This window comes from Cheilinus undulatus, linkage group 15 (assembly GCF_018320785.1).
Source record: "Cheilinus undulatus linkage group 15, ASM1832078v1, whole genome shotgun sequence".
NCBI classification, from domain to species: Eukaryota; Metazoa; Chordata; class Actinopteri; order Labriformes; family Labridae; genus Cheilinus; species Cheilinus undulatus.
The window spans coordinates 46,291,003-46,521,696 of NC_054879.1; the positions used below are offsets into that span (position 1 = coordinate 46,291,003).

The window sequence follows — 230,694 nt, forward strand, 5'->3', positions numbered from 1 at the left end:
CTACTGAAAACCCAGATTTTAGACGCCCTTTTAAGTCGATATCCCTTTGCTTAGTCAGTTCTCTGTGCCCTCTCTGCCACCCACACAGCAGTGCAGAAAACCCAAACACCCCCAGACGAGCCGTTGTCAAAACCGGACTGTGAGCAACAATGCTGATTGAAGCACCAGTGGGTTCAGCGCAGCGGTGCCTGCACAAAGCCAACAGACCTGTTCCCACAACATCAGCTGACCTTCTGTCAGGCCAGACAAGATACCTCCAGGCTCAGCCTTGGGGTTTTAAGCAGCACATTATCACCGGACAAAGCAGCAACCTTCTCTGAGAGGCCGTGACGGCCCGAGCACACTCGCTGCCGGATCTCATCGCTCCCCGGGCGTTTCATGCTCGGCTCTGTTACGGCTAATTGGTGGGTGAGCGTCCTGTGGCCCCGACTCAGCAGAAACTCACATGTTCATGCACAAGCTAGTACGCACACACATATCTGGGTATGTGCGGCGGCCTCTCGCACACTGCCGGGTCTGGGTCCAGTGCCAGGCTCCGTCTTGGGCTCTCCACAGAATAAAGAGCAGCTCTGTTCTGCTGTCCTGCTGCACGGGATTCAGCCACTGTTCACCCTCTGCTCCTCAGACAATGCCCATTGTGGCGCTTTTTTAATGAAGACGAGTTGACGTGGAAAAACTTGGAGCGCTAGCTTCGTCACTTCCAGGATCCTGAATGGTAACGTAGGAGACGAGGAGATCTCTGTGTTGGCAAAGAGGCAGTCACATGCTAACGGTTCATAAAACCACAAGAATCTCTCTCTTCACACGCCTTTAGATAATACTCATTTATAAAACAGCAGCACAATCCGTGTTTACAGCTGCACTGAGACAGAATTTCACAAACTGAACATCACAGAATCTTTCAGACCACTGCAATCACATTTCTTTTTTTATGATTATGATGCACTCACTTATCAACAACATACCAATCTGATGCTAAGCTCACAACATGATTTATTCACAAATTTCTTTTATGGGCCTAAGAAACCCATCTTATATTCAAGGTTTGCATCAGAGTTTGCCCCATAAAACCATCATTTTTAACATCTTAAGTTTGAATTTTTACTAGGGCTGGGCAATTAAAACGCAATTTGGCCTGCTGCAATTTACAAATTGCAGAAGTTGCAATATTTCTTTAACTTGAAATGCGCCAAAATACCAGTTTGATAGATTCATTTTTGCAGCATTATGCAAACATTCAAGTGTCAACACAGCGGCCCGTTTAAGTATGAAGAACTTCTCACTTACCCGTGCCCTGTGAGCATGGGCCCTGCTACAGTGGTCAGTAGATGTCTGCTTCAAGAATCAGCATGCCATGTTTGACTGATCTGGATAGGGCCCGTCGGTTGGGCAACTTCAAGCTGGTGTTCCGCAAAACCAAGATGCGGCATTGTTTGGAGTGAACCCTAGTACCATCTCCAAACTGAAGGCCAAGTTCCATCTAACGGGGAATGTCAGAGACAGGCCGCGAAGTGGCGTCCCAAGAAGACAACACCCCAAGAATACTGTTTTCTCACCCTGTCAGCAAGAACTCTATCCTCCAAGATGACAACACTCGCCCCCACAGAGCGGGGTTTATCAGAGACTACCTCCAGAATTTGGGAGTGGAGAGGATGGAATGTCCTGCCAGCAGTCCTGACCTTTAACCCCATTGAACACTTGTGGGATCAGCTTGGGCGTGCTGTTCGTGCCAGAGTGACCAACACAACCACACTGGCTGACTTGCGACAAATGCTGGTTGAAGAATGGGATGCCATCCCACAGCAGTGTGTGACCAGGCTGGTGACCAGCATGAGGAGGCGGAGCCAGGCTGTTGTGGCTGTGTATGGATCTTCCACACACTGCTGAGTCTCCTGTTTGTTAAATGAATGAATTGTTAAATTGTCAATATGTCTTGTTTCTTCAAACTTCAATCATCCAATCCACCAAACACCAAACAAGAGTCAAAGGCAGAATCAGCTGTTTGGCATTGGCAGAGAAGATTTGACACATTTTTCATGGGCTCAGCTCTGCTGCTCATCCCACAAATGCATGATCCTTATAAATGTGGTTTCATTTAAAGGGGTAATAAACAGACTTTCCCAACGGTATAAGATTTATTACCAAGAAGCATTGTTACAACAAAGAAATAATGTACCAAACACAAATTGCCTTACTTTTTGTTTTAAGTTTAGCAAAATGCTCCCTAGAAAGTCAAAGGAAGCATCTTTGAAGCAGAGCCTTCTCTGCAAAGTAAAACTGCATATCCATCTTTCCATCAAATGGTCAAATGTATGATGAGAGTGCTCCTGGATGTAAGTTATAATATAGAATGATTTAGGCTATTGTTTGAATTTGTTAAAAAATACACTAGGGATGCACGATATTATGGGCCTGATATCGGTATCAGCAGATATCGAAATTTCTGCTAATATTTACATCTGATATTTTGGCATTAAATATCAGCATATATCAGCTGTAAAATTTGACCATATATTCTAATAAATTAGTGGAGTTTCAGGCTGGACCAACAGACCTACGTAAGTTGATATGTTTTCTTTATTCATCCTCATTCTTTAAACTTTAAAGTGTGTTTTAATAAAAAAAGTTTCTTTCTTTTTTCATCCTCAAACCTTAAATTGTGTTCAAGGGACTGAATTTTTAGTTATGTAAAACATATTTAAATATCGGTATCAATATCAGTATCGGCTAAAATGAATCTGTAAATATCGGCATATCGGATATCGGCAAAAATCCAATATCGTGCATCCCTAAAGTACACAAGATGAGAAAACTAACAATAATGGATATTAAATCGCAATATTGGGGGGAAAAAATGCAATTCAATTAATTTTGCAAATGTTCAGCCCTACTTGAAATCAAGGAGTAGTGACAAAAGTTAGAAATGGGACTGAGCCTTATGAATAACACAAATGCAAGGAGTGAGAGAGAAGCAGAACATTACATTTGTTAGCTTTAGAAATCACACAAAAAGCTGAAACACTCCAAAACACTCTGGATCATGTCCACTGCAGGCTGGTAATAATTTTTCTTAAATTTGGCCTTTTACATTCAACAAACTAATTTGGCTCATTTTTTATGGAAAAACTGATAAATGCAACATTAAATAAACCTCCAGTCTGACCTTCTGTCATCTGCTCAGTTCACTGTAAGTCAAAGTTCTTCAGAGAGTCTGTGCAGGGAAAAACACACCTAGCCGGTCCTGCCAATGTGACAAATTAGCTATGGGCTGAGCATGAAGGCTACTCCTGTGATTAATCTGGGGAGTAGATTTCAGATGGAGGGCCCTGGCAACAAATAACAGCAGCTTGGGATGGATGCTGCAGCAGTCTTCAAAACAAAGCAGCTTAGATGTAATCTGTGCAGACTATTGAGAAGAGCAGCTACATCCACAGCTAAGCCTATAGTCCTCCATATGGCATTTAAACGAATACGCGGCTCCCTGACTACAGTCGTGATATTCAGTAAACACTACAGCTGTGCACATTGAAGTGGATGCTCTCCTGAATGTGGGTAAAATCTAATTGGATGTCAGCTCCGTGGTTGGCTGAGGCAGAGGAGCAGACATGAGGCCTGAGATGAATTCCTGTTCCACAGAGTCACTTTCCTGCGGTCCTCATACTGCACATGTGACTCACAGAGATGGGATTGTAGTTATTTCACATGCTTTCAGCCAGTATGCACTTAGACCAAGACACTAAACTGCCACTTTGATGCTTTGATTGTATCCTCTAAAGCTCTGCTAAATGCCAATGTTGGATTGATTACGTAATAAGAGCAGGTTGCGTTTGCTCTACTGTGACGCTGATACTGGGAGTCCTGAATATATTCACTGAGATATGAAATGTGCAATAAACACAAAAAAGGTCAATGCTGGTTATCCTGACTCATCTTCTGTTAGCAGACTTGTCTCACCAGTTACATGGCTGTGCAAACATGCTTTCTGCAGCATCTCAGGCTTTAAACACATGAAAATACAATCTGGGAAAACTTCTACTACTGCAGTTTACACCTGCAAGGAAATCTCTCCCACTCGTTTCATTTGTAGGTTAAACAATGAATATTTGGCTTATTCTCATCCTCACTTCCTAGCCAAGGTCACATGTGAATTAGCCTCTCTTATCACCACGGAGGCCCTGCATTACAATTAGCCTCAGTCTATTTCCAAGATCAGCCCCAGGCTCCAGGGATTCACGAGACACAGACTTCAATGGGAGCTTTTCATTAAGGAGAAAATGTCGACTCAGCCGGCAGTAAACTGCTACCACAGAAAAGCAGTACTACAGCGGGACAATAGGCTGATTTCCGTATATGAGACTAGGAAAATAGGCTGAAGGTAAAAGAGGAGGTAATGAAGGCTGTAAAAATGTTGTTTTAAGGCAATGCAATCACTTTATTTAAGTGCGTATATGCATTTTCTGTCAGATTTTTAACAGAAGTTTCAACAATCAAAATGGGAATTACCAATAAACTGGTTATGTTTCTGTACCAGTGCACCAGGCAGTAGGACAGGGGTCCATCCATCCATCTTCTATACCGCTTATTCCTAACCGGGTCGCCTCTCGCCCCAGCTGTCATCGGGCGAGAGGCGGGGTACACTCTGGACTGGTCGCCAGTCAATCGCAGGGCTGACATATAGAGACAGACAACCAGACACGCTTACATTCACACCTACGGGCAATTTAGAGTCACCAATTAACCTAATGAGCATGTTTTTGGTGGTGGGAGGAAGCCGGAGAGAACCCACCCATGCACGGGGAGAACATGCAAACTCTGAACAGAAAGGCCCAGGCCCGGACCAGGAAGTGAACCAGCGACCTTCTTGCTGTGAGGCAACAGCGCTAACCCCTGTGCCGCCGTTCTGGGGTCATTAACACCATTTTCACAAAGGCCAGACTGACCATGTGGGAGCTGGATATTATAATAGACTGAAATAAAATCAATTTTTCATCTAATTAAAATATTCTTGAAAAATATTATTTCCTTCCAAAATTTATGGAACTTTAAGCCTTTAACAATGAGATCAGTCCCTATCAGCTATACTGCAGCCAGCCACTAGGGGGCGAGTGAGATATTTTAGCTACATATTTCATGACAGCAGCGATGCTGCTAAATGTTAGCTAACCGCTATTGAACCACCAAGGAAGAAGAGGAAGTAGCCAGCAAAACACACAAAGAATATTTCAAACATGTTTTTTAAAGTACAGGTACATGTAAAGAAAATGAGAATATCATGAAAAAGTTCAATATTTTTTGTCACTTGTTTCAGAAAGTCAAACCCAAATATTATACAGACTCATTACACACAGAGTGAAATAGTTCAAGCCTTTATTTCTTGAAACGTTGATGATTATGGCTTACAGATAATAATAATAAAGCACTAAATAATAAGTGAGGGACATCTAGAATTATAAATCACCAGACCTGTTTGAACCGTGACCCCAAAACCGATGTACTAACCGAACTGTGAGCTCCGTGAACCGTTACACCCCTGCTGTGTCTGGATTTTACTGCTGAATGTTCATAGCGCCAACAAGACAAGAACCAAAAATAACATGCAAATGCTTTCTTGTTCCCAATATCTGGGGTATTTTCTGACAAAAATGAGGAAACCAGAAAACCCCAGTTATAGCTTCTACATTTGCTGCAGGGGGGAATTTGTTCTTAGTCGAAAAAAAGAAGGAAAACACATTATTGATTGTAACTTTTGGGAACCGTTGAATCTTAAAGCACAACTGACCTACATTTGACACTACAATGCTCCTCATTTGTACTGATTCTTTGCCCTCTTCTAACGTGTGCTGCTTCCTCACATGTGGTCTGCTCAGATGATGGAGGTCATGAGGCAAACATATGAAAGAAGGCCTTTTTTGCATCACACAGCGTGGAGCCAAAATTCAAATACTGCACGTCCTTGGTAAGAAATTCAAGGGCTTTGCGAGGTGAGCGCTCGAATTTGGTCACCCACAGCACAAGCCTTTAATCCAGAGGGATCCCGGCTGTGATCCTGGGCTGGCCTGTTGATCAAACCTATTAGGAGCGGCAGGTAAACAGTCCTGCTGTTATTCTAGCACTCCCAGGCTGCATCAAAAACAAAAATTAGCCTATTAATGGTAATAAGAGAAACAAACAAGAAGCACTGTGGGTGTTAATACAACTGCTGATCAGCAGCCAAGCACACTTCTTTATTCATCAGCTCTGAATAGCACTCATATGTTGTGATACAAAGCTGGCTGAGAGGCTGTGATGAGGTATCATCCTAATCAACTGCTATTCAGACTCAAGTGAGGTCATCAGAGTCATACAGTGCCACTCACTCCAGCAATCAATGGGGCCAACTGCCATCAGGCACGGCCGGGACACATTAGAGTTTAAATGGCAGTAAATAACACTAAACGCAGTGATTATAGTGCTAAATTCCTCTAATGCTGGAGGGCTTCCATCCCTGCAAGAGCTGAGGCGTCATGCTGGCAGCAGGGAGGGAGATCCTGACATGCTACGAGGATCAGCCAGCCTACAAAATCCTCAAGTTACACAGGTAGATTTATGGTGTTTTTTTCTGGAAAGCATGGAGGATTAGTTTGTAAAGCACATGTGTGCTGTTCCTGATGACTTCCTCCTCCCCTGACGTTTACCGTCCAGAGTGGACCCAGATGTCGGAGGGGAGACGTCTCACAAGTTGTAGAAAGTAGGCGACTCTAAAAGCAGACCTAAATCCTGTGACGTCAAACCCTTCAAACCCCCAAGTCTGCTGCCTCCGGCACATGATGGGATTCATCAGCGATCACAACCGGCACAACTTTGATTGATCTGACGTCCAGCTGATCCACTTTTTGTAACGGGCTTACAGGCTAAACAAAACAGTGGCACCGATATGACACGCTTAACCTCTTCTGAAAGCGTTTTCCTCGTCTCAAAGGCAGATTTTATGATCTCACTGCTGCAGAAACTTGCAGTCATATTCCTTGTGCTGTGCGGTTAATGTTTATGAGAGCAGTAGGCCAGGCGACAATCACGTTTGACCCACATTTAATCAGTTCTCAGATTTCACCAGCGCTCTACTCTGGCTGTTGAGAAGACTCCGGAAGTCACATTAGTTACTCATATTCAACTTAGTATGAGTTCAAGGCAAATTTCCCTCCCTTCCTAACAAATGTTCATCTTCATCTACATCAGGGGTGTCAAACCCAGTCACAGCAGGGGCCGGGTTCTGGATTAAGGGCTAACCTGAGAGCCTACGAGGGTCAACACAACCTTAAACTGTCGACCTTATTTTCACCACATGAAAAACAGCACTGATGATAAATCATTTAGAAATTAAAAAAATAAAAATGATAAGTTTAAAAGCTCAAAATCTGAGATAAAAAGTCCATCTTATTAGTTCAAAAGGTCAGGACACAATATTAAAGTAGTAAAATAATGTCAATAAAAGGTCAAAATCTGAGCTAAAATTAAATTAATGAGTTTAAAAGTCAAAATATGACATAAAAATTTAAATTGTGAGTCTGATAGGTCAAAATATGGGATTAAAAAGTCAAAGATAGGAGTTCAAAATGTCAAAATATGAGCTAAAATTCAAATTACTGACTTAAAAAGTTAAACATACAACTTAAATTTAAAATTGAGAATCTAAAAGGTCAAAATTTAATATATAAAAAGTCAAAATTAAGAATTTCAAAAGTGCATTTTGGGAATATTTGAAATCATGAGTTTAAAAGCACAAAATGTGGGATTAGAAAGCCAAAATAATGACTTTAAAAGATATACATATGACTTTAGACTTAAAATTGTGAATCTTAAAGATAAAAAAGTGACATATAAATTCCAAATTATGAGTTGAAAAGGTCAAAGCATGAAATAAATAGTCAAAATCATAAATTTGAGTTATTATCCTGAGATGCAAAATTGAATTTATGAAATAAAAACACAAATTAATTTATTTTCCTACATTCCTGACTTTTCATCCCTTTACTTTTTCAGATTTTTATGGCTTAAGAGGGATATTTTAAATCAGGGGTGCCCTTCAGACTCATGATGTTGAATTTAATGTCAGAATTTTCATATTTTAACTTGTTATTTGGAATATAATCTGATATTTTGATCTTTTAAGCTCATGAGTTTAAATTTACCTCATATTTTGATCTTTAAAGCTCATGACTTTAAATTTTTATCTCATATTTTGATCTTTAAAGCTCATGATTTTAAATTTTTATCTCATATTTTGATCTTTTAAGCTCATGATTTTAAATTTTATCTCATATTTTGATCTTTTAAGCTCATGATTTTAAATTTTATCTCATAATTTTGCTTTAAAAACATTATTTGACTTTTAATTTCATGTTTTGATTCTTTTAACTAATAAATTTGACTTTTATCTCAGACTTTGAGCTTTAAACCTATCATTTTGACTTTATCATCTGCGCTAAGTTTTTCCCCCATAATTCACTGCTGGTGAAAATGATGTTGACAGTTTCTGATTAAATGTTGACCCTGTTAGGCCCTCAGGTTAGACCTAAATTCAGGATCTGGCCCCTGCTGAGGCTGAGTTTGACACCCCTGGTTTAAATAATCCAGGTTAAGTTTACATTGCTTTACTGGAGGAAATCTGCAGACCTCATACTGGTGGGCCAGTTAGAGCAGAAATATGATATGATCTTGCAGGCCGGATATAATCATTCCCAGGGCCGGATTTGGGCCCCTGGGCCCCGAGTTTGACACCCCTGCTCTCCATCCTTCTGTATATTTTCTTTTAAAGACAACCTAACAGCCGGTTCAGATCTCCTAACAACACTGGGAGGAATGTTCAGCATTCCCTCTCAGGTAACTTAGTTGTTGTCGGGCAAGCTTTATGATGTGACAGATGTTTCCGAGGACTTGGCATGCTGGGTATTTTGGAGTCTCTGCAGTAGCAAGTCAGTCTGGACTCATAAAGCTGGGGAAAAGAGGGCACTATGTTAAGCTGATAGGTGATGCTAATAAAACAATAAATTGACTGCAGGTGTCTCAGGTGACTGGATTTTACAACACTACTGCACACTTATAAATGGAGCTGAACGGTTGAAATGTGGCGCTGCTGAATATACTTTAACTTTTTAAAGAAAAAACCTGAAAAATGTTGGATATTATCAGAGAACATTGCTGGGAATGTTTGAGGATGTAGCCTAATGCTCAGATGTTCATGCTAGCAGAGCAACAGATGCTAGTCTTCTGGACTTTTTTGGTCTGAATTCCCCTTATTTCCCCCTCAACAACAAAGAGCAGGCAGGCCAAACAGGGGTCCAACCTACACACAGCTGTCCCGTCCCAGGACACTGGAGCAAACAGAGACGACACATAAAGATAAAAATCGACTTTTCTTACCAAAACTGTGGCAAATCTCTCCTCCAGCTCCCCTGGCTCGGGCATGGGCAGTTTCAGAGGCATGTTGTGTCCCCTGAAATCAGGGTGCTGGTCCATACTCCCTGCGTTCCCCATGTTTCCTCTTTCTTTCACCAACAAGTGTAACTTTTTTCACCCCCTTCCCCCTCCTTATTCTTTTTCCACTTGGGAAAAAGGCGCAGAAATCAAAAATATCCGTTCGTTCTTTGGCTTTAGCTTCCGTCCTCACAGGTTTCTCCTCCTGGCCACTTCTTCAACATTGAGCACATGTGAGGGAGGCAAGTTAATAATGCGACGGGTCCGAGCAGAATAGGAGCGGAGCCCCTTGTGAGGCATTTTCACGGCAGAACAATAAAACGACTTAACTTGTCTGTATCCGCATGGACCTTTCCCTCGCTGTTATCCGTATCTTGCACAATTTCGGCTCCACTCCCAGTCGGTAGTAATGACGCCGAGCATGATTCACGCGCACCGCAATCCTCTCCGTCTGCTGTGAGTGGAGTGTGTGGAGTGGGGCAGCTTCTCTAATCCCCCGCTAGCTGCTGACCAGCTAGTTAAGGAGGAAGAGGAGGAGGAGGAGGGGGTCAACACACACTCACAGCACTCACACCGCGGCTGCACACACTCTCATCCCTGCCTACAATGACTCCTTTGAGGGGAAAGCCTCCCACTTCTTCTTCTTCTTCTCCTTCTTTCGGGGCGTAGCTCCCAAAGCCGTAGCCAAGGAGACGATATTTACTGTTGCATTGTGGTACTTTGAGTTCATTGTGAGGGGCAACAAATTTGGCGTCAGGCTGTTTATCCTCCTAGGACCCTGCATGTTTATCTTAGGACATTATACTTCTGCTGTCCTACAGCATTAGTGATCATTTCTGCTGTGGGAACTTCTGCAGAATCTGCAAAGTGTCAGTAATGTGCTGGAAAAAGGTGCGAGAATTGTCCTTAAGTTCCATTTTCCAGAGTTTTCCGGAATTTTTCATGGGTCTTTTGTGTGTGTGAAGCGGGGGGAAATTACTCCGAAATTTTTATAATTTTTTTTAGGAGTGCTCATGGATGTTCCACTGAAACATTCAGGGCGGTTTTAAAGATATTGTTGGGGAAAAAATGCAGCAATTTTTTAAAGTTATTTCCATGGTTCTTATATTGAGTGTTTGGGGAATTTGTTTGGATTAATTTTTTGTGGATTTTTTACACATTTTCATGGACATTTGGTAAGTTTTGGGGGGAAGTTTTGTGGAAAGTGATTGTGAATGGGGATGTACTTTGAAGTTTTCATGGAAATTGAAGGGATTTTTTTTTTTAGATGATTTTTTTCATGGATTTTTTTCATGTTTTTTTCTAAATTTAAAAAAATAATAATAAATTTGGTTTGTTTTTTGGGTAAATTTACTTAAAAATTTGGGGAATTTTTGAAGGAATGTTCATGGATATTTCACTGAAACATTCAGGACATTTTTAAGATAATTTTGTGGGAAATTGCATCTAATTCTTTATTTATTTCCATGGGCATTCTATTGAGTGTTTGGGAATTTTTTTAAAATTCTTCTATTTATTTACTTATTTATCTGTTTTTTCCAAGAAATTTTGGGGAATGTTTTTTTTTGTAAATTTAATAGAATCTGATAATAAACCAGGTTTTATTTAGAGTAAATTTACTTTGAAATTTTTCAGAAAAATTTTAAAGGAATTTTTGTGGAATTTAAGGTGAAATTCCCATTAATGTTTGAATGGGTACTTCAAAAATATATTAAAGAATTTTCATAGAAATATAGACCATTTCTTTTAAATTTGAGGGATTTTTTTTTGGATAGGAATTGTTTTTAGAATCTGAACTTTAAGTGGAACTTCTTTATTCCTTAACCAGTCCTCGTGGTCCGTCATCAGAACGACTCCCCCATCCCTCCCTCAATGGCTGACACCACTCTGACCGACTGTAGACCTCCAACCGCCTGCAGAACAGCCAGAACATCTGCTCTCAAACATACCATTACTGTACTTTCTGCAGAAGCAAGAACTTTAGATTTGTGGGCATCACTTTTGGTAAGAAGCTCATTCCTGTTCAAAGCCAAGGCTTACAGCGTTTGAATTTTCTGGTCCTACTGACCCCAGATATGCTGGAGAAACTAAAAATGCTTTAGAAATGAAAGCTCAGGTCTCAGGAGGTTAAACATAATGAAAGAACTCTAAAGGAGAAATGAACTATTTTTATTTCACCAAAACATTCATAGACGAACACTTATTAACCGGCATGTTGTCTTTAAAGACTAAACTGTTGAATATAAATGGATAAATGTTGCGTAATATTGGAAATCATACCACACATTAACTAAGTTTGAGAGTCAGCTAATCACAGAAAAACATGGCTTTATTTTGAACAATGATTCATCACCCAGTCACACTATTGCTGAGTTGTTAATACCTGTGTGGCATGTTAGAAAATGTCCTGTTGGAGAATTATGAGTCATTCATTAACTAACAGGTGTAATCCTGAACACTAAAAAAATACGTGCTGTTGTCAAAAACTTCACTACCTTCCAGGTGATTGTGTAAACCAGCAGCTTTAGTCACCAGGAGTGGTTTAGAAATGTGGAGGCCCCAAGGAGGGCCCAGTATGAGGCTTTCCCCCGTTTACCTACGACCAATCCGCCTCCCATGGGGGGCGCCACAGAACTTCAGGGCAGGCGGGAACCAGAAACCAGAAAAAAAGTTATTTGCTTTGCTAACTTCTGCTGAGCATGGAGCTCAATGAATAAACTTACAGTAACTTTAGGGCAGTGATACTCAACGTGTGATTATTAGTGGCTCTTTGATGTCTTCATTTTAAATATTATTCCCCCACAAAACCTTAAAAAAAGGGAAACTTTTCCCCTCTTTATACCATTTTTTGACACTTTTCATCCATTTAAGCTACCTTTGGTCATTAAATACCACTTTTCCTACTTTTTGCCCATTTTGCCACTTATTTTGCCACTTTTTTCCAATTTTTTCCCTTTTTTCCCTTTTTTTTTGCCACTTTTCACCCATGTAAGCATCCTTTTGTTATTAAATATCACACATTTTGCCACTTTACCCATTTTGTCCTTCACCAGCATCCTGTCATTAAATACCACTTTTCCTACTTTTTGCCCATTTTGCCACTTATTTTGCCACTTTTTTCCAATTTTTTCCCTTTTTTCCCTTTTTTTTTGCCACTTTTCAGCCATGTAAGCATCCTTTTGTTATTAAATATCACTTTTTCCTACTTATTGCCCATTTTTGCCACTTATTTTGCCACTTTTTACCCATTTTTGTCCTTTTTCACCATTTTTTTGCCACTTTTCACCCGTGTAAGCATCCTTTTGTCATTAAATACCATTTTTTCCCCAGTTTTTGCCCATTTTTGCCACTCTATTTTGCCACTGTTTTCCCAATTTTGTCCTTTTTCACCATTTTTTTGCCACTTTTTGCCCATGCAAGCATCCTTTTGTTATTAAATACCACTTTTTCCTACTTTTTGCCCATTTTTGCCACTTATTTTGCCACTGTTTTCCCAATTTTGTCCTTTTTCACCATTTTTTTGGCCACTTTTCGCCCATGTAAGCATCCTTTTGTCATTAAATACCACTTTTTTTCCCATTTTTGCCCATTTTGCCACTCTTGACTGCTTTTTACCCATTTAATTGCCTTGTTTTTGCCACCTGTTACTCTTTTTTTTTGTCACTTCTCACCCATCTTTTTTCACTTTTATCCCCATTTTTTCCCATTTTCACCCACTTTTTCTGCTTTTTGACCATTTTTTGCCATCTTTAACTTATTTTTATTGCTACTTTGAGCTGTTTTTTCTACTTTTCACTGCTTAGATTGCAGTTCTTGCAGAGGTATTTTCCAACAGTTTGGCTCTTTGGTTGAGTAACGCTGTTACTAGGATTATCAGAGCAGAATAATCAGGTAGTATTGGCAATAAATTCATTACTAACACTAAATAACTGATTACCTGGTAAAGATTAATGTTTAAGAACATTCACAGAGCAAAATATCAAAGATATAAAAATGTTAAAAGTCTTTAAAATTAGATGTAAATGTTTGAAAATATGGTTATGTTTTGTTTTTTTTTTCAGTCTGAATCTTTATGTGGGTGGGGGTCTGAAACCTGACCTGCTGACAGGGTGGAGACCACATTACGCAGAAGCGGGTGACATCAGCATGCAGCGCTGGAGACCATCCAGAGGTTCTCCAGATGCACAGTACTCTCATTGAGGATGCTGGGTCCACTGAGCAGAGGGAGGCTGAGGATGTGAAACACAGCTGACTGACCTCATGTGATCATTATGTGAACCAAGTTAAGTTGATTTGCTCTTTCTGGAGGCCTTGTTGTGAGCCGTATGTGCAGCTTGTTAACGCACATGCTGGATTTGATTTACTCTGAGGATGCTGATCATTCTGGTAGAAACATAGGACACACTCAGAGGAGGCAAAGAAAAGACTGAAGCTCAACAGATACATTTAGTTATAAAACTAAATATTTTAATGGGAGAAACTTAATACAAGTTAAAACTATTCAGCAAGTTTGGAAATGTGAATCGTCTTTGGCAAATAGACTCCATCAGAGAGTCTGAACCTCCTGAGACCTGAGCCTTTGTTTGAAGATTATTTTTATTTTCTGCCACTTATTTGGGATAAATACGGTCTGGTAAGTTCAAATATAAGTCCTGTCATTGAACACGAATTTTTGGGAAATTTGCCTTTTCGAAACCCCAGAAATTCCACAATTGAAAAATAAAAATCTTTGAAAATTCTTAAACATATTTTTAAAGTATCTTATGAAAAGTACCAACATATTTCTTCAGATAGTCCTCAAATCTTTCAGTAAAAATTCCTCATAAAGCTTGAAAATTCCAATAAAAATTTCCACAAAAATTCCATGCAAATTCCTAGAAATTGCAAGCAAATGCCCAATATTAAAGTAATTCCCCTTTAAATTTATTTGCAAATTCTAGAAATTTTCAAAAACATTCTCCAAAACTCCATGAAAATGATGGAAACAACCCAAACCCCCTAAAGTTTTATAAGAAAAATGCTGAAAACTTCAAAGGACAATCATGAACCCCAAATTCCCAAACCAGTTCCCCCAAAATTTGGTAATAATTTCCCCATATTCCCATGAAAATGCATTATAAATAAATTCAAAGCCATGAAACCCTCCAAAATATACAAACATATCCTCTTAATTTCCATAACAATACTTTGATAACTTCCAAGCAAATTCCCTAAAACATCGAAACAGTAAATTATCCCAGCTTTTCAAGCAAATACCTTAAACTTGAACGGACATTTTTGCAATCATGACATCAGTTCTAATACTAAAAATGACTGCTTTAATGTAGGAAAGCCAAAATGCAGGGTCTTAGGAGGTTAATGTATTTAAAGGGGTAATGAGACTGACAGCAGGACAGAAAACCCTCCCTGTGGGGTTTAGACGGTGGTCCACCTTTCAGAAAATGTGTGCTGAAACAAGTTGTTCTCAGATTTTCCCCTCATGATGTCATGTGGGGAGTTAGCCCTGCCCCCAGGTTCATTTGGCCCTCCCCGCTTTGAAGAAAGTTCCGCCCTCCTCTTCTGATCCTCCCCCATCCATTAAGCCACATCCATGTCCTGAGAGGGCGTGGTCAGGGGTGGAGTCAAGCCTAATTTATGCTTCTGCGTCGAATCCACAGCGTAGCTCCTGCGCCTTCTGCGTCAACCCGGACCCCAACGCCGTAGCCTGACTGGCACCTCCAAAAAATTCCAACTACGCGTCGCAGCGACACAGACCGCAAGGGCTGTGATTGGTCTGCTCAAAATGTCATTTCCAGCAGTTGCTTTTTCTGGTCTTTCTTCCTGTTATTAGCGCACATATTGCAATGCTACATCATCGGTTACGTTTGCAGAGGTTGCGTTAACCGAATAGTCTCCATCATGAACGGATTTTTTTTTTTTTTAAGATTTATTTTTGGGCCTTTCATGCCTTTATTTGATAGAGGAAGGACAGTGGATAGACTCGGAAACAGGGAAGAGAGTGGGGAGAGACATGCGGTAAAGGGCCTCAGGCCAGATTCGAACCTGGTCTGCCTGCATACATGGGTAGCGCTTTAAACCACTTGACCATCAGCGCTCCCATTGATGGATTTTTTTGAAGGATGATGGAGAATTTTGAAGGCTGTCCGTCATTTTGACGGACTGGAATGATGAGGATGCGCCTGCATTTCAGCGCACACACACAGACAGATGCACCTTTTCAGTTTTTCATACATAGATTATCAAGGAGGTTATTTAATCTATTAAAAATCTTGTAGCAAGTGGGCTCTCACTGACCTCAACACCGTAGATTAATGAAAGTGCGTTGGTCTCCGTGCTGACAGCACTGAGAGGCTGCTGCAGCCTGCAGGTGTTTCAGTACACAGGTCGGCATGTAGCGGCCTTTGCACAGTGAGCCTGTTTCATGTTGTTCTAATCATGTCTGCACACTGATGCCGAAATTGTCATTTTATTTCCCGCCTTATTTTTTTTTTTTTGTAACAGGTCTGTGTCCAAGGTGACTGATGATTCAAAACAGTTCCCGCTGCTTCCACCTCGCTTGCTCACCACTGAAACCTCACTGTAAACACCAAAGCTTGCTCATTTATCATGTGGATTTCAACCATGGAAATATAACAGAGAGATGGGTGAAGGATGATTCAGATCAGGCCTGTTGCTTTATTCTCTCTTGCTCGCTCACCACCACCTGACCCTCCTCTCTCTCTCTCTGAAACCTCACTTTAACACCGTACTTTCCATGATATCAGTCATGGAAATCTAACAGATAAAGGTATATGTTTGTAGCCTACTCGCAGGTCATAACAGAGACAGAATTAAAAAGTTGTTCTCCATCTCTCCAGCTTGTCTCAGCGCTGTGACGCATGAGCATGTGCTGTATGAAGCTCTCTGTCAGGATGGATCCAGTGGGATTTTAAAGAAGTGACAGACAACAAAAAGTCCAGGGCAACCTCTAGTTTGTGCTTACGTGCAAACAACATGTAATATCGACTACTGGTTGTAATCACACACCCAAGCATCCACTCTTTCATTAAAAACAGACGTCCAGTTCAGCGGAGAGCAACACAGCCCCTCGGATGTGACCCCTCTGAAACCACACACACACACACACACACCCACACACACACACACACACAGCCACACGCCCCCTAGTGTCATGGCGGTGAATTGCAGAGCAACGCGTTTCCTCGACGCAGAACTTCGAATGGTCAATGATGGCGTCGCGTCAACGGTGTACCTATGCCATGGACGCAACACAGAAGCATAAATCAGGCTTCAGACAGCTCAGTAACATTTAAAGCCACAGACACAGAAACAGCTCAAACAGAGGGGGTTTTAGACGTGCAAAAATCCAACACTGGAGTGTTTTTACAGCAACAAACTTCACAGGCATGTTTTGGGGACCTCTGAGACTGATATAAACTTGTCTTAAAGGGGTCAAATATGTGACCTTTAAATCAATGTAGTGTGGACAAACATACACACTTTCAAAGTGTTTGTTAGTTTTAACTGTGTTAATTTTTCTGTGTATCTAACTCTGTTATAAAGGTGTGACTTTACCTGAATACCCTGGCTGAGGATCTATTCTCTTGTTGTTACTGTCAGTAAGGAGAGATAATGTTTTGCTATACAGCTGTACGTTTACTTGAGCTCAACAGTCAAGCACTTTCTCCACCTCTGTCATTTGGTTTACGCTGAAATGTAATTTATGCATAAAATTACTTAAAATGTAAATTTGCACAAGACAGCAATAATATCGGGGTCTGCAGCTTCTAAAAGACATATACAGGCACACACAGACATTTCTAGTGTGCACTCAAACTTATTAAGTCCATTCAGAGCTACAGCTTACTAACTTACTTTTAAGCTGTTGTGTTCTTTAATTTTCTTTGGCCAGTGTTGGGAGAGGCCTTCTGCTGAGGGTGCAGGGCGGCATGCATCATTTTAAGCTTTAACCACGTCAAAGGAGCGTGGGAGTTTCTCCTCTCTGGCACTGTTAGTTTTGGGGTTATGGGCTGGAAAGCTTGGGAACCTACGAATTAAAGCAGGGGTTCTCAACGTTGGGGTCGGGACCCTAATGGGGGTCATGAGACACTGAGAGGGGGTCTCCAGATGCCTTAAAAAAACTAAGAACATATTATTTCGAATTACACTGTTGCCACTAACACCAATTTTCCCAAATTTTACCTGTTTTTATCACCTTTTTCCCACCAATTTGATCAATTTTAACACATTTTTGCAACTTAAATCCTATTTTTTGTCAATTTTAAACCCTTTCTGCCACTTTTTTACCAGATCTTGCCACTCTCTGGCTCTGTTGACACATTATTGCCACTATTAACCCCTTTTACCACTTTTTAAGCCACATTTCACAATTTGATTTGCCCATTTTTGCCAGTTTCTGACTTTTTCTCAGCTAACCCTTTTTTGCCAGTTTATATCAATTTTCATCCCATTTCACCAAATGTCCACCTATTTTTCCACTTTAACGCCATTTCAGCCACTTTTGAGTCCCCTTTCACCACTTCATATGCCCATTTTTGCCACTTTAACCCTTTTTTTGGGGCTATTTTGCCACTTTTATCGAATTTTTGGCATTTCTAACCCATTTCTACCACTCTTAAAATCCGATTTTACCCCCTTTTCACCATTTGTTGCCATTATTAACCAATTTTAGCTATTTTAATGTATTTTAATTCTGTTTTCAACGAAAGGATTTACATTTTTAAAAGAGGGCTACTTACTGCACAAATTACTTTTAATTCATTTCTTTGATAAGAGTGGTTATTATTCAGGTTAAATATAAAATACCACAGCTTAACTTTACAGTGGACCATGATTTTGCTGGCCCCCAGTCTGGCTGGGCCCCAGAAAGTTCTCCCATTTCCCCCCCTAATGGGCAGCCTTGTCTCCACATGACTATTCTTTAATACACTGGTTCTCAACCTTTTCAGCCCGCGACCCCCAAAATAAAGGTGCCAGAAACCAGGGACCCCCACTGCACCTGAAGGTGGTTGAGCATGTTCAAGAACATTCATGTGCAGACAAGGCCGTCCATAAGGGGGGATAGATGGGAGGGCTTTCTGGGGCCCAGCCAAACTGGGGGCCCATGGAGGTCAGCAAAATCATGGTACCTGAAAAATAACCACTCTTATTAAAGAAACAGATTTTTTTTCATTTGTGTAGTAAATAGCCTTCTCAAAATTGTAAACCCTTTATTGAAAAAATAATTAAAATGGTTAATAATGGCAAAAAAAATGGTGGAAAAGGAGGTGAAATTGGATTTTAAAAGTAGAAGAAATGGGTAGAAATGGTAAAAATGAGATTAAAATTGCAAATAAAAAAAGGCAAAAATGGGCTTAAATAGCAATAAAAGAGCGTTAATAAGAGGCTGAAAAGACTAAAAATGGGTGGAAATTTGGTGAAATGGGATGAAAATGGATTTAAACTGAGAAAAAAGTTAACTGAGAAAGAAAAAAGGCAGACATTGGCAGAAATGGGTTAAAGTGGCAAAAATGGGCATATTAGATAGTGCAGGACTTTTCAAAGTGTGGGAGAGTGAGCCTCCCCTAAGAAGACCTGATCCATTCGGTGGACCCCCACCCACAAAAAGGATTCAAATTTTTAAAAAAAATTAAACAACAACATTTCAAACATTTATGTCTAATCTTTAAATATCTTTAACATTAATACATTTTGGATATTTTTGGTTTGCACATGTCCTTAAACATCTGCCTTTCCCTCTGATCCAGCTATAATGCAATTAAATAACCCCTTTTTCATATTTGGGCCATTTTACAACTTCTTTTTGCTTTTTTCCCCACATTTTTTTTCCACTTTTATCCCATTTCGCCCTTTTTCACCTTTTTGCCCATTTTGCCACCTTTCATCATTAAATATCCCTTTTTTCCAATGTTTTTGCTCATTTTTGCTATGTCTTCTTGCCATCCATTTGCCATTACATACCCCTTGTTTCCTCTTTTTTCACCCATTTCTTCCACTCTTTACTGCTTTTTGCCCATTGAAGTCACTTTCCACCATTTTTTTTTGTCACGTCTCACAAATTTTTGCTTCTTTCTGACCATTTTTCCACTTTTTCTCCCCATTTTCCTGCTTTTTGACCATTTTGCCACCTTTAACCTATTTTTATTGCTATTTCAAGCTGTTTTTGCCTCTTTTTACCTCTTATATTGTGGCTCTTGCAAAGGTATTTTCAATAATTTTGCTCTTTGGTTGAGTAACACTGCTCTATAGCATAGTCCCTATAGTAACTATAAGTTTATCCATTTAGCTCCATGCACAGCAGAAGTTAGCAAAGCAAATCACCTTTTTTCTGGTCTATGGTTCCGCGCCTCCCCTGACGCTCTGTGGCGCCCCCAAGGGGAGGCCCACCTAACACTTTGAAAACCACTGAGATAGTGAAATGTGGTTAAAATGGGAAAAATTGGGTGTAAAAAAGTGGTAAAAAGGGGTTAAAAGTGCCAATAATGGGTCAACAGTGGCAACATTAGGCTTAAGTTGCAAGAACTGGTTTAGAAGTGGCAAAAACAGGGAGAAAAAAGTGGTGGAAAGGGTTAAAAATGGGCAAAGTTGGTGTTAACTGGCAAAATTCGTTAAAATTGGTATGAAAAAAATGATGAAAATGGGTTCAGTTTGGCAAAATTTGTGTAAAGCGGCAAAAAATGTTCTTATTTTTTTGGGGGGTAATCTGGAGACCCCGTCTAAGTGTCTCGCGTCCCCAAAGGGGGTCCCAACCCCAAGGTTGAGAACCACTGCTTTAATGTACATGACTGTGTTCAACCACCTTCAGACACAGTGGGGGTCCCCGGTCTCTGGCACCTTTATTTTGGGGTCACGGGCTGAAAAGGTTGAGAACCCCTGAATGAAACAACTACACCATACGTCATCACCACAGGAGGAACCTGAAGGCCCTTATCTCAGCAGTTTATTTTTTAACAAACAAGTGTATGATAAGAAACATGTACTTTAAATACCAATCAGTGAGCAAGTGAAGCTCTTATAAAACAGCTGTTCTCTTATCACAATAGTAAACGAATGGACCCTCCTCTTCACTGACAGCAGAGCGGTGCATGGCACAAACTGGACAATGCCTCAGAGTCTAACAATTACTGTAATAAAACGCTCGTCTCTTTTAAATGCATGAAGAAAACAATTGGGGATATGTGTGGCCTTACAGGCGTCCCTGACACAGCTGATGGTGACTCACGCCACAACAACATAACAGAATGATTAACAGGACTACTGTTACAGCTACAGTACACCAGCTAGGCCTGTGTTTATTTTTCAAACCACCGGGGCCTTTAATGATGTTAAATGTGATATACAGGAGGCTAAAAGTCAGCAAATCCTCACAGATCGTTTCAATCAAGCACATCCTGTAACGATTGTTCTGCTGCCTTTGACCAGACACAGCCATGCTTCAGGAACATGAGGGACTCTGAATGTACAGCTGCATCTCTGAGAGGTCTGGGGTAAATATACGAGAGGCTTCAGATGTCTCCGTGAGGAAATATAAAATGCAAAGGAGATGCCAAAAATAAAAGCAGCACAATCCCAGCACTGTGTGGGGAGGCTCGCTGGGAGTTCATTTGGCTGCACAGTTCAGTAACATCTGTGAAATCAAGTTCTCTTAAATAAGAGAGGAGTCATCAGATATGTCCTTAACTGGAGCGGAGCAACAACTCTGGCTCTGTGTTTTCATCTCAGGGCTGCAGACTTCAGGTTGTTTAGAAGCACTATGGATGTTAGGAACAACGACGCCCTCTAATGCATGCAGGGTGAATTACCCTCTCTAGCTCTGATTCAGTAAAACAGGAGGGTCAAACTCAGCCTCAGCAGGGGCCAGATCCTGAATTTAGGTCTAACCTGAGAGCCTGACAGAGTCAACATTTAATGAGAAACTGTCAACCTCATTTTCAGCAGCAATGAATTATGGGGAAAGACTTAGCACTGAGGATAAAGTCAAAATGATAGGTTCAAAGCTCAAAAAATCTGAGATAAAAATCACATTTAATAGTTAAAAAAATCAAAATATGAAATTAAAAGTCAAATAATGTTTTCAAAGCAAATATATGAGATAGAAAGTCAAAATCATGAGTTCAAAGATCAAAATATGAGATAAAATTTTAAATAATGAGCTTAAAAGATCAAAATATGAGATAAAATTTAAAATTGTGAGTTTAAAAGATCAAAATATGAGATAAAATTTAAAATCATGAGCTTCAGAGATCAAAATATGAGATATAATTTAAAATCATGAGCTTCAAAGATCAAAATATAGGGGGCGCGTTGGTAGTCGAGTTGCTAAGGCGCGCATCCATAATAATGTGGAAAGCGGTGTAATACACTAATAATAACGGATAGTTTATACATTAATTTTTGTCAAGAACAAGTGTATGTGGGCCTATTCTGTTCTGATTTTGTCAGTGAAAACAGTAAAATTGTTCGAATTTTTCCAAGTGAGTCCTGAGTGGCTTTGCTCTTCTCAGACCCGAGTAAGGGGGTACTAAGGAAAAAGGTTGGGAACCACTGTAATAAACAGTAAAAAACATTTCTACCACTAGTGTCATAATCAGCAGCACAGCTACAAGTTAATTATATACGATATAAAGGATGAAAGAAGATGCACTCATATATAAAATGGGTGATACTGATCTTAAGGTGGTGAAAAGGTTGAGAAAAAGGAGTACACATGCTCTCTAGCTTTGTAATAACCAGGACCACTGCTTTAGTAGCAGAAATCTTCATTTATTCCTTTGATTATTCAAACCCACTGATGAAAAAACACTACTCTTGTAGCTTTTTGGTCCAGAAACAATGCTGTACTTTATTTACCATTCCATCAAATCGGATTTGAGTGTGACACTATTGAGGTAAACCGTCCATATGGAGCTTTCTCGGCATAAGCACACATTTTTTTTCTAAGCAAATGTTTGCAAAAAGTCGGGCATGGATACATCAAATTATCTTTAATATTTCTTAGAAAAAAAAAAAAGACTACTAAAATTTTGTTACATGAGAAATATGTCATCCATCTCATCAATGAAGTGGAAACACAGTCTGCCGTCCAGCAGTTTTCCCCACATAGAAATCTTAACAAGGACATGAATTAAAAACAGTTGAGAGTAACCTGAAGTTGAATGTTTACAACAGTGTGAAAAAAGAAAAGAAAGTTTTGGCATGTTGTTCAGCTTATGGTTTATGAGACATGCAGGAGGTCATCTCAACATCCAAAGACAGAGAGAGGTTCTTCTTCATCAGGAGCCATTTCTGATCTGAGACTGTCCCTGCCTTAGACTGTTTCAAATTATCCGTTGAGTTTCTGTGAATCAAACATGTTAAAAATAATAAGAATCATAACCCTGCATCTCAAAGTTCGGCTTTGGCTCCAAATGAGAAACCTCTACCTTCTTTCGTGTTGTGAACAGCCTGACGTTTAGCCAAGCACAGTGAGAGGAAGAAAGAAAAAGGTAAAAACAGAAGTCAACAAATACACCATGAAAATAATAATGTGGAGGTTCTTCCAAGAGTAGAGTCCACATCCCGTTTAGGAACAGGCTCCTCCTGTCTGTTGTTGAAATACATCAATAGTGTCCTCGTCCTCCATCTCCAGCTGAAATAACAACAGACAAATTAGAAATCCACAAAAACACTTTAAAAAAAAAAAATGCAACATATTCCCCCATCATAGAGGAGCTACACATCAAAACCAGAACACTTTGGTACTGGAACATTTAATAAACTAAGCATACTTTTAAAGAAATGCTTTGAGCTCATCTCTTTAAACCTTATAGCATACTGTATCATACAGGGGACGGCACCAAAACAACTGACATTTTTAGAAAGACATGGAAGTGACTGCCCCAGATTAAAAAAATGTATATATATATAAATTTGCATCAGAGCTTATAAGACCACTCAGTACATGTGCAGACCTATATGGAAGACTAGACTTATTTTGTTTGATGTATTTATAAAAATGACAGCATCTAGGGATGCACGATATTGGATTTTTGCCGATATATAAAGATTCCTTCAAGCCATACCGATGAAAAACTCCATCTTTTTAACACAGTTTTAGGTTTAAGGATGAAAAATAAACAAACTTTTTTTCCCTTAAAACACACTTTAACCAATTAAAGCCTGAAAACAAAAATGATAGCCTGAAATTCCTAATTTTTTGGAAATGAAATGTTTATTTCACTTTCTACTGAAATCTAAAAATCTAAATTATGTGTTTAATACAATTGAGGGCAATTTTACCATTCATCAGATTATATTCAGAAGTTTAATTTCATAAATTTATGATCATATTGATTATATAGAGTTATCATAAATGTATGTATCAAATATAGTACAGCCAGCTTTAAGGGGTTAAAGATTAAAGAATGAGAATGAATTAAGAAAAAGATCTCAACTTACATAGGTCTGTTGTCTCAGCTGAAATCTCCACTAATTTATTAGTATATATGGCCAAATTTTACCGTTGATATACGCTGATATGCACGGCCAGAATATCAGATGTAAATATCAGCAAAAATTTTGATATCTGCCGATACTGATATTTGGCTTTTTTGCTAATATCTGGCCGATAATATCGTGCATCCCTAATGTCGTCCATACAAGTGCAGGATAAGATCAATTTTAGACCCAATAAACTGTGTTACAGATCAAAGCAAAAATAGCTCAGCATTCTGGGTAAAAACATAAATTTGCATTCTCGTCTATATATAAAAGATTAAACTATCCTTGTTCTAAGCTGAAAATCCAGCGAGGGCTGATTGCCAATCAGCTTAGCGTAGCATAATAACCAGAACAGCTCAATCAGATTTGTCCAAAATGTGCTCAGTAAGTAACAGTTTATACCTTGTTTGATTAAATTATCCCCAAACAAAACTATAAAATCTCTCCTTGGTCAATTGAGAACGTCATTCTAGTCAGCAGCGAGGATTATTGTGTGGACAAACATGTTAATCTGTTACAGATTAATTTTATCTATATATTTTTACGATTTTTGTTCTAGGTGTGTCATCTTCAACTGTTGTATTGTACTATTAAAATTGATTTATCTTTTATAAGTGCACTTGTATAATTTTTTAATTGTGTATGTAAGGCGCCACCGGCCTTTTTTGTTGTATATTCATGTTCCGTGGTTAAGTGGCGTCACACGCCAACTTTGACTTGCAGCCAGGAGTTCATTGTGTGCATGCGGTTAGTTTTCAGAAGGTGTGGAGCAACAAATAATTTTTTAATAGGGTGTAATTTTGTTGTCATATGCGCGTTTTGATTGTATTGTGTATTTGATCATGAACAGTGGATAAACAGAGGCATACCTGTCGCCGGTCCAAATTTGCACCCTTGGCAGGTGAAGCGGAGTAATTGTTTCCATGTTTTTAATGACCATTCATACCTTGTTGTCACATTTAAAAGGAATGCAAATTGTGATTTACAGACACTGTTCATTTGATCATTTTAAACTTTGTAACAATGACGATGCCTTTGTATGTTTTTAGTTTCACAGTGTGCAATAAAAACAAGATTGACACCAGTCGAACTCTAGCGCTGTGTTACTGATGCCGAGGGCAGCTACAGTACGTTATTTTTATTAATGTATCATCATGTCTGTGTATGTTTTATGTACTTCAGTTCCTTTTTGTGATTAACCCCTTAAAGCCTGTTGTATCATATTTGATACATACTTTTATGTTACCTCTATCTAATCAATATGACCAATAAATTACTAAAAGAAATTCTGAATACAATCTGATAAATTATAAAAATGCCCTCAAGTGGATGATGAGTTACCATAAACACCTAATGTTTCAAATTAGATACAAAAAATATATATGTTCAATTTTATGGAAATTTTTATTTTTTCATTTCAGTAGAAAGTGAAATAAACATTTCAGTTTGAAAAAATGAGAATTTTCTGGCTGTAATTTGAGTATTCAGGCTTTAAAGGCTTAAATTTAATTCATTTAAAGCTTAATATTCATATCGTTATCTATTTGTTATTATCCACATGTTTACCTTTCTTTATTTTTATTTATCTATTGTTAATTTTATCTTATTTAATGTATTTATCTTATTTATGTTTTTTGATGATGTTAAAACTGTATATGCCATAAGTGAAAAAAAATGATATTTATCTGAAACAAAATCAGTATTATTTTTTAACAGCAGCAGCAAACTTAGTAAGGAAAAAAAATATACAAGCCGCCAAGGTTATAATAGTTTTGGGGTTTTTTTTTCATTTGTTTTTATTTTTTTATTTTTTTTGTTTTTACCTTTTGCTTTAGATTTTTGTTTAGTTTTTCTTAGTTTTAGTGTTAGCTTTTTAGCAATATGAGACTCCTGTCGAGGACCAGACCTTAAAGGGCTCTTCACTTTTCATTTTTTTTAATTCAATTTTTATGTTTGTATACGACTGAAGACCTAAAAGTTTACCACTGAGTGAAATCTTCTGCAATCAAATCAGGCCAGTTTACTCTCTCTGGGCCTGAGTGTTAAAGACCAAAACTAAGGAGATTTTGTCTCTATTTTATTTCATTTTAGTTCGTTTTGTAAGCACAGAATTTAGTTTTAGTTAGTTTTCATGTTTCTCATAAAGCTCTATTCAGTTTCAGTTTACTAAAATGATTTTTTACCTTTCAGTCTGAGTTAGTTTTAGTTAACTATAATAACCTTGCAAGCTGCATTTGACTAACAAGACATCAGGGTTTAATGGCATTCCCTGATAACACAGGTCTGGAAATGACATGATAAAGCACTATACACTTGACTGATTTTTATCCAAAATATATTATTGGGTGTTGATGCTTTTATTCAGATTGGAAGATAGAATCCACCGTTGGGGAGGAGAAGAGAGGAAAGAGGCTGCAGCCTGGAGTTGACCCTAGGTTGCCCATTTCAGTGACAATAAATAAAATTAACCCGATAACGTCTGTAGCGGCCATTTGTTCTTATCAATTACCAAACAGAACTCTTAACTCTAAATCAAACCGACCACTGTGGCCCAGGGATAGTGGATCTTACATAGGATCAAAAATTTCAATGTCCATGTAAAAAATATCGCTTTATAGGCGTTTATTTACAAAGGTGCTCCCAACTCATGCCTTCCTGGTAAAAAAAACATTCAGCTTACCTGGTGCCCGCCCATCCTATCCTACCTGCCCATAATATAGACGTCATCTTGTGCCAAACTACCAAATTTATAAAAAAAAAAGCCCCAATCAATACTTAAATATTCTACACCAGTGGTTCTCAAATGGTGTGTGCCCCGAGACAAGTCTAGGTGTGCCTGGGGAATCTGGCTGGACCCCTGAAAAACCCCAGAGAATGGACCCTCCCCAGCTGTGATTTATTGATGAGTATGTGTGTTGATCAGTAGCTTTGGTGCTAGCATCCTCGCCAACAGTTACCTCATTTGGCGAGCTATTATTGAGTTGAAATCGGTGTTAAAATGATCACTATTCATGCTAATTTTAACCACGTTAACCAAATTTTCTACCCATTTTGCAACTAATTTTGTCAACTTACACCATTTTTGCTGCTTTTTTTTACAATTTTGCAGCTTTTTAAAAATACATTTGACCCAGTTTTTGCTACTTTTTGCCATATTTAACCCATTTTTTCTACCTTTTTGACCATTTTTGCCTACCTTAGCTATTATTTGGATTTTTTTTTTTTGCCAATTTTTTCATAATTTTTTGCCACGTTTTAGCAACTTTAACCCTTTTTTGCCACTTGTAACCTATTTTGTCACCTTTTTGTCACTTTTAACCCATTTTTGCCATCTTTTTGCTAATTTTCACTCACTTTGACTTTGTCTGGCCACTTTTTTTGCCTAATTTTGCCCATTTCTTAATCACTTTTAAACCATTTTTATCACCTTTTTACAACATTTAACCCTCTTGGCCACTTGTAACCCATTTTTGTCACCTTTTTGACACTTTCAACATGTTTTGCCACTATTAACCCATTTTTGGGCCCAGTCTGCCAAATGTTTACCATTTTTGACTTTGTCTTGCCACTTTTTACCCAATTTTGCCATGTTTTATCATCTCTTTAACCAATTTTTTGCCACCTTTCAGGCACCTTGTGTCTGGGCCCCAGAAACCTCTCCCTTTATCCCCCCTTATGGGCCACCTTGACTGTTAAATTATTTAAAAAGTCTGTTTTGTAATGATATGAATATGGTGTGCCTTGAGACTTTGGCTTAACCTTAGGTGTGTTGGGCGACAAAAAGTTTGAAAACCACTGCTCTATACGATAACATTAGTGGTATCAGATATAATCCTTAAGTTCTCCCCAAACATATAACTAAAAGTAAAATTATCAAATGAAATAATGTGAATAGCTCTAACAAGTTTTAAATACTAATAATTTCTATTGTTATATCAGTGTGCTTTCAGTACTTACCTGTGCAGGTGTGTCTGTTTCATTTATCGGCTGTCCATCAAACCTAAACCTTATCTGACGAATCGACAATCCCTTTAAAAAACAGAAATACCGTTAAGAGATGTTAGCCATCAGCCATACACTGTACAGCATCCATGTATGCATATGTGGAGGATTTTTCAAAGAACTTACCTGTCTTTCGCAGTATGCCTTCATGAGTTTGCTTAGAGGAGTATGCCTTTTGATTTTGAACTGTACTACTGACCCATCCTGACCAGCTACCTTCAGATTAATGTGGTCATTCTCCGTCTTCACTCCTTCCTGCAACAGAAGAAGGATGAGAGGATGAGGAACACAAGCGATGCCTGACTGGTACCATCATAAACATTTTACGAGGAAAACAGGAGAATGGGAATCTAATGGAGATGCATTTATTTAATATTAATATAAAGGGCAGGAAGCCTTCCTGTTAAACATCTGCCTTTATCACCAGCAACCCCAGACAGAGCAGATCTGATCTGAGATTGATGTGAACACCGGGATACAGACACATTCAAATCTACAACAAAAGCTAACGGAGCGGCATGTCAGCTTTGTTTACATGATCATCCTGTTCTACGAGCCTGATTTTCACCATCAACACACTCTTCTCACACACATACACCAACGGGAGCTACTTCTTAGGGCTCTTTCCTTGGTTAGCATAGCATGCTAGCCCGTGTTCAAACTGGCGCAGAAAGCCACAATGGCGCAAATGAAAAGAGGAAAAAAAACACAAATCATTCATTTCCCTGGCAGCGTCTGCCACCGTCGATGGCACACAGGTCAACTTTACGGCAAAGCTTTAAGTAAAAATGGTGGATGCTGATGTTAGCGGGGCACTGTTGACACAAAACTCTGCGCCTAAAGCCAAAATATCCGCAAATTTATCCACCTTTGTTTTCTCCGTCGACCCGCTCAAATGCGGTATCTGTAGCCTGGAAGCGGGGCTAGCTTAGCAGCGTGTGCTAACGTTAACTTGCAATTGACATTACCGGCCGCTTACGGCAAATGCTACCGACGAGTTCCTTCGAAATAAACCGCAGTACTGACCTTTGGCTTCTCCTCAGACATTGTGCTGTTTTCCCCGGGGATTTTATTTTAACGTGGAGACAAACCGTTAACTCTGAAGCGGGTTATCTGCTCCTCCGGCTCTTTCGTTTGCACCAAGAGGCGCGCGCACTTAAATTTAAAATGTAATTCGACCAAAGCGGTCACGTGTTCCACATTTTCTCGGGGCCGCGGATATGTGAACGCGCAAGCTAATTTGCGCGTGTCCGAGAGGCACATACACATTAGCGGCCTAATGCAAATCAGCCCTTTACTACAGGCCGGGAGGCAGACGACAATATTAAATAAACCTAGACGGAAAATAACGACTACAGACAGAAATATATGTACAAGAAATGTGACTGTACGATTAATCCAAGCCATTATTTACCTGGCAAAGACAGCAACAGAACAATAAAGATGCCTCATTTATGTGATAAAATCTGATTCAAACTAAAAAGGACTGTGGCCAAATAAGCATTGTAAAATCCCCCCAAATACCTCCCTTCTTATAGTTTAATTTCAGATGTCATGGGTCTACTCAGCAGTTTAAAATCTTTATGATTCTATTTTTCTCTCTTGCAAAATTATTCAAGGTACCAGCAACTGAACAGATATTCTTAGAAACTACAGCTCATTAATATTAATAAAATGTGTTTAGAATGAGTTGCTGCATTTGTCAAATACTGACTAAGACACTGGAAGCAGGTCAGGTACAACTATGAGGGCAACCCACGGATTAACTCACAGGTGTCAAACTCATGGCCCGGGGGCCAAATCCGGCCCGTGGAACAGTTAAATCCGGCCCGCAAGATGATCTGATGTTTCTGTTCTAACTGGCCCATCAGTCTGAGGTCTGCAGATTTCCTCAAGTACAAAATGTGAACTTATCCTGATGACTTAAGATATCCTTGTTAAGTCACAAAATCTGAAAAAATAAGGAGTAAAAATATTTAGATAAGAAGTCAGAAATGTGGGAAATAAAATAAATTTGTGTTTTAGTTTCACATTTTCAATTGTGCATCTCACAATTAGGACTCAAACTTAGAATTTTGACTTTCTATTTCATACTTTGACCATTTCAACTCATAATTTTGACTTCTCATATACTATTTTGAGCTTTAAGATTCATAATACTAATTTTTAAATGATATTTTGACTTTTTTAAACAATTTTGTATTTTATCTCATATTTTCAACTCCAAACTTTGACTTCATAATCCCATAGTTTGACCTTTCAGACTCACAATTTAAAATTTTTGAATCATATTTTGACTTTTAATTTCATGATTACAAATTTTATTTTGAATTTTGACCTTTTAAACTCATGATTTTGATTTTTTTTTTAAATATATTTGAAACCTTATTTTTCAATTTCCTGTTTTGACCTTTTAGAACAAATACATTTACTTTTCTCAGATTGTGAGCTTTTAAACTTCTCTTTTTAACTTTTTAAATGTCAAAATCATTTATCATCAGTGCTAAGGTTTTTTTTATACATGTATTTTATTACCTGCGAAACAAGGTTGACAGTTTATGGTTAAAAAGGTGACCGTTAGGCCCTCAGGGTAGTCCTGAATCCAGAATCCAGTCTCTGCTGTGATTGAGTTTGACACCCCTGGATTAACTCAATTTCCAGCTGGGATTTTTTGTTCCAATTATGCAACTCTTTTCTTAGTGCTGAATATATTTTTGTCCTTTTCAATTTGAAAAAAAAAAAAAAAGTAAAATCAGCTTAGTGTTTTATGAAAGACCCCATATTTTTAATTTTTATTTAACATTTGAGTGGACAGGAAAATAGGTCAAATAGAATTAAAATGACACATTTAAGCTAGAATTTTTATTTTTTTCTAAAGGGACCACTGACACTCAACACTGATTGCAAAAGACATCAGTTTAGATGACATATTTGTCTTGTGTCCGTTTAATTTTATCTATATATGTTTACTATTTTGTTCTAGGTGTGTCATCTTCAACTATTTAATGAACTTAAAACTGGTTTACCTTTCATAAGTGCACTTGTATAATTTTGTAATTGTGTACATTCTTTTTATTAACGTATCATCATGTCTGTGTATGTTTTATGTATTTCAGTTCCTTTTTGTAATTAACCCCTTAAAGCCTGTTGTATCATATTTGATAGATGCTTTTATGTTACCTCTATCTAATCAATATGATCAATAAATTACTAAAAAAAAAAAAAAAAATTCTGAATACAATCTGATAAATTATAAAAATGCCCTAAAGTGGATTATCAGTTACCAAAAACACCTAATGTATCAAATGAGATACAAAAAATATTTATGTTAAATTTGACCAAAATTTTGATTTTGGTGGGGATTTGAGTTGAAAGTGAAATAAACATTTCAGGTCCAAAAAAATAATAATTTTTGGCTATAATTTGTGTATTCAGGCTTTAAAGACTTAAATTTAATTCATTAAATGCTTAATATTCATATTATTATCCATTTGTTATTATCCATATGTTTAACTTTCTTTATTTTTATTTATTTATTGTTAATTTTATCTTATTTAATGTATTTTTTAAATTTTTTTTAACATGCTAAAACTGTATATGCCATCAGTGAATTTTATTTGTATATTTTGCAATTGCTTATAAAACAATCTTTTCAAAAAAAGACACATTTATCTGAAAAAAAAATCAGTATTATTTTTAACATCAGCAGCAAACTTAGTTTGGTTAAAATATGTCCGTCATACACAAAAAGAAAAAAATCAGATTCTGATATTTATCAGCAGATAATTTAACAAATAACCTTCAGAATGTGGCACGATATGAAAAGCAAATTTAGAAAAACATTTTAGACACAAACAGCATATTATTACACAATTACAATGCTACTTAAAGGTAAAGCACCACAAGCACTGATCTGCCCGCAAGTTGTAAGAATCACAACACCACATTTTGTAGTATTATAAATAAAAGCCCTTCTATAAAAATAGAAGTTCACTGAAAAAGGTTTCCATAAATCATTTACAATTACACTACAGAGTAATATAGCGTAATGCGGAGCTTTTGCATGTAAACACATAAACATTAGGTGCAGTAATTGGGTAAACATCTTGCAGACGGAGTGTTTCTTGGCTATTTTGGTTTACTTCTTTCACAAACATTGGCTCTGAAATCAGATAATCACAGTTTGTCACATGCTACACATGGATCCCACTATTACTGGCAGAAGTCAGAAAATCTAAAGCCGTTTATTTTTTAAAGGAACCATCTCCAGGATTCTTCTTAATGATCGTCCATACGGGAGTATGGGTTTTCCTTTGCCAGACCTGTAAAGAAAAACAGCAGAGAGCGTTTGAAATTAGAGACAATTTCATTTCCCTGCCTTCCAAAAATCCTTAGTGTTAAAAAATGTTTAAAAAATAGTACATTTGTGCAAGCTTGATGCTATACAGTATTTATCCATTAGATGGCACCACTCAGTCAAAACAAAGCACTCTCTTCTCTCACTGTTGACATTTTAATTGAATTGTGTCTTTTCCCCTGTTTCAATCGCTTTTATGTCAACAAACTGCATTTTTTATTGTTTAAATTACTCAAAGCACACAATCAAAAATGTGTCTCACCGTATTTGTGTCTGATTTCATCGTGCCTCAGCTGCATTTCTGTTCTCCTGTTAGGCAGAAAGCAAAGACAGACTGTTAGACAACAGAGAACACCGGTAGTGTGTTTGTATCCTTAGTACAAGTGAGCTGATGTTAAGATCTGATGAAAATATGCAAAAAATCCTATCATAACATGTCAACTACCGGTTTAAAATAAAGCAATACAAACTAAAGTTATGAATGAGTAAATAAAAATATCTTGCACAAATTGTCCAGCCCTAAGCATTCATAACAAGTCTCAAAACAAAAAAGGAAAAAGACAAAAATGTTCATTAAAATGCACAATGATGGCCATAAATCAGGGGTCATCAAGAACATTTGCACAAGGGCCAGATTTAGTCTCAACAGAAACTCTGGGGGGGCCGGATTTTCAAATACAGAAAAATTGAATTCACATTTTGGTCTGATCGAAATATTATTGCAGTAGTTTTTGTATTTTCCTTGAAACTACAGGACATTTTTAGTCATTATCAGTGAGATCTATCCCTGTTATCTATAATGCAGCAGGCCACAAGGAGACAGGCTTAACAACAGGATTGGCCAGACCCCTGAAAATCCCAGAGATTGGGCCCTCCCTAATTGTCATTCAGCACCAATATTAACCCATTTTGACACTATTAACCCCTTTTTGGTAGTTTTTGCCTCTTTAACCCAATTTTGGATTTTGGATTTTAATCCCTTTTAAACCACGTTTCCTGCATGTTTTATCCCCTTTGTGCCACTCTTTTATCCAATTTTCCCACTTTTCTTCTATTTTTGCCACTTTTAACCCCTTTTATTACATTTTTTCAACAATTTTTGCAACTTTAAAACCATTTTTTCCCACTTTTAACCCATTGTTGATACTTTTTGCCCCTTTTTGCTTCATTAACCCAATTTTTTAAGATTTTAACCCCCTTTAAACCACTTTTTCTGTATGTTTTATCCCCCTTATGCCACTCTATTATCAATTTTTGCCACTTTTCTTCCATTTTTGCCACTTTTTAACCCCTATTTTTTTGTCATTTGTAACTAATTTTTGCCCCTTTTTCCTCCCTTACCATTTTTTCACACATTTGAACCTTTTTTCACAACTTTTTTTCTGCCAATTTTTGCAACACTTCTGCCAACCTTAACCATTTTTTAAATATCGACTAATTTTGACAGTAAATTTCTGTAGAAACAGATAAAATGGTTAATCATTCTAAAACTATTTCAATGTTGATTGGGATGGATTTGACAGTTCCAGACATTTAAAGCAAAACGATACTCTTAAGATCTTCTTTCCTCCTTTTCTGAATTTAATGATCTTTCGGGGGCTGGACGGGAAGCTTTGGGGGGCCGGATGTGGCCCCCGGCCCGCCAGTTGATGATCAGTGCCATAAATGTTGTGTTAAAATGCAACTTAAAATGTATTTATTTCTCTGATTTCTAAATAAAATACATAATGGTTTGATTTTTTTCAAAGATTTTGTTTGTGCCAACTTCATACCAGGTCCATATCAGTGAAAAGTGTAGGCTAAATGCCTTCTAATTTTGTTCACTGTTCATTTTGGATTGACAGAGTCATAAGACTCAGTACTCTCCATCTGTCCATGCCACTGACCTCTCTTTCTGTCGGGCCTTTCTTGCACGATTCTGCCGCTCCACCTTGGCATCTTCTCTCTTGTTTCTGTAAAATGAGAATATGTAACCAGACAAGATATTTATCATGGTGATGTTTTTGTTGCAATACAGGAAAATCAGCATTTAGGCTTTGCTACAACTGTGACAGTTAATCAGACCAAAAAATAACCCAACAATCATTAACAAATGTACTCATTTATAGGCTGCAGCATGTCCTCACAAAAAAAGCAAAGCTATTTAGAGAGTTAACAACAGTTACAAAGTCAGACAGGCTTTGGAGATGGCGGTATCAGCCGAGCCCTGCAGAAAAACAGCCCATTGTGCTCCTCTGTCCTCCATGTTGAACCAGATTTCACAGTTAGAGCTCCATGTGGCGATGCTTACCCGACCCTCTCACACTTGCAGCAGCAGATGATGCAAACAAAAATGGCGATGATAATGATACCGGCCAGCACTGACATGGTGATGATCAAAATCTGGAAGTTTACTGCAAATCAAAGGCAGACACACACAATAAATATATATGATTAAAATATGGACATCATCATGATAAAGATGTTTACAAGAGAAACGATAATGTTTAACAGACAAAAGGTACATAAACAGAGCAATGATAGTATTACTTTATTGCATTTATTTTTTACTTATTGCCATTTTATTATCAGATTCCCTGCTCTTGCTTTTTGTGTAAATGGACCATCTGAAACTTAACACTTGGTCATACTTAATAAAATCTGTAAATATTCATTTTAAGAGTACAATTACTTGTTTATAGGAGAAAATCAGCAAGTCACCCCTAATAAGAGGCAATATAAGGGGGAACTGGTTGCCTAAGATTTAAGTTCTTGTGAGAAAATTTGTCACTGATTGTAAAAGATTTAAGACACTGGTTATATGAGGTCTGAGACACTGGATATATGAGATCTAAGACCATATATATGTGGACTAAGACACTGGTTATATGAGGTCTGAGACACTGGATATATGAGATCTAAGACCATATATATGTGGACTAAGACACTGGTTATATGAGGTCTGAGACACTGGATATATGAGATCTAAGACCATATATATGTGGACTAAGACACTGGTTATATGAGGTCTGAGACACTGGATATATGAGATCTAAGACCATATATATGTGGACTGAGACACTGGATATATGAGATCTAAGACCATATATATGTGGACTGAGACACTGGATATATGAGATCTAAGACCATATATATGTGGACTAAGACACTGGATATATGAGATCTAAGACCATATATATGTGGACTGAGACACTGGTTATATGAGGTCTGAGACACTGGATATATGAGATCTAAGACCATATATATGTGGACTGAGACACTGGATATATGAGATCTAAGACCATATATATGTGGACTAAGACACTGGTTATATGAGGTCTGAGACACTGGATATATGAGATCTAAGACCATATATATGTGGACTGAGACACTGGATATATGAGATCTAAGACCATATATATGTGGACTAAGACACTGGATATATGAGATCTAAGACCATATATATGTGGACTGAGACACTGGATATATGAGATCTAAGACCATATATATGTGGACTGAGACACTGGATATATGAGATCTAAGACCATATATATGTGGACTAAGACACTGGTTATATGAGGTCTGAGACACTGGATATATGAGATCTAAGACCATATATATGTGGACTGAGACACTGGATATATGAGATCTAAGACCATATATATGTGGACTAAGACACTGGATATATGAGATCTAAGACCATATATATGTGGACTAAGACACTGGATATATGAGATCTAAGACCATATATATGTGGACTGAGACACTGGATATATAAGGTCTCAGACACTGGTTATAAGAGGTCTGAGACACTGGATATATGAGGTCTGAGACACTGGATACATTAGGTCTCAGACACTGGTTATATGAGGTCTAAGACACTGGTTATATGAGGTCTGAGACACTGGTTATATGAGGTCTGAGACACTGGTTATAAGAGGTCTGAGACACTGGATATATGAGGTCTAAGACACTGGTTATATGAGGTCTAAGACACTGGTTATATAAGGTCTAAGACACTGGTTATATGAGGTCTAAGACACTGGATATATGAGGTCTAAGACACTGGATATATGAGGTCTGAGACACTGGTTATATGAGGTCTGAGACACTGGTTATATGAGGTCTAAGACACTGGATATATGAGGTCTAAGACACTGGTTATATGAGGTCTGAGAGACTGGTTATATGAGGTCTAAGACACTGGTTATATGAGGTCTAAGACACTGGTTATGTGAGGTCTAAGACACTGGATATATGAGGTCTAAGACACTGGTTATATGAGGTCTAAGACACTGGATATATGAGGTCTAAGACACTGGTTATATGAGGTCTAAGACACTGGTTATGTGAGGTCTAAGACACTGGATATATGAGGTCTAAGACACTGGATATATGAGGTCTAAGACACTGGATATATGAGGTCTAAGACACTGGATATATGAGGTCTAAGACACTGGTTATGTGAGGTCTAAGACACTGGTTATGTGAGGTCTAAGACACTGGTTATGTGAGGTCTAAGACACTAGTTATATGAGGTCCAAAACACGAGTACTGTACTTCTGCTCTTGCTACACAACAAACTGTTGTCTATGCCATTTTTTACATTTTATTTTCATTTAACTTCCAGCTACAGTAATTTATTTTTATATAAAGTGATTACAAATACTGTTAATGACAGAACAAATACACTCCACACAATGAATGTATATCAAGAGAGGCTTTTTTTTTAAATCATGTTTTCTTTGACTATTTCTGTTGATTAATGTTGACGCAGTATTTAATAATGGCTTTTCAACACGAAAGGGAAAATGTCAAGTCAGAAGTTTTCCTTCATAGTGTAGAGGGAATTTTGTAAAACTTTAAGAAGGCCTTGTTTCAGACTTACCCCAACATACCCCCCATCGTGCATCACTCAGTGGACACACACTGCTGGGGGGCAGGACGTTCCTCACGGGGTAGTCAATGCATTGTTTGGTTGGTGAGCACCACAAACACTGAAACACAAGGCAGCACAACAACACTGGGCCTATAGTCTGAACTTTAGCATTTATAGTCATGCATCACAAACAAAAGGCGGTTTTATTTCACTTACTGTCACATTCTTCAGGCATTCATCACAACTTGTGTTGGATCTCAGGGCACAGGGAACTGAAAAAGAGATAAGCAACAGTGATTTACACACTAGCCTCACAACTTAAGTTAACTTTGCTTGCTGGAGGCTACAATAAATCTCTATATCAAGATGATTTACTTTGCTCCTGCGATAAGAAACCCCGTGTAGCTGCTCGTCATGTGACAGCCTCCTGACCTGACTCTAGACTTGAACAAAGCACAAAAGCATTAAAAACACAAACACTCACTTTCAGCTGGAGAAGGAGTAGATGTTTGCGCCTCTGTAGCTAATATAGCAGAGTAGAAAACGAGTCCACAGATAAACACTAAACCTCTGTTAGCCCCTGACATGGTGAAACGACAGAACACCACCGAAAACAGCGAAGAAGAAGGAGAAAGTAACGGCTGTGGAGAGAGAAGGGCTGAAAGGAGGACCTCCAGTTAACGAGGTCTGACGTCATCAACTCCTGACGGTGGTGTCAGTGAACAGCTGCAGAGTGACACATCTGTCTGCACACACGATTGAAAGGGTGGCGTATTAAAGCTGTTAGACACGTTACAACAAATTTACAACTATACTTCTTCATTAAGCTCTTCATGTAAAGTATGGATGCAGAGTTTTACACATATCTTCGTTTTTTAAGCGTACTATATGGCAAGATAAGGAAAGATCACTACATAAGGATCCTGACTATTTCTAACAGGCTGTAAAAAAAACTACACGAGGGGATGTTTCTCAACTGGTGGGTTGGGACTCAAAGTGGGTCTCTGAACAGTTATCAGTGGGTCACAAACATGCATGCAAAACAAAACTGAGGCAAAGAGTCTATGAACTACGACGGAATATTAGGGCCACACCAAGAGAAAAAAAAAAAAATTTTTTTTAGACATTACGAGAATAAATTCATAATATTACGAGACAAAAGTCGTAATATTACGAGAGTAAAATATTACAAGAAAGAAAGTCTGCTGGGGCGCCGCCTCCGTTTAAATGAGCAATGTTGAGCATCTTGTGAAGCTATCGGTCTCACAAATAAGGAAATACCTCATCTTCTGGCACATCAGCATCAAATTATTATCAGAATCAGAACAATACTCCGTCATAGATCCGGTAACACCATGGTCATTGAACCAGCTTTTGGTACCTTTGGCAGTCTGGGCAGGTGCCAAGTCCTGCTGGAAAATGATATCAGCATCTCCATAAAGCTTGTCAGCAGAAGGAAGCATGAAGGTCTCTAAATGTCCTGGTAGATGGCTGCGTTGACTGTGGACTTCATAAACACAGTGGAAAAACACCAGCAGATGCCATGGCAGCCCAAACCATCACTGACTGTGGAAACTTCACACTGGACTTCAAGCAACGTGGATTCTATGCCTCTCCCCTCTTCCTCCAGACTCTGGGACCTTGATTTCCAAACGACACGCAGAATGTACTTTCATCTGAAAAGAGGACTCTGGACCACTGAGACCACAACAGTCCAGTTCTTTTTCTCCACAGCCCAGGTAAGACGTTTCTGACGTTGTCTCTAGTTCAGGGGTGGATTGACACCAGGAATGTCACATTTGTAGCCCATGTCTAGGATTGGTCTGTGTGCGGTGGCTCTTGTTTTAATCATTTTTAAAGACGCCAGCAACGACCCCCTTCCTGCTTCCACATTTACCCTGCAGCTCAGAGGATGAAATTAGTCTGTGCCTCCAGAAGATGGCAGTTTAAGAGTGGACAGATGTTTTGAATTGACTTTACAGCTCTGTTTATGACATGCAGCCTTTACTCTGGAACAGTGGCATTCACATCTCTGGCGTAGTGATAAGAAAACAATCGCAATTACTTTATTTTTACAAATGCTTCAGCCCTAGTCTGAAAATGGATTTTAAAGGACTGAAAGTACTGTCTTTGTAATGTTTTCACAGAGGAAGAGATTTCATGATCTTGTTGCATAAGTAGAGAACTTTTAAGTAAGAAATCTTCACAGAGTCTGGATCCAGGAATTTTTTTAAAGGATCCTGTTTTATTGGGAGATAGGGCTGATGGTGGAGGTCTGCGCTGTTACCACTTGACACCAGGATATGGCGGACATGAGTAACATCAATCCCAGTGGCATTTTTTGGGTGTGTTTCTATTGAAAGTTTTGGAGTTTATAGAGTTTGAAAGACCCACGCCCGGTCGAGGAAACGAGTCGGAGCATAACAGAGAGAAAGACAGTGGATTGTAACAAGAATACTCACAATGCTGGGCGGAATAGAGGAATATTCACTCTCTGCCATGACTTCCAACCGTCCCATGAAACCATGGGTGAGACTGTCAGTACATCTGTTGGCACCAGCAGGAAATGCTTTCTCTGTGCCAATCCACACTTAGTGAAGTCAATGCTTTACCTCACTGTGTTCCCACCCCACCAGGCAAGAAAGGAGCAATTGACGAATGCCGTGGTGGGGGGCACATGGGGACGGATCCAGGAATATCTTTAAAGGATTCTTCTCCATTGGGAGGTAGGGCTAATGGTGGAGATCTGCGCTCTCTGAGCGCTTTTCTAGTTTGTCCTCTATTTGTGTTTCTCCCAATAAAACCCCAACAGAAAGCGCTTTGGATGAAGAATGATTGTTTTTCAAATGATCGTCTCCATTGTAAATCTAACCTCTTCACAGAACATTTTAAATTTTATACATTGCCAAATACAGTGAAATAATGTTCCTCTACTTTCCATGCATTTAATACAGATTTCTGGTACATTTTTGTTGTATTTATTTAAATCAGCTGATGTCACATAAGTCGGCATTAACCATTTATATTGTAACAGTTTTAAACATGTATTTATAGACCTATGTGGGCATTAGCACTAACTTCTTTCCAGTCTTCATCAGAGATTCCAGATTGCACATCCTCTTTCCAGGTATTTGATTTAACAGTCTGAACTCTCAGCTGAACTAGACACCAGTAAGTTGTAAAACTTAAGGCCCGAACATACTCGAGCGTACTGTGAGTGGAGCGGAGTCCGCACGGAACATCCGCAGTCATCAGAGCTTCCATAGTCGAGCGCGCTGCCGTGTAGTAGTTTCCTGTGAAATTTCCATGAAATCATGTGATGTGAAAAATACATGCCTAGCAGTGTTTTGTGTGACACCAGTACGCAGAGCAGAGTCCACACGGTTGTAAAATTTGAGCTTTGCGTGCATGGGCCTTGCGGAACTCCGCGGAGTCCTTCCCACGTACGTTCCGTGCGAGTATGTTTGGGCCTTTAGATATGATACCTTTTATTTTCAAACAGTCCTTCATTGTTGTTTATTTTCTATTGTTGAGGATCGTTTTTCTCCTGAGTGGGCGTGGCTTCAGCTCATTCACCAGACACGCCCACACCATCCTTGAGCAGAATTCACTGGCTCATTTTTCATGATTTTGAAGCTAAATTTAAAAACTTGGAGATGTTATATCTGACTGAAATTTAACCTGGGGGTTCATAACACAGTGACCTGCCATACAACAAACCTAAATACAGATTTATTTTCACTTTACAGGGTACTTCTATGTTTGGCTGATGGAGACATTTAGATCTACAGTGAACACAGATGCACTCACTTTAACCTCAGTGATAAAAACGGAGAACAAACCATCCGAAAATAGAGTTTGAAATACAATAATTTATTAAAGCATCTTTAAATTTTGTTATAAAACATTGTCTGATTTTTCTTTGACAAAACAATCAGAAGTTTCAGAAATACAGTCATCGTCATGGCAACGTCAGTCTCTGGTGTGGCCGCCGGCAGCTGACCAGGTTGCCTTAGTGAGTCTGATTGAAAAGCAATGGAAGACAGTGATGCGATGTGAGGTAAACGCTAAGATCATTATGTCATGAACTATACTATCAGGTGACTGGTGTTGAGTCCTTTCCTGGATATTTACACTGACAAGAGCGATATTGTAAAGGGAATTGGCAAGTTTTGGTGTTGGGCTCGACACACTGTATGTTGAAAAAGCAGGGCATAAAATAAAGAGAACAGTAACTTATAAACAGCGGATTTAAATTTCTGCACAAATGAGGAAAAACACTCAGAAAACAGCATCAATACACTTCCAGCAGGCTGTTCATCTCAGTCTGCTTCAATAAATAAATACCCCGCCCTCACATGGTCGTCACTTCACAGTAACACAATCTTCAGACAAACATATCCTGCTCGTTTCTACTAACACATCCTCGATCATCGGTTACAAAAACAATCAAACAAAGTTAGCACACTAACAGCTCTACATAACGTACGTGTTCTAGGATGTTTCACTAATGCAGTGGTTATTAACATCTTTGTTTGCATTTATTTGACTTCTAAGAGGCAGGTGTTTCTCTTTTTAATAAGAGCGCACCAGATGAATGGCACCAGCAGAAGCTGCAAGTCCCGACAAAGTGTGTATTCAACACGTGAAAGGCAGCATCTGCACTGGAGTGTGTTAGTCCAGAGGAGCGAAAATAAACATTTGAATAAGGCAAGATTCGAGAGACAATCTCCCTGTGACAGTTATTATTAACCTGAGGGAATCTCCAATCAGGAGAACATTCATTACAATGGGGGGGTGAAAAAATTAAAGCATATATTTTGGATCCATCTTCAACAAAAGCAATGGCTTTCAGTGTGGGAAGTTCAAAAGCTCTTTTTCAGATGTGGGTGTCTTTTTGAATCGAGACATGTAAAATGTTTTTCCTGATATTAAAAATAAAAAAGCATAGAAGATACCTGAAGCACATTTCAAGTAAGTTATGAGACATGACCAGTGTAACTAATGCAAACATTGTTGAAGGGAAGGGACACTTTAAAAGCTTTAAATGGTTTCAGATGCATCAGAGTTCCCACTTCGCTGTAAGAAGTCCACACGTCCACATGCTTGTTTCTTATTTTTGTCCCTGTGGACCGTAGTTGAGTTCATCATGAGTGCTGTAGCGCCCATCACCTGATCCAGCTAGCTCCGTAACTAGACACAGACTTCACACTGCAGCGTTTCTTCACAATCATGTTGATGTAGGCTTTCATGATCTTTGTGATCTCTCCAACCTGCCAATGATGACATGAAGCAAACTTTTAGACGTGCACAATTTTTCCACAAAGAAATACAAGTGCAGAAACAAAAGAGACACGAAGGACAGCAAACTAAGATAAGATCGGGTAATTTAATCTTGGAATAAAAACTCCAGGTTATGATCTTCAACACTTGTGAGTTAGATAAGAATTACTTTGAAAAAAAGGAAAAATCCTGAGCACAGAGTTCTGTGTTTAGACTGGGTTACAGGGGGAAACAAGAAAATTATAAAAAGAGTCAAACAAAACATTTCTACAAGAAAGTTAGCAGCGTTTTTAAAGTCAACGCATTTTTATTTTTTGCAAGAATACTGTTCACCAAAAATATAAATCATAATCAAACATCAAATATGCAATTCAAAGCAGCTGTGAGCTAGTTTGTGGTGTTTTAGTCGCCCCCCGTGGGCCAACTAAGTCCTCTTTTTAGCACTGCAATACTTTAAAGCAGGGCTTCTCAACCTTTTCAGCCCGCGACCCCCAAAATAAAGGTGCCAGTGACTGGGGACCCCCACTGTACCTGAAGGTGGTTAAATGCAGCCATGCACATTAAAAACAGAATTAAAATACGTTAAAAATAGCTAAAATTGGTTAATAATGGCAAAAAATGGTGTAAAAAGGTGGTGAAATAAGATTTTAAAAGTAGCAGAAATGGATTATAAATGCCAAAAATAAGATAAAAGTGGCAAAAAATAAACAAAAAATGGCAAAAATGGGCATATCAAGTGGTAAAAGGGGATTGAAAAGTGGCTTAAATGCCATTTAAGTGGCAAAAATAGGTGGATATTGGTGAAATGGGATTAAAATTGATATAAACTGGCAAAAAAGGCAGAAAAGGTCAAAAACTGGCAAAAACGTGGTTTTAAAAGTGGTAAAAGGGGTTAATAGTGGCATTAATGTGGTAACAGAGCCAACAATAGTCAGAGAGTTGCAAGAATTGGTTTAGAAGTGGCAAAAATAGGCAGAAGAAAGTGGTGGAAAGGGTTTAAAATTGACAAAAAAATGGGTTTTAAGTTGCAAAAATATGTTAATGTGGCAAAATTGGTGGTGAAAAGGTGATAAAAATTGGTTGCAATTAGGCAAAATTGGTGAAAAGTGGCAACAGTGTAATTAAAAAATGTCCTTAGTTTTTTAAGGCATCTGGAGACCCCCTCTCAGTGTCTCGCGACCCCAAATGGGGTTCCGACCCCAACGTTGAGAACCCCTGCTTTAAAGACCCTGTAAAGTGAAATCCAATTTTTTTCTTAACACTCTAGATACGTTTGAATCTGGTTGCTGTAAACATGTGAAAACACTGAGATCTACATGTGACTGAATTCTGGATTTAGACCATTAGAAAGTTATTCTCCTCTTTCCTGGCTGGGTTTAATGTGGGTGGGGCTAATATGTGAGCTGGTGATGTCACCAGCCCACAGTGGGGTATAACCCCGCCCCCCTAACGCTACAATCTAAAATCACAGAGCAGTTCATCTCAGTCCAGTCTGTTGTTAGCTGATGTCACTGCCTTTATTGAAAGTTAACAGTCAGTTAAATGCTGTTTTTTTCTTCACTGTGAGGTAAATTTACCAAATCTATCAGCCTCAGTGGTCTATGGATCATTGAAAGCATCAGAACAGAGATTTGAGACAGAAAACAGACTTTGTCTCTTCTCTGGCACAGAGCCAGGCAGCTGTGCTCTGATCATGAGGTCAATGTAAGGTCAGGGGGCGGGGCTAATGGATTGAGTGCTTTCCTCTATTCATATTGAAGCTTCCGCCAGAGTGGGCGTGGCTTCAGCTCATTCAACAGACACGCCCACATCAGCCTGGAGCAGATTTTACCGCCTCATTTTCATCATTTTGAAGCTTAATTTAAAAACTTATGGATGTTTTATCTGACTAAAACTTGACCTGGAGGTTCACAACACAGTGACCTGTCATACAGCTAAGCTATTTACAGATTTATTTTCACTTTACAGGGTCTTTAAAGTCTGTATCTGGATCAGAGGGATCCTATCCAGCCTCTCTTTCAAATAGCTGGGATAAAAGTGAGCTGGGTTATGGGATCCTTAGTAGAATAAAGCAGATAATCAAATCCAGGTCATGTTTATCTGTTAACCATCTTTTGCACAGCCGGGGCCAGTTAGGAAATAAAAGAGATCAACCTCCATCCTCTTACTTCATGACACTATCAAATATGTTTAATGTTTATGTACCTGTGGTGTTTCAAAGAACATTTCTCTCTCATCCACAGTGATCTTGAAGGTGCACGGCTGCGGAGCGCCAAAGAAAATGATGTGTTCGTACGGGAACGTGTCCAGAGGCTTTGGCTCTCCTCTCTTGTAGACGGACACATTTTCAGCGCTCACACTCAACCACAGATCATGAGGGAAGCCTCCTTCCCTGCACTGTAAAAACACAAACAGGAGCTGTATGAGCATCATTCAGTGCAGGAGTTCCCAACATTTTTCCCTACTTGTACCCAGGAAAAGATGAGACAGCCCCATCCCAAGACTCACACAAAAACGTGACACACTGCAGTCAAAAACTGGCATTGATTTTAATTGTTTCATTGGTAAAACCCTAAGAAAACTTACAGTTCTCTAACCAAAAGACCTTTGCAATGTGCATTTTTTGTCCTGCTTCCTGGTTTTGTTACATCTTCTGTCCTGTCTTAGGCCCAAGCTCTGCCACTTTTTATTAAATATATCTGACCCAAAAATCTCTAGACTTTGGGTCACAGTTCTTCTTGAGGAGTTGATGGTGGGTCTCAATCTTTTTTTCCTTAGGGTCCCCTCACTCATATCTAAGAAGAGCTGAGCCCCCAAAGACCCACTTGGAAAAAATAGACATCAATTTTAATTGTTCTAATATACAAAATCCAAACACGGTTGGCCTCCGTACACTTTATCCCTGACAAAAGATCTATGTATAAATTATCTATTGTCAAGACAGCGTATTAGGGCCACTTTAGAAAAAAAGAAGAGATTATGTTCATCTTCAAGGAAAAAAATCTCAAGATTAAAAGTTAATTTATGTGAAAAAAATAAAATGTTACTATAAAAGTCCCAAAACTTTGATTTTTTTCAGATAATAAAGTAAAAAATCCAACCACTGATTTCAGTTTAGCTTCTTGTTGAATTTTTAGTTCATACTGTTGTAAAATAACAATTTTAAAAACTTTAAATTTTTAGTTTAAGTGTCAAAATTTAACACTTTAAATTTAGATTTTTTCTTTTAAATTTCCACCATTTTAAATGCTGGAATTCAGGGTTTTTTTTGTTCGTAGAAATATACAATATACAGAAGAGGATTAGGGCCAATGGTAAATAAAAAGACACACAATTTTTTTTAACTTGGAAGAAAAAAAGGTCAGAATTCTGATTTTTGTTCTGACAAGTAAAAAACAACTCTATGTTCTCAAACATTTTTATTTGTTTTTCTATCTATCTATCTATCTATCTATCTATCTATCTATCTACAGTGCTTAACAAATTTATTAGACCACCCTAACCCTAACCAAAGTAAGGTTTATGCCACAGCTGCCCTTAATTAACATCATTGGTAATTACCAAAATCATTTTTGATGTTTCTGCAATGGTTAATACACCAATATGTAGAAGCTCTTTAACCCAAATGATATTTTTAATGCTAAAATAGAATTATTATTGTTATCCATGAATTTTCAAATTTACTGATTTACAAAAAAACTGAAAAAAATTATTATTGTTATCCATGAATTTTCAAATTTACTGATTTACAAAAAAACTGAAAAAATAGTAAAGCACATTATTATTTCTTGATTAACATGTCAAATTATAGTTATTTACTTGCATTCCTGAACAGAAAAATGAGTTTTAGTGCTTGAATGTTATGCTTGATTCATTTCTGACTTCTCAGAGAAGCCCAGTGAGCCGGCTCAAATTTGGGTGAATTCAGTTTGAAATTCCTCATTCCTGTTCAAAATGGTAAAACGTGGAGAGCTAACTGAAATTGAAAGAGTCCGCATTAAAGCACTTCATGGTGCTGGATGGTCTTTGAGACAAATATGACAGGTGGTCTAATAAATCTGTTAAGCACTGTATATACTGTTGTAAAATAATAGTTTTTAAAAACTTGATTCTTTTATTTTTTACTGTCAAAATTTAAGACTTTCAATTTAGAGTTTTTGTTTTAAATTTCCAACATTTCCATGGTGAAATTCGGATTTTTGTTTTTATCCGTAGAAATATAAAACTTATGAAAGAGAATTAGCACCACTGGTTAAAAAAGAAAAAAAAAAGGGGGACACAATTTTTTTTTAGTTAGAGAGAAAAACAAAGACAGAATTCTGAGATCAAAGTCAGAATTCTGATTTTTTCTTACAAGTAAAAAAAATATGTGTATCAATTTCTCCTCTTCCATAACAACTCTATGTTCTCAAACATTTTTTTCAGTTTTTTCCCAATAAATGTCAACTCAATAATGAACGCATTCTCTTCATTTTTCCATCTGTTAATCTGTTACGGTCTAAGGACCCCCTGAGATCTTTGGTGCCCCTTCTGGGGGTGCCTGGACCACAGGTTGGGAACCACTGGTTTCAACGATTTAATGACCATCTTACTACAATTTTAGTGAATATTTTTTGTTAACATGTGTTACCTAACTGTGACAGCTTTGGAGCAGACAAAGCCTCGCCCTGAGGTCTTGGGGGTCCCAGTTTGGGAACCAGTGATTTAGTCTGTGCAGTGGCCTTGTAACTAGGAATGTGCTAATGCTCTGTGCTAAACAGGGTGGTTAAAGAACCTAAATTTAAAATGAATCTAAGTCAAAACAATAAACACAGAACATGAAACCCTCAGCACACAATATTGGTCTTTTGTGCAATGTAGACAGCATGTAGGAGTTTTCTTCAGTGCTCTATCCTCTCCTAAGCTGTCTAATGGAAAATTAGTCTTTTAAAGCTTTTTGATTTTATTGTTCATTAGAATAAAGATTGCTGTATTGTTGGATATGAAAAGTAAAAACATATCAATAATTCTAAATATTTCAAGGACTTTCTAGATGCATTTAAAGGGGTAAGTGGGGAACTAGTATCTGGACAATGCTCAGTATACACAGACAGCATGGGCTTAAGTAAAATATAATTAAATAACCCACAGTAGATCTCAGCCATCATCCTTACCTCTACATCAAACAGAGTGGATCCATATCCAGGCCACTCCTTGATGATGGTCATGTATTTGAGCATGGCCTGATGCTGATCCAGACCTTTAAGGCGGGACCACTTCTCCACGATGCTCGCTCTGGTGGCAGACGTCTCCTCTTTTATCCACATCTCCAGCATCTGCTCCTCCTCCATGCGCTGCTTCTTCATAGAGCCCGTCTTCAGCCCCCGCCGCAGCGTCCCGTCCAAGAAGCTGGTCCTCCTCCTCTCGAGAGTCTGGCCTGACCCTGAGGCCCCGCCTACTTTCGTAAACTGGAGGATGCGAGAGCGCAGGCGGCCCACGGGGTAGACGTTCTCCAGACCCCAGGTGACCCGCGCTTTGTCTCCGTAGAGGAACTGAAGACGCAGAGCAGCCAGGTGCTGCAGGGTCTCCTCTCGGGAGGGGAAGTGTCCTCGGGTCAAACTCTCATGGGCCTGAGGGAGCAGCAGAGCAACATTAGCACCAGCTGCAACATAAAATTAATAAATAAATAATATGTGCCAAACACACCTGCTCAAACATGAATGCAAACTCCACTCCTTCCTTAGGCATGCTCTCCACATCCAGAAAGCAGTAGAGCTTAAAATAGAGCTTCCACTGGCCTTCATCCTCAGCATCGTCACTGCCGGCCAATCTGCAGGGGAAGCAAGGAGCCTTTGACTCAAACATCCATATCCTCGTCTTTATAAACAGGTTTCAAATGCAAATCCAAGAGTCGTTAGCAACTACAAGGTTTATCATCGAAATGATAAGACAGCAATAAGAGTGGAATAAAAAATAATGCTGGTTTTCAATAATCATAACCATAAAATCATAAAGCACTGCATAAAGGACAGACTGAATAAAAAAGAGTTACCAAACTTTCTATTTCTGCTCTGTGGAACAGCCAGGAGAGAAAAACCAGAGAATCTGAGGGGCCGTCCTGCTCCACAAACTAAAACCGCCTTTAAAAGATAGTCCAGAACAAGGCCATGTAGTGCTTTATAAACTAATGAAAGAATCTTAAAACCGATACGAAAACTAACTGGTAACCATTGTAAGGGCTTAAGAATTGCTGAAATGTGTGCTGTCCTTCTGCTCTCTATCAGTACTCCAATTTTAAATGAGCTGAAGCTGACTATAGTATTCTTAGGTAGACCAGAGAAGTGAGACTAGCCCAGTGTTACTCAACCCTGCTCATCCAAAGAGCCAAACTGTTGGAAAGTACCTTTGCAAGAGCCATAATCAAAGAGGTGATAAGTGGCAAAAAAGGTTAAAGTGGCAATAAACATAAGTTAAAGGTGGCAAAAATGGATGAACAGGAGCAAAATAAGCATAAAATGGCTAAAACTGGGTAAAAGAGGCAGACATGGGTAGGAAAAAGGGCAAGAAAAGGGCAGAAAATGGGTGAGAAGTGACATAAAAGTAAGTTACAGGTGGCAAAAATGGTAAACAAACAAACAAACAAACAAAAAAACCCCCAGCAAAACAGGAAAAATTAGTAAAAAGTGACTAAGCAGGGAAACAGCAAAAAGTTTGGAAAAATCAGCAAAAAGTGGCATTTATGGCAAAAGGCAACTCAAATGAATGAGAAGTTGCAGAAAATGGCAAACAGGGAAATAATTTCAAGTGGCAGAAAATGATTAAAAGTGGCAACAAAACAGAAACTGCCTTGTAACGGATATTATTATACTATTAGTGATAAAAGTGCACAAGTGTCTCTGTTCTGCTCAGAGAGAAATGGCCTGACTTTGCCCATGTTTATTAAATGATAAAATGCTGTTTTTATGTGGGGAAGGATTTATTTTTTCACAGGAAGTTGAACAAATTTGTTGAGTTTTGAGGTTTTTGCATACTGTGCTTTAAAAGAGTTGTAGACACCTTGTTTTTATCCATCAAATTTATTAAAAAGAAAACTAAAATTAAAGAGAGAATGCTCTTTAACTGTTCAACCTTGTCATGGCTTTTTAAAGTTAATTTTTATGGTCTTGGTCTTGTCTCAGTCTCAGATAGTGTGGTCTGCTTTTTTTTACACATTTTATTGAAATTTGAAGTTTTGAACCCAACACACAAACCCCTTCCCAATAACTAGACAGTATAGCAAAACAGAAATAAATAGCATGCAAATCTGTGACCTCATAACACTACACACAATATCCATTAAAGGAATAGTATAAAAAAATAAAATAAAATAGAAACAACGTTAACAATGACACACACACACATATTTACAAAAAAAATATACAAATAAAATAAAAAAATAAAAAATAAAACACTCAGTCCTGGTCCTACCTGATAATACCATGCTAATAAACAACATAAAGCACCACAGATAAGCAAACTTAGACTAGCTGGGACCCTTCAGAAATAACTGCTCATATGAAAAAGAATTACAGTCTTATAAAAAGTGAGGTAAGTGTTTAACTCACCTCTCAAATTTAGCCAAAACATCAGCCACTAGCACCCTGCTCTCCACGGCTCTGTCAATAGTGTTGTTGTGTTCAAAGAGTGCAAACATGTTCCTGCTGTCCTCCATTGCCAAACCCCTGATCAGTTTCTCCACCACCTGGGAAAATAAACCAAGAAATAACCATCACACCTAAACAGCATCAGCACAGCTCTGCTTTAACAAACGGTCCGTATGGGGTCTATAAAGTAGATCATGCAGTGATGTCCCACCTCTCCAGCAGTGGTGTGTGAGTTAATGGAGATCCTGCAGGAGCCTCCTCCATGGCAGTACACTGTGGTGGTCATCTCCTGTCTGGAGAGCAGTGCCATGATTTCCTCCTGAGAGGGAACAAACTCTCTGGTCTTGGTCTTCTTCAGAGACTCGCCGATGAAATGGGCATACATTTCAATCTCAGTGCAGGGGAACAAATCCCTGATCCTGAAGAATAAAAAACACGGTTAGCTAGGACTTCTAAGCAGCTGTGACGATGTCATGCAAACAGAAGCATGCAGTACCTTTTGAGGTGAAACTTGAGGTAGCGTAGGATGCCTCGGCTGGGCAGGAAGGTGCAGCTCATACAGGTCAGGAGGTGCCAGTGGGCGCGGTTGGCAGGGCTGTTGGGGTGCGGGACGTGATTGGTTTGTTTGATCAGCTGGCAGTAAACCTCGTCTCTTAAAGACCTCAGGTCCTGACAGGTCTGCAGGATTCCCTGGATGATTGGCACGGGGTCCGACACCGCCTCCATCTCCTGCAGGGAGTTGAAGATCTTCACAGCCTCATCCTGCAGGCTGGTGTAACCCTTTTCCTTTTGCACTGGGTGAGAGAGAGAGTTCAAAATAGTTTATTTACTGGGTAGTTATGGTTCAATCTGCCATAAAATACTGAAAAAGTTTTTTTTAGTTTGACGAAGCTGCCGGTGCATAATTTGGTGTAAAGGTTCACCGTACTAGAAACTTCCTCATTTGTGTCAAAGTGCCGTCTATTTGTTTTTTTTATTTTGAAGAATTGGAACAACACCAAGACTGTACTGTTAGCTATTAGAATAACTACAGCTCTGATTCCCAAAAAAGTTAGGACACTGTTTTTGATATATATGCTCAATTTGAATTTGATGCTAGCAACTGTTCTCCAACTTTTTTGGTATTTCATAACTTTTCCAGACTTTTGTTAAAAACTGTCCCAACATTTTAGAAACTCGTTGCTGACGTCAAATACAAAATGCGATGTAATTTCGAAATTTTAATTTTGACAGCCTCTAAATCAGGGATGTCAAACTCAATCACAGCAGGGGCCAAATCCTGAACTTGGGTCCAACCTGAGGGCTGAGCAGGGTCAACATTTACCATAAACTGTCAACCTTATTTTCACCAGCAATGAATTATGGGGGGAAGAAACCTTAGCACTGACGATAAAGGTATTTCAGATTGAAAATACCTTTAAAGACTCAAAATCTGAGATAAAAAGTCAAACTTATTATCTCAAAAGGTTCAAAACATGGCATTTAAAGTCAAAATTATGTTTTTAAAAGGCAAATATATGAGATAGAAAGTTGAAATCATTATTCTTAAGAGTCAAAATATGAGATTAATTCAAAATAAATGGTTTAAAATGTCAAAGCGTGAGAAAAAAATTTAAATTTTTAAATTTAAAGATCAAAAGTTTACTTAAAATGTAAAATTTAGGATCTAAAAGGTCAGATTATGAGATAAACGTCAAAGTAAGGAGCTAAAAAGGTCAAAACATGAGAAAAAAATCATAATTATGAGTTTTTAAGGTCAAAATATTACTTAAAAAATTCAAATTGAGGATCTTAAAGGTGAAAAACAAGATAAAAAGTCAAAATTGTGAACTGAAAAGGTCAACATATGACATAAAAAGTCAAAACCATGACTTTGGTGGAAAATTAAGAATATGATATGAAAACATAAATGTAATTGACCACATTCCTGACTTTTTATCCAACTATTTTAACTTTTTCTTATTTTTAAGCCTTAACAAGGATATTTTAGACCATCATTGTCAAGTTTATATTTTTAAACTGGAGGAAATCTGCGAACCTCAAACCAGTGGGCCAGTTATAATAAAAATATGATATGACGTGGTGGGCCGGGTGTAACTGCACCACGGGCCAGATTTGGCCCCCGGGCCTTGAGTTTGACACCCCTGCTCTAAACAGTCAGACCAGAGCACTCACAGTGGATGCTGACATCCCCGTAGGGCAGAGGTAGAAGAGGGGAGTGCAAAGGATGCTGGGTATATCTCAGGATGGGGTTCCTCCAGTACGTCTGCTCCACAGCCTCCACATTCAAACTGCTCTCCTGAATGGACAGAAAACAAAAAATATGGTTATTAAATGTGTGAGTCAGTCCTAAACAGTGGTAAAACAACACAAAAGCAATAGAGGTGGACAGAAGTATGGCAGCGCAGCGTGGAATGTGAGGGAAAGAGGAAACACAACTTTAAAAAAGCCAAGACTCAAAGCAGATCACTGCACACACAGTGAGTACATGTACCTCACTTCACTAAAGTGTGTGTCCCTGCCAAAGGTTTGCACGCCTGAAAAAATGGGAGTTATGATAACATAAGTGAACATATGTTAGTGACATGTCATGCAGAATCAGTCATTAGTATTTTAATGGAATAATGTGGCTGCCAGCATGTATTATCACTATAATAAAAACATCACACTCAAAGTTGTGCCACATCAGTTTTGAACAAAAGGTTTAAAGACCCTGTAAAGTGAAATCCAAACTTTGTCTCTTAACACTCTAGATCAGAGGTTCTCAACCTTTTCAGCCTGCGACCCCCAAAATAAAAGTGCCAGAGACCGGGGGACCCCCACTGTACCTGAAGGTGCTTGAACAGCCAGGAATATTCAAGAATAGTCATGTGCAGACAAGGCTGTCCATAAGGGGGGTGAAAGAGGGAGCTTTCTGGGACCCAGCCAAACTGGTAGCCCATGGAGGTCAGTAAAAGCATAGTCAATTGTGAAGTTAAGCTGTGAAAACCATATTTTATATTTGACCTGAATAATAACCACTCTTATTAAAAAAATAAATATATTCATTCATTTATCCTTCTTAAGATGTAAAAATCTTTTGTTAAAAACATAATTAAAATGGGTTAAAAATGGCTAAAATCGGTTTATAATGGCAAAAAAATGGTGAAAAGGTGGTGAAATTGGATTTTTAAAGAAAATTTGGGTTAAAAGTGGCAAAAAATTTGATAAAAATGGCAAAAAGTAACCAAAATTGGATTAAAGTGGCAAAAATGGGATTAAAAAGTTGCTGAAATGGCTTTAAATTACAAAAAGTGGTGGAAAGTAGGTGGAATGTGATAAAAATGGGATATAAAGTGGCTAAAAATGGGTTAACTTTGGTTAGAATGGGCAAAAAGGGCTGTAAAAAGGGAGTGATAGAGGCAATAGTGGGTCAACAGAGGCAAAAATAGGCAGAAAGTGGCAAAAATTGGTTAGAAGTAGAAAAAACAGGCAGAAAACAGTTATGGAAAGGGTTTAAAATGGACAACAATGGGGTTTTAGTGGCAAAAATGTGTTAAAATGGGAAAAAATTGGTGTTAGAAAGCTATAAAAAAGGATCAAAATTTGGTAAAATTGGTGTAAAGTGGCAACAGTGTAATTTTAAAAATATTCTTAAGTTTTTTTAAAAGCATCTGGAGACCCCCTCTCAGAGTCTTGCGACCCCCAATGGGGCCCCAGCCCCAAGGTTGAGAACCACTGCTCTAGATATGTTGGGATATGGTAGCTGTAAACATCTGAAAACACTGAGATCTACATGTGAGTGAATTTTGGATTTAGACTGTTAGAAAGTTTTTCACCTCTTTCCTGGCTGGGTTTAATGTGGGCGGGGCCAATATGTGGACTGGTGATGTCATCAGCCCACAGTGGGGTATGAACCCCGCCCCTCTAACACCACAATCTAAAATCACAGAGCAGTTCATCTCAGTCCAGTCTGTTGTTAGCTGATGTCACTGCCTTTATTGAAAGTTAACAGTCAGTTAAAGGTCACATATTATGAAAAATACACTTTTTAAGGCTTTTCTAACAAAAATATGAGCCCATTGCCTGTCCACAATCCCCCTAAGAGTCAGAAAATATGTGCTGAAACAAGCCATTCTTAGATTTTCCCCTGATGATGTCATGTGGGGAGTTAGCCCCGGCCCCAGGTTTGTTTGGCCCTTCCCGCTTTGAAGAAAGTTCTGCCCTCCTCTTCTGATCCTCCTCTCCGTTCAAGAGAGCCACATTCATGAAGCCATGAGAGGGGCGGAGTCAGTCAGCTCTTTAACATTTAAAGCCACAGACACAGAAACAGCTCGTTCTGAGCAGGGCTGAAACAGAGAGGTTTTTAGACATGCAAATATCCAACACTGGAGTGTTTTTACAGCAACAAACTTAACAGGCATGTTTTGGCACCTCTGAGAACAACATAAAGTTGTCTTAAAAGAGTATAATATGTGACCTTTAAATGCTGTTTTTGTTCATTGTGAGGTAAATTTACCAAATCTATCAGCCACAGTGGTCTATGGATCATTTAAAGCATCAGAACAGAGATTTGAACCAGAAAACAGACTTTGTCTCTTTCTGGCAAAAAGCCAGGCAGCTGTGCTCTGATCATGGGGTCAACGTAAGGTCAAGGGGGCGGGCTAAGAGCGCAAGTTCTTTCCTTCAATCAGACTGTAGCATTTTAAAAAATTTGACAGGGTTGGTCTTTCTTGGAGTGGGCGTGGCTTCAGCTCATTTAAACAGACATGCCCACACCATCCTAGAGCAGATTTTACAGCCTCATTTTTCATGATTTTTAGTTTAATTTGATAAACCTAGAGATGTTTTTTCTGACTGAATTTTGACCTGGAGGTTCATAACACAGTGACCTGTCATTACAACAAACCTAAATAAAATACGTCTCTGGGCTGGAACCTAATCACATCCCTATAAAGCAGTTTGAGTTCAGTGTTAGCAACAATGCAACAATAAAGGTAGAGACAGAAAGAGGATTGTTGTGTTTTTACCTTGATGTCCCTGATAAGCTGTTGTGTTGGCGTTTCAATGGGAACTTTGCTGTCTATTGCTCCCTGTATGGCGTTGGCCCACCTCATGGCTTCATTCAACATTTTGGTGTAAAGGCGGTACGAGTGTTTCCGTCCATGGATGATTATGTTCCAGTAACCTGGGAGAACAAGGCAGAAAGGAATGAAGGATAAACCGACTGAGGACAGCTTTAACATTTAAACATTTACAGGTTACACATACTAAATAAATAAATGTTCTGAAATGTTTCATTGAAGGGTACATGTCTGTACTTTGACCATGAACTGACCAGTGTCCTTGAAGACCTTCTCATCTGGCTGCACCACAGAGCACAGACTGTTGAGGACCAGTGTTCCCAGTTTGGAGGCGCTGCGCTCTGAGGACTTGTAATAGTCCAGAGAGTTAGTGGTGAGGACGAACCAGCGCTTCTTCAGCTTCAGAGACGTGCTTTTGGGTCCGGTCTTCATCTCTTTATGGAGCCAGCCTGAGAGGAAGAAGTAGGACATCTATTAGGAATTCTCCCTTTTCCACCTCCCAACCAATGTTCTTATTTTCTAATGATCTTTTTCTTATTTTTCCATCTTTTTTTTTCTGATTTATATTGATTTTTTTTAATGCAGATCTTGTCAGGGGTTCTCAACCTTTTCAGTCATACTGGGGACCCAAAGAGTCATTATAAATTTATGCTGTGATAGCTATTTGTTTTTTTCCCCTGAATAATAACAATTCTTCTCAAAGTAACAAAAATCCTTTTCATTTTTAATTGCTGCAATAGTATATAGCCATCTTAAAAATGTAAATCCCTTTTCTTAAACCAGGGGTTCTCAAAGTTTTGATTGCTAAGTGCCAATTTAGGAACTCAACATTGGACTGAGGGCCGCCGTAGGAAAAAAATTTGAAAAAAAGCAGAAAAAAATCCTATTTGTAATCATTTTAATGACCAGGTTGCATCTCCACAGTTTACATGTATTGGTCTGCATCCAGTAATGTGCAATAAACACATTTTAATTAATAAATGAGGCTAAACCTGGCACCAAGGACCTCTGGGAGTGAGGGCTAAACCACACCTGTAATTACCGCTTAACCCTATAGATGCCGCAGTAGACCACGAAACAGAGATTTATCCTTTCAAAGCAAGGTACAATTGGATTAAAACTAACAATTAATGGCAGCCAGAAATGTTTCTGCGGGCCACCATTGGCTCGCGGGCCGCACTTTGAGAACCTAAGTCTTAAACAGAATAAAAATGGGTTAAGTGGTGAAATTTTGATCGCGGTGGCAAAAACAAACATAGAAGTGTTAAAGGGGTTAACAGTGACAATATTTGCTTTAAAGTGGCAGAATTTGTTAATAAAAGGGGTGAAATTAGATTAACAAATGGCAGAAATGGGATTTACTGGGCAAACATGGGTGGAAAAAAAGCTGAAATGGGATTCAAAAAGTGGGAAAAGTGGTCTAAAATAGTAAAAATGAGTTAACTGAGGCAGAAAAAAGGCAGAATTGGCAGAAAATGCATAACAATAAGTAGATGTGGTTAAAATGGGCAAAAATTGGTGTAAAAAGTGGTGAATAAGGCTTAATTGTGGCAATAATGGGTAAACAGAGGCAACAATAGGTTGAAAGATGAAAGAATTTGTTTTGAAGTGGCAAAAATGGGCAGAAATTGATGTAAAGGGTTTAGAATTAGAAGAAATGGCTTAAATTTCAAGAAATGGGCAGAAAAGGTGGTGAAATGGGATTAAAAAGTGTCAGGAATGGGTTTAAAGTGGCAAAAATGTGTCAAAAGTGGCAAAAAATGATGGGGAAATGTAGTGAAAACAGGTTTAATAGTGGTGAAAAGAGGCAAAATCAGTGTGAATTGCACAAAAATGATGAAAAGTGTCAAACAGTAGTAAAATTGGGCGAGGAAAATATTTTAAAAAGTGGCAGAAATAAATACTTTCAACATTAGAACCCAAAGAATTGGAGGGCCCTGTCTTTGGTTTGTCAGGGGTCCAGACAAATCTGTTAACACGCCAGAGTGTAGAATTACTTGTCATAAAAAATGATAGAATATATTATTTGAAATCATTTGAAAATATTCTTAGTTTTTCTTAAGGCATCTTGCAATCCCCAAGGGGGTCCCAAACCCCCAATGTTGAGAACGACTGCTATAAGGGCAAAGTTTAGTGTATGTAGTTTAAAGTGTAACTAAACCCTTACTCCACTTTATTCAGATGAAAACTTTAACGTACAGTATGCAAATTTAGTAATACTGTTATTTAATTAGTTGGCATTTAAAAATGTGCATAGCAACTGCTGTCTACTGCAGTGATCATCAACTGGTGGCCCGGGGGCCACATCAGGCCCCAGAGAAAGCGAAGAAAGGAGCACCCTCCAAACGGTAAACTCCTCAAGGTGCACGACAAAGAAGACTTACTAGAAAAGGAGGTGTCAGCACTCAAAAGTGTCCTTTTAGGTAGTTTTATTTAGGCAAGGCACAACAGGCGCAGCCTTTGTGTCTCATTTGACTGACCTCTGACGATGAACTCCTGCCCGTCCACCCTGGAGTCTCCCTTGGATTTCTGCAGCAGGCCGATCCAGTGGTGCATCTCCTCAGGTGTGTCGGTGTTGCAGTGGATCACACGGTTAGCCGTGATAATCACAAACGAGTTTGGCCTGCAGAAGTAAAAAAATATATTTTACCATATGCATTCTGCTCCATAGTTTAGGTACATATTTAAGAGAGCAGTCTTTTACTTGCCTGTCAGGGTTGTCTGATGCACAAACTGAATCAATTAAGCCAACATCTAGTGTGCCCTGAACAAAGAAAGGAGAGGTGAATCAGAAAAGATGCTAGCTGTTGTCCATTAGAAGTATTTTCCTTCACAGGTTTGACATAGAAGGCACCTGACTAGCAATCAAAGCATTTCATAGAATAAAAAGTTGTATTATCTGTAGAAGAGTTGTTTTTTGCAGGGCGCTAAAACTTTAATGAGCCATTTGTTGCTTCCAAATCACCTCCCTATTCATTTCAACATTTCTGGACTCCTCTTTCTAACTAACACAGGCATGAATTATCTCAAAACTACTTTAAAATTACTACTTTCTGTCAAATAGATGTTAAAAACAGGCCTCTATGGCAAACAAGATCCTTGAAAACAGGGTTGAAAAGTGAATGGATTCTAAACTGGGTTGGTGTAGTGTTACACATTCATCTGATTGGTTTTCAAGCTTCATCATTCCTGCTGAAGAATGAGAGTTGATGCTGGGGCCCCGGCAGTAAAGAGGTAAAACAGCACTAACCACTGCATTCTTGGGGTTGGCCTGTTCGTGGTGCATCTCCACGAGCTGCTCCGGGCTGGCACTGTGGACCCGACTCAGCACATTGAACCAACCGCTGGACCGTGTGAGAAGGGAAAGTCAGCAAAAATGTAATTGGAAAGTGCACCATGAATTTCCACTTGTGACCACAAGGGGGAACTTTATTTCCACACATCACTCTCAATGAGAGATAATGGCAAAGTAAACAGTGTAGAACAGGGGTGTCAAACTCAAGGCCCGTGGCCAAATCCGGCCCACAAGGATCAGATCATATTTTTATTATAACTGGCCCATCAGTATGTCTGCAGATTTCCTCCAGTATAATAATGTAAACTTCAACATGATTATTTAAAACTCCTTGTTAAGCCATTAAGGCATTCTTTCAAATTTTTCTCATATTTTGACATTAAAAATCTATGACGTTTACTTTTAACCCCATATTTTGACCTTTTAGACTCACAATTTAAAATTGAAGTCATATTTGTAACTTTTTAAGTCATCATTTTGAATTGTAGCTCATATTTTGATATTTTCAACTGCTAATTTTGGCTTTTTAATCCATATTTTGACCTATCAGACTCAAAATGTAAAATTTTAATACATATTTTGATTTTTTAAATTAATTGTTTTAACTTTTATAGCCTATTTTGATCTTATAGACCCCCAATTTTAAACTTAAGTCATCATTTTGAATTCTAGCTCATATTTTGACCTTTTCAATGCCTTACTTTGGCTTTTTAATCCTGTATTTTGACTTTTAAACTCATGATTTTAAATTTTTTCCCACATTTTGATGTTTAAACTCATTATTTCAAGTTTGATGTCATATTTTGACCTTTCAAACTTATGATTTCAACTTTCTCCTCATATATTTGCCCTTTTAAAACATTATTTTTCTATTCTTAATATCGTGTTCTGATCTTTAAACTCATAAGTTGGAATTTTTTTCCCAGATTTGGGCCTTTAAACTTATCATTTTTACTTTTATTGAATTTCCTAATGATTTATCATCAGTGCTGGGTTTTTCCATATTTACTTATGAAAATGTATAATCTTATTTACTGGTGAAAATGAGGTTGACAGTTCTGGTTAAATGTTGACCCTGTCAGGCTCTCAGGTTGGACCTAAATCCAGAATCTGGTTTGACACCCCCGCTGTAGACTGTGTGATTATAATGTACCTGGCGTCTTCTGGAGACTCTGCATAGATGTGATAAGTCCTCTCCTCTGTTACAATGTTAAGGGCATTTTCCTTCTCATGATTGTCCACTATTTCCCTACAAAAAGTCCAAAAAGACCAAAACTAAGCAAAGATATGCAAAAGTTGGAGAGGGATTTTTAAGCACAATGAGTGGGAAGAGGGTCTCACTTGGCTGTGCGGATGTCGATGGTTCCTTTCAGCTTCTCTTCGCTGTCGTTCTCAAAATACATGAGCTTGGACTCCCGCAGGACGAACCACCGCATCTTCCAGTTGCGTCGAGACAAAGTGGACATTCCTCCTCCTTTCTTGTAAAGCCAGCCAGATTTGAGGGAGTCCTGCTTGGCTCTGAACCACATGAAGGTTTCGTCTTTGAGGACGCACCAACGACGGCGCCACGGGATCATCAGACCACCTGAAAGAAGGCAAAGGTGCAAAGAGGAAAGGGGTGTTTATTTTAGTTTTCTTCTGTGAAAGCAAAGTGCACAGAAAGGGGCAAACAGGGACTTTAAAGTTCCTAAAATAAACTTTAAAACCTCCAAACTTACAAACTGTATTCGTACCTAGTAGAACATTTCAGAAGTGAAACATATTTGGATCAAAGTAAACAAGAAAAACACAAAAAAGCTCAGATTTAAAGGACTTTTCTGAATCTGCAGCAGTGTTGCTCAGCTGTGCAGAATCATCTGCATGCCTGCTGGGCAGTGACTTGGTAAGCGACTCACTCTTCATGTAGAGGTAGCCATGGAAGTACGGAGGCCCGCTGCCGTTCAGCAGGTGCACTCTCCCATTGGAAACTTCCTCATCTGTGTCCACATAGCCGTCGTTGTCCTCATCGCTGTCAATGAACTGAGACACAAACAACTTTAGTAAGACAGGAGAACACTCTGCAAACTTAACCTTTATAAAAACAATAAAATTAGATTATTAGAGAGGTAATTTTAATAGCAGCCAGCAACTCAGATATCTGAATCTGCCTCTAAATCAGTCAAGCGTTCAAAATGTTGTTAAACACAGTCTTACAGCCTTGACAGTTGCACTTATTCACACAACAAAAAGTCATTTATAAAGTATTATTGTCTCATTTATCATCAAAAATATCTTCTTACATCTAATATGGGCTAGATTCACCTGCCTAGCCCAGATGTACACTGTCTTAAGAGATTACAAGACAAAAAAAGGCCAGAATTTATCCCAATAAGTCAGGGGTGTCAAACTCAATCAGAGCAGGAGCCGTATTCTGGATTTAGGCCTAACCTGAGAGCCTGACAGAGTCAACATTTAACCAGAACTTTCAACTTCATTTTCACCAGAAAATAAGACTATACATTTTCACAAGTAAATGTGAAATAAACCCCAGAATAGATGATAAAACATTTGGAAATACAAAAAAATGTAAAAATGATAAGTTGAAAGGCTCAAATCTGAGATAAAAATTCCAACTTATAAGTTCAAAGATTAGAACACAATATCAAGAATAAACAAAATAATGTTTTAAAAGAGCAAATATATGAAGAGAAAGTTAAAATCATAAGTTGGAAAGGTCAAAATATGAGATCAAATTTGAAATAATGAGTTTGAAAGTCAAAATATGAATTAAATTTTAAATTGCGAATCTGATAGGTCAAAATATGGGATTAAAAAGCAACAATTAGGAGTTGAAAATATCAAAATATGAGCTAGAATTCAAAATTAATACTTAAAAAATTACAAATATGACTTAAATTTAAAATTGGGAGTCTATAGGTCAAAATAGGATATACAAAGTAAAAAAATATTATTTTGAAGTGTCAAAATATGAGAAAATATTTTGAAATACTGACTTTAAAAAGTCAAATATGAGATCAAATTTGAAATAATGAGTTTAAAAGTCAAAATATGATCTAAAATTTAATTTGTGAATTCGATAGGTCAAATATGGGATTAAAAAGTTCAAAATTAGGAGATCAAAATGTCAAAATGTGAGCTACAATTCAACATTATGACTTAAAAAGTTAGAAGTATGACTTAAATTTAAAATTGGGAGTCTTACAGGCCAGAGTATGGTATAAATAGTAAAAATCATTAATTTAAAATATCAAAATATGAGAAAAAATTTAAAATCATAAGTTAAAAATCAAAATATGGGGTTAAAAAGCCAAAAAAAGTTGAAAAGCTCAAAATATGAGTTAAAATTTAAAATTGGGAATCTAAAAGATAAAAATGTGATATATAAAGTCCAAATTATGAGCTGCAAAGGTCAAAGTATGAAATGAAAAGTCAAGATAATACGTTTGAGTCGTAATCTTAAAATGCAAAATTGAAAATATAAAATAAAAACACAAATTAATTTCTTTCCCCACATTCTTGACTTTTTATGAAATCTTTCTTACTCTTCACTTTTTCAAATTTTTATGGCTTAACAAGTTTTTTTTAAATCAGTTTACATCTTTATATTGGAGGAAATCTGCAGACCTCATACTGGTGGGCCAGATATAATAAAAATATGACCTGATCTTGTGGGCCGGATTTGGCCCCCGGGCCTTGAGTTTGACACCCCTGCAGTAGATCCGGCTACCACTGCAGTGTTAATATTGCTTAGATTAGCTGTAAGGAGATATTCTGACATCATCCTAAAGCGCCTGGCTCTAGCTCCCTCCACTTGATCTGACATCATGAGGTCCAAATTCTGCGACTTTAGGGAAAAAGATCATCAGGAGTGCCAAAGCAAATCATTGCAGCAGTGTTTGCTGGGATTGTAACGTAACCTGAGCTGATTGATATTTTTAGGAAGAGTCAGGCTTGCAGAGGTCCACACCTAATGTTGCATGAAGTTTAAACATTTATTCACAATGAAACGACAATAATGGACAAGGAGGAGATTTAGAGTTTCTAAAATGAGGGGGAAATTGAATAGATCTTTTATTTTGCATAAAACCGCTGGGCAAAATTCTTCTTGTTTTTGGCAAATTTTAAAAAATCATCTCGAATTTGCATCAGATATATCAGGCAATGCCATATAATCGAGATCAGCTGATCTAAGGAAGGTCCTAATCAGCTGACGGCCAGCTGATTCCCTCTATTGGCTAACTGCATTCATGTATTTAAGCTTCTCTAGCCTGGCTTTGCTTTGCTGCTCTCTCTGCAAGCTGCTTTTTGCAACCCTCCTCCACCCCAGCTCGTCCTTTATGCTATATCTGACTTGATCAATGCCATTCTGCTTAATAACTGCTAATAAAGACAAAAGATTTTAACTGTGGTCCTGGCTGAACTCTGAGTCATGGTCTGTTGTTTCTCACCGAGTCTGAGCTGCCTCTGAAGGAGTCCAGGCTGTTTTGGGTGCAGGAGGATTTCCGCAGCACCTCCTCATCTGTGATATGGCCATCATTTGTGCTGGCACCTGAGCTCCCATGAGCCTCCTCAAACTCCTCCTGGTCATAGTCCGACTCTGCGTCCGGCACGTTTGTCTGAGTGGGCTCCTTGTTCTCAAAGTCTGACGTCCGTCCTGTCCTCCTCCTCTCTCCGTTAGTGACCACAGCAGGGAGAGGAGGTCGGGAGGTTCTGGAATCAGCGAGAGAGGAGGCATGGCTCAGCCCATTGGGAGTTAGAGGGGAGAGCTTGGTTGGTGCAGAAGATGAGGCTAAGGCGGGAGTCACAACTTGTCCTTCTGCAAAAGCAGGCGGAGGAGGGGGGATACTCTGGAATACTTCCTTATCTAGAGGGACCACAGCCGGAGGAGGGAAGTCTGGCAGAGGAATGCACTCATCTTCGGCGTGGAAACCCTCATCCACCTCCTCCTCGGCCAGCGGGGCAGTGGAGTCGGTAGGATCGTGGAGGTTCTCCTCGCTTGAGAGGGATGGCTCCAAACCACCAAAGTCCAGGAGCTCCAGGAACTCAGTCGCCACACGGGACGCTTCCTTCTCCAGCCTGTAGATCTCCGCGTCCCTCATCTGGCGGAGCTCCTCACGGGAGACGTCTCCAAGGAGAGAGACACCGTCCTCCTGCTGCTTCTGCAAACGTTCGATCTCCCTCTCCAGGCGCAGGATCTCCTCCATCTGACGGCTCTCCTCCTCAGAGGTTTGGTTGTGGGAGAGAGTCTGGGATAGCTCCTTCTGTGGGTGGGACAAGAGAAGACACAGAGGAAACTCATTATGGCACCATATTCACTCCTCATAATGTAGTTTCCTCCCTGAAACTGCAGTTTACATGTCTATTAAAGATTCAGTGTGTAATATTTGGCCTAGTAGCATTTAGTGAAACACACTTGGTAAAAATGAACCGTAATATTTATAAGTAGGCCTATTTAAATAAATGTTAAATCACCTGAATATACACTAAATGGACAAAGTATTTGGCCACACCTGTTGTCACAGGTGTATAGAATCAAGCACCTATCCATGCAGTCTCCATTCACAAACATCTGTGATCCTAAACGGGTCGCTCTGAAGAGTTCAGTGACTTCTAGCGTGGTTCTGTGATGATGCCAACTTTGCAAAAAGACAGTTTGTGAAATGTCATCCCTGCTGGACATTCCACAGTCAGCTGTCAGTGATATTATTCAAAGTGGAAGCGTTTAGGAACAACAGCAACTCGGCCACAAAGCAGAAGACCACATAAAAAATCACAGAGCAGGGTCAAGGACTGCTAAGGTGCATGGAGTTTAAGGGTCAATTCCGTTTCTACCCCTTAGCCCTTACCTTAGCCCTTCACCTAGGTTTCGCACGTTCATGTCAGGTGACGAGGGCCAAGTGCTACAAAGTCTTTGAAACAATTTTCAATGACCACACTTCAAACCAAGGGGTATGATGAATTTCCCACCATGCACTGGGTTCACTTGCAAAATGACACAACGGACTATGTAGGAGGCATGTAAATGTAAATATTTTCAGCATCTATAAATGATTGTAAGTTGAAGCTTTATTGTCACCTCCAATAATGCAATTTTTATTGGCTATGTGTGATGATGCACAGCAGTCAAGTGGCGTCTCGTTTCTTAAAGGGGACATATTTTACCCTTTTATGACAACTTCATATCCGTCTCAGAGGTACAGAAAACATGCCTGTGAAGTTTGTTGTTAAAAAAAAAAACCTCAAGTATTGGATTTTTGCATGTCTTAAAACCCCCTCTGTTTCAGCCCTGCTCAGAATGAGCTGTTTCTGTGTCTGTGGCTTTAAATGTTACTGATCTGTCGGACTCCACCCCTGACCACACCCCTTTCAGGAAATGGATGTGGCTTAATTGATGTGGCTCTCCTAAACAGAAGAGATCCTGAGAGATCAGGAGAGAAAGACCGAACTTACTTCCAAGAGGGGAGGGCCAAGTGAACCTGAGGGCGGGGCTAACTCCCCACATGACATCATGAGGGTAAAATCCGAGAACGGCTTGTTTCAGCACACATTTTCTGAAAGGTGGAGAAAGAGAGGGAGGGAGGAATGGATTTTTTTGGTACTTGAGGGGATTGTGGACAGACCAGGGACACATTTTTGTGTCAGAAAAGCCTGAAAAAGTGTTTTTTGTATAATAAGTCTAAGGTTTTCACCCCTACCCAGCACTCTGTTCTGAGGGACAAGGGGGAAGGGCCAAGGGGGAAAAATAGGATTGGCCCTAAATGTCACCAACGCTGATTCCATAGCCGAAGAGTTCTGAACTTGACATTTATTCTGTGGAGTGATGAACCACTCTTCTCTATTTACAGTCAGATGGGTGAGTCTGGGTTTGGAGGATGCTGGGAGGAGTTACCTGCCTGACTGTGAAGTTTGGTGGAGGAGGAATAATGAGATGGGACTGTTTTTCAGGGTCTGGGCTAGACTCCTTATCTCCAGTGAAGGCCGGTGTTAAAGGGGACATATTATGCAAAAAACACTTTTTTTTTGGCTTTTCTAACACAGATATGTGTCCCTGGCCTGTCCAAAATCCCCTCAAGTACCAGAAAGATCCGTTCCCTCTCCCCCTCTCTTTCTCCACCTTTCAGAAAATGTGTGCTGGAACAAGCTGTTCTCAGATTTTACATCTAACGACCTCACCAGGGGCCTAAGTACCCACCCCCAGGTTTGGTTGGCCCTCCCCCACTTGGAGGAAAGTTCTGCCCTCCTCTACTGATCCTCTCAGCTACCAGCTGAGATGCTGGATAGCTCAGTGGGTTACCCTGCTGACTACAATCTGGGAGATTGATGTTCGAATCCCAGTCTAAACTTTGGGGAAAGGGTCTCTAATATCATGAGTGCTACATTTCCTGAGAGGGGTGTGGTCAGGGGCGGAGTCAGACAGGCCAGTAACAGAAACAGAAACGGCTCGTTCTGAGCAGGGCTGAAACAGAGGGGTTTTTAGACATGCAGAAATCAATTCTGGAGTGTTTTTTTTTTTAGCAATAAACTTCACAGGCATGTTTTTGGGACCTCTGAGACCAATAAAAACTTGTCTTAAAGGGGTAAAATATGTGACCTTTAATGCTTCAGCATACCAAGACATTTTGGACAATGCTATGCTTCCAACTGTGTGGCAACAGTTTGGGGAAGGTCCTTTTCTATTTAAAAGAAGGAATATAAAGACACGGTTTGATGTAGAAGAACTGGACTGGCCCGTTAAGAGCACTGATTTCAACCCCACTGAGTATCCTGGCTGAATACTTTTGTCCACATAGTGTACAAATTCAGTTTTTATTATCTTAGAATAAGCCTTTTATTCAGTCCACAGAGATAGCCCAGGTCACGTACTCAACCATCTTGGATTTTTGCATCTTGCATGTTTCAAAATAATCAAAATTTGATATTTTGTCCCCAAATTGTTCAGCCCTAATTCAATCCTAATATTGTGTTTGTTCTAATATAAAATGATTTATTAAATAAGGTGAGGACTATAAAAAAATCCCAAATACAATCCCTATATTGCAATTAAAAAAAAAAACTGGATTATTTAGCCCAAGTATATATAAAGACATTACCTTCTGACAAACTCCATTCATGAGGGAAGTCCTAAAAGAAATAAGAAATAGATTTAAGATGACATCTGCACTGAAATTAAATGTCTGAGTCATCAATTTTCTAAAAAAATAAAGTAAACATGTAATAAAACTCACCTTTTTTCATCTGCCTTAGCTGCCATTTTCTTCTCCTCCTCCTCTCTCATTAGCCGAAGCTCCTCCTCTCTCCTCCTGAGCTCCGCCTCCATTAGCCGCTGCCTCTCCTCCTCCTCCTCCCTCCTCCTCTTCTCCTCTTCTTCCCTCTGTCTCCTCTCCTCCTCCACTCGCCTCCTCTCCTCCTCCTCCTCTCTCATCCTCCTCTCCTCCTCCTCCTTCTCTCGCCTCCGTTTCTCCTCCTTGAGCTCCAGGAAGAGGGACCTGGCCCGCCGCCCTCGCTGGTGCTTCTGCAGGACGATGGCGGCGAAGCGGAGGCGCAGGAAGATGCGCCTCCAGAAGTGGGCGCGGTAGTTCTTCTGGATGGTGACGACGCTGGACAGAACCCGCTTGTATTGCTTCCTGGTGACAAAAGCAAACTTATTTACTCCAGCATCCTCACAGTTTCACCGCAGACATATTTGTGACGTTGCTGCATGTTCTCCTCCCATGAGCCCGCTGGCGTCCCCGGTTTAAATAAACAGCGGCTTGTGCATTGTGAAATGTGCAATGTTTAGAGTCTGATTGTGGCTGTGTGGGCTGCTGTGTTTAGCCCTGTGACTAAGCCTCATCATCCACACACTGCTCATGCACAAAATACACACACAACAACACACGTGACTCACAAAAGGACCACACACACTGCCTTTGAATCTCTGACCTCTAGTCTCCACAGTAATGACTCTGACTGCTCTAATGTTACACATAATAACACAACGGCTCTGCTTGGAGTAGAACTCGCAACCTGTCATCAGAACCTGTCTATCCTCCCAGCGCAGGCTTTCAGAGGACTCTCTGTGACCTTAAACATGGCAGGTGGGAGACAGCTACGGTACACGCCTGGAGGTGTCTGCATGTGCAGGTTTGTGAAGCGGCTCCGTGATGGATGTCCTGTCTGACAGCCAGAGGGGAGAGGCGGAAAAAAAGTTGCTGCTCAGGCTGAAAAAGAGATTTATTCAGGGGATAAAAACACCATCAGCCGAGCAGCTGATAGTAATCTGTGCAAATAAACACGGCTTTAGTTTAAGTCCATCCAAAAGTGGTCGAACTTATGATCTCTTGCAAAATGTCATCGTTAAGTGCATTGGAGGGTGTAATCCTCACAGCAGAGCCTCATTCAACCTGATCTGTAGCTTTACTTGTGTTTAAATCTGCAAATTCAACACTTTTATAAACTGTAGGGTGAAAAGAATGAACCCAAGGAGAGCTGCACAGTCTCACCAGTGCTAGATTTATCAGTGGCTCCCCTAGACTTTTCAAAATAACCTCACAGAGAAGGTCAGAGGTCAACAACATCATTAAAATATGCAACAGCATGGATTTAAAACGATTTCACAGTTGGAAGCTTAGGAGGGCCAAAACTCTGCTGCAGGAGTGACACATTTTTCCCAAATTCTGAAAACCATGTTTCTGGCATCAGGCCAAAACCCTGTAACTCAATTTTTCTTTTTTTTTTTCATAAATCATTTACATCTGTCTGTGGTTCTTTTTTAAGCAATAAAAACTTTTAAAAAGATGCTGAATATCCTGGACTAAATGTCTTACTATGCAAGCCTTTTCTGTTGTTTTGTTGGCACTTTTTTAATTTATTTGCTTCATCTGTATAAATCTAAAAATCTCAATAAAATATTTCTTAAAAAGACACTGACTAAGACCATTCAGTGATAAATCATTAAAAAAAAACAGATTTTTTGGTAATTCCCTGCAAAGTGGTGATTGTGGAGATAGGAGGTTTTGGCTCCAGACCAGCAGTGGTATCTATTGGATCAAGAACTCTCAGTTTCAACGAAGTGAAGCAGATTTTGTGATAAATAACCCATAACCCAGTAAATCGCATGCTTAAGAGGCTCATGGGACAAAATTTACATCACCTCATATGTCAGGGGTGTCAAACTCCATCACAGCAGGGGCCGGAATCTGGATTTAGGTCTCACCTGTCAACATTGTCAACCTCATTCCACCGCTAATAAAATATGGAAAAAAAACTTGAAAAATGTTTTAAAAGGCAAATATGTGACAGAGAAAGTCACAATCCTGAGTTTAAAAGGTGGAATATGAGTTCAAATATCAAACTGGGAATCTGAAACCTTCAAATATGGGGTCAAAAAGCCAAGGTTAGGAGTTGAAAAGGTCAAAATATGACTTAAATTTTAAAATTGTGACTCTGAAAGTTCAAAATATCATATTAAAAGCAAATATTAGGTGTTTCATAGATCATAGTATAAAACTAGAAAAGCACTCAGAGAGCGCAGACCTCCGTCATCAGCCCTATCTCCCAATAGTGAAGAATCCTTTAAAAACATTCCTGGATCCAAACGGTGATCCGGATCACTCCCAAAATCTATTTCGCTGATTACTCCCTCCCTGGTGGGGTGGAGACACTGTGAAGCAAAGCATTGGCTTCACTACATGTGGACTGTCATGGTGGAAGCATTGCCTGCCGGTGCCAACAGATGCACTGACAGTCTCACCCATGGTCTCACTGGACGACTGAAGGTCATGTCAGAGGGTGAATATTTCTCTATACCTCCCAGCATTGTGAGTATTCTCGCTACAATTCGCTGTCTTTCTCTCTGTTACGCTCTGACTAGTCTCCTCGACCAGGCGTGCGTCTTTCAAACTCTATAAACTCCAAAACTTTGAATAGAAACACACCCAACATGCTGCTGGGATTGAAGTTACTCATGTCCGCCATCTCCTGGTGTAAAGTGGTAACAGCGCAGAGCTCTGCCATTAGCCCTATCTCCCAATAGAAAAGAATCCTTTCAAAATTCCTGGATCCAGACGGTGATCCAGATCACTCCCAAAATCTAATCAGTTCTTCCTTATGCCATTTCTGACATTTCCTGAAAATTTCATGAAAATCCGTCCCTGACTTTTTGAGTTACTTTGCTAACAAACAAACTAACGAACAAACCCTGACGATCACACAACCTCCTTGGCAGAGGTAATAAAAAGTTGAAGTTATAAGTTTGAGTCATAATTTTGAGATGCAAAATTATGACTTGATAAATTTCTTTTCCTGCATTTCTGAATTTTATCAGATTTTTTTTACTCTTTTCTTCTCAGATTTTTGATTTCTCAAGGATGTTTTAAATCATCCCAGTTAAGTTTACATTTTTAATCAGGAAGAAATCTGCAGCCCTCCAGAGGGACGGTTATAATAGAAATATGCTGTGAACTCGTGGGCCGGATAAAACTGTAACATGGGCCAGAGTTGGCCCCCGGGCCTTGAGTTTGACACCCCTGCATTATGTCCTTAATATCTAATTTATTTATTTATTTATTTTGCTGTTTTAATCTCATTCCCTTTCCTTAAAAGTGGGAGAACTGCTGCTTTACTTCTTTATTCTACTGTTGTTTATTGTTTATGCACCAAAACACCAAGTCTAAAACCTAGCATATGTAAACCTACTTAGTAATAAATCTGATTCAGATTCTGATTCCATCTAATATTAGAAATAGCAGAGCTTTCATCACTATTTAACAAATTACAGGACAAAGGTGGAGAACTCAAACACATCTGTGCCATCACGAGCATTTTTGTTTTAACAGAGTTAAATGATAATCAGATTTTTCGAAATAAAACAAGAGTCAGCACTTTTATAGAGACAGTCTTTTAGGTTTCTTGAGTAATCTTTCAGCATTTTACAGGCTTCTTCATCATACCAGTATCCCAGAGATTATCTTTACATTTCTGCTGTTTTGTTTATATTTCTTTATCTGTGCATATCATTTCTAACTATTTAAATATCTACACCAAACTATCAGCTGTTAATCTCTACAGAAATGATTTCACTACATCAGCAGTCTGCTGAGGATCATGTCCACGTTTGAAAATAAAACCACTCTCATTCAGGCTCTTTCCAGTGGGAATGGTTAGATAATGGTGGCCAAAGACTTTTCAAAGTATTAAACCTCCTACACCTACACATGTAGACAGAAAATCTGACTTCAAATGTAATACTTTTCAAGACCATTTCAATAAATCAAATAAACTTTTAGACCCCACTGCATTTCCAATTTCTAACCAGCTGCACTACTGACAGTTATGTGCACATTTTGTTTTTAAGTTTTTAAGATAACAGGGTTTTAGCATGGTCAAGAAAATGAAGATATTTGTTGCTGTAATCTGCAAATAAAGCTTTCTTTCGTTGAGACTCTGTCCTAGTATGGGCAAAAGCTTTGCTGCAAAGCTGCTTTTTATTTGCAAATCCTGTAAAGCTCCTGCTCCAACACCTTCTCCTCCAACCATTTCCTCCACCTATCACTGACAGGCACATATAACTTTAAACATGGGGACACAGCGGAGCTCTAAAGTCCCCGTATAGTGATAAAAAATCTTTATTTTAGGTTTGTTGTATGACAGGTTACTGTGTTATGAAGCACTTGGTCAAATTTCAGTCATGAAAAACATCTCTAAGTTTATAAAATGAAGCTTCAAAATCATGAAAAATTAGGCTGTTCTGGGATGGTGTGGGCGTGTCACTTGAATGAGCTGAAGCCACGCCCACTCAGGAGAAAGACGATCCTCTCTGATCAGAGCAGACAGATAGAACCTTAGGATTACATTTACTGTTTTCTGGTACAAATCTCTCTGTTATGATTGTTTTAATGGCCTGTAGGCCACCGAGGCTGATAGATTTGAGAAATTTACCTAAAATGAACAAAAACACAGCATGTAGCTGTAAACTTTCAATAATGGCAGAGACATCGGCTAACAACAGACTGGACTGAGATGAACTGCTCTGTGATTTTACTTTAAAGAGGCAGGGTAAGACTGGTGATGTCATGGGCTCAGATTTTTTTGCCCCGCCCACATTAAACACAGCCAGGAGAGAAGTGAATAAGTTTTTAACGGCCTGAATAAAAATTCAGTCACACATAGATCTCAGTTTTTTCACATGTTTACAGCAACCATATTCCAACTTATCTAGAGTGTTAAGACACAAAGTTTGGATTTCACTTTACAGGAACTTTAAAGCTGGGCCAGAACCAAAGACTGTAGAAAGAACTGGACAAAGCCTGTGTGACATCAGCTGTTTGATTACAATAGGCAGACTCACACTGCTTTTGGAACCAATCCGTGGCGGCTTAAACACTGAAATAGCCGTCTCAACCGAACCTACAGTCTGACCCACTGAGCTTGACTTCCTGTCAGCCAGCTAGCTAGCATTCTGGTTGACAGATAGGTAGCGTCTGCCTGTCAAGCTATCTGTCAATCAAATTCAAATGAGACGCACCAACTAGTGTGCAGTGAGGTTTTTCCTAAATATAATCTAAACCATTGTGGTACAAAAAAATTCAACCTCCGTCCAGTGAGAGCACATGAAGACATTAGCTAATGGGACATGTTTGGTTTTGTAAACTAGGCTGTAAACCAGCTTATTTCTAGTGTAAAAAACGGCTTTTTAACGTGATGTGTTCCTGCAGTCAGCCTCAAGTGGACACTCATGGTATTGCAATTTGTCAAACTCAAGACCCAGGAGCCAAATTCGGCTCGTGGAACAGTTTTACCCGGCCCACCAGATCATATGATATTTTTATTAGGACTGGTCCACCAGTATGAGGTCTGCAGATTTCCTCCAGTATAAAGATGTAATCTTAACCTTGATGATTTATAATATCCTTGCTGAGTCATGAAAATTAGAAAAAGGAAACAGTAAAAAAACAAAAAAAAACAAAAAAAAACAATTGATATAAAGTCAGTAACATAGGAGAAATTTGTTTTCTCTCTATATTTTCAATTTTACATCTCACAGTTGTGACTAAAAGTTATGGTTTTGACTGTTTATTTCATATTTTAACCTTTACATCTTATAACTTTGACTTTTTATCTCATATTTTTAACTTTTAGATTCAAAATTTCAAATTTTAAATCTTATTTGACCTTTTAAAGTCATGATTTTGACTTTTATCTCATGTTTTGACCTTTTTCAACTCCTAACTTTGACTTTTATCTCATATCTTACCTTTAAGACTCATGATTTTTTATTTTATTTCATATTTTGACTTTTAAAACTCGTAAATTTGAAAGTTTATTTCATATTTTGACAATTTAACTTCACGATTTTTTTTTTAACTCATATTTTGATCGTTAAATATCATGACTTTGAATTAAATCTCAGTTTTGCTGACCATTTCAACTCCTAACTTTCACTTTTATCTCATATTTTGACCTTCAAAACTCATGGTTTTTAATTTTATTTCATATTTTGACTTTTAAAAGTCATGATTTTGACTTTAATCTCATTTTTTGACTGCTAAAAATCATGGTTTCAGTATTCTAGCTCATATTTTGCCTTTTAAAAACATTATTTTGACTTTAAATGTCATGTTTTTACCTTTAAAACTTATTAGTTTCACTTTTATCTCAGATTTTTGAGTTTTTAACTTCTCATGTTGACTTTTTAAGCTCAAAATCATTTAGGTTGACATTCAATAGTTAAATGTTGACCCTGCTAGGCCCTCAGGTTAGACCCACATTCAGAATCCGGCCCCTGCTGTGATTGAGTTTGACACCCCTGCTTTAAAGTGCTGAGTGTGTTCTTTTGATTTTGAAGTGGTGAAGATGGAAAGTAAAATCTGATGTGAAAAAATATCAGTCATGGACATAACATAGAACCATTCTCTTACTAGTTTTTCCTAGCCAACATGTGGTAGCATAAACCAAACAAGAGGCAAGTTTCATGAAGTTCATAGAAAGCTTTGACCTCCTCTTTTTGCCGTTAAGTTTTCATTCTTTACTCAATGGAAGAAGCAATGCAAAAAGTAGAAAAGCAAAGTGTTTTACTGAAGGTAAAGTAAATGCAATCTGTTACTTTGCCTGAGCACAAAACACACTAGGTGTGACACGTGCATCCATACTCAGCATATTAAGTCCCTTTGATAACATGAACAGAAAATCAGAGTTTGAATTGACTGATCCAGTGGTGAGTCAGCATGTTTACAGAGGCTCAGATGAATATGTCCTGTTGTTTTGGGAGCCTAAAGCTCTGCCAGTAAACTCACAATCAGACATAAAGGTGAATACATGCACATACATATCCCCCCTCTCTAAAACTCAGACACAGGCAGCACACCTCTATTACAAAACAAACACTGACAACTGTCGCTGCCACTCACTCCCCCTCCCGCCTCCACACTCCACCACTCACCTTGCCACATAGCTGAGGATGTGGGCGCGGATCACCATGCCAGCCCGGCGCCGCACCTCTTCCCTCTCCTTCTCCAGCCTTTGCTCCAGGGCCTCCTTCAGGAACACCTGCGGGACGAGCAGCGCCACGGCCCACAGGGAGGGGACAGAGACAGAGAGACACACAGAGAGGGAGGAAGGAGAGGGAGAGGGGGGAGGAAGGAGACAGGATGAGTTAGTTCCTCTCCTTTGGTTTGGCTGCAGAAAAGAGGGCCCACAGAGACGTATGAAGGGCCCCTGTTGTCAGTTGGCAGCAGCACCCTGAGTGTGCCCGCTGCAGAGGAAGCTGTGGTGTGAAGCTGAGGCTAACAGGCTAGCTGCTCGTCCTGACTGCAGAGCAGAGCAGAGCAGAGGGAGGAACAGGCACCGGGACTGCAGAGTCGCTGCTGCAGAGCCTCATTGTGTTCAGGCGTCCTTCCTGAGCATTTCCCCACAAACGCTGCTACTGCTGCTGCGCTGATAGCTCGACTGACGTGCACAGGCAGAGAGGCACAGAGAGGGAGGGGAGGAGAGAGGTAGGGAGAGGAGGGATGGAGGGATGAGGGGGAGGGATAGTGGCTGCTGTCCAGAGAGAAAGTCACACCCCTCTTTGCTCTTAGGAGGAAGAAAAGGAGTTTGGTTAACCCTTCCCTCGCTCCTGGAGACTTCTCTAGAAGTTGGTGCTTTTTCTGTGGGACTTCTGATAGCCTGCAGCTCCTTCTTGAGTAAAACACTCCTAAAGAATTAACTTAAAGTGGTTCTTTGACCTTTTCAAGCATTAATCAGATTTTAAATATCTGACTACACATGCAGGCTGGGAGATCCAACCAGCGGTGCAACTGGATTTATGTCACAATGAGAAACCTGGATCCTGCTTTTTAAAATCCAGGATAATCGATGCTTGTTTGGACACCAAGACAGCACAATCTAAGTTCTCGAGCAATTAATCAAAATTCAGATTATGGTGCAATATTCCTTTAGCCTGTATGTGTGTCCAAATATCAGTTTAATACAAACTTTTTGCAGCAGAGGTTTCATTATGCACACGTTTCTTGCAGCCAAACTGTCAAAGCTGGGCAAGTATGTTAGCGTTACAGTGCATTCAAGAAGTATTCAGACCAGCCAGTTTCAGCTCTCTGCAGGGATGTTTGATAGAGTTCCGGTCAGGGCTCTGGCTGGGCCACCCTCACAGAGTCGTCCCTAATCCTCTCCTGTCTTGTCTTGACTATGTTTAGTGTCACTAGCTGCGTTTACATGGACACTTCTAATCGGGTGAAACCCTCAACCTGATTAGAATTGCTGCATGTAAACATCTAAATCAACCCGATCAAGCCCCATCGGATAAAAAATTTATTCGGTTGCAGAGGGGTGGTCTATACCTTTTCACGACCCGATCAGAGGGAAAATTCTTCCATGTAAACACCTTCACCTGATTGATCTGACATGTTCTTTCTGCGCATGCTCTTTGTCTTGACGTAACTGCATGGTGACGTATTGTCGGGAGCTGTTCTCACAAGCAGAAATGGGGCACTAGACTCAAACGCCGGTAGTGGAGAAGCCAAGACTCAGGGGAATATCGGCCTCAGTGGGGGACGGAGAAATAACGGAGCCGCGGGACTATAAACCACTGCAAACCAATAGCAACCATAAATCATGTGACCTGTATGTCACATGATTTATGGTTGCCAGTGGTGACCGTTGACGCGGTGGCCGCTATTCCGATTAAAAACGGGCACAAATAAACACCTGATCAGATAGATCACACACAATGTAAACGCTTGACCCAAAACATTTAATCGGGTTGATTTCAATCAGATTGGAATAAAAGTGTCCATGTAAACATGACTATTGTCATGTTGGAAGGTGAACCTTCGGCCCAGTCTGAGGTCCTGAGCGCTGCAGAAAAGGTTAGGATATCTCTGTGCTTTGCTTCATTCAACTTTCCCTCAACCCTGACTAGTCTCCCAGTTGCTGCTGCTGAAAAGCACCCCCACAGCATGATGCTGCCACCACCATGCTTCACTGTTGGGATACTATGTTGCAAATGATGAGCAGTGCCTGGTTTCCTCAAGATATAACATTTAGAATTGAGGCCGAACAGTTCAACCTTGGTCTCATCAGACCAGAGAATCTTGTTCCTCACAGTCTGAGTCCTTCAGGTGCTTTTTTGCAAACTCAAAGTGAGCATTTATGTGTTCTGCACAGAGCAAAGTCTTCTTCATTGCCATTCTGCTACAATTTTGAGATCAGTGAAGGACTGCAGCGAGGGTTGTCCTTCTGGAACTTTGTCCCATCTCCACAGGATCTCTGGACCCCAGTCAGAGTGACCATCAGGTTCTTGGTCACTCCTCTTACTAAGGCCCCGTCCACACGGAGACGAATCCAGGAGTATACACGGGAGGAGGCCATAAATGCTACTTTTTGAAACCAGGTCCCACAGTGAACAAATCTGTAAATGCTTAGCGTTTCGTCTCCGTGTGGACGGCCAACTGCATCTTTCTGGAAACGATTACATCACACATGGCGTAGCCCACTTAAGCAGCATGGGCGGGTCCAGTCAGAACATCAATGGCGGATTACAGGGTTGTGTTCATGCTGCAGAAGCTACTGAGCGTATTATGGCTTTATCAGCAAAATCTGATGCTCTTCTACCACCACAGAGAACAGCAGACACCAGATGTTCTTAAATCCACCCCAACAACCAGGAGAAAGTTTTGGGCTGTTTTCTGTAATCTTCTCTCTTTTGGAACATTTCTGGGGCAGCATTAGAGCGCCACTTACAGGCTTGGCATATATACTACAGCATTTTCAGTGGTTCCGTGCGTACACAGACATTTCCTGAAACAATCCCATGTTTACAGAAAAAATTTTCTAAACGAAACGGAACTATATATGTCGTTGTCGTCTCCATGTGGAAAAGGCCTAAAGCTCTTCTCCCCTTACTGCTCAATTTGGCCAGGAAAGCAGCTTTTGGAAGAGTCCTGGTTGGGCAAAATTTCTTCCACTGGAGAATTCTGGAGGCCACTGCACTCTTGGGAACCTTCAGTGCAGCGGAATTTTTTTTTCTGTTGCCTTGAACAGATCAGTGCCTTTCACCAATCCTGAGCTCTGCAGCTTGGTTTTTGCTCTGATATCATCTGTGAGGCCTTCTATACAGAGGTGTGTGCCTTTAGAATCACGTCCAATGAGTTTAATTTAGCACAGGTGGACTCCAGTCAAGATGTCAGCAATGATCAAAATAGATGGGAGGAACAAGAACTACATTTCCAATGTTGTTGGAAAGGGTCTGAACACTTATTTTAATGTGATATTTCAGTTTTTATTTTGCATAAATTTGCATTTTATGATTATGTGGTACTGAGTGTAGACTCATGAGAATAAAATGAATTCAATGATTGCAGCATCAGCTGCAAAATGAAACTGAAAAGGGAGTGTGAAGGAGGTTTGAATATATGATAATAGATTAACCATAAAAGCCAAACATATAAGTAACATTTCCTATCAGTAGAGATAAGTGTATTAGTCAGAAATGTGCTGTACATGGTCTCCTGAGTCTGTAATGCTCGCCATAATTTGGCTATGAGGAGAAATGGGAGTGGGCTCTTATGGGTTAAAACACATGATGTTGCAAAGTATCAATGTTTGAAGATTTTAACAACCTTAAACGTGATATCTGTTGCCACACCAGCCTCTATAACAGGGATGTCAAACTCAATGACAGCAGGGGCTGGATTCTGAATTTGGGTCTAACCTGAGGGTCTAACAGGGTCAACATTTAACCATTGAGTGTCAACCTAAATGATTTTGAGATTACAAGGTCAACATCATGAGTTAAAAACTCAAAATCTGAGATAAAAAGAGAAACTTATCAGTTTTAAAGGTAAAACCATTACTTTTAAAAGTCAAAATAATGTTTTTAAAAGGCAAAATATGAAACAGAATACTGAAACCATGATTTTTAAAATGATATTAAAGTCAAAATCATGACTTTTAAAAGTCAAAATATAAAAAATAAAATTAAATAATCATGAGTTTTAAAGGTCAAAATATGAAATAAAATAAAAAAACATGAGTTTTAAAGGTCAAAATATGAAATAAAATAAAAAAACATGAGTTTTAAAGGTCAAAATATGAGATAAAAGTGAAAGTTAGGAGTTGAAATGGTCAGCAAAACTGAGATCAAATTCAAAGTCATAATATTTAACCTACATTTTTATACTGTTGGAAATCTGCAGACCTCATACTGGTGGGCCAGTTCTAATAAAAATATCCTATGATCTGGTGGGCCAGGTATAACCATACCACAGGCCGTATTTGGCCCCCAGGCCTTGAGTTTGACACCCCTGCTCTATAAGAAAGGTTAGACCTCTGACTGCCCTCGTGTGTTTTTCTGCTCATACGTGTGTTTCACAGATGTTCCACTAATCAAAGCGTCCCACAGCTGCACCCCGGCCTGCCTCTGTAAAGTCTGTGAGAGGAGGAAGCTTCCCTCTCGTCCACATCCTTCCCTCGTCTGCGAAACACAAACGCACATATACACACAATCCGTGCGACGTCACCCAAGCCCCCAATTCTGGGCACACACTTCCTCTGCACAATCAGGACGTATAATTACACACAGATTGTTTCTCCAAAGGAAACGTAACCCCCCCCCCCATCCACCTCCCTCAGCCCCCTTCCCACAACCCACACTACGTTTCCCTGAGCCCAAAAATATTCAATGCCTACAAAAACACAAGCATGTGGATGGATTGAAACAGGCTCAGCCTCGCTGTGCATTTTTGGGGTCTTGGATCAAATTTTTCTGTGTATATAAAGTGGAGCAGAATCAGCAGAATCAGCCACAAGTCAAAGATCTGACCTCGGATGTGATGGAAAAAACAAGGCCTGTCTCTGAAGTGACTGTGTGAAAACTTTAATATACATTGGCATGTTCCTAAATGTGGTTTTTCTGTGGTTGTATATTCATTAAGAGGCATGTGGTTCACATTCAATATTTTTAGCCCCATGTATATATCCCAGCATGCCATGTGTGCAGCACAGCCAGCCAAATGAGAAATAACAAAACAGCCAAAGAGAGAGGAAGTAAGAGTGAGCCTTAGCTGGTTTACGAAGCTAAACTAGCTACATTAGCTACATCAGCTAGCATCATTTAGCTTATGTAGCTTTGTTAGCAGCATATTATGTGGATAATGGAGCTAAATAGCAAACGTAGCTAAAACTGAAGCTAAGGAGCTCCTGAGTATCTATATTAACAGAGCTACAAGGCTCATGTTACTTTACAAAGCTAAACTAGCTACATTAGCTACATCAGCAAGCATCATTTATCTTATGTAACTTTGTTGGCAGCATATGATGTGGAAAGTGGAGCTTAATAGCGAATGTAGCTAAAACTGAAGCTCAGGAGCTCATGGATATATATTAACAGAGCTACGAAGCTAATTTTACTTTACAAAGCTAAATTAGCTACATTAGCTACATCAGCCAGCATCATATAGTTTAAAACAGTAGCTGGTTTCAAACTAGACAGTAAAGCTATTTTACTGTGCAGGCTATCATTGCCCTCTGTGGAGGACGGTTTTGCTGATTGCAACATAAAATGAAGGTTTTACAGTCAAGATCAACCAAGTCACTAAAGGTTAATCATTCAGTGAGAGACAGGAGGGGCTTTGGGGGGTAGTTGATGATTGTTTGAAATGCAGAAACAAAGAGAGACAAAGAGAAGGACTGAACAAGCCACAAAAGGACAAATGTTCAAGATAAGAATGATATATTCCATAGACTGAGAAAATCACTTGCCTGGACATGGGTTTGTTCAATCAGCAGCTCTCTAGAGGCCGATGCTCTTCCAGCTACAATAAGGCTGGATTACTGTAAGCCCTCCAGCTAGGCTACAGTTACAGTAACAGTTGTTCCCAGTGTCAGGGTTTGGAGGAATAGCCATGAAACTGCGGTCAGCAGAAAAGAAGTAGACTGACCACAACCGGCATGAAAATCTCTGGGATGTGAGTCACAGCGGGGGCTGTCCGAGCTGTGGCACACATAAACGGCTTGGGAACAACATCAGTTTGACATGCTGGGAAGGAGTCAGACGAGGAAGGCGGCAGATTGAACCAAAAAGGCTGTCGTGACTCAGGAATGGGCCAAAAGCTGTGTTTTTTTTAAAGAACATGCCTCAACTCTATGAGAGGAGAACTGGTTATGAAACGGACTGAAATGAGTAATGATGCCTCTGTATGACCTACAAAGACAGTCAGAGACAAGACCTTATCTCTGTATTGTGATTTTTAAATGCCTGAACCTGCAACTAAAGGGTCGGTGTCAGACAGATGATTTAAAACCAAAGCAAAGGATGATACATTTGACTGTTCAAGCAGAGGGAAAATAACGGGGGTGGGGGGGCAAAGACTGGACATTAAGAGCTCCCTGGTTACAAAAGTAAAACCAACGCAGAAGCATTGACTGTATAAAACAAGAGACTTAGGCTCAATGATATCACATATAACTCAACAAAGTGGAGTTTTGCAAGACAATTCAGCTGCAGACCAAAGCTCTCAGAAACCCCCACTGCAGAAAGTTACTGTGAGTCACAGCATCAATCAGAACAAAAACACATGCAAAAAGTTTAAAAATAAAATTGGACTAAACTTCCCTTTAGGTTAGGGTAGGGTACGGTAGGGTAGGGGTTAAGGTAAGGGATAGGATAATAAAAATTAAAACCGCTAAATAGCAAATGTAGCTAAAACTAAAACTAAGGAGCTCCTGAGAATCTATATTAACAAAGCTACGAAGCTAATGTTACTTTAAAAAGCCAAATTAACTACATTAGCTACATCAGCTAGCATCAAATAGCTTATGTAGCTTTGTTAGCAGCATATGATGTGGTTAATGGAGCTAAATAGCAAACATAGCTAAAACTGGAGCTAAGGAGCTCCTGAATATCTATATAAACAGAGCTATGAAGCTAATGTTCATTTACAAAGCTAAACTTGCCACATTAGCTACATCAGCTAGCATCATAGTGATTAAATATCTTTGTTAGCAGCATATGATGTGGATAATGGAGCTAAATATAAAACGTAGATAAACTAAAGCTAAGGAGCCCCAGAGTATCTATATTAACAGAGCTACAAGGCTCATGTTACTTTACAAAGCTAAATGAGCTACATTAGCTACATCAACTAGCATCAAATAGCTTATGTAGCTTTGTTAGCAGCATATGATGTTGACAGTGGAGCCTAATAGTGAATGTAGCTAAAACTAAAGCTCAGGAGCATTGACATCTATATTAACAAATCTACGAAGCCTGTGTTAGTTAACACAGATAAATTAGCTACATCAGCTAGCATCATATAGTTTAAAACACAGTCACTTTTGATGTTGACAAACTGCAGAGCAATAGTTCGCAAACCAAAGGCTGAATCCCCATCATACAGCGTTCAGGTTCTATTTGGAGACTAACGCTGGTTCTCACACAGACAGAAACTGTGATGTTTTTAGATTTTGTGTTTTGATTCTGTAAGGGTAAAGCGTGTTCAGATTTAAGCCCAGTTTGGCCTGGTGGTTAAAGTCACTGTGAGGGAAAAGGCCTTGAATGTAAGTCAAAGTAATGTCGTCCTTTGTGACATAAACAAGTTTGGGCACGTTTAAGTGCGAGTGTATGTGTGCCCCACCTTTGTCTTCCCCAGTTGCCACTCTCTCTTGGCTTTGTCATGAATAGTGAGAAGCTCGGAGCAGCTCTCTTTCTCGTCATCTGTGCGGATCCTGTTCTTCGCAATCATCTTGTACCTTTAAAAACAAACACAAACATTAAATACACACGATAAACAAAACCAGCAGAAGGCAAAAGTCCTATTTTGGAAATTTCAGCAAGAGAGGAACATTTTTGTCTGGTCTGAGGATCCCAAACATAAATAAACCACGAGTTAGTCACCAGCTTTGCTGTGTACGGTATTTTTGAGTGTTTTCCGGACCTGCTAAAGAAGTCCTTAAAAGTTCTGCGGACAGGGAATCCAGCCCTGCGGATCTTCACAGTTTCCAGCATCCCAGAGTATCTCAGCTGGTTCAGGACGACGTCAGGATCAAACTGGTTGGCTTTCTGTGGGGAAAGCAAAAAACCTTAATGAAGACTACAGAGAAGAAAACTATGTGTCTTATTTTCAAGGGACAATGACACCCAGGGCTCTGTCTGTATTTAAAGGTCACCTACTTTACCTTTTTAAGACAAGTTTATGTTGGTCTCAGAGGTCCCTAAAACATGCCTGTGACGATTGTTGCTGAAAAAAACACTCTAATATTGGATTTCTGCATGTCTAAAAACCCCTTGATACTCCTCTCAGCAGCTGATAGGAGGATCAGGAGACGAGGGTTGGTCTTTCTTCGAAGTGAGGAGGGTCAACTGAACCTGGGGGCGCGGCTAACTCCCCACATGACATCATGAGGGGAAAATCTGAGAACGGCTTGTTTCAGCACACATTTTCTGAAAGGTGGAGAAAGAGGGGGTAGGAATGGATTTTTGTGATTCTTGGGGGGGATTGTGGACAACCAAAATTATTGGTCAGAGTGTGGCTATGATTTCAGGTGACAAGGTTTTTGTTTACAGGCCTAGAAAAAAAACAGACAGGTAAATACTTTATTGATCCTGATTTAAATTTTAGACATTTTATTTGGTGAGTAGGGCTTGTGGTTTTTGCTGAGACATCGACAAAGGTATTAAATCATTTGTTTATTTTTAGTAGAACTGTGTGAGAGTTTAAAATTCTGGTATCATAACCCAACTGCAGGCAAATCTAATCCTCCACTGACAGATTTAAACGCTGAGTCAAGGTAAACCTGAGCTTTTATGCTATGATGGGTGCTATCATTTTACACAAACAATCAGGTTACTGCACAGAAAACTCATGCTACCAGAGGAGAAAGCGGAGGCTTTTTCTTTTGGAATAATCAGCCGTATTGTTCACAGCTCAACGGTGATCCTCCAGCCCGCTCATCAGAGAGCATCAGTGACGTCTGCCGTCTAACACCTCTGCACAGGCGGCCCGATCGCTCAGAGAGACCACACGAACGCCATTGTCACCCAGAGGTCACACAGTGCTGCTTAAGCCCCACACAAGACCCCCAACATACCCAAACGCGTTCGTCTAATTACAGGCTAAAGCTAGCATGGATGGAAACAGACGCACGCCTGCATGTGTTCATGTTCGTAATCGAGCACACACATAAATCTGAACTCTGCTCTTTAGCGTATGATTTTAGCAGCTGAAGAGGTGCAGCATGTTGACGTGTTTGAGTGAAAACAAGCTCACCCTTCCCATGGTGACTTTTTTTTCCAAGTGCAAGCAAATAGCACAAATGCATTCCATGTAAGAGTGTATATGTGTGCTTGCATGCATGCAATCATGTCAGGGGATTGTGCACGCAATCCTGTCATTCTGCAGGATTAGCACAGGCACGGCTTGTTCCATCTTGAGTGCAACTGAGGCCAGGTGAGCAAATGTGATAAACAGCCAATGAGAGCCCGGGAAGGGTAAGAGGGAAAAGAAAAGGACGCGGGAAGAGAGAAAGAAGGTGAAAGGGGGGAAAGTGAAGTTTGCATGCAAATAAGTAAAGGAGAAGGTGTGGGATGATACACAAGGAGAGGCAGGGAAATACACAACAGCTACACTATGAACATTAATGAAAGGCAGTAACAGTTGATTAAAGAGAAACCATTTCACTGTCACAGGGAGAATTAATGACATAACATAACCAGTACGCCATGTGCTAAGATGTTAAAAAGTGGATGAAGGGGCAAAAATTAAAAGGGTCTGCAGCTATTTTGTCACAAGTTACTAGACATTTCAGCCAAGCCCCTGCAGCTGGAGTGTCCAGCAGTGACCTCTGAGCTCTGGTGGAGGGGATAAAGTGGTAGGAATGTGCTGCTACACAGCTTTTATATTTGAGGAAGCACAATGAGAGTCTTTGCACCAACGATCGAACGCACCCACAGCCTAAAAGTGATGAAAATTTGCAGTAAAAACAGGAAAAGCTGTTTCTTTCCATGTGGATCTTTTTCATGACTTTGCAGTAATGAGACTAAATATTAGCTCTGAGCAATGGAAGCTATAAATAGCACAAAGGAGGTTTAACTTTGAAGACGCTGACCTTGACAAAGCCTGGAAGGGAAGGTTTCTGTCTTTTTTTTTTCTTTGGTGCAATGAAATTTGCATGACCTACCTTGTCCATGTTTGGTTTGATGCAGCGTACAAAAAAAGGGTTGGAGGCACTTAGTGTGGCCATCAGGGAGTGGAGAGAGTCCTGAAACACAGCAGAAACATGAGGATTACAATTTCTCATTTTAAACATTTGACCTGCACTATTTTCAATCAAACATAGGGTTTCAATATTTTGCAAGTCATCAGATTCAGTTCTTTATTTAACATACTGCAAAACCACCCGAAGCTGATCTTGATAAATTTATTCTTATTCCAACAAAGGAAGACGATGAATCTGTCCTTTTAATTATTCAAATTGTATGTGTGTGATACTAAGATTTATGTGTGATTTTTGTATGTTTAGGGGACTTGAGTCTCAGTTGTCAAAAAAACATTCTCTTAAGACAATAACCTATTTCTCTCTGAAGAGGGGTGAAAGTAAAACGGATCCTAAAAATACTCCAGTAAATAAGAGTATTTGCACGGATTAAGTCAAGCAAATAATCTCAGTTATTGTATGATTCTATTAAAGGTCCAGAAGGAGTTTCAATCACAATAAAACACCTTACCTAAAAAATAAAATCAAAAAAACTTAAAGCTCCTTTGATGGACTGTAAATTAATGATGATTTTGGTGCCCTCTGTGGACAAAGCAGTGCTTTACACCTCTTGCTGATTTTGTCTTGCACATAAGTACATAGTGTTTTTCAACAACATAAATTTTCAGTGCTGTGGCTGTCGAGAAAACAAGTCACTTCCTGTTCATCTGGCTTGTACCCCATGGCAGCATTTTTAAGCATTTTTAGCTATTTTTCAACCATTTTGTCTCTTCTGGACTTTTGGTCTTAAAAATCTTGAAAAACCGGAACCCTGTGGTGCACAGTCTAGCTCTAAACATTCTTTTTTAAGGACAATTCACTTGAATTAAAAAATATATATATGGGACTATAGAGGCAAAAGAAAAATATGAAAGGATATCAAAACTTGATACAAGATTTTCATGTATGAGCGTGCAGACAGCCTCGGGGTCTAAGGTCTGACCCATGTACACAGGCGGCCCGGGTTCCAAAGGCCCTTTGCCGCGTGTCTCTCCTCACTCTCAACCCCTTTCAGACTCTATCCACTGTTATTCTCTGTCGAATAAAGGAACGAAAAGCCCCAAAACAAATCTTTAAAAAATAAAAAACAAAAATAATAATAATAATGTACGACAGAGTAAACAATAATGACCAAGAATAAGACCAAAAAATCTTCAAAATATTTATGAAAAAGTCCTTGTGCTTCTTTGTATAAACTCTATTTATGCCACTCAGAGCAGTTCCTGTATGCAGTGACACAGAGGGTCACATCACCGGCTCTCTGTCTCACTTTTTCTCCAATTTAAGATATCCAGACCATCTCCACCAGGATGTATGCAGTAAGAGTTATGCAGTTTGATGACAGGACAGCCTGCCAGCCCATCACAAAGCATTCTGGGAAACAAAATGGCGTTTAGCATTAGCCGCTAGTGGCAGAAACAATTGAAAATGGATTAAAAATGTATAAAAAGTAGCGCTGTCAAACGATTAAAATTTTTTATCAGATTAATCACAGGGTTGCTGTGGATTAATTTCAATTAATCATGATAAAATAAAATTCACTTTTAATCTTTTTTAATCACGTTTCATTTTGCAAGCTTGGCGATGCGTGCTAGCAGAATCCCAAACACTTTGCGTTAATGTGGTATTTTAAGCTAAAAGTGCTTCGATGAAAAGAAAACTCCTTCCTGCAGAGTGTGCATAATACTTCATGTCGGTTGACTGTTCTATCTTTGCTTTTTTTTTGTACTCAAATTTCCCATCAAGAGGGCCAACGTGCTGTTTAGCGTCTTCCATATCGAGTCGGTTGGTCACTACCGGATCAACGGCCCATTTACGCATGCTCGACGGTAACCCTACTTGGACAAACTGCCTGAAATGCGTTGCCAATCTACGCTGTAGACGGGATAATTGTGTTAAAATTTTTTATTAGATTAATCATCATGATGGATTAATTCACATTAAATAAAATGGCATTCAATAACAGATTTACTAGTGAGGATTTAATCTTTAAAGACGCTGGAAGGTCACCCAAGTTCTAGGCTTGCTAGAAAAGCTTCAGTAAGGAATTCGGAGGCATGGATAGCATCATTAGAACGGCACAATGGCTAGCTTACAGTGGGGAAAAAGTAAGAAGCTATGATAGCCTTTGTTACTTCATGGCGATTAAGAGATAAACATCCTGTTGCTGATGATCTCATTTGCTCTAGTAGTTCACAAAGAGGCATTAGTATTTATTCAAGTCTGTTTCATAACCCTTACAAACAATCCCCAAGTTTTGTGTTGCCTCTGGGTTCTTAAAAGATTAATGTGGCTCTTACATTGGTTCTTTTGATTTTGGATGTGGCTGGGTTACTTTTTTAAATTTATCTATTTATTTCAAGATTATTTTGGGGGATTTTGCCTTTATTTTGACAAATAGAGATGAGAAACATGTGGCAGAAAGGGCAGAGAAGACATGCACCAACAGCGCCATTGGGCCAAGGGCTCCAGCCTCTGTATTTATGTGCCTGAATTTTCAAATAAGCTAAAGTGGTCTCCTATGGTCAGGATATTATGTCAGTTGAGTAGGGATGACGACTGGAATCCAGTACCAACAAGATACCTACCAGACGGAATTAAAACACAGATTTTGATGCTTCATTTCGGTACCCTGCCCCCTGACAGACCAAATGAAAGGAACAAACATTGTTATGAAATTTATCTGACTCATTCATCACTTTTATTTGAGCTTCTTTTATAAAAAAAAAAAGTTGTACTCATTTCCTTTGTTCTCCCACTGACTTCTAACGCACTCCTTTCTTGTTATCATTAATTCAGGCACTATTTAGACACAGACAGGGTCTAAAAGTATGGATTCAGCACTGGTACCAGAAAACCCAAACCATACCCAGCCCTACAGAGGAGTATCTGGTTGTATACGTCTCTTGCTGGGTTTTTTTTGTTGTTCTTTTACCTGTTTATCACGTTTTTTTATTTCTCTGTTCTGTCCCATGTTGCTTGTAAACCTGGGCTCTTTAAAGGTGCCATATAAATAAAGTTATAACTATGATTTTATCACTCCCACCCACACTCTGAAGACCCTTGAACCTCACGGTTTGTGTCAGCCTCTCTTTCCTCAGACAGCCTGACTCCAGAGGGGCCGAGGCCTGGCAGAGCAGAGCGTGATTGGCCCCTGGTTGGCCCCTCTCTGCCCAGCCATCAACCTTAATCCCCCAGCTTTAGGAACTGTAGGCAAGGCAGCCTGCCAAATCCTCCCCTGCTCCCTCTCCCCCCCCCCACAGTGCAGTTTGGACATGCTAAGCTGAGCCCTCCAGTTCACCCTCTCACCCACCACAGCCACATATTTCATACATCCCATCAGCCATCGTTCCCCTGCAGATCAGACACACTGACAGCATTCTCTGTCTCCTTTTTTCTGCGCGCTCACACTCATCATGCAGACACAGCGAGCCAAATGTCAAGGGTTAAGTGATAATTACATGCAGCAGAACATGGGAGACTATCGGCTCATTGTCTGTGGTGGCACAATCATACAATCGCAAGCGCTGAGGGAGAGATATTTGCCCGTCAGAGGCTGGAGGCTCACCCTGAACTGAGAGCTGACGGTGGGCTTGCGTCGGGCCGTTCCCATCTTTAGGGTCTCATCTCCACTTCTGCTGCCGACACGCTCAAAGAGGTCGTAGATGAAGTCCAGCCTGCAGACACGGGCAGAGAAAGAGAAGATGTTAGTGGGAAACAAGCATGTTAACAGAGGCATACAGGTGTGCAAAGAGGTTTTTACCTGCTGTCTTTGAGGATAAACAAGATGTCGTCTCTGAACGTGTCTCTGTTCTTCTCTAAGATCCCACGCACGTCATAAAGCACCTGAAACACAGACGGATAGAGAAATACGAGTAAGGAGAGTCAAATCCAACAAGAAAATAAAGAAAAGCTTAGAAAATCTAGATCAGGGGTGTCAAACTCAAGGCCCAGGGGCCAAATCCGGCCCATGGTGCTGTTATACCCGGCCCACCAGATCATATGATATTTTTATTAGAACTGGCCCACCAGTGTAAGGTCTGTAGATTTCCTCCAGTATAAAGACGTAAACTTAACCTTGATGATTTAAAATATCCTAGCCGAGTCATGAAAATTAGAAAAAGGAAACAGAAAAAATAATTGATAGAAAGTCAGGAACGTAGGAGAAATTTGTGTTCTCTCTTTTTTTTCAATTTTGCATCTCAGTTATGACTAAAAGTTATGGTTTTGACCGTTTACTTCATATTTTAACCCTAACATCTTATAACTTTGACTTTTTATCTCATATTTTTACCTTTTAGATTCATGATTTTAATTTTTAAATCCTATTTTGACCTTTTAAAGTCATGATTTTGACTTTTATCTCATGTTTTGACCTTTTTCAACTCCTAACTTTGACTTTTATCTCATTTCTTACCTTTAAAACTCATGATTTTTTAAAAATTCTATCTCATATTTTGACTTTTAAAACTCATGAATTTGATTTTTTTTAAAATTTTTTGACATTTTAACTGACGATTTTGATGTTCATCTCATATTTTGATTGTTAAAATTTCATGACTTTGAATTTGATCTCAATTTGCTGACCATTTCAACTCCTAACTTTGACTTTTATCTCACATTTTAACCTGTAAAAGTAATTATTTTTAATATTATTTCATATTTTGACCTTTAAAACTCCTGATTTTTAAATCCTATTTTATATTTTGACCTATAAAACTCATTATTTTTAATATTCTTTCATATTTTGACCTTTAAAACTCATTGTTTTTTAATTTATTTCATATTTTGACCTTTACCTCATGATTTTGACTTTTATCTCACATTTTGACTTTAAAAGTCATCATCTTTTAATTTTGTTTCATATTTTGACCTATAAAACTCATGATAATTAAATTTCATATTTTGCCTTTTTAAAGTCATGATTTTGATTTTTTTACAGTTAAAAATCATTGTTTCAGTATTCTATCACATATTTTGCCTTTTAAAAACATTACTTTGACTTTAAATGTCAAAATTTCACTTTTTATCTTAGATTTTGAGTTTTTAACTTGTCATGTTGACCTTTTAATCTCTAAATCATTTAGGTTGACACTCAGAGGTTAAAGTCAACCCTGTTAGGCCCTCAAGTTAGACATAAATTCAGAATCCAGCCCCTGCTGTGACTGAGTTTGACACCCTTGTTCTAGACTTTACTCGTGTGCTCCTCAGATATAACTCAGATAATGAAGATGTGAACTCTGTCCACCTCTGGTCATAAGCAGGGCACCACATACTTATGCGTATGTTGTTTAGTTTAGATTTTTGCATGCCCCTTTTCATTGCAGTGGTTCCTTGAAAGACATTTTTTGTCTCTTTATATCTCATATGTGGACGAATGGCAGCAAAAGTTCAGGAGACTTGGCAGACCTAATCAATTTTCTGGATTCCTAATATCCAGCCGTGTTTTCAGATCTAAATATTTACATTTATGTGTAGGAGCGTGGTGCATGAGTTGCTCTGTAGCTCTGTTTGTGTGTTGGTATAAGCAGAGATGATGGGGGTCTGTTTAAATGCAGCGGCAGGCTCGTGTGTTAATGCAATCACCTGTCGAGTTGTATTCAGCCGTCGCCTTAGCAACACGACATTCCTCTGCTCTCCTAAATTCACGCAGAGTTTTCAGAGAATGTGCACGTGTGCGAGCGAGTGTGTGCCATGTTATGAGAATTAAAGCGCACTGAAAAGAATCAAATAAAGAAGACGGGGACAAGTCATATGAAAATGCATGCTATAATCTAATACGGGTGTGTAAGTGAGCTTGTATTCACAGCTGTGTCTATACTATAACTCAATAACCGCCCCATCCCCCACTCGCCGAGCCTGGAGGCTCACGGGGAGACGAGAGATTTCAAACTTGACAACACATGTATGTATAAATCAGACTCAGTAATTACACCCGCTTTCTCTCTCAGATTGAAAAACAACATTCATACAAAAGGCAGTCTGTTTTTGTGATTCCAGGTTCAGCTGAACAGGATGGAGTCATGATGCTGCAGAGATATGGCTCTACAAAGAGACATTAAAATAGTCTGAATCACTTAGAATAACCACAGAACCCACAGGGATAACATAAATCCATCCTCCATGGTTTGTTTGGAAGCGTATTGCTTTGAGGCATGTAAAATGTTAAAGTTTGACCCCTGAGACCTCTAGGTGTAGTGGGATTTTTTTTGTAGATTTAATATAAATTGATTGCATTTCCCCTGGAACCACACAGATAATTGAATTAATGAGAGGACACATTTATTTCCCCCCACTGAACTCGCAAAACAGTTTCAGTTAACAGAAGGAGCTTTCAGAGAGGCGGCTTGATTCTCCAGAGAGAGAGAGAGAGAGAGGGACAACTGCTTGGCCTGCCTGTCCTCTGTGTAAGGACCGAGTCATTACCATCGACATCCATGCCAGGCTTGTGACTGAGCTGCTCACACTGAGGAGACCTTGTCTGAGGCAGGCTTCATAAGGTCATTCTTTATCAGGGCCAATCTACCCCCCCTCCCTCCAAACGCACACATCTCTCCCCTTCAGCCCTACTCTCTATCTACACTTATTCCATGATCTTTTCTGCCCTTTGAACCCTTTGTAGGAGTCATCTCTGACATCATGAAGGCAACAGAGAAGCAGCTTCTCCTGAATCAGGGAAAACACAGTCGCTAATCCCTGCGGCTATCTCCCCAAATTTGCCGAGGTTTTGTTCTGTAACTCGTGTATGAGTCAAGATGTGTTTCCACCAAGCGGCCTGGTTCAATTCAGTTTGGTACTATAGGGCAGGGGTTCCCAACCTGGGTCCTGGGACCCCTTGGAGGGGTGCCAAAGATCTTGGTATGTTGCCAAAATTAGATGTGCATATATTTCTTTTAAATCATGATTAGAAACATGGGCTGCACAGCGGCGCAGGAGGAAGGTTCCTGGTTCTTCTGTGCAGAGTTTGGTTGTTCTCCCCGTGCATGAGTGGGGTTCTCAACGGTCCATCTTTTGTTCATCTTTCTGTCGGGGTACCAAGCGTACCTATCAGACCCCAAAGGGTGGACTTGGACCAGTCCAGTGATTGGTTGAAAGAATCTTTAGCAGACAAACACGTAGATGTTTCATAGATGATGAAAAGCCCAAATGGGACCAAGGGAGGAGCTGTGTAGGAGAAATTGGCTCTGATTTCTGAGTTTGGCCAAACTAACTTTAAAAACAGCAAAAATTTACTCTACCAAACCATGCCAAACTGTACTGGACCAAACTGTATTTCCAAGTGGAAACACAGCACAGGTGTTGTAGATTACCTCTCCAGCGTAGTGCTTGATCCCAAACTGGTGGTCATTCACTCTGGGCTTCACATAGTACTGATTAGTCTGAGGAGAAAGAGAGTAGAGATGTTTAATGTTTATGTCTCTATAAAATCAAATTAAAGAGAATTCATCTTAAATAATATTTAGGATGGAGGTCAGAGAGTATCAGAAAGTCAGTAAATCATCAAGAGCAGCAGATAATGAAACAGCTAGAATATAATAAGTCACACATACAAGATCAGTTTCAGTCTGATAATTCAACCAAAAGATAAGAATTCAAATAAAAAAAGAAAGAGTAGAGATGAAAAAAGAGAAATTTCCTTCAGATCAGCTTCCCAAACATTTCCAAGGAAAGATTTCAGGGTGGGCGCAGGGCCGTGTCTGCTCTGACCTTGTCAAAATCAGATGAACATTTATTTTTTGAAAAGCAAAATAAGTGTTTAAGGACCATTTTACCTGTGTCATCCATTAAAAGTTTTGGAAAGTCTTGTCTTTTTTAAACTGTATTCAATCATAGCCTCTTTTTGGTAAGGATACTTACTCATTATTACAAATCTGTATATATCTCAATTTTCATATTCGTGATCTTTGCTCAGATGTCTTCTGCTTATGACCTTTAACCTCAGATTTGCTCTGGCAGTGAACGTGGACACCTCAGGGAGAGGTCAGACACTTCTTAGGTCTCAGTTGCACCTTCCCTCTGCTCTCTTTTCTCCTGCACACAATGCCGATCAGGCTTTAGGTACGGCCGATCACGTTTCAGCATTGTTGTGTTTGCGTGTGAGCGCTATAGGGGGCGTGTGCAAGGGACAGCGTTTCTTTATGTTTCTATTTCTTTATGTTTCTATATGTTTTCGTGCATTTGTGTGGACTCACTGCGTGTCGGCTGTGCAGTTTCTCCAGAAGGGTGTAGTCTGTGCCTTTGGGGAAGCGACTCTCCTCGTTGATAAGAGCCAACATGCCCAGTTTCTAAAAGAAGAGAGGAGAGAGGGTGAAACACGCCGTAGTCATGATGGAACTAGTTATAATCCCATTGTACAACATCTGGCAGCGTTTACTAGGAAATAGCAAACTAATTCCTTCAATTGTCTTTTTATCTGTTAAGCGGAGGGTCACTGAGAAGGCATGATTTTTGGCACAGATAAACTAATGCATCAGGAATTTAAGTCAAATCTTTATCATATGTTGAGAAAACATGGTTGTAGTGTCGTCTTATGCTTCCTTTTTAAACTTTCCAGCTTCAGGGTTTTGATTTTGTGGTAGAATAACACAATTGTTTAAATGCTTGACTTCAACCGCATGTCTAACCGCTGCCTGGTGTACATTACTGAGCACACAACATGTAAAATGAGACGATATAATGATAGAGTAGGATAGGGAGGTCAGAGAGAGCTCTGGGTCAGCGTACTCCAGCTAGCGGTTAGCGGTCCGTCCTGGTGGTGACTCTGCTCTCTCAGGGTCTGACCGACTGTCTGTTACCTTTTCTATGAGATCCAGACACTCAGCATTATCCATCCAGTCTATGGCCTCCCATTGGATCCCCTCCCTAACGAAGACAGACAAGCAGGGTGTAAATATAAAAACATAAACAGCTAGGAGGAGACAATGGCTGCATTGTCCAGCCTGAGCATGTGATGAAATGAGCCATGTCCAAGCTGCTGGCTCATTATACAAGAAAACAACTGTCTGTGGGAGAATTGGAGCCAAATCCAAACCTCTGGCAGTCTGCCTGAGTCGCCCTGAGGAGACAAACTCCCACCCAGCTCTATCTGCATGTGGGACAGTTTCAAGGAAATTCAAGATTAACCTTTATTGTCCCACAAAGTCAGAAATTTGTTGTCTTCACTTACGCCCCAGTGAAAAACAAAGACTGATTTTTTACTTTGATCTCAAAGTTTTAAGGAAGAAAAACAAAATCAGAATTTTGACTTTAACCTCAGAATTAAAAAAAAAAAATCAGAAAGTTTTACTTTAATCTCAGAACTAAGAAAAAAAAATCAGAATTTGAACTTTAATCTCAAAACAAAGGAAAAATCTGAATTTTGACTTTGACCTCAGAATTTTAAAAAAAATCTGAATTTTGACTTTAATCTCAGAAATTAACAAAAATCTTACTTTTGACTTAAATCTCAAAGTTCTACGAAAAAAAATCTGAATTTGGACTCTAACCTTGGATCTAAGAAAAAAAAATTGAATTTTGACTTTAATGTCAAAACTAAGAAAAAAATCAGAATTTTAAATTTAATCTCAGAAATTAAAAAAATCTGACTTTTGACTTTGACCTCAAAGTTCTACAAAAAAAAATCTGAATTTGGACTCTAACCTCAGATCTAAGAAAAAAAAATTGAATTTTGACTTTAATGTCAGAACTAAGGGAAAAAAATTGACATTAATCTCAGAATTAAGAAAAAAAATCTGAATTTTGACTTTGATCTCAGAAGTAAGAAAAATAAAATCTGAAATTTGCCAAACCTTTATTGGTTGTAAATACCAGCCTTTTTCGGCTTTAAATATGTGCCATATTTAATTGAATTATTTTATTTTTTATTTATTTATTTAACATTTATTTGACATGGACACACAGTAACATTGAAACTGTGATTTATTCATACACAGGCCCCAGATGCACTGCTTTAAGTGTTTATAGCAAAGTGCTAATATTCAACACCTGCCCATGGGAGGCTTTTAAAGATTAGAATTATAGGCTTGACCAACAGAACAATGTCAGATGACGGACTTCTGAATTCTTTAAGCTATCATTTTTTTTTAATCCCTAAAATCTAAAGTGTATTTGAAGGACTGAAGTTATAAGTCTGAGCCACATTTGAATCAGGGACATACTAGATCAGGGCCAATACTGATGTTTAAAATAACAATTTGGCTGATATCGATGGAATAGGGATGTTTTTTTTTAATAAACTGTTGTAGTTCGGTGTAGTTTTTACACTAACCAGTCGACCTCTGTGTGTAAAAAGACGTTTCAGGGCTCTTACTGAGGGGATCAGGTCAGCAGTGGGTAAATCGGCTGCACTGACTGCTCTCGTTCTATTAAATGATTGTTAAAAGGGACAGTCTTATCTATTTTAGGTTATGCTGAAGCCCCCTTCTTCCATCCCTGCCAAGGCCGAGGCAGTGTCCTGTGCTTGAGTGTGGTACAGCACACTCATTCTAGCCTAACAAACTTTAGGGGTCAAACATGCTTGAGCATAGTATGGATCACCTCGTGTAAATGTGCCGTACCAAGTTTCAGATTTTCCTACCTGTTGTACTCCAGCTGCTCCAGAGAGAAGATGTGTTTGTTGAAATACTCCTGGAGTTTCTCGTTGGCGTAGTTGATATTGAACTGTTCAAAGCGGTTCACCTGTAAGACAGAAGAGCATGAATATAAAGCCACATACTAAAACATACAGTATAAAAACACTCTGCTTTGATAGCTATTTTTCCCCAATAAAAGCTAAATAAAAAGTCTCACAACCCTCCTATTTAAAGTTTTAAAATCACATGTACCCCGTGTTTTTAAATGGAGGATGCAGGATTGTTAAGCAAACAGATAAGTTTCCTCACAAATATCTGATTTCTAGACAAAGTTTTCCCAGTTGCTTTGTAAATTTCAGTCGAAATGTTTGAGTGTACTTTCAGTTTTCATATCACACTTGTGAAAATGACATAGCTGACAACATGTTTAATATTACAATGTCCAACATCATTAAACTGAGAATAAAGGGAAGCATGTAGAAATGTTTTAGAACAGTTCCTCAACTTCAGACTGATGAAAAGACATCAGAACAAGAAAGTACCAAGTTCTCTGACATAATAAACAAATCAATTTCCAAAAAGTTGGGACACTGTGTAAATATTCGCTCATTTTGAATTTGGTGGCAGCAGCACATCTCAAAAAAAGTAGGGACAGGGCCATGTTTACTATTGTGTAGCATCCCCTCTTCTTTTAACAGTAGTCTGTAAATGTCTGGGGACCAGTTGATGGAGTTTAGGGAGAGGAATGTTGTCCCATTCTTGTCTTATGTAGGATTCTAGCTGCTCAGTTTATTGTTTTCTGATTCTCCAAATATTTTCCATCTATGAAAGGTCTGGACTGCAGGCAGACCAGTTCAGGACCTGGACTCTCCTCCTGTGAAGCCATGCTGTTGTGGCCCTCCCTGACAGAGACGCTGCTCTAAAAGCTCTCTCTACTTTTCAGCATTGATAGTTCCTTTCCAGATGTTAGAGCTGCCCGTGTCATAGGCACTAATGCAACCCCATACCATCAGAGATGCAGGCTTTAGACCTGAGCCAGGAGAACGAGCTGGATGCTCCCTCTCCTCTTTAGTCCACAGGACACGGCGTCTGTGGTTCCCAGAAAAATAATTTTAAATTTTGATTTATCTGACCACAGAACAGTTTTCCATTTTGGCTCCGTCCATTTTAAAAGAGCTTTGGCCCAGTTGGCAGCATTTTTAGATCGTGTTCCTGTACAGCCTCTTCTTTGTTAATCCAGCTTTAACTTGCACACACTGTGTTGGCAGACGGTGATTTCTGTCAGTGTTCCTGAGTAAATGCAGTGATTTCCAGTCCAGAATCATTCCTGATTTTTTTGAGATCACAAGCATCCAATACTGACCTTTGACCTTGTCCATTATGCAGAGACTTCTCAACACCCTTTGAATCTTTTGATATTTTGTACGTTGCATTGTGTGATATTTAAAGCCTTCACAATTTGACATTGAGGAACACTTTTCTGAAATTGCTCCACCATTCTAAGAATGATGAATCTCTGCCCATTTATATTCCTGAAAGACTATACCTCTCTAAAATGCTCCCTTTATACCCAGCCATGTTATTCAGATGTTGACAATTAACCTAATTAGTAGCAAAATGCCCCTCCAGCTGTCTTTCATAAGTATTATTTACTTTTCAAGCTTTTTGTTACCCCGTCCCTACTTTTTTGAGATGTGTTTCTGTCATCAAAGTCAGGATTTGCAAATCACCAAGTTCTGTTTTTGGAAATGACCTGTAAAATATCTCCATGATGGTATAAATCACATTTATGTTTTCGGGGAAGTTTCCAAACATTAAACCTGAACTCTCACTTCAAAGTTCTCAAAGCCGAAGATGTCCAGGATGCCGATGGACTTAAAGTTGTCTTTGCCTTTGATCTTCTGGTTGATCCTCATTATGATCCAGGAGAAACACTGAGAATAAAGCGCCATGGCAACCGAGTCCCTCGAGTCCACAGCCTGCAAACATGTCACAAAGAGACGGGGTTACCATGGTGACCGGGATAGACATACATAATAAGGAAAAGGAAACTATGCAGACTATGTACATAACATCTGGTGTCACTATATACATTTCATGTGTTAATCAGACGGCAGTTAGAGCCGTGACACTGAGCAGAACGTCTAAAAACAAACTGTGGTTTGGAGACAAAGGTGTGTTGTGTCAGCGCCTGTCTGCTGCGGGCTGCAGGTAACACGATGTCTGTTTGCACAACAGAGAGTGTTGTTAATCGTCCTCATAAGAGAGACAAGCTGCAGGTAGAATAAGATGTACTTCATAAATGCAGAAGAACATCAAATGTCAAACTATCGCTTCAGCTAATCTTTAAACACAGTATGTTTAAAGATAATTTTCTTACCTCTATATTAGAATTTGCCTTTTATTTTATAGGACAGCTTTGGAGGGAAAGGAAACATGGGGAAACAGGAGAGGGGAGAAATGCACCAGGACTGGGAGTCAATCCTGCAGCCAGTACTAGAGATGCTCCAACGCCATTTTTCCTTCCCAGTACTGATAACAGAGTATTTTCACAACTGACTGTCCTGTGGAAAATTACAGTGTTAATTCTGGCAGCTATTTTTAATTTTAATCTTAGTTTTAGTCTTTAAATGAAATGCATTTTAGTTTTAGCCACATTTTAGTCATCTCTATCCTTTTTAGTTTTAGTCTAGTTTTAGTCCATAAAAAGTCCTCACATTTTAGTCTTTACTTTTAGTCTAAGCATTTATTCTCTTGCCTAAATCTGGTACCAAATCTTGGTGGTGTGTTCTCTGCACTCTGCCAAACCTGGGGTTCCTGCTTTCTACAGCTGAGAGGCAGATGCATTGTTTTTGATAGATTCACCCAAAGTGGAGAAATATCATGGATTTTGAATGTCAGATGAAAACTAAATTACATTTTAGTCTAGTTTTAGTCATCTTGACATAAACTAAACTTCGTTTTTGTCAGTTTTAGTCATCACAGATCTGTTTTTGTTAGTCTTAGTCTAGTTTTTGTCATGGAAAAAAAGGCTGGCGATGAACATTTTTAGTCAGAGTTTTAGTCGATGAAATTAACACTGGAAAATTGGCAGTGCTTTAAGAAAGTCATGGTTCTGGCCCCATTCTGGAGTCTGGGAACCCAGCCGGGTGAACCCAGCCTTCACCATCTCTTCCACAAGTTCTACATATACCTTGCTCTTCCTTGTACTACTCTCCAGCTTTACCTGGAATTCTGTCGATGCCCAGATCGCAACCAAAAAAGTTCTCCATTTTCCACTCATCCTCACCACCTAGAGAATATGACACACCCACTGATGATGTCACCGTTCCCGAGGAAACTTTTTTTTTTTTTGGTTCCAAATGAGAACCAACTTTTCTGGTTCTGATCCTTTCTTGTTTCCAGTCTGAACATGCCGGCCGGTTCACAATTGTCTGCAGAGTCTCTCCCATCTCAGCTGCTTAAGCTTGGAACTCCTTCAGAGAAGTCATAGGTGTCTTGGTGGCCTCTCTCACTAGTCTCCTTCTTGCACGCCCACTCAGTTTGTGAGGACGGTCTGATCTAGGCAGATTTACACATGTGACATATTCCTTCATTTCTTCATGATGGATTTAACTGAAATCTGGCGATGTTCAGAGACTTGGAAATGTTTCTGTCCAATTCCCTGACTCATTAACCTGACACACCAGATGAATTTGTTTTACATATCCATCTGGAAAACCTCCCACAGACAGCATTTGTGAAAGGGCAGAGCCTTTAAAAAAAAACTCGGAGTGTGACTGGATGAAAGTTCTGTCTGTCACATCTTTACAGACCAATCAGAGCAATAAAACACATGACGTAGCCGCTACTGAGGTGCACCAGAGCTGCATAACGCAAACCATGGCGACTGTAGACATGTCAGTACACGACATGTGGTTTTTTAAAAGAAAACAACTCACTGCTGTTCTTTGTCCTTCTTTTAACAAAGAAATGTTGTCGAGTTCTGATAAAACAGGCGCTTTAGCAGCATCCACCCTAAGCTCTTCCACCATAACGGCACCGGCCTCTTGTTGCTGCTTGCTTACGTCAGGACTGTGCCGAGCCCGAAAGTACTGCCCCTCATCGCTGATTGGTCGAATTGCAAACACGAATTTTCTTTCCTACGTTCCTGAATTTTTATCAAATTATTTTAACTCTTTACTATTTCTAATTCTTATGACTTAACAAGGATATTCTAAATCATCAAGGTTAAGTTTACATTGTTGTACTGGAGGAAACCTCAGACTGATGGGCCAGTTCTAATAAAAATATCAAATGCTCTGGTGGGCCGGGTATAACTGTGTAGAATTTGTGATAAAGGCCATGCACAGTTAAAAAAAAAAAAGATCAATCCATTTCCAGTCACTGTTTGACTCAGATGTGATTTTTTCCAGCTGCTGTAAATCTGGCCTCTCAGCTGACAGAACATGTGAACCAGAATAAAAGCCTAAGCTCGAGCCAGCTGCACTTCCTCCATGAGCATTGTGCTCAAACTGAAAACAAAACACAAGTGTGTCGCTGTGTACTGTATTTGGGGGCAACAATGCTCCTGGGCTTTTGAGAAATCAATCACAGCCCCGTCAGCTCTTTGCAGCGAGCGAGTGTGAACAGAGAGCTGGTGGCTCCAGGATCTCCGTCACAGGGGTGAGAAGAATGGCTGTTTGTCCAGGGGAGCGGGGTGGGCTCGGGGAAGAGGGGAGGGGGGTTTAGTACTGGCAGCGGTGGGGTGGGTGACCCCTGGCCGCTGTGAGAAGAAGCCATTCTTAGTGACTCCAGGACTGGAATAATGAACTCTATTAAGAGACAAGCTCCTTCAAAAGCCAGAGAGAACAAGCAGCAGCCGAGCCTTTGTCTGCTGATGAAAAGATTTCTTGTGACGTCCGTGTCTGTGTGATAAAAGTAAAGGTTTGTTCTGCATATTCTCGGATATTTATGCATGTGAGTGGGTGAAAAGGCTCAATCTCAGCCAGAAAGAATCACGTCAGATTGCTCTTTCGACGCATGGTGCAAAGGACAACACATGCTGATGGAGACTCCAGAAACATCCACACTAATTACAGATACAATTGAAGCTGAATTATCATGCCAGCGCCTCGGTGCCGGGCTGCACAGGCTGCGGAGGAGAAGACTCACTTCAGCCTTAGTCATTGGCCCTATTGTGCTTTTGACTCAGATCACTATCATGATGGCTTTATTGTGCCAGGAATCTGGCAGACAAAAAGCAGGAAATGGCTGGGAGTCACGCAAGGGATCTGGAGAGGCATGAGGGGGGTGAAAGATGGAGAGAGGCTGTGTCACTGGGACAGGGGAGGGAGAGGAGGGTGGACAGGGGGCAACAAACAGGGGGCACAATTCAGCGAAAAAGACAGAGGAGACTTCTCTGAAAATAACAGGGATTCCAGAGAAATATCTGTGAGTTTGTTGCTGGTTACTGCACAGAGGGCGGCGTGTAGCTGTTACCTGCTCCACAGTGAGCGGAGAGCAGATCTCCTCCCCTCTGAGGATCATGGAGCGCTGGGTCAACACCTCCGACAGCTGGAAGGAATCCAAGCCGAGCAGCTCACTGACATTACTGACAACTGAAACACACAAACGTATAGGATAAGTGTAACTAATGCATGCTGATGTCAAACAACAGATGTGACACACAAACTTTAACTGAGGAAACTCTACTCTCTGAGCTGTGCAGGAGTCTTTTCTGCAGCCACTATAGTTTGGTGGTTCTTTGGAAAAAGAGGTCAGACGCAGCGAACAAAGGAGCCTGGAGCTCGTGTTACAGCCTGTTCAGAGCTCTGTCTGCTGCTGCTGTGTCAATCAAACCAGAGATATGGGTTGCAGCGCTGCACAGTGAACCAGTATTAGTGCTCAGCTGAGTGCCTTAGAAAATACAGGTTCTCTAAAGTTTAATCTAGCAGAAACAACAGGCTGTTATGACTGTGACTAGCTATGCTTTGACCACAATGTTCCCCTAAAACACAGGTGTCAAACTCAAGGCCCGGGGGCCAAATACGGCCCGTGGAACAGTTAAATCTGGCCCACATTGATGTCATATTTCTGTTCTAACTGTCCCATCAGTCTGAGGTCTGCAGATTAAATCAAAATCATACTTTATTAATCCCTGAAGGGAAATTCACAGTTTACACTATTGTTATACATGCTACACAAACATAGGCTGAATTACATGCAAATAAACATGCAAACAGGATCATGCACTAATGGAGAGATGTGAGTGATGACCTTCAGTGCCTTGCTCAAGGGCACTTCGGCAGTGCTCAGGAAGTGACCTGGTACCTCTTCAGCTACCAGACCAAAGTCCGGATATGGTCTGACCCGGACTTGAACTGGCGACTCTCCGATATCCAGCCCAAGCCCTTCCAGACCGAGCTACTGCCACAGATTTCCTCAAGTATAAAAATGTGAACTTATCCTTGATGATTTAAGATTTCCTTGTTAAGTCACAAAATCTGAAAAAGTTAGGGGTAAAAATATTTAGATAAGAAGTCAGGAATGTGGGAAAAGAAATTAATTTGTTTTAATTTCACATTTTCAATTTAGCATCTCACAGTTAGGACTCAAATTTAGGATTTTGACTTTTTACTTCATACTTTGAGCATTTCAACTCATATTTTTGACTTTTCATATAATATTTTGAGCTTTAAGATTCATAATTCTAATTTTTAAGTGATCTTTTGACCTTTTTAACCAATTATTTTGTATTTTACTTCATATTTTCAGCTCCAGACTTTGACTTCATAATCCCATAGTTCGACCTTTTAGACTCACAATTTAAAAATTTGAATCATATTTTGACTTTTAATTTCATGATTACAAATTTCATTTCATATTTTGACCTTTTAAACTCATGATTTTGACTTTCTTTATAATATATTTGAGTTAAAAATATAATTTTTCAATTTTAATTTCATGTTTTGACTTTTATGAACTAATAAATTTACTTTTCTCAGATTGTGAGCCTTTAAACTTATCTTTTTAACTTTTTAAATATCAAACCATTTCTCATCAATGCTAAAACTTTTTTCATATTTTATTACTGGTGAAATGAGGCTGAGAGTTTAGGTTAAAAAGGTGACCCTGTCAGGCCCTCAGGTGAGTCCTGAATTTAGAATTTGGCCACTGCTGTGATTGAGTTTGACACCCCTGCCCTAAAAGGATTTAAGCTGAGACACAGATGGATACCAAACACTGATCACGAAATGATGATGATCTTCTTGACTTTTACTTTTAATAACCTTTTCTCTGAGTTGCTTGGAGTGTTCTTTTGTCTTCATGGTGTAATGGTAGCCAGGAATACTAATTAGCTAGTGATTGGAGCTTGCAGACACAGGTGTCTTTATACTACAGTCACTCAGACATATTCTCTAACCTCAGATGATCCTGATCCCACTAATTGTGAGACTACAAGCACCTAATGGCTGGACCTCATGTTAGATTCGGTCAGTCACTTCAAAGGGGGTGGGCTGCATGGGTTAGCGCTGGTTCACTTCCCCATCAGGGTCTTTCTGTGCAGAGTTTGCATGTTCTCCCCGTGCATGAGTGGGTTCTCCAGCTTCCTCCCACCACCAAAAACATGCTCGTTAGGTTAACTGGTGCCTCTAAATTGCCTGTAGGTGTGAGTGTGAGCATGTCTGGTTGTCTGTCTCTATATGTCAGCCCTGGTTTTGACCACGCACATGAGCGCGCCTTAAACCACTAGCCCATCCGCGCCCTAGGGGATGAATACTTTTTATAGGTACTGTATAATATAATAATAATAGAATAAATTATAATAGAAAAATAATAACTTCTAATAATAGAAAAAAGCTCTTGAAAATATTGCTTCTTAAGAGCTGATTAATTTTAAGTTTATAGTTCTTTTAAACATTTAAAGATACAACCATCCACTGTAAATATAAAACATGTGAATTCTGCTCTCAGGCTGCTCTGAATCAAAACAATAACCAAAGATAACAAATAAAGATGTGATGCTCCACTCTGCCCACCTCCACTGCTTCCTTTTTGTTTTTTAGTTAAGGACTTTATTCAACTAAAACTGCACTCTAAAGGTGTTTTTACGACACACCAAACTGTTGTTTTCTCTTTTTTTATAAATGAAGGAAGTTATGCAGTCAAAAGGGACCTGGTTTGTGCTGCAAGCAATCCCAGTTTGCTGAAAGAGTAGCACTTTTAACAACTTTTCTCCGTTGTTATGTGAAATTCATCTATGGAACAAAAACCCTGGTTTATTCTTTATAAAACAGACCCTATGTAGGTTCGTTTTAATGAGCAGAGTCCTCTTTTAAAGCATGAAGGAAGCGGAGGAGGTTGGCTAAGCCAGTGGTTCTCAAATGGTGTGGCGCAAGTCACGGTGTGCTTTGGGAATTTTTACACGCATGCCTGATTAATATAACAATGCAACAATCAAAAACCCTTTTACATGTGATTGCACAGGTATTTCTGGATTCTATCAATGATGAAGATAACCTCATTTAAAACTCACAATATCATAACGTATCAAAATATTAAAACTTAGACAACATCGAGAAAACCTTTTTTCTGTAGTATTTTGTGCATTTTTCACTGTGCCTTTATGTTGTCTGCACATACTTTTGGAGAATTTGGTGTAAAAATGACTTTTAATGAGTACAAAAAAGTTTGGACAGGCTACAGCAGATTGCTTGAATCAACAACTGTGAAATGAGGCAGGTATGGGTAAAGTTTAGGCAGCAAAAATGTACATTTTAGCTTACATTTCTGCAATTTAGTTGCTCCCAAATGAGAGGCATTTGTGCATTATGGATTTAAACAACCATGCATCATACTACAACTCAGGATTTTGCACGGATATAAAGATGGTGTGCCTTGAGCAAAAAACATGTTTGAAAACCACTGGGCTAAGCTAAGCTAAGCTAAGCTAAGCAACCTGACTCAGCTCAGCTTGAAAAGTGGCAGTACAGTGTTATGGCAGTCAGGGGTGGGAGGATGAAGTCATGTGTGACACGGTGAGCTTTGGTTATAGTACATGCAGCCAACGGCAGAGAATAACCCTAAAGATGGGGAACCTTCCTCATCAGAGTTACTCTAACACTCTGGAGTAAATCCAGGACACATATTTCTTAATTCCTTCCTCTACCTCCTTTAGAAGTGATCTGAGCTCCGCCTGCAGTCATGAACTCGATATTTCCCATCTGGAGGACAGCTGAGAGCAACTTGAAGACATCTCTAATCTCCTCCTCAGTGAACTCCATCACTTTCAGAGCCTCCTGCAGCACAAACACACACCGAGTTAGAGTTAGACATGTTGATGGAAGGGTTAAAAACACACACACCAGCATGTGACAGCAGCAGCAATTATGTTTTGTCTTGGGGCCATAAAACTTTCAGGAACATCGTTCAAAATGTCAACATGACACACTGATAAAACCTTCTTCCCCCGAAGGGTTAAAGCTTCCTAGAAGTCACTTTTCTCACTGGTTAAACAGTAATATGTCTGTAATGAAAGGGCGCCCTCTGGAGGTGAAACAACCTCCCTACAATAAAATTATCATCCTCACCATCACACTGTCAAAGAGCTGCTTGTCATCCAGACTGCTGTCCTGAACGCAGCCTGACTGACTCAGGTAGTGATATGACTCAGGACCCTCTGACAGAAGGTACATGTCTGCAACAAACAACAAAAATCACACTTATTATACCTCATGATTCCAGGCCTGACAGGGTGAAAAGTTCCTCTTATTTAACCCCATACATTCCCGATATACTAGACAGATAAGATATAGCGAACACAGCCAGAGACATAAAGAGATAAACACTGAATATGAACCCGGTGAAACGGTGTAAAAACCAACCTTGGTGATCTTTGTCTGCCCCGGCTAACAGCGCGTAGAAGATGTGGTAGTTTCTCTCTCCAGGATTCTGTCGAACCACACGGTTCTTGGAAGGAAGAGGCAGTTAGAAAACCAAAATTTAAATACATTTTGATGTAATCAAACCATAAACTTACTTAAACAAACTCACCTTTTCTAACAAATCTGATGATTTAGAGTTAAGGAGAAACACTGAAACCCTACAGCAGTCTAACACAGAGTCATGTGATTTCTCTATAATAAACAGAAATAATATACGGTGGACCACTGATGGATACAGTCGATGATGCAGCCTCCCTGGATGTTTCCGTTCTGGGAAAAGTGAAGCTGGATAAACTTTCCAAAACGACTGGAGTTGTTGTTGTACACAGTTTTAGCATTTCCAAAGGCTTCCATGATGGGGCTGCAGACAGAGGGACAGAAAATAAAAATAAAAATAAAACCTCTGCTATGGATTACTTCCAGGCTATTCAACTGGAGGCCCTGAGGCCAGCTCAGGCCCCTGAGGTCTTTTTAGTGGCCCATCAAGTAATTAGTAATACTTAAAAATGACCCACATATTTTAAACAACCTGCATTTACAATATTTGAACAATGATTTGTCACCTGAATTAATATGATTTATTTTCCACCTCATAGGTGTTGCAAGTTATCCCTATTTATACAAATTCCTGCCTAAAACATGCGCTGCTCTCCTCTGCTGTCTCAGTGCACAGATTTCAACACCTGTGTCCTGTTTTCTTGCTTAACATATAAGCCACGCAAAATTTCTCTTTCTGCTCAAAACAAAGACAAAAAGCAGATGCAGAGAACAGATTGTTCAACTATGAATAGATAAAGAAGTATGCTTTTATGGCAGTGCAAGAGCTTTGCTCACTATGCAACTATGCCTTGCCTGGTACTTGCTTTTGATTATTGTTGGTGCAAAAATCCTGCACTCACCCAGGCTGTCTTAGTGTTTATGGCGCTAAAATTCTCAGTTACCTTCAGTGACCGAAATTCCTTTTCCTTTTACAAAAAATCCCCTGGTTTGGTCACTAGACTTAGTGCTTTTGTCTCTTCAGCTGCTTAAGCAGCCTTATGCAGTTGTTAGCGTGTTCATCTTTGCTAATTAAACACTGTGGCCTTTGAGCACCATCAGGACCAATGCAGGAAAATCCTAACTTTAATAGTCAACTCTACATTAACTATAATTCTGTCCAATTTTCCCCATGCACAGCAGAAGTTAGCAAAGCAAATCACCTTTTAATGGTTTATGGTTCAACTTTGGCAGAGAACACACTACCATGATCTGGTACCAGATTTAAGTAAGAGAATAAATTCTTGGACTAAAAGTTAAGACTAAAGTGTGAGGACTTTTTATGGACTAAAACAAGACTAAAACTAGATCAAAATTGCAACTTCAGACGAAATTGTGTGGGGACACAGAGAGCTGAATTGTGGAAGAACTGCAGAAAACAGCCAAAAGCACAAAAATAGCTGAAAATAGCATAAAATGGCATAAAAGTAGCTGAAAATGGCATTCAATAGCTGAAAGTAGCCTACAAAAGCTGAAAATAGCCTACAAAAGCTGAAAGTAGCCTAGAAGTGGCTGAAAATAGCATGAAAATAGGTGATTTTGGCCTAAAAGTATCTTAAAATGGCATTCAATAGCTGAAGGTAGCCCAAAAAAGCTGAAAAAAGCCTAAAAAAGCTGAAAGTAGCCTAACAGTAGCTGAAAATAGCATAAAAATAGCTGAATATAGCATGAAAATAGCTGATTTTGGCTTAAAAGTAGCTGAAAATGGCTTTCAATAGCTGAAAGTAGCCTAAAAAACTGAAAAAAGCCTAAAAAAGCTGAAAATAGCCTAAAAATAGCTGAAAATAGCTGAAATAGCATGAAAATAGCAGATTTTGGCCTAAAAGTAGCTGAAAATTGCATTCAATAGCTCAAAAATCATAGAAATTGCTGAAAATAGCATGAAAATAGCTATTTTTTTTAAATTATAAAAGTTAGACATGAGAAAAGTCCTAGCAGTCGAATGATGGAGAAACTGAATTTTTTAAAGTTTAAACAGTGTCGATACGACAAAGTGTGAAGGAGGAGATAGCCGGCGCGAAAGAAGAAGAACAAACAAAATGGCTGACGCGAATATCAATAGTGTGGATGCTCAGCATTCCCGCTAACTAAAAAGGATAGAAATGACTAAAATGTGACTAAAACTACAATGCATTTCAGTTAAAGACTAAAATCAAAAACAGCTGCCATGTGGAAGTGAAAACTGTACCTGCTCTGGACCAGGGCCTGCTCCACCCTGGTGGTTTTCTCAGACAGAGGAGTAGCTGCTGAGTTTTGACTCATCACAGACAGAAACTTCAGCAGCAGCTTGGTGCTCTCCGTCTTCCCTGCTCCACTTTCTCCACTGGAGATAAAGGCAGAGAAAACCCAAGCCTGTTTAACTCTTATGTGTATGCATGTGGATTAGTTAGCACATCTGTATGATTGACAGGTTAATTCTGCATCTTCTTAATAAGATGTGAATCTCCCCTCACCTGATCAGGACACACTGGCTGTCGTGTCTCTTCCACAAGCAGCGGTAGCACTCATTGGCCACGGCGAAGATATGAGGCGGCAGCTCCCCCATCTGGTGCTTGCTGTAAAGGTCGACTGCAGTGCCGTCATAGAGGCCTGCTATCTGTTTGTAGGGATTAACAGCTGCCAGGATCGAACCAATGTTGGTCTGAGAAAGCAGGGAAATATGAGAGAAAGAAGAGGAAAAATAAGAGAGAACACAAAATTATTTTACCCTTAATTTCACATCTAAAGGACCCCTGACTTCTCTGACACTACCTGACGCCAGTGCCACTCTTAAACTCCTGCATACGGCCTACTTCGCTCTGAAGCTGGGAATATTTTAGGATCCTCAGCTCCTGCCCCAGAAATGCGCTTTGGGAAGAAGTGCCTCCTGAAAGTGTGTTTATGGGTCATGATTCCACAATGATAGCGTTCTCTGATGCCATGTGGACACCCTGTGGGCTCAGATTAGGAGACCGAGGATTTGACCGTGTGTCTGTGTACACAGATTATTTTAATAAAGCCCGGTGTGTGTCTCAGAAAAACTTAATCCTATGAGTGAGACGGGGTCAGACAAACATATTTGAATCTTGCCTTCTTAGAGTAAATTCCAGCTGTGAGTACTCTTAAGGGTATTAGAGGAGGTATTTGTTCAGTATTTATGTCCTACAATGCCCTCTGATGCGAGTATTTATTTTTGATATATTCATTTGAAATTATGTGCACTTTAAAATCTCTCTCCTGTTGCACAGCATATCCTACTTTCCAGAAAAACAAACACCAGATTCCTGATGCATCATGGGGCTTCCTAGTGAATGTGCTCACAGATTAAGATCATGCGGTGTCTGCTTACATAGATGTTGTCTTTCTGATAGCGCATGAAGAGGTTGTGCATGATGGCGGCTTCATGCAGCTCTGCCAGCGTGGACATGTCCTCCACGCCATGGATGCTGCTGGGGTGCATCGGGTACACCATCTCCCTGCTAAGCTCCGCCCTCTGTAGGTAGGTCACCTGGGACAAAACACACACAAATTGCCAAAAGTTAGATTATGATTCAGATAAACTTTATCTGCATGTCAATGCACATCAACACTAAGAAAATTATTACACCTACATGTAAAGTTATTTGCTGTTAAATGATAAAAGTTACTCAAGTCTGTCAGAAGTTAAAAGGAGATTTTTTGCTTTTAAACTAAACTAAAAGGCAATGCACCGTTCTGGGTTTATGACTACCTTAGGTCAGTGGTTCTCAACCTTTTCAGACCCCCAAAATAAAGGAGCCAGAGACCGGGGACCCCCACTGTACCTGAAGGTGGTTGAACACAGCCATGAACATTCAAGAATAGTCATGTGGAGACAAGGCCGTCCATGAGGGGGGATAAATGGGAGGGCTTTCTGGGGCCCAGTCAAACTGGGAGACATGGAGGTCAGGAAAATCATGGTCCATTGTGAAGTTAGCTAGATATCCATATCAATATTTTATATTCATCCTGAATAACAACCACTCTTAACAGGCAACAGATCTTTTTTTAAGTCAGTAGTGCCGTAGTATATATTCATCATAGAAATGTAAATCCCTTTTCTTAAAAACAGAATTAAAATAGTAACAACATGTCCAAAAAAAAGTGGTCGGAAAGGTTGTTTAATTATTAACTATTTAATTATTATTATTATTATTATTAAAAATGGGTTTAGAGTGGCAAAAATATGTTAAAATTGTTGGTAAAAAGGCATGAAAGTAGGTTAACATGGAGCAAAGTGACAAAAATGGGTTGAAATTGTGCAAAATTGATTAAAAGTGGCAAATAAAAGTAACAAAACAGGGTGAGAAAAAAATCATTCAAAGGTATTCTCCATTTTTTAAAGCATCTGGTGACCCCCCTCTTAGTGTTTTGCGACCCCCATTGGGGTCCCGACCCCAAGGTTGAGAACCACTGCCTTAGGTGGTGAAATAATAATTAACTGTACACTATTATCAGATACTGCTAAAATAACCTATATAACATATACAGTGCCTGTAGAAAGTATGGATGTTTTACCCGTTTATTGATTTTATAAATCAATCATGTTGATATGATTTAGCTTTACTGACAGTTTTACTCCAAGCTCTGTCCGGTTGCACAGGGATCAAGCATGCACAGCCCTTTTCAAGTCCAGCCACAAATTCTCTACTGGATTGAGGTCTGGGTTTTGACTCAGCCACTCCAGAACATTCCCCTTGTTGTCTTTAAACCAGTAAGATTTTCCTGTATACCAGGGGTCATCAAGTACATCTGCACAAGGGCCAAATTCAGTCTCAACAGAGTCTCTGGGGGCCAGACTTCCAAATAAAGACAAATTAAATCAATATTTTGTTCTGATTAACATTATTTTATCAGTATATGTATTCTCTGTCAAATCCCAGGACATTTTGAGGCATTACCAGTGAGATCTATCCGGATCTATAATGCCGAGACAGGCAAAATCCTAGACAACAGGCCCTCAACAATTATGATTAAGCACCAATATGAACTCATCTTTCACCCCTTTCACTACTTCTCTGCTTCATTCTGCCACTTTATGCCACTTTTAACCCATTTTTGCAATCCTTTAACTCCTTTAAATCACTTTACTTGCCTGTTTTATCCCCCTCTTTATCCTTTTTTGCCACTTTCCATTATTTTTTTCATCATTTTCGTCACTTTAACCCATTTCTTATATACTTTTTACCCCTTTTTTCCTTTTATTCTAACGGTGTGCCACATTTTAACCTCTTTTCACCACTTTTTTGTCCCTCTGTGCCACTCCACAACCCATTTAGACGCTTACTGCCCAATCTCTAACCACTTTATCAGGCCATTTTTGCCAGTTTTAACACATCTTTTAAAAATATTTACTAACAATGGCTGACAAGTAAATTTCTGTTCAAACAGAACAAATGTTGTCATTCTAAAACTGAGTATTAATTTCTTTTTAACAGCTGCAGACATTCAAGGCCAAAAGATACTCTTAAAACCAAAACATTTTCTTTTCCTGCTTTTCTGAATTTAATGATCTTCTGGGGGCCGGACAGGAAGCTTTGGGGTTGCTTGGAGTTTTCTTTTGTCTCCATGGTGTAATGGTAGCCAGGAATAATGATTGACCTTCCAGATACAGGTGTCCTTGTACTGTTTTTTTAAAAAGCCAGGTCACAATGACCATGATTGATTTATAAAATCAATAAAAGGGTAAAAAGGGTTAACTCTTTTTATAGGCACCAATATTTCAGAAGCGATTACTTCATGCAGAGTTTTAGTCTCCTATCAAAGCTAATAAATGCAGGAAGCAGCCAGAGGCTTATAATACACTTAGCACAGATAAAAACAGCTTTATACAGAAGGAGGGCAGGCAGTAAAAGGCAAGTTTACACAGATTTCAACTGCTGTCATAGCACCAGCCTTGCAGAATGAGACCAAAGCAAATGCACGCATGTATAAAAGGCTGATCAGTGATGGCATGGTAGAAGACGGGTGTGTTATTTGAACCGAATCCAAAGGAAGGTAGAAAAAGGAGGAGGTGAAATGGGAAAGCAGTCTAGAGATCCACAGAGGGTCTGGCAGACTTTCTGGCTATCAGAAGTCTAATGGATTTGAGACGAAAGAGCAGACAGACTACAACTGTGTTGGCTGCTTGATGGGAATCTGCAGAGATCAATAGCTACAGCCAAGGTTTGTGGTGTCTGCGTGCATTACTGCAGCTTTACTGGAGTATTCATATGTGTCCCAGCTGGGAGATAAAACAGATTTTTTAAGTCCTGCTGAGTCAGGACAAAAGATGCTGCAGCCTGAGCGTGAATGAAGGGCTGAAAGTTGAATCTTTAAATGGTTAATGAGCAGGAAAATAATGGCTAGATTTTTATTAAACATTGGATTGCAAAAACATCTATCTGCTGCAGAATATAAAACAGTTCAAAAGGACGTTGGGATTAAAACAGAAAGTTTATGGCTGTAAAAATGGTATAAAAATGAGTTGAGACCGACTGTTAACCCTCATGGTGGCAGAAGTATGGTAAGATTTCTCCCAGCTGACCTCGTAACCCTTAGGCATCCCTTTAAACGCCAACACACATACAGTATATCCCTAGGGGACATTTTCTGCACCTACTTTAAATGCCAAAATTCATGATTTATAATTTTTTTCAAAACAGTTTTTGGGTGTTTTCTGTTTTCACTTCCAGCTCTGATCATGACATCGCAAATATTTGGTCAGTTTCATGATTTTATGTGTTTTTAACCCTTTAAATGTCAGTTTATTCAATTTTCAATCTAGCAGAATGAGATATTTTACATATTAAAAATGCTAAGGGGAGTTTTTTTTTAATTATTATCAAAGATGGTCATAAGTCATCAATTACCACCAACACGGAGTTTGGTGCATTTTCTTTTTTGTGCAGTGTCCAGAAATTAGTGGAAATAAAGCAAAAAACTGACCCCTAGGAAACATTTTGACCCCTACTTTATATGGTTATATTCATAATTACCTCCGCCAAGGAGGTTATGTGATCGGCAGGGTTTGTTTGTTAGTTAGTTAGTTTGTTAGCAACATAACTCAAAAAGTTGTGGATGGATTTTAATGAAATTTTCAGGAAAAGTCAGAAATGGCATAAGGAAGAACTGATTAGATTTTGGGACTGATCCAGATCATCGTCTGGATCCAGGAATTTTTTAAAGGATTCTTTACTATTGGGAGATAGGGCTAATGGTGGAGGTCTGCGCTGTTACCACTTTACACCAGGAGATGGCGGACATAAGTAACTTTAATCCCAGCAGCATTTTTGGGTGTGTTTCTATTCAAAGTTTTGGAGTTTATAGAGTTTGAAAGACACACGCCCGGTCGAAGAGACGAGTCGGAGCATAACAGAGAGAAAGACAGCGAATTGTAGCGAGAATACTCACAATGCTGGGAGGAATAGAGGAATATTCACCTCTGCCATGACTTTCAGTCGTCTGGTGAGACCATGGGTGAGACTGTCAGTGCATCTGTTGGCACCGGCAGGCAATGCTTCTGCTATGACAGTCCACCCGTAGCGAAGCCAGTGCTTTACCTCACCGTGTTTCTGCCCCACTGGGAGGGAGTAATCGGCAAATTAGATTTTGGGAGTGATCCAGATCACTGTTTAGATCCAGGAATTTATTAAAGGATTCTTCACTATTGGGAGATAGGGCTAATGGTGGAGGTCTGCTCTTCGAGTGCTTTTCTAGTTTGTTTTTGTTTTTTTAATTGATTGATTGATTGATTTTTTTGTAATCACCTCCAGTTCTAATCATGACATCGTTTGAAATACCTGATACTCTAAACTTCTGACTTCCTGTTTGGAGATTTCTGATCAATGGGTATTGATGCAGTTTGGTAGCACCGGCCCTGAACATAGACCTGCAGTATATCCCATACGAAGCACGTTAGAGCGGTGCTTCAGAGATGCAATTTCTCATTTTTAACATGCAAAACCCAAGTTTATATTCGTACCAACACCCACAGGAATTTTTATTTTATTTCTTCATGCTTTTTTTCACAGAGCAAAAAAAAAAATCCCACTGTAAGAGTGTCTTTTAAGTGCCCTACAGAAACACGTTTGGCCCAAAAAGAGCAATGGCGCCATCTAGTGGTTAGTAGTAAAAAAATGCAAGTCTAAGGTCCCCCTTCAAAATTGCATCACAGATAATGGCGGTAACAGTGATACATGGTATTGCAAATTTGCAATCAATATAAGCATTTATAATGGGTTTAAATGGGACAGTTTTGTCCCCAAGGGATACGTGAGTATTTTTCCTATGCACAACACCAAACAGGTCGATTTAATGACTTGGCTTGAAAAAATAAAAATGAGCAAAAATACACATCTTTGTGCAGTTTCATGCCAATTGCATCAACAGAACACAAACTAGTTCAAGAAATCCAAAACAGAATGTAAAGAATGCGCCTAGGTATGCCTGAAAAGCTGATATGATGCTGAAAAAGGGTTTGACGTTTCATACAAATCCTTAGAATCAGAGACTCTTTGACAGCTGTGTAACATGGAAACTCCTCATTTGTCCTGATGCGTAAAGATCTGTGACTGCAAACCTTTATTTTGGAGGGCTCATTTTTCCTCAGATAAACCCATAAAGCTCTGAAAGAGATAACATTGTTCAGAGGAAGACTGAATTTCTGAATCATTGCATTGATGTGTAATACATCGGTTCTTCTTAATGCACTGTAGACACCAAACAGCACTATAATGAAGTGGTGAAAAGCGTCTCAGTATGTAAAAGATGAACTGACTCTGGTCTTGCAGCTATCAGAGAAAGAGTGTTTGCTCAGCCAGAATGATATCCATAATAACACTGCAGTCATTACTGGGTTAGTGCATGTTTCTGTGGTATCAGGGTTTGTGAAAGCTTCACCCTTTCACCTTGAGGTGGGGGTGGGAGCAGCCTTTACAGCCACTCTGGAGCAGAAATATAAAGATTTATTTTACAGCCAGATGTTCCCTAAACATGCAGTTTTATCCCCACCCAATCTGTTTTAGTAAAGTAGCCCTGATTCACATGGCAGTGTTTCACTGTCTAATAAAAGTAACAGGCTTAACTCCTGCTTACATCATCAGCATCTTCATTTCACAGAGAATTTTAACACACACTCAGTGTGACTGATGTTATTACAAACATCTGTATGCAGTACTAAACGCATGTTTAAAAAGGTCCCAAATCCTCTTCAAGTAGCCTCAGATGAAAACTAGTGTCTGTTCCCAGACAACAGGCTAGCTTTTTATCATTTATACTAGTCACCCTTCACGGCTGTCATATTATTACTGTTGGTACACTGAAGCCAAGCATCAACAAACTATTCAGAGCTAGCGTTAGCGATAGCTTGCGTTGCAGCACCCCCCAAAGTCATGTGTCCAATTAACCTCCTAGAACCCTCTTTAACCATGAAACTGCTTTTTATTCTTTTACTGTTGTCTTAAAATTAAACTAAAAACAGCATGACTTGTAGCCTATGCACGGTGGGAAAATTGCTGCAAGCTAAATATGTTAGCTTTGGCTAATGTTTATGCTAGCATAGGGTGACCAGATTTCTGTAGTGTAAACTTAGTACGTTTCCAGTTTGGCAGAGTAAAACCACTAAATATTGTCATGATGACATACCAATTGGACACTTAAAGGTCACACATTTGACCCCTCTAAGGCAAGTTTAAATCGGTCTTAGACAGGGGTGTCCAAACTTTTCCTACAAAGGGCCACATACAGAAGTATTTTAGTCGGGCCGCTTTCATTCCTATTCATATTTCAAAGTAAGTAACTGAGCCAGTGTAATTTAATACATGCTTAGCGATTGAGTATGCCTAAATGGATAGTCAGTGACTGACAGGGCAAATAAACAGCGATTTTCAGGATTTTGGGGAGCCAATGAGAATTCAGAGGCCCTGTTTTGCCCTGGCTACCATTGGCTCCGCCCCTGAAAAGTTATTGGTGCTGTTATTTGCTGTGATAATCCATCAGGACGTTATTAATCAAGATATCTTCCTGTCAAAATGTTTGTTTACAGATTTAACATACTAGCACTGCCTTGTGCAGAAAACAAGAAGTACAATAGAGTTAAGCACAAGCTTCATTAATGTAGGCCATATTTCATTTTATCTGTAGAATTTGCTGCGGGCCACTCAAAAGTGGGCCGCGAGCCGCATTTGGCCCCGGGCCATAGTTTGGACACACCTAGTCTTAGAGGTCCCCAAAACATGCCTTTGAAATCTGAAAAAAAAAACACTCCAGTATTGAATTTCTGCATATCTAGAAACCCCTCTGTTTCAGCCCTGCTCAGAAGGAGCTGTTTCTGTGTCTATGGCTTTAAATGTTAATGAGCTGTCTGACTCCGCCCCTGACTCCACCCCTCTCAGGAAATGGATGTGGCTCTCCTGATCTTCCTCTCAGCTGCCAACTGAGAGGGGGATGGAACTTTCTTCCAAGCAGGGACGGCCAACCGAACCTGGGGGCAGGGCATACTCCCTACATGACATCATGAGGGGCGGAGCCAGACAGCTCAGCAACATTTAAAGCCACAGATACAGAAATGGCTCGTTCTGAGCAGGGCTGAAACAGAGGGATTTTTAGACATGCAAAAATCCAATGCTGGAGTGTTTTTTCAGGTACAAACTTCACAGGCATGTTTTGGGGACCTCTGAGACCGATGTAAACTTGTCTTAAAAGGGTCAAATATGTGACCTTTAAATGTTACAAATATGCAAAAAAGTATCAGTGCCCAGGATGGGGGCCAATTCTTTTACAGCACTGTATATTAAAATAAAATGAGAAAGTATTTCAAGTATTACAGTCATCTTTATTATCTTTATTTGATAATAAGGGAAACTGAAAACCTTCGCTCTTTGCTCAATGTAAATGTAATTTATGTAGGAGATTGCGTCTAGCACACTCAAACAAACCAAAGACATTTGAGAGACTTCTTAATCTTGTGTCAGCATACTTTACATTCCCTCAGCACAAGTTCAAAGTTTCTCTGAGGTGGCTCGAGTGAAGATAATACGATATAACAAACATCTAGAGGAGGCCTCAGGTCCGTGTTACACTCTCAATTTCAGTAAGCACCTCGTGTTTCACAGCAAGAAAACAAAGATCTGCTTTAGCCAAACACACAAAGAGCTGAATACTTGGAAAGCACCCTAACAACAACACAAGAGAGGATCTGTCTCCTCATGTTTGTGTCTGTATGTGTTGTTAGTCTGTCTCCATATGAGATGACCTTTGTTTTGGTTCTTCTTTGGAGAATTCTCTGCTCAGATTTCACAGAGCAAGCCTCGGGGTGTTTCACGCCTGACAACATCTGAGATGCTCACAGAAAACTGGAGCTGGAGATTTCAGTGAGGTTTAATATTCCTGCGTTCCCCCCCAGCAGCCGTTTGTTTTTGTTGGTTTCATTCCTGTGAGATAAATCACTGAGCTCTGAAATCACAGCCTCAGCATCCCACGTTAGCATTTATTCATGTCCAGATTAATACGTTTCAACATGATCTACTGAGAAAACAACACCCTTTAGAAACAAATACAAGAAAATGTGGATGAAACACAAGTGCATAAAAGGGTGACACCAACAGTCTTTCACATTTACACAACAGTAAAGTCTCCGACATACGGAAGACGATTAGGGCCATGGAAAAAAGAAAACTGAGATGCAATTTTGTTGGGTTTTTTTTTAATTGTGAGAAAAAAAGAGATCAAAGTCAGAATTCTGAAGTCAGAGTCAGAATTCTGAGAGCAAAGTCAGAATTCTGAAGTCAGAGTCAGAATTCTGAGAGCAAAGTCAGAATTCTGAGATCAAAGTCAGAATTCTTAATTTTTGGTCTCAGAATTACGACTTTAATGTCAGATTTCTGTCTTTTTTCTCACACAAATAAACTGCATCTCAAACTTTTTTCAGTGGTCCTTATCCTCATCCGTACCATTAAAACAATTATACATATTGAATTATTTTTCATACTAGACGTAAAAGCAGTAAACCTAGACTTGCAGTGTTGTTAATTCAAGATGTTCAGCAATTCTCCATCAACTCTCCAATAATGTACGTCTCTCATGCGGGTGCAGCATCTGTCATGCTAATGATTAGAGTGATGTAATGTTGTCATGGTAACATGTGACATGTGATTGATTATTGAAAAAGTACTCAGTACAAATCAATCCTCTGGAAATTGACACTACATTTCAAGTTAGGCTCCATGACTAGAGGCAAAACATATTAGCAACACCAGAAAAGGGGAAAAAGTCCGTAAGTCAGTGGTTTATGTTGTCTGCAGCTTGTTGACTATGGAAGAGGGTTCAAAAACTTTGTCACACCAAGGACACAAATATGACAATACCCTCAGGTGGAAGGCTCCTTTTTGCAAATTTTTTGGGGTGTTGCACTGAGTCTGTGTGGAGAGGTCTCATACATCTGGACACTGCAATTTTAAGCCATTCTTCTTTGTAAAACTGCAAAAGCTCTGTCAGGTTGTACAGGAATCAGGCTTAAACAGACCTTTTCAAGTCCAGCCACAAATTCTCTATTGGACTGGGGTCTGAGCTTTCACTCATCCACTGCAGAACATTCATCTTGGTATTTTAAACCACTTCTGTGTAGCTTTCTCTGTATGCTTCAGCTCATTGTCCTACTTGAAAATAAATCTTCTCCCAAGTCGTAGATCTCTGTCGGACTGGAAAAGATTGTCCTCCAGGATTTTCCTACATTTTGCAGCATTAATTTTCCCCTCTACCTTCACTAGCCTTCCAGGACCGACTGCTGAGAAGCATCTCCCAGCATGATGCGGCTGAGAGGCATCCCCACAGCATGATGGTGCTGAGAAGCAGCCCCACAGCATGATGGTGCTGAGAAGCAGCCCCACAGCATGATGGTGCTGAGAAGCAGCCCCACAGCATGATGCTGCCACCACCATGCATCAAAGCAGGGATGGTGTGTTTGTGGTGATATGCGGCCATTTGACCATGGAGTCTCCCACAGTCCTTCTGGTGAACTCTAGTCCAGATTGAATCTGAGTTTTCTTCAACAGTGTCTTTCTCTTTGCCACTCTCCCATAAAGCTCTGACTGGTGAAGAACCCGGCCAACAGTTGTTGTCTGCAGAGTCTCTCCATCTCAGCTGCTGAAGCTTGGAACTCCTTCAGAGTAGTCATAGGTGTCTTTGTGTCCTCTCTCACTAGTCTCCTTCTTGCACGCCCACTCAGTTTGTGTGGACGGTCTGATCTAGGCAGATTTACACATTTCTTCATGATGGATTTAACTGAACTCTGGGGGATGTTCAGGGCCTTGGAATATAGATCCCCTGACTCATACATTTGAATAACTTAAGCTCCGAGTTGCTTGGAGTGTTCTTTTGTCTTCATGGTGTAATGGTAGCCAGGAATACTGATTTAGCAGTGACTGGACCTTTGAATTAGGTCAGTCACTTTAAAGGGGATGAATATTTATGCACTTATTTATTTTACATTACAGATTTTTATTTAATTGGCATTACTCTGTAGAAATCTGTTGTCACTTTGGCATTGAAGAGTTTTTTTTTTACTTTTTTTTTGGTCAAAAAAGCCAAATTATACTGACCATGTTTGATTTTTAAAGTCAATAAAAGGGTAAAACATCCAAGGGGGTGAATACTTATTTAAAGGCACTGTATGTTTTGAGGTGTGTTCTACTTTAAGATTAGCATAGAACAAATCAAAAAGGCTTAAATATGCAAATATTTTTGTCACAGTGTTGATGATATAGATCTTTAAAATTTTGTTCACTCTTTCTTCACTCCTAGGTGGTCGGGACTCCCACTTTGAAAAACACCATAGTCTATCCTTTCCTTGTTTCTATTCTTGGTTTATTTCTTCCTTCCTTCCTACTCAAATAAAAACTGAAAAAAACAAAAGCATGACTGAACGTGTTGTCTGCCGTGTTAAATCTGTATATAGGTCAGTCTGTCATACTATGAAGGTCATGTTATCAACTAAACGTCTTATAAGTAATCCTGAAAGTACCATTCATTCTAAAAATGCAAGTTTTTAAGTATTTTTTCTTTTTCTACTGGCTGAAAGTCTTGAGCTTTCACTTGAACAATGCACAAAAAGACATTTTCTGCTTGAATTTGAAAAAAATATGATCAAAGTCAGAATTCTGAGATTAAAATCATAATTCTGAGATCAAAGTCAGAATTCTGTTTGAAAAAAAATATGTTTCTGCTAAAGACTTTGCACTCATTAAAAATTTATATATTATTTTTTTTTCAGTTCAGTAATTTAGAAAGTTAAAAGGCCGTCTTGTGAGCTAAAATGCAGCACACTAGACCAAGAGTGACGTCTGCTTCAAATAAAACCGACTTAATAGTGTGAACAATTTTCCCAACAATAACAAGCCTCTGAATTTAAACTGTTGCAGCGATGACGCTCTCTCTCCTTTTGTTTCCTGCGGGCTGAAACCACACCCTGCTGCTGCCGCCGCTTTGTTCCAGCAGCTCTCCTGAATATTCACACATCAGGGCGGAGCGGCTCACCGCCAGAGACACTCGGACCTTTAGAAAAGACACATGTGCACAAACGCTGTCCTGTTTATCGCTGTCTGTTTCTGCCTTGCCTGACTCTGGCTCTGTCTTACAGTGAGTCCATCTGCTGAAGGGGGATCCCACCCAGACCCTCGGGACAGGGGAGGGGGGGTCATGAGGAGATAGGCTTATTAAAGGGAAAATAGGATACTGGAGTGAAATAATGCCATAAAACAGACATGTCTTGATATCAATACATCAATAAAAAGTAGAAAATTAAAAATCTTTGGTGTAGTTGTTTACTCCACAAACAGACCCTCACAATAACACGTGTGAGAACGTGTTATTTCTGTGAGAACACTCATGAATGCACATCACTCACATACAATGACTCCATTGAGCAATAATCCAGAAAAGACTGAGGGGCCATTAATGACCTATTTAAATCTCAGAGACTGCAGGCCAGCAGGAGAAAAACTCGTTCAGATGTCACACTTTGTCAGGGTTACAGCTCATATTTCTCTCAGTCTGGCCAAAAGTGTGTAAATGCAAATACAAAACTAAAGACCTTATTTGTTGTTCAGTTTATGCACAAGATGGAAAGAGGAATCAAGGTCAGCAGACGCTGCTGGAACCAATCCATTCATCTGTAGAGAGTCAATTAGGAAAAAAAGACATGAAAAACTTGCTTTGTTACATAAAACAACCAAAGATTTTCCCGTCCTTATCAAACTAAATGAGGAGAAACCTCACTAATACACCTCTATGGCACTTTCCTTTAAAATAATCTCCATTGTAGTAATTTAATATTTACTACTTTTTCAGATGTATTTCTTCTACCAACTCAAAGATTACTACACTTTGTTCAAAATTATTATGCAATTGATATTTTTCTCTGATTTTCCTAAATAGTCGATGTAAATGACAGTCATCAACCGCTAGAGCGTAATTCAGATTTTACTAAACAAACCTCCCAATGATTACTTTTTTTTTCAAAAATGAAAAACTCAAAATGCACTGTTCCACATTATGCACAACAGAGTTTCACAACATAAATGGTCATGTGTTAAATTTGCAGCATTAGGAGGTCATATTTACTGAAATCAAAGCTATTTAAATCAAAAACATCTTAACAGGACAAGTTCCATGTTAACATAGGAGCCCTTCTTTGATATCACCTTCACTATTCTTGCATCCATTGAACTTGTGAGTTTTTGGAGAGTTTCTGCTTGAATTTCTTTACAGGATGTCAGAATATCCTCCCAGAGCTGCTGTTTTGATGTGAACTGCCTCCCACCCTCATAGATCTTTAGCTTGAGGATGCTCCAAAGGTTCTCAGTAGGGTTGAGGTCAGGGGAGGATGGGGGCCACACCATGAGTTTCTCTCCTTTTATGCCCATAGCAGCCAATGACACAGAGGGATTCTTTGCAGGATGAGATGGTGCATTGCCATGCATGAAGATAATTTTGCTACAGAAGGCACTGTTCTTCTTTTTGTACCATGGAAGTAAGTGGTCACTAAGAAACTCTTGCCCCATTTACACGACAATGTTTTCAAGTGAAAACACAAACATTTTGTAGCGTTTTGGCTGTCCGTTTACACAGCAATGGTGTTTTGGTGCCTGAAAACGGAACTTTTCGGAAACGGGCTCCAGGGGGGAAATTTTTCAAAACACCCCCGTCTCTGTGTAAACAGGGAAACTGGCACTTTCTGAAAACAGACATACGCACTGTGGCTGCAGTAAATATCCATGCGCGAGTAGGCGTATAACGCATGCGTGGACCCATACGCCGTATGGGTCTAGTCAGAATCTGGTGCAGGCACGAAAATCATACCGCCATCTACTGGCCTTCTCCCGGGCCATACTTCTCTTACAGACTGAACAGGATTGTCCTCCAGGACTCATTTTACCCTTGACCTTCACAAGCTTTCCAGGGCCGGCTGCTGAGAAGCATCCCCACAACATGATGCTGCCACCATCATGCTCCACAGTGGGGATGGTGTGTTAGTGACGATGCACTACATCAAGTATCCTCAGCTTCTTAAAGGGGCAGTGCACACTAAAATCACTGGAGGGTAATGGCGCTGTACTGATTTAAGGCAGAGCTGGCAATAGCAAAGCAGAAGGAGGGACTGGAAATTTGAAGGAAGTTTGTCGAGTGATTGGATAATGATTCATGTGAAATCAGCATCGCTCAAGTTGTCTCCCTGAGCTTGCAGGCGTTACTCTTTTTGTTTGAAACATGAAATCAGCTCACATGGGAACAGAGACGGAGAATGGCAACCAAACAGCTGGATTAATCCATCCATCCCTGCCGTATTGTTCAGTAGGATGAAGATGACGTCACGACCTGCAGCAGCAGCTATTTAGTTCAGGTGACAGAGCCTCTTCCTGCTTTTCTTTACATGCTCCCCCCTCTGGGAATAACACACTGTTAATCCAGCTGGTGCCATCTGGCCACACATGCATACACACAAAGCTATGAGATATTTCGCTCCCAGCTTCAAGTTGCTGCGTCTTTTCTTCCACACGGGTCTGTGGTTTGTGGGGATGAGACAGTGATGGATGCTGATATGACGGTTAATGTGACAGCAGCCAGGTCAGCCCCTTACAGCCGAGGCTGACTTAAAGTCTGCAGGCGGAGCACTCAAGCAGGCAGCTGCACCTTAGCGTGAGCACTGATGCAATGGATAATGTTATATCCAAACCACCCTGAGGGGAAAATTCTGCCAGTATACATTTAACTAACCACGCCTGACGCTGCACAGACATCCAAACCCGGCCTGCAGAGGGGTTAAATAAAGATTATACTCCTAAATCTGGGAATGCAAATAAAGCTGAGCAGATATGTCATCCAGAGGATCACATGAGGTCAGGCGGCGACCCTGAGGGCGGAGACGATCTGTTTTTCAATCTCACATTCCTGTCATTCTGGCTGCACTGTCTTTATCACAGAGGAGACGTCTATATGCCTGTCCTGATGACCAGATGATCCTGAGCTTACATGTGAAGATCATACGAGTCAGTTCAATGCCACGATCCCACTCACGGTCACAGAAACCAAATGTTGTTTTTTAAAATCCCTCTGGAGGCGTAGCAAGCGTCGGCCACAGAGAAATACCCTGTGGTATTCTCCATTCACACCACAATGATTAACAAGAAGCAGGGTCTGATTTCTTCCTTAAACCCCGACCTATAGCTGTAAATCCGTCTTAACTGCTATAGATGGTGATTCCAGCGTTCAGAGTCATCCCCGCCCTTCTGACCACACGCTGACTTCTCACTCTGCAGGAATCTTCACCGCCAACAGAGAAACATCAAACCAGGGTGAGGGCACACGGAAGGGATGAGTTCATATTTTCCTCCTTACATGTTTCATAGTTCTTCACTTTAAAAAGCAAATACTGGATAGAAGAACACCCCACTGAGAATGAGGCTATTCAGGCATACTTCAGTGGACGTGCAGGCTCTAAATTTCCACCGATGACTTCTTATCACATGCCAGGACCAAAAACACAAACACACTTAGCTTATGGTGAGCGCCATGCTTGTGTGACGGGGGCTAAGTGATGAAATGATCTCTAAAGAAGACTGCAAGAAAACTTTGGTTACAAACTTTAACTCCATAAGTGTCAAACAGACATTTTCCCTGCACATCAACAGCTGCGTTTCCATTACACTTGAAAATGTGCAAAATCAAAATAGTGCAATAAAAAACTGGTAATGGAAACGTGTGAATTTCGAAAAAACCCTAAAATATCGCCAAAAAGTTTTTACGCTTTCATGAGGAGGTTTTTCAGGCGTTTCGATTTAGAAATATATCGCAAAAGTGCAATGGAAACACTTTTTCTGCATTTACAAGTCACGGGACGTGACGTATGGTGTCACGTGACCAGTCACTCCGAGACAACATGGCACGGTACGTGTGGGCAGAAGAAGAGACTTTTCTTAACATCATACTTCTACCCTTATGCGTGGCTTTTGCCGTACGTACGGACTTTACCTCTGAACTATCACCCATTTCCTTCGTCTTTTGTTCAAAATGATCAAGGCAACCGCCGTAGATGTAACCAAAACCATACCGACACGCAACAGGTTTTGAGAGTCAAGCTTCCCTGCAGCGGATTCACGCGAGATGAGATTTTACGAGAAATGCGAGTCCTATGCCCAAAACTCCCCTCAATGGACCCTTTTTGGCCAGTATTTTTCATCCCATTTCACCAAATTTCCACCAATTTATGCCAATTTAAAGCCATTTTAGCCACTTTTTAACTGCCTTTACCACTATTTATGCCCATTTGTGCCACTTTAACCCACATTAAAAATCAGGACAAACTCTTGTTAGTCTGTTCTTTTGTTTTTAACAGAAAATGGAAAAAATGGAAGCATTAGCCGTTTTCCTGTTTCAAAAGGTCACATATTTTATCCCTTTTAAGACAAGTTTATACTGGTCTCAGAGGTCCCCAAAACATGCCTGTGAAGTTTGTTGCTAAAAAACACCCCAGTATTGGATTTCTGCATGTCTAAAAACCCCTGGTTCCTGTATTTGTCTCTTTCCTGCATCCTTGAAAGAGGATGCAGGAAAGAGCATCCACATTAGCATCCGAAGTGAAAGCAAATAACACAGTGTTGTCTTAAATGACCACTCTAATGTGTAGAGTATCAACACTTTCCAGTGTAAATTTAACTCTGAACCCATGACATTTATATAAACTTGTATTTCAGTGACCCATAGGGACAAGCATTGCTGTAAGTGCTAAAAATGTGTGGCATCAGCTGGCATGTTTGCTCTATAAAACATAAATATTAACTCTTTGGGCACCAGTTTTTTCAAGAAAATATTCCATTTTGAGATCAAGATTTCAAAAGGCAGTAGCTTGAAAGTGGTCAGAGATAAAGGCATACTGTAAACCAGAAAAATCTTCAGTATGACCCAAAGTTTGTGATGGGAGTAAATTCACTTATCTAATTTGCATATTCTGATGTCACCAGGCAGCCTCCACCGCCACTGCTTCTACCACATCTGCCCCTTCCTCTGGGGTGTTTTTTTCTTCCTGCTACCTCCGTCAATATTCGTGTTTTGACCACCCCTGCAACCCCCACCATGTCCCCACCCTGGCCTCGGTGAGGAAAACCATCGGCTTCGGTATGTGCTGCTTGTGGACTCTCATGGCGCACGGAGTCACTGTGGCTCTGACCCACCGGTAGTCTCGGTCTCACCGGATGACTGAACGTCATCGTCACAGGGGTGAATATTCCTCTATTCCTCCCAGCATTGTGAGTATTCTCGTTACAATTCACTCTCTTTCTCTCTTTTACGCACCAACTACAACCACTTCTGCCAATTCCTTGTTTCCTCAACCAGTGGTGAGTCTTCAAACTCTCTCTCTCCAAAACTTTGAATAGAAACACGCCCACAAATGCTGCTGGGATTGAAGTTACTCATGTCCGCCATCTCCTGGTGTAAAGTGGTAACAACATTAGGCACCATTTTTGCAGCTAGAGCCTGTTTAATTCAGCAGTGTTGCAATTTTGTGACTTTGCCACTTAAAGGGTTAAATAAGTCAATAATATTTTGTGTTAAATTTCAGTTTTTATCCATATCAAGACAGTTATTGGGGTCAATCTTTGCAGAACCCAAGTGTGAAAGGGTCTGAAAGTGGAAGTGATTCTGGATGTCAAGGTCCTCTAGTCCTTGGGCCCTACCCTGTTCCTTCCTCAGACCTTGACCTGATTATGAGACCAAATTCTGGACGGTCATGTGCCCTGCCAACTGCTTTATTTCAGTACAAAGACATTCCTTAAGACAACAGCGGGACTGGAAACTCATTTTGGCCCTACAAACATTTGAATGAGGATCTATTTTTTAACTGTCCATCACCACCCTCGCTCGCTCCCTCTCTGTCTCTCTCTCTGTCGAACAGGATTTCCTCCAGACACAAAGACCGGCCCGCTCCGCCAAACAGATAAGCTCAGGCCAATGACTTGACACAAGGAGCCCATTCCTGTCATTCTTACTTTCTTACAAATGGTGTTGATCCCACCACTGGACCCCGTCACCAAACACATGTACAAACGATTAACCTTACCTTCCCATAGTCGGTGGTCAGGACCAGAGACGAATCATCACAGGAGCTGACGGTGGAGGGGAGGAGCTGCTCTTTGTGTCTCAGCCAGACACGGGCCCCCTGCAACACAAAGGCAAGAGGAACAGCATTAGCATCTGGACTCAGGGCTCAGGATGGAGTCCCGTTTGAAGTTTGCACACTTAAGGTGCACACTCATCTGGTAAGGACAGGGAAACTTAAACCTTAAAAATATGCAAAATTAAACAGTAGTCCCACAAATTAAAGGGGAATATGAAGGTAATTGTGTTGGAAAAAGCTGTAAAGGTTTACTCCCTTTCCCAGCATTGCTCACCACTCTCTGCCACATTGCTGCCCCCTCACCACCGACTCTGGCACAGCTATCCTCTTATTAAACTGTCATTGCCTCTTTACAGAAGAAAAGTTGTTTGCCAGGCAGCGTGCACAGGGCGTGTCAGAGGCTAAACTATCACTCATAGTAATACACACTGTCAAAAAAGCCTGTAGACTTTCATTGGAAGGTCTAAACGCTCCATGAAACACACGATTTTGACCCATAAGCGGCATTTGCCACTGACGCAAATCAATCAGTGCACATTTTTAATCCCAGATCTGATCCCTGCTCCAGACGGAGGAAAACAATGAGCAATACAGCTGATCTGAGTGGCCCAGTCTCCTGTGTTTGTGTATCTAAGTCACTGACCTCCCCAGACGTGTTTGTTAGCAGCTCAGTGACCAGCAGCAATAACAGGAATCTGCGGCTGATTGCTCACACCGACGGTTATTTCCTGAGAGTGGAAGTAAGACACATTTATAGAACGGGGGGGGGGGGGGGGGGGGTTTAACGACTGTAGGGGATGAGCATGAATGCCTGTGGTTAACCTTAACTGTAATTCTTCACTGATGACAAAACCCCATTTTTCTCCTCAAAAAGGGTCAAACAGCTGGTTGGAGAGCATAAAGGGGCCGACACGTTCTGATGATTAAATTAAGACCTTCAAAAAAACTTTTTACTAGACTGGAAAAGTTGAATACCACTAGGGCTGGGCAATTAATCGCAAATTAGATTAAATCACAATATAGCATGCTGCAATTTTCAAATCGCAGACAGTGCAATATTTCTTTAACCAGAAAAGTGTCAAAATACCAGTTTGATACAATCTTTTTTCTTTTTTCATGCTTTATACCAGTGTAACTCAATCCTGCTCAACCAAAGAGCCAAAATGTTGAAAAATACCTTTGCAAGAGCCACGCAGTGGTGAAAAGTGGCCAAAACAGCTTGAAGTAGCAATAACATTAAGTTAAACATGGCAAAATGGTCAAAAAGCAACAAAAATGGGTGAAAATTGGCAAAAATGGGGAGGAAAAGGGTCAGAAAGTAGCAAAAAAAGGGTGAGAAGTGACAAAAAAATGGTTTACAGTTAGCATAAAATGGTCCAAAAGTGGCAAATAAATGAGTGAAAAGTGATGAAATGGGCAAAATGCAGTCAAGAGTGGCAAAAATGGACAAAAAAAATGAAAAGAAGTGGTATTTAATGACATAAGGTAGATGAAATGGGTGGGGAAAGAATGGTGAAAAAGGGCAAAAATGGGATAAGAGTGGCAAAAAGGAGTGGCTAAAATGGGCAAAAACTAGGGAAAGAAAGTGGTATTTACTGACAAAAGGTAGCTTATATGGGTGAAAGTGGGGAGAAAAAAGGGTGAAAAAGAGCAAAAATGGGATAAAAGTGGCAAAAAAGCCTTTAAAACTTCAAGTATCCTTTAAATTTTTTTTAATGAAAATCTTAATTTTTGTTCTCATGCATTTATTTTTCTTCATCAAAATGTGAATAATATGAGAAATGACCATCCCCTTCAATAAAGCAATTGATATCAAATTTGCACCCCCCCCCCCTTTTTTTTTTTTTTTTGCATTTTTGCCCATTTTAACCACATATGACTGTTTGTTATGCAAATTTTTGCCAGGTTAACCCATTTCTGATAAATTTCGGCCTAGTTTAAAACAATTTTTCATTTCATTTCTCAAAATTTTCTACCAATTCTTGCCATTTTTAACCTTTTTAATTCTGTTTCTAAGAGACAGGATTTACATTTTTAAGAGGGCTATTTACTACAGCACAAAAAAAAAAAAAAAATTGTTTAATTGATAAGAGAGTTAAAATGTGGTTATCAGAGCTTAGCTCTACATGACTCTGCTGAGCTCCGTGGGCCCCAGAAAGTCTCATGACTGTTCTTGACTGTGCATGGCTGTGTTCAACCACCTCCAGGTCCAGTGGGGGTCCCCGGTCTCTGGCACCTTTATTTTGGGGGTCGCAGGCTGAAAAGGTTGAGAACCACGGATTTGATGGACTATATCAATATTAAGAGGAAAATAAGCTCATATGAATAAATAAGCCTGGACTGCTTGAGGTATTTCTGCATGTACACGGCAGGAATCAGATTCAAATTCATGACTGTAGTTTGGTGGAAATATTTATTTGTTAGTGTGTGAATTCTGACTCCCACTTTTTATTTTTTTGTGTAAAATTAAAGCAAAGTCAGTCAGGCAGTGTGTCAATGCTTACACCTACCCCACAGCAGCATAGTCAGGGTTAAAACTGAAACAAATCAACCTTGCTGGTTTGGAATCCTTACAGGAGCCTTAAAGAGACTTATTTAAATGTCCCTACACGCCCTCTGCTATGTAATGTCTGTAATACGAGCTGTTTTCAGCGCAAGACTTATCCTACTTGCACTTACTTTAAGAAACTGACCTGAAAGTCCTCCTCTTTTGCATGAAGCTGATCAAATAAACCTCATTAATCATCAGAAGTGCTACCATTGAGGTAAGAAGGAGCAAAAGGGAACTGTGTGAGCAACAGAGCGTTAAAACCAAAGGGATCAATATTCATGGATTCCACTAGGAAACCTTATACAAGGTCACCACTTCCAGACATCAATCCTCATTAACTATTAACAACAGGCGACCATGTGTGCACACATCCTCATCCATGGAGCACAAGTGTTCTCCAGCAGGGTCACAGCAAAGATCAAAATGCTTCTGCTTCTCTTAAAAGCAATCTATCTGCTGCAGAGCGATGGCTCGATGAAGAATTAAATGAACTCTGCTGCAGCTAAAAGTCATGATAGGTGTCTATTCTTTGGTGATTCCTCCTTTTTTTGGACAAAAGGTCACTCAGTCCAGGCGGTCAGCCTGCAAACCCACTTCCATCATCAAGGATTTTTCTCCCCTCAGTCAGCTAATGGAGGGCAGCTAAATGCGGCTCTCTCAATCCACGGGGGACAGCGGTGAGTGGGGTAAGAGGGTCGAGTAATTTAGGAGGAGGCGGGGGAAGGAGGAAGAGTGCGGGTTCCTGATAGTGTCCCGCCCCCTATTGTCTGAGGCCCACAAACACCAAAACAACAGAGGTATTCTCCAGCAGAAGGCCTCGTATTAATTCACTTTCTGTTTGATATAAGAAGATTTCCACACCAGTGAGAGACCGCTTCTGCCTGGTACGAGCCGGGCATGCACGGCCTGTTCAGGGAAAAGCTGCTTCACGTGAGTCCTCTGAGGTCCTCTGAGGAGATTAATAGTGTTTACTCTATAGATTTTAAGGAGATCAGATCATGTTATGTAACTGGGACATGGGTTCAGCAGAAAATCGCTGGTACCTGATGTCTGTGAGCAGAGATGCAACAGTGGAGCCGAGGTTGTTTAAGAATAATGCATGAGCTAAAACACAGAAAAACCAGGGAGCGAGCTCTGACATGGAGACCAGCTCAGGGTTTTGTGTAGTTTTGCACCACAGCGCAGTATTTCTTGAATTTCAGTGGCACATGAATTTAATGGACAAAATGAAACAGCTTGAATGAGTCAGACTCTCTGAGGTTTTCCATTCACGCGGCTCTCAAACACACGCCTGGTTAAAACTTCATACATATATAAAGCTAAATTTCTCCAAACAGCAAAAGCACTCAGTTAAAGTGTTTCAAGCAGGAATTAAGAGAACCAATAATTGGCTATAATCACAGGTTGACGACATGAGTCAACATCTACAGCAGACCAAAGTCAGCAACACGCTGGAACATAAAGATGCTAATTTCAGCTTAGCGCTCTGCTTTGGCGTCTGTACAGTGAGCTGCTCCATGGAGAACTGCCAACCGGGCACTTTAATCAAAAACAGGCAGAAAAATCAGAATTTAGCCAAAAAAGAGAAAAACTGTACAAAGTCTGGTTTAAAGGTCACATATATTACCCCTTTAAGATAAGTTTATATCGAGCTCAGAGGTCCCTAAAACATGCCTGTGAAGTCTATTAAAAAAAAAAACACTGTAGTATTAGTTTTTTGCATGTCCAAAATCCCCTCTGTTTAAGCCCTGCTCAGAACGAGCTGTTTCTGTGTCTGTGGCTTTAAACGTGACTGAGCTGTCTGACTCCGCCCCTCTCAGGAAATGGATGTGGCTTAATGGGTGTGGCTCTCCCGATGCATATCTCAGCTGTATCAAGAGAGGAGGGGGGAACTTTCTTCCAAGCAGGGAGGGCCAACCAAACCTGGGGGCGGGGCTAACTCCCCACATGACATCATGAAGGGAAAATCTGAGAACGGCTTGGTTCAGCACACATTTTTCATAAGGTGGAGAAGGAAGGGGGAGGGGTAGATTATTCTGGTTTCTTGAGGGCAGGGGTTCTCGACATTGGGGTCGGGACCCGAGACACTGAGAGGGGGTCTCCAGTTGCTTTAAAGGGATGCTTCCAACATTTTGGCAAATTCGCTCATTGCCATAATTTCTGTAGTCTTAGTAATAGGTTCATTTTTGCCACTTCTAAACTAAGCCTTGCGACTCTCTACCTATTGTTGGCTCTGTTGACACATTATTACCCCCTTTTACCACTTTTTAAGCCACAGCTCACAATTTCAAAAGCCCATTTTTGCCAGTTTCTGACTATTTCTGCTGCAGCTAACCCGTTTTCGCCAGTTTATATCAATTTTCATCTCATTTCACCAAATGTCCACCTATTTTTGCCACTTTAACGCCATTTCAGCCACTTTTGAGTCCCATTTTACCAATTCAAATGCCCATTGTTGCCACTGTAACCCATTTTTGCCCATTTTAACCATATATCACTATGTTTTATGCCACTTTTATCTAATTTCTTGCATTTCTAACCCATTGCTGCTACTTTTAAAAATCTAGTTTCACCACCTTCCCCACCATTTTTTCCATTATTAACCAATTATTGTTATTGTATTTTAATTTTGTTTTTAACAAAAGGATTTACATTTTTAAGAGGGCTACTACTATACAAATGAATTAGAATTCATTTCTTTGATAAGAGTGGTTATTTTTCAGGTTAAATATAAAATACCACAGCTTAACTTCACAATGGACCATGATTTTGACGGCCCCCAGTTTGGCTGGGCCCCAGAAAGACGTTCCATTTCCCCCCTATTGGTTGGCCTTGTCTCCATGTGACTATTCTTGAATGTTCATGGCTGTGTTCAACCACCTCCAGGTCCAGTGGGGGTCCCCAGTCTCTGGCACCTTTATTTTGGGGGTCACGGGCTGAAAAGTTTTAGAACCTCTGCTTGAGGGGATTGTGGACGGCCAGAGACACATATTTTTGTTAGAAAAGCCTGAAAAAGTGATTCTTGCATCATCTGTGACCTTTAAAAGTGATAAAGAAGGACCTGAATTAGCTCTGGCATCCCTTTACCACAGTGATATTACTCCAGTGATGTCTGACTGACTTTGTCTTCATGTTTTAACAGTATAGAGGTCATCTTTTCATTAATTCACCAAAGCAAATAACAGTAAATCCAGAGTGGAGTTCTGTCAGACATCAGCAGACCATGAGCTGTTGAGTGGAGAACATTTCCTCCTGACATCATTTGGATTATTCGTTTTTCTCCATGAATAATCACCGGTAAGATGATGGTAGAGCACTGGGGCCTAAAACCAGCAGATGTGTGTCCGTTCACTTGTGTCTTTGCATGTGAGCATCTGAGTTTAAAGAGTCGGAAACTGGAGGGTGTTAAGTGGAGAAGAATTGTCTCAGCAACAGATGGTCTCAACAAAACTCCTCCCCCTTTGTCCCCTCCATCCTCAGGAGCTCCGTCACTAAGTCAGGACAAAGGGAACCACCTCTGACAGGGAGCTCGGGGGTTAACCAGGCGGAAATCTCCCAAACAAAGGCCAGCTGGGACGCTGAGGGACACGGGTATCAGCCTGAGTTAAGTCCTCTAGACTGGAGTCACCTGCTGCAGCACCAGAGAATGAATGAGAGTTTAAACAGTTCAAATGATGACAGAAAAGTGTTCACTGGAGATAATCATTCCCCTCCCCTGAACTGTCTCTGATAACCAGAGGTGTAAAAAGCTTTATTTAAACACAGAGCAAAACTGCAGCCATGACGATTGCACCAAAAGCTAATTTCAGCTTCTTTAAACCTCTTTAAATGCAAACATTGCAAAAATGATATCAAAGTGGAGAGTCTCATGAAGCACCAAAACATCTAAAATAATCAGAACTGTCAGAAAACCTGTCTCATTTTGATGCCCTGGCCATCTACAGCCTGTCTGAGCGTTTCCAGTAATATCCTCCTTAAATCTCCACACACAACAGGTGCACATGTGAAAATTAGCTTAGCGTTTCTCTAAACAGCATGCTTGAGTCTGAATCAGACACGGAGGCACACGTCCCCATGGTCTTGTCAGAGCTATGAAACTGAAGTTAAAGAACAGCTCTGCTGGATTAGCTGGTGCTTTAGCTTCATTAAGTCCATTTCTGAAACCATCAGCTTTCACATAACAATATTAGCCACCAGGAGCCACGGCCAAGAGGCTTCTGATGAACGCGTGTCTTTGGATACAACCCAGGCCATGACTTCCTTTTTCACAAGTTGCCATAATGCTTACAGTCCTGGGAGAAACGTAGTAGTAGGAGGTTTATCACATATCAACTTACAGACACTAATTCAAGCTCCAGAAATGCATTATGGCAATTTATTTTCTACCTCTTTGGCATTCACTTCAGCATGGTTTCTTACATATAGACCAGGAGGACCCAAACTTTTCAGCCATGACCTTCCAAAAATGGCGTTAGAGCTCAAGGACTCCCATCTTCCCTTGAGGCGGATAAAGTGCACAAAGCCTCATGTACAAAACTTGCCTTTTAGGTAGTTTTTACATCTTTTACTTGCATTTAAGCACAAATATCCCTTAAAAATTCTACCAGTTATCATTTTTATCATCATTTATCATTTTAACAATATTTTGTAAAATAATAGATACAATAATGTATGACGGAGCATTAGGGCCGCACGAAGAGAAGAAAAAATATACATATTTTTATGACATAATGAGAATAAAGTTGTAATATTATGAGAAAAAAATTCGTAATATTAATATAAACTTGTTTACTGTATTGAATGACGTAGCGACTTGCCTCTGGCAACATGGCGGCGACGCTGACGTCTGGCCAGCCAGTCTCCAGTCACATATTATGTCTGTGCTCAGTGATACATGAATTTGGATCATAAATCGATTCGAAAATTAATGTAACATTATCGCTGTGCTTGTTAACCCAAAAACTCACAAATTTTTCATCTACTTATATTTCCTTACTTGGCGGACTTGCCTCTAATAACATGGTGACGACAAACGGAGAAAACAACGAAGAAGACGATCAGTTCAAGTGACTTCTGGTATTAGGAGACGAGATACGGCGGCGATTTTCCAACTTCCGGTGTGAAGTGGAGGTCCTCAGATGCAGCCAGGTACTCTTGGAACTGGTTGCATAATTTGTGTCAAAAAATAGAACCATTAAACATAGTTTCTTGTTTTTGCATTTGAACCGATCTCTAATACTTTTATGTTATAATGCAGGACTAAATCGCTCATTCATAAGGCCCTGGTGGATTTTGGTTGCCACAGGGTCCTCAGTATATTCCACTGAACACTCGTAGATCATCTGAGGCCGAATCAGCTGACATTAGAAATCCAATCCTCCGTCACAGGCCGCCCCATCATGCTTTCTGACAAAGATCCCACTTAGGCTGAATGATGTGATGGTCAAGTTGGAGGCTTGTGTTTCTGCAGGTCGTCTAATGACATCCAGCTCAGAGATTTGCTAACGAAGAAGCCTTAAATATTTCATGGAGTACACGGTGCGAGGTGCCACGGTTCTTTCTCTGCCGTCTGGCGTAGCGCGAGCACAGGCGGTATCAGGTGATCGTATCGGCCAAGAACAAAGGAAAGCTAATTAACTCGTCCTGACTTGGACACGGTTGAACAGGTCGTTATGACGGGCTCATTTCTTGGATCATAGTTTGGTTTCACGGAGCAGCGAGGCTGTCGGGTCTGCAGGTAGGGCTGACTGTTGACCAGGAATGATGCCCGGCTGAGAGATGAGGAGATCAAGTTGGATGTTTGACAAGCGTCTCATTTGTTTGCGTCTCAGACGTAGAGGTGGATAAATGTCACACCGGAACGTATCCACCAGGGACAAATTCGTCCCAAAGAAACTGGAGCTGAAGCTGCTTTCACTTGTTGCTCTCGTATGTCCACACTTTCATTTGTGATCTGTTTGCTCTTAGTTATTTGACATGTAATTGAAGTCCAAATTCTCAGAGCGGCTCCTCGTTTAAAGACGGATGCTCAAACACGTGTGGTTTTTAAGTAGAGAACAACCACAAATACCAGAACAGCAGAATTATCATTACAATAGAGAGGCACAGGGCCACGCCGCTAACCTGCGGTGACCTCATTTATGGAGCCTGGACAGATGTGCAACTAAGAACTCCTAAAGACTGAATGGGCTGGTTTAGGGAGGTCAGAAACTCTCTGAAACTTGCATGTTTTAAAGGGTTTCTGCAAAGTGTGATGGAGGTGAAACTGCATTTTTTTTTTTCAAACAAAAACACGCAATTTAGGCAGGAATTCTATTTTTCAACATGGCTATTTGGGTAAGATGAAAGAACACTACACTTCCATGACTACATAGCCAGAAAACTGCACAAATAACTGGTAAAATGTCAGAGTTTTTAGTTTATAATATTTCTTTCTTTTTAGAGTGGTCAGTTGTCCAAAGATTTATTTAAATATTTATCATTGGGGGGCTAGAGAGACAGGACGGTGGATAGAGCCTGAAACAGTAACCATAGTTACTTTACTTTTACTGGAGGACAACAGTCTTGTACTTTTTCCACCTGGGATTGAGGTCAGATGATGAATGGATTTCTTCTTGTCTTTTTTATGAAAAAGGGGAAAAAATTAAGCAGAAACATGACTTCTTTTATGGTTATAACGGTGCTATTCAAAGAATAACACATAGCAGAAAGTATGTCAGAAAAATAAGGTTTAGAAGTAGATAAAATGCCTGAGTGTTTGGCTAAAAATATCAAGAAAAGAACAGTTAGGCTGTGGATTCTTTTTTCATTTTAAGCATAGTTAAAGATAAAATTATTTTTATATGGTAATAACGGTTACATGCAAAGAGTAAAGCATCATTTTTACCTAGTTCAGCAAGACGAGGTTAAACCTTAGTATTGGATGACCTGAACTAACTGGGATGCCTTTTGAAAAGCCTGACTGAGTCGGTGTTTGGGGTGTGTAACTGTGCTGTCCCTAATGTCTGTGGCTGAGAACTGAAGGACTCAACGTGTGGCTTTAGAGCCAGTGTGGCTCATTTGTGATGATTTGTGGCTCTTTTATGTCTTAATTTGAAATATTATTACCCCAGAAGACCTTTAAAAAGGGAAAATTTTACCTCAGAAATGAATGATTAATCAGTTTGTTTTCAACACTTACACAGTAGGCTTTATCTCTGTTTTTGTCTGCATATTTCCATATTTCCATTGCCTTATTTGCCGTTTTTTGCTACTTAAATTCCATTTTTACTGCTTTTAGCCCATTTTTGACATTCTAATCTGGCTTTTTGCTATTTTTTTGCCCATTTAAGCTGACTTTTGCAATTTAATGCCCCTAATTTCCCATTTTGACACTCTTTGATGCTTTTAGACCATTTTTCCCACCTTTGATCTCATTTTTGCCGATTTTCGTCACTTTTCACTCATTTTTCTCCCAGTGTTTGCTGCTTTAAGCCCATTTTTGCCACTTTTATCCTGCTTTTAGCAATTTTTTCCCCATTCTTGCCACGTCTCACCCATTTAAGCTGCCTTTAGCATTTTAATGCCATTTTCTACCCCTTTTTCTCACCTTTTTTCTGATTTTTGCCCATTTAGTCACGTTTCACTCATTTTTTGCTACGTTTTTTCCACTTTAACTCCTTATTTGGTCACTTCCCACCCATTTTTGCCGCTTTTCTCCCAGTGTTTGCCCATTTTTACCCATTTATGCCACTTTCTGCTCCATTTTTCTAATTTTCTCCCAGTGTTTGCTGTTTTTGACCATTTTTGCCACCTTTAATGTATTTTAATTGCCACTTTTCACCACTTAGATTGTGGCTCTTGCAAATGTATTTTTCAACAATGTGGCTCTTTGGTTGAGCAGGGTTGAGTAACACTGGTATAACTGTATAGAAACATAAGTAGAAATAGATAACAATGCAGGGTTTGACATCTTTGTCCATCAAAATGGAGCAAAGCCAAATTCAAGGATTGTACCAAATCTCCCGAATGCTGAGTCAGCGGGATGAAGGGGGGATTCGCCAAGTAGCTGCATGGTGAGATTAAATAAATGGGAGGAGTGCAGCTGGGAGGAAAATCTGGGCAAAGGTCCTTTGGGGTCTCCAGTCACAGGATTTACAGTGAGGGAAAAATGTCTGTCCTCAGAAAACAGCACTCTGAAAGAAACCCAACAAGATTTGACATGATGAACACTGAAATGATCTCATAATAAAATTCTGATTCAGCTCGGTGTTTGTATGCTGGCATTAAATATGTAAGATTATTTTTCTACTGCTATGAGCAGAACCAGGTCAATAAGGCTTTAAGCAGCATTAGCAATAGCCTTTGTTTTTATTGAGAAATATTTCTTGTACTAATTTGTCCTGGATTGAGCCATGCACCCTGTAGCAACAGGCTTTCCTCTGCATCCACCAGGCATGTGACAAAAACAAAGCTTTACAAAGATTAAATGATGGATAACTAAAAAAAAAAAAAAATGTGCTTCAGCGTGGCCCATTTTCTTTGTTTTCTTGCTGCAAGTGTAACGTCTGCCAGCCTGCTGCAGCCAGCATGGGGCGAGGGCGGGGAAGGGCAGGGTGAGTGACCGAGGGGAGGAATCACATGATTAAAGGCAACCTTCAGCATCTGTGCTGGAAGACGTATGAATTAATGATGGAGGCAGCAGCTGATACGAAATTAGCTAATGGAGGAGGAGGAGTCCCTGAGGGGGCTGAGGGCTTCCCCCTGTCCCCCTGCCTGAGCTGGAGAGAGGAAAAACGGGGGAGTTCATCAATTGTTCTTGACTCAGAGGAGCAGCATGAACCCCTGCAGAGGAAGATATAAACAGACTTAAATGGCCTGAAGGCTGCGGCCTCATCAGTTAACACAGTGTGGGCTTCATTTCATATTCAGAGGCTGCTTCTGTGAAAGCAGGCAGAGTTATAAATACAGCTGTGTCGCTGGGTTAATGGGAATCAAACACATGCAATTCAGCAGGAACATGAGTGTCTGTTTAATACACATTCACAGCAGTTATTTAGCAATGATAAATGTTTTACGCACTACAACACTGATCATCAACTGATGGCCAAAGTTTCCTGTCTGGCCCCCGAAAGATCATTAAATTCAGAAAAGAAGATGTTGTGGTTTTAAGAGTATCCTTTGGCTTTAAATGTCTGCAGCTGTTAAATCCACCTCACAAACAATTCATGTTGAAATAGTTTAGAATGACAACATTTGATCTGTTTTACAGAAATTTACAGTCCTAACTAGTAGATATTTAAAAATAAGGTTAAGGTTGGCAGAAGTGCTGCAAAAATAACCAGATGAAAAGGTGAAAGAGGTTAAAATCTGGCAAAAAGAGGTTAAAAAGGGGCAAAAAGTATCATAAATTGGTTTAAAATGACAAAAACAGTTCAAAATAGTAATGAAAACGGGTTAAAATGGGCAAAAATAGAAGAAAAGTGGCAAAAATGGATAAGAGTGGCACAAAAGGCATAAAACATGCAGGAAAAGTGGTTTAAAGGGGTTAAAAAATGGCAATAATTGGGTTAAAAAGGTGAAAAGTATCAAAAATGGGTTAAAAGTGGCAAATATAGCCTGGTAAATTAGTGAAAAGGTTTTCGAGAGTGGCACACAAGGGAAATAATTGGCAGGAAAGTTGCAAAAGGGAGTTAAAGAATAGCAAAAGTGGGAGAAAAGCAGCAAAAAATTGGTTAAAAGTTGCAACTATTGTTGAAACATGTAAAGAAAAGAGGTTAAAAAGTGGCAAAAGTTGGCGCGCCGGTAGTCGAGTGGTTAAGGCACACGCCATGTAAGCAGGTGACCCGGGTTGGAATCCGGCCCGTGGCACTATTTCCTGCATGTCTCTCCCCGCTCTCTTCCCTGTTTCCGACTCTATCCACTGTCCTATCAAAAAAAGGCCAAAAATAAATCTTAAAAAAAAAAAAAAGTGGCAAAAGTAGAAGATAAGTGGGAAAAATGGATAAAAGAATGGCACAAAGGAGACAAAACATGCAGGAAAAGTGGTTTAAAGGGGTTAAAGAATGGGCAAATATTGGGTTAAAGAGGCAAAAAAAGGGGTTAAAATGAGTTAATACTGGTGCTAAATCAGGATTATGGAGGGCCCCTATTCTGGGATTTTCTGGGGCCCAGCCAACTCTGTTGTCAGGCCTGCTGCAGGATGGATAACAGGGATAGATCTCACTGGTAATGCCTAAAAATGTCCTGAGTTTTGAAAGAAGATACAAATATGTTAACCAGACCAAAACATTGATTTAATTCTTGAGTATTTGAAAGTCCAGCCCCCAGAGTTTCTGTCCAGACTAAATCTGGCCCTTGTGCAAGATACTTGATGACCCCTGCTGTATGTGTCTGCTGTCTCTGTGTGTCGAGGGGTTAATGTTGCACCCCCCTGCAGCCATACCATGCAGCTAGTAGTTAATGAGCGTACAGGAGAGAATTTGCATAACAAATTTTGTCTCAAGGAGCACAAAGAATGAAGAACGCTCGACACTCCCAGCACAGACCCCCGCCACGGCGTCCTGATTTATCCAGACTGAACGTACTTTCCATGCACTACTGTTCTACGAAGTGATTAAAGTATTAAAATGATCCTTCCCTCGAGGTTATGACTCTCTTTTTCAGACAACAGAATGGGTCCCAGGCCAAGACGAAGAGGCAGAGAATGATCTGATTGGTGCTTGTTTGATTGGATTTAAGGCTGTAAGCCTCATGACTTTGAATATCTGCAGAGCCACCTGGCATTCCTCTTCCTGTCTGTCATCTATGTATCAGACCCTCTCTGTACTCGGACCGTTACGGGCTCACATGGCAGAGATATTTCAGGAATGCTGCTCCGTCAGGACCATCGCTGTGTGTTTCTGTTTGATTGTAGGAGACATCTGGGGCATGGAGAATGAGGTGGAGGCTGAGTTTAGTGAACAGACCTGACTCCTCCTGAAAGACCATTATGGGCCATTGTCAACACACCAAATCACCATGCAACCCTTTTAAAAAGTCTAAAATAATAAAAGAAAATTATAGATAGACTGAGAACTACCGCCTCAGTGGGGGTACAACTGCTGAAAATTAAAGTGCATTCATGCACTGAAAAAGATTAGGAAGCTACAGAATGGTGCAAGTTCATTGTCACCTCCAAATATGTAAAGCTGCAGTGACCTTTGACCTTCAAGTCCAAGTTCAAGATTGGTCCTGTCTGGTCCTGTCAAAATCAGAGTGGACGTTTATGTAGTTTGGAAAAAAAAGAACAAAGCATTCTTGAAATTAGGGATGAGTATTGAAATCCAGTACCAACTCATCCCATACCTACTGTACCGAACTACAAGAAGGACTTCAGTGCTTCATTTTGTACCTCGCCACCCCAACGTGATCCCAGCACTCCAAAGGGAAGGCCTGAAATGTGAAGAAGTCCCACCTGTTTCCTTTATTTATGTGTTCTACAGGCACCTTATTACTGAATCATTCAGAGTAGGGCTGGGCAATTAATCGTGAATTAGATTAAACCGCAATATGGCCTGCTGCAATTTACAAACCACAGAAGTTGCAATATTTGCTTAACTTGAAAGATGTCAAATAAAAGTATAACATATTCTTTTTTTCAGCAGCTGAGATTTTAAAATAAAATAACTAAAAATAGCCTAAAATAGTTGAAAATAGCATAAGAACAGCTAAAAGTAGCATTAGAATAGCTGAAGGTAGCATAAAAATAGCTAAAAACAGTCTAAAAGTAGCTGAAAATGGCATTCAATGACTGATAAAGCATAGAAATAGCTTAAAATAGCATGAAAATAGCTGAAAATGGCATTCAGTGGCTGAAAAAGCATATAAATAGCTTAAAATAGCATGAAAATAGCATGAAAATAGCTGAAAATGGTGTAAAAATAGCTGAAAATAGCCTAAAAGTAATTGAAAATGGCATTAGTTGGCTGAAAAAGCATAGAAATAGCTTAAAATAGCATGAAAATAGCTGAAAATAGCGTAAGAATAGCTGAAAGTAGCCTTAGAATAGCTGAAAGTAGCATAAAAATAGCTAAAAACAGCCTTAAAGTAGCTGAAAGTGGCATTAATGGCTGAAAATGCTTAAAGTAGCATGAAAATAGCATGAAAATAGCTGAAAAAGGTACAAAAACAGCTGAAAATAGCCTAATAGTAGCTGAAAATGGCATTCAGTGGTTGAAAAAGCATAGAAATAGCTTAAATTACAAAAAAATGGGTTTTAAGTTGCAAAAATGTGTTAAAATTGGTAAAATTATTTGGAAAAAGTGATGAAAATAAGTTAAAATTGGTGTAAAGTGGCAACAGTGTAATTTAAAAAATGTTCTTAGTATCTTAAGGCATATGGAGACCCACTCTCAGCGTCTCGTGACCCTCAATGGGGTCCCGACCACAACGTTGAGAACCCCTGCTCTAGAGGTAATCATTAGTAGCTCATGTGGTGCACAGCCAAATATGTGAACAGTTACGCTGATTGTACATCTGAATCTGATAATTACAAAGGCAGAAAGCTAAAATGTCTCAGACCGATGAGTTTGTGACTTGATGAAAGACAACAACAAACAGCTGCTATCTCTGCACAGCTGGGCAGCACTGAGACTTTTTTGTCTGACACCGATGTCAAGAAAGATTTGGTTCAAGTGTGAAACGTTACAAACATAACATTACTCCTCCTGTGAGTCCAAATATCTCACGCATGTTCACACAAACAGCCTGAGGCCAAACCACACACCCTGACTCCTCATTTACAGAGGAGAAGTGGATGGGAAAGCTAACAGGTCATGACTGTGGATTGTGCCATGCTGTGTTGTTTGCCTCTGTTAAACACTGAGGTGCCTGTCAGAGCCTTCAGGCCACGGCAGTCGGAGCTCATGCAGTGTGGGGTGTGTACTTAGGGCTTGGCGGGTGCTCATCCTGCAATTAGTGATGAAATTACAGCCGTGGCAGCCACCTTACAACGGGGAAAACAAATTTGGCGTGATTCAACTTGACAGATTAAACAAAATGTAACATACAAGCAATCATAGATGCACAGACTGCATTGGTAGGCTGACTTCATGCGTAGTAATCATAGAGGGCTAAAAAGGGAAAGCTAACATCTGGGCTGGGTGCAGTAATCACAGGTTGGAGGTTATTTAACCACCAGACAAGACCTCCAAACTGAGAGGATTTAAACTACTCTCATTACCAGATCACAGCGCCTGTCAGGTGCAGCAGCCGGTCAAGGCTAAAGGACATTTATCAGAGGAATAGGTGGTGATGAAATAGTCATTTAAAGACATACAGACACAATAAAGCATCTTTACTATGCTCTAAATATGAGACTGAGGGCGCATTCACACCAGAGCTGTTCGGTCCGCTTTAAATGAACTCTGGTCCGTTTCCCTGGATAGTCAGGAGTTTCGTCTTCTTCTACGCCTTCTTTTCTTCTTGGTCGCCGTTTGTTTGTGGCAACAGCGCCCCTAGGGGGCAGAAGTTGTTGGTGTTCAGACGGTTTGATCCGTTTGACCAAAGAGAGCAGTGAGAATGCGAACCAAACCAAAGGAAAGTGCAACAATGTCGCCATTTCTGTTCCAAAACGGACCGAGTCCCCGGACTATCAGGTGTGAACACGACCTAAAGCTACAAGCCGGTTAGCTAGTTTAGCAACAAAACAACAAAAAGGTTCAGGTTCTGTGCTGCTAAAAGAGAGGACATTAAGGATATCAGTCAGTGAGTTCTAAAGCTGCTGGTAAAGCATTTATATTACCTTTGACTAAAGTGACCAGATGTTTGAAGAGAAAGCCAGGGTCATTCCAAATAGGTGAGCTAAAACCATTTAATATTGCAGCCTCGTTCTGAGATGGTATTACATTAATAATTCATTAATATTCAAAAATACTGGAGCAAACACTGGAAAAAAACAAGTATATTATATTATTTATTCGCTATCTACTGCTTATGAAAACCAAACATTGTCTACAGCTGCAGCTTCTCACCGAAAGCATTCACCTGGCAAAATGCAAGTTGACTTTTATTTTGAAAGGCACATTAGACAAATTACAGGAAATCCCTGAGTTTAGCATTAGCACTTAGCCGTTCATCAAAATGCATCCAGGCTACGGACAAAACAGCAGCATTTTCTGAACATTTTGACAGTATTATTTTGTACAACAGAGTATTAAGGCCACACGAAGAGAAAAAAAATAAAAGAATGTTTTTTTTGACATTACAAGAATAAAGTCGTAATATTATGAGAAAAAAAAATCGTAATATTACGAGAATAAAGCCGTACAACTTGTTCCAGTCTCTGTGCTAAGCTAGGCTAACAACTCTCTGGTAGCTTCTGTTTGTACACATACGTATTCAAAACCTCCAAACAGGAAGTTTAAAGTTTTTCTCTTGTATTTGAATGAGAATTAATAGATGTTACAGTGAGGTAAGTAACCACTGTTTGTTTTGACTCCTTTGAACAGACATAAAAGGTGAATTTTGTGTCTTTGCTAACACTAAAAAAGAAGACCACATACAGTAAGACCATGAGGTAGTGGATTCACAAGTCCAGACTAACCTCATACTGATGTCTTTGTTTCATGTAAGATTCCCATTATCATTTAAGATTATCTCTTTCGTCATAGCTTTTCATGGAAGGACTAAAAATTGTGATTCATCCTGAGGTGGTTCATATTTCAGTGAATCACACCCATGACTGATACAGAGAGGGCAGGAAGGATGGGTGTTGGAGGGAAGATTTAACATTGTGAAAGTCACCCCAAAGTTAAACAGGATTCAAATAGTTTTTCTTTAAGATAGAAGATAGAAGCTGCTGGCAGAGGTTCAGCGATTTTACCCATTTCCCTGTCTTTCTGCTATAGGCCAGAGCTATTCAATCACAATTCAACAGGGCAAAAATTTAAAATCAGGAAATGTAGCTGGGCCAGACATGCTTGGCACCCAGTCAGCAGCTGGTAATGTCAAATTTGGAACCAATACAGATTAATTTGATGATGAATATGCACTTTTTATTCACAGTCTCCCTTTTAAATTTGGCAACATGGCAAAAGCACGTCAAAAAGTGCATAAAAACACACAAACAGAGTTATATTTGACATAACCTGAGGTAGTAGAAATGTTTGTTTTTTTGCTTGAATAAAAATAAAATAAAATAAATAGAATGAAAAAATAAAATGAAGTTCTGTAAATAATAATTTTGGTCACATCTTACCCTGGCATATCTTTAAGTGCATAAACACTAAATTTGCACAGCTGTAGCTAAAGTCCAATAGGACATGTTTTAGCCTACACTCTGTATCTCGGGTGTTACTTCTGTTAGCATCGCTAGCCACGCTTCAAAACAACGCAGTGCATTGTAGGTAGACTGTTGCTAGGCTATGCAGTGTTGCATTCACAGTCTGTGGGAATTTATGAAAACTTGCTCTCTGCATCTCTGGCATGACCACAGGCTGGGCCACTTGGGGGTTGGTTCTGGGCCGCATGTAGCCCCCAGGTAGCTAATTGAACAGGCCTGCTATAAGCTATAGGCTGTCTACAGTATTTACAGTGTTACAGTAGCGGTCTATTGCTATTTCAAAAATATTGCTTAAATAATTCCTGGTCTGTGTGGCCAAACAGAGAAGCCAAAGCCTCTGACTTAAACTCTTCCCATAACCATCATCTATCAACCCAACAATCTTTGCATCTATCATCATAAGCCACTAACCAGGAAGGCTAGCTCTTTCACTGACTAATCTATGGTGAGAATAAAGATTTTCCTGCGGCCTTTAGCACCACACAAACAGACAGCTCTGTCTGAAGGCCGGCAATGTGGCCGGTTTAAGCTAAAGTCAACAGCGAGGTGTCAGCAGGAGGTTATCACAGCACTGAGCTCCCTCTGGGACGGTGAGCTCACTGATAGAAAGGGGTCAGGTTACTGATAGAGACACAGGAACTGCAAACACAAGCTGGAGGTGAGATCCAGGCAACAGCTGATTGGAGAGTCAGAGCAGGTTTTAAATTGGGGAAAAGCTCGGTTTTATAAAAGTGTCACATTAAAAACTTTGTCAGAGTTACTTTTGAAAATGACCTCCTCTAGCACCGGGCTTTTGAGTCATCATAGGTTAGGATTAACTGTGTTATTGGGCGTCTTTAGACAATGCCTGTAGGTAATTAGGCCCTGTGCTTTCGTGACTGATTAAACCACATCCAGACTGTAGCAAAGCTGCAGGAGTTCTGCTGACACACACATAAAACACTCTTTTAAGAATGGCCCAGTGTGCTTGTTCACTAACAACCAGCATCGTTAATCCACTACTTAGGCAGTCAGAATTTTTATCTGAAACATTTCAACAGCTCTTGTTTTAAAACGATAAAATCTATGATGCTAATTTGATTGATTTTATCAAAAAGTACCAGAGCTTTAAAAATATTAAGATCTAAGTCAGTGATACTCAATGTTTGGCTCTTTGGGATTATTTGTGGCCCTTTTATGTCTTCATTTGAAATATTATTCCCCCGGAAAACTTTAAAAAGGAGAACGTTTTTGCCCTATTTCACAATTTTTTGCCACTTTCCACCCATTTAAGCTACTTTTAGCCAGAAAATACCACCTTTTTCCTACGTTTTTACCCATTTGACATTATTTTTGCCTCTTTACCCATTTTTTGCTACTTTCCACTATTTTTTCTCCCAATTTTCACCCATTTACACTGCCTTTTGTCATTAAATACCACTTTTTTCCTAGTTTTTGCCCATTGAATCACTTCTTGTTGCCACTTTTATCCCATTTTGGCAATTTTTCACCCATTTAAGCTACGTTTGTCATTAAATACCACTTTTTTTCCCCGTTTTTTTTTTTTTTTTTTTTTTTTTTAAAGATTTATTTTTGGCCTTTATTAGATGGGACAGTGGATAGAGTCGGAAACAGGGAGGAGAGCGGGGAGAGACATGCAGGAAATAGTGCCACGGGCCGGATTCGAACCCGGGTCGCCTGCGTATATGGCGTGCGCCTTAACCACTTGACTACCGGCGCGCCTTTTTCCCAGTTTTTACTCGTTTTTTTTTTTTTTCATTTTATGTCACCTATAATTCATTTTTTGCCACTCCTCACCCATTTTTTGCTACTTTATGACCCCTTTTCCACTTTTACTGACCCATTTCAGTCACTTTTAACTCATTTTTGTTGCTTTTTACCATTTTTTCTACCTCTAACTTATTTCTATTGTACTTTAAGCTGTTTTGCTTCACTTAGATTGTGGCTCTTACAAAGGTATTTTTTAAAAATTTGGCTCTCTGGTTGAGCAGAGTTGAGTAACACTGATCTAATTGGTGCTTTTAAGAAAAAGCTGTAACGAGTAAAGAGAAGGAGCACCATCTAAACACAAATCTGATCCAGAACATTTTATGATCCCAGACTCTAATGCCGTATTGCATCCACAAGAATGCAGGAACCATTCCCCTCTTCTGGACCTTCATTCCTTCCCTCTTCACATCCTAAATTTACCTCCTGGCTTCCTTCCGTACTCCATCGGCACGTCTGCATGGCTGGAAGTGAGGAGCAATGAGCTCAGACTCTCAGCTCTCTAAAGTGGCAGCTGGAGGAAGTGACAACTGGGTAGAAAAGACCCCTGGTAGAAAAAATAGTCCAGGTTTCTCACATTACCCATTCTCATTGCAGAACGCTCACCGGGAATGCCGATCCAAGGCTCCAGCTACAAAGACCCAGACGTAAAGAGCACACAGAAATGTGAGGGATGTTACAGGACTTGGAGAATGTGTCCGTCTGTGTGCGTGCGCTGGAGGTGACGGTGTGAAACCTAAAGCCTTGTCACCACAGCTCTACAATGTGCAGATGACAGGCGGCCATGACCGGGAATTTCAGGGGTCAGGCCTGGGAGTCTGGGATTCCCTGTGTCAGAGGGTCTTTGGGAGGGAGGAATTTGGTGTGCAGTGCAAGGAAGGAGTTAACTGGTGTGGAGAGATCCTCATGTAGCTTTACAGCGTGCAGCAGCTGCTGCTATAAAGGAACTGATTACCAAGTTTAGAAGGGCACATTGCTGGGATTCAGCTTTGTCAACAGGATGTTGAATATCTGAGGAGTTCTGTTTTATGTGTGGGAATGCCAGATTGTGTTTGATTTACCAAACAAGTCCCATCTAAAGTGATGAAAGAGAGGAAGAGAGATAAATCCCACCTTAAACACAGAAAAAGCCTGAACACAGAAACCTTGAACCCTCTCCGTGCATGGTTAAGTTTTCAGAGTTGGGCGTGTGTTTGTGGGTCAAACTCAGAGGATGGAATGGGTGTGGAGTTCAGGCAGCATCGCTGAAGGTTTTATGTCTGTTGTGTCAAATCCTGAGAGGAAAAGGCCACACTGAAGGATGGATTGGGTGCCAGGAAACACCCATGAACCTGCCACTCCTACGCTGCTGTCTCTGACCCCGTCATCACCATCTTCATCATCCGAAAGCACTGATCATCAACTGGAGCCATATCAGGCCCCCAAAGCTTTCTGTCCGGCCCCCAAAAGATCATTAAATTCAAAAAAGAAGATGTTGTGGTTTTAAGAGTATCCGCTGGCTTTAAATGTCTGCAGCTGTTAAATCCACCCATCAAACAATTCATGCTGAAATAGTTTTAGAATGACTTAACATTTGATCTGTTTTACAGAGATTTACTGTCATAACTAGTAGATGTTTAAAAATAGGGTTAAGGTTGGCAGAAGTGCAGCAAAAATGACCAGATAGACTGGTGAAAAGAGGTTAAAATCTGGCAAAAAGTGGTTAAAGAGGGAAAAAGGGGGAAATAGTATCATAAATTGGTTAAAAATGACAAAAATAGTTCAAAAAAGTAATGAAAATGGGTTAAACTGGGCAAAAATAGAAGAAAAGTGTTAAAAATGCATAAAAGAGTGGCACAAAGGGGATAAATCATGCAGGAAAAGTGGTTTAAGGGGGTTAAAGAATGGGCAAAAATTGGGTTAAAGAGGCAAGAAGTATCAAAAATGGGTTATAAGTGGTAAAAATGCAGCAAAAATAGCCTGGTAAATTAGTGAAAAGGTTTTCAAGAGTGGCACACAAGGGAAATAATTGGCAGGAAAGTTGCAAATGGGAGTTAAAGAACAGCAAAAGTGGGTGAAAAGTGGCAAAAATTGGTTAAAAGTTGCAACTATTGTTGAAAAATGTAAAGAAAAGAGGTAAAAAAGTGGCAAAAATAGAAAAGAGTGGCACAAAAGGGATAAATCATGCAGGAAAAGTGGTTTAAAGGGTTAAAGAATGGGCAAATATTTGGTGAAAGAGGCAAAAAGGGGTTAAAATGATATAACAGTGGTGCTAAATCAGGATTATGGAGGGCCCCTATTCTGGGATTTTCTGGGGCCCAGCCAGCTCTGTTGTCAGGCCTGCTGCAGGATGGATAACAGGGATAGATCTCACTGGTAATGCCTAAAAATGTCCTGCGTTTTGAAAGAGGATACCAATACATTAACCAGACCAAAATATTGATTTTGTTTTTATGTATTTGTAAGTCTGGCCCCCAGAGTTTCTGTGCAGACTAAATCTGGCCCTTGTGCAGATACTTGATGACCCCTGACCTAAAGAGAACGTTTATGAAAAATTCCTGGAAAGCTTGTCTCCAAAATCCTCCTGAGTTGCATGTCATTCACATCGGATTCTCTCTACCACCTGGAAGTTGGATGCAAAACATGAAAAGACACTAAGGAAGTCAGTGCAATGATTATGACATGGAGAGAGCAGATGATGCAATTGTGACGCTTTAGCCGCCATATCAGTGTAATAAGACGTGATCACGGAACATAAGAGCGGAAGCTAACAAGAAGTAGAAGGACGCCGCTTCTTTGTACGCACAGAGACTGAACTAGTCAGCCTAATCCAGACAAAATCAGGTGAAAAATGCAGCTGTTTGCATTCTTTCCTTGCACTATTTGGCATTTTTAGGAGTTTCGGCCTGTGTGCAAAGGCTTCAAACAGAGTTGAAGCAGCTACTTTAAAAAGCTTCATTCATTTTTCATTGGCATACATGACATGTTATCGTCATGCATCAGACTGATAGCTGCACAGAGATGGTCAGGTCTTAGATCTACGCCACTGCACTCGCCTTTACCGAGCTGAATTTAATCCTCGTCTTCACTTCCAGAATTCCTGATTAATTAAATCCACTCTGGTCACACGAGGAGTCAGGATGCTGGCGACTTTCCATGGCCCAGAAGTCATTTCAACAGGAGGGTGGGTTTGCTTATTTAAATGCAGTTCTTCATGATAAATAGGAAAAGACTTCCACAAATACCACTGCTGCTTCTTTTTTAATCTGTGACTGGCTGCTGCAGAGTTGCTCCACACAAGGGTTGAGTTTTAGACCTGTTAAAGTTAAAGTTTCTCCAGGCAGGAAACCCTTCATATTACAGCACCAGAAACTACAACCCTGTATATTTTCATTTTTCCTGTTCAGTGTCTTATGTTTGAGTTTGAGTGTTTTGCGGTTGAAACTTTGTGTTCTAACATTGTTGTTTAGCGCTCATGTAAAGATTATTAATATACACCAAATATTCCAACTGTAAAAACAGCTTTTAAAGCATTACTTTAAAAATATATTAAAATGAGATGATAAAGTCAACTGTTAGACTTTGAAGTGTTCAAATTGTCTGCTACATGTAATGCAATCCCAGTTGAATGTGCCAACAAAAAGTCTGAAGGATTAAAGGACTAGTTCACAATTTTAAATGCACAGAAAGTTGGACAAGACACATAATAAACTAGAAAAGCACTCAGAAAGTGCAGACCTCCACCATTAGCTCTATCTCCCAATAGTATAGAATCCTCTAAAAAAATCCTGGATCCAGACGGTGATCTGGATCACTCCCAAAATCTAATCAGTTCTTCCTTATGCCATTTCTGATATTTCCTGAAAATTTCATCAAAATCCATCCATAACTTTTGGAGTTATGTTGCTAACAAACTAACTAACAAACCCTCCCAATCACATGACCTCCGTGGCGGAGGTAAAAATAGAAATTGAAAAATTTGTTGAGTAGCAGGTACTTAAGTTTTACGTTGCATTAATTCATTTTTACCTTTATGTCAGGTTAGCTCTACTTCAGCTGTGGAAACTTAATAATTCTGCTAGCTGATAGTAAACAAGCGGGACCTCTCTAACTCAGAGGGTAACTTGCATGGTGCAAAAGTGTCTACTGCCCAAATGCATTCTGGGAAAACTACGCAGATTAAGGTATGATTGTCCAATAATTGATTGGTACTTAAAAGTGATTCAGTACTGTTTATTTTTAATGAAAATTCAACTCAGAAAAATAGAGGATATAGAGAATATTTAGGATCTTAAGTTAACACAAATCGTTCTTTTCATCAGCCTTTCACCGTTCTGTCCTACAGTGTAATCATTTTAATACAAAGACTTACCGTATACTAAATTGTGGCTGTTAAATAAAGTTCAGCACACTTCCAAGCACCTCCAGATTGCACGACCAAAAGCAAAACTCTACTTAGCCTCACTGAGATAAGAAAAGAAAACAAATGCAGCCTGGATAAATTCTCATAAGTGGTTGGGAAAATCCCACACAGGACAAAAGGACACATAACCAGATTAGACAAGGATTTCTACAGAACTGAGCTGAAATAACAACCTTCCTCCAGACAGCATATCACTCCAATAAAATCTGAATAAACCCCCAAATCCAGTTCACCTCAATCCGTCTGCAACAGACACGGTTTAAGCAACGCTTTATTTAAAATCACAGTTTCTGTAAAGCAGGGATGTCAAACTCAATCACAGCAGGGGCCGAATTCTGAATTTGGGTCCAACCTGAAGGCTGAGCAGGGTCAACATTTACCATAAACTGCCAACCTAATTTTCACCAGCAATGAATTATGGGGGAAAAACTTTAGCACTGATGATAAAGGAGTCTGACGTTAAAAAAGGTCAAAATGATACCTTTAAAGACTCTAAATCTGAGGTAGAAATTCAAACTTATTAGCTCAAAAGGTTCAAAACATTTAAAGTCAAAATCATGTTTCTAAAATGCAAATATATGAGATAGAAAGCTGAAATCATGATTCCTAAGAGTCAAAATATGAGATAAATTCAAAATAAATGGTTGAAAATGTCAAAGCGCGAGAAAAACATTACAATTTCTAAATTTAAAGGTCAAAATGTAACTTAAAATGTAAAATTTAGGATCTAAAAGGTCAGATTATGAGATAAAGTCAAATTAAGGAGCTAAAAAGGTCAAAGTGCGAGAAAAAATTCATAATCATGAGTTTTTAAGGTCAAAATATTACTTAAAAAATAAAAATTGAGGATCTAAAAGGTGAAAAACAAGATAAAAAGGTAAAATTGTGAATTGAAAAGATCAACGTATGAAATAAAAAGTCAAAATCATGACTTTGCGTCATAACTGTCAGGTGCAAATTAAGAATATGAAATAAAAACATAAATGTATTTGACCACATTCTTGAATTTTTATCCAACTATTTCAACTTTTTCAATTTTTATGACTTAACAGGATATTTTAGATCATCATTGTTAAAGTGGGGGTATTATGCCTTTTTTTAAGGCTTTCCACCATCTCTCTGATACCCACGCAGTAGCTTCACATGGTTTACAGCTCAAAAAACTCCTCCTGTTTCTCACACTGGCGTCCTGAAAAACCCTTATTTTAACCTCCGTCTGAAACGCTTCGTTTTTGCTGCTGTCTCTAACCACACCCCCACAGACCTACTTTCCTCCGATTGGCCGATTTTCCAGAGGCTGGCAGCAGGACTCAATGTTTTGTGCCCGCCCCCTCCAGTGTGGCTATGTTGCTATGCTAGTACTTGTGAACTTTGAATGAACCGGTCCGACTGAGTAAAATATGGTGAATTTTGATCTACATCCGTACGTGTTAGACCCAGAGACTGACCCTGATAGGTTGGAGAGAGAGGGGGAAGAAAACCAGCAGCAGCGAAGGACAGAGCAGGACGTATCTGTTTGGTAAGTGTTTAATTACTGTGTTACTAAATAGCTTATATATATACCGCCATATTTAGCGGTGTATTTATTCATCTCTGTTCATCTTGTGGGGGCGGTCTGTTCCGCTTTGCCGGCAGCACGGACGAACCAATCAGGAGATCCTATTGCGATGACCTCATCAATTCGCTCCATTAAAATCTCGTCTCAGGAAGATCTCGGAGAGATTCCCAACAAACTGTTTTCATCAGTTTACACTCTAATTCCAAGATTTCTGCCTCAAACGTTTATCTTGCGGTTTGAAAATTTGCATACGTGGAGTAAGGACACCTGACATTGTGACTTTATATTCATGTTTTAAAAATTGGAAAAGTATAATGCCCCCTCTTTAAGTTTACATTTTTAAACCAGAGGAAATCTGCCAACCTCAAACCAGTGGGCCAGTTATAATAAAAATATATGACGTGGTGGACCGGGTGTAACTGTACCACGGGCCGGATTTGGCCCCCGGGCCTTGAGTTTGGCACCCCTGCTGTAAGCCATGATATACAGTCTTTTAAAGACTGAGCTCAATCCTTCAGTGTTATTCATGAACTTATAGGAGTCCAGTGCTGTTGATGCTGGAGGTTAAGTGGAGGGACTGTGACAGGATGGGACTGCCATCACCCACACACGCTTGTGAGAGTGTGTGCCCTCCTGTGAGTCAGACGGGAATGACAAATCAGACCTGAAGTCAACCCCTCTAAGTGTGCTACTGTCTGGGCTGATCTGCAGATGACACATCCAGCCTACATGGGTGCTCACCTTTTACAGGCAGATTTGGTTATCAGCCATAAAGTAAAACTACAGAAGAAGGAGGAAAGTACTCAGAAAAACAGAAATAAAGGAGTGTTTGTAAATCTCACACAGCATTAGTGTCTACTCCAGCTGCATCCTGTAGACAGCACTGCCTGTCTGGTAGCATAAAGCCTTCTCAATACAGCACGAGGAAGCGCCATAAGAAGCAAAAACTCACATTAAAATGTTAAAACTTCTACTTTGAGTGATGAATTTGCTTCAAAATTAAAAAGAATTGTTTGAAACCAGGCGGAGAAGTGGAAAAACAAAACCCAGTCGGCGAACAAAACAAAACCTTACCGCGCATGTGTGGTATAGTCACGTTAAAACGGGGATAAAACTACAACTTTCTGCAGAGCATGGTAGGAGCAGTTCAACTTACCTCTGCAAAGAATAAATCCATGCTAACGAGTGGCCGACCTCCCGTCCCTTTGTAGTCTGAGTTCAGGGTACCAGAGCCGCGGAGGAGAGGAAGCTGTATTCCCAAAAGATTTCCATCCGCTTCGTTGAGGATAAATATGATCTTTTAGCCCCCCCTGTTCTAAAGGAGTCAGAAACGGGGCATTTTAAGGTCCTGCTCTTACTTTCAGGGTAGTTGTAAGCGTCTGCGGAGTGTCCCGTGGAGCCTGTGGACTGCTGTGTTTCTGCTGTCTAGTCATTTCAATGAACCCGGCACATTATGCGGAGAGGAGGGGCCTGTGGGGCAGAAGCCCCGCCCCTCAGCATACGCCCTCTTTGTGTCCGGAGCTGCAGGGATCTTACCCCTCTCATTCAGCTAAAACGCTGGTGTTCTTTATCCAGGCGACAAGTGAAGATGAAGTCAGCACATGAATGACACTAGCTCTGCTGCATCTGAAGACCATGTTTACCTCTACTTATCCCGGTAGGAGTGCCTTAGAGTCCTTCCTGTGTTTGAATCTCAGGCCACGTGCAGGTTTCCGGTGATATCATCAGGTCATTCTATGTAAAATACCAAGCTCCCATTCACTACAAGCATGCCGACTCAGGTCACATATTTGTTTAGTACTGGTTATGCAAATCCACAAGTAAATAGTAGGACAACCTCTTAGGCATCCTGGAGTTAATAAGATGCATTCTAGAGCAGAGGTTCTCAATGTTGGGGTCGGGACCCCATTTGAGGTCGTGAGACACTGAGAGGGGGTCTCTGGATGTCTTAAAAAAGTAAGAATATTTTTGAATCACACCGTTGCCACTGTACACCAGTTCTGCCACATATTTAAACATATTTGTATCACTTTTTTCCACCAACTTTGCCGATTTAGCATGTTTGCAGCATGTTTCATCCCATTTCACCAAATGTCCACCTATTTTTGCCACTTAAACGTCATTTCAGCTACTTTTGAAGCCCCTTTTACCACTTAATATGCACATTTTTTGCCACTTTAACCCATTTTTGCCACTTTGATCTAATTTCTGGCATTTTGAACCCATTTCTGCTACTTTTAAAATTCGATTTCACACCTTTCCCGCCATTTTTGATCTGAAGGTGCAGGCTGGCTCATAGGAGATTGAAAGCTCTGTCACATATGTTGAGGCCAGACCCTGCCGATGTAAAGATGCTAAAATAGGGGTGATGTGATGTCGTCTGTTAAAACCTGTTAGAGGCCTAGCTGCTGCTTTCTGGACAAGTTGGAGGCGGGAAAGAGCATCCTTCAGGTTATTTTTTTATATTTTGGCCTGCATGTTACACCAGGATCTCAACTAACTCTACATTAGTAAAGAAAGGCATTTCACAAATGTATAATATACTGTATGCCTAACACCAGTGTTTTTCAGGGTGGGGATCTGGGCCCTGAGAGGTCACCATGGGTCACTGAAGGGTTAGGAGGTGACAGAAACCTGGATGTATGAGGTGCTAAAATGTAATACAAATAAATGTATAAGATTAACTTTGACACAATTTTAAGACGTGTTTTATGGTGAGTTAGCTGTAGGTCTTTGATGGTTTCTAAATGCCGTTTTTCCATTTTGAAAATCAAAAACTTGCTGAATCTATCAAATGAAAAGTAATAAAGAAAAATGTGATTATGCTGAAGACAGAATTATAAAATGTTTTTTTAAACACATCTTATGAAATAGATAACAAGATTCTGAACTGCCAATAAAAAAATAAAGACATTTTCTAAGATGTCTATGTAATTTTTGATGTTTGCCTTTTAATGCACAAGAAACTCAAAAGAGGGGTCCCTGCAACAAGACATCGATATCTGAGGGTGCTTGCATGCAAAAGTTTTGAGATCCCTTTTTTACACTGAAGAAGAGAATTTACATGCAGCACCGGAAAACTGTAGATAATTGCACATAATGGCCCACATGAGAGAGATATATATATTATCACTGTGCACATTTCCCACAGTGACCAGATGGAGTCTTTGTCCTCTAATCTCGTGCAGTCAATCCTGATGACCTTGAGGAAAAACACAAGCTTTTTAATCTGCGACCTATGCCCATAAGATCAGCCGCCCAGTCATGACCTGTGGATGATAGAGGATAGACAGACAAACTTAATCTTTGTTCAATCGCCATGCAATAGACCCTGACAGTCAGAGTGTGTCTGTTATGTAATCCCTGCTGGCTGAAGACTGGATGTTTCTGCCTGTCTATGAAGTTTGATGTTTAGTGTCCCCAGATTTACCTCACTGGTGCTGAGAGTGGGTGTCTTTCTCAGATTATAAGGTAGCTTAAATAAAAACAAGTCAATCATTGTTTGTGGGGACTTTGGTTAAGTCATGATATTTGAAAAATCCTTTTGCCTGTAAATAAGCCTTTCAAGTTGGAGACCTTTTGACTGTGGCAGGATTGACAGAAAACCACAATCCATGTTTTCCTGCTCCTCTCCCTCCCTATAAAACACGTTTTTAATGATAGCATGGTCATGAAGGGAGCTAGCGCTGTTCCCGGTTCGCAGGTCCTTTCTGTGTGGAGTTTGCTTGTTCTCCCCGTGCATGCATGGGTTCACTCCAGCTTCCTCCCACCACCAAAGACATGCCCGTTAGCTTAACTGGTGACTCTAAATAGACGGTAGGTGTGAATGTGAGTGTGTCTGGTTGTCTGTCTTTATATGTCAGCCCTGTGATTGATGGGCGACCAGCCAGGGTGGATACCGCCTGACTTATTTCCCATTTTAGATTTTGTTTTAAATTCAATTTCATTCATAAACAAGAAAAGCACTTGGACAGCACAGACCTCCACCATTTGCCCTTTCTCCCTGTAGGACAGTATCATTTAAAAAATTCCTGGATCCAGACGGTGATCCGGATCAGTCCCGAAATCTAATCAGTTCTTCCTGATGCCATTTCTGACATTTCCAGAAAATTTCATCAAAATCCGTCCATAACTTTTTGAATTATGTTGCAAACAAACAAACAAACAAACAAACAAACAAACCCACCCGATCACATGACCTCCTTGGCGGAGGTAACAAAGCCTGGCTGTTCATGAAATAGCCACATAGCAAACATCAGACTAAGCAACATTTCATAAATGAAAAAAAGAGTTAGAGGTCTAATCTAGGACTAAATTATCTCTAGATCTGTTTTAGAAGTTATGCAAATGGTAGCTCATTTTAGCTTTGTTAGCTTTAGGTAAAGCTAAAGTAGCTACGCTAGTTATAAAGTCAACTTTACTGCATAAGCCGTTGTAGCTACGTTAGCTTAACGTAGGCATAACATAGCCAATGTAGCTAACATAGCTTCTTTAGCATTAGCTGTAGCTACGTTAGCTAAGCAATTTCAATGCCTACGTAGCTAACATAGCTTTGCATAGCTTTCGGAGTTAAAGGTGCATTGTGTAGAAATTGGAATTTTAGCGTTCAGATTTTAGAATGAGCCCATCTGATACCAAAACATCACATCACTAAGCGAGCCTGTGAAGACCAAAAAGGATCGTGAGCCGGACATCATTTACAGCAGTGAAGAGGTGAGGGTTTATTCATTCATTTTTGTAACCATTATTTTTATAGATTATAGGTCAGTCTTCTTCTCCGCCTGCCTTCCAGGTAGCTTTCAGGACCGGTGGGCAGGTTGGTATTTAAAAATCGCGTTTCGCTCTTTCTGTCCCCAAAACGTTGCCGTAGACAACATGGCGGTTTGTTATGTCAGCCTCCGTGAGCGCGACCCGCTGTGATGGAAATTTAAAAAGCATTTTTCTAATTTTGTAAAAAGAAAACGAAAGTTTTAAGGGGATGATTGCACACTTATTTCAACATACTTCACATAAATATATAAACATTATATCCCATTTACACCTTTTCTGTTCAGCGAAATGCTGCCAACTTCTACACACTGCACCTTCAAGCGTGTTGAACTTTCTGGCAGCAGCCAATCACATCGAAGGAGGGAGAGAACCCGGAAATAGCAGGCTTCACAGGTCAAAGCAAAGCATGGAGGAGCTCATAATGGTGGTGTCAGAATATCCTGAGCTTTACAACACGGCTGTACCGTCGAACAAAGACAACCAGAAGAAGCTCGGCATTTCGGGGGACTTCTCTGGCAGGGAGGCGGTTTTCAGGGTAGTTACCATGCGGCGGTGTGTAACCGGCTTTAGCAACGTTTCACTACCTGCAGTCCAGAGCTATCACCAAGCATCCAGAAAATCAGCCAATCGGAGGAGAGCAGGTCCGTGGAGGCGGGGTGTTAAAGAGACAGCAGCAAAAACAAAGCATTTCAGATGGAGGAGGAGTTTTTTGAGCTGTAAACCATGTGAAGCTACTACGAGGGTATCAGAGAGATGGTGGAAAGCCTTGAAAAAAGGCATAATACCCCCTCTTTAATAACGATGATTAACTACAGACATTCTGAGATTTAAATATTTATGGTTTTTTTATCTATTATGTCCTCTTAAGTTTACACAGTGTGAAACATTAGAAAGAAGAATTCATACAGAACATTTAGGATGTGAGAGTATCATTGGCTGCAGTAGCTGGGAGGTTTAGTCAGAGAAACTAGTGCTACAAGATTTTATAGTTACAGTCATGTTAATATGGATTCCAGTTTAAACTGACGCCCAGTGCTGGGGGGTTGACTGTGTGTTTGTAAGAGGTGATTATTGGACAGTAGACTGAAGTGTATTTCTGTTTGTGTAAGACCAGGCCTTGTGACGTCTCAGGTGATTCAACCTTAATCAGAAAATCGCACTGAAAATAAACCCGCTGGCCTCTTTTTGATTTCCTGCACAAAAAAGCATTATCCCATAATTATTTAGCAAAAAACAAACAATGGTGAAAGACCTGTTGTTAGAGCGATTGACTAATCTGAGCCCTTGATGTGAAACTGTGGCACGTAACCTAGATTTAGATTAAAGCCTCGATTTTCTCTACCTGAGAGGACAAAGAGAGCAGGAACACAGCATCCATCTGGTCATCACGGTCCCTGGAGGGGGGAGGGACAGGAGCTGCTGCTCTTGGCTCCCCCAACCAGGCTACAAGTCAGGGATGAAGCTTTGGCACTTTAAATGTTTAATTTCTTTGAAGATGACTGAATATTTACAGCAAAGAAAGGACGAACAGTTCTACAAAAAGACAAACACATCTTTATTTTTTATGCCTGTTAGAGCTGTAAAGTGATCTAGGTTTAGTTCAGCATATTTTGGCCCATTTGGCCCATATACAAACATATTCTCTTAATTTCCATAAAATACTTTGATTACTTCCAAACACATTCCCTAAAATATCCAAAGCACAAATTATCCCAGAAAATAAGCAAATGCCTTAAACTTGAACGGACATTTTTGATAATCATGACATCAACTGTAATACTAAAATCGACTAAATCGACAGATTGCTTTATTTTACACCTGCCCTTTTAAAATTATTAATTGTATTACTCTGTGTTTTTACCTTGGAATGCACAAGGCAGAAAACTGTCCTGCAAGAAGTGGCAAAGAAGGTTTAGGTTTTGGTTGCCACGACAACGCCTATAAGTATTTCCTATATTTCTTCAAGCTTATATTGTACATAAGAACAACCACAATGCCTAGATCCTAATTCTTATTCTGATACACTATATTGCCAAAAATATTCACTCATCCAAATAATGTAAATCAGGTGTTTCAATCACCTGTGATAGGATGCCACCTGTGCAACAAGTCCAGTGGTGAAATTTCCTGGCTCCTAAATATTCCACAGTCAACTGTCAGTGGTATTATAACAAAGTGGATGCCATTGGGAACGACAGAAACTCAGCCACCAAGTGGAAGGCCACGTAAAATGACGGAGCGGGGTCAGCGGATGCTGAGGTGCATAGTGTGCAGAGGTCGCCAACTTTCTGCAGAGTCAATGGCTACAGACCTCCAAACTTCATGTGGCCTTCAGATTAGCTCAAGAACAGTGGTAGAGAGCTTCATGGAATGGGTTTCCATGGTAACAGCTGCATCCAAGCCATACATCACCAAGTGCAATGGAAAGTGTCAGATGCAGTGGTGTAAAGCACGCCGCCACTGGACTCTAGAGCAGTGGAGACACCTTCTCTGGAGTGACAACTCATGCTTCTCCATCTGATGGACGAGTCTGAGTTTGGTGGTTGCCAGGAGAACGGTACTTGTCTGACTGCATTGTGCCAAGTGTAAAGTTTGGTGGAGGGGGGATTATGGTGTGGGCTTGTTTTTCAGGAGCTGGGCTTGGCCCCTTAGTTCCAGTCAAAGGAACTCTGAATGCTTCAGCATACCAAGAGATTTTGGACAATTCCATGCTCCCAACTTTGTGGGAACAGTTTGGGGATGGCCCCTTCCTGTTCCAACATGACTGCACCAGTGCACAAAGCAAGGTCCATAAAGACATGGATGAGAGAGTTTGGTGTGGATCAGCTTGACTGGCCTGCACAGAGTCCTGACCTCAACCCCACAGAACACCTTTGGGATGAATCAGAGCAGAGACTGAGAGCCAGGCCTTCTGGTCCAACATCAGTGTGTGACCTCACAAATGTGCTTCTGGAAGAATGGTCAAAAATTCCCATAAACACACTCCTAAACCTTGTGGAAAGCCTTCCCAGAAGAGTTGAAGCTGTTATAGCTGCAAAGGGTGGACCGACATCATATTAAACCCTATGGATTAAGAATGGGACTCAAGTTCATATGCGAGTCAAGGCTGGTGAGCGAATACTTTTGGCAATATAGTGTATCTTCAGCCATAATGCAAAAAGAGTGAACTGCTTTTGCGTCTTGAGAAATGATTTGCAAAGATTTTTAGTCTTAAATTCACGTCTGCAGATTTGTGCACGTCACTCTGTTCTTTTGCACCTGAAGTTTTTATTACAGCCGTATTAAAACATTAGTGACCCTGCATACCGTGGTAAACCATGATTTAGAGGTCAGGTCCACCACAGCCTGGTGAACTGATCAGCTGAGAATCAGGGTAAAACTGAATGTTTGTGTCCAGAGTGAAATTTGAAACTGTGAGCAGATGCATTTTTGTACCAGGAGATGGAAATGAAGTCTTTTTAAGTTATCAGTTAAAGTCTGATGAGTCATGAGGGTGGAGTTGTATGTAACAGGAATAAAATGTCCAATTCTTCCTGCTTTAACTGCATGCCACCTATTGGGAAGTATTTTTTAATAAGACCAAGAGACAGACACGGATCCTCGTCCTGGACTTAGCTGAAGCATGATGGACTCATGACCCAAAGTACCAACTAATAACATGACCATTCTAGATCAGTGCCCTGGCTCTGTTACATAAATGTTTCTCAGACAGAGCATATATATGTGAATGAATACATCCTGTATCCTGAGGCCTAATGGACTCAGCGACTCTGTATTGACCCCCCATGGCCAAAAAGTCCTCAGGCAAAGTCATTCAGGTCGCGTGAAGGCCTCTTTTGCAGCCTCATGAAGGATAATGGGTTAAAGCCTGGCTTTAGTACATGATGGGACTCCCATCGACTGAGACTGTTTGTTGACGGTCTCTGCTCTGCATGTGTGCTTCATCACAGCCAGACCATGGCGATCACTTAACTGGTGATGGTCTGATTATGTAAAGAGCACTCATCTGTGTGTTATCGGTAAACATCGATTTACTCGCAGTTATGTCATTACAGACGGTCTGCCTGTTTATCAGACCACAGTCATACAACAAAGTAGTGAATATCCAGACCAGGTCAAACGTGGCAGCCTCTGTTGTTACTGATATTTTTAAACGTCCATCACTGATTGAGTCCAAATTAACAGTCTGACATGGAATCTGTAGTGGATCGTCTCGGTGGATGAAGCTACAGTCGTGGGAAAGAAGCCAGCATGGAAGTGACACAACCTGCAGTTCCTCAGTCAGGTTCTCAACCTTAGGGTCGGGACCCCCATAGGGGTCACGAGACACTGAGAGGGGGTTGCTAGATGTCTTAAAAAAAACTATGAATATTTTTTAAATTACACTGTTGCCACTGTACACAAATTTTTACTGAATGTCAACCCTTTTTCATCATATTTTAACACCAGTTTTATAACATTTTTGCTACTAAAAAACAATTTCTGTCCATTTTAAACCTTTTCCATCACTTCTCCTGCCTGTTTTTGCCACTTTTAAACCATTTTTTGCCACTTTCTGCCTACTGTTGCCGCTGCTGACCCATTATTGCCTCTATCAGTCACTTTTTACAACCCTTGCCCATTTTAACCACAGTTAACCCATTTTTGACGGTTTATATCAAATTTCCATCCCATTCCACCAAATTTCCACTAAATTTTTGCACTTAGAAGCCATTTCAGACACTTTTTAATTCACTTTTACCACTTTTTGTGCCCATTTTTGCCACTTTAACCAACATATATTCTTTAGAAATCTAATTTCACAACCTTTTCCACAATTTTAACCAATTATCACAATTTTAAACCCATTTTAATTATGTTTTTAGTTATTATTTTTATTGTATATTATAAAATATATTATTATTATTATTATTATTGTTATTATTATTATTATTGGTATATTATTTTATATATAGTTATATTATTAATTATATTATGATTATAATTATAACAATTATTATAATAATAATATTATCATATATCATAAAATATATTATTATTATTATTATTATTATTATTATTATCATTATTGTTATTATTATTATTATTATTGTTATTATTATTATTATTATTATTATTATTATTATTATCATAAATTATAATATTATTATATTATCATTGTATTATTTTATATATATATAATATTATTTTATTATTAAATTATGTTATATATATTATTACTTATGTAATTATTATTATTATTATTATTATTATTACTATTGTTATTATTATTATATTATTATTATTATCATAAATTATAATATTATTATATTATCATTGTATTATTTTATATATAATAATATTATTTTATTATTAAATTATGTTATATATTATTACTTATGTTATTATTATTATTATTATTATTATTATTATTATTATTATTATTATTATTATTATAAGTTCTTTTATTGATAGAAGTTTGAAAAAAATGCCTTAAACATGATGCTGAAAAAATTAGTGCTATGCATAATTTTGAGGATGGGTGATTTTACTGACAGGTGGGTGCTTCTCAAAGGTTTGCCAGAGGCCTGATTTAACTCTAGCCTTGTCTGAGGGTGTCAGCTCCACCACTTTAGCCTGACTGTGATGAAGCTACAGCGTAGCATCAGTGTGCATAGCCCTGAACGCTGCACAAACGCCTGCACACACAGCTAATACACACCTCCTTCAAAATGTTACCATGCACCAAAACAATGCAGACTGGAAGCCCTCTGATTGGTCTGCTGGGTAGCACTGGATGACTGCCACGGTCTGAGCCGGCAGGCAGGCTGTGTTTACTCTTGAGTGAGATAAACAATCCATACAAATCACATCTGCCTGCATGTCATGTGCATTTTCTCCTGTTTCTCTCAGTAGGTGGTTTCAGCATCACATTTATTTTTTTTCTGCTCTATTTAAGTCCTTAGATTTTGACCAAACAGCCTTTAATCTACTTTAAAAGAATGAAACAGACCAGCTCCCCTATACATAAAGTCTCCTGCAGTGATTCATAGAGGCGTTATGGATTTATGATAGTGTGAATAACTTAAATCCCAATAAAAGTAAAAAGACAAATACAAGCAGAAGCAGCATGAAGGAGATGATTAAGTGTAAGGTGTAGATTTATATCTAAAGTTATATTACACATTAGCAGATGAGTAATCATTGAATGACTCCTCTCTTTGAATTTCACTAATGAAATTGGCGGCCGGGGGCCGCCGTGTCAGGGGAGCAGCAGATTATCGGACACACCCAATGACGGAGCAAACAAAGAGGGCCGGGGGAGGGAGAGGGTGTAAAACTGATTGAAACAAATGTAGTTAAAGCGAGACGGATAGCAGGAGGAGCAAGGAGAACGCTGACATAAAAATGGAGCGTGACAATTTCATTCAACAAAGGTGATTCAATCTTTATGGGATCACTCTGCTGGCAGCATCACATTATTGTGTAAAAAATGGTCGATGACAAATCCTGATGCCACATTTATTAAATCATGTGGCCGATCCTGGAACAGCACAGTGGCAGCAGGTCTATAACTCACACCTGTGACAACAATTACAGCTGCTTTCATAGAGATGGAGGAGACAGGATGGCGGGACAGAAATATATTATAAGAGGAATTGATTACAGGTGTTTCTGTTTAGATTGATTTTGTCTATTGAACCTTTCTGTTTTCCCCAATAACAGGGGTGTAAAAGAAAACCTGTTCCAGGTTTGAAGGCACTTACAGGGTTAGATTAAACTGTAGTCGGCTGTTTGCCTTGTCAGAGCTTGGATTTGTGTTACAATCAGCTAATTTATTTACAAGACAGTCTGCCTGCAGACTGACGCTGAACCTTTCAAAAGAAATGGAATTAAACTTCAGTTAGGGTAAGAGTTAAATCAGGGGTGTCAAACTCAAGGCTCGGGGGCCAAATCCGGCCCATGGTGCAGTTATACCTGGCCCCCCAGACCATATATTTTTATTAGACCTGGTTCACCAGTATGGGACGAGTGGGAAAGAAGTTTGTGTTCTCTCTATATTTTCAATTTTGCATCTCACACTAAAAGTTAGGGCTTTGACTTTTTATCTCATATTTTAACCTTTACATCTCAGAACTTTGACTTTTTATTTCATATTTTAACCTTTACATCTCAGAACTTTGACTTTTTATTTCATATTTTAACCTTTACATCTCAGAACTTTGACTTTTTATTTCATATTTTAACCTTTACATCTCATAACTTTGACTTTTTATCTCATATTTTGACCTTTTAGATTCATAGTTTTACATTTTTAAATCCTATTTTGACCTTTTAAAGTCATCATTTTGATTTTATCTCATGTTTTGACCTTTTAAAAACTCCTAACTTTGACTTTTAACTCGTTTTTTACTTTTTTACTTACCCCTTGGTTGGTGCTCCGGCCCTAATAAATAGAAGAATGCTTTGAGCTAAAAACAATAACTAGTTTGTAAGATTTCAACTCAAACACAAGAAGTCAACCCTGCAGCTGACAAAGCTACACAAAGCTACACAAAGCTACACAAAGCTACAAACTAATGAGAGAGTGGATGGGTTACACTCTGAATACGGCCAGAATCAAGGGCAGATGAAAGATCATCATTTATCACTGGGATTAGTTTGTCCTCATTAACCTCGCCGTTGGCTAGATTGGACCTCCTCTGTTCAGAAATGAAACTGATTCAGTATTTTACTCTGACACATAGCATAGTTCCCTTCAGGCTGAGCAATGAAGACCAGATCACCCATTCCCATGCTCCCACACACTGTAAACTTCCTGTTTGTTCATAGAGCTTCATATTTCCACGCTCCCACACTGGGATTTCATTCTACTCCCTATATGTGGATTATTTTTTTAAGAAACCTGGAAAATGGAGCCAAAGATGCAAACAGCTGCTGAGTTATAGAAATGCAAACATACCACAGGACCTGTGTCATGATTCTGGGCTGTTTTTGTTTATTGTTAGTTTCTCAGAAGAGCCTCTTTTAGAGCACGTTGTACCCGCGTCAGTGACTCACCAAGCTCTCAGAGGAAGCAGAGAGGGTACATTCCTCAGAGCATCCAGGGCTGGTAGGAGACGGGTCTGCTTCATATCAGGTGATTCAGCTGTGAGTCACATACAGATCAGCTGTGAGATTTCCCCTCATCCGTGACATCCATGATCGATCAGCTTTACCTTATATGTTCAGAGGGAGCATGACGTCTGCACAGACCAGGTGGAAGGTGGGAAAGGACTGAGAAACACAGAAATGTACAACCAATCCATTTAGTGTGAAAGCACTGTAACTAACATTTAGATGGAGAAGATTTTTGGCTTCTTTTCCAGCTGTTTAACTTTTAAATGTTAGAGATGGAGGAGTTTTGCCCACATATTTAAATGAACATTTATTGGTTAAATACCTGTTGATGTCAAAGGTCACATATTTAACCCCTTTAAGACAGGTTTATATTGGCCTCAGAGGTCCTCAAAACTGGCTTTAAATGTTAATGAGCTGTCTGACTCCGCCCCTGACTCCTCCCCTCTCAGATAATTGATGTGGCTCTCCTGAGCTGAAAGGAGGACCAGGAGAGGAGGATGGAACCTTCTTCCAAGCAGGGAGTGCCAACCGAACTGGGGGCGGGGCTAACCCCCCTCATGACATCATGGGGGGAAAATCTGAGAACGGCTTGGTTCAGCACACATTTTCTGAAAGGTGGGGAGGACAAGCCATGGGCACATTTTTTTGTTAGAAAAGCCAGAAAAAGTGCATTTTGCATAAAATGTGCAAAAAACATTTCAAAACTTACCCCCAAAAAATTCCTTGTAAAGTCCTGAAAATTTAAAGCAAACGCCCCCTAAAATTTGTAGTAAAATTTCAAATATCTTAAGAATACATTCCTAAAACTATTAAATGACAGAAACGTCCAAACAAATTCCCAGAAACTACCAAGAAAATTCTTGCCAGTTTAAAAGGACCACTCTCCTGTTCTCCAAAACATACAAAAGCAAAATATGGCTAAGCAAATTTCCCCCGAAATTTCCAACAAAACTCTGCTACATTTCCATGAAAATACTTGAAAGTTTTTGAAAAAATTCCTTAAAATTTTTCCCAGCATTTTATGCAAATTCCCTAAACTTTAAAGACCCTGTAAAGGGAAATACATGATTTGTGTCAACACACAAGATATGTTGGAATATGTGGAAACACTGAGATCTACATGAGACTCCATCCATCTACTTCCGCTTATCCAAGGTCAGGTTGCAGCAGCTTAAGCAGGGAAGCCCAGACTTCCCTCTCCCCGGCTACTTCGTCCAGCTCCTCCAGTGTGATCCCAAGGCCTTCCCAGGCCAGCCGAGAGTAGTCTCTCCAGCGAACACCTCACCAGGGAGGCGTCCAGGAGGCATCCGGACCAGATGCCCGAGCCACCTCATCTGGCTCCTCTCAACGCGGAGGAGCAGCGGCTCTACTCCGAGTCTCTCCTGGATGGCCGAGCTTCTCACCCTATCTCTAAGGGAGAGCCCAGACACCCTGTGGAGGAAACTCATTTCAGCTGCCTGTATCTGGTTCTTTTGGTCACTACCCACAGCTCGTGACCATAGGTGAGGGCAGGACCGTAGATCGACCGGTAAATCGAGAGCTTCGCCTTTCGACTCAGCTCTTTCCTCACCAGACAGACCGATGCAGAGACCTGCTGACGCCGCACCGATCCGCCTGTCAATCTCCCGCTCCATTCTTCCCTCACTTGTGAACAAGACCCCGAGATACTTGAACTCCCCCACGTGGGGTAGGATCTCATTCCCTGGAGAGGGCATTCCACCCTTTTCAGACTGAGGACCATGGCCTCAGATTTGGAGGTGCTGATTCTCATCCCAGCCGCTTCACGCTCAGTTGCGAACTGTTCCTGTGGGCTTAATGTGGGCGGGGCAAATATGTGGGCTAATGGCGGGAGTGATTTCCTCCATTCAGATTGTAGGATCTTTTTTACTTTGAGAGGACTGTATTTCTCCTGAGTGGGCGTGGCTTCATCTCACTCAACAGACACGCCCACACCATCCTGGAGCAGATTTTACTGCCTCATTTTTAATGATTTTGAAGCTCAATTTCATAAACTTAGAGATGTTTTATTGACTAAAATTTGACCTGGAGGTTCATAACACAGTGAGCTGTCCTACGACAAACTGAAATACAGATTTATTTTCACTGTACAGGGTCTTTAATGGGCATCCCCTCTTTGACATTAAGCTTTTTTTTTTAAGCCAGATATTATGATTCATTGATGACTGATTTATAAAATCAACTACATCTGAAGGACTGAATACTTTTTATAGTTTTCCTCTTTTGCTTTTCATTCAAACATGGACCACAGGTAGAAGACCTGAGGGGGATCTGCTGGGTAGACCAGGCCAGAGAAGACTTTATCATCAGCTGTCCCAAATGAACTGGACTGTCCCAGGAGTGGAGGCTTTGTGTGGGTGAAGGGTATCTGAATACACCTGCTTCCACCAGAAACAACAAAGAGGGTTTATTTTAAGGGGATTGATGGGGGAGAGGGGACGCTTCAATCTAATTATAGACTCTGGGGAGATGACTTCATTAGCGTGACGCCTGACCCCGAGGCCGTTTTTCTTCTGTCTGCCATCAAATTAAGGGGAGGCCTCTGCAACGACTGGAGGTAGGTCTGCTCTTTACCTTTTCAGGTAATAAAGTGTGCACGGTGCCTGCAGAGTCAAATAAAGCGTAGTGTAGTGATCCGCTCTGTGACTGTAGTCATGTGGGTGTTTGGATCAGTCTCAGTCATTTCCTTTGGACCTCCTCTCTTGCTGTAGTATCTCAGTAAGTGCTTCTGTCCTCAGTGCATTAGTCTCTGGCTTTCTTTGCGGTTATAACATCCATTTTCCTCAAGCTAAAGGGCTCCAAAGACGGGACACTGGCAGGATCTCCTCAGACACTATCACACTCATAACCAAATTACAGGCCCATGGAAGTCGACCCTCCTCTCATTCCCAGGACAATTAGCCGCGTCTGACGGAGGGCTAATGAGCCACAGAGCTGCAGACATTTGTTCTATCTGCAGTTTAGATCAGCTGCCATTAGCAGAGTGTGAGCACCCCTCCTTCAGTCTCTTATAAATGTGGATCAAGAGGCTGGCGGGAAAGGAAATGACTATTGATAATCATTACTGCTAAAGTGGAAGGGACTGGAAAGCAGTATTTGTAAAAGTGAGCGTGTATTTAGTTGTAGACTGAAGGACAGGAGGGATAAGAAACAGACACCTCAGTGCATAAGAAGCTGTCATTCAGTCATAGAAAGCCTGGCTCAGTTCAGTTTTAGTCTAGTCTTAGTTTTTGTTTCTCCCACTTATTGAGGTCCTGCTAGGTTAAAACATCCGCCTTGTCTTTGAAGAGAAATTTCTTGGAAATGTTCCTTAAATCACAACAAATTCCCAGAATGATCATTCTTAAACATATTTTTAAAGCATCCCATAAAAAGTATTCCAAAGTGTTTTCAAATATTTCAGTGCTGTCATAAAACCTGTGCAGTTCAATAAAAAAAGAATCCCTAAAATTTCCATGTAAATTTCTGAAAAAGATTCAAGCAGAGTCCCCAAATATCGCCCTAAAAATTTCTTCACAATTAAAAAAAAAAAATTCCCCCCAATTCCATGAAAATGACGGAATCCAATTCCCAGAGAAGTTACTGAAGTAATTCCCAAATTACCCCGAAAATGCCAAGTAAAACTAAAATAATTGAGAGTCAACCATATCCTTTTCATTTTAATGAAAATAATTTTTTAAGCAAATTCCCAAAATATCCCCCAAAACTTTTCCAACATCAAACAAACGACCTAAAATTTAATGGACATTGTAGACAAATATCTCAAAACTTCTAATGGCAGAAATGTAATGTCCTCATACGTGCATGCAGGGTCTTAGGAGGGTCATCAGATTTCATCCACCAGAAATACAACCCTAGAAGGCTTTAACCAATTTTTGCAACTTAAAACCCATTTTTTGACAGTTTTAAACCCTTTCCACCTCTTTATTTTCTGCCTGTTTTTGCCACTCCTACACCCCAATCTGCCAGTTTTGGCTCTGTTGACACATTATTGCCACTATTAACCCTTTTTACCACTTTTTAAGCCACATTTCACATTTTGATTTGCCCATTTTTGCCAGTTTCTGACCTTTTCTGCCTCCACTAACCCTTTTTGCTAGTTTATATCAATTTTCATCCCATCTCACCGAATGTCCACCTATTTTTGCCTCTTTGACGCCATTTCAGCCACTTTTGAATCCCCTTTAACCACTTAATATGCCAATTTTTACCACTTTAACCCATTTTTGTCATTTATTTTGTTGTTTTTTGCTACTTTTATCTAATTATTTGCATTTCTAACCCATTTCTGCTTCTTTTAAAACCCATTTTCACCACCTTTCTCACCATTATTAACCCATTTTATCTATTTTTAAAGTATTTCAATTCTGTTTCTGACAAAAGGATTCACATTTTTAAAAGGGGTACTACTACACAAATCAACAAAAATCTGCTTCTTTGATAAGAGTGGTTGTTATTCAGGTTAAATGTAAAATACCACAGCTTAACTTTACAATGGACCAGGATTCTGCTGGCCCCCAGTTTGGCGGGGCCCCAGAAAGATCTCCCATGTTTCCCCCCTAATTCTTGAACATGCATGATTGTGTTCGGCCACCTTCAGGTACAGTGGGGTCCCTGGTCTCTGGCACCTTTATGTTGGGGGGTCGTGGGTTGAAAAGGTTGAGAACTGCTGTGTTATGGTTCATAATAAGCTCATATATAAAATTAGGGCATCATTTATACTTATTTATACCTCCATAAATAAAATATAACATTTAGTTTAAGAATAAAGCTGTTTTTGTTTTACAATCATTCATATTCTGTACTGCAGTTATTTTACTTCATTTAATTCATTTTCCAAAGGTTCTGCCCACAGGAGGCCCTGTTCCTAATATTAAAGTATTGAGGCGCCATCTAGTGTTCTAGATGGGAACTTGTCATTTCACACATGTAGCCATTATTTGAAGACTGCAGTTTAATTTATAATTTCACACCAGACCAGTGTTATCTTATCAACTAACAGGTCTGCTGTAAAATCAGCCTCTGACTGATTCAACACGATTCAAATATATACAATTCTGATGCACTAATATTGACATTTGACCATTTTTTAACAACACACAAAAGACAGACAGACACAGATCCTACAGCTATTATGGAGCAAACCATTCCTGAACTGGCTGCTTTGTTACCCTGCCATACCAAACACAATAGACACTGTTCTCAACCTACAGAACACAACAGATAGTAAAACAGCGCGCCGTGGCATTGTTGTGTGTATAGTGGCTCTCTCTCTCTTTTCCTTCATCTACACATTTTTGGTTTCTTTTGTGTATTTATCTGTCTGTAGGATGTGATGCAAAAACACTCCAACCAGTGTTTAACTATTTGTCTGCCACACTGGAAACAAGCTGGAGTATCAGTATCAGTAGTTTAGGGAGACATTTTAATTGAACTGCATTTATAAGAAGAAATGTTAAGCCTAGAGAGAAGCAAATGTCAAGAAAATCAAAATAAGTTAAAAAAAAAATGTTTTAACACAGTTTTGATGTGCAGCTTGATGATTGGTGTGCAAAGTGAGCAGTACATGGTTTAATTCAGGCTTTATAAGGGCCACAGTGAAGGCCAGAATAAGTCAAACATGCACCCTTATAATAATAATAATAATAATAATAATAATAATAATAATAATAATAATAATAATAATAATAATAATAATAATAACAACAACAACAACAACAATAATAATAATAATAATAATAATAATAATAATAATAATAATAACAATAATAATAATAATAATAATAATAATAATAATAATAATAACAACAATAATAATAATAATAATAATAATAATAATAATAATAACAACAACAATAATAATAATAATAATAATAATAATAATAATGTGGGCCACAAAGCTGGTTACACTGGATCACAAGCGTAAACCAGGGGGTAAAACGTGGCAGAAGTCTATGATATACGGAGGCTCTAGGCAGATTTATCGCCACTTTTCCCATATTTAATTCTACTATATTTTCCTGAGATAACATGCTGTTTTAAGGTTGTTTTCTTGATATTTCAATATTGCATTGATCATCACATCAGACCCCCAAAGCTTCCTGTCTGGTCCCCGAAAGATCATGAAATTTGGAGAAGATGTTGTGGTTTTAAGAGTATCCTTTGGCTTTAAATGTCTGCAGCTGTTAAACCCATCGTTAAAAAACAATATTGAAATAGTTTTAGACCGACTCAACATTTGATCTGGTTTTAGGTTGGCATAAATACTGCAAAAATGACCAGATAAAGTGGTGAAAAGGGGTTAGAGAGTAGCAAAAATGGGTGACAAGTGGCAAAATTGGTTGTGGAGTGGAACAAAGGGACGAAAATTGGCAGAAAAAGTGGTGAAAAGAGGTTAAAATGTGGCAAAAAAAATGGTAAAAGAGGATAAAAGGGGCAAAATGTATCGAAAATGGTAACAAATGACAAAATAGGGCAAAAAAGTAATGAAAACAGGTTAAAAAGTGGCAAAAATGGATATAAGAGTGGCACAAAGGGGATAAAACATGCAGGAAAAGTAGGTCAAAAAGTGAGTTAAAATCTCACAAAAAAAAGGTTTAGAGGCAAAATGATCTAAAAGAGGTTAAAAGTGGCAAAAATGGGTTAAAAGTGGCAAAAATTTGTTTTAAAGTTGCAAAAATTGCTGAAAAAAAGTAATGAAAAGGGGGTTAAAAAGTGGCAAAAATGGATGAAACAGTGGCACAAAGGGGATAAAATATGCAGGAAACGTGGGTTAAAATATTGCAAAAATTGGGTGAGAGACAAAAAGGGCCAAAAAGTATGAAAAAGGGGTTAAAAGTGTCAAAAATGAGTTAATACTGGTGCTAAATCAGAATTGTGGAGGGCCCATTCTCTGGGATTTTCAGGGGTCCAGTTCTGTTGTCAGGTCTGTCTCCTTGTGGTCTGCTGTGTTATAGATAATAGAGATAGATCTCACTGGTAAGGACTAAAAATGTTCTGTGTGTTGAAAGAAAGTACAAATACTACAAAGATATTTGAATCAGACCAAAATATTTATCTAATTTTTGTGTGTGTGAAAGTCCAGCCCCCAGAGTTTCTGTCCAGACTAAATCTGGTCCTTGTGCGGATGAACTTGACGACCCCTGACATATTGTTTTAACTTGGAGTAACAAAGCTGGCTGTCCCATGGTAATAAGGTAATTCCTAAAGATTTCTGGGAAATTGGCCATATTAACACGATTTCATAGGGGGAGGATAGCGAGGTAGTTTAAGAACCACTAATTTTAGATATGAGTTACTTTAGTTTTACTTTGAATTTTATAAAAAGAGTCTTTCTGAAATTTAAAAACAGAAACATCACTAAATATTGGTTCGTAAAGTCATATATGATAGAATTTTGTTTAAAATTGTGTAAATTATTTCCTTTCTATAGCATGTCCTTGTATATCTGTACCCTTTATTTCTGATGTTAAGGTGATATAAACCAATTTATTTGTATTTTATTTTAGTATCATCATTATTCTCCCCCTTCCTCGTTTTTCTTTATTTATTTATTTTATTTTTTTTTCCTTTTATTTACTTTTTTGTGGGATTTAGGATTGATATGGGCGGGGGGTGTTCATATTGTTTAAAAAGAAATGTTTGGTGCTGTCAGCAGTCTCATATCTTGTTCTTGCTACATAAGCATCAATAAAATGTTGAAACAAAAATTGTGTAAATTAATATAGAAGACATAACGCTTCCTTATAATTTATTTAATTCACTGAAGTTTTTTATCTTATAAGACAGAAAATACATTTTCTAGTTATGTATATTTAAATAATGTTAACTTAAAAATTAAGACAATAGTAATAGATTAATACAAAAACCATTCACATTTTGGAAATAGACTAAAAGTGTAATCTAAAACATTCTCATTATTGTATTATTTGTTCATCATTTCCTCTTTATTTAAAGTTTTCAGACATGACGTTTGATATAAAAATAAAAAAAAATGTTTTATAGTATTTTAAAGAGTTTTTTATATATTTATTCACTCATTCATTCAGTTGTTTTTTGGTTTATGGGTGTTTTTCTCATCCTTGGAAAGTTTTACATTCACAAATGTAGATATGTGAAATCAGTCCCAAAGTTCTGTATCTTTTTCAGTGAGTTCCTAAAGTCTATCAGAGCCCTTAAAGTCATGAAAAACAAAAAGGCAAGGAAACTTCTGGACTCTATAGAGGAATACAAACTACAAGAAAAGCCTGAGCACTTCATTTTCTGTTTTTTGTTTTGTTTTTCTTTTATGAACTGCTTATTTATTATCATTTAATTTTCTTACTCTTGACTTGTTTGTTTTAATTTTCTATTTTGCAATTTCACCTGTTTTTTTATAGTGTTTATATATATATATATATATATATATATATATATATATATATGTTTGTATAAGATTTCAATGCCACATTGCTTGTATTTTCAATCTTGTCAATAAAAATAAATGGCTAAATAAAATGAAACACATGGTTTATGGGTCTTCTCCGTTGCCTGGTATTACACATGCGCAGTTGTAAGCATAGACATTATACACGTAGACGCCTCGTTGACTGTGTTTGCCCGCTGCCACTATACGTCAACGTGTCCGCCATGTTACCAGAGGAAAGACCGTTCCGTAAATAATGTAGGTCAACGAGGGATGGAGGGTTTGTAATTAAAAACACACAAGTTTACATTTAAGTGGTCGTTATGAGTCGTTTGTATATAACGTAGAATACCTCCGGCAAGATGACGGCGGCGTTGACGTCCAGCCCACTGGCCAATGAGGCGTCTACGTACATGATGTCTATGGTTGTAAGAGTGACTCCTATCATTGAACAGCGTTGGCGTGAACACGACGGGCTTTGGGACCCTGTTGATGAATGAGAATCACATGACGCAGCTGCAGAAGCGTACAGGATGCAAATGACAACCCTGCCTCTTCATTGAGCGGACGTGCTTTCACTGAAGGCAGTATTACCGTAATAACAGAGGTCAACATGACACTAACGTGTTAAAAACAGAAATGATGAAATACTCATGTGCGGAGTTCTCGCGGTAAGCCAGCGGACATGGCTTCTGGTGTGTTACTCTTCGCTGCTTGTTTGGCTTTCGGTGGAAACTTGGTAAGAAAGAAGCTTAGGCTTTAGCTTAATTACAGAAAAGTCACCTGATCAATCACGGGCCTGTAATTCCTCTTTTTGTAACTTTATGTTGGCTTTATAGTCACACACTTCTCATTAAATCCAAGGCTAACAGGTATGAAGAATGGCATAAAACTATCCCCCCATGCAGACAGATGTAAAAAACATCTGTACAGGCAGGTGAAGAAAACCACTGCAAACTTCTCCCACATTTCAAGTCTATGCCATCTCATTCAGGTGTCAGGGGACAGATCATTCTCCATAGACTACAAAAACAACTGTTTCCTCAAAGATGGCAAGCCTTTCCAGTACATCTCAGGCAGCATCCATTACTCCAGAATCCCCTCTTACTACTGGAAGGACCGGCTGATGAAGATGTACATGGCTGGACTCAATGCCATCCAGGTGTAAGTTCAACATCCCAGTCAACAGGAATGTTCTTAAGTTAGGGAATTTTCTTGACCTGTGTTGTTCCTGCTTCAGGTACGTGCCCTGGAACTACCATGAAACCACACAGGGAGTGCAGAACTTCACAGGAGACCGAGATCTGGAGCATTTTTTGGATCTGGCCAATCAGACAGGTCTCCTGGTGATCCTGAGACCAGGACCGTACATCTGTGCAGAGTGGGAAATGGTGAGAAGTTCGACCACTCAAAGTCTTAAAAGTACAACAGTCAGTTTTTTTTTTTTACTATGATTCCTAAACCTCAGAGAGTTTTCATTTTAAAATGTTGCAAAAAATAATAATAAATAAATCAAGTATTACTGATGTTCCTTCTGTTAATAAAACCAGTGATTGTTAACAGATTCAGCTTCAGATGAGAAAAACCATTCTGAACATTTTTTTATAGACTTATTAAAGGGGACATATGTTTCCCCTTTAAGACGAGTTCATATCGCTCTCAGAGGTCCCCAAAACATGCCTGTGAAGTTTGTTGCTGAAAAAACACTCCAGTATTGGATTTTTGCATGTCTAAAAACCCCTCTGTTTCAGCCCTGCTCAGAAAGAGCCGTTTCTTTGTCTGTGGCTTTAAATGTTACTGAGCTGTCTGACTCCGCCCCTCTCAGGAAATGGATGCGGCTCTTCTGATCCTCCTTTTAGCTGGCAGCTGAGAGGAAGATCAGGAGAGGAACTTTCTTCCAAGAGGGGAGGGCCAACTAAACCTGGGGGCGGGGCTAACTCCCCACATGACATCATGAGGGGAAAATCTGAGTACGGCTTGTTTCAGCATACATTTTTTGAAGGGGGGGGTGTTCTAATTCTTGAATGGGATTGTGGACAGGCCAGGGGCACACAGTTTTGTTAGAAAGGACTCAAAAGTGATCATTGCATAATCTCTCCCTTTTATTAAAATGTTGCTGTTAGGACAGGTCAAAACCGCACATCATCACAGAAACCCTGGGAGGACATAAATACGTAGATTTTATTTTACTCTGTATCCTGTGGTAATGTCTGTAATCGTGTTTGTTTTCTAGAGATTTTTAAAAAATACCACATTATTATGGGAAACCAGCTTTTTTTATGCAAGATAATGAAATAAATAAGTCAACCTCTCAAGAAAACCACCAAAATGTGCTATGGATGCATGATATTGGATTTTTGCCAATATTCACAGATTCATTTTAGCTGATACTGATATTTAAATATGCTTTACAAAACTAAAATTTCAGTCCTTTTTTTTAAAACAAATAAGAAACTTTTCCTGTTCATGTAATTGATTTTTTAAATGAAACTAGAATAACGTAAAAAAAAAAAGATAATCTCCTTCAGTATAGCAATTGATATCAAATGTGCTATATAAACCAAAAATTACAATTAGATTTTGTTTTCAAATCTTTTTATCCCTAGTTTAAATGATCTAATACTGTGCTTGTTATAATATAAAATGATTTATTGCTCGTGTTTGTTGAACAATACGTAAGATGGGGAACCTCAAAATAATTGCATTTTAAATCACAATCGCAACATTTGGGGAAAAAAATCGCAAGTAGATTAGTTTCACAAATCATTCAGCCCTGTTCATCAGTATATATGGCTAAAATTTACAGTGGATGTATGCTGATATACACGGCAACAATATCAGATGTAGATATCGGCAGAAATTTTGATACCGGTATCAGGCCGATAATATCGTGCATCCCTAAATAAAGTTGTTATCCTGTGGAAATGGAGCAAATTAAAATATATTGATGTATGTCTGCTCAGGGCTTCCATACATCATAACATAAATTATTGAGATCTTAAGAAATCAACCAAAATTTGCTTATTATCACAGCAAAATGGATCAAAATAAAATAGAGCCATGTTTGTTCGGGACTTCCTTATGTCATAGTTTTTTTTGCTGCCTTTAATCCCCCAATCAAAAACCGCTGATTCAGACACTAAGAGTTCACTTAAACAAAGGGTTCAGCGTTTAGTTTTTATAGTATGAGAAGTAAACCCCAAAAAAAGTCCTCGAACTGTCTTGAAAGTTAAATTTGCATGACTAAATTTGCTCCTCTTATACTGTTTATGCTCACGTTGTCAGCAGAGCAAGCATGTTATGTTGAGGACAAAGTCATCCTGAACTTCTGTTGCAGACATTTGAAGAAGTAAATTCAGAGGAAGGAAGTCATGCATGTGTGAGATAAAGACAGCTGCTGATCATGTGATAACAGATTGGAATTATTCACCTTACTGAGCAAACACAAGCATCTTCTTCCTGTCTGTTTTTTATCAATGATAGAGGATTTGGAAGCTGTAAGCAGACATACATCTATTTATTTATTCGTCTTAAATTTTCCACGTAGTATGTACGTACGTATGTAGGGGTGTAACGGTATTTGTATTTGTCCCGTACCGTCACGGTACAGTCGTCACGGTTCGGTGCACGCAGTAATACCATGAATACGTCTGAGTGAGTATTAAAAAAAATGTCGAGTCTTACTTCAATCCAGGTGGCGGCAATGAGCCTAAAAGCTGCCAGCAACCGTCATTACAGAAGAAGGAGCAGTTACAAAAACAAATGAAAAGAGTGATGGCGCGTGTGGAGTTAGAAGAGCCTCCGGCTTCATTTAAATCACCCGTATAGCAATGGCGCTCTGACTCTGAGAATCACATTAACTTTACCTTCAACTATCAGCCTCAGAGGAGTGAGAGAGGGACTCTGCAGCTGTGTCATAGGTAAAGTTATCCTCAGATTTCACTCTGCTTTGACCTCTTTATCCTCCAAGACGGGCTGTGAAAAGTTCTTCCAAACTTTGTAGTATGTCCCATCGGTTAAAAAAGTACTCCAGTGCTGAAGTCCGTGTTGAAATCGGCAAACAAGACGCTAATTTCCATACTTAACAGCTAACTTGCGGCTGTGTGATGAAGTGTTCAAGTTAGCTGGGAAATTTTAGTGTTTAAAGAATGGGTGTAATATGTCAATATATCAATGAAAATAACCTAGTTATTCAAAAATATATTTATTTATTAATATTTTTAATCATTGAAGAACTTTTGGAGGGAGGTCGCAGCATTATTTATAATTTAAATTTAATTTATTCAGCCTATTTATTTTAATACAATTTAATTAAAGAATTAAAATTAAATTTTATTTATCCGCTTCAATCACCGTACCGTAAACGTACCGAACCGTGACTTAAAAACTGAGGCACGTACCGAACTGAAATTTTTCTGTACCGTTACACCCTTATTCATATGTCATTGGGTATTGAGATTATTTATTCATGCTACTTTTAACAGTAAAACTACATTTTCTGCACGTTTTTGCCTCTTCTTTAGACAGCTTTAGCCAATTTTGCTTCTTTTTGGCATTTTTGCCACTTTAGGCCTCTTTTGCTATTGCTTGGCCTTTTTTGTTGCCAGATTAAGTCTTCACCTTTAACCCCTGTTTTCCACTTTTTTGCAACTTTGAACCCCTTTGTGCCACTTTTTGCCACTTGTAGCCAATTCATGCCTTTGTTTGGCTATTTTTTTTGCCAAATTATGGCTTGATATTTGACACTTTTTTGGCCACTTTTGCCACTTGTAACCCTTTTTGCCAATTGTCATCCACTTTTGTCTTTGTTTGGTCATTTTTGGCCCAATTATCTCATCATTTTAACCCTTTTTGCCACCTCTAACCCTTTTTTGGTACTTCAGGCCACTTTTTCTATTGTTTTGCCATTTTTTTGCCACTTGTAATGTATTTTTGCCTTTGTTTGGTCATTTTTTTTGCCAAAATATATCATAGTTTTAACCGTTTTGGGTCACTTTTTTGCCACTAGCGACCCTTTTTGCCTTTGTTTGGTCATTTTTTTGCCAAAATATATCATAGTTTTAACCCTTTTGGGTCACTTTTTTGCCACTAGCAACCCTTTTTGCCTTTGTTTGGCTATTTCTGCCAAATTATTTCATCATTTTTAACTCTTTTTTTAATAACATTTTTGCCACCTTTTTGCCAATTTTCACCCACTTTTGCATTTGTTCTGCCACTTTCTTTGCCTAATTTTGACACATTTTTGATCACTTTAATCAATTTTTGCCACTTTTTCTATCGTTTTGCAACTTTTTGTCCAATTTTGCTACCGTTTCTTTTTAAACCACTTTAACCCATTTTTCCCATGTTTGGCTCATTTTTGCCCAAGTTTCTTTTTAAATCACTTTAACCTATTTTTCCCATGTTTGGTTAATTTTTGCCCAAGTTTCCTTTTAAATCATTTCAACCCATTTTTTCCCATGTTTGGCCACTTTTTGCTCTAATCATTTAGTTCAGTTTCTCCATCAACACTGTTAACATTACCATTAAAAAGGGTTTTTTGTTTAAAGGGGATTGCATTTTTAATCTTAAAAAAACATAAACAATTAAAAGTAATTTTTGTTGCATTAATAAGAGTGTTTATTATTCAGGTCAAAGATGTTGGTTTAACTTTACAATCAATCATGTTTTTCCTGACCTCCATTATCAGCTGGCAGGGCCCCAGAAAGCCCCCCCCCCATGAATTAGGCTTGTGAACACTTTTTCTAAAAAAAACATCTCTTAAATGTTTTCTCTTCCTTCTCAGGGTGGACTACCAGCGTGGCTACTCCAGAAACAAAACATCATCCTTCGCTCAGATGACACAGGTATAGATATCACCTGTTCCATGTGGATATTCTTTTTTTTCTTATGTAGTTGCATGACAGATTTTTGAACTTTTCCTCTCTAGATTATCTCCAGGCGGTCAGCAACTGGCTCGCCATCCTTCTCCCCAAAATGAAACCCTGGCTGTACATCAACGGCGGTAACATCATTACAGTGCAGGTAGAGTTTTCACTAGATCCTCTGTTATTTATTTAGTTTTCTACTGGACCCAGAGTGGGTCATACAGCGGTTTCTTTGGGTCTCACGTGTTTGGAAAAAAAAGGCAGCCAAATGATTTTAATGTATGGAAGTCCTAAGTGGACACATCATATATTCTGTTTCCCTTAGTTTTGCTGTAATAGGGAGTATACTGGTTCTTTTCTGGAGAATTATCATCCCATTATCTTGAGATGAGTCCTGATGCTAGGCCCACTGATGTAAAGGATTTCAGATTAATCCTCCATCTTCTTTGACTTTAGGTGGAGAATGAATATGGAAGCTACTACGCCTGTGACTACAACTACATGCGTCACCTGCAGACCTTGTTCCGGTTCTTTCTGGGTGCAGACACTGTCCTGTTCACCACTGACGGAAACACAGACAGAGAAATGATGTGTGGGACTCTGGAGGGAATGTACGCCACTGTCGACTTTGGCATAGGTCGGTACAAATATATGAGACATACTGGTCATCATAATTCACTATACTTAGAGTTAAAGCATTTCTGTTTATCCCTTCTACAGAAACCAACATAAGTGAAGCCTTCGAACGGCAAAGACGGTTTGAACCCAAAGGACCCCTGGTTAGTTACTCATGAATTCTCTGAACATTAGCATGTATCTAATTCTGCTCATAACAGCAAAAATGAAAGTAAAACTCTTTAAATGGTGTCACAGGTGAACTCAGAGTTTTACACCGGCTGGTTGGACCACTGGGGAGATCAGCATGCTTTGGTTAATGCTCAGAAGGTCAGCAGACTGCTAGGCCAAATGCTAACCATGGGGGCCAGCGTCAACATGTATGTCTCCCCACACACATACATGACATCTTCACATGAGGCTGGCTTTTCTCTCTGGTCCTCAGTTAAAATAATCCAGTAGAACAGACCAACAAAAACAATGTGTTAGCTCCTTAAACATACCCTTCTTCCCTTTTTTAAAGTAATTTAAGATATTTTTTAAGGTAGCTTAGAACTTAAATAATTAGCAGATGCTTCTCGAGCAAGAAATAAAAGCATTTGTTGGGCACTATTTTCAGATGTGGATTAAAATCAACATTTTGGTGTTTAGGTGGAGGTAGTTTTGAGAGGGGTGCCTACATTTCTGATGGCCAATCTCACAGACCGATTAACGGAGCCAATGTTTATTTCAGAAAAGAACTGCCATTATTTGCCAATACAACGTTTTTCCAGTTTTTTTTTTCTTTTTTTAAACTTTGTTCAAAAACAAAGTCTGACAGCTCCAGTCATGAAATATCAACACTGCAAACATAGAGAAAAAGGTCAGAGGTCTAGTCAGGTCAGTGGTTTACTTAAGCTAAGTTAGCTTTAGCTAAAGCTAGCAAAGATACTCTAGCTATGTAATTAACGTTACTACAGTGTCATGATACTGCCAATGTGGCCAAGCTAGCTATGTAAATAATGAACCTACATGGCTTAGCTTTAGCTAAGCTACATTTAGCAAACATTGCTAAAGCTATTGTAGCTACGTAGATAATGTAGTTACAGTGCTTAACAAATTTATTAGACCACCTGTCATAAAAACGAGAAAATATGAATATTTTGATGAAGTGCTTTAATGCGGACTCTTTCATTTTCAGTCAGCTCTCCATGTTTTACCATTTTGAACAGGAATGAGGAATTTCAAACTGAATTCACCTTTTTATACCCAAATTTGAGCTGGCTCTCTGGGCTTTTCTGAGAAATCGGAAATGAATCAAGCATAACATTTATTATTATCCATTATTGTTATCCATGAATTTTCAAATTGACTGATTTACAAAAAAAAATTAAAAAATAGTAAAGCACATTATTATTTCTTGATTAATATGGCAAATTATAGTTATTTACTTGCATTCCTGAACAGAAAAATGAGTTTTAGTGGTTGAATGTTATGCTTTATTCATTTCTGACTTCTCAGAGAAGCCCAGTGAGCCGGCTCAAATTTGGGTGAATTCAGTTTGAAATTCCTCATTCCTGTTCAAAATGGTAAAATGTAGAGAGCTGACTGAAAATGAAAGAGTCCGCATTAAAGCACTTCGTGATGCTGGATGGTCTCTGAGACAGATATGACAGGTGGTCTAATAAATTTGTTAAGCACTGTAACTAAAGCTAAAATTACCACGTAGATAACTTGTCTATGTAGCTTACACAGCTTCTTTGTGAGCTTAGCTTTCGCTGTGTTAACCAAGTTAGCTACATAGCTCCATTAGCTATAGCTAAGTTAGCTCTAGCAACACGAGCTTTAGCAAATGTAACTAGCTTACCTAGCTATGTAGTTAACATACCTACGTAGATACTTAGCAGCTTTGTGAGCCTAGCTTAAGCCCTATTATCTACATAGCTGTCACAGCTAATGGAGTTATGTGAGCTACACTAGCAGCTTTGAAATGTTTTCATGGCCGTCAGAAATGAACAGACTTAATAAGAATTAAGTAACAGGTTCCTGCTGTGTAACATAGCCCCTCCTTCTGTCTTCTCTCCTCAGGTACATGTTTGAAGGAGGCAGTAACTTTGGCTACTGGAATGGTTAGTCTCTGCTTTTTTTGGTCTCGTCTCTTACTTTTGATGGAAATAAAAGCTTAGCATGAGGTTCATTCATCTCTTTATAAAAGGTGCTGATCATGACACCAGGTACCGTGCAGTAGTGACGAGCTATGATTACGACGCCCCGCTGTCTGAGGCTGGAGACCCCACAGAGAAGCTGCTGGCCATCAGAGACGTCATTAAGCTGGTATTACTGATAGTAGTGCTAATGCTCTGATTGCACTTGTTAATGTGTCTAAATTAAGAATAACTCATCACTGTTTTTCTGCAGTTTAGAGAGATTCCCTCTGGGCCCATGCCACCAGCAACGCCTAAGTTTGCCTACGGCTATGTGAGCCTGAAAAAGGTAAATATGACTTCAGGTTTAGTAGTAAGGAGATGCTCTTGATCCTTACATAAGAGATGCTTTTTTTTAGGTTGGAAGCATCAGCAGCCTACTGAGCATCCTCTCTCCACTCAGCCCGGTGAAATCCCAACATCCTCTCAGCTTTGAAGAAATAAAACAGGTATGAATGCAGCAACAGTGAATGGGGCTTGTGCGTCAGGAACAATAAACCTCTTGAAACATGGAGAACTTTTAAAACCTGTCATGTCTATTGTGTTCAGTTCTATGGATACGTGCTCTATCGGACCAAGCTGCCCAGGGACCTCCCACAACCCACGCCACTCATATCTCCACTGAATGGGGTTCATGACCGTGCATACGTGTCCGTCAATGGGGTGAGCTTCAACAATGAACTACAATGAGCTTTACAATCAGATGTTCAGGTCAGGTACGGGGAAAACATTAGCAGAGGAGGACCAGACACACCTGTTTATGAAAGTTCAGGTTGTTTTGGTAGTTTTTGAGTTTCATATTCAGTAGTTATGTCTGTGTGGACAGGTTTACCAGGGCCTGCTGGAGAGGGATACTGCCCTTGTGATGAATGTCAGTGGACAGCAGGGGGACACTTTAGATATCCTGGTGGAGAACATGGGCAGGGTGAACTTTGGAAGCCAGATCAACGACTACAAGGTAAGAGAACAACTACTACCACAGAGGTGCTACCTTTTTTGTCTGAAAACACAATTAGTAGTTAAAGCTTTGTGGCAATTTGTAATTTCTCAGTCTTTGTGGCTTCATAAACCTCAATGCTTATTCTAATATTCAATCTGTTTTTTAACCACAACAAATTGGGAGTAAAAACAAAAAACAGTGATTTGAAAACCATTTCCAACCTACATTTAATTGGATACAGCACAAAGGTAAGGTCTTTATCATTCAAATAGAAACACTTTACTGGTTTCTTAAAATATATATACATTTTATGGATTTTATGCCTGCTTCCCATTCAAAAAAGTTGGGACAGGAGCATGCCTACCACCATGTTACATGACATTTTCTTCCAACAACACTCTGCAAGCATCCAGGGCAGTGATCGTAAAGTGGAGGCCCACATCCGGCCCCCAGAGAATTATTAACTTTAGAAAATATGAAAAGGAAATATATTGTATGCTTTTAACTTTTTTTTTGTTGAAGTTGAACTAAAATTTCAACCAAGCAAGTTATCAAACAAGAAGCAGACAAGTATATTTCTGTAATTTGGCCTGGTAAACTCATACTTATTATTGTCTTGATTAAAGCTGCTGTTTTTATTCAACACTTCAAATGAAGCTCTTTGAGAGAGCAATTTCCCTTTCTAAAAATCTGAACAGAAGATCTGTGGAGCATGTTTGCTCAAGAAATATGAAGCCAAAATACCTCAATCGCCCCCTTGTGGCCGGCTGCATTATAGGTGATTGGATTGGACTGATCTTACTGTTAAGGGGTTTCACTTTTTCAAAGTGAAACGGCAATGTCATTTTCGTCTCCATGTGGACAGGGCCTTTGTCTCTTCTCTGGCACAGAGACAGGCAGCTCTGCTCTGATCATAAGGTCAGCCTAAGGTCAAGGGGCGGGGCTAATAGCATGAGTGATTTCCTCCAATCAGATTGTAGCATTTTTTAAATCTGACAGTATCGTATTTCTCCTGAGTGGGTGTGGCTTCAGCTCATTCAACAGACACACCCACACCATCCTGGAGCAGATTTTACCGACTCATTTTCAGGATTTTAAACCTTAATTTTACAAACTTAAAGATGTTTAGGTTGACTTAAATTTGCCCTGGAGGTTCATAACACAGTCACCTGTCATACAACAAACCTAAATACAGATTTATTTTCACTGTACAGGGTCTTTGAAGTCCCAAATATTTGGAAGGAAAGGAACAATATTTTTTACAAGAACATGTTAATGAAACCAAAACATGAATTTGATTTTAGTTTGTTATGTCAGCATCTGTCAAGAAGATCCAGAAGGTATGTGTGTTGTTTGTAGGGTATCTTGAGTGACTTGTTCCTGGGTAAAGACATACTGATGGACTGGCTCATCTACCCTCTGGACATTGATGGAGCCATCACTGCTGGATGGCCTCAGGCAGACGCCGAGAAGTCCTTCACCCCCCTTCAGAAGGAAACTTCAGTTGGACCCGTGTTCTACTCAGGGACCTTGCAGCCTAATGGACTGTCCTGGGACACTTTTCTAAAGCTCAGTGATTGGACAAAGGTAATGGAGAAGTTTTGTAGACCATTTACTTTCTGAGTCTGTGGGTTCATTCTTAATGTTGATTTGCTGTCTTTTTCAGGGTCAGGTTTGGATTAATGGAATTAATCTGGGACGATATTGGCCAGCCAGAGGCCCTCAACAGACTCTTTATGTACCTGGACCCCTGCTCAGCACCACACAGCCCAATAACATCACAGTGCTGGAGCTGGAGGGGGCTCCAGCACACCTCAGGGTCCTTTTCATGGACCGGCCTCAGCTGGACAGCCCAGCGGGAAAATCCTGACAGTTTTGTAGCTCCTAAGTCTTTCCATGTTCATTTGTAAATACAATAATTCCTTCGTTAAAGTAACTGGTACAAAGTTTGACTGAAGCAAAGCAGAAGTATTCGTCTGAACAATTCAGTGACAGGAGGAAAATGTTTGTTCCGCATCATTTCTATTGCAGAAGTACTAGTAGTGTTAATCACCTCAGATATCAATGTTTCATTTGTGGTCAGCTGTACATCAGTCATGATTCAGTGTCAGTAGCTTTAATCTACTCGCAGCTGCTTCAGACAGCAATAATCAAACGATGATTCAGAATCAAAGGATGAACATGCACGGACAGTTGAGGGAAAAATGACAGTGTTTTACAAGAATCATTACATTTTATTGCTTTTTTACTTCTCAAGTTGCACACTTAATAAATTATACAACTGTTTTAAGATCTTTAAATACTTATGAATTATCCAGTCTGTGATTCTCTGCCATAATAAAATGGTATTTTAGCATGAAATAGTCACTTTCGATTCCTAACAAGGCTTCCTTTCTTCTGAGTTAGCTCACTTCCAACTGAGATTGTTATCATGTCTTGCCTTGGAGGTTATTTGCTTTGCGATGTGCTTGGACGCAGCGAGGAGTGCAGAAAGAATATTCAAGGTATTGGAATGGGATTTTCCCAAGCAGAGACTCTCCACACAACCAGCATCTCCTGATGACAAAAAATAACAAAAAAAAACACATCAGTTATGTCCAGCTGAAGCCTTTTTATACATGCAAAAATATTCCTGTTCATATATTCACCTCACACTGGAAGACTTGTACAGTCTGATGGGGGTGTGGAGAGGGAAGGGGGGGTTGTCAGGTGGCAGAACACTTGTGCAAAAATAACCAATACAGCAAGAGCACCCAATGCTATGAGGAAGGATTGTACTCACAGGCCGTTACATAAAAAATATTATTTTAGACAGCAGAAAAACATTGGAAGGCAAATTCACTATGTGCATGGTGATCACATGAGTACACATTTACACCACACTCCAAAAACTTTCCACAACTTAGGACTTTTACTGTCACAAATGTTTCTGTAGCTTGCTTATCATGGATTTAACTCTTTAGCTTTAGCAGAGGTGCCTGTGAGTGAATGGATCTACCATGTTTACAGCCGCTCTGACCTCGTTTAACGCCACAGCCTGCTTCTTTGAATCAACAGGGACTTAAAACAAGCCAGTCATCCGTTTAAACTCACCTTAAAACAATTAGAAAATGAACTGCTGCAGAACTGGGCTCACAACGAGCAAATTCGCTCAGTTATAGCAGAAAACTTGTGTTAGAGCCCAAGAAAGGTCAACAGAGATGCTCTACAAAGCGAGCGCTCTCGCTGTATGTTGCTTTTACTACACGCATCAAATTTGGAGAGGTGTTGCAAAAATCCATCAGTGGGTGTACTGACACATTAGTACCGTTTGACTGTCCAACACTGGTATGAGCTTATATATTAATATTGTCGCTTTATTTTGATGTAATCAGCCTTAACCAAGACAGTCTGGCTGAAACACGTTACACTGTATAGCTCAGAATGGAAATACCCGCTAAAACTTTCTGAAAAAAAAAAAATCAGATTAAACTTGAGTTTTATGCTTAAGGAAACGGTAACGATACTACAAGTTAAAAGTCAAAAACCTGACCTGCACAACCTACTTACAGAATGTCTCATAATGTTAGTAAACAGTCTGCCTAGCTCATCCTCCATCAAAACATTCTAACATTCTAAAACTAACCTCACAAACTGCAGCGTAAGCTACATATCTATGCTATCTACATAGCTAAGTTAGCTTTAGCTATGTTGGCTAAAGCTCATGTTGCTAAAGTTAGCTTTGTAAGCTATGTAGAATATTATCTATGTAGCTATGTTAGCTTTAGTGAAGTATGCTTAAGCTCACATTGCTAAAGCTAGCCTAACTTTATATAAAGGAGCTACGTAACTAGCATAGCTGAAAGCAAAGCTCACAAACAGCAACGTAAGCTACATATCAATATCTATATCATTATCTATGTAGCTATGTTAGCCATAGATGTTCGCTAAATCTCATGTTGCTAAAGCTATCTCAACTATAGATAACAGAGCTGATGTAGCTAATATAGCTGAGATCCCAAAGAGACTATGTAAGCTACATAGGTCGTTTACCACGAAACAAGGTTTGGATTTTCATTAGTTTCTATTTTTACTTCGTTTTCACTTTCTGTGTTCGAATTCAGTTTAGCTTTAGTTTTTATGGCGGCTTTGTTAGTTTTGTTTATTTTTTATTTCGCAAAAATGCTTCTTTTTAGTTTTAAACGGATAGATGTCGGGGCTGAGTGAAAATCATACATTTTAAAAAACATATTCAAACAGGCTACTCTTCACTTATCATTTATTTATTTAATGATGATGTTTGAATACAACTCCAGACATACAACTACCACCATGTGAAGTCTTAACCAATCAGATCAGGCAATTTTACACTTCCCAGACTTGTGTGTAGGTGCCAGTCAGTATGGTTGTGTCGAAGACTAAAACTAAGGATAATTTGTCTCCATTTTTATTTTAGTTGATTTTGTAAGTGCACTATACAGTTTTAGTTAGCTTTCATTTATTTGGTCAAGCTTAGTTTTTTTTTAGTTTTAGTTAACTAAATTGATTTTTGAATTTCAGTTTTAGTAATTTAGTTAGTTTTAGTTAACTATAACAACCTTGCCACAAAACTGCGTTATCTTAAGCTACTTGCTAAAGCTTACTTAGCAACATTGGCTAATGTAGTACCGTTAATTATGTAGTTACCATAAATTTGCTAGCTTTAGCTAAAGCTAACAAAACTAAAGCCAGCCACAGTTCATGTAACTACTTCTAAAATGGGTCTGTACAACATTTATTATAAGATGTTGCTTTGTCTGTAATATTTGTAGTGTTGTTATTTCATGAACATAACTGCCAGTTTATGAATATATTTGTGTTAAAAAAAATCCTAAATCTGGAAAAACGATATAGTGGCACATTACAGCATGTTCCCTCTGGGATTAATGGTGTCTGAGATGAACGGTCTGTGACAGTGGCTGTCAGAAATGTACGGTCTGCAAGCAGACCCTCTTGCTTTAACACGTTACCTCGCTACTTTTCTGGACGTGCTGGCTGCTGCATTCGTGTGTGGAAAGCTCTGAGGCTGGCAGGGAGAAATTCTGGGTAAAGTCAGGGTGAAAATTTGGCAGTTTGTAGATCCAGGTCACCCAAAAACATTTCAGAAATATTCAGGAGAATCGTGTGTAAGAAACCTAGTAGACTTAGTTTTAAACTCTGCGTATTCTAAACAAAGAGGTTTTTCTCTTAGGGAGACTTACTTGACATTAGAGATGTTGACTCCTGTTGCAGCAACTTGTTCTGCGAGCCTCCTTTCTGCCGCCAAAGCTCTCTGTAGTCAGAAAGAGAAGAGTGTCATCTTCAAAGACTATAAAACAGCGCATCTTAAATCGCAGAGACCAATGACACATTTGTTCACCTTTTCCCGATCACTCAGAGATGCAAACTTCTTCTTCTCCTCTGCCTCTTGCTCTTGTTTCCTCTTCATCTCCTTCTGCTCTTTTTCTCTCTGTTTTCTTAAAGCCTTTTGGGCCTTTTTCTTCTCCGTTTGTTTGGACTCAATCTCTGCAGTTAGCGGCCCCGGGACCTTTGGTTGGTTAAAAGTAAAAGATAAGTTCTCCTCTTTAACTAAAATGAACACAAGTCTAAAGTCACCTTTACTTACCTGTGCCTTGCTGTAGTCATATTTATCCGGATTTTCGCCCATATATTTACGAAAAACATTCCTTGTGTCTTTGTCAGGAGCAACATTATAAGGAGTCTGCCCTTTCTTATCCCTAGAAAGAAATGTTCACGTTTAGGCATATGTCTAAATCAGTGGTTTTCAAAGTGTGAGGCGGGCCTCCCCTGGGGGGTGCCACGGAGCTTCAGGGGAGGCGTGGAACCATAAACCAGAAAAAGGTGATTTGCTTTGTGAACCTCTGCTGTGCATGGAGCTAAATGGATAAACTTATAGTTACTATAGGGACTATGCTATAGAGCAGTGTTACTCAACCAAAGAGACAAGTTATTGAAAATACCTTTGCAAGAGCCACAATCTAAGAGGGTAAAAAAAGCAAAAACAGCTTGAAGTAGCAATAGAAATAGGTTAAAGGTGGAAAAATGGTCAAAAAGCAGCAAAAGATGGGTGAAAGGGGGCAAAAATGTGTAGAAAAAGTGGATAAATGGTCAGGAAGTAGCAAAGATTGGTGAGAAGTGACAAAAAATTGGTGAAAAGTGAATAAAATGGGCAAAAAGCAGTCAAGAGTGGCAAAAATGCTCAAAATAATAGGAAACAAGTGGTAAGTAATGACAAAAGATAGCTTAAATTGGCAAAAACAGTGGCAAACAATTGGGAAAAAGGGCAAAAATGGAAAAAAATGGCATAAAGAAGAGGCAAAAATTGGGAAAAAAGGAAACAAGTTGCATTTATTGGCAATGGGTAGCTTAAATGGATGAAAAGTAGCAAAAAATGGTATTAAAAAAGGGCAAAAAAAAATTGATAAAAGTGGCAAAATTCATTGCAAAAATGGGGAAAAAAGGATGTTTAATGATTAAAAGTAGCTTAAATGGGCTAAAGGGTGAAAAGGGCAAAAACGGGATAAAAGTGGAAAAAATGGGGAAAAAGTGGCAAAAAGAGGTTGTAAAATGGCCAAAAAAATATGAAAAAGGGGTATTTAATGTCAGAAGGGTAAAAAGTGGCAAAAATTGTGAAAATGGCAAAAAAAAAAAGAGATCTTTTTTTCAGGTTTTCTGGGGGGAAAAGTAATCACAAAAGAGCCACACGTTGAGTATCAGTGCTACAGAGTCAACTAATCAAGTTAGGATTTTCCTGCATTGGTACTGATGATGCTCAAGTCACAGTGTTTAATTGCAGAGATGTACAAGCTAATGACAGCATGAGGCTGTGTAAACCTTGGGGTCATCTTAAGACTGAGCAAAAAGTCTAGTGACTAAACTAGGGTAATTCTTAACAGGAAGTGAAAGGACTTTCGGTCACTAATAAATGCGCCAGCACTTATAAAAATCAAGTACCAGGAAAGGCTGAAGGTGGGGGATGGTCTGCTGTTATGCAATCCTGCATCAACGGTACAGATGAAAATGTATAGTTCCCACTGAATAAGAGGGAAAGTCAGATGTTTAAGGACAATTGCAAAACAAAATATCCAAACTATATTAATGTTATAAATGTTTAAAGATTTATACATAAATGTCTGAAATGTTTAAATTTTTTTCAATTTGAATCCTTTTTGTGGGTGGGGGTCCACCGAATGAACAATTTCTTCTTAGGGGAGGCTCACTCTCACACACTTTGAAAACCCCTGGTCTAAATTATCATCACACAAGTAAACATTTCACCATGGAGATTTGATGCTGTTGTTTCTGTACCTGCAGGCCGGGTCTGCTCCAGCATCCAGCAGCAGCCTCACCGCGTCCTTCTGTGCTGCTGCTGAGGAAACATGCAGCAAAGTGAACCCTGATGAGTCCACAGGCTTATTAAGGAGTGTCAGAGGACTTGGGACTTCAGAGGGGTTGCTCTCTGATTGTTCTGGATCCTCTGGTAGTCTGAGAAGGCTGCAGAGAGCGTCCGCATCTCCAACCTTACAGGCTGTGAACAGAGCGTCTCTAACGCCATACTCCCATGAGTCATCGACCATTTCTGAAGAGACGAAGAAGAAAGCTATATACATATTGTTTATGATTTAAATTCACGTGTAAGATAATGAACAATAATGAAAGAGAAGCACATCCCTACCTTCCTGTTCTTTCTTACTCTGTGCTTTCCTCTTCCTTTTGCTTTTTGATTGCGTCTCTTGAGGAGCTTCTGCTGCTGGTGAAGCCTCCAGCTCCTCCTGTTCTTGATCATCTGCTTCTGTGTTACTCAATCCTGCCACACATGGAGGTGAAATTTCATAAACCTTGCAAACTTTAGTATGACAAAAAGTAGTTTAGGCCACATTTGTGATAACAGGCAGGCCCACCTGTTTGCATTTTGCTTTCTTCTCTCCTTTTCCTCCTCCTCCTCTTGTGCCTGGAGGGCTGAATTTCAAACTCCCTGAGGTCCAGAGTTCCTAGAGTGAGCTCCATCATCTCTAGTTGGATCTCTCCAACCTCTTCTTTATCTGAGTCTTCAGGACTTTTCTCTCCTGATGCCAAAAATGTATATTAAAAAGGGAATAACTGAAAAAAAAAATCCAGTCAAACAGAATCTACATCGACACTTTTCATAACGTCTTGACCTACCATTCTCTTGTTGAACGTTTACTTCAGCTGGGAGTTTGATTTTCTTCTTCCATGCCTTCTTAGATGGACTAAAAACAGCTGACATGTCTATGTCTTTCCCTGCATCAACATATTGTGAAGAGTATTGATTATACCCTGCCTGTGCAGCAGCGAGCAGATAACATAGAATTATTCAAAGGTTATAATCCAACTCACCATAAATATGGACGGTAGAGAGCATGTCGTGTACCCTCTGAGCCTCTTTGAAGGTTGCTCTGCGTGTTGCAAAGGGAAGCGTTCGGACCCTGGGATCTCTCTTCTCCAGTGGAGCTGCACGTCCACCAAAGAAGATGGTTTTGTTGTAGCTCGGGGCTCTGACAAATATGGCAGAGGCTTCCTTTAAGAATTCAGCCCAGCTGACCAGAAGATCCTGTATGTCCTGCAAAAGTTAATTAAAGTGCATTAGCATGTAGACAAAAATCTACAACACATTTGTTTATTTTTAAGCCATTTTTAAAATTCACAACAATGGAACAATGACAACCAGGGCTGCAAGCAGCATTGAAGAGCTCTCGCATGTTGGGTGTGTCATTGGGGCCAGGTTATGGTCCCGCCCTGTGGTGAAAAGTCAAGCTCTTAAATAACTTCAGATCTCCAACTTGTCTAGAATAAGCTAGCTTTTGTCTTGACATAATTTATATGTGTACCAACTTTAATGCATGTAGCCTAAACCCTGTTGAGGAGCCTTAAAAAAGGCATGTGGGGCAATTTTGTGACATATATGCATGGGAGCACCATAATATGTACATTTTCACCGGGATTGAAGTTTCTATGAAAGCCTCCAAATTAGCAACACATTTGCCAAATGATATAAAGGGGAAGAAGAGTTCCTTCAGTTTCAATTGGGTTCTCACTCCAAGGTCGTTGCTCGGGCCCTTATAAATAAAGATAAGTCTAATGCCTTGAGAATTACACTAAAAGATAAACAAGAAACGAAACAGGACTTAAAATGTTATATTTTAAAGATTTTATAATTTACATGAATTTAGAATTAGAAATAATATCTACAGCAAAGATTGAGGTTCACTTTTTAAGCCATTTACGTATGATTTTTTTAAATTGAAGTTTTAATTTAATTTCAGAATAGTGTTAAAGGTCACATATTATGCAAAATACACTTTTTCAGGCTTTCTAGCAAAAATCTGTGCCCCTGGTCTGTCCAAAACCCCCCAAGAATCAGAAAAACCCATTCCCTCCTCCCCCCTCTCTTTCTCCGCCTTTCAGAAAATTTGTACTGAAACAAGCCGTTCTCAGATTTTCCCCTCATGATGTCATGTGGGAATTAGCCCCGCCCCCAGGTCTGGTTGGACCTCCCCGCTTGGAAGAAAGTTCCGCCCTATTCTCCTGATCCTCCTATCAGCTGCCAGCTGAGGAGAGTATCAGAAGACCCAACAATACAAACGACACTCCCTACAAAACATGCCCACTTGTTCTATTAGCTTAGCTTTAGCATTTTAGTTTCCACTGGTTAGGTTTAGGGGTAGCTCATTGGGGTAGGCGTGTTCTGTAAGGGGCGTGGTTTGTAGCGGCTGCAGCTAGACCCTTCTCGAAGAGCCACATCCATTTCCTGAGAGGGTGTGGTCAGGGGCGGAGTCAGACATCTTGTTAACATTTAAAGCCACAGACACAGAAACAGCTTGCTCTGAGGAGTTTTTAGACACGCAGAAATCCAATACTTGAGTGTTTTTTCAGCAACAAACTTCACAGGCATGTTTTAGGGACCTCTGAGACAGATATAAACTTGTCTTAAAGGGGTAAAATATGTGATCTTTAATCTATGATACTGAGTATAACTAAGAAAATAACCTGCATGTGTACGATATAATTTTCTATTTTTTTAGTATTCTCTGATGAGTTTACACAGATCAGCTTTTTGGAAAAAGCAACCTTTAAACACAGATATCTAATTTGTAAAGAGGCACCATATGGATCAATTAATACAATCCGGAAGAAGAAAGATAACCATAACTATGTTTAATGTCAGGTCAATTTAATGCCGACACCTAACTGCTGATACAGAGAAGATATATTATTAGACAGAAGATGGCAATACTCTGATCTGTTTTCATGAGAGAGAAGATGCTGCCTTTGTAAGAGTTTTATAGCACAAGAAGCAATAGAAAAATCATTAACCACTGACCAAACAGATATTTTACACATGAGCCCTGATTTTTATAATCGGTGCTCCTGTTATCATGAGGGAGGGTGGATCCTCTAGTAGGGGATGAGAAGAGAAATTCAGCTGTAAACTGAAACAATCATGAACCGTTGCACAGAAAATCCTTCCATCAGGGTATCTTCACTTCAAATGAAAAACTTCACTGTTATCATTGTTATAAAAAAAGCAGTATCCAATAAAATACAGCCTTGCCTTGACGAGGGCTGCCTCATTGTGTCGTCTCAAAGCAGCTCCTGCAGACTTGGGAGTGTGACTGCGGTTCTGAGAGTCCCTGAGTCCCTGAGCTGTGCCTCTCTTAGCTCGCACCGTATATCGATGGAAAGTCTTGTGCTGAAGGACTTCTTTTCTGTGAAGTAAAGATTGTGTTGGACAGATGTTTATATATCTCTGATCGAGTTGGTCTTTTCAATTAACAATAAATAACTGCATGTAATTTCAGGCCCTGTGTGCACCTGGTAGAAATATGTGTACTAACTACTCTAATCACTAGTGGACAGCTTTAAGTAAAGGTCTAAATTATTTCTATATGTTATAAATGTTATAAATCAGTCATTATAGTTAATATAATTTGGCTTTTTGTTACAAAATTATGTTTAATGTCAAAGTGAAAATTGATTTCTACAAAGTAATGTCAATTAAACAAAAACATGTACGGTGAGTTAAGTGACTTCATAAATATTCACCCCCTTCAAGCCAACGTTTAGTAGAGTCACCTTTGGCTGCAGTCTCAGCTCTGAGTCTGTGTGGATGGGTCTCAGTCAGGCTCAAACATCTGGACACTGAGATTTTACTCCAGGTTACAAGGGGGATCTAGCATGAACAGCCCTTTTTAAGTCCAGCCACAAATTCTCTATTAGACTGGGCTTTGACTCGGCCACTCCAACACTGAGGCCTTGTTTACACGACAGCGTTTTGCTTCGTTTTCCGTTTTTGTTTCCCAAAAGTTCCACGTTTACACAGCAACATTTTGAAAACAATCTCCATCTACACGAGAACGCAGGAAACAGAAAAACGCCTTAGTAGGGTGATTTACTACACAATAAAACTGTCTCTACAACAAGGACAGTGTTTTTCATGTGTTTTTGATTTTATGTAACATTTTTATCATACATGTGTGCATAAGAGTAATTCATCACTAAATCCTCCTCATCATCACCATCGTAGCGCAGCAGTGAAATTTTACGGCACATATAAACACAAAAATGTCTTATTATTATTATTAAAACGAAAATAGATATATCATTCTAAAAAAAAACTCCACCTGCGCTCATGTGCAGCGCTGCGTTTTATGAGAAAATCCATGAGAAGTCAAAAGGCTGTAGGAGCTGAATTTGTCCGTGAGGAATTAATTATTCTCAGCGGATATCGACATTATAACAAGACTGATCTAACAAAGCACCTCTGTGTTAATATGAGCCGTGAAATTACTCTGCCTCACTACGATGGTGATGACCGTGATCATCATGATGATCGATAAAAAGGTAAAAGTAATCATTTCCAAAATTAATAGCATGACTTTATCTAAAGAAACTGGCACTGATAGGCCTCTATACGGGAATAATGCATCCCCTTTTCTAAATCCAGCTCTGTGACATGACAAGCAGTAAACTACATCACGGCTCGGCTTGAGCTTCCACGGCTGGGTCCAGTGTGCTGCGACACTTGTGCTTGACAGCTGATTGCAGCCGTACTGCGCTTGTGCGTTTTCAGGAAGTGTCGTTTTCCCTGTTCACACGGAGACGGGGGTGTTTTGGAAAACTTCCACTCTGGAGCCCGTTTCCAGAAAGTTTTGTTTTCAGGCACCAAAACGGCACTGCCATGTAAACAGACAGCCAAAATGCTACAAAACGTTTGCGTTTTCACTCGTATAAACGGGGCATGAGACACATTCACTGCACTCAGGTGATCCCCATTGAATTAGGTCAGTCACTTTAAAGGGGTCAACATTTATGTAATCAATAATTTCACTGAATGTATTTTAATTTATTTGACATTACTTTGCAGAAATCTGACTTTTTGGAGACATGGATTATGGTGATTATTCTCAAGCTCATGCACCCCAATGAGAAATTTTCTTTCTTGTGCAAAAAAAAAACACTTACCCTTGAAACACAGCACCAGCAAAATGACCTCCACCTGTCATGAGAATGACCCACACGGTCTTCTTACTTATGGCCTTTAGCAAGGACACAGTCTCTGCATCAGCATCTGTCTGTAATGTAACAGAATCACAAAGCTATATCAAAGGTGTGGACACATGCACACACAGTGTGGCATTATTTATCTGCTGAGCCTCACCTTTCCCTGCAGAATACAGCGGTACACTGACAGATACTGCCCTGCTAAGTTCTGGAAAACCACCTTGCTAGAAAGTCGCCCGGATATCAAACTGGTTTCTACAGAGCTCTCGTTATCCGTGCCGGTGACGTTGCTGCTCGTCCCCCCACCGTCGCTATCTGAGTCCTCTTCATCTGAATCAGACTCAGACCCTGAGATACTTGACATGTCTCCTGTGAAGCGATAAAAAAAGAGGAAAAAAATAAAGCGGCTGTCACAGACACTTGAACCGCCCTGCCACTTTGCTTTCCTCACCTGCTCCAGTCTTCCTCTCGAACTCCTCAGCTGTGACAGGTGCTAAACCTGACATCTTTTGTCTCAAGTTGAACCTGTGCCAGTCCAGCTTGTAGTGCTCCATCTGAGATTTAACAACAGAGAATTCCCATGTATAATCTCATATACGGTCATGGACGAAAGTACTGGCACCCCTGGAATTTTTCCAGAAAATACACCATTTCTCCCAGAAATTGTTGCAATTACAAATGTTTTTGGTATACATGTGTTTATTGCCTTTATGTGCATTGGAGCAACACAAAAAATCTGGAGAAAAAGACAAAATTGACATAATTTTACAAAACTCAAAAAACAGGCTGGTCAAAATTACTGGCACCCTCAACTTAATATTTGGTTGCACACCCTTGGAAAAAAATAACTGAAACCAATCACTTCCTATAACCATCAACAAGCTTCTTACACCTCTCAGCTGGAATTTTGGACCACTCTTCTTTTGCAAATTTCTTCAGGTCTCTCAGATTTGAAGGGTGCTTCTTGCAACAGCAGTTCTGAGATCTCTCCATAGGTGTTCAATGGGATTTAGATCCGGACTCGTTGCCGGCCACTTCAGAACTCTCCAGCTTTGTCTCCAACCATTTCTTGGTGCTTTCTGAGGTATGTTTGGGGTCATTGTCCTGCTGGAACACCCATGACCTCTGATGCAGACCCAGCTTTCTGACACTAGGCCCTACATTGTGGCCCAAAATTTTTTGATAGTCTCCAGATTTCATGATTCCTTGCACACAGTCAAGGCACCCAGTGCCAGAGGCAACAAAATAACCCCAAACATCTTTGAAGCTCCACCATGTTTGACTGTAGGTACTGTGTTCTTTTCTTTGTAGGCCTCATTCTGTTTTCTGTAAACAGCAGAAGGACATGCTTTTCCAAAAAGCTCTACCTTAGTCTCATCTGTCCACAAAATGTTCTCCCAGAAGGATTGAGGCTTACTCAGGTACATTTTTGCAAACTCCAGTCTGGCTTTTTAATGTTTCTTTGTCAGCAGTGGGGTTCTCCTCGGTCTCCTGCCATAGCGCTTCATCTCATTCAGATGGCCACGTATGGTCCCAGCTGACACTTTTGCACCCTGAGTCTGCAGGACAGCCTGAATCTGTGTGGAAGTTGACTGAGGATGTTTATCCACCATTCCAACTATCCTGTGTTGCATTCTTTTGTCAATTTTCCTCTTCTGTCCACGTCCAGGGAGATTAGCCACAGCTCCATGGTTATAAACTTCTTGATTATATTACGCACAGTGGACAAAGGAATTTCTAGATCTCTGGAGATGGTCTTGAAACCTTGAGATTGTTCATATTTTTCCACAATTTTGCTTCTTAAGTCCTCAGACAATTCTGGGCTCTTCTTCCTCTTTTCCATGCTTGGTGTGACACACACAGACACACAACACAAAGGTTGAGTCAACTTTTAGACATTCTAACTGGCTTCAGGTGTGATTTCTAGATTGCAGCACCTGTTACTGCCACAGGTGAGTTTAAATGAGCATCACATGCTGGAAATAAAATGATTCACCCACAGTTTTAAAAGGGCGGCAATACGACCAGCCCATTTTTTGAGTTTTGTGTAAAATTACATCAATTTTGTCTTTTTTTTCTTCAGATTTTTTGTGTTGCTTCAATGCACATAAAGGCAATAAACACATGTATTCCAAAAAAATTTGTGATTGCAACAATTTCTGGGAGAAATGGTGTATTTTCTGGAAAAACTCCAGGGGTGCCAATACTTTCATCCATGACTGTATATCATAATGCATTTCTTAATGACAGGCGCAATTTCCAACCCTTGGCTCACCTGTTCCTCCCGGCTATTAAATGGACACCTGCAGGCTGAGCAGACCATCTTGTCTGACACCTCTCTAACCAGGCTGGGCTCCCTCTGTCTGCCATCCTCAGGAGATTTATCCTCAGGATCTGTGTGGGAGGCAACATCCGTTTAAAACAGACAGAAAAATGTGGATATGGTCTTTAGATTGTGACACTTAGACAGCAGAGATACCATCTGAGGCAGGGTCAGTGTTAAGAGTCTGCTTCAGGATAGGGTTCACCTCCCTCAGCCCAGACAGAGCCTCTTCATTCAGGCTCAAATCAAAGACGGAGAGATACTCAGCACCAGATGTCATAACAGCAGCGTGTTTACCTGGAAAAATAAGGGAAAAATACAAATACTGCTAAAGTAATCCAAAAGGAGACGCTTCAGTCAGGCGCTACTCTGTTAACAAGCCTTAAACAGTTTATAAAAACCTGAAGTTATCTTTGCTGATGTAACATTTCATCCATATCTGCTCTTTGGACGACACGTGTAGGAGTGATTACGAGCCTTCATCCTCGTTAAAGACAGCCTGCTTCCTCTTAACTGTACGTTTTCAACCTCAGTAATTTAATTGATAGTTGGCGAGATTAAAAATAGAAAACAACCTACCATAAACGGGTGTCTCAGAGAGCGGCGCTAACGTGTTGCTAGTGTGTTTCTTCCTGATATGTCTACGGAAGCCGAGAGCGCCGCTAAGGCAAAAAGGAGGCGTTCGCTTACCAAAGGTCGACAATCAGCCCTTCGTTTTTACGGTGAACACGCACGAGAACGAGAGTTTCATTAAACTCAGATGTACACTGTGTTTTCAAAATCAACCTCAGGCATCCAGGGTGGAAAAAGAAATCACAGAAAAATAATAAAATCAAGGGAATTTTGTCAGAGGAGTCAGATTTTAAAAGGGATAGTCACATGAATATAAGCAGATGCTTAAATATAAACGTGAATACATCAAATAATGCATATCTCTTAAAATTAAATAATTGCATTAACCCCTTAAAGCCTGTTTGCATATTTGATACTTACCTTCATGATACCTTTATCTAATCAATATGATCATAAATTACTAAAAAAAACCTTCTAAATACAATCTGAAAAATGATTTTAAAAATGTCCTCAAGTGGATTATCAGTTACCAAAAACATCTAAAGAATCAAATGAGATACAAAAATAATAATGTTAAATTTTATGGAAATTTGGATTTTTTGGATTTCAGTAAAAGTGAAATAAACATTTCATTTAAAATATATATAAATATTTTCTGGCTAAAATTTGTGTTGTCAGGCTTTAAGGGGTTTAATCATGGTAAGCCATTATCCATTATGTTTTCCTTATAATTTTCTATGAATTGTTTTTTTTAAAATCAGTTTATTGTCGACAGAGCTGCCGCTGAGACCCCCAGACAATGGTCCCCTTTGATAACCAGACACGCCAGATGGATTTGTTGAGTGAGAATCAAGGAAACGGGCGTATCCATCAGCGTTTCGAGGTTACCCCTTTGATTTATGATATAAACGTGTGTGTGTTGGATGTTTTGGACTGGTGCTAACGTCCTGGCTAACAGTTACCTCATTTTAGAGATTAGTTTGACAAACTTTTGCTGGGCTCTGATCTTGTAATTATTGTTTGTACTACTTTTTAACCCATTTTTAACTATTTTCACTCCCCATTTTTGCCATTTTCTACCAGTTTTTTCCATTTTTTCAACTTTCACCCCATTTTCTGCCCTTTCCGCCAATTTCTTGCCATTGTTTATCCACTTCACACCCATTAAAGTTCCTTTTCACCCATTTTTGCCTTTCCCCTTTCCAGTTTAACTAATTTTTGCTACTTATTTATGTCACCTCTAATCCGTTTGGACTGTTTATTTGCTCTTTTTGCCACATTAAACACATTTTTTGCAGAATCCGCCTATTTTTGCCACTATCTAGCTGCTTTTGACAAGAGTACCTTGATGCAGACAAGATGGCCGACATACATCCAATCCATACCGGAAGTCTGTACCTCTTAGGTTAGCATTAGGCATTAAAACCTGAGTGGTTAGGTTCAGAGTAAGGCAGTGGGGAAGGTGATATATTTGAGACCCAGCATCAAGGGTTAGGCTTAGGTGTGAAATGGACTGACAAACACTGGCAGCTGAGTCCAACACGAAGAAGAAACTTCCGCTTGGGACTTCCGGCATGGATTGGATGTATATCGACGCCCATGTCGGCCATCTTGACTGCAGTTGGTTGCCTCTCATGTTTGACGCATTTTGATGTGAATTTTGCCCCAAATTTCCACTTTGTGCCTATCTTTTCCACAGTTTCGCCACTTCTTTTTGACAGTTTTATGTGATTTCACGGCTTTTTGGCCATAAAGCCACTTCTTGCTTATTTTTTTTTACCTCTGATTACAATCTCGTTATAATTTCCCATTAAAGTTGTCTCTGTTTTTTTCTGTTTTAATTTCAGGCATCCTAGTTTTGAAGGCTAACATTACTTTCTGAATTGTTTAGTTCAGTGTGCTCACCCACATTGTTATCTTTACCAATAAAAAGGCTTTATTTGTACTACGGCAGAAATTAAGAAAACCCATGTTTTATTGCTTTGATAAGAAAAAATATTATTCAGGTTAAAAATAAAATATCATTATTACATCTTAACTTTGCCGACCTCTATGGGCCCCCAGTTTGACTGGGCCCCAGAAAGCTCTCCCTTTCATGGGCGTCCTTTATTGTCCATTATAAACCAAAGCACTGACCAGTAACGGACTGGGAGCCTATAGCTACTGTGTAAGGTCGACACTTTGAGCAAAATCTTTAACAAAGCTTGTGTTTGTGATTACCTGTTTTAATGTGAATTAAAAGTAACTAAAAAATATTGTTTTATTAAGTGTGAGGGTTCACAAAACATTGGAGCGCAGTCACACACTCTTCATATCTGGATGTATCATTGAGTTAAGTCCATATTTGTTCACTACGGTATATTCTGAGTAAAAACATCACTAGCTTTTCAAAAAGTAAATTTATCTCATAGCACAACAGAGTTTCGAGCATCAAACAGATTTAAGAGCAATGACAAGGCCTGACCGACCTCTGTGCTTTTTGATGAAAGAGCTCCAGGGACAAGATAAAATCAAACATTTATTAGGTATGCCAAATATATACAATGCACAAAAATGAAAAACAAAGCTGAAAATTAAAAAGGCGTTCTTCATAACAAACTTCATTTGCGTTTGGTTTGAGCTCTCTTGGGTTTGTTGGCTGGTGCACTTTTCAACGCCTGTGCTGTTGACACAGAAAACAGCTCATTACAAAAAGAATGACTGAAATATAATTTTGTTGATAAAGAAAAGCCCCCAGACTTACCAGAAACATTATGAGCTTTGGCCTCGGCCAGAAGTTTTTTCACCTCCAGAATTTCTGCGGCAAGGCTCCTCGTCCTGCTTGTGGCACGTTCAGCTCTCTTTTTTAAATCATTCCTTTGATTACAAAAGTGACACCATTAAAATAAAATACCTGATGTATAAAATGTATTCTCTCTCTCTCAGGTCGATCAGCACAATACCTGTCAGCGTCTTCGACGTTCAGTAGCTCAGAAAGGCGCTGCTCCTCTTGCAGCAGATGACCGAACTGCTGCAGCACAGAAACCACTTCACCTTTCTCCTTCATCAGATCCAACCACTGCTCAGCTTCTCTGGAACTGACAGGGAGAACAGACACATACACACTGAATAAAGTCAAGATTTTACAACATGGATCTGGTTTATGACTGACGGGAGAAAACAAGAGCTTAAATATTAATACTGATAAGTGTATAATTAACCTCCTAAGACTCTGCATGCACATGAGGACACAACATTTTGGCTTTCCTACAACACTGTAATCATTCTACCATTAGGATTTTTGAGATAATTGTTCAGAATATCCTTCCAAGTTTGAGGAATTTGCTTGAAATTTTGGGAAAATTTTCTCTTTAGATATCTTGGGGAATTTGCTTGGAAAGATTCCACTATTTTCAAGGAAATTTAGGGGATATTTTGCAGGGTTCATTTGAAGAGTTGGAGATATTACTTTGGAATTTTTTGGCATCTTGATGGGGAATTTGGGAAATTTCTTTGTAATTTTTTTGGACTTGCGATGGGAATTCTAGGCATAGGGGCTGTCATTTGAAATTTTAAGAATTTTTTTGGGAAATTTCAGGGAATTTGTTTGGACAGTCAGATGTTTTCACTATTTCATGGAATTTTGGAGAATACATTTGTATTTTTTTTTTATTTGTTAAGAGATTTAAGGGGGAATTTACTTTGGTATTTAGGAATTTGGTTGAACATAACATTTTGGCTTTCCTACAACACTGTAATCATTCTACTATTAGGATTTTTGAGATAATTGTTCAGAATGTCCTTCCAAGTTTGAAGAATTTGCTTGAAATGTTGGGAGAATTTGCTCTTTAGATATCTTGGGGAATTTGCTTGGAAATATTCCACTATTTTCAAGGAAATTTAGGGGATATTTTGCATATTTTGGAGGGTTTGTTTGAAGATTTGGAGAAATTACTTTGGAATTTTTTGGCATTTTGATGGAGAATTTGGGAAATTTCTTTGTAATTTTTTTTGGACTTGCGATGGGAATTCTAGGCATAGGGGTTGTCATTTGAAATTTTAAGAATTTTTTTGGGAAATTTCAGGGAATTTGTTTGGACAGTCAGATGTTTTCACTATGTCATGTAATTTTGGAGAATATGTTTGTATTTTTTTTTAATTCGTTCAGAGATTTTAGGGGGAATTTACTTTGGTATTTGGGAATTCGCTTGAAGATTTTCAGAAATTTGCATTAAATTCCCAAGGCTTTATCACTGAAAGATTTGAGGACCATTTAAAGAAATGTTGGGGTTCTTTTTATGGGATACTTTAAAATATGTTGAATAACTTTCACAAAAATTGAAAAGAAATGTATTTGAAATTTAACTGAATTTGGGGGATTTTTGAAAAGGAAAATTTCCAAGAACTTCCTGTTCAAAGATGAGACTGATGTTTTAACTTATCAGACCCTCCTTATCCCAAATAAGTGGGAGAAACTTAAAGTGCCTTCCAAACAAAAGCTCAGGTCTCAGGAGGTTAAAAATACGTATTTTTACAACTAAAAGCCATCTTTAGGTTATTGCAAGTTCACGATAAATCAGCTCAGCTTGAGCTTAGATTTACTGCTACTAAAAATTTTAATGGTACTTTGGGGATTTTTAAAATCTTGGTTTGTTATTATAATTTCTACTGTTGATTTGTATGCGATTTTAACAAAACACTTTTCTGATTTTATTCTTTGTCCAAATTATTTCTCAGAGTTGTAGACAAGGCTGACCTTAAGGGGGGAAAGGTGAAGCTTTCTGAGGCCCATGGAGGTCAGCATGATATGACCAATTACACTTTTAATCAACGGCAACCACATTTTATTTTTTAATCTAAGTATCTGACCATTTGTCAGAGCAGAAATGCATTTTTATATTGTTGCCTCAGTAAAAATTGTGCTGTCTAAATTAATTGCATTAATTTTGATTAATTGCCATCCCCAATTATTGCACTAATTTTCTTTCATCGCGATTAATCACAGGCTTTATTGTTGCTTTCTAAAATCCTTGTTTAAGTAAAATAAATAAACTCCTGTTTTTGAGATCGTAAAAACAGGAAATTCAAAAATAAATAAATTCCCGTTTTTACGAGATAGTATCTATAAAAACAGGAAAATCAAAAATAAATTTTAAAAATCCTGTTCTTACAATAAAGTTATGTTATAAAAACAGGAGCATTTTTTATTATTTTCAATACGCCACCGTAGTGTCCCTAAAATGTGCTAAATGCTTTTTTCTGATCATTTCTCTGCATGTTTCTTGTAATAGGAGGAGGGGGTGGAAATTAATTGAAAACAGTTAAAATGTAAAGATTTGCAAAGTAATTTTTAAAGAAAGACACAAGGAGAAAAGGGGGAAGTCACTTATATTACAGTTACTATTCATGCCAAAAAAAGCGGTGTCAGAGTAAAAAGTAAAATTTTGTCGAGTCAACGTAAAATACCCGTGACCACGTGATTACGTATGCAAAACGTGGCGTCACAGGTAGGAGACAGGTGGAAAACCTGCATTTTAAAATCTTTTTAAACGTGTCTACTGAAAAGAAAAACTGAAATATATTACTATAAAACCATGTCATCCTCAGCTGTGCGAGTCTTCTGCTGGACCTTCTCCAGTTTTCGTTTGTTTTCTTCGATAGCATGCTGAAGTTGACTGATCTGCTCCTGCAATTTGACGAGACAAAGAACCGTTACGGCAGCGTCCACACATTTTACATTAAGACTTCATGAATGACAGCTGTAACACAGGTGAGCTATCACAACAGTTTCTCTAAATTGTTGTTATTTGACAGTTTGTGACTTTAGTCGTTGCGTGTAAACTGCAGTTACCTACCGCAACTCACTTTGCAAGATTGGCTAGGTAGCATGCAGTACAGGCAGGCTAAAGCTACGCTAACTTACCTTTGAGTCATCGTGTTTTGGTGCAGTTTGCCTGTTAGATGCAGTCATTATAAATTGTTTACTTTGCAAACACTTCTTACGTGGGATGATTCTAGACCTGACTGACGTTCGCAGTCGCGCGTGAGCATTCTTTCTGTGGAAGTTTATAAAGGTAACTTCCGGTAGAGCTGCTAGAGCCCGGATAGCTCAGTCGGTAGAGCATCAGACTTTTAATCTGAGGGTCCAGGGTTCAAGTCCCTGTTCGGGCGGAAATATTTTTTCCTTCCTAGAACAAGGTGTGGCTAAGAATATGTTACCAAGGCATCGGATTTACCTGAGTTACTGATAATCTGTTATTAGACATGCAACCTAGCATGTCAACAGCGCTTAATCTTTAGCATAGCAAAACGAAAACATCACTCCGGGTGAAGGCACAAGGTGTTTAAAGCCTAAAATTGCCGCAAACCAGTGCCAAACATTAAACCATTGATTTTTAAGATAGTCATCGAAGAGGAGTTGTTATTACACAGAGCGAGACCACACATTATCCTACTGTTGGAGTTGTTGTTTATGAAAGAATCAAACTAATTAAGGGATTAAACTCACTCGCAAACAAATAACAGCAACCCTATAATTTCCCTGAGAAAATCATGGGTATCATCTCTACATAGTGATTGAGAACTCCTATAAAGCTAGGTGTTAGTGCAGGTAAAATGTCAATACTGTGGACGTTCTCCATCTGACCAGCAAAGATGAAGCGGATTATCCTCGTCTGCGTGGTCTCCACCTTTCTCTCCTCAGCACATGCTCAGGTAAATACATGGATTGGATCTGAAACTTCTTTTACAGTACATATAACAACAGAATTATGTTAAAAATGTCTTATTTCTGCAGAAGTTTCTCTTCAGCCCAAAATGGGGCCCCATTGGCTTTAAAGGTAAATACAGTTTTTAGTACCTGAATTCTACCTGAATGAACAGTGTGAACAGTAAAATCTGTTCTCTTTCAGAGCGTGAAGAGCACAGTGAGAGGACAGCAATGGATGAAATCATCAGAGTAAATGAGCTGCATGGTAAGTTTAATTTTAAAACTTTATCAAATGATCTCCTGTAAGCCTTCTCATAATGATATTTTCCATGGATGTCTCTCAGCTTCCCGGATCATAGATAGCACTACCAGCCTGAGGGAGGGAGACATCGCAGTTTCTTCTGGAAAACGTTCTAAAGTCTGCTTTGCTCGTAGCTGCCTCTGGAATAAGTCCGTGGATGGACATGTCTATATTGCATATAAGCTCTCAACTGAGTACAGTATGTTGTTTTATGTAAATAAATAGATTACAGTTTGTTAAACTTGCCAGTATTCTTGCTATTCATGAATTTTCAAATTGTCTTGTCTAAATAATAGCTGATTTGGAGGTAAAGCAGATAAAGAAAGGAATGGAAAACATAGAGAAAGGTACCTGTGTGCGCTTTGTACCTCGGACTCACCAGGAAGACTACATTGACATCCAGCCAAAAGCTGGGTGAGACCCTTTACAAAGTTTGATCCTAAAATCTGACCGTTGTTCAGGAATGTTTCCCATTAAAAATGTTTTTCCTGCATGAAGTAGGTGTGAAATGAGAGCTGTTTGGAATCTAAATGTATAAACCCTTAATTTTCCATAATCCAGGTGCTGGTCCTACCTTGGAGCGCGTGGTGGAAAACAGACCGTCTCTCTGCAGAGCCCTGACTGCCTGCAGGTCGGAGTGATCTCCCATGAATTCATGCACGCCCTGGGCTTTGTGCACGAGCAGTCTCGCTTTGACCGGGACAACTATGTCACCATCATGTGGCCAAACATTTGGAGGGGTAATTTCAAAGAGGCGGGAAAGGGGGTTGGCATTAGGGTGTGAGAGACCCACACAATGTGATTTGTAGATTTAGATATATTTCTTTAGTTTCTGCAGCACATTTTTTGTAGATTAAAACAGGACTCAAACATAACATGTTTTTTATTTCCCACAGACCGTTTGAGGAACTTTGAAAAATTCCGGACTGACTCTCTAGACCTTCCCTATGATTACAGCTCTATCATGCACTACGGGATGTAAGCATTCATCTGATGTCTAACTATATATATCATGTTTGATGCATTAGAATCTAACTGATGCTATGCATGTGTTCAGGTATGCCTACTCTCAGGATGGGGAGCCGACCATCATTCCTAAGAACAGCAACACCAAGGAGATAAAGCTGGGACAAACTACAAGTCTCAGTCACATTGACAAGCTGAAAATCAACAAGCTTTATAACTGTGGTTGGTACTAAACATCCTGATCTAGCCTCCTGAAAATATATAAAGGCTCTTAACTTCATAAAAAATAGTCAAATACTAACTTAAAGTAAAATTAGACGTGTCATTCATTTTCATATGTTTGATCACTGTCTGCTTCTCTCTGTAGGTGACATGGATGATAACTAACCCGAGTGAATTGAGGTCAAACAGGAATGTGCTGAAAGCTTCTTTTGCAAACCTATGTCTAATCATGCAAATAGTTTCAATAAAGATTGATTTAAGCTTTAAAAATGTGCAAGAGTTTTGTTGTAAGGGCAGAATTTCTTGCATACGCATAAGGTAGTTGCAGTTGTTTGAAGTGTTTTTTTAATCTTTCTTTAATCAATCAATAGAAGCATCTCATGGCAAGTGCTCTCTGACTCAAGAGTGAAGAAAATTCAGTCAGCGAGCTTGAATCTGTGCAATAAAATGCAGCTTATATGTAAAAACCAGATGCCATAAATAAAGACCAAACTACTAGAAGGCAGGAATCCATCTATATAAAACAAAGCACCATTAGCTTAGATCAGTGTTACTCAACCCTGCTGAACAAAAGAGTCAAATTGTTGGAAATTACCTATGCTGGAGCCACAAGCTAAGTGGTGAAAAGTAGCAAAAAGGATTAAGGTGGCAATAAAAGTATGAAAAAATGAGGCAAAGATTGCCAAAAAGTGACAATAATGAATGAAAAGGCGCAAGATAGATATGAAAGAGCAAAAATTGGGTGCAAAGTGGCAGAAATGGGAAGAAAAAGTGTAAAAATGGGTGAGGAGGGTCAAAAAAATGAGTTACAGGTGGCAAAAATGGTCAAAAAAACAGCAGAAACATAGCAACAAATTTGTGAAAAGTGACTTAAATGGGCAAGAAGCAGCAAAAAGGTTTGAAAAGTCAGCAAAAAGTAGCATTTATCGGCAGAAGGCTGTAAAGGTACAGAAAATGGCAAAATGGAAAAATTGCTAAAAGCAAAAACAGGATAAAGCGGCAAAAACTGAAAGCGAGGGCAATGGAAATATACAGACAGAAAATAAAGGTTGACAGTTGAAGCCTACTGCATAAGTGTGGAAATCAACCTGACTTGTGACTTGTAATGGATCATTTCTGAGGTCAAAATTTCCCTTTTTAAAGGTGTTCTGGGGAATAGTATTTCAAATGAAGACACAAAAGAGCCACACTTTGAGTATCACTGGCTTAGATAAAGAAATGTCGTTGCACTAATGTTCTCAAACTAACCACAAGGCAAGGTTTAATAAACTGCTTATGCATGAAATTCCTTTGCCAGGCTTTGCCCTTTAAATTGGCCCCTTGATAGAGAGAAATAGTATTTGGAGAGTAAGGTTTTCGCTCATACATATTTACTTATGTGACAAAATGATTGTTGTAAGGGCCGTTATCAGCTGATAGTGCATTGCAAAATCACTGCTTTCCAGTACACTCAGACATAAATTGCCAGTTTCTCAGACTGAAAGGTGCAAAGGCAGAGGCGTATCACATCCAACTGCAAACACCTGTTGGTGTGTCATTCCTGAAAGTGCTGAATCATGGGTTTGCTAAGTACAGGGCCAAAGTGAAGGTCAGCATCAGGACCACCTGTTGTGGATCAGCAGTGGACTTGTGTAAATTACACACGCCGGATGATTAGGGGTCTTAATCATGCTTCATCGTGCTCCAATTGGTACAAAGTAGAGGAGGAGAAGTGGGTATATAGATTCAGAGGAGGCAAGGTGCTCAGTTGCACTGGACTGAAACTGGTAGAGCAGTCTGCAAACACAACAATGCATTCTGCTACGATCCTCTTCGGCATCTTGTTTGGCCTTGTAGTCCAGGCCTACACTCTTCCTGTTAAGGTCAGTAACAAGAGAAAGTACATTTGGATAAAATTTGTTTGTGCATGTTTGCAAAATAACCTTAAATGCAATTTGCTTTTACAGAATTCAACTGCATTAGACGAAGGAAAAGTGAGGCTGAAAAGAAAATACTCAGGTGGACTATCGGAAAAACATTTGAGCCATCTTCATGGGGCATGTAAATAATATGGAAGCCCTAAGTAGACATGCTGCCATAGAGTTAATTTTGCTCCTTTTTCCCATTCTAACGAGTACTTTTCACAAGATCTCCACTTCTTTATACCATTCTGTCAAAGTTAAAACGGGGTTTTCCTGCGATGACTTGTTTTAGATGTTGTGAAATAACCTTCACAGTAAGAGATCTGAAGAAAATACGTGCTTGTTAGCATAGGAGAACAGAGGAAATAGGATGTATGGCTGCATGTTCTCTTAAGGTGTCCGTAAAAATATATTCTTCATCTTTCTAGTAATATTTTTGATACAGAAAGAAATGTTAATCTTTGTTTCTGTGTTTAGATGAAATTGTAGACCGTGATGAAATGACCGCGATGGATCAAATCCTGGAAGTCAACAGGAGTAAGTAAACTGAAATTATATAAATCATACCGCTTTGAGGTTTTTAGTGTTACTAGTCATACTTGTTTTTCTCCAGAGTTCCGAGCCCCAAGAGGACTGACACTGAGAGAAGGAGACATCGCCACCTCACACATACGCAGCGCCATAACCTGCCCTGGAAACAGCTGTCTATGGCCCAAAGCCATCGATGGATTCGTTTACATACCCTTCCTCCTCTCCCCACTATACGGTAGGAATCCGATTACAAAAGCAAGTGTGAGCTAAAATATTCCTCGCTAACTTGAGTTTCCCTGTTGTAGATGACATGGACAGGATCACCATAGAAACAGGGATGCAGGACATTTCTTCTGCAACATGTATTAAATTTATTCCACGCACACATGAAGCCAACTTCCTTGATATTCAGCCTAGATATGGGTGCGTATTCTTCTTTTTACATGTGAAACCAGTAGTCAGAGTTTGCATTTTAATGATGCGTCACTTTTGTTCTGCGCCCAAAGCTGCTGGTCATTTCTGGGGCAGACTGGAGGAAGCCAGACCCTGTCCCTGCAGACCCCTGGGTGCATGTGGTCAGGAGTGGCTGCCCATGAGTTTATGCACGCACTGGGATTTGTGCATGAGCAGTCTCGTTCTGACAGAGATCACTATGTGTCGATTATCTGGAAGAACATCATACCAGGTAGGTAATCGTGCTTTTTTTCATCTTTTCTTTGTTATTTACTGTCCCTAAGATTGTGTTCACCCCCTTGGATGTTTTACCCTTTTGTTGATTTTATAAATCAATCATGATTTGGCGTTTTTCACAAAAAAAAAATCTCTTAAATATCAAAAATAGTCACCCCCTTTAAAGTGACTGGCCTCATTCAACAGAAGTTAAGCAGATTAGTGCTAGTAGTCTCACAGTTAATGAAATGGGGATCACCTTAGTGCAGTGACTGTGTCTCAGTAATTGTAGAATAAAGACAGTTGTTTCTGGAAGCTCCAATCATGAGTTCATCAGTATTCCTTGCTACCATTACACCATGAAGACAAAAGAACACTCCAAGAAACTCAGAGTGTGCAAAACATTTCCAAGTCTCTGAACATCCCCCAGAGTTCAGTTAAATCCATCATGAAGAAATAAAGGAATATGTCAAGTGTAAATCTGCCTAGATCAGGCCATCCTTACAGACTGAGTGAGCGTGCAAGAAGGAGACTAGTGAGAGAGGCCTGGAGGACCGTCTTGTTCAGTCAGCAAAACAACTATGGCTTGGGAGATTTATTCTCCAGTAAGACGATGAGCTGAAGCATCCAGAGAAGCTACACAGAAATGGTTTATAGACAAGGGGAATGTTCTGGAGTGGCCGAGTCAAAGCCCAGACCACAATATAATAGAGAATATGCGGCTTGACTTGAAAAGGGCTGTTCATGCCCAACAGTTTAGCAAAGAAGAATGGAGTAAAATTGCAGAGTTCAGATGTTTGAGCCTGATTGAGACCTATCCACACAGACTCAGAGCTGTGACTGCAGCCAAAGGTGACTTTGTAGAAATCTGTAGCTACTTTGACATTAATTTTTTTTTTCACCAAAAAAGCCAAATTATTTCGACCCTGATTGATATCTAAAATCAGTTAAAGGGTAAAACATCCAGGGGGTTGAATACTTTTTATTGGCACTATATATTCTCATAAAACTAATTTAATTTTATTATCTGTGATATTTTGACAGACCAAATGCATAACTTCAGGAAACAGCTGACAAATAACCTCAATAGCCCGTATGACTACAGCTCAGTCATGCATTATGGAAGGTGAGCGTCTCTCTGACTTCACAAAATCACAGCGTCTGCATGTTTGCTGGTGGTGCAAAAGCACCTTTCACTTTATCTTATGTCCAGATACGCCTTCTCTGAGGACGGCGGGCCAACAATCATCCCCAAACCAGATCCTTACATTCCCATCGGCCAGAGAGATGGGCCAAGCATGCTAGATCTTCATAAAATCAACGTCCTCTACAGCTGTGGTGAGTGAACTTAACCGTCTGTTGACTGAAATAAATATTTTCTTACAGACACTTGAATTGATCAGATCTTTCTACCCATTGTAGGTTCCACCGAGTAACTGAATGCTGTTGTCTGACTGGTCTTAATCAGAACATGGTTCATCATGACCTCTGGTCTTCAACAGGTTAATGTCCATTATCAGTCTAAAGCATTTTAATTTTCCCTTAAGAACATCAGAAATCCTAGTGTGTACCTTTGCATGGCATTTTCTCTACTCCACTTTATTCTATTAATCTGCATTAAAGCTGCCTGAAGGAAAATAAAGCGACGAGAAATAACAGAAGACTTCAGTTCTGTGAAACACATAATGTCTCTGCTGCTGCTGCTGCTTATATCACTGTCTAATGTCTGAATCAATCTGTTCAATCTACTGCCTCTTCCTATGCTTCTCCTCATGTTTAATAAAAAAAAATCAATATAAATATTAATGGTCTGTTTGACAAATCCTTTCTCACATAAGGTAAACTAGACATGGGCTACTTTTGATTTAGGCATTGCAGTGAGTCAGTCATGTAATAGCTGCAAGTTCTTCTGAAGTGGTTCATTCCCTTTTTCTTTGGGGGGGTGGCAAACAAAATGGGAATTAACTGACAGATGATTATACAAGTATATTTAAACTTGCATCATTTTTAAAGAAAAAACATGCATGGGCCATCTTGAAGCATACGTAGTCTACTTAAGGGGCCACTAGAAATTACCCAAGGGGCCTGACCCGGTCCATGGGCGTCTGATTAAATAACCCGGCCCTACATAGTAGCATGGGTGTAGCACGGGGGGGGGTGGGGGTAGTGATTACCTGGGCCCACAGTAGGAAGGGGCCCTTGAGAAGCCTGCAATGAAAAGTGTGTTTTTATTTATTTATTCTAAGTAAAGAGTGTCATTATTGAGTCAAAAGCAAATAAATGAATTGGTCAGACTGAAATTTATCCACCTTGTTTCTGGGGCCACTGCTGTAAATCTGAATATGGGCGAAACTTCCGGTGCTAAGGCGGAAGTACATCAATACATGTATTTTAATACAGCAGCTAACAATAGATGCTAACTACGAACGACAGTTGTTGATAGGAATTCACCGCAGATTTGTAAATATTAATTTGTTTTTGTAATCACATGTTCACATTGTGTTGTAAGCTGTAAATATGTAAGTAAGGCGGATACCGCATTGTTCCTGGGGGTCTACTGTAGCGAATGTGGGTGGAACTTCTCGAACAGTAACAATAATAGCAAAATGCGATTCTTCCAAGGGTTTACTAAAATGGTTTTGCATCAACAGTGGTGGAATAAGGATTTCAGTAACCCCACAGACAAGAAATGTTATCTGAAGGTGGTGTCCAAACTCAGTTAAAACATGATGGTCTATTTCTATACTGATACAAAGCTAATAAAGTTAGCTGAATATGCTTGTCTAGTTAATCTGAGGTAATGTCGTCACTTTGTACTCTTTAGTAGAGGGTGGAGAAATAATAATATTGTCCCGTTTGAGGGGAAGCAGTCGAAAGTTACATGTTTTAATGTCCAAATTGCTCTAATAATCACGTTTCACATCTCGTATTCAAAGCAAAGTCCCATTTAGATAAAAGGGACTGGAAGTTGTGCCCATATTTCACACAAAGAATCATGGGGACTAGGAATAAGGTGGATATCAAATAGTGTAAAAATAAAGTGTGGGGGGGGGTGGATTCCTTTCACACGTCCATCAAGTTCTGATAAAACTTACGCTTTAGCAGCATCCACGCTAAGCTCTTCTGCCATAATTGCACCGGCCTCTTGCTGCTGCTTGTTTACGTCACGACTCTGCTGCGCCTGAAAGTACCGCCCCTCTTCACTGATTGGTCCTGTCACTTTGTAAAGGCCCATTTATACTCCCTTTACGTATGAAAATGTATACGTCCTTTTTAAACGATGTTACCGTCACTGCTCACATACTTCCATGCGTCCTTTACGTTGGCATGGGGGGGGGCCAGAGTCAAAAGTTTATGACAACAACAAACTCAAAAACAAACATGGCGACTGTGGCGGAAGTATCCTCAAAAAGTTCCGCCATTGTTGTTTCTTTGTGGTGTCTCACAGAGCTACATATCGGGTAGTGACAGCAACAATGCCCCCACCGTTTCCGATGGTACTACTCGGTTTGACCCGTATCCGTAAGCTTTAAGGAAACGTGCAGAAATATGGACGAAATGAACGCGGAGCACGGACAGAAGGCTTCGTCTGTATCCGCATTTAACGTTGAGCATAAATGGGCCTTAAGGGTCCAAAGGGTTCAGATGGGAGCTTAACAAGATGGATTCGCCAGTGAAAAAGAAGGAAATGGGCATATCCATCTGCTTTGTAATGTTACAAATGTCCAGCACTGCAAAATAATGCTAGTAAATTTAATTTTGATATGGATATTATGGTTCAAAAATACATTAAAATGCAGAGTTATTTTTTTTTAAATTATGTAGCATTTGTTGCTTGGCAATCTGGTTAAGGGGGGCGCTGTGTAACATTCTTTCTGGGGGCCAGAAATCCCTAGCTACGCCCCTGCATAGCAGTCTCAAAACCTTTGGATTACACAGTTTCTTAGTAGTTTGCATTACCATAATGGTCATGTTGTAAACTGTGCCAGATTAGCTACATTTTTTATAACGTGTCTATCCACTGAAACATCCTGGATGAACTTTGATCAAACCTTGAATTGTTCCGTCGTGGTCATGAGTGCTCCTGGTGGCATGTGTCCCATCATTACCCAGCAGGCCTTTGGGGCGGGAGAACATTAAAGTCAACCGCCGTCCCTGCAGCCCACGCAGCCACACTGCAGGTCGTAGCTAGCCGGTTGGTATCAGTGCACTGAAATACTCAGTCACGGTCGCTAACAATGAGCGATAACGTGAAAGGATACAGCGAGCGGGTATGTACGAAGCTTGTGCATGCTCTAATTGTAGTGTTGTCTTTTATTTGGGCTAACGTCTTAATGACGCGGCTGCATGTAACTGAAGTGGTAACAGTCTTCATGCAGAGTTGGCTAATGCTGGTTAGCTGATGTTAGCAAGCGTGTTTAATTCTACAGTCGAAGTACATGTTTCGGATTTTCGGTAAGTCGTAAAAACTACCCATATCAACTGCATTTTAGTTACTGGTATGGTGTGGCTGAAATGAGCCCAGAGAAGCTTTAAATAACGGCCAATATGAGAAAGATAGCCTTCCAGCGTTTGCGTTAGCTTAGCATCGTTAGCACGGCGGTAGGCCTCCGCCTGTGCTGTAAATGCAGATAGGGTTACGATGCTAACTTTAGCCGACCAGCAGCCAACTCTCCTTACAAACAGGATGTTTTTAACCTATGCTGTTAACGTTATGGATTTACAGTGGTTTATTCCTGTATTATTCTGCGAAATGTTTTAGAAAGAGGAAAGGAGGTGTTAAATATCTTCGTCAAAATGTATGTGCTGATAAACTGCAGAAATCAAAAGTAATGTGGCTTTTTGCCGAAATTACGACGGAGTGTTAGAGCCACACGGCGAACAAAGGAAAGAATAATTTTTTTAACATTATGAGAGTAAGGTCATTATATTACGATAATAAAGTCATAATATTAGGAGAATAATGTCATAATATTAGGAGAGTAATGTCATAATATTAGGAGAGTAATGTCATACTATTATGAGAATAAAGTCGTAATGTTACGAGAAAGTCGTAATATTAGGAGAATAAAATATTACAAGAAAGACAGTCTACAGCGGATCTACGATGGAGTATTGTTCTGATTCTGATAATAAGATGAAGTATTTCCTTATTTGTGAAACCGATACTCAAATCTAGCTTCACAACATGATCGACATTTCTCATTTTAACGGAGGCGGCGTCCCGACAGATTTTCTTTCTTGTAATATTTTATTCTCGTAATATTACGACTTTATTCTCGTCATTTTACGTCTTATTTTCTCGCAGTATTACGACTTTTTCCCCGTAATATCAAAATTCTTTTTTGAATTTTTGTTTTCTTCTCTTCGTGTGGCCCTAATACTCTGTCGTACTAAATAAACTATATTTACCCTCTCAGTGAAGATGATCTAACAATGTTTGCTTAGTTGTAATTTGGTAGTTAATTGCATTTTCTGAGATCAACCTACAGGATAGTCGAAATACATCATGTGAACTATTGATGGAGATTTATTTAAAAAGTTATTTTTCCTCATGCTGGGCTCCATAACTTTGGTCAATTTTATGGTGTTAAAAATATTTTAAAACTTTCATACCAAACACGGCCTCAATATTGCTGGTTATTCATTTGTTTTAACTAGGGATGAGTATGGAAATCAGGCACCTATAACACTAATATCAATACCTTCTTTCAAAACCACCACAACCTAAATAAAAGCAAGTAAATCTTATTAGAATTGGTGTGATTTATATGTCAAGTTACACTGGTTTTGTTTTCATTTCCAACATTTGACTGGCGTCATATAAAGAAAATCCTGTGAATCATATACCAGACAGCTTTTAGTCTTGCTGACTTTCAACACAGTTTTCCCCTCTCATAAATATTTAATGTGGTGCAGTTTGAAGCACTGTATAAAAAGTTTTGTTTTAGCATCGGTATCAATAAAGCCTGTATGATATCCATCCCTAGTTTAACCCCCTCCTTGAACCCTTGTGTGAAAACTAGGGCCAATCGCAAATTAGATTAAATCGCAATTTGGCCTGCTGCGGTTTTCAAATCGCAGACGGTGCATATTTTTTTAACCCGGAAATGTGTCAAAATACTGATTTGATACATTTTTTGCAGCAGAGATTTTATGCTCTACACATTGTGCATATATATAATTGTCTTTTTTTCCAAAATTGTTTAGTAAAATCCGACTTTTCTGGTTTGTGTATATGATTTTCTTAATGAAAATAAAAATAACATTAAAAATTACCATCCCTTCAGTATAGCAATTGGTGTCAAATTTGCCATTTGAGCCACAATCACAGTTAGCCTTCATTTATTAAAAATCTTTCATCCCTAGTTTAATTTATCTTGTGTTGCATTAGTTATAATATAGAATGATTTATTGCTTATGTTTGTTGAATAATACACAAGATGAGGACCCTTAAAGTAATTGCATATTAGTAAATCGCAATATTGGTGGAAAAATTTGCAGTTTTATTTTTTTCCCAGATCGTTCAACCCTAGTGAAAATACAAACTTGGGAATTGCGATCTAATTGTGATTTGATATGTGATTTCTTTCTGAAGTTCCTCATCTTATGTATTTTCTAGGGATGGGACCGATCCAATCCAATATCGGTATCGGGTCCGATATTGATGTAATTAATAGATCGGATATCTGACTGAGGGCGCCGATCCAAGTGACCGATCCAAAGCCATCCTACAGTTTGTGGTAGACCATGAACGCACCGCAGTCTAAGACGAGACAGTCTGTGTGTAACTGAGCTAGCGTTAGTTAGGATGTTCTTAGCGGTATAAACCTAGTGGGTTAAAGATAAATCTATATTTAGAATAGTCAAAACTAGTCTAAAGATGAGAGAACACAAAGTGGGTGTGACGTTAGCCTGATATACTCTCTACAGCATGGCTAGCATTGAAAGCTAGCGCCGCTAGCGCCTTCGTTCCTCTTTGCAGGTTAATATGGTGCTTTGATTTTTGGCCTCTTTTCATTTCGGGTGAGTAGTCATACGTGAGCTTAACCCTCGACAGCCCACATACCACTTTATTTCCATTCACTACTTTGGAAAACTGTCGTACCGCGTCTTCCTACTACACGCTAACAGCTTAGCTACCTCCACGCTTCTCGTTGTTTACCACCGGTGAAGGGTCAGAGAGGAAGACTGCGGCTACAGCGGTCTCTAGTGGTGGGAGGTTCATTACAGTTTAAAAGAGCATCATAGACAGGGATTTCAAGCCCGGGTTCATAAAAAGGGATAGGTAATTAGTTTAACCGACTTGAGTTATGCTATTTAGGGTAAGCATTGTTGTTTTCTAACTTATACTCAGTTGTTATTTTATGGATAATGTTTATTTATTTTTGAGTAGTAGTTCAAATAAATTTGTTTGGAATACATTTACGTTCAATTCATTTTTAAAATTTATTTATTTTTGCTTTGTAATAAGAGGAGCTGGGTGGTTTACTACAGCCTCATGTAACCTCACACATTATACCAACAACAGTAATAATTGTTTAAAAAGAGATGTGTGTGTGTATATACACACACACACACACTCACACACACTGGAATCAGTATCGGTATTGGCACAGATTTATGGGAATTGGATCAGAACTGAAAAAAGTGGATCGGTGCATCCCTAGTATTTTCCAACAAACACAAGCATTAAATCATTCTATTTAAAACCAACACAATATTAACATGTGATAATTTTTATGTTATTCTCTTATTCAATAAGAAAACTGTACAAAAAAGAAGAAAATAGGATTTTTTTGCAGACTTTTCTTTAAAAAAAAGGCGCTTAAATAATGGCATGATATATAGGCCTAATGCATAACGTCTGCTGCTGCTGCTGCTGCTGCAAAAAATGTAATCTGGTATTTTGACCCAAATTCCAGGTTAAAGAATTATTGCGCCCTCTACGATTTGAAAAGTGCAGCGATATTGTGATTTCATCTAATTTGCAATTAATTGCCCAGCCCACATGCAAACTTCCACTACGTTTAATCTTGAATCTAAACAAAGCAATATTAGACTACAGGAAACTTCCCTGGTTCAGTGGACAACATGTGAACACAATTAGTTGTACATTTGAGCCAAATCACTGAGGGATAATATGTACAAATTTGTCTAAATGTTCTTTTCTTCAAGTAGTATCACATAGGAACCCATGTGCAGATCTTAAGTGATAGTACTGCTTTATTCCGTGTTTTAAAGACGTGAAAAACTGAAAATAAGATACTTTTCATAACTAGTCCGGTAGCATTTATTAGCATCTTGTTATCCCAAAATTTTATGTCTTCCTAACCGGATGGGTGAGGCTGGTTCAAACAAATGGTGGTAGCATCTTGAGGTCGTTTAGTCAGTGATAACCAGGATTTATTTTTAAAAAGATGGCCCAGCTGGTGGGTTTCACATTCAGTGGTTTGATACAGACTGTGTGGCTTCTAGCAGCCACCTGACAAGAAGTCTGACATAGATGCATTTAAGGAAACCAATTTATTTTGAGTGCAAATTAATCTTTGTTTCATGCACAGATGGCCAATGCTTGATTTATTAATGCCCCTTTTAGAGATGTTAATGTTTGTCAAACTGAGGCTGAAATCACACAGCCCTGAATTCAAACCACTGAAAGTGAAATATTTATTCAACTAACATTTCAGATTAGTTTTATGGGGCCTTTAGCATTCCCATGCATGTTCTAAGATTGTGATAACACATCTACAAGTTGAATGAGGGTGCACTTTTGATTACAGTCATATATTCTTCATCCTTTTCTTTTTCATAAAGGTAAAGGTTGGACGAAGAAAATGCGGGAGAAGTCTCACGTCCACTTAATTTTCAATAATATGAAGCTCAGATGTGTGAAGCTCAATTGTTGGTTGCATGCTAAAACATGACGAGGAGAGAAGTGTGGGCTGTGTGTGAGATGGGGGAAGTAAGAAGATGTAAGACAATTGAAGAAAGAAGAATAATATGAAGTAATGAAGTTAAAGAGATGAAGTTAAGGAAAGAAGTAACTGGATAAGGTCACCGCGCTAAGTCATTCTCTGGTCTGTTTGTCAATGCGTGCATGTTTTCTTTATTGAATGCAACACAATGTAGTTTAAATCATTCAAACTTTTTACACTAATAAGTTTCATGTTGGCAATCACTTAATTATTGATGTAATCATACTTATTCCATTCAACGCTACAAAATGTGTAATTCCTGATCCACATTCCTAAATTCTGTTTTATTTTTTCCTCTACTTTTCACAGGATAGTCTTAATTCTTCACTACATAAAATAATTTAGGTACATTTATTGATGTTGTCCTTTCGTTTGTGCTAAAAATTGGTGTTTGGTGTGTATGTGTGGTCAATTCAGGAGTCTCGCTCTGGATCCAGAAGCCTAAGTCCACGGGGCTCTGGGAAGTCGGCAAGCCGCTCCCCAGCTCGCTCCCCCGCCCATTCAAAAGAAGGATCCCGCCACTCCCATTCCAAATCTAGATCTCGATCCAGGTCAAAGTCTAGGTGAGTTAGGAAGTATTTGAAAAGCTTGGATGTCAAATATTGCCACTCCTTGAGACACAAATCCAGTAGATGTGAAGAACAGTGCAAGCAGTTCTTATTAAAGTGTTTCTCTCTGTAGGTCTCATTCCCGCCACGGCTCACGTAGACACTACAGCCGATCTCGCTCCCGCTCAAGGTCCTATCGGCGCAGATCTCACAGTAGATCCTACAGCGGAGAGCGTCGGCGCAGGAGCCACAGCCGCTCACCCATGTCCAACCGCCGCAGGCACATAGGCAACCGAGTACGTTTTAAGGGATTCTAGAAATTTGTCGCTTATGTAGGAATGTATGGATAGGATTATAACCATTACTGCTTCAAAATTCCAGGCGAATCCTGATCCAAACACGTGTTTGGGAGTGTTTGGCCTGAGCTTGTACACCACAGAAAGGGATCTGAGGGAAGTCTTCTCTAAATACGGCCCCCTGGCGGATGTTTCTATCGTGTATGACCAGCAATCGAGGCGTTCCAGGGGCTTCGCTTTTGTTTACTTTGAGAACAAAGATGACGCAAAGGAGGTATCAGAGCACGAGTGGACCAGTGTGTGTGTGTTTTTTCTTCTTTTTTTAATACTCTGTTCTTAGTCTTAATGGATAACTTGTACATATATTCACTTCTAGGCAAAGGAACGAGCCAATGGCATGGAGCTGGATGGTCGCAGGATCAGGGTGGACTTCTCCATCACAAAAAGACCTCACACCCCAACCCCTGGAATCTACATGGGCCGTCCCACATAGTAAGAACCCCTCTATGTTTGTGTCATCAGTAGTTAAGTAAAATACCAGTGTTAATTTTGGCAGCTATTTTTATTTTAGTCTTAGTCTTTAGACAGAATGTCTTTTAGTTTTAGTCACATTTTAGTCATTTCTGTCCTTTTTAGTTATAGTCCAGTTTTAGTCCATAAAAAGTCCTCACGTTTTAGTCTTAACTTTTAGTCCAAGCATTTAATTTCTTGCCTAAATCTGGTACCAAATCATGGTAGTGTGTTCTCTGCACGCTACCAAACCTGGGGTCCCTGCTTTCTACAGCTGAGAGGCAGAATAGATACAGATGCATTGTTTTTGACGGATTTACCCACAGTAGAGAAATTATACGGATTTTGAATATCCGATGAAAACTACATTACATTTCAGTCTAGTTTTAGTCATCTTGATGAAAACTAAACTTAGTTTTTGTCAGTTTTAACCATCACAGATCTATTTTTGTTAGTCTTAATTAGAGCCTGAGTGATATGGGATTTTTGGGGCTGATATATTGGCTGATAACCGATATATCGGCTGATATATGAAATAAGAACATTGATATACACAGGATATATAATGTACATGAACACAAATGTGGACATGTTAATTAACAGTCGCATTTATCTTTGTTTATTTCACAAAGATGCAACTAATACCACGTTAAAACGCTGTATAATTGTCTTGATGGCTGTGGACCATATTGGACAGGAAAATGATAAATGGAGAGCCATATAGACATCGTTGTGGCAAAAACGCACATAGAATATGTTTAAAATGTGTTTCTTGATAACCCTGAGGAAGGTCACAAGCTTAAATATGCCTGTTTTCTAAAGTTGTTCTCTGAAGATCTACTATTAGTGAAACTTTCTGTCTCCACACTGGTAGAATATGTCTCAGGAAAGATAAACACCGTATGAATGCTTTTCTGGTTTGTGCTTTTCTAAGTAAAAGTCTGGTTTAGCATGTCTATAGAGACACTCCGTTCACTTGTACTTAATGCTTTTATTTTGAAAAGTTCCCGACAAACTTCCACTGTACACTGAATCAAGTCGCTTTTAGGGGGTTTACTGAGGGAAAACTTATGAAGGACAGGGCTTTGAGAGCATGGAGATGCAGCTGACAGGCAGAAAACTAGCGTCCTGTGTGAAAGCCGCACCCGCAGGAACCGGAGCTGACACACGCAAGCAGCAAAACGCGCTCCCAGTCTGAAACAGACAGCCGAGTGAGTCCGACTGCAGCAGGGACTGCTGCTGAGGACTAGGCTGCCTGTGAGTGCTTAGGCATGGGGAGGGGCCCACGGCTGCACCAGCTGCTCACTGAAAAGAGCAACAACGTTACGTGCTTTCACGTCAGAGTCTCCAAAACTCTCTAATAACACCAGGAAAAAGTCGCTAGATTTGTCGCTTTTTTGAAAAAGAGTTGCTAGAGGGGTCTGAAAACCCGCTGAATATAGCGACAAAGTCGCTAAGCTGGCAACACTGAGTGGGGGAGAGCTGCTGCTGCACTAGCTTGTGTCTTGGGCCAGGCACTCAGGCTGAGTTTAGCAGGGACACACACAGCGACAGAATCCCCGCGCAGCAAAAAGCTAATAAATCAGCTACATGTTGGTCGATGTTGATTAATCTGTGATATGCTTTAATCGGCCCTCCGATCAATCGGTCGGGCTCCAGCCTCAGTCTAGTTTTTGTCATGGAAAAATTGCTAACATTTTTAGTCATAGTTTTACTCGACGAAATTAACACTGTAAATACAAGTTAGAAATGGTCATTTCCACAACAGAGAGCCGTACTGAACACTAATACCTCTATATGAAGACATAAACTACACCAACAGCAGAGTTGAGAAAGATGTGATGAGTGCAGCGCTGCTACAGTGTTCTTTTTGTGCTAAATATATAATAATAGAAACAACATTACTAAAACCAGCTGATTGTCATCTTTGTAGTGGTGGAGGAGGAGGAGGCCCAAGCGGACCTCGGCGCAATTCACGTGACTACGACAGAGGATATGACCGGGGTTACGACAGAGGTGGTTACGATCGCTATGACGACCGGGAGTATTACAGATCGTACAGGTTGGTGCTGCTGATGAGCTGAAGGACGTTTGCCATGTTGTTGGTGGTGGTGGTCAGGAAAATGAATAAAAAGCTGCTTATGTTGTCTTGTTCTAGGAGGCGATCTCCATCACCGTACTACAGAGGGGCTTACAGGTCTCGCTCCAGATCACGGTCTTACTCTCCACGTGAGTTTGCTCTTTCAGTGAATGTCATCTGTTTTAAAAATAAACGGGCTGCTTTATGTTTACTCTAACTCATCTTTTTACAGGTCGCTATTGAAAGCCCCGCCTCCCTCCTCCTCCTCCTCCTCCTCTTTCCAAAGCTCAGACTGGGAGTGTTTCTGATTGGTTTGATTGATTTCTGAACGGATCATCTTTCTTAAGGTGATCGTCACTCTTCTCTTTGCTCGTGTACGTGATCAGTTCATGTTTCCTCAGATGGGTTGTGAAGCGGTGTCATTGAGATGACCCAGGCTGTTCTCATGTTTTTAATTTTAAATGTATGGTTGACATCAGCCATTATCAATATGTTAATGTTTTATTTTCTTCTTTTTTGTATACAAATTTAGAGGAATTCATCTTTGAACATATTAAAGGAAGATACATTTTTTTATTTTGGCTCATGTGTGTCCTTACAGCACTTGAACGCTTCTGCTGTTTCAGAGCTCTTCTGTTACACCCATGGACATGCTAATAGGCTATGTGCTATTTTCTACTGATTAGATGAGGGGTGTCAAACTCAAGGCCCGGGGGCCAAATCCGGCCCATGGTGCAGTTACACCCAACCCACCAGATCATGATATTTTTGTTAGAACTGGTCCACCAGTATGAGGTCTGCAGATTTCCTCTAGTATAAAAATGTCAACTTAACCTTGATGATTTATAACATCCTTGCTGATTCACTAAAATTAGAAAAAAGTTGATACAAAGTCAGGAACGTAGGAGAAATTTGTGTTCTCTCTATATTTTCAATTTTACATCTCACAGTTGGGACTAAAAGTTATGGTTTTGACAGTTTTTTTTCTTAACCTTTACATCTGATAACTTTGACTTTTTATCTCATATTTTTGCCTTTGAGATTCATAATTTTAAATTTTAAATCCTATTTTGACCTTTTTAAAGTCATGATTTTGACTTTTATCTCATGTTTTCACCTTTTTCAACTCCTAATTTTTTACCTTTCAAATTCGTGATTTTTTTAAAAGTTTTATTTCATATTGACATTTCAAACTCACGATTTCAATGTTTCTCATATTTTGATTGTTAGATATCATGCCTTTGAATTTGAGCTCAGTTTTGCTGACAATTTCAACTCCTTTTAGTTTTATCTCATGACCTTTTGACCTTTAAAGCTCATGATTTTAAATTTTATCTCATACTTTGACCTTTAAAGCTCATGATTTTTAAATTTATTTCATATTTTGACCTTTAAAATTCACAATTTTGATAATTCTCATTTTTAGACTGTTAAAAATCATGGTTTCAGTACTCTTTCATATTTTGCCTTTTAAAAACATTATTTTGACATTAATGTCAGTTTTTTTTAACCTTTAAAAGTGATGTTTCACTTTTTATCTCAGATTTTGAGTTTTTAACTTGTCATGTTGACATTTTAATCTCAAAATCTTTTAGGTTGACACTCAGTGGTTAAATGTTGACCCTGTTAGGCCCTCAGGTTAGTCCCAAATTCAGAATCCGGCCCCTGCTGTGACTGAGTTTGACACCCCTGGATTAGAATTTAATAGCATTTTCTTCTTCCAGAAAACAACTCGACAGATGTGTGTTAATAAAAATCAATAATGATCGATAAAGCTCACGCATCCTACAGTGGTTTCACACTTACAAGTGGAACTATAGGCACACTATCAGTTAATCCTGTGGAAGTTGAATGCTGACACAGAGGAAATGTTAGATTTTAAATTTTTGGAGGAAAAAAAAACAGAAACATTGATTAATGGATTGATAATGCTGTAGCTCTTCCAACAACACTGATCATTTTTAGCACGTCACACTGATTTGCCCATATTTCAGGTGTTTGCACCAGCCCAAATAATAATCAATAAAATGTCACATCAGGCTGGCACAGGACAGAACCCATTCATGTTGGCTTATATTTAATCCATGTGGATAAACTATTAAACTACTAAGAAAGGGAGCAATGTGTATGTAAGGGTCTCCAGTCCAACATTGACCCCTGCTGGTTAAAGAGAAGCATCTATGTCACAAGGTTAGGATTTTTTTTATTAATTAATTAGAATATGTTTTACTTTTTATTTTCAATGTAAGTTAAGTTTAAATTTGCTTATAAACCTGATTCGTAAGTTTACTAAGCATTTTTGGCAGCTTGTTAGTTTTGATGATATATATATTTATATATTTATTTGGCTCTGGATATAAATATTTAATGATTAAAGGGCTGAACTGATTTGAAAAAAAAAACAGATAAAATATAGTACACCAGGGGTGTCAAACTCAGTCCCAGAGGGGGCTGGATTCTGAATTAAGGTCTGACCTGAGGGCCCAACAGGGTCCACATTTAACCAAACTGTTAACCTCAATTTCACCAGTAATAAATTATGGGGGGAAAAAACTAGCACTGAGGAAAAATGATTTTGAGATTTAAAAAGTCAAAATGTTAAGTTAAAAGGCTCAAAATCTGAGATAAAATTTATTAGTTCAAAGGTCAAAATGAGACGTTAAAGTAATACTTTTAAGAGGCAAACGCATGAAAAAGAAATAATTTTTTTATGGTGCACCTAAAAGGTCAAAATATGAGACAAAGAGTGAAAATGATTGACAAAGTCAATATAAGAAAACAGTCAAAATAATAAATTGTAAATGCTCAAAATATGAAATAAAAAATCAAAATTATAAATGCAAAAGGTTAAAATATATAATAAAAGTCCAAATAATAGACCGAAGTCATGATTGTGCAATGCAAAATTCAAAATAAGAAATGAAAACACTTAATTTCTTTTCCCATATTTTTATCTAATTCTTTTTACTCATTTTTTTCACATTTTTATGACTTAACCTTGATATCAAATATTTTTAAGTTTACATTTTTATATTGGAGGAAATCTGCAGACCTCATATTGTAGGGCCAGTTATAATAAGAACAGGATATGATCCTGTAGGCCGGGTGTAACTGTACCACAGCCGGATTTGGCCCCCGGGCCTTGAGTTTGACACCCCTGAAGTACACAATAAAGGGAAAGAAATGAGAGTTTATTCAGTCAGTAAGCTGATTTGAAAATAAAACTGACTTCACTGAGAGAAGTTGGACAAAAAGGCTGTGTCAGTCAGCGAGGTAGAGTTTAGGACAAAAACCAAAGACTGTTCTATTATTTACTTTCGTTGTGTGAACATTTTTACTAAATCCACTTCATTTGAGTTTCAGTTACTTTGTCGTTATTGAAAACTGCCTTGTGTCAGACGATTCCACCATACTCTCTTTAACTTAGGTTTGAAACAACATTTTTCCTTAGCTTAACAAAAAGTGGTTCTTAAAGGGCCAGACCACAAAATTTTAATTCTAAATAAGTGTGAAAAGGTAGAACTTATTGCTTTTATTGCTGTGGAGGCCATAACAGGACATGCTTCCTTACATTTTTACACTTTGTCTCCTGTGATAGATTTTTTTCTAACTATGTCAGTGTACTAAAATTGGGATAATGCTGGGTTTCGTGAAATGCTTATTTCAGTTTTCTCAGAATCCCTTGAAATTAACTCAACATTGCAGGAAATGCAGCGTTTTATAATAAATTAACAGTCAAAATTGTATGAAAGCTCCTGTACATTAAAACAAATGTTTTATTTTAACAAATTCAATTAAACTAAAAGCATTTGCTTTTTAATGAATTAATTGTGACTGGCTATAACGTTTACATCACTTCATTTATCTGTGGTTGTTAACTGGGTTGTTCCCGGCTCTTGACTTATAACTGTACTTATCTACTATCAATGCTTAAAATTTGGACTTTTTTAAAGCTATGAAATCATCAGGAAACAAGGTTTGTTGTCCTGAGTAAAAGCTGAGCTGAGAAGTTGTGGAAATGACTGAAATGTGGATGGATGGATGTCTGCTTTGGGCTTCCGTACAATATCCTACTGACCAACTTTTCACATGTCTGTGTTCCTTTTTATAAATTTGTCTGAATATTGTATGGAAGCCTGAAGTGGACATAGATCCACACGTAAGTGTGACACTTTATATGTCTGAGGCATGTGCTAAAATATCAACTATTAGGTTATTAAATCATATTTAAAAATTAAACACGGTTTCTTATAAAACACAGAGAGACCGTCTAGATCGGTGCCACTCAACCCATCTCCTACAATGAGCCAAAATGTTGGAAAGTACATTTGGAAGAGCCTCAATCTAAGTAGTGAAACGTGGCAAAAATGGGTTGAAGTGGCAATGAAAACAGGTTCATGGTGGCAAAAGTTGTAAAAATGGGCAAAATGGGAGGAAAAATAATATAATATAGGCAAAGATCAGCAAAAGAAAAGGTGAGAAAAATGGGCAGAGAGTGGCAAAATGGGGGAAATGGGCATTTAATGGCAAAAAGCAGCTTTAATGGGTGAAAAGTGGCACAAAAAGGGGCAAAAAATTGCAAAAAGCAGGATAAAATAGGCAAAAATGGGTAGAAAGTGACACAAAAGAGGTGGCAAAATGGGTTAAAAGCAGTATAAATTTATTAAAAGTGGCAAAAAAATGGAAATAAGGGCAATGGAAATGTACAGAAAAATATAGGTTGACAATCAAGTTTGACAAATAAAGCCTAAAGGATAAGTGTGGGAAACAAACTGATAAATGAGACTTGCAAAGGATAATTTCTGAGGTCACAGTTTCCCTTTTGTAAGGTTTTCTGGGGGAATAATATTTCAAATCAAGACACAAAAGAGCCACACATGGAGTACTACTGGTCTAGATAATGGTAGGATTGTTTGAACTGTTAAGGAATTGTGTTTTTTTTTCCACACCAGTAAAATTAGAAACTTATAGGCAGAATGTCAAATGTGATTTAATGATTAAATCCAAGCATGCTTGTTACTTTATGAACATTTTATGGGTGGCTCTTTTATCTGATCTTCCACTCCACAGGCTGTTTGACATAAAATAATAAATAAAGGAACTTTTAACCCTAATATTATTAGAATAAAACAGTATTTAACCAGCTACAGCAGCACTTCATGTTTTGAAGGAAGTTCAGCCAAACACTGGGAGATAATGAGATAAATCAAAGTGTTCAAACTTTGGGGAAAGAGCAATAAAGGACCACACCTTGGAAACTGCTTGAGTGTATTTCTTTCCCTCTTCCACCACAAGTGAAATGTTTTTCTGTTGTTTGGTGTGTTTTGCAGGTTGCTCTGCATCCCCCTAGAGCTCCAGCTAATTTAACTTTCTGAGCTGAAATAGTACAATTTGATTGGTCCAATTGTTGACCTACACTGACTTAACATAAAATGACATGGATATGCTTTAATTCTGAATAAATACAAAAACACACTGAGATTGAATTTTAATCAAAATTGGATGTTTAATGTAGAACAGGGGTGTCAAACCAGATTCTGGATTCAGGTCTAACCTGAGGGCCTAACGGGGTCAACATTAAACCAGAAACTGTCAATCTCATTTGTCCAGTAAGTAAATATGATATGATACTGATGATAAATGATTTTGACATTTAAAAAGTTAAAAAGATAAGTTTAAAGGCTCACAAATTGAGAAAATTAAATTTATTAGTTCAAAAAGTTCAAAACATGAAATTGAAATTGAAAAATAATGTTTTTTAAAGGCATACAAAGTAGAAATAAAGTCAAAGTCATGAGTTTAAAAGGTCAAAATATGAAATAAAATTTGTCATCATGAAATAAAAAGTCAAAATATGATTCAAGGTTTTTAATTGTGAGTCTAATGGTCAAACTATGGGATTATGAAGTCAAAATTTGGAGTTGAAAATGAGAAAATACAAAATAATTGGTTAAAAAGGTCAAAATATGACTTAAAAATTAGAATTATGAATCTTAAAGCTTAAAATATTATATGAGAAGTCAAAATTATGAGTTGAAATGCTCAAAGTATGAAATAAAAAGTCAAAAATCCTAAGTTTGAGTCCTAATTGTGAGATGCAAAATTGAAATTGTGCCGGATTCTGAATTAAGGTCTGACCTGAGGGCCTAACTTTAACTGTCAACCTCATTTTCACCAGTAATACAATATGGGGGGGAAAGTTAGCACTGATGATAAATGATTTTGAGATTTAAAAAGTCAAATTTGTTTGTTCAAAAAGTCAAAACATAAAATTAGATGTTAAATAATGCTTTTAAAAGGTAAATATATAAAAAAGAAAGTCACAATCATGTTTTTAAGGCAAGAATATGACTTACAATTTAAAATGGTGCACCTAAAAGGTCAAAATATGAGATTAAAAGTGAAAATAATAAATTGTAAATGGTCAAAATATGAGATAAAAGTCCAAATAATAGACTGATGTCATAATTGTAAAATGCAAAATTGAAAATATGAATTGAAAACACTAATTAATTTCTTCTCCCACATCCCTGACTTCTTATCTGAATATTTTTACCCCTTTTTCAGATTTTAACAAGGATATCTTAAATCATCAGGATAAGTTCACATTTTTAAACTTGAGGAAATCTGCAGACCTCAGACTGATGGGCCAGTTAGAACAGAAATATGAGATCATCTTGTGGGCCGGATTTAACTGTTCCACAGGCCGGATTTGGCCCCCAGGCCTTGAGTTTGACACCCCTGATGTAGAATAAATGCTGGTAATTGTAAATGAATATGATAGTTGAATGCAGTCACTGACAGTAAAGCACGCTTCCACACACTGTTGTCATCAGGAAAGTCAGTAAAGAGTTGTTTTGTAAATAGGGCACAGCTTGGACATTCCTCTGTTCACACACACAGTCGTAAACAAGCAGAGAGGAATGGTGGTCACTCCTGCTGCTGGCTCTCTCCTCACTACAGTAGGGTGGCAGTAATGTTCCAAGGCACTGGCCAGTCACATGTAGAAACACTCAAGTGCTGCCTGTAGGCTAACAGGCCCCTCCCCCTGTGTAAGGTACAACAACTACACATCCATGCACAAGCTCTGCAGCTGTGTGTGTGTGTGTGTGTGTGTGTGTATGTGTGTGACCACTGCCGTTACCCTTTTTCAGCTCCTGTGCAGGAATCGTTGCACCTTGCCTCTCCTCCTTGGACACGCCCACATACACACACCTACCTCGCCAATGAAAAAGATGATATATCATGTAGCCTGGAGGGATGAGCTCAGACTGGCTGAGTGACACTGCATAGAGGCGCCTCCCTCGAGCAGAAATACAAGAGAGGGGCCAGGAATCCCCTCACTTCCACTTAGCAGCTGCTAAAAATAAAGATTTGCTCAGTTTTGCATGTCTGCTTTTGGATTTATTTGCACGAGCCACAGGTTGAAATGCAAAGTGAGAAAGTGGCATTGTGTATGGATGAGCTAACTCAGGGGTTCTCAACCTTTTCAGCCCGCGACCCCAAAATAAAGGTGCCAGAGACCGGGGACCCCCACCGTACCTGAAGGTGGTTGAACACAGCCATGCACATTCAAGAACAGTCATGTAGAGACAAGGCCGTCCATAAGGGGGATAAATGGGAGAGCTTTCTGGCACCCAGCCAAACCAGGGGCCCATGGAGGTCAACAAAACCATGGTCCATAGTAAGGTTAAGCTGTGACTAACCTTAAAAATAACCACTCTGATCAAATAAAAAAAATATCTTTTTTAATCATTCATGTAGTAAATAGTATTCTCAAAAATGTAAATTCTCTTTGTTAAAAAAAAGAAATAAAATGGGTTAAAATTGCTACGATGGGTTAATAATGGCAAAAATGGTGGAAAAGGTGGGAAACTGGATTTTAAAAGAAGCTAAAATGGGTTAGAAGTGTCAAAAATTTTATAAAAATGGGCATAAATAGCAGTAAAAGGTAGTTAAAATACAATTGGAATTGCTTTAAATTGGCAAAAATGGGTGGAAATTTGGTGAAATGGGATGAAAAATTGATATAAACTGGCCAGTGGGGGTTAACTGAGAAAGAAAAATATACAGATATTGGCAGTAATTGGTTAAACTAGCAAAAATGGGCATATCAAATGGTGAAATGTGGTTAAAAAGGGGAAAATTGGGCGTGAACAGCGGTGAAAAAGGGGTTAATAGTAGCAATAATGGGTCAACAGAGGCAACATTCAGCATAAATGGCAATAACTGGTTTAGAAGTGACAAAAACAGGAAGAAATACGACAGAGTATAAGGGCCACACCAAGAGAGAAAAAAAAAAATCATGTTTTTCCTTTTATTTATTTATGAGCAACACTCACGTTTGGACTTATAGAGCTTTCAAATCTCCCTATTAATGCTTGTTTAACATAATAATAATAATAATAATAATAATAAATCTGATGCTTTAACTGATCCTTCTAAATGGCTGATTTTAATGAAATAAGAGAATGAAAGTGTTACATGAGCTTTACAATAAAACAGAAAGTGAAAATATAAAACAGAGGTTCTCTGCTAGTTTGCTCAGTGGTTCTCAACCTTGGGGTCGGGACCCCCTATGGGGTCGTGAGACACTGAGAAGGGGTCTCCAATTGCCCTAAAAAAAACTTTGAAATTTTTTTAAATGACACTGTTGCCACTTAACACCAATTTTGATAAAATAAAGTCATAATATTACCAGAATAAAGTCGTAATATTACCAGAATAAAGTCATATTACAAATATAAAGTTGTAATATTACGAGAATAAAATATTACAAGAAAGACAGTCTGCCATGACGACTTTTATTCTTGTAATATTATGACTTTTTTCTTGTTATATTACGACTTTATTCTCGTAACATTATGACTTTTTCCTGTTATATTACTGCTTTATTCTCGTAATATTCCGACTGTATTCTTGTAATATTATGACTTTATTTTCGTAATATTATGACTTTTCTCTTGTTATATTACGACTTTATTCTCTTAATATTACGACTTTTTTCTCATTATATTATGACTTTATTCTCATAATATTATGACTTTATTCTCATAATATTATGACTTTATTCTCGTAATGTCAAAAAAAAATGTATTCTTTTATTTTTTTTTCTCTTCGTGTGGCCCTAATTCTCCGTCGTAAAGAAAAAAGTGATGGAAGGGTTAAAAACAGGCAAAAATAGGCGTTGAAGGGAAAAATGTGTTAAAAATTGGTGGGGCAAAAAAATATGAAAAGGGGTAAATTTTGACAAAATTGGTGTCAAGTGGCAACAGTCTCATATAAAAAATATTCTTAGTTTTTTTTAGGGCAACTGGAGACCCCCTTTCAGTGTCTCGTGACCCCATATGGGGTCCCAACCCCAAGGTTGAGAACCACTGAGCTAACTAACAGAGAACCTCTGTTTTATAGTTTCACTTTCTGTTTTATTATAAAGCTCATGTAACACTTTTATTTCATCTGCTTTGTTAAATTCAGCCATATATAAAAATCAGTTAAAGCATCAGATTTATTACTGTTGTTGTTTTTATTATGAGTATTACATTAAACGAGCATTAATTGGGAGATCTGAAAGGTCGATAAGTCCAAACGTGAGTGTTGCTCGTAAATAAATAAAAGGCAGACTGGGGGGATCAGTCACAACTTGATTTTTCACACAGTAGCCCCCTTTCTCACTCAGGCCAGCCTGGAGGGACCCAAGGCACGGCCCTTATTATGATTTGATGAAATAACCCCTCTGCCTCCTTTAAGCCCATCCC

At 39.3% G+C, this 230,694-nt stretch overlaps 9 protein-coding genes and 1 non-coding gene across 25 annotated transcripts in view; 5 read left to right on the plus strand and 5 right to left on the minus strand.

Annotated features, from left to right (window-relative positions):
* fmnl2a (formin-like 2a) overlaps positions 1-10,073 on the minus strand; it is a 91,544-nt gene extending 81,471 nt beyond the window's left edge. For all 9 annotated transcript variants that reach the window (XM_041806672.1, XM_041806666.1, XM_041806667.1 and 6 more), the window contains exon 1: positions 9,400-10,073. In XM_041806672.1, the coding sequence (XP_041662606.1) occupies positions 9,400-9,513 (114 nt within the window). In that variant the 5' untranslated portion in view covers positions 9,514-10,073. The remainder of the gene's footprint in view (positions 1-9,399) is intronic.
* A 12,369-nt stretch (positions 10,074-22,442) lies between these two features.
* Positions 22,443-29,135, minus strand: sumo3b (small ubiquitin like modifier 3b). The gene is made up of 4 exons (XM_041806269.1): positions 28,981-29,135; positions 28,081-28,209; positions 27,910-27,981; positions 22,443-23,101 (listed from the first exon to the last, which is right to left on the minus strand). The coding sequence occupies exons 1-4, from the start codon at positions 28,999-29,001 to the stop codon at positions 23,036-23,038; spliced, it is 288 nt and encodes a 95-aa protein (XP_041662203.1). The 5' UTR covers positions 29,002-29,135; the 3' UTR covers positions 22,443-23,035.
* Positions 29,136-31,561: 2,426 nt separating this feature from the next.
* pttg1ipb (PTTG1 interacting protein b) lies at positions 31,562-37,846 on the minus strand. Its single transcript, XM_041807386.1, has 7 exons — positions 37,654-37,846; positions 37,386-37,441; positions 37,179-37,287; positions 34,602-34,704; positions 34,198-34,263; positions 32,574-32,620; positions 31,562-32,276 (listed from the first exon to the last, which is right to left on the minus strand). Exons 1-7 carry the CDS (start codon positions 37,754-37,756, stop codon positions 32,233-32,235), a joined length of 528 nt encoding a protein of 175 aa, XP_041663320.1. The 5' UTR covers positions 37,757-37,846; the 3' UTR covers positions 31,562-32,232.
* A 3,189-nt stretch (positions 37,847-41,035) lies between these two features.
* On the minus strand, positions 41,036-152,304 carry myo10l3 (myosin X, like 3). The gene is made up of 41 exons (XM_041807540.1): positions 152,070-152,304; positions 125,278-125,376; positions 108,019-108,177; positions 107,144-107,331; positions 106,879-107,013; positions 104,891-105,015; positions 104,764-104,777; positions 104,595-104,679; positions 104,301-104,407; positions 103,880-104,009; positions 100,210-100,328; positions 96,561-96,707; positions 94,734-94,834; positions 92,953-93,019; positions 92,350-92,442; positions 91,468-91,536; positions 87,921-88,003; positions 87,726-87,834; positions 84,083-84,163; positions 81,841-81,965; positions 81,541-81,655; positions 73,851-73,957; positions 66,658-67,056; positions 66,523-66,553; positions 62,881-63,693; positions 60,328-60,451; positions 59,774-60,017; positions 59,586-59,681; positions 58,388-58,481; positions 57,846-57,901; positions 57,618-57,760; positions 55,392-55,586; positions 55,084-55,241; positions 52,250-52,373; positions 50,571-50,868; positions 50,286-50,493; positions 50,036-50,172; positions 48,138-48,261; positions 47,606-48,061; positions 44,658-44,849; positions 41,036-42,442 (listed from the first exon to the last, which is right to left on the minus strand). The coding sequence occupies exons 1-41, from the start codon at positions 152,088-152,090 to the stop codon at positions 42,338-42,340; spliced, it is 6,276 nt and encodes a 2,091-aa protein (XP_041663474.1). The 5' UTR covers positions 152,091-152,304; the 3' UTR covers positions 41,036-42,337.
* A 20,454-nt stretch (positions 152,305-172,758) lies between these two features.
* Positions 172,759-183,680, plus strand: glb1l (galactosidase, beta 1-like). The gene is made up of 16 exons (XM_041807233.1): positions 172,759-172,944; positions 173,200-173,369; positions 173,446-173,596; positions 177,991-178,051; positions 178,135-178,229; positions 178,529-178,709; positions 178,793-178,851; positions 178,946-179,067; positions 180,755-180,795; positions 180,882-181,000; positions 181,085-181,159; positions 181,230-181,319; positions 181,420-181,533; positions 181,697-181,828; positions 183,170-183,397; positions 183,477-183,680. Exons 1-16 carry the CDS (start codon positions 172,891-172,893, stop codon positions 183,678-183,680), a joined length of 1,896 nt encoding a protein of 631 aa, XP_041663167.1. The 5' UTR covers positions 172,759-172,890.
* Positions 183,681-184,227: 547 nt separating this feature from the next.
* ankzf1 (ankyrin repeat and zinc finger peptidyl tRNA hydrolase 1) lies at positions 184,228-197,329 on the minus strand. 5 transcript variants are annotated; one of them, XM_041807228.1, is made up of 18 exons: positions 197,253-197,329; positions 196,830-196,970; positions 196,626-196,744; positions 194,802-194,904; positions 194,508-194,719; positions 194,312-194,421; positions 192,402-192,555; positions 190,187-190,409; positions 189,992-190,090; positions 189,730-189,894; positions 189,504-189,635; positions 189,137-189,407; positions 187,434-187,545; positions 187,188-187,355; positions 187,030-187,100; positions 186,799-186,870; positions 184,459-184,482; positions 184,228-184,366 (listed from the first exon to the last, which is right to left on the minus strand). In XM_041807228.1, exons 2-18 carry the CDS (start codon positions 196,951-196,953, stop codon positions 184,240-184,242), a joined length of 2,286 nt encoding a protein of 761 aa, XP_041663162.1. In that variant the 5' UTR covers positions 196,954-196,970; positions 197,253-197,329; the 3' UTR covers positions 184,228-184,239. The 5 variants fall into 5 exon arrangements, with proteins under 5 accessions (XP_041663162.1, XP_041663164.1, XP_041663163.1 ...); XM_041807230.1 differs by lacking the exon at positions 186,799-186,870; XM_041807229.1 differs by lacking the exon at positions 184,459-184,482.
* A 5,488-nt stretch (positions 197,330-202,817) lies between these two features.
* On the plus strand, positions 202,818-205,693 carry LOC121522155 (low choriolytic enzyme). 3 transcript variants are annotated; one of them, XM_041806276.1, is made up of 10 exons: positions 202,818-202,995; positions 203,875-203,939; positions 204,022-204,064; positions 204,137-204,199; positions 204,279-204,434; positions 204,532-204,649; positions 204,797-204,975; positions 205,132-205,213; positions 205,293-205,423; positions 205,569-205,693. In XM_041806276.1, the coding sequence occupies exons 1-10, from the start codon at positions 202,974-202,976 to the stop codon at positions 205,586-205,588; spliced, it is 879 nt and encodes a 292-aa protein (XP_041662210.1). In that variant the 5' UTR covers positions 202,818-202,973; the 3' UTR covers positions 205,589-205,693. The 3 variants fall into 3 exon arrangements, with proteins under 3 accessions (XP_041662210.1, XP_041662212.1, XP_041662213.1); XM_041806278.1 differs by having other exon boundaries at positions 203,880-203,939; XM_041806279.1 differs by having other exon boundaries at positions 203,929-203,939.
* On the plus strand, positions 203,324-203,396 carry trnak-uuu. The gene has a single exon. It is a non-coding gene; the product is annotated as a tRNA-Lys (tRNA).
* A 1,470-nt stretch (positions 205,694-207,163) lies between the features above and the next one.
* Positions 207,164-210,255, plus strand: LOC121522154 (high choriolytic enzyme 2). Of its 2 annotated transcripts, none has more exons than XM_041806274.1 (9): positions 207,164-207,285; positions 207,370-207,463; positions 207,802-207,861; positions 207,938-208,090; positions 208,161-208,278; positions 208,362-208,540; positions 209,569-209,650; positions 209,738-209,862; positions 209,947-210,255. In XM_041806274.1, exons 1-9 carry the CDS (start codon positions 207,214-207,216, stop codon positions 209,958-209,960), a joined length of 897 nt encoding a protein of 298 aa, XP_041662208.1. In that variant the 5' UTR covers positions 207,164-207,213; the 3' UTR covers positions 209,961-210,255. The 2 variants fall into 2 exon arrangements, with proteins under 2 accessions (XP_041662208.1, XP_041662209.1); XM_041806275.1 differs by having other exon boundaries at positions 207,370-207,421.
* Positions 210,256-212,613: 2,358 nt separating this feature from the next.
* On the plus strand, positions 212,614-221,512 carry tra2b (transformer 2 beta homolog). The gene is made up of 8 exons (XM_041807206.1): positions 212,614-212,795; positions 217,920-218,065; positions 218,184-218,346; positions 218,432-218,620; positions 218,723-218,838; positions 220,790-220,918; positions 221,015-221,085; positions 221,169-221,512. Exons 1-8 carry the CDS (start codon positions 212,763-212,765, stop codon positions 221,177-221,179), a joined length of 858 nt encoding a protein of 285 aa, XP_041663140.1. The 5' UTR covers positions 212,614-212,762; the 3' UTR covers positions 221,180-221,512.
* Positions 221,513-230,694: the final 9,182 nt, after the last annotated feature.

Bases quoted from the DNA above. Each gene is read 5' to 3' on its own strand.
- LOC121522155 (XM_041806276.1), top strand. From the start codon at position 202,974: ATGAATGACAGCTGTAACACAG. The intron at 204,200-204,278 runs GTAAGTTTAATT...GATGTCTCTCAG, and splicing joins CAGAGTAAATGAGCTGCATG to CTTCCCGGATCATAGATAGC. The intron at 204,976-205,131 runs GTAATTTCAAAG...TATTTCCCACAG, and splicing joins GTGGCCAAACATTTGGAGGG to ACCGTTTGAGGAACTTTGAA.
- myo10l3 (XM_041807540.1), bottom strand. From the start codon at position 152,090: ATGGATTTATTCTTTGCAGAG. The intron at 81,966-84,082 runs GTAGGTCATGCA...CTTTCCCCACAG, and splicing joins TCAAACCAAACATGGACAAG to AAAGCCAACCAGTTTGATCC. The intron at 81,656-81,840 runs GTCCGGAAAACA...TTGTTTTTAAAG, and splicing joins TTTAAGGACTTCTTTAGCAG to GTACAAGATGATTGCGAAGA.
- glb1l (XM_041807233.1), top strand. From the start codon at position 172,891: ATGGCTTCTGGTGTGTTACTCTTCGCTGCTTGTTTGGCTTTCGGTGGA. The intron at 173,597-177,990 runs GTGAGAAGTTCG...CTTCCTTCTCAG, and splicing joins TCTGTGCAGAGTGGGAAATG to GGTGGACTACCAGCGTGGCT. The intron at 178,852-178,945 runs GTTAGTTACTCA...ATGGTGTCACAG, and splicing joins TTGAACCCAAAGGACCCCTG to GTGAACTCAGAGTTTTACAC.
- pttg1ipb (XM_041807386.1), bottom strand. From the start codon at position 37,756: ATGTCAGGGGCTAACAGAGGTTTAGTGTTTATCTGTGGACTCGTTTTC. The intron at 37,288-37,385 runs GTAAGTGAAATA...CTTGTGTTTCAG, and splicing joins AATGCCTGAAGAATGTGACA to TGTTTGTGGTGCTCACCAAC. The intron at 34,264-34,601 runs GTAAGCATCGCC...CTCATTTTACAG, and splicing joins TGCAAGTGTGAGAGGGTCGG to AAACAAGAGAGAAGATGCCA.
- ankzf1 (XM_041807228.1), bottom strand. From the start codon at position 196,953: ATGACATCTGGTGCTGAGTATCTCTCCGTCTTTGATTTGAGCCTGAAT. The intron at 196,745-196,829 runs GTATCTCTGCTG...CCTCCCACACAG, and splicing joins CACTGACCCTGCCTCAGATG to ATCCTGAGGATAAATCTCCT. The intron at 189,636-189,729 runs GTGGGCCTGCCT...CATGTGTGGCAG, and splicing joins AGAAAGCAAAATGCAAACAG to GATTGAGTAACACAGAAGCA.
- tra2b (XM_041807206.1), top strand. From the start codon at position 212,763: ATGAGCGATAACGTGAAAGGATACAGCGAGCGG. The intron at 218,347-218,431 runs GTACGTTTTAAG...TCAAAATTCCAG, and splicing joins GCAGGCACATAGGCAACCGA to GCGAATCCTGATCCAAACAC. The intron at 218,621-218,722 runs GTATCAGAGCAC...ATTCACTTCTAG, and splicing joins ACAAAGATGACGCAAAGGAG to GCAAAGGAACGAGCCAATGG.
- LOC121522154 (XM_041806274.1), top strand. From the start codon at position 207,214: ATGCATTCTGCTACGATCCTCTTCGGCATCTTGTTTGGCCTTGTAGTC. The intron at 208,091-208,160 runs GTAGGAATCCGA...TCCCTGTTGTAG, and splicing joins CCTCCTCTCCCCACTATACG to ATGACATGGACAGGATCACC. The intron at 209,651-209,737 runs GTGAGCGTCTCT...TCTTATGTCCAG, and splicing joins TCAGTCATGCATTATGGAAG to ATACGCCTTCTCTGAGGACG.
- sumo3b (XM_041806269.1), bottom strand. From the start codon at position 29,001: ATGTCTGAGGAGAAGCCAAAG. The intron at 28,210-28,980 runs GTCAGTACTGCG...CTTCTGTTGCAG, and splicing joins TGTCTGAGGAGAAGCCAAAG to GAAGGAGTGAAGACGGAGAA. The intron at 23,102-27,909 runs GTAAGTACTGAA...TTGTTATTTCAG, and splicing joins AAACAGACACACCTGCACAG to CTGGAGATGGAGGACGAGGA.